General features: G+C 38.3%; 1 protein-coding gene across 1 annotated transcript; it reads left to right on the forward strand.

The window, feature by feature from the left end:
* Positions 1–87,806: 87,806 nt before the first annotated feature.
* On the forward strand, positions 87,807–213,425 carry FREM2 (FRAS1 related extracellular matrix protein 2). Its single transcript, XM_027647472.1, has 24 exons — positions 87,807–92,964; positions 97,086–97,175; positions 156,252–156,398; positions 158,643–158,873; positions 161,190–161,315; positions 162,216–162,467; positions 176,743–176,892; positions 178,379–178,588; positions 178,854–179,051; positions 180,992–181,156; positions 181,237–181,419; positions 184,756–184,886; positions 185,799–185,957; positions 186,844–187,147; positions 189,389–189,520; positions 190,077–190,408; positions 200,110–200,302; positions 202,578–202,682; positions 203,834–203,961; positions 204,060–204,194; positions 208,284–208,410; positions 208,605–208,792; positions 209,682–209,828; positions 211,470–213,425. Exons 1-24 carry the CDS (start codon positions 87,807–87,809, stop codon positions 211,980–211,982), a joined length of 9,504 nt encoding a protein of 3,167 aa, XP_027503273.1. The 3' UTR covers positions 211,983–213,425.
* Positions 213,426–230,341: the final 16,916 nt, after the last annotated feature.

Consider the following 230,341-nt stretch of genomic DNA (forward strand, 5'->3'; position numbering starts at 1 on the left):
ATAATAGCTTATAAATTCCTGGCTGCATGCAAACAATTACTGATGTGCATCCATATTGGCACAAATTAAGCCCACGTGTAGCTTTGTCATGCACATACAATTTCTCCATCATTAATCTCAGTTGTAAATGACAACTTTTAAATTCTCTGCCTCCCTAAATCTACATTTCTCATTGAATTTAAATGGATTTCAAATATATAAATAACTGCACCAACCCTTGAATATTGCTTTCAATTACTTTGAGTTTGCTGCTGTTCACATGGCATTCATGCTGGTTTTTCCTACTGTTTGCATTAGCAAATCTCTTCTTTCTAAAACAACCTTCTGTATTCACAATTAACAACTCAATCCAAAGTTGAATTTTTTAAGCTTTTTCTCTGACTTTTTAGAAAGATACAACTGGTGGCCTGTGGCTACAGCTCACACACTGTTCTTTTAAACAAGAGTTTATTTGGAGTCACAATGATTAGAACTGGTTTTGAACAAAAGTAGTGGGTCTGTTTTGCAGAATGCATACTGAAATGCAGTGTAGCCATATAGTGAGAATAAGAACATCTTATTACAAACAGTCAATGCATGTAGGTGCCCAGTAAGAGACGGTCAGGCTGTGAAATGATCATTTCAGACAGCTGCTGCTCCCCGTGGGTAGCAAAACTAGATTGACTGATTTTGCCTATAATGCTGTCCCCTGACCAGGGACCAGAGGTGAATTTTCTACTTTATTTCTGGCTGCAGCAACAGCCTTAGAGCTGGCTCTGGGGAAACAATGCAAGGAAACCTCCAATGCTGATTGTGACATAGTACACAAGGTAAGGGGCAACTCACCACCATGGGCTACGTGTTACATCCTGCTGGTGGGCAAGGAGCCTCTGTATAGCCCTCTGGGCTACAAAATATTCTGGACAGTCAACAGCCATGATTATGGGGGCATAATGCTGCCTAGAAGCTCCTCGCTGTTAACTAATGCAGGAGCAAATGGGATTTAGACTTGCAATAAGTTCAGCCTGCTCACAGGGTGGCATAAGTGTGAAGAGCCTAGTCTTCCCTGTGGCCTGTATTTCAGGCCATTAAGGACAACCTAAGCATCCTTCTTGGGCAAAAAATTAAGTACACTTTAATATGAATATCAAATTCACCATTCACATCTTAATAAGCAATGGAGGAAGATAAAATCAAGATCAGACAAACTCGGAGGGTAATGTTAGTTCACACGAGCATAGGCAATTTTATTAAGGAACATAGACATGCTGGAAAGGACTATGAAGATCTGTCCAAATCTATTATTTGATAAAGGCCTGCAACGTTCATTTAGAGTTGACCAACTCTATGGAGTAAGAGCCTGTGTAAAATACAGGAGTCAATAAGTGGCTTGCCTAGATACTCAACATATTGCAACTCTACCTGCAAAGAAAATGGGTATTTTACTTCAAAAGCAGGGAATTATTTCAAAATTTAAACTAGGAAAGAATGAGATCCTTGCACTCACTGAAAGGCATTATAAAAAACAAAGGTCCAGCTAGAGTGAAATACAGGAATTTTAAATAGTTCTCCAAGGTTTCTTTGTTTTATTTTTTACTCACCTATGCCTCATTTGTGCACAGATTTCCTTCTTGTTGGAGGTGTACATATCCATGGTTGCCCATGGTGGTTAAGGTAAACAAAGCTACTTCAATTTTAGAGTAGGAAATGAATAAATAAAACCATATTGTGACTGAAAGGCAATGCTAAAGAGAACTTTGAGCTCTGTTCATTTTTCAGTACCTGGTTTATCTGGGTAAGGATTCCACAGTTGCTGCTAAAAGGCATACCTTGGCTTATTGACTGGGAGAGATATGCACAGAGCCGTGTACTAACCATGTTCCACTTCAGATATTTTCCAACAGCATCAGTGGGTCCCAGACCTGCCACTGGCTCTCCTTCATTGTAGTGAAATTCTGTGCAAAGATGAGCAAGCATGACCCACCATAAAAATTTTCCTTTTATTCTAAATTGAAAACAAAAACAAATAAATGTGCTATGAGGAGAATGCCTCTCAGGCGCCATTTCCATAATGATTTATAAACAACTGTCCAATTTAAGCCAAGTGTGTTATGTGTCTGCTAAAAATATTTAAAAGATATTTCTGCTGTTATGGTAATTAAACATGCATGAGACAGAAAGTAACAAACACACAGATATATCCATAGTTTCCCAAGATGACTTATAAATACAATAATAAAAGACTTACATTTAATAAGTAAAGCAGAATAGTTTGGTGACAGTGGGGCAAAAACATAAAATCCACAGAAAATAAGTTGCTGCGATAAAAAGTAACAAGAAAAAGCTTGTCTGAAGGGCAAAAAATAATGATGAATAACACTGAACAAGAAAATGAAATATTGGTGAGCAAGAGACTTCAAATGCTCAAGGCTGCATGAACAGTGTGATTATCCACAGTGATTACTGAATGCTTTTATAAATCTTCAGAATGCCAGCAGCATTTAATTTCTTTCTAAGACCAGCAGAGCAGAGCATTGCACAGGAAGAGACATCAGCCAACTTTTTATCTAGACTAAGAGGTAGCAAGATTCTTCATCACTTTCAGGCACTTTCCCTGGAGGAATTGCATCATACACATAATTAAGTTGAACAGGAATTTGTCTCCAGTACTACCTTTAAGAAATAATAGGAAGGAATCCTAAAAGACTCTCAAAAATCATGTCTTTGCCACTATCAGATTTATTAAAAAGAAAAAATTCTTAGTTCTCTTTATTTATAGACTTATTCATGAAGGGTTATTTCTTTCCTACTAAATCTGAAACTTTTACTAGAGAGAACAAAATCACTCCTTATTCCAGAATGCTATGCAATTTTTTTCTTCCTACTAGCATGCACTACTGAAAAATAGGGATTTTTTTCAATGCAGATCAATGTGACCCATGGGTCAGCAGGCCAGACTGGTAATGACTGAGATACTGTTAGATACTGAGTAAAAGCAAACTATATAAGGTCTCATAGAATTTTCTGTTTGTGGTAGGTTGTAAATATTATAACGCATTCTTCTTATACTGATAGTATAGTTCTGACTTGTTCAATAAAAATCTTTAAAATTACCTGGGCAAAAGGCATTTATAGCTCACAATGGTTTCCAGCTGCTTTGTTTTCTTTTTGTAGCTCTCCTGTAAACAAGTGCACATAAGAACATGTAATTCAGAGAATTAGCATCAGAGGAGAGATTAGCAAGTGATTCTCATATTTTCGCCTTCTTGCCTTGAACTTTGTGAGTGTTGCTACTGACACACCATTAATTCCTGTTATTGTGGGGAAAGATCTACTTAGATTAAATGCAAACTGTTGTAACATTCTGGATACATGTCTGTTTACATCATATGAGAATTTCTTTCCTATATTTAAGGTTGTCATGGTTTGAGAGCCCCAAAATCCAATTTCCTAGTCCAAACTCCCCCCCACATCTCAACCCAGTGTGAGATGGTTTTTCCAGACACCACACGAGACTCAAAATGGGGAAAGGGATTATATATTACAATGACTGTACAAATTAAATACTACAATACATTATATACAATCTTAACTATCTCTACCATGACATAAAAGTATTTACAATGGATCAAATCTCTTCTCCCCTCCAAATAAAAGTCCAGGAGGGAAGAAGGAAGAGATCTTTTCCACTCTCAGAGCAGCATTCTCTTCAGAGTAGCAGTCTATCTCTCTCTCTTCCATGCAGCAGCTGTAACTGGATCTCTGCCAGTACACACGAGGGGGTATCCAAGCCCTCTCAGCCACTTGTCTTCAAGCGAGGGTCTTCTCTTCCGTGAGCTGCGTTCACCCGGACACGGTCGCCTCACCACGGTCATATCAACAAAGCTCAGGGGTCTTCATGATGGTCCGTATGTTCGGGGGATTCAAGTTCCCTTCCGTGCTCTGTCTCAAGGCAACGGGGGGCCAAGGTGACCCCCTCCGCATTCCTTCTCTGAGCTTTACAGCTCTTTCCTGCGGTGCTGTAGCACTCTAAGACTCTTTTAAGTAAGAGTTCATCATCCTCCTTTCTAGGAGGGGTCTCCAAGGAGAAGTGTATGAAAAAGCCTGTTGAAGATGTGGAGGCTTTGGTTCTGCAGAGGTTGATGCCACTGATTGTCCATATTTAGATGTGTCAGATCTGCATTTCACTGTCAATCAAAATGAACCCAGAACTTAAGTGGAGTTTATTCCTCTCATCTTCCTCCTGACATCACCTCAAACAGCTTTAACATTTGTTTGTATTTCAAAGAGAGAGATAAAAAAATTCTTTTGATGTGCTGCTGGTTAGAGCACTGTTTTCCAACCTGTGGATCACACTCCACTAAGAAGTCACACCGGTGATGAAGGAGAGATGAACTCTGCTTACCCGGCTTTCCCAGCATCCTAGTCCTACACCCAGACAAAGTCAGCATTCTCACCATGTGAGAAGGCAGCACTGGAGGCCCATGGTGTAGCCCAGGGAGGTGACAGAGGTCAGAGGAAGGTTGAGGAGGCAGCATTGAGAGAAAGCAGAGCTTGGGATGTGAGGACATCAGCCTAAGAAGGCAGTGCTGTGGCTTGAGCAAGGCATGGCATCAGGCTTGCTGTAAAGTTCAGGGAGCTCAGCATGGGACAGTGTGGGACAGAGGAGAGACTCTGGCACTGGCTAGAGGAAAGTAGGAGGAGGCAGAATCACTGAGACCTCCCTAACTGTGGCTGGCAACCTCCAAGGTCGTATATTTGTATGGCGTAGTTGGTTAGAGCATGGTGCTTATAATGGCTTATAATGGTTTTATCCCTGTATGGGCCATTCACTTAGGAGTTGGACTCGATCCTTGTGGGTCCCTTCCAACTCAGAAGACTCTGTGCATACAGAATTGAAAAGGTTCAATCTTCCTCCAAATTCAGGCAGGGTTTGTTTTTTCATCCTGGCTCTCTAACTTCCCATCTCAGGGTTCCACTCAACAAGTCTAGTTGTCTTTCACTATGATGGATACATTCCCAGGAAGAATTTTCTTTTCAAATGTTTTGCATTTCAAGTTTCCCAGCCAGCAAAGCCAGTTTCAGTAAAGGAATACCATTTACCCAGGCTTTCTCACAGCTGGTTTCAACTTGCGTGAAATTTTGGCAGTTTTTTTATATAGCCTGCTCCAAATACAGATTTTTCAAGTTTTATTCTCTGCTACTTGACTTTTGTCAGATGTTCCAATATTCTATGGGTTTAAAACAATGGTATGAAAATATGCAGTTTATAGCTCATCTAAAAAAGTGTATTTTTCTATGCATTGAAAAGTTGACTTCTGCCAAAGACTGCTGTCTGAAAGACACAGGATTTTCCAGGTTCCATGTCAGAGTGCCTATGCAGTGAAAAGATTCCAGACATAGTGAAATAAGTTGATTTAGCAAACTGAAACAAATCTGGTGTGTTAGGACAGATAATGAGTTCAGTGTTAAAAAGAAACTCTCCAGTTAACCCTGTTTTCTCAGACTTTGAAAAGAGTGAGCTTAAATTATCCGGCGTATGTACCATATGTACATGCTGTGCATCAGCTCAAGTTGCATACGCATAACTGTTTTTCCATGCACCAACTGACTGAAGAAGTTTGAGGCAGATCTTTTAGAAAACTCTTAGGAAAAAAGTCTTTTTTTTGCATTCAAAAAAACCCACAATAAAACTTGGAATATTCCAATTTCACTCAAAACTTGCAAAAATAAAATTAATTAGCAATTGTAATTCACAATCTGATACTGAATTAAAATGCTGGTCCTGACACTGATGCTGGTTTATAAGACAAAAGATCTGATAAAATACTTTCGCACTTCGGCCAGTTTCATAGGAACTGATTCCACAAACTCTGTCAGTGTTCGATAAGGATCAGGACTATAATGAATCCCCTCAGTCAGAGGGGATTCTTAGTTTCTAGAACTAATTAAAAGCATTTATATATACATATATATATATATATATAAATGAAAGTTTTGAGGCTGAGACTCATGTCAGACTGCAATGTGCTGGGCAGGCTACACATTCTTGTGCTTTATTTAAATGTATCTAACACTTCCATGCCCTTTATACATCTACCTGTAGTGGAACAAATGACCTAGAAGACAAAAATAGCAAAACTAGTGAAATGGATTAATAAATATCATGGTACAGAGGTTTCAGTCTAGTATACAGCAATATATAAAGATCACAGGCTTGCTTCAGAGTATGTTAAAGAGTCAGAGCTGAGAAGCAAGACAAAAACTGCAAGAGCGATGACAAGGAGAACCCTCAGAAGCTTGAGTTTGTACTCAGTGCTTCAAAGAGGGAAAACCAGGAATCAAGGGGAATGTTCACTCTACTTTTCAAGATACGAAAGACAAAGACTGAGCTAGAAGAAGAAAATAATTCCCTTCATAAACCTGGGGGAAAGCAGAGGACCACGTTAGAGGTCACTCTATATAAGTGCTCCTGAACTATGTCTGGTCTGTAATACACAGGCTGTACTCTAAACCCTTTCTTTGAGGGTTGAGAAAATGGAAATAAATGCAAATATTAGTTTTTAAAATCTTGCATTGGCTGTGATGTCAGCAAAAGATCTGACACTGGGAACTTTGCAGGCCCATTTTCGAAGCTGAGAAAAATTATGTCACTTTGGCTCAAGATTTCTATATTGACTATATTCTATTTATGCTGAGCCATTTTAGATCCAGTCCTATATCTGGTATTTACCTACAGCTCAGGCTGTGAACTCATCTGATTAACTCACTTTTTCTACCCTATGATTACTGCTAGTGATTCAAGCAAAATGGTAGATTGTGAGAATAATTTCTACAGTAGACATAATGGTTCTAATGTTTGTCTTGAGCTCTGTACTCCATGTTAAGGACTGGTTCTGAAAAAAAAAAATATGTCTTTTCTCGTTTCCTAGATAATTTAAAATCTCCTTTTTTCTTTCTGTCTTCCCTTGGATTTTATAGGTAGAAGGACCTTTTAGGTTAGGCATGATATGAAATAAAAAAAGTTTCAGCATTCTCACTGAGAAAAAAATAGAAAAGTTATATGGAATACTTTTTTCAATATTTTTGAATTTAAAAACTCCACAGAAGTAAAACATTTCAAAAAGAAGGAAAAATTTTTCCTGTGGAAAACCATTTATATCAAGTGCAGTACTTCTGACTAACTACAGATATTGATCAACTGTAGTAAAAAATTTACCCTGACGGAGGAGTTTTTCAAACCAACTCTGTCTGAGGATAAAGTGGGTCTCAAATTTGCACATGAGGTATTTGGAGCCTCACACAACAGGCTTTGATTAATGATTTTATTCTCACTATTGTAATTTTCTCCTGCTTTATATATTCTTATTCTTTTTACATCATTCAGCTGGCTTCAGCCCAGTTTGATATTTTGCTTTTCTTATCATCTTTTCTCTGTAACTTCTGATTGACTGTAACTTTTTTCTTCTTCCTCTGTCTTGCTTGCATCATTCTTTCCTGTTTCCCATAGAGGGTCTTTATTATTGCCCTTTTACTTTGGAAAAATCATTGCTGAATACATAGGAGATGTTTTTTGATCCTCATGTTTTCTTGTTGCTGAGATTTGGCTGTGCCTTCAGTCACTTGCCAGTGTCAGACAGATCCTTAGCAACACAAATGTGCAGAACTCCACTGCCTTTACAGGAATCACTCTATATTAGCAGAGGATCTCGCTTGAAATCCAAAGATGTTGCTTCGATTACACCTCAAAAGCAGCATCATTACTTTCCCTGTTCAGTTTAAAGTCTTATATTTAAAGAGAAGAACACATTTCCCTCTTGTATAGTATCTTTTAATAAGGTTTATATACTTTTAAAATGAAAAATGGATTTTACAAAATCTCTTTGGTTCCACTTATGTGGTCACATGTATTTTTTGGAAAATCTGTAGAGACTTGATAGGAGATAACATGAAAACATTTTCACTGAAATAGCCCTTACGGTCTGTGAAATCAATAGATTGAAAGATCTGTCAGATCACAGGAATATAGCTCAGGAGACATCCAGGTTTCTGCTGCTCTGTACCTTGTTACTGTTTAAATTAATGTAGGAATATAAAACACAGTCTAGAACAAGCAGCAAAGGCTCATCACAAGTGAGGTGAAATGTACTTTTGAACCTTGTGGAAAGGGTGACATTTGAGAGTATTCCTTTAACACAGACCAGGGTTTCAATGACCCCACTAGCTCTTCTTAACTTATCCTTGGGGTGGAAAACCAATTTCCAAACTGCATTCACTATTGTTCCCAACACAAACGCCTCTTTAGTGAACAACATAACTCTCTCTAAAGCACAAAGACATCTGTGTAGCTTTGTAGCATGGCATTACAGGACTAAGGTTCTCATTTGCCATCGTTCAGGAGACATAAGGATTAATTGAGTAAAAAATCTATGAAAGCCTGTCTAACCTTTCCACATTAAAAGAGAGAGAACAGAAAATGTTAGTTCACTTCTGAACTAGAATGTCAGAAAAAGGAGGAGGAAAAATTGCAGTTTTCTGCTGAGAAGTAGGAGAGCAGTACGCCGTGACAGTAGTCTCTCCCACATGGCACCCCTGTTGAGTAAGGCACCTGTGCCTTGCACACAGCCTTCCACATGATGATGTGAATCTTTGCCATCTCATGATTGCATGCCCCGAGAGGGGACCAGGACTTTGTTTCTTTTTGGGCCTTGACCCAGTAAGACTGCCATTGATCAAATTAGCTGTAGGTAAGCCCTTAGCTACTATCACTGGAAGTGATACTCACCACCCCAATGTATCCCTCTATTTACCATTGCTTTTCTTTCTAGAGGCCTGGACTATGGAGTGCCCATTTCCCTGGGGAGTCTGGTAATGTTCCTATGGAGAACACAGAGGATTTCCTCACTCTTCATTATGCCATCAAGTTTTAAATAATTCATATTTATTAAGTTCTCCTGATGGGGGAACACTACATAATTCTGAATTAACAAATACTTTTTCTTCATATCTAATTTTTTCCCTTCTGTCCTGCAGCCAAAAAAACACTGTTAAATAATACAGAACTGCACCTATTTCCCACAAGTCTGATATAAGAGGTAATGCTCCCCTTCTGTCTATTTTGAGTGTATTTATCTGTCACCTATGCAAAACTTTGTTTGCATGTGTTCCTTCAGCAGCACAGCATAACTGCAAGGGCCATCTCAAAGTTCTGTGGTACCATAGTTCAGTTGTCAGTTGCACACAACGTCTTTATTTTAGCTTTTTCCTGTACTAACTGAGTTACTCTTTGGCCTTTCAGGAGAGCAGCATAAGACGCTTATGACCAAAGAAGAAACTTTACTGTCCAAAAAGTAGGTATTTTACATTTGCACTAATAGTAACATGTACAGTAAGATATTAGCATATCACCAATGTGGCAACAGTAGCAACATATAACAGTATTTCCATATACACTAGGACTGGAATGGTTTTAATCATAATTAAAGTACTTCTTTTAAAAACCTAATTCATGATCACAACACCAAAATATGATTTCTTACTTGGCAATTCCTCCATTAGGTATTTTATGCAAGCTCAGGAATAAATGAAGGTAAGAATGACAGACACTTTTTTCCACTTAGCTTAGTATGCAGGACTACTGTGTGAAGCTTCAGCTATCTGTCATTGATAAATCTTTTATTTCCTGGACAGCCTGAGCACCGTATCCAGCAACTGGACAATGAAAACATCTGCCATTAGCACTCTGCAGTACAGCACAGTAGAAAAATCATTGAATCTGGGATCTGGGACTTGATAATGAAAGCCGATTAGTACCTACATCTTTCCATAATAGAATAATATGTACAGATTTTTTTTTAAATTTATTTAATTTTTAATCTTACCTGTCTCATTAAGAATAACACTGCTGTAGAATATGCATTTTTATACTGTGGCATCTAATATCCTAGTTACAAACTTTAATATCCTTCCAAATTAGGTGAACTGCTGGCAATCAGATGTTTTCTATTGTTCTTACTAAATTCAGGGGAATTTACCGGGAGTGATTTCCTAATACTAGGTTGAAATTGTCTTCATCTTAACAACCTCAAATTTTTTCTTTTTACATTTATTAGTAGTACTTTTTCTAATAGTAGGTTGATACCTTGTACTGATGGTAAAGCAGCGCTCTTGGAAAGTATGTGAGGCACATTTCTTATGCCGCAGCACAGAAAATGGACGAGATACTTGCGTCAGCAGTATCACCTCAGATAACAATGAAGAAACTGCGTGAATGCTGCAAAATGGATAAAATTTATCTTGAATGGGCTATGAAAGAAGGAGGACTTTCAGTTCCGTCTGTTTGACATTCCCTGTGGTTTCCATAAAGGTTTAAAAACCCTTTTATTATTTAACTCAAACAACCATAGGCTTTTACCCAAGCTGAAATACATTGTGACTGGTCTGTGGACATATGTTTGGGCATATATTATGCATTATATAATCTTACACCAATAAAATTTCTTTCATGCTAAAGTGCTCTAATAGCTGTTAGCCATAATTGGTTTTGGCCTATCTGGGTGGCATTTGAGGCAACTGAGCTCTTCCCAGATTTTGCAGCTGTACTCGTCAAGTGCCAGATTGGAGACTGGATGGGTAGTAATAAGACAAATGCTTTATCAGCTAAAGAATCATGGACAGATAAATTAGAGAAAGGCAAAATCTTACCCGCATCTCATGTTATGCAGTCACTGTCAAGTCAGATGCTTGATTTTTCATCTTGAAAGCAAAAGTATTACACTGTCCTTCAGTCCCGTCTAGGCAAAATTATCTGTATCTTGGCACTTCCTTCCTTCCTTCCTTCCTTCCTTCCTGCCTTCCTGCCTTCCTGCCTTCCTGCCTGCCTGCCTTCCTGCCTTTTGCAGACTGTGATAATCAGGACAAATCAAATGATGGAATAAATATGTGTGTGCTTCACAGACTCCTGGTCTCCATGATCAAAGTAAATATTCAGTGTGTTCTCTGTTGCTTTGTTCTTATACCTGTCCTGTTTTGTTTAGCTAGGAGGACCAAAGCAAATAAACCTACCCTAACCTGTTCTGTACTCTGAGGAAAACCAGCAAAATTTACTGTATAATAGGGTCCATGAAAGCAGAAGCTAAAATTTAGGACTTTATCCTTTTGGGGAGAAGATAAGAGCCCATACGCTCTAGGATAATGCTGGGAAAAGATGCTTATTCTGAGAAACTTCCCTAGCACGCCAGGAAGAAAGATTTGATTTGCTAATATCTCTCTGTCTTCTGTTACCCACACCTTGGGGGATGGCACACTGGCCTTTCTCTCACTGTTACACAGTGCTGAGGTTGTTACATCCCAACACAATTACTATCCCATCACCAAGTGGCTGCCTGACACCAAAGCAGCTAACATAAAAGCAAAATAATCGAGTAGTCTGTAAGAGATGATCTGGGCTTTGTCACTCCAGTACTAGCCATAAACCAAGTGATATTTTTGCAGTTCTCCCTCCAAATAAGTGGAGAACCACAACAACCTATAAGGAATATGGATCTACATGCATTTGATAAAGCCAATCACATTTTAGTTGAAACCTGTTTTGAGATAAAAGTCTTACATGTGCCCCATATAGGCCAAATCACCTAAAAATACATATACAATCTGCTAGATTACATTCATGCTTTTGAAAGAAAAGGTGTGTGAGTGTGTGCATGTGTATGTGTAGCAGGACATTAAAATAAAGCATTGGAATTTTAATCAGGAGAGTCAGTTTTCATAAATACAAAGGGATGTAGGCATTTTTCTATATCATGTTAAAAGGTTTCAGAAGTAGGTTTTCTTTCTAACAGCTCTGCAGGTGAGTATTTTAAATCCTAGGAATATGGGGTGCATTCTTGATCTCAGTAGGTGGTTTGCTCTTGACTTCAAAGGAGATGGGACATCCTTCACAGACTCAGGAAGGACAAAGAATCCCTTAAGTCAAAAAATGTGCCTTTTCACCCCAATATTTTCGTAAGAGTACACTTTCTAATATAATTATGTATCAAATTATATTTAAAACCATGAGCTGAAAAGGTAACTATTAACTGTTTTCCAACGCTTTCAAGATCTGAGGGGTTATTTTCTCTATTTTTTAACCATATTTTCTGATTTTTTCTTTTTGCTCTTAGTTGCAGCACTGCACGAGGAAGATACTTCCTTTGCTTTTCATGACTGCACTTCAAATATTTATCCTGTTGTTACTGCTTATCCTGCCTACCTGTACCTGACACTTCATTTTCCCCTTCACTGCCTGAAATCGCAGTACCTGTCAATGCTAAGAATGAAAAAAAATGATAATAATAAAAAAATAAATCTGTGCAGAACATCAGCTGACATTAATTAACCTTGATTTCAAGGGAACTATGCTTTTTTATGCTGGTGAATCAGTTTTCACCAATGATTAAAATTACATGCTAATAGAAATTAGGGATAAAAATCTTGCAAATTTCTCATGAAATTACATCAGGGAAGGGAAAATGCTCCTAAGCGAAACCTTATACAGAAATTCAAAGTGTTAACTGACAGAGCATTTGGAAATACCTATCATTTGTGATTATATTACATGTAAAGTCATACCTGATCTGCTGGACCTCCAGATCCTTTTTCTAATTAAAGGTATTTATGTTTTGTGTTTGGTTTTTTTTAAATAAAATTATGCCTTCTTTAATTTAAAACAGTAGGATTATACTACTGAATAGCAAGTATAGTAGAATTATACTATTTTATTTACAAAATACTGCACATTTAGAAAATCAGTTACCCAGTCTCTCTTTGCAGATTTTTAATATCTTCTGGTTGAAATTAGACATTACATACGATTCCAGTGAAAATCACCATGGGAACGTTTCACTGTTTGTCTCTGGAGAGGTTGGAGGGGAAGGGGCTTAGCCATCAAAGTATAACAGTGTATTATTAAAGCTTAAGCACTGTAAAATTCTCTTTTATTATGTTAGAATAGAAAGGTCAAATCTGACTTTAAAATAAATAGTAAATTTATTATCTACTATAACTCTATGGAACTGCATGAGAAAAAGAAGAATTGTGATATGGGGAAGACGAGAAAGAAAACTGAAGCAAATGAAGCAAAACAAAGTACTTCTAATGCATAAAACCTACTGGAGCATATTTTATAGAAGTTCCATATATGGACTAAAGTTTTATTATACTCTTTAACTTGCTACACTCCTTTTCTGGCAAAATGCTGAAAATCTGTAACATCTAGCATTTATACATTCAGTATATTCTGTTAAATTAATGTATACAACAGATGATAATATTACAAGCTCTTATGATGATACCAAAAGTAAATACATTATTTCTACCAGATAATTTCTGATAGATGTACCATCTATATTCATATGGAGTCAATTTCTACTTAGCAAGATAAGAAAAAGCTCCATGGCTATAGTGAAGCTACAGGAATGTAAAAATCAATCTCATACATTAGATACTTTATTTATAAAACAGAATTTGGACCTGTTTCTTTTTTGTCTTGCAGCTTGAATACTCATTTATATGTGTTTGAAGTGGCTACAAAATATTAACAAATTAAAATAATTATTTCCAGCTCCTTACATTGAACTGCATGATTTACATGTAGGTAAGTAACAGTGTGTTACTAGACAGTGATGAAGCTGGTATACCTATGAACAGCTGCCTTCTAGCAGACATTGGTTTCTAATGCCATCAAGAATTTTTAAGCAGACTGGTTCAGCATTACATATCCTAAGTCTCTGAAAATACTTTTTCTTTACTGGTTATTTTACATAATCATGTTTGGAAGCATTTAGAAAAATGTCTTTACAGTATTCATCTTCTGAATGGATGCTGACAGATTATATCTGAAAACTGCTGACTACAGTTGACGCTTATATCACTCGATGTGATTCTATACGCATTGGTGTTTCTGTCTATCTATCTAGCTATTAAGAATTTGTTTATGGCAAAGAAATGTAAGAGTCAGTTCATTACATAAAATATTTATATATTCTTGCTACAAACATTACACATTTCCAAAATGTGTCAGAAATTTCTTTCTGAGACATCTTCCTGCCTGGTAACACCCCAGTGAAATTTGTCCTGGTCCTTCATTATGATTACTGTTAGTTAAACATAAATGTTCTTACAGATTTTCATCTTCAGTGAAGGCAGTCTAAGTAGACTGTGATGTAATCATACAGTCCCTGAGTCATGGAATAGTTTGGCATGGAAGGGATCTTTAGAAGTCATCTACCCCACCCACTCCTGTAATAAGCAGGAACATCTTCAACTAGACCAGCTTGCACAGAGCCCCATTCAGCCTGATTTGAAACGTTTCCAGGAATGGAGCATCTACCACCACTCTGGGTAACCTGTGCCAGTGTTTCACCACCCTCATTGCAAAAAATATCTTCATTATATCTAGTCTAAATCTATCCTCTTTTAGTTTGCAACAGGCCCCACTAAAAATTTTCTATCTTTTCTTTAAAGTCCCACTTAAGTTTTGAAAGGCCACGATAAACTCTTCCCAGAGCCTTTCTCTTGTCCAGGTGGAACAACTTCAGCTCTCTGTTTTTCATCATAGGAGAGGCGTTCCATCCCTCTGATCACTTTCATGTCATCCTCTGGACTCACTTCAACAAGTGTTTCCCATTCTGAGGACTCTAGAGCAGTACTCCAGGTGGGATTTCACCAGAGCAGAATCACCCCTGACTTGCTGCCCAAACTTCTTTTAATGTAGCCCAGGATATGATTGGCTTTCTGGCCTATGAGAGCATATTACTGGCTCATGTTGTGCTTTTCATCTAACAATACTCCCAAGTCTTTCTCAGTAAGGGTGCTCTCAATCCCTTCATCACCCAGTCCATGTAGGTACTGGGTGGGGCTTGCTATGACCCAGTTTCAGCACCTTGCACATGACCGTGATGAACCTCATGAGGTTCCCATGAGTCCATTTGTTGAGTTTGTCCAGATCCCTCTGCATCCTGTCCTTCACATGTGTCAATTGCACCACTGAGCTTAGTGTCATCCACAAATTTTTTGAGGGTGCACTCGATCCCACCATGTCATTGTCTAAGACTTTAAACGGTACTTATCCCAGTATGGATGCCCGAGGTGTATTCTAATTCCTCAAAAAATATTGAATTTAAAACTCCCAAATGGTGTATCCTTTTGTTGGATGGCAAAGAGCCTGATTTCGAGTGGGAACTTTGGATGCCAGAAAAACAAAAAAGCAGTGCTGCACGAAGTGTAGTTTTACTTGGGTTTTTTATGTCATTTGTTGGTTGGTAAGTTCCTTACTGATTTTTTCATCTAATTACTTTTTTTACCATTTCTCTGAAATACCTACTTTTAAATTAGACTTATTTCCCCCATTTATTTTTATGTTCATCACAAAAATGCACACCTGTTATACTGTGTACCTAGGAACATGTTCTTCCCCTGAGTTAATTGGTTTCTCCGGTCTTGTGTCATGTTCTTCTAAATGATTTACAACATAAACCAACATTGGCCTTGACCATCTATAGTTCATCTGTCCCCTGTGTCAGTAATGATTCACAGTCTCGGGTAATGGGACTTTGCCTACATAAAGAAAAAAAAAGGCTTTCTTTTTTTTTCCCCAAAAAAGAATAGTATTAATGTAAAATGCATATTCTGTAAAAAGATAATATTTGAGCACAGGCAACACTGCTTTATGGATTGAAAAAAACAGTGGGCCTCTATTGTCTAATAGAACTAAATGATTAGAGTGCTCATCTTCTGACTGTTAGACCCACCAGTTTTTCAGAGAATCCAGCTGTGCATACAAATGGTCTTTAATGTTGTTATTGATGAGATTGTGGGCAGAGCAATGCAGCTAAACAAAAGGAGGGCCTTGAATGCAGTGCTGATGTCCAGAGTTTCTCTGTGGAGAGTAGAAGGATTTAATGTGATTGGAGTTTTGTGCCTGGCATTCAGCCTGAACACAAAACCAGAAGCATTTACTGTGCCCCAGCAAACACTGGTTCAGAGATCAGAAACTATTAGCACCTGGGAGGGTAGAAAACAAATTCCAGACCTGAGCTGAGGAATCAGATAATGGCAGAGCAAAGCAACACAGCTGTTTTGGACCACTGCTTATGCATTGCTCAGGCAGAGGTCATAAAGGGCCAGCTGAAGAATTGTGTCTGTCTACCAAATACAGAGCAGAGCTCCTAAGAAGTATTTAAATCTGAATTGTGCTTTTTTTCTCCTCTGGTGAAGTGCAGCTAGGGCCATGTACCTTCATCTCACGTGTTCCATTTTGCTGCAGGGGGGGAGGTTCCTGCAGGCCCTAGAGAGAAGGGAGCAGACGGAATTTTACCTCCTCCTGCCAAATACCTACAGTGGCCAGGGACAAGGATCTCAGTGTGTCTGCCACATAGGAAGGCTGTGGTCTGCTCACCTGCCGAATGCAACATCCAAAGATAAGGGAAGCGGTAGGACCCCAGACTTTATGGCTGCATACATGATGCTAAATTAATTAATCTTCTTTAACAAGTGATTACTGGCTATAAGTGCTGTGTTTGGCTGTGTCCCTGCTGAAGCAGATTGGCCATGCTTGTTCTACAGAGGATGTGACTTCTAGTGTCCTCTAGGTGTTGCTCCCATATCTTGAAGCTAGAGGCGGTTTGGTATGTGTGTTTTGTTGAGAACATCTCATACAACATGAGCAGTGTGCTGCAGCTTGCTAAAGTGGCCCTTTTATAGTACAAAGCTGGGGGTTTTTTAAAAGACCTGTGATGTAACACTTGGGGACATGGTCTAGTGGTGGACTCGGTAGTGCTGGGTTAATGGTTGCACTCAATGATCTTAGAGATCTTTTCCAACCTAAACGATTCTATGATTCTCTGATACTATGATTGAGTGTGCCTGCCCTGGTCTCTGCCATCCCAGTGCATGCTAATGTTTTGGGAGATCAGGACTAATGGGGCAGACCCTGGAGGGCAAGAAGGGTCCAGCATGGTTGCAGGGCACAGTGAGGGCTGGATGTTCCTGTGGGGGTGGTAAGGCAGAGCATTGGGGACCTCCCTGGGATGCAACTGAGCTGGAACATGTGCCTGCAGAAGGGCCTGGCCTACTGGGACCCATAACTGAGAAGAGCAGGGTGGTGGGGAGCTCAGGACTGGCCCTACTGCAATGTCACTGTGGTGGGGTCTGACATGGGGGTGACATGAGGTCCTGGACTGTGGGGAGGGGAGGGGGAGTCTTGGTGTGGCCAGGCAGGGCTGGTGGTGCCCTCATGGCCCTGACATGGCTGCAGGCTTATCTAACTTGTGTTTGGGAAGGTGATTTACACTACTCTGGGAACTTTGTTCAGCTCTTACTCTGGACCAAACTCCTGTCATGTCCAGCAGGACCATGGAGCAAAGTAACATTTACCACACCAGGGCAGGAGAGTCAGGATCCAGAGGTGTGTATGCTGTGCTATCTCACAGGAATTGTTGATTATTTTCCTGCTCCTTCTATTTCCTGAGTTGAAGTGCAATGCACTCCATACGTTTTTATGAACTTTTGCTAAAATATTTTTATGCCAATAAAATTGTTGCTGTGCTGCTGGCCAGGCTGTTTTTGCTCGGTGTCATCACAGAGCTGGTTGTACTGATGGGAAGCTGTATTCATAGGTCTTGGTGTGGTTTTGTACTTTTTATGACCATTCAGAGGCACTTGGCAGCCAAGTGTGGGAGACAGGCCTGCTCCAAGGTACAGCAGTGCCATATGATTGCAACTGGAAGGACAGAGTGGTGTCTATCCAAGACCCTAATGTTGATTTTTTTTCAAGGGCTGGTCATGAAGGAGTGATCCGTATCTGGTATGGGTGATTTTTCAGTATGCTGTGAAACTGATAGCGTACATTTCTCTATTCATCACCACAAATAAGCACATCTCAGTAACTCTGCTAGTTCTCCCACCATGGACTGAAAGTTTGGGCCAGGATTCTGGCAAAACTGGTTACTAGCTGCCTCCTCAAATACTTAACTGTGTAAGCAGAGATACTAATGAGGACAGCAGCAGTAGCTTATGGTATTTACGAATTCTGAGTCCTAGATATTGAAGAAGTGTGAAATAAGAGGTTATTTTTCCACTTCATCTATTTTCTATTTATATGGACACACATGTACATAATTCAGTCACAGGGAAGATATGAGCAACTACACTGTCATGTATCTGCCTCTTCTAGCGTGCTTGCCCATTCTGGACATGTGGGATCTTCTGTACCTTAGAGAATTAACTTTTTTCCCCCTACAGAAATAGCAAAGATTTATAACTAGCTGGGGAAACAGCTGGCATGAAGATTACTTCCAGAGAAGATGGGAGAGCCTGGAAAAAACTGCCCACCAGTAACTGAGTAATAGTGAGAAGAGTTTTTTGGCAACCAGCCTTTGCAAAAGGAAATTGAAATTAAAAAGCTTTTCAGTTTATGTCATTTAATGTGGAAGTTGCCTGTGCAACTGGTGCAGATGAGAGCTTCTGCAGTGCTCAGAGAAATGGATCTAATAACTTTAAGTACAATTAGGTAAAAGAAAATACTGTATATTTTGTGATTTACAAAGTCTTACTAGTTACTGATATTAAGACTGAGATTCTTAATCAATAATTACAACAAATTCAGACTGCCCATCTCTCTCAGGAAGCCACTGTTGTCTTTTGATATATTTTACAGGATGCTACAGGTACAAAGTTACTTCCGGAATGTTTGGCAAGCTCTGTGCAGACCTCATTTCTCTTAGTTCCCTTCAGTTTTATTTGACCTTCAGTGGGAAAATAAGTCTCTCTTGCATTTTTCTGTATCCTGTATCTTTGAGGAACACATTCCTTTTAGTTACAATGCCTTGTAATACTTTTCAGCTTCATGTCATATATTTCTTTAAATTTGCCTGAAAATGACCTCTAAACCTATTTTTAGAGGTAATAATTTTGGAATGTTTTAGTGAGGACTGAATTTTCTCACCATTTAAACTAAGAATATCAGAAATACTGCCAGTATTGGATAAAATATTGAAAAAAGAGCCAATTTTAGACAAACGAATGCTATTTTGAGTCTTTTAATTTTGGAAGCAATTGTCCCAGATGTCTAACTATGAGCTGTTATTTGTGAAACCAATGAAAGCAAATTATCTCTCCTTTCCTCACATCATTGTCATTTCTGGTGAGAAACTAGAGAGTTTCATTGTTGATTTTTGGTCTAAGGGTACAATCTACCCTTTTTTTCACAGTACGGCCAGATGTGCTGGTTTAAAGGTAAACCGGTAGGGGAAATGAACCCAACTCAAAAGAGAGATTATAAGTCAGAATAACAATTTAATAAAATAATACAATAAATACGATTATACAGACAAACAATTGGTTTTAACCAACAAAACCCAAATGTATAACCCAGCACCCTGGGGCATGAACAGTTCATTGGGACCCATGAGTCCCAAGTAAAAGGAGAGGGAAAAACTTGGTGAGAGTGCTGTTGCAGTCCGGTCGAGAGTGGTGGTTGCAGTCTGGTTGGAAAGTGGTGGTTGCAGTCTGGTTGAGACTGGTGGTCACAGTCCTTCTCTGGATCCCACAAGTGGTTGGAAAAGTCCCAAGACTCCAAGATTATATATCCTCCAGTTCAGGCAGGAATGCCCAGTACCTCTCTCAGGGCGGGGAGTTCCACAACGGGTATGACGACAAGGGACACCCTCCTATCTCACAGGCGTCTTAACACCCAGTGTATAGCCTGAGGAGTCAGGCTGCTCTGGGCTGATGGTGTAAACGGTGTATTGATAACAGTTTCTGGGAAATAGAATGGAAGGCTACAGAATACACAGTTTTGGGTTACACTCATACAGTGATGAACTGGTCCCAGCTGTTCTAACTAGGACACCAGATTAATGTGTTTGACAGGATCTGCTCCTCAAGATAGCAGCTGCTTCATAAATCAGACAGGTTTACAGTCTGCAATACAAATTGATCCTTGAGATGCAACCTATTTCAGCAGAAACTGTTCCAGCTATTATTTGGTAGTGACATGACAATGATGCTAACATGCCAACTCACTCCCTATCTGGTTATAGAACTAAAGATGCATGTACAAAAGGTTTATGACTGACTGATTGTTACTGTTATACAGGTTTTTTCCTGTTTTTTAAATTTACACAAGCTTAAATACAGAAGTCAAAAAAAAGAAAAAAGACAACTGGGGAAATAACACATGAGACTACATGAATGTGACATGCAGTCTGAGCTGTTTTTAGGGCAGCCACACATATTGCAGGCTTAATATGTGAATACCAGAAATTTGTGCTTTACGGGATTTGCTTATTTTTATTTCATGCCTAATATGTGTATAGTTACAGGAGACTGTTAATTCTTCTAGAAAATCAGGTCCTGTACAGTTTTAAAACCTTAGTTAAAAATATGAAAGAATTTCTTTATCGCAGAGAATGAGATTTAAATGAAATGGAAGAGTGAGAGGCCCCATCCTCACAAGTGATAGACCTTTTGCAGTGTATTTTCATTTTTTGATCTATTTTTTCCTAAGGGGAAAGCGTCCTGCTTTTTGAAGACATCTTAAACTAGGGAAAACACTAAGATATACCAAATCACTGCTCATTTTAAGAATGTGAGCTGAGTTAAAAGCTGTGCTGACAAAGAATTGAAGACCAATAAATTCAGGAATGTATCTCATCCTCTTTGTTTTATAATCCTACTAATGGGGATGATGGGGAATTGTCAAATAAAGCTTGGTGAAATATTTCAGTTTCACAGACTTTAGGGTTTGGAGATTTTTTTCAAATATATTTATGCTAGTACTGCACCAGACATCTTCTCTGATTTCTATCAAGAAATATCTACAGGTATTTGATTATAATCATTGAAGAATGGCAATATTTATAGCAGGAATGTTCTTAATGCTAATGAATTCAAAAATTAGCCATATCAGGTAGTAAGATCTTACAAGGTCTCTAGTTTTTGCACTAGAATACATTTTTAAACTCTTCAGTATCATTTGCAGTTGTTATAAACTGTTCAGTTTTGCCAGATTGAAATGCAGTAAAGTAGCCTAAAGCCTAGAGCAAGAAAGAAAGATTGTGACTCCGAAAAGAGAAAGGCAAAGCAGGCTAATCCTTAGGGTTGAGTCTTACACAGTATGTGCATGAGAGAGGTCCCAGAATGCGGCAAGCATTTTTCCAGAGAGAAAGACCTCACCTGCAGGGAGGTAGCACAGTGTAATCATATTGCAAGGGAGTATCAGCGGGAGCTTGGTATGCAGAATTCTTTTGGAGGAACACTTAGATTTAGGTCTTTGGGTATTCTTCAGGTGAAACAGATTGGGTCTGTCTATATTGTAGGTGGAATTTAGTGTCTGCCAGCTGTGGAGATTTTGGGATTACCTTTTCAGATCAACGTATCCAATTCTTCTCAAATGTGATTTTATTAAACAGTACTGCTGTGGTACGCTGAAGTAGATAGCAATAATCTACGTAATTATTTGTCATTGCAATATTAATGATAGCAATGACATAATGGCTAATTTTAATCAGTAATGAACTTTATGCATTGGCAACCTTCAGAGCAACAGTAACATTCTTATTTTGGAGTCTGGGCTTTGAAATACAGAATAAATTGCTTGCCTGAGGGAGTAACCACACAACAGCCCTTCACAAAATCAGCTCTGTCAGCTCTTTCATGCACTTCAGATTCCTCTAAGCCCCTTGAATTTGCTCTGGGCTAAGGCACCAGACTGAATATGTGCATTAACTTGTCATCCAGTGGTAAGCTGTTTGCTGGCCTGAGTTATAATTTCACAGTAGACAACTGAGGTAGTGAAGAAAGTTCAAATTCCATGACCTTAACAGTACAATGTCCCTCTCCCCTGCTGTGTAGCACTGACTTTTAAGTGCCTGTGCCTGCATTTTCCAAAATACTGAGTCCTACTGGATCCAGATTTGTGATACATTGCAGCAAAACATGTCCTATTCGTGCCCATATTGAGTAACTCTTTATTATTTTTATTCAGAGAACAAATTGCAGTATCAGGGGTTTGAACTGTTTCTATAAACAGAATGCAATTTTCTATGGATTTGAAACTGCTCTAACTTTGTCAGAAGAAGATTCATTATGAGGAATGTTATGCATTTGCACCTAGTTATTGTGCTGTCTCCAATGCTGAATATTGGCTGTGGCTTTTGGGGATCCATCCCATATTTACACAAATACAGTTTTTATTGATTGAAATTTATTAGGGCTAAAACAACTTGTGCATATCTGAACATCACAACATTTATCCAGCAGAATCTTTTGCAAGCATCCCCTAGCAGAAGAATCCATTTGAGCTCTGCCATTTCCCAAGACTCATGAAATTCCTCCAGCCTCATGTCAGATAGCTTCCCTGAAAATACAGTGCCATGCATAAGTGGGCCATGGGGTTAATCACCAGGGCACAGTTCAATGCTTTCACTAACAAAGAAAAAACTTGGAGGATCCCTGTGATATTGCAGTTAAATCCTGACTTTCTGTAAAAAAAATTTTACTCCCACTGTTCTCATCTAGAATTCCCTATCTTCCTCCATTTAATTATGTAAGATGGTGCTTTTTTCTTCTGGAGATGTTATATGTCATTGAAAAACTTAACAGGGAATGCAGCTTTTACAGTTAATTATTTCTAAAGAAGAAGAACAACAGAAAGGACAAACATCTTTTAACTATAAGCAGCTTCAGCTCTCACAGTACATGAGCACACTCTGTTGGATTGTTCTGATAATGACTGTGCAGACAAAATGGTCATTTTGTTTAAAAGACTTGAAACTTCTGTTCACAAGAAGAATAAAGTGATCTTCATACTAGGCTAGTAGTCAAATTAAATATATTCAAAGATATAAATTTCTGAATCCAAATTCTTAAAATATTAAATGCAGAGATTATATGCTCATTATTTGCAGCAAATGCATAGAAAGGAACATTTTCAGCATTACCCAAAAGTAATTTTCATGAATTAAAAAAAAAAAAAAGAAGCATGGATGAGTTGATTCATTTCATATTCTCTCTTAGTTTCTGTATAATGACAGATGTTTCCACAACAGATGTTCTAAACTGATGGAAAAGATGGTTTGCTGTAACAAACATTTCCTTTCTCTGGAGGGCCAAGACCTGTGGAAATATGTATGTTACAGAGGCAGACCACTGATCTAATTCATCCTAGTATCTTCTGTATCTTTCCCTGACAAAGGGAACTGAGAACAGGGAATATTCAGATACAAAAAGCCAGACTGTGAAATCGTCCCGGTAAATTTATAAGTGATCCCCATGAAGTCATGCCCAGCTTTCAGGCTTCACATTATTCATGGAATCATAAAATGGCTTGGGTTGGAAGGGGTGTTAAAGATCACCCAGTTCCAAACCTCCCGCCATCGGCAGGGATGCCAGTCACCAGCTAGATCAGGTGGGCACATTCCTTTGAATACTTTCAGGGAGGACCATTCAGGCATCACAAAATGGCCCCTCTTAGCATCTAAAACATTGTACATGCAAATGTTATGCTGAATAATGGTAAGGTAAACGTTCATCATGAAGTTACACATTTATGGGGTTTTGTGACAGTGGAATGATATGCAACCAATAACAGTTGGAATTGTACTCAATTAGACATTGATATTGCAATACATGTAGTTTAAATGTGCTTTCCATACTGTAATTGTAGTGCCTTTGGTGATCACCATGCTTATTTGAATTAAGTGTAATCCAGTTTGGGAAAGATTACTAACATGTATTTTTCTTAAGCATTTTAGCTTCATTAATGAATACAGTTAGAAACAAGTAATGAATAATAATTTTTCTTTGGCTTTTTTTCCTCATCAAATTTTTAAATTAAGACTATTTAATTAATTTAAAGTCAAATCCAATTTATCTCATTAAAATTGAATCCTATTCTGTGTATAATATACTGTTGTCACAGCCAGGACTGTAACCAATATAACCCAGCATCCCTTTGCTGCAATACAGCTATGCTCATTTGGATCTCTGCTGAGATAATTAATAAATATTTTCTGTATTAGTGGTTTGCTTATGTATATATATATTTGAACTTGGAATGAGAGAATCAAACCCAGTCTGTCAGGCCAAATACGACCTGAGTATGACCCAGGTACTCCCTGCTCTTATTACAGCTGGTAAGAATAACTGTTTACTGGCGGTTCATTTCAAATTTTATTTATTCTCTCCTATTCTATTTGAACTCTCAAACAATATTTTATTTCACATAGTTGGCTGGTCTACTCCCCATCATAAAGAAAGAGTTTCACCAGCTTCAAGTACCCTGACCTTGTCCAGCCTTCAGAGGATAAACAGTTAATGAAGTACACTGCACTCTGCCAAAGACAAAGTGAATTATGAGATTTGACCCGTAATGAGGGATGGCGTGAGACCCAGCATCTCATGCGAGTGCATACTTCTGCTCAAGTCAGGACGCTAGGGAAGAACCAGGCCCCCTTCAGGCATCCAAACTTCTTTGTTTTTCAGGAAAGGCAAAAACCTCAGCTCACACTCGTAAGGGGAAGGACAGAAAACAAACTGAAAAGGATGTTTTTATCTTTTAATGGCATAGATATAGAGGTCAACCTGCTTCTCAGCAGAGATGGTACATTGCAGAGAACTCTCCCTCTTCTTCCCGAGGTTCAGGTATGATTGCCTTTACAGAAGATATCTTGTACCTTCAGGAAAATTTAAAACAGAAAGGAGATAGATAAAAAGGTGGTGCAGAACACAGTGCAAGATGTGATGACTGGTCAGTGTTGTGTAATTCCAGGCTGGGAAAAAAAATAAAGGTGAGTCAGAGGAACCAGTGCTCAGTATCTTTTATTTTGGTTTAGTCTAGATATGCTTATTTCTCTTCTAGCTGATCTTTAGTGGGATAAGTTACTATGGTCACCACTGCACATTTAAGAGCATAAGACTATTTGAAACCAGTGTAATTTAAAACTAGTTTATCCTCTGTCACATATGAACTCCCAACTCTTTTGCAATCCTCCCTCTTAGACAGACAGACCAGAGCTGTTTCTGTGAACTTTAACTGTGTCTTGACAGAGAATTTTACAAACAGGGGTCTTTACATGGTGGGGAATTAGTCCTGTATTCAGTTCTCCTTGCTTTTTCTGAGACTGAGACTCTTGTTACACAGAAGGGCTGGTCAAGTTTTGCTATTGGCTCACTCCATTTTAAAATATTTGCAGAGGCTGGCTCCCTGTGATGTTGTGAATCACAATCAGATGGCATATGCTGATCTCTCTGTCTCCTGCCATGGAAAATTCTGTATTCCTTAATCTATAAACACACTAGTTTTTCCTGAAAATAAATGGTTTTAGGGAGAAAATGCAGCAAATCTTATTCTCATCTATTTCAAAGCATGTCTGATTATTAAACCCAATACTCATAAATGTTCCTCTTCCTCATCTCATTAACCATGGAAGACAACATAATTGTCTCAAAAATGGTAACTACTATAGTGTGATCCAAATCAGTTTTATATCTGAGCACTCTTGAATGTAAGAAATTAAATTTGCAGCTCATAATTACTTCTCGTTTCCAAACATTTTTTGAGTTTTCTGAATTCATACATTCATGGGGTAAAATCTTTCAAGAATAAAAATGGTGTTTTTACTGAAACACAATGAGAAACAGTTTACTAAACTTACATTCTTCAGAAATTAACCAGCTTCTTATATACGTAGTGATTTCTTATTTGCATATTGGCTTATACTGTTATATATCTCTATGAAAGGCACCAAATTAGTAAAACAATTAAAGAGACAGAGTTTAACAGAAAAGACTGCAATAAAATTAAATTTATCTAAGACATCAACTTGGTCTGGTGATCTGGAGTAAGGTGATGAAAGACCATCAAATAAACAAGACATGATACAGCAAAGGATGGTTGAATTACTGTAGTTTGAAAGCTGAAATAAATTACAGCAGTGTGCTTAAAAAAAGTCTAATATTCAACAATCCAGAGTTTTGATACTTTACAGATGAGAGATTTAAGACTTGTAGAGGAAGGGGCCATAGGGATATATGCAGAGAGCAAATAGTAATATATGTCTTGAGCAGAAGAATAAACAGGAAAATTCTGGGAAGCATTTTAAAAGTCAGACTAAAACAGAGGGGGCAGAGAAGGCTGAATATGCTTGAGTATTAATGAAACTGATAGAAATAGAAAGTATAGCTGGAATCTACAAAAGATAATATGAGAAAGTATGTGCATCAGTCAATAATGCTAAAAATCCTGAATTCTGTGGGACTAGTGTTTAAAAGTATATTGTTAATCTGGAAAGTACAGAGATCTGTTGATGCTCCCTTTTCATGCTGTTACATTTCAGAATTTCTCAGAATATGTTTAAATGAAAATTAATTTTTAAATTATTATTTTTAGAAAGTAGTATTTAAAATGTGCTTACAGTGATATACATCTAATAATAAACATTTTATTCTGATAATATTTAGGGTCATTTTCATGTGATTCTGGTTTACATTTACTGAGCCAGCAGAAACAATTGTAAGGAAAACTGAAGACATTGGCTGCTGATATATTTCTCTGTGCAGTTTTAACATGTCTCCCCTTTTACTTCTCATGCTTACAAGTCTGTCAAGGTTTTCAGACTTCTTTCAAGAGGACTTCAGCAGTCTTCATTATTCCCCCTTGAAAATCAAGGCCCTTTGGATAAACCTTCTATTAAGCATATAAAAAATAGATCATAGAATCATGGTTCATATACAAAAATCTTGGCCCTTATAACTATTTCCTTAATGAAACTGTTCCCATATCTTACTATGGTGAGATGTCATCACTCAGTCTCTACATGCATAGATTAGGATTCTGCGTCTGCAAATACACAGAATTGAACCCCAAGCACAAATTTTAATATGAGAAAAGCTGTTTCTAGGATGAAAACAAGACTGCTATCACGGCCCAAAGCATTAACACACATTAACAGGCCATGGGAGTATAGGTATGGGCTGATGACTTCTCTAATCAGTGTTGTGAAACTGCCACTACACGGGGAACATGTATGCCCACATACAATTAGCAGGATCTGCAGAAAGAATGAAGCCTCAGAGGATCAAGCACTTCAATTCTGAAAGATACTGCCTATGGATATTAAAGGTTTAAGGGTTCATGCTTGTCTTTAATGATGTTTGAAAAGTTATGTTGATACTCAACATGAAGATATTTCCTGAAATCAAATAGTGTTAAATCAGTGGAAGATAGAGATTTCCATTCAAATATTATTACCAGTTAATACTAATTTTCTATTAACTGATGCACTGGAAGATGAGTCCACAAAGGTGATTTTGACTCAGCATTACAACACCTACTTCTGGTAGAGTGGTTACACAGGAATGCAGAAACCTGTCCCCCAGCCTTTGATGTTGAACACCTTTCGCATGTATTGATGCCAAGTCATACAGGATTCAGCCACTACAGGGCAATTTATTGCCCCTTTATTCCATATTTTACTCTTTGCTCAGAAGAGCTGATCATAGGATTCACAAAAACATTTTTGTTCAAGGAGACACCTTAAATAGCCAATGTGAAACATTGAATGGGACCCCTTAACCCTAGAGAGAGGAGGACACTGGTGTTCTCTTGAGATTCTTAGACCCTCCTAGCACTGTACCTTCACCTAGATAAGTATGTGAGTATGGGACTAGACCAATCTCTTCCAAAAAATCAAGATGGACACGCCCAGTTTCACATCCTGATTTTTGACAAGAACTTACATCTTTAATGCACCATGATAAAATGCTGATAATAGAGCTCTCTTCATGTGGGAATATTATTTCATCAGTGTTGTGGAAGTTGTATTAAAACTACACCAGCTCAGGGCCTGGACTCAGAGTCACTTGTATTCCTTCTGTTTTAAAAAGTATGAACAAGGTGTGTCCTACTGAGATGGAGCTTCTGAGCTGTGAAAGGGGATTGAATTTCTTTTATAAATAGCTCAAATGTTACACGTCGTAACAAGATATAGGACTAATTCAGGAGATCCCATAAGGTTTTCTTTACAGACATTTCAGAAATTTCACACAAGTTCTCAAGCCAGTTAGTGGGGCTGAGAAGAGCTCTGAAAGGGCCCAGAGTGCACCAACAGGTCCTGTAGCCTCTTCTCACTTCCAGCACTTTGGCTGTGGATGCTCAAGACCAGCTCTGGCACAGCATAGCTGAACCTGGATGAAGCTGCTGGGAAAGTGATGTATGAAAAAGAGCTAGGAGAAGCCTCACTGGGGCATTCTCTGGGCCCAGGAGATGCATCTGAGCTCAGTCCTGGTCCGTGGTCCTTTTCTGAGGTGAATTGTAGGGATGCCTGTGCCCAGCCTAGTGCCATGCTGACCTACAGAACTTGCCTTCCTGTTTTGACCTTGAATCTCTCTCATCACCTTGGACTTGGCTGGCAATCAAGACCACTGGCTGTTCCTTGTTGCAATTCCCTGACCTACTCTGCTCCACTTGCTTGAGCAGCATGGGACAGGACCCTTGTCTGAGCACCTTTTTCCTGACTGTTTCCTTGCCCCCTGGCTCCAGGCTCACCTTCCCTTGCAGAGGTCCTGTGGGGAATTCCCCTGATAAGTTCTGTGGGGAATTCAGCACTGCTTCTTCACTGTGGAGAAACAAAATTCTTTAAAAGGTCTCATCATTCACACACAAATACTACTCAGTAGTAATTTTGAAGTGTTAAGTTCCAAATTAATAATAATACAGACATGCTTTAATAATTTGAATATTCAATATGAATTTCCAAGCCTGTTACTGTCAACAGTTTAAACTAGAAGAAAGACAAATAAAATTTGGTTTTCACTTGGACTTGTTCAAAGACTCCTTGACCTCTGTGATGTTATCATAGCTCAAATGTTTCTGTTACGAAACAGAATCCATGTGGAAATGTGCAAATACTAATCAGTTCTAATATGAACAGGTGATAATTAAATCCAATCTCCACTTTCCTTTTATATTTTTCCCAATACATAAAAAGAACACAGTCACAGAGTGGTCTCAATATGCTTTAATTGTTATACTATGTGCTAATCACCTCGCAAATTCAGTTTCCAGAGTTGCTCTTGTCATGCGCAATCTTTATTTTAAATACTGCCTTGACTTGTTCTGTGATGTCTTTATGCTTTCATTAATCAAAAAGTTCCTGAAACTGAAATTTTAGTATATTTTCTTTAAAGAAGAATGTACAAATTTCCATATTATGTATTTTAAAGAAATGCAACTAAAGTTACATTAAAACAAATTCCAGACTTGAGCCTTTATCCAAAAAATTCCAAATAACATGCAAAGCATGAATCTAAACTTCAACAGTAAAGTTTTATTCTGTACATTAGGAATTGGCATAATCTTTAATAACAGGTAGTGAATTACTTCCATATGCCTTCTACAGACAAAAACTTCTACTATGATTGAATCAGTCTCCTCAGTTTGAATGAGGTGCTATTTATAAAAATGAAACAAGTTATTATTCCATGTGTGGAAAAAAAGTAAACAATAGCTATCTGTCTGCTGGAGTATTAAAGATATTTTTCTTTTCCTCTATCAGAGTTGGAGATTTCTTCAGCACAACGTGCTATCTTGGAATGACTGACACGGTGGTAATAGGAAAGAATTGAGATCATTTAGCAACAAGCTTGTTAAATCTGGCAACTACACTGGTAAATGTCCAAATCTCCACAGAGTCACATTAATTTCAGTTGTGACATGGACTTCCTTTAGTTTTATGTTCTTGGTTTTTTACATCAGTCAATAAGATGACTCCACACCACACAGCTCCATAAATCTCAACTTTTTAAAAGAGCTCTAAAGTATTTTGAGACTTAAAAGTGCCTCCAGAGTGCACCACAAAGGAGACAGCTCAATGTTAAAGTGATGGTGATGCTTGATTTTCTGTCTTCAATGCCCCTTGCACAAGGAAGAGTATGTCTCTCTGTGGATGCATTCGTAATCTGTAGGGGATCTGAAGTCACTCCCAAACCCTACAGACTGCTGTCAACAATAAGAGTAGGTTGAACAGGAAGGTGTGGAAAGATCTCCAGCTGACATATTTGTGAAAAGATCTAATCTCGTCAAGGTGTGCTAGGTAGGTTGTCACTGAGTACAGTAGTTTAGCTTTTTTGTGCTATCCTGACCCCATGAAGACTGGGTCAACAATCTTCAAGTTCAGGCTTTGTGTCAGGAAACAAAATTTTATTAGGTATTAATGCTCTTTAAACAAAAATCTCCCCTACTTTTTCTCCATCTAGGACTTCGTTACCTGGAAAACTCTCAGGTATATCTTTATTAAATTAAGTTTCCCTTTCTCAAGAAACAATATTTATGTATAAATATCCTAGTGTTGTTATTCATTAAACAGTAAACATTAGCCTAGCTGAGATGAGCTAATATTGCTGAACAAGCAACAAATCTGAACAAGCCTATCTATCTGCATTGCAACCATACAATTTTAACTGTATACATGCCTCACCTTAAAGATGTTATTTCAAGAAATGCTTCAGTGTCTTTCCAGATATTTAATTTAGATAGAGTTTATGATGTGAATTTTTGACAGTCTGTTTTCCTGTTTAACATGTTTACCACCATGAAACTGGTTTGTATCTTTGGAGAGGACCAGAACATATGCATATGTATTGTATGTTGACATGAGACATGCTAGATAACCCTGTGAAGGAACTGAAATCTGCCTGAAGCAACTCTCCTCATTGTAAGATAGGGTGCTGGCATCTAAATTCTAATCTAATCTTGTGTAATTACATCACTCAAGGAATGCAACCAGAAATTTGCCTTCTTAGGAAAGATATGCCAGACCGAACAGGAGTTAATAAGTGAAATAAAAATCCCAGTAATTTTATCATACTACCAATAAATTAATTTGAAAAACTTCACAGACATGAACATTCCACAAATCTTGCCGTTTTTGTAAAGAGTTGTAAAGTGTTGATTTAGTTAATTATTTGTGTAAAACGTTTTAAAATTCTCTTTTTCTGTTAAGGTCTTGATATGCCTTCTATAGAAGGACATAGAATTTATCTGAACTCCAAGGATTAATTCAGTTTGTTCTTTTCACTGCTCTGTTCCTGGGCTGTGAAATGTATTTCAGCTAAATAATTATCTTTTTGAATAGTTTAAAATTGAAGGTAAGGAGTTTAACTGAATCTAATTTGACAAACCTGTCAGAGCAGAGAGAGATTACTACTGTTCCCCAAGAGAAAGAATCTGCCTTTTTTTGCAATATATGAGGGTAGGCAATTAATTTTTGATCTGTGTTTGCTGCAGTCTGTAACCATTGCTGGAATGAAAGGTGCAATACTTTTGGGTACCTCTCAGTAAAGCTTCACTTTTTGTCTTTTTATCTTTTACAAGTTGTTCAGTCTCAATATAGCACACTACAGATACGGATAATATCTTTCAAAAGTTTATGATGAGGTTCTATTAAGTTCAAGGATGTTGGGAAGAACAGGAAGATTTAAAAGGGGTTACTTTCCTGTGTTTGCTTCTAGCACGTTGAGAAGAGTCTATTCAGAATTAAATGCTCCCACTGTGACTCACCTGAAAACAGTGAGAGCTGAGAAGCAGAGGATTACAGCTGACTGAAGGTACCTTAAAAACAAACAGTGAACTCTTTATAATTAATGCAACCAATATTTCTTGCTAACAAAACTCAAAGGATAGGTTACAATGTTTAAAATAACAAGTCAAACATTATGAGGTGGATTTTATTTTATTCTGGTGTAGTATTCAGTTGCATATAATACTGTAATCTTAAATCCAGATAGTCTGTTGCAAGGATGGCAGGAATAAAATCCCTATCTGGGATCCCCTAGTGGGGATTCCTAAGAGATTGGGTTGGTGATAAAGTGATAGAGAATTAATAGCAACTTCTAGTTACAATTCCTTAACCTGCAGCAATTTTTCTTCTAAATCTAACTCTAAGCATTACCCCACAAGGTTCTTTCAGTTGTTGTGAAAGTAGTTTGTGAGAACTGATCTCCTCTTCTACAAGATCATGTGTTCAGGGGATACACTTTTCTCCAATAGGTAACACATATCTTAACTCTTCTGATATTCCCAGAGGATATGTCAAGATCATACAAGAGCTACTAGGTAAGCCCACCTGACAGTGCGTATAATTACTCACTCTACTTCAGTAGCATTTCTAGCCATCTTGTTGCTCTCTGATGTTATCATATAACAAGTACATGAGTAAATAAAAATTATTAATAGTCTATAAATTTAGATAAATTTATAAATTTATTCAAATTTGATTGCAATTACAGAAAGTCAAAGATGGGAAACTCTACAGTTGTCAATAAACAGACACAAAAGAACCAGATCAATGTATCAATGTACCAATGTTAATGTACAGTGAATCAGTGTATCAATGTCTAAGATAAAGAGGGAACCTGACTTTTAATGTGATTATATTAAATAGTTGTGATTCATGGACTGAAGCAATCTGTGGGGAAGGAAACCAACAATGAGCCAGCAGAACTGCTGTTCAATATTTCTAGGAACATGAGCACTTTGGAGTGATACGGAAATGAGAAATAGCTTCCTAAAAGCAATGGGGATAATGTTTTCTCGGAGTATAGCATAATAAAACAAAGCTTGAACTGTAGGTGTAACACAATAAAACAGAAGAACGTCTTTTCCTTGGCAGACGATACTGCAATAAAAGCAAAATGAATAGAGGGGGGGAAAGCTACACTATTTTAGGATAGTGCTTTAATTTGTGAAGCAATGATCCTAAATTAATCAATCTGGACAGCAGGAGGTTTTTGGGACATAGGACTACCTGGATAATCAATATAAAATGGGGAGTCTGATTCCCTCCTATTGCCTGAATAGGTCTTTCATCTGTGGACCATAATATAAAGTGCTGAAGTACACCATAAACTCAACCTCTCTTGAAAATATTTAGCAGTAAAAGTTCTTGAACACTCACAAAAATGTAAATCCTTATACTGTATCAAAATCCCCAGTCAGTCTGGATAACGTGACCTTTACGAAATAAACTGACAACATGAAAAAAAAAAATACATTGAGTATGGAGAAATAACAGTGAATCCCAGCTGCTAGACTTCTACATAATTTAAACTCTTCTTACATGAACAGCAACGTAAATTATTTTACTGAAAAAATATGCCAAAATTATACAGTGATCTGAAAACCCTTTCAGTCCTTAACAAGTTGTTTGTTTGCAAACACCTTTTGAGTTTCCTAACCATTTTTCTTCAACACAAGAACAACCGCCATTCAGTAAAACATCCATATTTAATATCTGACTAAAATGCTGAGTTACCTCTGCTGAGTTACCTCATCCAAACATACATGTCAATTGACTGCTTACTAAATAAAGTGGATTTCCAGAGAGAACACTTTGGTGTAGTTTCCCAAGAGTGAGTTGCAAATAGTCCAAAATACAACTTTGCAACATTTCTTCTTCATAGCTTGCGACATGTTCTACAAATCATGGCCCAGTTTCCCACTATTTCCCTCAATACAATAATCTTGAGAACAGAACATTAAGTTTGTGAGATAAATTCAATGTCCACCTTACATTTGCAAATAAGCATGTAATCCAGTAAAATTGTTCACTGATATTTATACAGGCTGACCTTCAGCTAAAGTATCTGTGAGCTGTAGGATAGCACTTGCATAACCTACGTGAGGCATCCAAGTACAGTAGCTAATGTTAGTGAGCTTGATTCTTTATGTAGCCAGTGGAAGAAAGGTAGATGCTTCCAGAGGCACATGGGAACATCTACATTTAGACAGACAAAGCTAAATGCTGTGATTATTTACACGGACCCTGCTGGGTCAAACACAGAAGAAGACCACTTGTTTATTTTTTAACATCTATATTGTTGAAGAAGACACTGGTTTATAAACATGCCCAGCAGAGGGAAGTGTCTCTCTATGTTTTGAACTTGTGGCCTCTTACCAAGTAGGGACAGCCTGAGCTGATGTCCCTGAGCTGACAGCCGGAGCAGGGATAACCCCTGAGCTGATGAAAATAGGTACTGCACCACTGAAGTGAAATTATTTTAAGAGAACAAGCTGAAAGAGCTTTGGTAGTGTTTCCCTATGCTCTGCAATGGGGTACTGTCGAGACAGGACGTTGGTCATGTTATTTTATGTTCACACGTGCTATCTTTAAAATGTCATGAAATAGCACAATGAAAACACTTTCTAGAGGGGAAAAAAAAAAAAAGAAGGTAATAAAGTCAAGTAATGAATCTGAAGGCTACATTGTGCTTTAAGTAGCTCACCCAAATAGCTTCACAAGAGGATGAGGAAAAAAAACAAAATGCATCTGGCTTATGGAACAGTTCATCTTTTTGGATAGGATAAATGCTGGAAGAAAGTAATAGAGGGGAAGGCAAAGCTGCTCCTCAGAATGAGGTGATACACTCATGTGGTTGTGTCTTAGCCTTGCCCATGGCATTTGCCTCCCTCAGGCCAGTGGCTTGGATTTGGAGGCACAAGGCCTCTCTTCCTCTTACCACCAGCATCTCTTGGAAGCACTGCGTGTACTCTGGGACCCAATTAGGTTTGGCATTGCAGGGACATAACAACAATTCTTCAAGACAGCTTTCTGTCTTGAGTATAAAATAGAGATAGCTCCTTGATAGGCAGATGGGGGGTCTACGAAACAGTGCTGATGACGGAGGAGGGAAGACAATCCCTCAGCCTGTTCTCAGTATTTCCAGGAGGACCACAGCAATGACAAATTTCAGCAACTGAGATAAAGGAGGGCATTGATGTAATAATGGAGATTAAATGAGCACCTCACACTGCAAGTTTGTCATGTCAGCATTTGTAGCGCCTTAAGAAAGAGGTGTTTTGATTTGAATTGGAGCTTTTCTCTACCTCTTCTCCTAGCTCACTGTTCATGCATCTCCAAACAAAAGGGGAAGTAGCTAGAATTTGGTCAGAGTATTATCTCCAACTTGACACACATTTTTCCAAGACTCCTAATGGTTATTTTGAAATGACAGACTGCAGAAAAAACAACCAACCAACCAACCAAAAAAACAAAATCCCAAACCATTAAATACAACTTCAGTTTTTTAATAATAACTTAGAAGGTAATGTACTGCTTATCGGACAGTCAAGCTTTATTCCTGTTGCAGCTTAGCATAGGAAGACCCAACTATGTTTTCTCTGACTTAGTCACATGCGATTGTAGACTAGAAAAAATTTGAAATCCTGGAGTTTACAGAGAATACTCCTTGCTTCCACACATGCAGCAATATCCTATGATTGGAAGTCAGCTGCCCAAAGCAGATCCTAATCACTGAGAGGGAATGGTAGAGAATTTTACGGATTCCATCTGCACTTTGGCTGATCATAAATTAATCCTTTCTCCGATCCTGAAGACAAAACAAAGGGCAGTATTATAGTGCCACATTTGCCACCCATAGTCAAGCTTTTCCTCAAGATCAAATGTTTATTTCCTGTAAAAAATCCTTCATATTATATGGATTCTGTACTGGTGACCTTTTCTTACTGCCATGTAATTGCAACATCATCTTTCTCTGTGAGTCACACACTTCCTTGCATCAAAGGAATGGAGACTTTTTTTGTATTTAACTTGGGGGGGGTGATATTTTAAAATCTCATACCTATATGAAAAATGCATGAACAGCTCTTAGGATATGAACAAGTTATGAACCATGTTTTTGTAGCCTCAGTTCTTCAAAAGGGACCAGCAGCAAACTGAGGCTTAAAGTGTCACTCATCAAATAGACAATGACGCTTTTTCAAGACTGTCACTTGATCAGTAGTCCCTGTATTAGTTCTGTTAAGTACTTCTTTGGCCAAGTGTCAGGTTTGGCAAACACTGTGTAATTTGAATCTTCCAAGTCAATTGTACAGGAATGTACACCAACTTATCAGTGCTGGGGAGAACAAGGAGGAAAAAACCTTGACAGCATTGGATTTCAGCCACGTATTACTATCACTAACACTGTCTTTGTTCTGTAGGTGAGGGGTATTTACACAGACTGTATCTGAAAACTGGAGCTTGATGGTTTATCACAGCTAGATCTCACTGTTTCATTTCTTTTGACTGAATGTGTGCTTTTCCATCTTAAGGGTTGGTTTGCAGAAATTTCAAATGTTTTGCTACATCCCTGATCTATGGAGATTTTTACCAGGTCACAAAGGATGTCATGTCTCAGGGAAAAGGACCATCAGAGAAGATGAGATCCAAAGATACGACATTAATAGAGATGAGATTCTAAAGTGATTCAATCTGTGTTTCCGAGAGAAGTTAGAATATCTACCTTGAAATAAATCACCTCTTCTGTTTGTGATTTAAACAAAGCCTTTTCACAAAGCTATACCTAAGGTGGCATAAGCGGAGCAGACTGACAGGGTCTGGCAAAATTAGTGTGTGTATCTGCAGAAGAGGAATGCATCAAACAGCCATAATTCAGGACACTACAGGAAAACATAGACCATTTAAGTAGTTAGGGATAATTGGCAGCAAAGGCCACTGGTTCTTGTCTGCCTCTGTACAGTCATGGTCCAAAATTTTACTTCCAGTGCAAACCAGAGCATTACACAAAATGATCTCTGTTCCTGCACATCTTTACTTTTGTCACAGCCAATGATTTTATTCATTTTACCAGAGACTCAGAACAGCTCGCAAGTGTTCCTGCCCTTAAGAAAACTTCTTAGGAAAAAAAATCCATCATATCTGAGTGGTTTGATTATTCTTCCCTACAAAATTCATATAGCAATATAGAACAGATTTCTCCAATGTCTATAATAAAAAATATTTTACAATTGAAAAATTGCATTTTAAAACTTGCCAAAAGCTCTAATGACTGATGTGAGTCTTCCACTCAGATTTGAGACTCTACACAATGTATTTTCTGGAAGATTTTTAGAAAAGCAAAATACAGAATGTGGACAATAGCCTTTGTTTTTTAATTCATGCCAAACATGAAGCCACAAGTCATATCCCAGCTGGTTGCTACAGAGGTGAAAGGTCAGAAATTTTCTTCATGAGAAGCCCTGTGACAAAATGCAGCTGGTGTGTGTGATCACCAGGAAGCCTCACTTCATACAAGTGACCTTATCAGAACATAAGTGAAACAACTTTCATCAGAAGCAAATCTTATGCTTGGAAAATGATTAGTGATTCTAAACACACAGTATCAAGTACAGTATTATTTCCTTTTGAATTCTTTAAAAATTTCCCTGCTCACAGACTATGATTAAACACATCCAAAAAGATTATTTCCCTCTATTTTAAGTGGTATTACTGTTCCTAAGATTTATAGTTTGTCTTTCAGTGACCTAGATGGAGAAGCATATTGTCCCAAAGTTGCATTTCAGTTTGCATTGGTAGTGAAACTGCTGTTCTGTGGGAGAAGTGGGTCATTTGTGTGCAGGAAGAAAGAGGAGACTTAGCTGGTCTGCAGCCATGGGTACTGTGTTATACAGGACACAGCTATTTCCCACAGCAAAGGAAGAGACCAGCCTAATTAGGTTCCTGAAGCTGAATCTGACACCAGTATCACCAGGAGAAAGCACAGTGTCACATTCCCTACTGCAGTGGTTAGAGACTGCTACGAGGCGGGGTAACTTCATGTTTTCTGCATCTTATACATTCCCAGCAGGAGAGTGCAGGAAGCTGTATTTCAGAGTTCTAGGATCTGGGAATCAGTTCAGGTACATAATCCTTGAAATCTGCCCTTTCACACTGTATAATAAGGAGAGAGAAATTTTCTTCTATTAGATTTCCATTCAACAATACAGAAGTTTTCAGCTGTGTGTATCTGTGCTATAAATAACTGATCATCTACGAAACAAAAGACAAACTTTGTGTTTTGCTTTTGTTATAAGGTCTCTCCATGTAATTTCCCTTCATCTACACTTGTATCAGAAGGGGACAAAGGGTTTTGCAGACCAGCATTTCATTCTACCTTTGCAAACAGTGTACTAGAGATGAGATCATAGGGTTTGGCTAGGCCACTGGAAGCAGGTATTTTTCTTCCTCGGTCACACTGTGTCATACTTGTGTCAGTGACAGGTATTGACAGCTGGCAGTGTGGAGGAAGTTCCTCTTAAGTTAGACTTTATACCATTTCTCTGACATGTAGCACTTCTCTCTCTGGCATTTTTCATGTGCATATTCATCACTACCTGATTCTTCAGTGCTTTTCTAAGCCTAGATCTAGAGAATGAAGCCCTGGTAAGTTTGGAAATGTCAGACAGCATTAGTTTCTTTTTACTTCTGAAGATGGAAACCATGCTGATGCTACAAGAATCTGTCCTGCCCTAGACCACACATCCCTGTTGGCTCCTTTATGTTAAAATTAATGATGATGCTGCCATGTGGTGAACTGGACTAGATGATCTGGTTAAAAAGGACCCAGAGAGGAAAGCGAGCTGGTTTACTGGCTCTGCAGCTGGGCACAGCTACAGCTGTGCAGAGTAACAGAAACACAAAACAGAGGAGGGAGAGGAAAAAATGACCCTTTCAGTTGCCCTGTCATCTATGACTGGGTTATACTGGTCATGAATCTGCATCCTGAGTCTCAGTATGTGTGTTTGTAGCCCAGCTCTGAACTGAGTTACTCCTTCCTCTGAAAATCCCTGCTAAATGCTAGGACAAGACAAGACACTTCCAATGAATAAAAGGAAGGTCTGTTTGTTAATCACCATCATACACCTATTTGCAAAAAAGGTATTGTAAAGCTTTGATAATTTCTTTACACCAGTATGAGGCAAATCCTTCCAGCAACAAGAAAACCCTTCCAGACACTGCTGTTAGTTCCATAAGTGATCACATCATAGTGTCCTTCTCAACACTAAGACACCCTGAGACTAAGTCCAAATGTGACTAAGTCCAAAGGTTAGAAGTAAGGTTATCATTTTGTCATCAAGATTATTGAATCATTGCTGAATAGCTGGATACAACAATCATGTGTAGGTTCTCTATACTCAGTTGCCTTCAGGACTTCAAGAAAAGCATGACCTCTTTCAAAGGCACCTTATTTAATTTAGTATGGCAGTAACAGCTTCTCTGAAACTGTGAAGTTGAGATCAGTTCATACTACTGCAAGGCATAGTTAGCCTTGAATCAGTTCACCATAATAACATTGAGTCACTACTAAAAGCCACTTACAGCATTTAATGCTTTTCCTTTTATCTAAATTCAATTTTTTAAAGGTAGAATTTCATATAGATGGACACATCAAAGATTTCATTGTAAAATTAACAAAACTGTAAAATAAATGCTTTACAGAACTTTATGTGTCACTTAAATTAATGTCTTGCCAAGGTGCCAACTTTGTATTTTGGTTTCAGCCTACATTTATTTCAAGATATACATTGCATTGCACTAGATGTGTGACTTTGTTGTAATTATTCATATTTTACATACACAGCAGTGTCCAAGCTATCTGTTGGTTTAGAAGTATTGTCAAAATTAGTTACTCTTTGATTATTGATGTTTCTAGTGGAATTATTTAGTTAGAACATTAAATTGACAAAAATGTTTATTATTTGACAGAAAATAGGTGAGATCCCATATCACTGCTGTAAATGTCAAGCAGTGGCATAACCTCTCATGTAACCCATTCTACTTTTGGGCAATCCTTCATGTAATCCATTCTATTTTTGGGCAAAGACTGTTAAGAGAGAAGGACACCAGTTGCAAACTTTTCCATTTTTTATAATTCATTTTCCAAATGTTTTAATTCCTTTTTCTGTCAACGCATATACCATTTTTAAAAAAGTTATCACTTTCTTCAAGAGGAATGTAACTTCTGAGACACGGTCCTACTTTCCTCAGATTTATTGGATGCAGAGAAAAAAGGAACGGAGTGGTTTTTTCAAGACCATTGAATTTGTAGACTGAAATAGGTCTTGGTATGACTCATTGTTACTCTGCTAATGCCATATTCAAGTGCAATGTAAGAATTGTTTGATCTCTGTTTAAACCCAGTTATGAAATGTTTGTTCCTCTGTAATCAAGACTTATTTAATTTGTCTTTACTTTCCACTTGATGTTTTATGTTTTGGAAATTTGAGAACACTTTAGATTGGGATCTGAGACTGGGTTTAGGCTTTTGTGATGGAAGTGACTTGTTCCATCTCACTTGCAAAACTAAATTGTTCTTGAGATGCTGCCCTATCCTACACTACCAATATCCACCTTAGGGTGTTAGTTCCTCAGTGATCTATTAGTATGAGCAATACTTTTTCATGGGGTTCAAGGCATCTTCTCATCCATTTGCCAAACAATAATGTCTAGAGATGTGCCAAATCAGGTTGTAAACCTTGGATGATAGTAAAACAGCACAAGAAACAGGTAAGACCAGATGTAGAGGTATTTAGGTTCCTGAACTCACATCAACATCATGGGAATTCAAGTGTATAAAACCTAAATATATTAGATAGGTTAAAAAAAAATCTAAATTGAACACAGTGCAGTTAAATATGGCCCTTTTTTTTTTCTGGGATACATGAACAGCAACACCCCAATCTACATGCTTCTCTTTCCACAAGAGATTGTTCTCACAGACTTATTGTATGTCCTCTTTCTTCTATCCCCTTGTTCCTTCTTCAGTAGTGTCTCCCTCAGACACAAGTCAAATATCAAATGCCTATAATCTTTGAGATTGGATTTTGTCTTTAAATATCTGAAAAAAATACCTCTTCTTCTTTTATATCTTCCAAAATAATTCTTCATCCTGCCTCACTGCACTCTACCCTGCTTTCTTCTCTCCTATCTCCACTCTACCCTTCATTTAAGTATCTCTTTCCATCATTGAGATAGAACTCGGAGTTGCCTACAAAGTTGAGCAGAGACAGGAGCTTGTTCTGCCCAAACTCTTAGCTGACTAAATAAAATCCAGTTTTTGAAAGTCAAGCACCAGGTTCATTCATCACTGAGCCTATACTAGTAATCTCAGCAACTGCGAGGTTCACTATCTGGGCGCAACTGTGGCCATCTCAAAGCTTCGAGCTGGGTAGGGAAATTTAAGTTTTGTTTCCTCAAGAATAAAAGGCTGGGGTCATCAATGGAAAGGAAGAATTGCAGGAAGGAAGACTTGCAGAGGCAGAAATTTACAAGATAGACTGGAGAAAGTTGAGTTTTCTGCTTCCTGGAAGAATAAAGAATATGGTAACAGCAGTTGGTGAGAGAGCCCACTCCCCGCTGAAAGATATCTATCACTCGTAGCATGTCACCTCTGCAACACCTTGCCACCACACTCTTGGCAGCATCCAACGCAAATCCTCAGGGCTCTGGCAAGTCAGGATAATCTGTTAAGGGATGGCCAATACATTACCCAGAACAATCCATTGTCTCAAATGGCTTGCTTAGCATGCTTTGCCTGGACCTTTCTGCTTGCTCTTGTGGATATCAGTATCAAAACTCATCCATCCAGCACAGAGGGCAGCTGGTAGAGTCGGTGTCTGCCCACACCACAGCATTCAAGCTTGACAGTTAAACCTGAGAGCAGTCAGACCTGAGAATTGTAAAATATCAGCAGAAGTAGTAAAGTGTTGCAGTTTCATCTCACAAAGATATTTTAAAAATGCAAAGCAAACTGCAGTTTATATGCCACAGTGATAAGAGAGCAAGTAGATCATGTTCAAGCTGTGTTTTGCCATAAGCTGGTACAAGCCCCCTGTGGAGACATGATTCTGCAGCAGAGTAGACAATAGTTAGTAGCCATAGCAGACAACTAAACCAATGCTGACAGCATCACGCCCCCTCTTTCCACAACACTGCTCTTTCAACAAACCTAACATATTGCCCTACCTGACTAGAGAAATCATAACCAGTTATTGCTGGTGTAAGTTGGCCCAGCTCCCATTGGTTCTAGGGTTATTTCTGACCCTTCGACAATACAGAAATTAGGTTATGAAACTCATGTTCAAATTTTGGCTCACGGATTTTTATCACAGTATGATTGGTCCCACTAACTCCTTAAGGAAGTTGGTATATGTAATGCAGGTATTTTTAAAGTAATGAGATAAAAAATAAGACAATTTAAACATAGACAGTTTTTGTAGTAGTTTCATTGAAGGAAGGTATACATTTCCTGGTAGTCTTGACTCAAAAAATGAGTATAAAAAATTAAACAATAAATTTCAGCTAATGACATTAATGTGAGATAAAAAATAATAATTTTTTAAGTGAATTAATATTTTTTTTTAGGTAATACATTAACTCCCTCTGTTAACTGTTAGATTACTTGATCTCCATTTCATTTGGCTGGATAGAGGTGTACTATATTTTAACTCTAGATTTTAAATCTCCAAAACTTTGTTGGGGAAAAGCAATGAAAAACGCAGACCAAAAATTACATTTCTGTTATCTCAGTCTGATCTCTCTTCAGCCACATTCAGCCAAGAATTCAGCCTTCTGAAAGTATTCCCACAGCATGCCTGGGGAAATCAAAGGGACTTAGAGCCAGTAAGTGAAACATTTGACAATTTGATGTTTAGCTGGTGACTCCCATAATACCACAGTTTCTTTGGTATTTTGTTATTAAACAGATGTTTCTGAAGAAGGACTTTGGACCAACAGTGAAATACTTTTTATTTTTCTTACAGTTCCTCCAGTGTCTGATTCTGAGAAATGCCAGAAAACATTCTCAGGCATGCACCTTTGTGGAATGTCATGAGATTCAAAAGAAGAAAAAGCCTCACAGGAGAAGACATTTCAGAATAATCTGCACACTTCTGTGCGACATATAGCACTAAATGCTTTGCATATTTCATTTTGTAGATGTCGGCAGTACACTTCTGCATGTCTGTTCTTAAGGACAACCTTTCCAACCCATTCCTCTGGCCACCTGGTTCTTCTGTTTGTTTTCTAAAAAAACTATTTATATTTGAGTAGGCATTTGTACTCACTCAGCAGGCTTCGGGTTGGCTTCACAAGGAGAAAAAACCACTAGAATTATACCCTTAAGGATATATATTTTCCAAAAAGCATGTGCACTGCTTTGTTCCTTTTGAACAAATTAGAAACTGACTCCTTTAGGGATATCATGAAGGGATGGATAAGCAATTACCTTAAATTGAGGGAATTATTTGATAATAAAATAGGAGCCAAAATTATGGTAAAAGTTTTCTTTTCAAATAGAGAAATGGTTTTACAGCTTCACTTTAATGTTTTAATCCTCAAATAATGGATATAAACTCATGCCTTGTAAAAAAATATATTAATATTCACAAATAATTTCAATGTTTTTAGGCTACATTCCGCTCCTGGTGTGTCAAGACTGCAAAAGCTGAATGCACCCTTCCTTTCTCTCAACCACAAGCATATTCACTTACTCCGTCCACCCAAAAGACTGACATGAAGGCTTATTTGGCCCCCAAAAGAGAAGGGAAAACCAGCAGTGACCAGAAACCACTGTTCTGCAACCAAACAAGATTTTCAACCTCTATCTGTATTAAAGAAATCACTCCAGCTGTGGAAATTCTCCATTAGGATCCTACTTTTGGTGGTTTTCACTTCTGTCCCAAGAACTTGATTGAATGGTGGATATCACTAGTGAAGTAATGAGCCACCTATCTTCTACCTACCAACCCTATTTCTGACCTTCATTTCTTTCCTTTTCATTTCTTAATCCCAGAACTAGTAAGTGGTGCTTTTTATACACTCTCCCTGTAAGTAGAAAGGCTCATATAGGCGTTCGTGGCCACTCACAAAGAATTTCTTCCAGCTCACTGTGTTCAGACTGTTCCCAGACAAGAATTTCCTGAGACACTGCTGTCTGGATTTTCACCTCTTGTTTCTCATGAGGGTATCGGCATCATTGTTCATAACCCGAGTCATCTAACAATTGCACATATATAAGGTATTATACTGCATGATGGCTCTATGGGGTCATTTTTTGACTCATATTGTTAGGAAAAAAGGGATGCTGTAAGAGAGAAAGGTCACCTTAAGCCCTAGAGAGCTCTTAAAGCCCTTTCCTCTCAAGAGTTAGGCTCTGGTATACAAAAAAAGGGAAACTCAGTTTGACAGTTCTGGAAGAAGTATGTAAAAACAAACACAATGAGGCCTATGTTACCCGAAGCTTCTTAGTAACATGAGAAGTACTTTTAATGTGACATGACTGAACACAAAGAAGGGGAATTTAGACACATTTTCTTTACATATTTCTCTGACAATTTTGGAAATTTACATAGTGCTGTTTTTTCCTGAAACAGAAATATCTCCTTAGCTGCAGAGAGTAGACCAAATGAACTACAACTTTCCAACACCTGAGCTTTGGAAAGCCATGCAATAAAAGGTAATCTCACGTCATTTGCAGACGTAGTATTTTACACTTTTTCATTCCTATATCTAGTCCTGTATTCTAATGAATACCACACACAAAGTGGTATTTTTAAGAGTCAGCACACAGCTTCTCCAGTGACACTTTTTATCCCTAATCTAGATTATATTTGGGGACATTTTCTTAGTCTTCCTGTCCCTTCAGATCAGACTGCTCAGCCAGTCAGCTTGAGGTTCTGGACATGTCCTCCGTTCATACTCACATTAGCTCCATGGGGCTTGTGCAGCAGGAATACACTTTCTGGAAGCAACACAGGGATGTTCTGCCCATGGTAAGAATCAGTTGTGATAAAACCAAGGGTGTTATGAAGATCTGGCAATGAAGAACCTGGTCAATGTAACATAACCCACCCCAACAACAACAACAACATTGTGTTGCTAGTACAGGACACGGGAGAACATAGTGATATTTGGGAGATGGGGGATGTTGGATAGAAATATGGGAGTACCAGTAATGAAGGAAGGAAAAAAACCCTTCTATCAGACTGGAGTAAAAAAGAAGAGCCCCCCCCTGCTGCACCATAGTAATACTTTTTGGCAGTGAAGCTATGGAGATGTTCTTATCTTTTTTATTATTACCTCTCCATATTTGTGACTGATGCACTGTATCTGAGCATATCTTCTAAAATGAAAGAGAGGAAATAAATGTAATGATTTTTAATTTCTAAATTATTAATGCAAAATTCCATATGGAAATGGAACAGCTTAAAATGGCTGATCTAATCCTCATGGTATTAGGAATGAAGCTCTCTGCCTTCATATAGAAATTTATACAAAGAGAGTAAGACAGCTCTCTGAAAACATCAAGGCCAAAGCAGAGGAAGACAAACCTCTGATGGGTCTAGGACTATGTATTTACTCTGAATTACTCACCATATATAAGGAAAACTAAAATGCAAAAAAAGTACACTAACTTGTAGCAACAATATTATGTATCATCCTGGCATACAACGTGACATGTAGTCTCTATTAAAAAATGAAGGTTTTGTGTTTTCAAGCTTAAGGGCAAAAAAGTAAAGCAATCTTTATTTATAAAGTAACATCAGCCCTTAAATGAAAAATACAATAATTTTCAGCAGAGGTTCCATATCCTTTTCCCCTGTCCATAAGAAATCTAAGTGCCTACCGAAGGTTTGCTATATAGGCTTTTGTGCTTGTTGACATAAACATGTGGGATACCTTGTTCTCTGAATATATACTTTAGGATGAGGTAAACTGCCCTCTGGAGACGTCTATGTTACACTGAGCTAGAGATCAGGTATTCAACCTTGACCAGATACCTAACTTTAAGATGTTTGGGGTTAGATGAGATAAACTCCAATATAAGTGTACACAAATTTTAATGAAGTACAGGAATTTTAAAACCCTTATCTACTTTGGTTTATAGTTCTGTACAAAGTTCCTTGAATCCCACACTCTTATCTCTAAGAAATGGTTATTTTCATTCATACTGTGTGAGACATGGAAAATTCATTTGCTGTGCATGAGGCAATCCTCTAAAACCAGAAAAAATTTAAAACATTTTTAACACAATATACTGTAGCGTTATAGAACTGAACACTCCACATCATTTTCTAGAATTGAAAATATTAACTATATTGTTTGGAGAAGGCCCAGGTGGACATCAGGAGTAACTTGGTTTGTAGTCTGTATGGTGAATTTTACAGTAACTCTTCTCTGGACAGTGGAAGTACTCTAGTGACTAGCTGGCAGAACAGTAATATTCAACAGCAAAATACCATTCAGTGAATCAAGCCTGGGTTGTCTTGGGAGCTGAATCACAATTGTAGTAAGCTTTGTCTTCAGTAGAAAAACAAGTTAGCAGATGATAGATTTGGCACAACTCCTTACTAGAAATTAGCGTTTTGACATAAAGCAAAGCAAAACAAACAAACAAACAAAACCCCTTCATCCTTTAAAATGTATGTGCTACATACTAAATTTATTCATGTAGCAGGAACTACAAACATAGCAACTGACTTGTGACCATTTCAGCGAATTAGAGAATTCTGAGATACCCCTGTACTATATTTCCACCTTCATACAACAGTTAGAGGTGATTGCCTCTGGCGGTTACAGTTGATTAAATATAGCATTTTTAGCTTATCTGCTTAAATATTATCTTCAAAATAAAGTCAATTTAAGAAACCTTACTTACATCCAGACACTCAAAAAGAGCACAGTTATTTGTTTCTAATACATGTAAATGCTTGTCTGCAAGAACAACCAGAGTTTTTTGTCATGCAGATGCATTTCAGAGCTTCGTTAGTAAAGTTAAAACTTCATATGTTCTGTTTTGAGTTGACTGCTAAGATTTTAAGTCACAGGGTTTTTCTTTCTGGTTGTCTGTGTTTGCTGTGTGAGAAGGACACTTTCTATCCTGGAGACAAGGGATGACAAAACCAAAGGGAACAGTTAGAAACCTATGGCTGCATTATATTCTCAGCAAATATGGAGCTTTGGTAAGATCTGTATGCACGTCAGCTTGGCATCTATAATATGTGGCTCAGCTGGTGTGGAGCTACAAATATTTACTAAAACCAGAAGGTGGCATCAAAGACTGTCTGACATTTGCAATAGAAAGGCCTGAAAACACAAAATTGAAAACCTTTATTTTTGCTAACAAATAAAAAAATGCAAGTATGGGGAGTCACTTCCCCTGTATTAGTCTTAGGAATTTGGGGTAGGCACATTTCTGGCAATCTCATGAAATAGGATCTAAAGTATTATGACTCCTTCAACCCAAATAAATCATTTTTTATGAATCATTATGAATAAATCAGCTTGTCTGGGATTGGTAAATGTGTAAACCTGTCCTAATATCAGTAAGTGTATTTGTTATCCATAGAGTTTAGTTAGTCATCTTGGCAAACATAACAATATAGACATTATCTATGCGCACTGTCTAACCGATGCTGTCCATTTTGGCTATCAGTCACTTAATCTAGGTTTTATCACTCCTCACCTGAATTTTCTTCTCTATCTGACTTCTGGATAGAACAGAAGGGCAAAGTGCCTTCTCTGTAGTAGCAAAACTAATCTTGATTATGACAGGCTGTACTAGAAGTAAACTGAATGGATGGGATTTTTGGAAAGCAATGATGATCTTCCTCATTCTGTCAAAGTTTAGAGAATAGTGATGGAGGAGAAGCATATGGGGTGAGGAGTACAGGTGTGATGACTTGCACATGCAACAGAGCAAGAACAGAGGTGAAGGGAGCCAGGCAAAAAATTAATTTTGTTTGTGAAGGGCACTGTTGTTGATGTGCAAATAATATTTCCAAAATTAATGGTCTGCATAGTAAAACCAATTATTTTCATTTTTTAAGAATACAGCACTGTGTGGTTTTAATATTTAGCTGCCTTCTGTATCTACATGCTTTGTTTGTATCATCTAACTACTGAAATAATATTCTTGACTGGAAAACTTGACTGCAGTGTTGGCAAGTAAAGTTTGATGCTTTGTTCAAAGTATTTACAGCACAAGCTTCCCCACTCTGGCAGACCAGATGATTTTCTACTGGACAATGAAAGTACTCAAATATGTTCAGCAAAAGTAGTTAAACTGCTATTAAAATTCTTCCTCAGATTTTTCTTTTGGGTACAGTGATCTATCCATTTCCTCAGCATTGTGCTACCAGTCACAATGAATCCTAAATCTACACTTATGGACAAAACTTCCCTCTCATCTTCGTAGTCCTGTGTATACCTGTGTCGTCACCTCACTGAACTCAAATACAATATAAATTAATTTTAATCTACCTCACCTTAAATAATCAATTGACAGTTTCTTATTTATTCTCCTCTTCTTCTTCTTTTGTCAGTTATAGACTTCAAAGCTACAGCATTTGATTCTTCCTTCTTTACACAATTTCAAAAGTTAAATAACCTAATTCAACTATGATAATCCTGAAGCATCATCCATCACATTATACCTTCTCTGAAATTCAAATCCTCAATTTTGCCCTCAGATCTATCTCTTATGTCCATGCTGTGTTTATCTGCTGCCTTATTTACTATCTTTAATTTTTCAAAATTTTACTTACATCACTCCATAAAACTTAAATAAAAAGCTGTGTAGGGTATAAGGTATATGATACATATATTTTTACAATTTCCAAGTTTATTTGGTTTTTCTCCTTAGGGAATCTTATTAACTTAAGAATTCATAAACTGCAATTTCTAGAGTGTACTTTTCACTCTAGTTTTGTGGCTTTTGAAGACTGAGGAAAATCTGAGCAAAACTTATTGACAAGGATTCTGAAGCTGTCTGCCTACCTGCTTGTTTATCTGTACTCATCCTTTTACTTTCAGTTATCCTCTACACCACCATGCTAATCCTTCTACTTTTTATTATGTTATCTACATTTAGACATTTTGAGTCATTTATCTTGTCCTACTAATTGTCATTCCTTAACCAAATTATTCAAATTACTCCCAGTGTTCCACTATAAACTGATTCTCTCTTTCCATCATTTTTATACTGCTCTTCTGAACAACCTTCAGCTGCTCAGTATCTTTCTAGCAATGTGGTGTTTAGAAGCTGAGCCTCACAATTCTAGGATTTTGTGGTATTAAGTGCATAGTTACTTAGTGTATTTTACCTGCTCTGTCTTGTGTGCATCCATGTAAAGAGATAAAATGCAAGGATTACAGAGCTGCAGCTTGTCAAGAAGGAAGCAAAGGGCTACCTACATTCCATTCTTCAGCAAGCACACGGAGAAATCTCGTTTGGGCAAGTACCTGCTCACCCTGCGTTAGGCACCACACTTGCATGTCAGTTATTAAGTATATCATCAGATAATAATATACAGTAAAGTTTGCTTTTTGCAATTATTTCTGAACAAGCATGAAATGATGAGGTAGCGAAATATAATATTGCTATGGAGTAATTATCTGGAAACTTTTCAAGAAAAAATGAAGGAGTGGTATTGTCAGTTCTAGTGTTAAAAGTCAGTTTGTTGATACGGTCTAGAAAAAAGATTCAGTTCAGCTCTTTCATAACAGGTCTCCTTTGGATTAACAGCTTTCTCCAACCATATAATTTTCTGAAATCACTTGTCAACAAAAATGCAACCCATTGACCTTACTGGTTACTTTTTAAATTCTCTTTAGACTTCACTAAGAAATAACAGATCACTCACTAAAAGCATACGAGTATCATCAGTAAAGAAAAAATAATTTCCCTATCTGCAGAGCTACATTAGAATATCTGAAAGAATATTTATTCTCTGCATACATTACATTGTCCCTGTGAGACCAGATATTAATGTGTGACTACCAAAGATAAATTCTGGTTTAAATGCTGGCTTACTTGTGATTGTACCTATTAGAAGAAAAATATCAACTGAGTTACTGCAGTGGGTTGACCTTAGCTGGCTGCTGTATCAGTTCCTCTCCGTCAATAGAATGAGGTACAAAATAAGGTGAAAAACTCATAGGTTGAGATTAGGACAGGAAGATTAGAGAGCAATTACTGTCAGAGGCAAAACAGACTTGATTCAGGGAAAGTTAATTTATTTAAATTAATTTATTGGCAATTAATGACAAGGTTGATAGTGAGAAATAAGAAAAAACCTAAAAAACACCTTCCCCCCACTGCTCCCTTCTTCCCAGGCTCATCTTCATTCCCTACTTCTCTACCTCCTCCACCCCAGCAGCGCAGTGGGACAGGGAGTGGGGGTTGCAGTCAGTTCATCAGACTCCTCCCTGCTCTAGCAGGGGGTCCCACCTACTGGAAACTTTTATTCTTCATGAACGCCCATGTGGGTCCTTGCCGTGGGCTAGAGTACTTCCTGAACTGCTCCAGCATAGGCCCTTCCACAGAGTGGAAGAGTCCTCAGGAACAGCCTGCTCCAGAGTGAGCTTCTCCCCGCATAGGGCCACGGGTCCTGCCAGGGGCCTGCTCCAATTGTGGACTTCCCACAGGGTCACAGCCTCCTTCAGGCATTTACCTGCTCTTATGTAGGGTCCTCAACTTGCTGTACGTGGATCTCTGCTCTGCCATAGACCTCCATGGGCTGCAGGGTCACAGCTGCCTCACCGTGGTCTGCACTACATCTGCACTACAGGCTTCAGGGGAATATCTGCTTTGGCACCTGGAGCACCTCCTCCCCCTCCTTCTTCACTAACCTTGGTGTCTGCAGAGCTGTTTCTCTCACTTTTTCTCACTCCTCTCTCCAGTCGCTGTTGTGTAACATTTCTTTCCCTTCTTAAATATGTTCTCACAGAGGCGCTACCCCTGCCGCTGATGGGCTCTGCCATGGCCAGTGGTGGGTCCGGAATCTGGTAGGAGCTGGCTCTGTCCCACATGGAGGAAGCTGCTGGTGTCTTCTCACAGAAGCCACTCCTGCAGTGCCATCCCTCTCAGCTGCCAAAATCTTGCCATGTAAGTTCAGTGCAGTTTCTAATTTTTTTTTTCTCTGAAAATGCCATGACGGATTTTAGTAATGCAGTCAAGTGTGAGAGAGGCAGGAGACAAAGAGATACACAGGGAGATATTCTGTTATTTCTTTGAACTTCATGTACTGAAATAGGCATCTAGTCTAAACTACTCAGTAAGTTAAACCTCTGCAGTTAACAGAGACAGATCTACAGAGCCATTTATCCTATCATAAGATAAACATCTAAGATCAGTAGGATAACTCTTTGCAGCTGGTCTATCTCTCTGTTGACTTTTACACAATTGGTTTAGAACTTGACTTCTAGACAGAGAAATTTAAGTCACTTGAATACCACCTGTACATATTTCAGTCTTTTTATTTTTAAAAGAATACAGGTAGAGATGTCTTTATTTCTAACATAAAGAAGAGAAACAGTGCAAAGGCAGAGGCCCTCAAATTCTTGACTAGGAAGTAATCTCATTACTTACTAATTTTTCAGAAAGGTAGAATTACCTTCTTTGAGGTTGATTAACTCATTTAACTAGATTAACTTTGTAAGTATTATTGAAAAAAGTAGAAATTACAGTTGTGTGCTAGAAATTTATGCTGTTGGGACCTGTGCAACAAAAATTTGAGATCGATGCAAACAAACCAATAACTATAGGAAATTAGGGAAAGGAGGGGGAATTAACAGGGCAAGAAAGACAAGATGACTAAGATATTACTGTTGCCTTCTGAGCATGACATGTTATACATTGGTATACAGCAGATGCAGAAACATGCCTACCTTTTGTTTTCAGTGCTTTATGCTTTGAAATAACCACTTCGGACAACACAAGAACCTTTTCTTAGATAGTTCACTTCTGTACATTACTTATCAGTGTGATCATTATATCTTCAAAGTTAAGTGATGGCACCGTATTACAAGATGAACTGAGACAAGAGCCATGGACAGAGGAAAAAGGTTGAACCACAGATCATACAGCACATTAATTACTAGGGGTGAAAGAACATGATAGGGCCTGAAATGCAAATAATTGTTTATAACAAAGCTGTTGACTTGCTTTCTTCCCAGGCCTTGAAATTCCACTTTCTCAAATTTGAGCATACTAAGGGAAAAGAACAGTATTTGTTGTAACAATGGGATATCTTCTGCCATTTCAGGGATGCTGGGATAGACCTTCTTTGCATCTGCAAAGCATTCCTGTGTTGTATGTAAATGTTGAGGTCTGACTGAGCAATGATGGATAGCTGATACCACCTGGCAGTTTTAGTGCTGTTATGTCAGCAACCTTGTCTTCTGAGGTGTACAAAACAATCCCTTATTTTTGGAAAGTTCTTCAAATAAAGTCCCAAAATCTATAGTAACATCAAATTAAGCTTTTCACTGGGTTGACAAATTCACCGGAATTGGTGTGATTATGCCCATTGATAATTATCCTGAATACTTTAATCTTGCTACAGATGCTACCATTCTGCCTTCACCTGTCTTTCATGAAAGCAGGTTTGAGAAGAGTCATCGATCTGCTAGTCACCTGTATGCCTGCTCCATTTGATCAAACATGCAGGACATTACTACTGAATGATGGGGCATTTACAAAGGATTATAGCAAAGGTACTTTTCTAAAACTGACAATCTTAGGAAATATGCCTTTAAACAGGACCTTATAGCTGTTAGAAAGATTTAAGTTTATGCTTTGAAATTTTTTCCCCTCTGGTAATCTACCATGACAAGCATTCCTTTGGTTAAATAATGTTATTCATGTATCAGCTTAGTGATTGCATACTTTGGCTAGCTAAAGTTCAGTAATTCCTGTAAGTACACATAACAGGAAACTTCATATACTTGCACACTCTGAGATTGCTTATCTGGAGTTCAGGTAAGGCCAAAATGTATACATGTCCTATTGGGCCTGACCAAAAGAAGGGAGGTATCTTATTTCACATGACTCCAGAGATGAATTTTGTGATTGAAACACCATAATGTTTTCAAGCTGAGTAAGCAAAAAAACAACAAACATTTCTAAGTGTTTGTAAAAGATTCAGAGCCATATCAGAGGTTACATAAGTCTCCTATTTTTTCATATACAAGGTCACAGAAAATGTTTCTTTGGGAGCTGGGGCATTCCTTTTGCCTGATCATGTGCCAAGGGGGTTTTGGGATTTGGCAAAGCTTGGTGGTGTCTTCATTTGTGTGTGGGCTGAGGAGAGTCCAGCCAGCCATGATCACAGTCCTGGTCTCTTGACTGTCCAGAACATAGACCTGGACAAACATGTTGTCATCTGCCCTATTTTGTTAGGGTTTCTTCTGGCTTTTATGTTTACACATAGACTCACTCGTATCTGGATGCTATTCAGATGCAATTGAGTTACATGGTCAAATAAATAAATAAAAAGAAAAGCCTTAAAGAAGTTGTATAGTCAATACTAATATTTTCTAAAAAATTTCTTCCGCACTGTTTACAAAATATAAAGAGTAAATTGTCCAAGTTTTGACTGGAAAATAAAATAAATTATGTGAAGTTTTGAACTGGTACAGCGGTATAATGAATGCATCCTATGTTGCACACTAATGATTTTAATTTATTTTCATCATCTTCCTTCTCCAGACAACCCAGCAAATGTTAGCTGATGTTGTGTTTTACAGGCATTATTTGTACAGCTATAGCATAAAAATCTCAGGCTACGAAGCTCATCTGTCACTCATCTTTCTAGTGGTCACAGGCTATTCCATAGCATAACTGAATTCCCTGTTGCTTCAGTATTTGAGACACTGGGACATACAAGACTATGCTTCTTCCTACCTTTATAAGCATGGCACAAGAGGAGTGCACTATGGACACAATGGGCATATGCTTTCTTAGAAGACTAAACATTTGTTACCTGATGAAAGAGACCACCTGAATTTGATCCTGTTACCTTATTCTTTTGCTCTACCAGAATTAAGAACTGCAGACTGAAAACAGCCGAAAGCAGTTTTCTCACTGTGGGAAACTGATAAGAACTCATGGCAACACAAATTTAAGCATTTAACAAGAAGTGTTGTTTTAAAACCTGTATTAGGAACAAGGGCAATCAGAGAAAGATACAGTCAGAAACAAAGCAGAGAAATAACGGAGCTGTTTGTTAGGAAATTTCCTTATTTCAGTAAGGTATTGTATTCAGTGTTTAAAAGCATAAGCATTTAGAGGAACTTATGTGCTCAGAGTATTTTTACATCATTTCTAAGTAAATTTTACTTTGCTTCTAGACAGCACAAGTAGACAAGAAAAAAATGTGATTATCTAGTCCATTACTACACTTAGAGCCTCAAAGAAACTAAGATTCATGGCTAGGGCACAGCACAAGGATGACAGACTCAAGAAGTAGTGATAACATTTCTGCTTGCAGAAATCTGTTAGCATAAATGGCAACAACTTTACAGGAGAAATAGGTTTTCTTGTGCCAATGATCAGGCAGGAAATACCATAGAATTCTTGTTTTCTCCTTCCCAGTGTGGGCTAACTGTAATTAACTCAGATATGGTTCCCATTTTGAAAGAATATTACTGTTGTACATTTGTATTTTATTCGTTTTTGTATTAGCTCCCACTATTACAAGATAATAGTTGACACTGAGTGACACCAGTGGCCTTGGATGAGCCCTTAAGCCAGTGGTGGCAGAACTTTTCATGTCACATGAAATACCATGTTCTGGCATGTATACCAGATCTGACATATGTCACCAATTTGCCTTCCCTTTGCTCTCTGTGCTCTAAAAACTGTGACAAGTTTAAATTAGCTAGAAAACCAAAATAAGGAAAGCTGAATTAGTTGATGAAGGAAGGCAAGGCTTGTGTACCAATTAGGAATATTATGCATATATTTATACAGATTTTTTTTCCTTCTTCTGTGATGTTCTCTAACTATGTAACACAAGTCAATGATTTTACTGTTTCAGAACACTCATTTTAAAATTTCTCATCCAAGTTAAGAAAAAAACCAAAAAAGGTGATGTTAAAATTTGACACTGTAAGGGAAGAATACTCTAAAGGCCTCACAAGCAGTAAGTAGATAATACAAATTTTAAATGTTTAAATAAAAACCTCTTGCATATTAAATGTACTTTTCATTTGAGGGCCTCCTTGAAGTGTTTTTGACTGCTTAGGATTGCCAGTACTAGGTACAGTTGTTCTTAGGCTGTGAATTAACTGCACAGCTACTACAAAATGGTTGAGGTCAGAGTCTAATTTGATGTTGCAAAAGTGTCTGGATTGGCATGAGATCCGTTTTGAATTTTTCTGTCTGTGTCTGACTCACTTGCAATTTGGGCATTGTTTTGCTTTGGTTTCTAGAAGTCCCAGGTGTGTAGGAGCCTGGGCCCTGAGTTCTATGTTGTGCTAAAAACCATGGCATAGGGAACAGACCTTGAGGAGTATCAGCACATGGCATATGGTGGGGATATTGATCTTTTTTTTTTTTACCTTAGGGCATGGACACTCCTGGTCTAGTCTAGAGTGGAGAGGTGAAAAGGAATAGGAAAGATTGAATAGGAAAGATTGAACATTGACTTTTGTCAGATTTGAGACAAAGCAGTACTTTGCCCTACCCTCAAACCCTCCCTACGGAAGTCTAGCATACAAACTGAATGTTCTCTATCTCTTAAGACCACATCACCAATGAGGGTTTAAGCCAAGGTCCCTGAACCCATAATTGTCTCAAACCAACAGGTTTTCAATTAATTCCCAGGAATCTGTATTTTTCTCTCCATCTCATTTTCTGTTTTCTACTGTCTGCTTGAGGGAGGTGGAAGAGAATGGGGAGCAGTACCTGTGTGAACAGTGGACTCAGATACTGGAAGTCTACTTTCAAAGGTTTTCACAACTCCAAAGAGCTGATATGTAAAATACGATACATTTGATTGAGGGAAATGAAGCAATGGAAAGCATGACAACTAGAGGTGGGCTGGCAGAGCATGCAGGCATTCTTCAGCTTGCTTTCATTCAGCTCTTATGTTAAATTAATGAAAAACTGCAACGACGGAGGTTTCAACCTAAATATGTGAGTAAAGGTCTAGCATACTGAGTTGGATTTGTACAGACTGTGCCACTGTGCAGGTTAGCATGAGCTAAAGCTTTCATTATTATAGTACACTGACTGTCTGTACGGTGGATTTCATGGTTCTCTGGGAGTCTTTACCTTTTATGTAAGACTATTAAATTTAGTTTGCTTAAGTGCCACTAGTAATGAAGATCAGCAGGCATATAAGACACATAGTTAGCACCTTATATATACATATATGTTATGCTTTTAAACACTGACTGCTGTATCAGCAAGTATGGTCCCATATGCCATTTTGCATCCCACAGCAAAATGCACAGCTTATGTAGTTAAGAGCTTCCTTTTTTTTTTATCCTGATAAATAGCAGTTTGGGGAGCACAAAATATGAAGTGCCTGAAATAGACCTAACTGAGAGTGCTTACCACCTTCTGTACCTCTCCTCCTGTGTAAGTCATAAGCAAACATAAAATTTTGCCAAAAGCAGCACTTGGATGGACAAAGGAAAAATTGTATAAACTGATATCTGGAACTGCGGAGATTTTTCTTGCTTTCTCTCTGTGTGTGCTGGAAAAGTAATATTTCTTAAATGCCCTTTATTTTTCTGAAACACTTTATTTTCTGAAACACTTTCTGAGATATTTTATTTGAGGAAAAACATACAAAAAAGAAATTAATGAGAGAGCCTGCTTCAATACGTCTTCTCATTTACTGTCTCCACTTTAAACATGCTCTTTTCATGCAAAATAATTTTTTAAGGAGAAATTTGTCTGTAAACCCAGCCCAGACGCATGAATTATGTGACTAAAACTACTGATAGGTTTTGTTTGTGACTTTTCTGTGATTCTGTGAAGTGTCAGTATTTCACTGAATAAGGCTAATTATTACATTTAGGTGCCAGCTCTCTGTAATGAATGCAATGCAAAACTTTTCAATGGCAAACTGTAACTGAGCTATCAGATGATAATAAAAACTTTAAAGTATATTGAAAACTCAGGAGAGAAAGTCTTCCCTTTCTCACTTGACAAGTTCTGAAATGTGGTTGTGGAAGTCATTCAGGTCTGAGCATTCATGCATGCACGCTGAGCTCAAGATTCACAATTAATTCCTGCTTCCACCTCCCCCACAGCCTGGGCCATCCCCTCTGTTTGTGCAGTTCGACATTAAGTTGAAAGCCTCCATACTGCCTGGTGCCCTGGGCTGCAGCAGCGGCTGTATAGCAGCTTACCTGGCTTTATCTGCAGCCCAGTGTGACAGAGTGGGTGCAGAGAAGGGGAATGGAGCTTCAATGCTGCTCTGGGGCCAGCAGCTCTGAGACATTGCTTAGCCCCGTGTCCAAAGGATCCCAGCCCACAGCCTCCAAGAACAACCACATGTGCAGAATGAATTTGACTGAAAGGCTTTTGTGAGAGATCTATGCCTCCCTCTGGTCACATCTTGTTACACAGCAAGTTTAAGTAAACTATTTTATCTGTTGCTATGTCTAGTCAAATGAAATATGCCTGCAGTGCCCTGCGTTTTCTGACTCACAACCATGCTGTCCTACTCATCAGGAAGAAGGAACTCAGCATCTTATTCACAGGCTCTGACTGCTTGGATCTTTGGGAACTCATAAATCTATTAAAACACATTAATACAATCCATACAACGCTAAAGACAATGTAATTATGGCAGATACTCTGAATCAGTTTAGAGACATAAAATCCACATTTATTTTAGCTCTTAGCAATTTTAAGGAGTTTACATTGACTTCAAATCATAACTGTTTTTTCAGTAAGAACATATCTTCTTTTCTTATGACAGTACAGCTTTTCTTAGAAATCAAACCATGAGGTAGAGAAGTGTGTGATTTGCGAAGAAGGCATAAAGTAATTTTATTTCCACTCTGAAAAGAGGAAAATGTTGGGAGTTATGCTATACAGACTGAGTCAAATACCCTAAGACAGAGCTGAAAATAACATAGTTGCATCCATACCCGACACTACTGGATTTGTCCTTCAAACTATGCACAGAAATATTGGTAAAAATGCCCCCACAGATAAACTCTGAACTTTGTGGAAGATTGGAAACTGGCTAATCATGGTAATTACAGACCACACAGCTTGTCTGAGTTCCCATTCAAAGGAGAGATTTATTAACAGTGATCACATTTCAATAAAGACAGAAAGAAATCCATTTCATGCTTAATGTCCTTCTTGTTGTTTTATGGCCAAAGGTCCTGTGGGGCAGGAATTTTTCATCCAGAAAAGTAAAGCTGATGCAAGATAATTTGTCCTTCAGACAGACATACTCCTTCAGTCCTTTCTTAGAAACTTATCTGAGTTGCTGAGGCGATAAACACTTTGGTTTGCCATAGGTCACACATACAAACTGGGAATCTCATCCAGAGTTGTTTGAAGTTAATAGGGTTTCTTCTCCACTGGATGTTTACTCAGGCCATATTATGGAAGACACTGAGTCCCTATGAGGGAAATTTATTTGAGACTAGGGGAACTTGACTGGCCTTGCAGTTTCTCGTTATGAGAAGTAAGGACTCCATCCTGTGACCAGGCAAGCACCCCTCACTCCCAAGCATGTAGTGACAACACAACTTAATAATTTATGAATTCCACTTGAATGAATCAGACTAACTTTACTCAAGTCAATTAACGTGCCTGAGGAGATGAAAACTCTCTGTATTTCTCTTCGTATTAGAGCAATACAAGTGTCTGGGATGGGATTCGTGTAACATGACTTTGGCCGTCTGCAAGTTATAGCCTCTGTGGTGGTAATGAGTTGACAGAATAGGATATGTAAGTGCCTGCAAGAGGTTAATGTTTCCACACTCCCCTTACAGGTACAGGAGAGATAGTTGTTATCATCAGTACAGCCTGGACAGTGATTCAGCTGAGCAGTCACCCCTCCAGGATGAACTTAGGTGTTGCCATGGCTTCAGTGACTGTATCAACTAGATTTACCTTAATTATGATGGCAGGTTAGCCTCCTGGCACATGTGGGCGATGATATATAGACAGCAAAATACAGGTGTTCTGGCCTGTGAGCTGATCCCATTCATAATCTTAGCTATTCTCCTTGGCTTTTCCTCTAGTAAATAAAGATAGAGAAGTTCCTCTTGAGACTAATTCATTTATTTCTTAAAAGCATATGGTTTAAAAATAAAAAAAAAACAAGCTAAAAAAAACCAAACCAAACCAAAAGAGATGTACTGTATACACTCTATATAATCAGTATAACCAGTGGTTTAAAACAACATATAAGCATGGTTTAGCCTAGATGACTGGTTTCTTAAAAGCTACAGTTGGTTGAACTGAATGATAACCCCAAATATTTATGGAAGTTATGAAAACTAGATGCTAGAAAGCATACAGAACTAAGAAAATTATGTCCTAATGGCAAAGGTCAGCAACATCACAGGGCTGTTCTGTTACCAGTGTAATTTCCACTATCAATTGTAAACTTGTCTGCTCACATGAAGCCAAGTTTCCTATGACTCTGTCTCCTATGGTTAGTGAAAGTACAGGACCACATGAAATGCTCTAGCATGAGTCCAGCTGTTATGCAGGACAGCTGCTGAATTGCCCCACCCCAGAGCCCAGCATGGCACTCCTACTATTTTTTCGCTTTGAAAGAGCCTGGTCTCCATTGCCTCTCATTCGTACTCTACCAGCCTTCTCATTCCATGCAGCTTTCAGTAGAAGCTGAGATTAGTGCTGTGCAGTCAGCCAAGTACAGCACACACATGCAGGGGTCACCCAGGAAAAGCTGGCAGCTCTTGGCACCCAGAAGCCCAGTTACTGCACACACTTTTTTTGTCACTGATTTATCTGTGGCATTTATCTGGACTCTTTATCATGTAAAACAAGGGAAAAAATCCATGTATTATAATAGCAAAGCTTTCCTCTCCTCTGCTGCATGCTATAAAATAATATATCTGATTCACAACATTGCTATGCTGTGATATTTCTGCCACTTTAGACTAAGTTTGGACATGTGATCTACAAGCCATAAAGGCAAGAAATAACTTTTGGGTTATATTTGACTTCATCAGTAAATAATGTAGCTAAGATTTCATGGGATATATGGTAATATTTCTGATAGCAAAGAACTGGCTCGCATGTAATTCACTGCCAGCAGTACAGAAATATCCAGCAGGTGAATGTTAGGAATGAGTGTTATGCTTGCTCTCAAAGTCATTTTGAGGATTTTTAAAAACAGTAAGTGACTTTAAAAGCAAGTACAAAAGCCAGTCCTGATATTCTTCTACTAGATATACCTGTCATGCCAACGCTGTTTAAAAACATATTACTCAAACTTGCTCTGTCAGAGCGGTGAAGCTATTGTTGGAAGAGTGAACAGGATTTTGGCTTGCTAAATTTTACAGATATTGGAGAAGTTCTCAGTCTCTCTTATGACAATAGAGATTTACTCAAAGGATATCTGATAACAAATATTAAAAAAAAATTTTCATTGCATAATGGGACATTAGTAAACTTCCTCTTCATAGCTGCCTGTGAAAAGACTGACATTACACCAGTGACAAAGAAAAATAAGGGTAAAATAATTAAGACATTCAAAGGTCCTTTAAAATTACTTGAGGAATTGTTCATCTCTTTAAATGCTAGTCTTTTCTCATGAAAAGTAAAAGTATTTCTTTTTGTGTTCTTAGTCATCTCCGCCTTTTGCAAGTTATCCATAGTTCTTTTGTATGGATCTTGTTAGAAACAGCTTTACTGAATGCTAATAATGGGACAACTTTAATAATCCAAATTCGTCACATTCCTACTCTATACAGCCAGGTTTTGCTTGGATATCTCTGCCTGTTTCGTACTTTTGCTTTCATACCTTTCCCTCTGTAGCTGATTGTAAGAGTAGGAGAACAACTATAGGCTGGGCTCCCTGAGGGAAGTCCTGTGAGACAGAGCTTGGGATAAGGAACTTCTAATGCTTTATCTGTGGAAATTATTTTACACTTGCTTTCATGAACTGTCCTCTTGGGGCATCAGTCCTCATACTAAAACACAGAGTTAGCTAAACATGGAAGACAGTGACTAGCAGGTGTAATGGTGATTTCCACACATTACAATGAACCACAGAATCACAGAATATGCTGAGCTGGAAGGGACCGAGAAGGATCACCGAGTCCAGCACTTAGCCCTGCACAGGACTATCCCCAAGAGTCACACCATGTGCCTGAGAGCACTATCCAAATGCTTTTTGAACCCTGTCAGGCTTGGTGCTGTGACCACTTCCCTGGGAAGCCTGTTCCAAGTGCCCAACCACCCTCTTGATGAAACCTTCCCTAACACAACTTCAGGTCATTCCCTCGGGTCCTATCACAGCTTGCCACAGAGAAGAGATCAATCTTTGCCCCCGACGAGGTCTCCCCTCAGTCGTACTCCAACATGTGAATACATACCATGTTATACAGAAGTACAGACAAATTATGAACCAGACTGCTTTTGAAATGGTGGTTTGCAGGAGTCCAGCTGAGTAGTAAACTGAGTTTATCCCTTTCCCCACAATAGGCTTAGTGTTATGCTTCTGTACTCTCTGGGTGGAGGATAGGTGTCCAGACTTACCAGTATTTCTTCTATTCTTCCTGTGACTTGCCATTTCTTCTTCTGCCTCAGTAACAGGAATAAAAAATCTTATGAAAGTGGCTTTTGTGGTGTGTGGCCAGGTCATGCTCTGTGGGTGAACCCAAGGGCCTCTACTCTTCTAGCCTGAATATATCCCTTTTCTCCTGGTACTTCCAAGAACACAAGTATGATCTAGCCCATCCCACCCCGAATATAGAAAAGCCCGTAAAGTATGACTTGGTGTTGTATTCCGGTGGTATACGCTTCAGATGTGAATGAATGCCACTTCAGTGTGATGTGAAAAGTATTCTTCATGAGCTTGCCAGGAAGTGGCCTTTTACCGCCAAGTTTTTGTTTACACTTTTCAGAGGCAACATCCATAAATGCTACTACCCTTCACTAGGCAACTTGCAGCTGAGCTGTTAGAAGGAGAAAAACTTCAGTGAAAGCTTGTATTTTTCTGCAGCTCTTTTAAAGGGGATGAAGGCTTGGAGCACAGGGAAAAGCAGTTCCCTATTGCCGATGGTAAGGAAAAGCCATTATCACTGATGAGCTCAGTGTGGAACTGGAGCAGAAGGGCCTGGCTGCTCATCAGACTGAAGGTGCAAGGCATTAAAGGGGATTAAACCAGCACAGCCTCTGCCAGCCTAATCCACTTGGCACCAATGAGCTGTAGGGAGGCCTGGATGCTTTGTGCTTATGGCATTTGTAAGACGGCTTAAAAAGAAAAGAAGTAGTAAGTTTAGTTGCCATGGAGGCTTTTGGTGCGAATTTACTTTTCGATCCTTCCTTTTCCTCTTTCTCTTTTTCATAATTCTCTATTAGAAAGAGTGCTCCACTCCATTTTAATGTCTATGAAATATAGGAAACCTTTATTTCACAGTGAAAAGTCAGAACTTTAGGGAAGTACAAGGGCTTATAAACATGCTCTACCTTTGCTCTGACTCTGCTAAGACAGGTCCAATTTCGTTAGGCAATGGAAACACTCCATGAAATTATCTGAGACAGAGACTGGATCCCCATATCCTTAAGTGTCCAGAATGCAGTATACTGTAAACCCAGGAAGCATCTTTCAGGGATAATGCATGTCCTATAAGGAGGAGAGAGCAGCAAGACAAAATTAGGTCTTCTACAGTGAATTTGTTACTGAAGGGAGGCAATTTCTGTTCTAAATAGGACCGATCCACTTCAGATGGCTCCTGATCCCGGACAGAACTGGTGACAATAATGAAAGGCTGTTTATGTTTAAAATTAAAATCAAAATATTATTCCTTATAATCTAGAGACAGAGACAGTCTCATCTCAGAAAAGGTTAGAGGACAGCATAATGTTAGGTGTTTGTATTTACCCAGGGGAGAACTATCCCTGTCCTTTGACTCTGAAATGAATGCGGAGAGTTTATGTTGCAGCCACCAGTAAAGATGATATTAGCAGTGTTTCCAGAGAGAAATGTAAAAGCAGATTTTTTTCATTTTCAATCAGCAGGGAATCATACAGAATGTTTTGTCTATTGAACAGCAATGGTCTGCAAAGAAAACTGTTTTTTCTTTTTTGAGCACTGGATGTTTGGTAGTCATTTTGTTCTTTCTTTATTACTTCAATGAATAAATTCAAAGGGTGACATAGTTCAGACTGAATCCAGCACACAGGACATGTGTATTACTCCTTTAATTAAGCTGTTGCAAAGAAGTGAAATTGCAGTGTCAGTAGTGCAGAATTTGCTAAAAGGTAATTTTTAGGGATTAATGTAACAATGGTACTGAAGACCTTTCCTCTTTTCACTTTTGCTTCTGGCCTTTTCTGTCTAACAGAGTTTTCTGATTAAGTTTTTGAAGCATGCAATATAAAACCAGTACATTACTCCTTTAGAACAAGAAACCTGTTAAAATAAAGCACTGGATATATTTATTTGTAAACCGAAGAGAAAGACAACATAGAAAATCCACTAAACACACAAAAACCCAGACACAGGCTTTTTTTAGAAGAAAAACCATTTGAAAGGCTTTCATTTTCTTTGCTTTTGGAGTAACCATTATGGTTGTGAAGATAAGAGATCATTAGACCTCCATCAGTATGTGGCATAAGGGCTGCTCTTCTGTAGCACATCAAGTATGCAATAGCCCAACTGAAATTCCCATAGAGGTTAAACAATAGCCTCCTGTTTGTAGCTGCCTCCGGTTCATTTAGTAGAAAATGTATAACCCAAGTTTTATCAGATTCAGCTATAAAGTCGAGGTGCTCAATATTTCCTGTGCTAAGTGGAGTTCTTTGATCCATTGTCCTGCTAATTACCAACGGGGTTGACCTCTTCCTGGATTTAACTGCTCTTGCCTATTTTTTTCTGGCTGCCTGTATTTGCTCAATTAGACACAGCCATGAATGCTCCCACAGTTCAAGCCATCTTGAAGCACTTTGACATGTCTATGTAGATCCTGCACCGTCCAAGTTATGAGTCAGACTTGCTCAAGCACTAGATGCAAAGGTTAGGGAAGTCAAGGGGAGACTCTAAGTCAAATGGCCAGACTCTGATATGGTAAATAAAAAACAGCATGAGTCTATTAATGTAACTGGAGCCAGGCCAATTTGTACAAGTAGAGAATTTGGCCCAAAAGCTTACTTTCTAATCTTTAATTCAGAGTAATATTGTTTATACAATGGGCATAAGAAAGACCAAATTTGTTCCTGTGCAAGCACTCTATGCACAACTTGCTAAGGAAGAAAATGTTTTGCTGTCTTTAAAAATGTTTCATTGTCTTTGAGTGATACATGTGTGAAACTCTGTAAGAGAGCTTATTTTTCGGAATATTTATTTCTGCTTTTAAATTATTTTTAGACTTGTAGACACCTGATCTGGAACACACACTGAAAGGTGTTGCAGTCCTGGCCCCAGCCCCAGGGAACATGCTGTGTGATTTCTGACATATCTTTATCTACCCTGATTTTAAAAGCATGATAGAAATTCTTTTTTTCCTTTAGTAATCTATTTTTGTGCTTCCCTGTGCTAACGGTTGGATTTTTTTCCCCTTTCTGTGTCTTCACAGCTGCAATATAGGCCCATTATCTGTTATCTTCTCATTGGTAAGGGAAAATTATTTATTCCTTTCTTTTTGTGTGTGTGTGCATGATAACGTGTTATATGTTTGAAAATGGTTATAATGTCTTCCTATATTCTTCTCTTCCTAGACTAAACAAACTTCTCTAAGTCATCTTTGTTTCTAGCTATCCTGGGAGTGTGCAGGACAAATTTGTAGCTTCTTAGAGGAGTAGAGCTGGGGTTGGACCATAGCTTAATGTGAAGGCCCCATCATCTGTGGGAAGCAGAAGGAGCTGCTCTTCTTCCTAAGTGTTGAATGTCTGCTAAAACCTATAGCCAGCCTGAACAGGCCACTGCATGGCCAGCTCAATTTTTTGGTAGTTCATGGAGGAGTCACATTGCTTTCCTTTCCTAATTTCATTAGGGATCTGGGCATCCTGAGTGGTGCAGGAAAGCAGAATCCCTTGTAGAGATTATATCAGTTTGCACGCTCTGTGACAAGATGCATTGATGGGGAAAACCACACAGGCAGTGACCATTTTAATGTTACCCCATGCTGATGGACCAGACAGAGATGGAATCAGGGTTTTCCTTCTATGGGGGATGAACTCACGCAGGCCACTCCTATGACCAGGAACTTGATAGATTGTATCATGTTTCACTTTAAAGATGGATCATGAGAAATTCTTCTCAAATTACATTCTGGAAACAAAGATCTGACATAGACCTGTTTTGGCTAAGTCTAAATTTTACAGGTAACAAGGAGGGAAGAAGAAGGCAGGGAATGGAAGAGGAGGGTAGAAAAAGAAGGCCTCTTACAGAATTTTATTTTCTGTGTGGTTTTGATCTAGACATGTTTAAATGCAGTTGCATATTTTCCTTTGAAAGTGAGGTGTAGAATACATACTATAGAACATGTGGTCTTCCTTTCATTAAAGATGTAATTTTTTCATTATCAGGTTTTTTGGTACTTGCAAAATTAGGTGTGAGTATTCAGTTCATCTATAGTTTTGCGTGTGAATTTATGCTAGAGAAGAACCTTTCTCAAAGCTTAGGCTATATCAAAGGCATTGCCTGAAATAGCCACATTGATAAAGGTTAAAAATGAAGTGTTTTACAGCTTCAAAGTACTCCAGTGGTCCATTCTGTCTCAGCAGTATCTCAAACAGGAAACACAGAAAGTTAATAGTTGGTTTCAGTAAGGATTTGGTGGTTTTTTTCTCTGACTACGGTGCAGAGGTTATTTCAAACGTGTAATTCAGTTTATTAATATTTTATGGAATCCATGTGGTTTCTCATATTGTGTGTAGCTATTTATTTAGAAAACTACACCTTCTTTTGTGAGCTTTCCGCAAAAGAATTCTTTGAAAACAAAAAGCCCATAAATGATTTCATGGTGTGACAATCAAACACCCCAAAAGACTTGCTAAGATGTTGGATTCTGAGGATGACTCACTTCTACAAGCAATTCCTACACACACATCTCTTTTCATCCATAGATCTCAGTGCTTATAAATACAAGATATTCCTTATACTTCTTCCTGTTCATTTTTTTCTTAACTTTCACTTCAGAAATGGAGTGTTACCAACAGACAGTACTAGGCAAATTTCAAAGTAACACAGTACAAAAATAAGCATGGCCTCTGTGTTCTCCTGTCTCCAGAAATATTCCTGTCCTAGGGAATTTTGAATCTCAGGCATTGACAACCTTCACAAGATTTTAGAGAGTGTAGCATATGCTTATCTTCAAACTCCTAATTAAAATGTGCTATGGCTCATGGAACAGCTACAGACATTGTACTGTAGCTCTGTGGGTCTCAAGCACCCCATGAAAACAGTGAGCCAGACAGCATTTTCCTCTGGTAGTCGTGAGTAGATGAAAGCTAGTTGCCTTTACATACCTCTTTTTTTTTTTTTTTAAAGATATTTGGCACTTTCAAAACACAGTTCACCAGAGTGTGTCGTTATTGTTACAGCCAGCTTACAGGAGAGGTGAAATTCTTACTTTTTCATGCTTAAGGGAACTAATATGGAGAGTTCAAAGGGATAGTAAGTGGATCAAGGCTACTCAGAGAAATAATGGCACTGCCAAACTGGAGTTGGGGCTTCTGGTACTGCAACTCATGCTTGCCTAGTATGCAGAAGAGACTGCTTTCTTTGCTGCCACAAATTGCCTTCCCTGTGTGAAACAACTGCCAATGCCTACATTGTTTACTGTTACTGTGGACAATCTATACATAAAAACATGCTGCAATTAAATTCTGCTCCTCCTAGGAGCATTATGAAGGCATTACAGCACACCAAACTCTAGATCAACAGCTTCTAGTGAGAAAAAAGATATCATCTGACTGTAAGATTTATTCTCCACATCATCTGTACAGCACATTTCTTTAAATGAGGGTCTACCTGCTGAATTTTTCTTTGGCAGAGCACCTGTATAGTTTGCACATTAAGTGCTCACATTGTAAACATCAGAATGATAGGCGAAACATGCAGCATACTCCTTCTTTTCTTCCTCCCTTTCTCCCTTCCTTCCTTTTGTTTGCTTTGCAGATAGTCGTACTCTTCCTAATCAGGGAAAATCAAAATTCTTGAAGTGTGCATCCTCCCAGATTAAACTTTTCATAAGGTTTGTCCTAAGGATCTTAACATTTCTATCAGTAGGCCAAAAATAATGCTAGGGACTGGCATACATCTGAATGGTTTTGTTTCCCAGTTGATAGCAATTTCTTTTGGAAATAGTAAGTCATAGTTTTACTGCTACTGAATTTCATAGAGAATGATAACAATAATGACAGACCTCAGGGACACGTCTCCTCAGGACTGACGTTCCTGGCAGCATTGTCATACTCCTTCTATTTATCTTTTCATTTACTCTAATTTGTAATTCTCAGAATAGCATATGACAGAAAACATCAGCTTCTCTGTTTAGCTGAGAGCATTTGGGCAGCTGGCTCACTATTTCTTTTCCAGACAGCATCTTTACTCTTCTGCAGAGTTCAGTGGGGGCATAATGTGAAAACATATCCATAGTATGAGCTGGCATTCAGATGGAGAATTTAAATATAGGCCTAACTATTCTTGACCTAAGCAAGCAAATGCCTAGAAACAAGCTATATTCAGATGCTTCTAGGTGCTGTACTTACACAGAGAATCTCATTGTTTTATTAGAGGCATATAAGCAAAACTGTGATTAAGTGTGCTTACAGGTCTCCACTGGAGAAGAGGTGGGGTAGACAGCTGTCATGCTGTTTTGACAGCAGAGATCACAGAATCTCTCTGAGATTCAGAATGCAACTCCTATTTTTTTTTCCCCAGAAGATATAATAGTAGTTTTTAATACTGGAAGAATTATTAGAAACATAAAGATAAACAAAAAATAAATAATAACAGTAATAATAATAATTTTTTAAAAAAGGGGTTCCCTTTTCCTGCTTGCTGGGGAATCCAGGTGATGAAAAAGAAGAACTGAAGCAGCTGAGTTTTGAAAAAAATTAATCTTCTTAGCAATGGTAGAACAAAATGAGCTTTTCTGTTTATTAAAAGGTTGCAGTCAGTATCTGAGATATCTTTAGTAAAAGATTCAGTGATTAAAATGTGGGAAGAGAGATAGACCTTCATGTAAAAAAAGTAGGATCACTTTTCCTGAGATAAAGACAACTGAGAACAAAGTTACACTGCATCCGTATAGACCATGGTTCTAACATATGAACAGATGTCTTTATTCCCATCCCGTGCATGTAAGCCAGAGAAAACAATCCAACTAATTTTTTGTTTTGTTTTGTTTGTTTTTTGCTTATTTTGTTGGGGGCTTTCAGCATCTATCTATCTATCATGATTGTGAGGGACTTCAAGCTGAAAGGAAATGTTTGAAGGTCCTTATGCTGCTAATATTAAACCAGCCTTGGAATTTTCGAACTATAGAGGCAAGAGTCTCGTAACTACAAAGTCCTAGACCTGAGAAGGGCAAATACTGTGAGAGCTCTTCACAACTGATAAGAGGTCACTGAGCTAACAGTCAGACAGTGAAAGTGAGCATTCCTTGGTTATTTTCAGCTTTGAAAACAAGAAAGTCACAATGATAAATATGACTCACAAAGCTAAGAAGGCTCATGAACTCAATGAATGAGGTGCAGGAGTGGAAAAAATACTACTTGGGAAAAAATGGGGTTTTATTTGATATTATTAAAACAAGATTTGGAAAAACAAAAGAAACACAGTCTTAATCTTAAAAAAACCCAAAACTGTCATCCTCAGGGAGAAAATGGAAGACAGTTAAGAAAACAAAATGTAAGTATAAAATGAAGGGAAAAGAAAGTTGATAGGCACGAACATAAATTAGAATCTAGCCATTGTGGGACTGTGCCAAGAGAAGCATAAACGGATGAGCACAGAGAGTTAGTGTACTTACGAACAATAAGAAGGCTTTGAATTACTTCTATCTAGACTAAAAGGAACTCTACTAGTAGGGAGAGGGGGTTTCACTGATATCCATACTGAACAAGAACAAGGACTTACTGACTATTCAGGATGAGCTTCTTCCTTTTTCCTTAAGATGTCTTCTACATCTATAAGGTTTTCTCAGAGGGTAATCCTAATTTACACTTGAATGTCTTCTGAAAGATTGTGCTGGAGTATGTTTGATTTCTGGCATCATTTTGTGGTCTTGAGAACAGACAGTGTGTGTGTGGTACATTTTTTCAGCCAGGCAGCTGAAAAAATTGTTAATGATGTTAGGAACTTCTGAAGAGATCTAAAACATGCAACGGCTGCATTAACATTGGTCATCAATATTATTTGCTCCTCCAGTCTAAAGAAAGAAATTATAAACATCAAAATAAGAACTCCTAGTTTCAGAACACTGGACTTTACATTTGCCTGTCTCTAAATCCTGGGAATATAATCTTCTATTCCCACTTAAGGGTCTTCTGTTCTTATGCACCCATTCACTGGAAGAGGTCCGTTGCCACCACTCTGTTCATTTTCTCTCACTTGCACTTCTGTTGCATGATATTCCTCATCAGTTGTAGTGCACATACTGTTTTTGTCGCCAGAATCATGTTAAAATTAAACAGCAATGGATATTGTTTATACAGCTGAATCCCTGTAAATAGAAAAAAGATGCTCTGAAAGGTTTATAGCACAATTCAGATAGATTTGTATACATAGGATCATAGATTTGAGAGTATGGTTGCAAGCAAAAAGCAACTGAACAAAGGAAAAACTCAAGCAGGGATTTGAGAGATGATACACCATGAATGAAAGATGTAAACACTACAGTGCAGAACAGAATGACTTTAAAATATCTGCAGGAGGTCACAGGTTGTGACTTTAATATGCCACTACATGCAAACAGGCAATAGAACAGGATTTGTGAGTGGGACTCATGTTACATAATGTTCATCATCTTGCAGTTGCATGTGCAATCTAGGCAGGCTGTCTGAATTCACTTTATTCTAGAATAAGTGTTAAAGGAGAAAGCATGAATTATCCTCCCTGAGTGTATCCCTCCACTGAGGGAGGAAAGGTGTTTAAAAGTGTCCATATGCTAATTTCTGGGCAGCTAAAAATGAGGCATATGTCCCGTCTGTCTATAGATGCACCTAAACATAATGGGAAGCTTCCATCTTTCTTTTCCATCAAAAATACATTTGCATATCCATAAAGCCTTCATTCAGCAGTGCCTTCTGGGAAAGAGAGAGCCTTGGGACCCCACTGCTTATGTAGGACCATGACTTAAAGACAGCATGCATTAGACAAATCTAACAATCTATATATTGGTGTCTATGTCTGATACATTTAAGTTCCTAGTGCAGTCAGTGGAGATCTAACCACTGAAATAAGGTTTATTTAATCAAGTGTAGGCTTCTGCTTTAAGATGAAATGAATCTCAGCCTCAACTTCATGAACTAGCTTAATTTCTGACCATCAAAGGAACTTGAATAACCGGTTTGGATGTGGCTATTTGTGCTGCGAAAATCCACATTTGAACAGGACAAATCAAACTCTTCATGTTTTAATGCATTCAATTTTTCTACTTATAAGAACATTCCTAATGAAGAGGAGCATTTGCTGTACCATAAAACCACTTCACTCCTAAATACTGATTACCTTTTTCCAGATTTCCAGGCAATTTAATAATTTGTTGGTGAGAGCACAGAAAAAACTTCTGAGAACAGATGGTTTCATTTGGGGATTAAAATAAGGAAGTCCAAAAAAGTAGTCAGTAAAAATAGTTTATAGTTATATTGAATTATAAAGATATAACCCCTCAAAGTGTTAATTCCCACTTCTGAGAAGCTCAGCATTTCCCATTATCTCTTCAGAGATTATTGTACTTTCCCAGAAGACTTAAATGCTTGTAGCCTAGACTGAAAGCATCAGGCTGCCCATGGAGCAGTTATACCAAACTGCTAAATCAAATTTGCTTCAATGACTTGGAAACTTTAGATAGGAGTAACATCCTTCTGCCCAGGAAATAGGGCTTCACAATTTATTTTTTTGTTAAATATTTAGTCACGAATAAATAACACACAGTGCCACACTAAAACATTCCATTTGAGATCAGAGACCAGAAAGTTTATTTGAACCTGCAGTCCTCCTTGACAAGATTTGTAGCATACATTTATAAAACCAGTTTGTATATTCACAAAAAGGTTCTCCCTCAGACATAGCTATGGATCCCATCCATCTTATGATGCGCTTTAACTCTGCTCTTTTCAGAAATGTATAACCTGATGCCAAAACATGCTTAACATAATTTACTAGAAAAACAGACATAAAGAAATTGAAAGAGAAGACGTTTTGTTTGCCATCACTTTCAGAAATTGACCTTGGAGAGTTTAACCAGTATATTTTAAGTACTGAAGCACATCTATCAAAGAGCATAGCAGTAGGCTTTGGAGTTACTGGATTCTTCTAAGAATAATTCTGAGGTAAATGGAAGGAAAGAAGAATAAGAGCTGAAACTGAGAGATCATTTAAGCTGTAAACATTCTATTTATTTCCCCTAATTTTCTTGGAGGAATCTGCGATTGACAAGGATGTTCTCTGGGAGTAAAGGCAGCTTTCCATAGGGATCACACAGGGGCTGTACACAGCTGTTTCCCAGTGGTTAGGAGAAACTATCTGCCTTTGAGTACGTGGGCAGGTGGCAATACCAGCAGAGGTTTCTTCTCTTCTCCTGCAGAGGTAATCTTCATCTTAGCATTTACATATTTGTGAATGTTTGACTTTGCAGATTTATTCATCTATTAATCTAGCAGGAGAAGGAGTAAAGGGAGGAGAGAATGTTAATGGAGTATCTTGGGTTTTTTTGAAAAAGAAACTGACCTCTTCAGAAAATCCATTATGTAGCATTATGGTGACCCATAATGGTTCATCATCAGAGTTTCGCTCTTTAGTTAATAGCAACACATTTGTCAACTTCTGCATAAATCAAGGAGAAGAAGAGACACATTTTGCCAGCAGAGTTTAAAGCACACAATAGAGGAGGCTCAGGAATCCTGAATCACTTCCAGGCTCCATTTGCTAGAGAGCCTTCTGACCACATCCAAATTTTGCTCCATTTCCTCCTTTGTTCAGACAGGAGGGAAAGCTCTGCTCTTTACACATTACCATTTTATTCTATCACCTTCAGGTAATACTCGCTCGCCTCTCAGTCCTCACTTCTTTTTACTTTAGTTATCTTGCTCTTCTTTTCAGCTAAGAACAAAACAGAGACAGCCTTTGTGTCTCTGGTGCCACAGGGGCCCTTAGCAACCAGAGGAGGATTTGTAGAGCAAGTCTGGCTCAGCTGATGGCCTTCCAGACAAATTCATCCACCTCTTGCCATCCTATCTTGTATTGGACGGTGCAAGTTCAATGCTTCTTGGGCAAACTTCTGAAAAGTTATCTGTCAGCTTCTTTCAGGGGCTTGAAGGCGCCAAAAGGTTTGACTTGTTCTGTCTTGCCTCATGTGGGACATCCATCCCCTGAACTCACTGCTGTAGGAGCTCCACAGAAGTCTTGTAGGTGTGCCTGTCTCACCTCTTCTCTCAGGGATGGACCTTGCACCTATGTTACAAGTAGCCTGTCTCCTGGATGGACCCATCATATGTATGTCTCATATTAAATGAAATGCATGTAAATTGGATTGCTCCAGGGTTAATACTTCTGAATTTTATAACATAATTAACATGCAAAGAAGGTATAAACATTTAACAAACATTAAAAGACTTGCAAAATAAAAAAAAGGAATATATTTGTCTAAAATAACAAGTTCTCAAGCGCTGAAGCTGTATTTCCTGAGAATAATAAATAAAGCATTTTAGAGACTATGAAAAGAGCAAAAAAGGCCTTTTTAATGCCTACAGGACCACAATCAGGTTTTCTGAGGGTCATCCCCTCTCCAAATGGAAAAACTGTGAAAGCCTGTCTTGGTTCACCGCTGTCACTGTCACTGGATATTTTTGTGCATGCACGTGAAAACATCAATATATTTAGGGCTGGCTGCAAGCCAACATGGGTGTGCATATGAGAAAGAACAGAGCTTCACTTTACTGTAAAAGCACTGCTAAGGTTATCACTCCTTCCACTTGTTCTTGTACCTATAAATAGACCATAAATTTTAATTACTGTACATTCTCAGCAATTAAGGAATTTCTGAGAAGAAAAGTCAGGAGTAACTAACTGTGGGCAGGAACAGCTAAACCATTTTGCTGAATTGGTGTAAAGCACTAAACCATGTTACTAATGCCCACTCTGTCAAATTACCTGTCAAAGTTAAGCTCTGTTATCTTTGCTTGGCCTGCACATGTAAAAGCAAGTGCAAGCTTTCAGCCATAGTGACCAACTATAATATCTGTAGTCATCCTTGCATTTAAAAAAAAAAAAAAGAACCTCACTCAAAACAGGTACAATGTAACTATATGTTGTAACTGCTACTTTTGAGCCCTCTGCTAGCAAAATAGTAATTTTTAACGTAAAAAAATGTGGTAGAAACCATCTGAGTATACAAATGGTCTGTAATGATTCAAATTGTTAACTAATACTGTTTAGTCTTCTATAAGTTTCCTTGCCCATTCTTAGCCACTGTTGGGTCCCTCCCCCCTTCCCTCCCAGTTTAAAGAAGTTTGAATATTTCATAGGCAAGAGCAAGGGAACTATTGGGGGATTCCACAAAGTGTTGTTTTGGGTTTTTTTAATAAACTGAGGCAGGAGGGATCAGGTAACAGTAGCTGATGTTGCTGACTACTGAATTTGACAGTAGTGAAGTGTAGTTTAGTCCCTGGCCTAAGCTTTGCTAATGAATGATCACCATCCGAGAATTCTGGCCTGTGTGTGTTTAGAATCACACCTGCTAATAGGTGATTTATACTTGACACAGGAAAGGAGGACCTGAAACATATGAACAGGGGGGATTCAGGTGCCTAAGCAAGCCCAGTATCATTTTTTTAGATGCTTTTGTGGTTTTTCTCTTGCCTCTGTGCTCCGTAGGGCTGTAGCTGCTCTTCCATTGGTACTGTGTCGTATTTACTAACCCAGTTTGATATCTCAGGTACCATGTGGCACTTAAGAGACTGCTAGACACCTATGCTTTGGCACTTGAATCGGACCCTTTCAAGGTCTCTAACCAAAAAGTCTAGTGAAGAGGGGTCATGGCATCAGGATGTAAAGGGCTAAGTAGCTTATTTTCCAGAATTTTGTCTTTCTTTTTTTTTATTTTTTTTTAAGTAATCTAGATTGTCTCTGTCTGACTACTTGTTAGGGCAGAATTTATTGCTCTAAATAAAAGTGAATCAAATCAGCAGAGTGGGAAATGTTTCTGTGCGTGCCTTTGGGTGAAAGGGAAAAGAGGAAAGAAGTTTAATCAGTTCTCTCCTGATCCCTATAGCCTACTGATCATGCTGGCTCTAGCTTATGAGAACCTTCTAGGAACATATATGGCCATTTGGCCACATATTGGGCACATTTTGGATGCTTTACTGGAAAGTCAGGCAGTACAGCCCTGGAAGGACTCCAGGACAAGTGTATGACCCCTCCAATCAAAAAGCAGGATGTCATTGTTCAGTTGGCATGTAATGCAAGAGTTTGACAAGAATTGCTAAGATATGCATCTAAAAGCCTTAAACAGCACTTCTGGAATACAGCTGGAACCACATATTTGCACTGAAGCTTAGCAAGATTAGGAAACCTATGTTTACTCTTCTATCTCTAGGGTTGTTTTTTCAGTGGGAAACACTAAGACAGACAAATACATTTAGAATTTGAAGGAAAAAGAAAGAAAACTCTGCTTGCTAATGAATCTAACTCCACGTGTACAGTGGGTCCTGTATATCTACTGCTTATAAAAGTAATGTTTTAAATGGTTTCATTTCTTACGTGCTCTATTTATTTCATCTTCAGATACTGTATTTTACCACTCTTTGTTTGTTTTTTTCCATGCAAAAGCCCTTTATTAATACAAGAGACCTGCTTAGAACCACCCAAGGAGTACACTTCTGAAGAGAAAGCCACATTGCTTATTGCCTGGTAAGTCCTGTTGGAATAGCAATGAGAGTGGGTATGAAATGCAGCAACTGGAAAAATGTAACAATTACTAGAAACAGCAATTAATTAAATACAGCAAAACAGTTCAGCTGGTGGTAACACAAATGTATTCCGTTTACTCCAAAGTCCAATTAACGCCCCTTGCACCAGTGGTAAAATATTTAAAACAGCTGTAAACTGAGACACCTTTGAGCAGAGTGTTGTCATTCCTGCAATATGCATTAATAAAATTGCGTTCTCTTTAAACAAGTCATAACAGAGCTACTAACATAGAGAGTTAGAGGGCGACATTGATCCTTCATGCACACATACAGAGCCAGAACATTATAGAAGAAGCCACTACTAAAGCAGCACATGTTCCATTAACTCTCTTATATTCAGATGGATTGGCTATTTTAAAAATGACTGATGGAAAAGAAATTCTTTTTGCCTTGGTTTTCTTATGGAAAAAAATGGCCTTGAAGAGTGTATGTTTTAGCCTTCTGAATTGCTGCAGTCTCTCCTGTGCCGTGTCAGGTGGATCTGTTTCCATCACTGAGAGTTTAACTGAGATCTCAGCCTTTAGATTGTATCGTTAAAGATCTTCTGGGATTTAGCTTGTCCTTCCTTGAGTGCACCATGTGTGCATGGTTGCTCCAAGGCAGAGTAAGAAGTTTTCATCTGCACTGTCTCTATTTATGATTGACTAGCAGAGATTGCATGGCCTCCCCAGGCAATCTCCTTTGTTGTATTAGACAAGTAGGTATTTGGTCTAGGTTGAGTTAATCCCACCCTAGGGCAGGAAGGTGGACTACTTGACCACCTGACATCCTTTTTAGTTCTATTTTTTTCCTACAATTTTCTGACTCTTTCCTGATAAGTAGGCTGCTGGGCTCTTCACAAGGTTAGGCACTGGGAAAATATGTGGACCAAAGACTGAACCTATAAACATATTTACAAGTTTAAACTTCATTTATTACCATAGAAATGGAGATTCTAAACTCTTCTATAGACCAAAAACCAAGCCCAAAACTATCACCGCATCCTGAATAAGATAAAAGAGACATAAAAAGACAAAAAAACCCCCTTAGTAGTAGGGTCTCTTAACTCCCCTAAGACTTGTGCAATATTCTCTTCCTAAACAGGTCCACCCTCTCCCAGTTTTATTTATTGCTTAATATCCCATCAAATCCATCAGTACATAGTCTCCATGTTATGATGGATTTACCTTTTATTGAACAAAAAAATTCAGTTACTACTGAAATATTTACACTGCCCAAGTTATACAAACTGCCTGTTGCAGATGCCAGCCTTAGCCATTGCTACCACATCTCTTGTTTGACTGGCCCTGAACAGTGACAGTGACTAAGTGATATATTATTCCCATAACCTGAAATATCATAAATGCTTGCATCATACATATGTATCGTTCCTACTCATAACTACTAATTCATGCCTAGTGTTTAGTGTTTTTTTCCTTCTGCAGGTTTAGAATATAATCCTTTCAATAACTTAAGTAGAGGTCATCACATCCTACATATTGGTATACTGTTTCACAGGAAATATGTTGCATTTATGATATTTTCCTTCAGGTTTTAATATATTCTTATTATTAGTAATTAATCCTTCTTTTTCTCTGATAGATCAATGATACTATATTCCTCAATGATACTATACTCCTCAATGATACTACATTCTGTGTTTTAGCCCATGCTCCCAAAAGTCTGGCAAGGGGTACATAATTTCTTCTTTTACTACTTTCCTATAAAGCATTGCAAATATCCTATAACTCTAGCTGTCACTATTAGAATTCCCGTTATTTTGTCCTTGTCCTATTGGTAAAATGATGCCATGACTTGCAAAAGGAGGCAGAAAACTCAAATATCTGAGGTAAGGCTGGACCACAAATTGTGGAGAGGTAGACAGTGTTTCCTGAATAGTACTTGGAGGCTTCAACCTCTGAATATTACAGCTTCAGTTGCAGGCGTACATTATAATCTTCTCAACAGAGTTATGTCTGGCAGCAAGCTACCTTTCTACAGAATACTATCAAAGGAGTTACAACCCACTGGATTTCCTTTGCTGTTGATTCAGAAATAGGGAAAGTTTCCTGAAGAACTGATGTCAGATTGAATACCATTATATCAATGAATTAAGCACACTGTGAACTGCTGCCAGACTTTGAAACTGGGTGGTCCCAAGGTCATCTCACATCCACAGTCACCTGGCATGGGGAGAGACCTATGTTGCAGGTTCTAAGCTTCAATTCTTTGTAAATAAAGCCCTTACCAAAGAAGCTATAATATTTTTTAAAAAACAAACACCTTTCATACGAAGATCTGACCCTTTAGAGACATTCATGTAAATGTTGTATATAATATTTAAACTATTGAAATTCACTGTCAGAAACTATATTTCAAGTATTCAGAAAAGTTAGAGTGCAATTTTACTGTAAATTTACAAATAACTTAAACACTTTAAGTGTCCATGGCTGTCTCATGTTGACAACTTTGAGCATTTTATCTGGTGAAATATTCATGTGAAATATAACAAGGCTTCCACTTAATTCAAAATATATATACACATAATATACATATGTGTATATATCTTGGAAAAGTATTTATTACAAGATTTGTGTTGGTACAATAGACTGTCCCATTCCATATTGAACATAGTTTATTGGTGGTTGTGCTGTTGTGGTGTGTAATGGGCAAAAATTCAGATATGGTGTAGCATCTAGTCATGACTTCTGTAAAAAAAAATTAATAAATTAAGAACAACAATATGAAATGCAGTCTTTCACTGTATTCCATCAACTACTCTCCCAAAATATTTTTGCTTCTCTTTAAAAATATGCACGTTGACTACTGTAATTTCAGGGCATTTCAGAATTTCTAACACATTGTCCTCCTCAAAGATTAAGTGCTATTATTGCCACTTTGCAGCAGATAGAAAACATTAATAACCACAGACATGTAAGCATTAAGCCTTTGATGCAAGTGTTTTCAGTTTCCCTGTAGTATATAGCTCAGCACTGATAAAGGGTTATTCAGTCTCATGTCTTCAATGTACCCATTCTCAGGACAGAGAGGATGCTCTTTTAGAAGTGTCTGTGTATTTTCATCCCTGTGCTGCATCTGACCTACTCACCCAGGCTTTTCTTGTAGTAAATGGAGACAGAGATGCTTTCAGAGCATTATTCATCTTAAAGTAGATACCCAAAATAAGCCAGATGAATTGCAAATTAAAGCACCTCTTCATTCCACTGATAACAAAAGAAGCCTTGAGTGATGAGCACAGAAGTACCTTCACTGCAGGCATCCACAGTCAGGTGTAATGAGATGCTTCCATTCATTCAGACTCAGGGCTATCCTGTGGGAGTGTGCTCACTTGAAGGGGATTGATGGTTAAAAGCTACAAGGAGTATTTGTTTTTTACTTCCTGTGTCTTGTCTAATTTCTAGGGCTGAGGTCAAGGAAATGGAGGCTTCAGTCACTAGATTGGACAGTAACTTGTCCTTCCTTTCATCAGGCCCTTTGCTAATCTAGCTTTACTGGGAAGGACAAAAGGTGTTTGAAAACTGTTCTGTAGCCTGGCAGTTCAGGTAAGTGGGAGAAACCTTTTAAGTCCAGTTTGATTGTCAAAAGCCTAAAATCCACCTCCAGTGCTTCCCGAGAAAGTGCTTTAATCATTAGTTTATTTGTAACTGGTTTACCTCTTCCTTAAATAAACAGACCATAAAGACTCAAAGTTTTCATGGCATATTACTCACTATCTATCTTTTATATAAAACCAGTAACAACAATCATGGTGGATGATCTATGACTAGTGACATTTTGTAGAGATCTATAGTGATTCAGTTATTTTTGCATATTTTAGGGGAGATTTTTCAGTAGATATCATATACATATGCTTTTGCTTCCATTGTTTTACAGTATTCTGGACTGGCTGGTTTCAGATTTGAGAAAGAAACATATTTGCTTCTCAGCTGAAAACTTCACGACTGAGATGTCCTGGTGTAGTCACGGAAAAAACAGATAAAGATGAAAATTCTCAGATAGTTACAGAATTGAAAAATACAAGTGAAAGGGATAGAAGGAATTTAACTGCCACAATTCCAAAAATATTTAATTCAACAAAATAATGTAAACATTCTACAGCATTTAAATGTGTTGTGAACTAAAAATGACTGCTCAGGGCAACATTGTGTTTTGTTCATTGCTAATCTCTTATCAGTTTACAGCAAGGGGCAGAAAAGCAAATCTAAACCTGGACCTACTATGGAGGATGACACATTACAGTGACTAAATTTGTTATGTAAATGAATGGCCTGGAATACTGCATGCAGAAATGATGATTTGCTTTGTGAGGATTTTGGTTAATTCAAATGATTCCACAGATGAGAGACTCTGAGGAGGGAGAATTCTCCAGTGGACATATATGATGTGTTTAGCACTCATTTGGACCTTCAGCGTGGAATTTATTCCATAATGGGCTCTGAATAGATAGTCTGAAAAAAGAAAAAAAAAAAAGTGGTTTCTTAAGGCCTGTGAGCATCTACTGATGGCCAAGGGTTTAAACAGAAATGGGGAAATCTCCCATGTCTGGAAATGGTGCAAAGATACAAAGGTGCAGAGTAATCACAGGCCGTATGTCTAGCAGACATCCCCCATAAAGGACCCAGCACTGTTTACAGACATACAGTGAGTATAGGCAGCCTGATTGTGACACATCTCAAAAACATCTGTGAACTGCGGATCTAGCATGTATACCAACCTCATAGACCTCACCTTCCAGCTGAGAGTCTTTCAAATAAAGATACCAATTTTATTCCCTTGAATACAGCTGGAAACAGCCTAAATACTAAGCTTATCTGTCTGCAAATACTTATTTAGCTATCTAAGGCAATCGGCAATGTTGTTGTGTAGCCCCTGAAGGAGATCTTGATTTAACTACTTAGCTGCAGATTTACATGCTGTAGCAAGACTAAATTTTATGGTAGGTCATACAGTGGCCTCTGACCCCATCCCTCACTATTTGGTGAGTATATGTTTGTTAGTTGAGCTGTTAATGGCAAATAGGATTTTTTAGCTAACTGCTTTTAAAATGGGGAAGGTAGCTGCACATGTTGCATGTTCAGTCATTAACCAGGTCCAGAAACTCTTACTGCAAAATACTATTTGTTCTATTTTGTGCCTGTTTGGCCAAATATATTCCCATTGGACGTGTCAGGGATTAATTTCATTTTATGAGTTATGTTATACAGAGACATCACAATAGTGGAAAATGTTTTGAAACTAGTGGTCAACTATTTTTACTTTCTTGCAAACAAGCCGCTCAGAAATCTCAGCAGTCTCAGCACCAGCCTTTGAACAAGCTGCAACACCTTTTGCCTTTGGATTCCATTCCATATCAGAGCACTAAAGAGAGCTGCATCACATGGAAGCCTGAGGATGCTTAAGAAAAGATTTAGCTTCTTCAGGAACATGAGTACATGTGAAGTGGCAGAACTTCTGGAAGAGCATTTAAAAATAGGAGTCCTGGAGGCAGTAGGCTCAGAGCTTTTGAATCTCTCATAACCTGGAGTGGCATTTATCACATTTAATTTTGTAAGTTTAGGAATCAAGCACCTAGTCTAAGCCAGGAATGTAAGCTTTCCCAGAGCAGAAACGGAAGGACATGAGCACTTCTCAAACATCTTTCACAGGATGAGATGCCTCTAACGCCACCTCCCTTCACTGTTTAGCAGAGGAGTCTCTCCATGGTGTGCTGTATGTCTGACAGCTGTCAAAATTTCTTAATTTCTAATATCAATACAGCAATAAATGATTCAAATCTCCTTCTATGGGGGCTGATAGACCCTACTCTAACATACTGTCAGTGGAGGAAATAAGGTGCAAGGTCTAAGTCAGACACCAAAAATAATTGGCCTAAATGCAGTCTTCTTATGTCCAAAGGAGTGAGGAATGACAAAGAACACTAGTTTGTATATGAGTTTATTGAAGGTATATTTGAAAGGCTCTCTCTTTATTAAAATGCCATAAACTTATTTTACTACAAAATTTAAGTTAAAAAGGGGAATGGATCAAAGAACCATTTAGGTTAGGCAGTAGTATTCTACCTCTCACATTCCACACATACATATTGAGATGGGAAATCTGAAACTCCTTTGCTCAAGTTTTTGGTTTTTTGGGGTTCTGTTTAAGGGCAGCCTGTTGCATATCCCAACTCTGTAGCGTGTGTATGGTGCGAGTTGTACCTTGGCATTGCTGCAAGTATCCTTCTCCAAACACAAATCCTAGCTGTTCTCTGCCTTCCAGTTAATGTACCTCTCGCTTGAAAGATGAAGTTAGGCACTAAGTTCTTATCCAAACCTTTGAAGATCTACCCTCTAAAATGCAAGGTAACCTGAAATTTGGATTCTTACTTGCTAACTGCTGGTGTTATCTGTGATGAACATCTGCAATACTAGCAAGGTAAAATCAGTTTGATCCAGAGGTTTTATAGTTATTGCTCCAGAATAGTTCCTATTTCATAGTATGATAATTGATAATTGATCATTCACTTGAAAGTGAATAAAATTCTGGAGAATTCGTTTGAAACAAGCTTACAGGAATGCTTGGAAATCAATCTGCATGGCTACAAAAATGCTTAATTTTAATAGTTATGCAGATGAACAGACACCTACATCCATACGACGTGCATATAAATAAAATCCTCATCTATCATATTTTAAGCTGACTGTGATTCTTACCTTGGCAAAACTCACTGAAGACAATCAGATGTTTGTTTGAGTGGAAGTCCCAGTATCAGACTCAAAAGGTTAATATGTCTGTGTGTTTACACCAGTTGTGTATAAAATGGGAGAAAAGTTAACACTGGCTGACTTAACAGAAATCTCTATGGAGAAAGGAAACATAGTAAGTGGTTGACATCACTACCTGAACATGAAAAGGGAGGAGGGATGCTGGTGCTTGTCCACTTCACAGTCTTAAGGCTTAGTTCTCATTTACTTTCTAGTCTGTGGTTGTGTAACATAAAGGCAAGTAGTTTACAGTCACAGGAAAATGTGTATTTGGCAGTGACACTGTTTGAATTATAACATGATGAAACTGCCTGTGTGGGGTGGTTTTGTTATGACAACTGAAGCTGCAAAGATTAGGTAAAATTTCTCTTATAAAGCAGGAAAGAAAAAATTACAGTGAAGGAAATTTTAAGTGATTAAACCTCAGTTTCTGCAGCCTTTGATATGCAATTTTAATAGTTATCCAAGGTCAATGCAGAGATGGCAGGATCATTCTTCAAAAGAATTTTGTTTCATTTTAGGACACATACCATAGCACCCTGAATTATTAAAAGCATTCAGTTTGGGGATATATGACAGTTTGTTTAACTGAAGTTCTGGACCTAGTTTAACAGTCTTTGTTGTGGAACATCACTGTGTACTATATAAAATGTGCAGTATGTCATGTTTATAGTATAGGTGTGTATAAGAAATAGTTAGTTGATAGAAAAGAGTTCTATTAATAGGCACAAATCAACATCTTGGCTCAGATAAAATAATTCTAAATATTATTACTAAATATAATCCTCTGTCAGGTGCAGAATTAGTGCACTGTTTTCATCAATTAATTCACCCATAGACAAATATATGTCCTTCCATAAGGCCAGCAGACATTCAAAACATGAGAAAGATAGTAATATATATCTAGACACTGCTGCAATTTTTTTGAGAAGAACAATATCATGCTCATGCTAGAAAAGCCTCTTGACCACTGAGATCACTCCTCCAGAGAAAAATGGATTGACTCTTTGAATGAACTACTTTAACACAATGTGAGTACTTGGTACAACACAGTGTCTCCTCACTACAGATCGTTCAGATAAACATGAAACACACAGAAAACGATTAACCATCATAACCCATGATGGAGGAAGATCATCTTGTGAATAAAATTTCAGCATGCAAGGCTTCACTCCACAGAAACTGCCCAACTTCTCTTGCATATCATAAGAAAATTAATTCTGGGCAAATATTCTTAATTGGCTATTTCTTTGGCAGACCAAGAGATAAGATAGGGTTATGTGGTCTAAGGCTTTTCTATTTTTTTCATAGTAATTTCTGTTAAACCCATTAAAAAGTATCACTTCCATGTACAAAGCTTCCTTTGCTTATTTAAGGGTGTAACTCTAAAATCATAATAGTCAGGACACCGCCACTACCAGTCAAAGATACAGAGTCGTAGTCAGTAGAGGAATGGACTGTTCCGAAAAGTTTCACCTCAATCTCCTCTAACACCCGTGCTAGAATGAAATGAATTTGAATTCCTACCTTTTAAACTCAGAGACCTTAATACAGAAATCAAACATGTGAACTCATAAACCACCCTATGGAAACTAGAATTTTACTCTCTCTCACTTTCTATTCACTCAAAAACATTGCACCATCAGCAGTAACCTTAACTCTAGCACCAAGTGACCCCAGCTCTTTCAGCCATTAATGTTTTCCACAGGTTACACTAATAAAATGCCTGTATTGCAATTGCCAAAATGCACAAGGCACAACTGTACTGTTAGGCCATAATTTTTCCTTTCTGAACTGAATTCTAACACTTTCTGAAAGCATTAGAACAAGGAGAGGCAGGAAGGGAAATAAATCTCTGTTGCAATTTTTTTTCATACCAGCCATGTGTTATCAAAAAAAAAAACCCACAAAAAAAGAACAAAACAGTGTTGCACACATCCTAACAAGAATATATGTATTTATATGGCATTTGTGGGACAGGAGGAGTTAAATAACTTGGCCCGGATTTGTTCTCTCATTCACTAAGTAGTTTCCATTCTGTCTAATTTTTCAAACAAAGTGGTGTCAGGAATATTTCCCTACTCAGTTCATTAACAAACTATCATTATTAAACATTAATAGACATTTGATTGTACTAATTTTCAGTGATCAGTAATGAAAACATGGCAATATAAATAGTATTGACAGAGTTTAAGGTTTAAAAGAATAAAATAAATAAATAGGCACTTCAGAGAAATGTATAAACACTGAAGATTTGACTGTGCTAATCTCTACCAGCTATTAAGCATTTATCTATAAGTAATAAATGTCTTACCAATAATTCCTTGTTAATATATAATTCCAGATATAATTATAATTTGCATAAATATAGTGTAACACAATACACACCACGAAAACATGTACCTATTCTGGATTGCAGGTTGAGATTAAACCATCTTGGTCAGTGGTGACAGTATTTGGCCAGCTCCTATCAACAAGATTTCCAGCCACTCACCAGTTTTATTCAAGGGAAATCTGAAAGAGACCCTAGGTCTTCAGGTCTTAAAATATTTTTTGAAAATAGCTGTGTTGCTTATAGTGTCTTCTTTGTTGCCTTCATTAAACATTATAGAACATGCACGTGTCAGTGTACATTTAAAAATAATGTTATAAATTCCATAATCACAATGAATAAACTTCAGAGTCCAAACACAAGACATAAACCATAAGTAAGGAAGCTTGATGGAATAACTTAACCTAGTAAATTACCAAGTCTTTCCCCTTTGTTAATAGGAGATCAAGAAGTTGTATTTTGGCTTTGAAACAAAAAGAGTGAGAATGATCAAAAGGTAGAGGAGAAAAAAAACGTAAAGAAAAACACATTGCTTCTAAAGTGGGAAGGAGCTTGAAAAAAGTTGACTTGAAAAGTAGGTTTTCAAAGAGCCAAAGCTGAAATAAAAATAGCACTAGAGACATGGAGGGTGGGCAGGGCACCAGTGCCAGGCAGGTAAAGACAATTACTGGAGGAGCAGCAAAAGAAACATCTTAAGGTACTACAACAAAAGTCTAAGAACTTTAAAAACATGGAGAGTGATTTTGGATTGGGTTTTGGAGTGAATGTTGGCTAGGTCATATGGTCACATTTACTGCAGGTACATGAAATGTACAAACCAGCACTCTATTCATCCCAGCATCAATCAAAACCAATTTTGGGAACAGACTGTGTAAGAGTTTCACTAATTTAGGAATGAAACCTTATCCTGACAGAAACCAGTTAAATTTCTTCCCACTACAAGGCAATAGGAAATAAATCTATGGATGCAAGATTTAGTGGGTTTGGACTTTTCATGAACATCTCTGTCTGCAAGGCAACAGATATTTGGACTGAAACAAGAATTTTTGTATCTTGTGCTGTGAAAATGAAGAAGAAATAAAGTAAGTCTTGCACTTTGTACTTGGACTGTAGCACAAGAGGTCACTGACTTGTTTGAAAAGACAGCAACTGCTAAAAGCAAAGAGGATTTCTGCTGTTTTTACATGGAAATTTACAACTTCATGACTGAGACAACAGAGGTCAAAGAACCAAACTCTGTGTCTGCTGAAAATAAGAAATTTCTGTATTAGAGATGGGTCGATGTCCTCCCTTTAATACTTTTTATTTTTTTTTTTTTCAGAAAGCAGCTAAATAGCTCAAAAATTTAACTGTTGGAATGCCCTTCGCCATTCACTTTCAACACAGGTATTTCAAAAGCTATTCTTTCATCCACCATATATTTCTAACTCTCTTTACTGATTGAAAAGAGATGTCTCACATATGGTCTCTTCATAAACATCACAACAAATATTGAAGAGGTTTCTCTGTTACAAACATAGTTCAAAACATACCATCATTAAAGAGAAAATATTTTGAAGGTATACACTTACTTGCTATACTTCACAGTCTAGGAGTACTAAAAACTGGGAAAAAAAGAGCACTTTTCATTTGATATTTTTGGGGTTTTTTCTTCTGCTAGAACAACAAATAAAAAAGCTAAATGCTATTTGTAAGTGATTTATTACTCTTTCTAACTAATTCTCTCTCCACACAATATATGCACAGAGTTTGAGTGGCAAACTCTGCAAAAGGGAGTTTGGAAAGTCTTTCTCCCTTGAAGTCAATAAATTTGAAGATTTCTACTGGATGTTGGTTCTGTAAAACTTCATTTTGCTGTAGTAAATTTGGAAATACAGCAATAAGTTAATAATTTAAACTCTTCATGACCATGCAGGCAGACAGCCCTGATGCTACCTCAAGTCACATGTTCTGGGTCATTTGATTTTGGTTGTTTGGTGATTGTTGGTTTTTTTAAACTTACTTGTTTGTTTTAAAACAGAGCTCAGGATTTGACAGTAGACCATTATACCTTGGCACTTCCAGTTATTCCACCCTGCATATTGTAATCCCTGACAAAAAGAGATACTAACACTATATTTGTGAAACTATGGGATCCTTGGTCCTGGGACTCAACTTTTTGTACCGAAATATCTTCCTTTGAGGCTAAGAAATAAGACATTAATTTGCTGAAATCCAGGATGAATGCCTCATAAGGGTAGAGAAATGGTATTAATGTCACTCAAGTTGCTAGATATCTAACTACTAAAATTACTACCTCCTGCCACAGTGTCCAAATCCAGAATTCTGTATAGATTTATTTAACTAAATAGCTTTTGGCAGTATTACACAAGAATGTAAATAATTGAATACAAAGTATCTCACAAATTACAATAATCCACTTTTGTAGAACTGGGTGTAGATGTCCACTGATGTTCCCCTACCCAAGCTAAATTATTTCTTGGAAAGAATACTTAAATGTAAGTGTGGCTGACCTTGCCCACGCTTGCAAAATTCAAATTCCAAATTCAAGTTTTCCATACAGATAACAATATCACATGCCATAATGTTGGTCCATCACTGAAGGATAACCTAAAAGACTATTTTAAAAGAAGGCATCACAAATTTACTCAAGTAATTTCTAAATAGTCTTGGGTTGTCTATGAATCTGTCTCTTTGTAGTATTTTTTGCTTTTCTATTATTCGAAACCTTTTTTTAAAAACAGGCATGTCATCAACATGAAAGAATTCTAGAAGCTGTGCAAAACGATAAATCAAAACTCAGAATATGCTATCAGGAATTTTAAAAGGCAAGGAACTCCTGCAAGCCCGGGTTCTTATTAATGCGCTTTTAACTGCAGGCACAAGGTGGCAGATATACCGCGAAGCTTTAATTCACCCGCCGCTGTGACCAGCCACCTCCGAGGAGTGAAACTGGATATCAACTGAAGTGTTTTGCCCCGGGGATACTTATCCATTCCCTTCCCGGCGCACGGAGCGGCGGTGCGGTCGGGAAGGGCTCCACGCCGCCCCGGCGGCAGCCCCGGGCGCTTCCCCTCCTGCCGTGCACACCCCGTTTTCCCTCGGGCACCCTTCCCGCTGCCCCTTTATCCAGGCTCGGCTCCCGGGCAGCCCCGCTCTTGCCGCCAAGAAGAAGGGAAACCCCAAGTCCTTCCCCGCAGGGATGAGAGGACAACCCCCTCTAGTTGTGCCCCAAACTCAGTGCAGGAGAGGGGGCGGCGGTGCCGCTCCCGCTGCTCCCGGGGCCGGCGGAGGTGCGCTCCTCCGGTGCGGGCCAGCAGCACCGCCCTCTCCCCGACACGAGGGCTCCGGGTGGAGGCCGCAGCGCCCTTCCTGTGGCGGCTGCCGGCAGGGTGATCCGTGCCCGCCGCCCCCCGGCTCCCGCACGGCCAGGGTTCGGCTCTCCCGCCGCCTTGTCCTCCGCAACCTGCCGGGCGGCAGCGGGAAGGAGGGCGGGGAAGGCGCGTTCCTCCCCGTAACTTGCATGATTGACACACCGCTCCGCCCAATCGCGCACGGCGGCCTCGCCCCCTGCGGGTGCCCATTGGCCGCCCGGTGGCGCAGGGCGGGGCTCGCTGGTTCGCGGGGCTCCCCTCCGGAGAGGGGGCGTCGCTCGCAGAGCGCGGCGTGAGCGCGGGGCGATCGGGCTGGGCGGGCCGCGCCGGCGGCAGGACCGGCGCTACGACTTGGCCGCTGCCGGAGGCTCCCGGCGCTTCGCTCTGCCGGCAAGGACGATGCAAACTTTCCCCGCCGCGCCGCGGCGGCTGCTGGTCGGCTTGCTGCCGCCGCTGCTGCTGTTGGCCGGCTGCGCCTGGGCTGGGGCGCCGGAGCCACCGCCAGGGAGCAGCGCCGCGGTCTCCTCGCCGTGGTCGCCGGAGGCGGACCCCGTGGTGGTGGCCAACCGCGGGCTGCGGGTGCCCCTGGGCCGCTCCGCCTGGCTGGACCCCGCGCGGGACCTGGTGCTGCAGGTGCAGCCGGGTGACCGGTGCCACCTCACCGTGCTGGACGAGGACCCGCTGTGGCAGCGCCCGGGCCACCTGAGCCCCCGGCGCTTCCCCTGCGACTTCGGCGCCCGCGAGGTGCAGTACTCGCACCTGGGCGGCCGCAGCCCCGCGCGGGACCGCGTCCGCCTGCAGCTGCGCTACGACTCGCCGAGCCGCTCCCTGGTGCTGCCCCTGGTGCTGGAGGTGGAGGTGCTCTTCACCCAGCTGGAGATCGTCACCCGCAACCTGCCCCTCATTGTGGAGCGCCTGCGGGGCACCAGCAACCCGCTGGACGCCCGCAGCCTGGAGTTTGCCTTCGAGCCGGGCCGGCAGCGCTGCCGGGTGGGGCTGCTGCCGCTGCTGGCCGGGCTGCCCCGCTACGGAGAAATCCTCAACTACCCCCCGGCGGCCGTGAGCGCGGGCGGGGAGGCGGCGGGGGGCGTCCCGGTGCCTTCCTCGATGTGGGACTGCGAGGAGTTCCTGCGCCTGGGGCTGCGTTACCGGCACACGGCAGCCGGCGGGTCCCCGAATCGTGACCTGTTGCCACTGGTGGCGGAGCTGCGGGAGGCGGCGGGCGGCGGGGCACTGCTGAAGCGCGAGTACTTCCAGGTGCTCGTGCGGATCCGGGCCGGGACTGAGAATGTGGCCCCCAAACCCAGCTTCTTGGCCATGCTAATGATGGAGGTGGACCAGTTTGTCCTCACGGCCCTCACACCTGACATGCTGTCAGCTGAGGATGCTGAGTCACCACCAGACCTGCTGCTCTTCAACATCACCTCTCCCTTTGGCCCTGGCCAGGGCCACATGGTCAGTACAGACGACCGGAGCTTGCCCGTCACCTCCTTCAGCCAGCGGGACGTGAGGGAGCTGCGCATTGCCTACCAGCCGCCCATGGAGGACTCAGATCGAGAGCGGCTTTTCGAGCTTGAGCTGGAGGTATTGGACCCAGAGGGTGCCGCCTCAGAGCCCTTTGCCTTTGTGATTGTGGTGAAGCCAATGAACACCCTGGCACCCGTGGTGACCCGCAACACTGGCCTTGTGCTCTATGAGGGTCAGTCGCGGCCTCTCTCAGGCCCAGGTCCCAGCCCTAACCTGGTGATCAGTGACGAGGATGACCTTGAGCAGGTGCAGGTGAGCGTGGTGGCAGGGCTGAGGCATGGCCACCTCACTCTCCTGGAGGACACACCAGGATCTGCTGCCCCCCGTAAACATTTCACCGTGGCTGAGCTGGCAGCAGGCTGGGTTATTTACCAGCATGATGGCAGTGAGTCTCCACTCAGTGACAACCTGGTGCTGCGGTTGGAAGACGGTGCCTCTCGCCATCGCGTTGAGTTCCTTTTCCCCATTACCCTGGTGCCCATTGATGACCAGCCACCCCTACTTAATGCTAACACTGGGCTTGCCATGGCTGAGGGTGAAACAGTGCCCATCACCACCCGTGCTCTTAGTGCCACTGACATTGACTCGCAGGATGCCATCCTGCTCTTCATAGTGGAGTCTGGCCCAACTGCTGGGCAGCTCCTCCTTCGTCAAGCACAACCGCCTCCTGGCTGGGAAGAGGAGGAAGAAGATGAGGGCTTTTCTTGGAGGAGAATGCCAGCTTTAGCAGGGAGCTCCCTCATCTATGAAAAGCCAGTGAGAGAGTGGCTGCAACAGGACATTGTAGAAGGGCGTCTCTATTACCAACACTTTGGGGCTCACAGCCCTGGCCCTGGGGTTGTGTTGGACCAGTTTGTCTTTAGAGTTCAGGATGACAATGACCCACCCAACCGCTCAGGGCCACAGACTTTTGTGATCCGGGTACATCCCGTTGACAGATTAGCACCAGAGCTGCATAGTAGCAGCAGCCTGCATTTAATAGTTGCAGAACAGCAGGTGACCCCCCTGCGGAGGAAGCACTTGTGTTACACAGATCAGGATTCAGGGGACCGTGAACTTCGCTACACAGTAACACAGCCCCCCACTGACACTGACACCAACCACCCTCCTGATGTACATGGAGCTCGCCTTGGATCCCTTGTACTGACTGAGGATCACTCTGTAGAAGTTACTCACTTCACCCAAGCCCAGATCAATCACCACAAGATCTCGTACCGCCCCCCACAGGAAGAGCTGGGGGTGGCTCCTCATTTGATTCAGTTTCAGTATCTAGTGCAAGATGCGGCTGGCAATGCAGCCAAGGGGACATTCACCATCTACCTGCAGCCTGTGGATAACCAGCCTCCTGAAATCACTAATACTGGCTTCACTTTGCCTGAGGGAGGCAGCCATGTCCTTCGTCCAACTGAGCTGGATGCTAGTGACACGGACACAGAACTTGCCCATCTGAGATTTATCTTGACCCAGGTTCCTCGATATGGCCAGTTGCAGCTTTCTGGGTACAGTCTGGTTCCAGGAGGTGTCTTTGGCCTGGAGGATATCAGACAAGGGAGGGTGGTGTATGTGCACAGTGGAGCTGAGACCAACAGTGATACCTGCAGGCTTGATGTGAGTGATGGGGTTCATTTTGTGCCCATCACACTGAAAATGAATGTGCACCCAGTTGATGATGAGGTTCCTACACTTCGATTGCCCCCGGGCACCCTTGGTTCCTACCTAGATGTACTGGAGAATGGTGCTGCTGAAATCACTGCTAATGTGATTCAAGGTACCGATGAGGATACAGACGACTTAATGTTAACCTTCATTGTAGAGGATCCTCCTCAGCATGGGAGCATCCTGGTTCAAGGAGTGCCTGCAGAGAGATTTTCCCAGAGAGATCTGCTGGATGGTGCTGTGGTATATGCGCACACTGGTGGCGAAATAGGCCTTCTGCCCAAGGAAGATGCCTTCAACCTTACCTTATCCGACCTGTCTGAGAAGTGGAGCATCAGGGGCAATGTTGTTCAGGGAGTTTCAGTTGTGGTGACCATTCTTCCTGTCGACAGTCAAGCCCCAGAGATTTTTGTGGGGGAGCAGTTCATGGTAACAGAAGGTGACAAACGGGTCATTACTTCTGCTTACCTCAGGGCTGAAGATGTGGATACTCCAAGTGATGATATACTCTGCACAATTGTTGCTCAGCCCACATCTGGATATGTAGAGAACATCTCTCCTGCCCCAGGGTCTGAAAAATCTAGGGCAGGGGTAGCTATAAGTGCTTTTACCTTGAAAGACCTCCGTCAAGGGCATATTTTTTATGTCCAAAGTATACATAAAGGTGTAGAGCCTGTTGAAGACAGATTTGCTTTCCGCTGTTCTGATGGCATTAACTTTTCCCAGAGGCAGTTTTTCCCCATTGTTATTATGCCCATCAATGATGAAGAGCCTGAAATCTTTGTGCGAGAGTTTGTTGTGATGGAAGGCATGAGCCTGGTTATTGATACCCCCATCCTCAATGCAGTTGATGCAGACGTCCCTGCTGATGAGTTAACATTCACAATCACTGGCGTTCCCAGGCACGGCCACATTGTGAACCAGCTGGTCAATGGAACTGTCCTTGTGGAGAGCTTCACCTTGGATCAGATAACAGAGAGCTCCAACATACTCTATGAACATGATGACTCTGAGACAAAGGCGGACAGTTTTCAGGTGAAACTCACAGATGGTAAACATACCATTAGGAAAACAGTATCCATCATGGTTATTCCTGTAGATGATGAGACACCCAGAATGGCCATCAATGATGGTTTGGAGATTGAAATAGGGGAAACTAGAACTATTAATAACAAAATATTGAAGGCTACTGATCTTGATTCTGAAGACAAAACCTTGACATATATTATAAGATATGGGCCAGGACAAGGCCTCTTGCAGAGAATAAAGCCTTCAGGTGGAGTTGAGAATATCACCCTGGGAATGAACTTCACCCAAGATGAAGTGGATAGAAACTTGATTCGATATATGCATTTTGGCCGACAAGGAGTTCGTGATCTTATCAAGTTTGATGTGACGGATGGAATAAATCCTCTCATTGACCGCTACTTTTATGTGACAATAGGTAGCATTGATATTGTCTTCCCAGATGTAATCAGCAAAGGAGTTTCTTTGAAGGAAGGAGGGAAGGTAACCCTTACTACTGATTTGCTCAGCACCAGTGACCTGAATAGTCCAGATGAGAACTTAGTTTTCACTATTACCAGAGCACCTGTTCGTGGTCATCTTGAATGCACAGATCAGCCTGGGGTACCCATCTCCACTTTTACTCAACTCCTATTAGCAGGCAATAAAGTCTATTACATTCACACTTCAGAAGATGAGGTGAAAATGGACAGCTTTGAGTTTGAGGTGACTGATGGCTATAACCCTGTGTTTCGTACTTTCAGAATTTCCATAAGTGATGTGGACAATAAGAAACCTGTTGTCACAATCCATAATCTGGTAGTGAGTGAAAATGAATACAAACTGATAACCCCATTTGAACTGACTGCAGAAGACAGAGATACACCTGATGCATTGCTGAAATTTATCATCACTCAAATACCAGTTCATGGTCAGATCATGTTCAATAACTCCAAACCAGTCACCACCTTCACTAAACAAGATCTAAATGAAAATCTAATCAGCTACAAACATGATGGCACAGAATCAGTTGAGGATAGTTTCTCTTTCACTGTTACTGATGGCACTCATACTGATTTCTATGTCTTCCCCAACACTGTGTTTGAAACAAGGAAGCCTCAGACTATGAAGATTCGAATAATGGCTGTGGACAACAGTGTGCCTCAGGTTGTAATAAATAAGGGTGCTCAGACTCTTCGTATCCTGGCCACAGGCCACATCGGGTTTCTTATTACCAACAAGGTGCTCAAAGTGGAAGACAGGGACAGTTTGCATGTTACTCTTAAGATCAGAATCACAGAGGGTCCACGCCATGGCTTCCTGATCCACCTAGGGAAAGGCAACCATAGCATCAGCCAGTTCACCCAAGGTATTACAATACTTCATGCTTTCATTTGATCACTGGAAACATTCTTTTTCATTATAAACTCTATAATAATTGATGGGAGAAATTGTCCAATAGTGAGCTTATTTATAATGGCTTCTTTACTTTTTATGTCTGTTTATTATTTATTGCATCTGTGACAGCTATAAACAGGAAATGGGGTCTGCTGAATAAACACTTCTTTGCTTTGAAGAGCTTAGTCCAGATAACTGTGATTTGGAGTTTCTATCAGTGATAGAATTTTTGTTAGCAGAATTGGACTGCACATCTTTAGAGACAGTGCTTTCTTTAATCAGTTTTATTTACAAAATGCTATAGGAGTGGCCAAGCTATTATTAACTAATGGTCATACCATGGCTAGAGTATCAGTCACTATACAGTCTGAGTACACTTAACTGTAAAAGCAAAATACTTTCCTAACCAATGGGGAAATAATATATTATGAGTACAATTGTTGCCTTAATTACACAAATCTTATCCACAAAGTGTTTATGGTAAATTAAAAGGTAATGTAAATGTTTTTAAATTATGTCAGTGGTACTTACTTTTTACATGGAACTAAAATATTAGGTTTTATAAATAAGGCAAAACCCACATGTGCCATATGTTCTGAAATAAAGCCTCAACACAAGGCCGTGAAGTAATTTCAATTGAAATGGGAGCATTAGCTATTCTCCAGAGAATTTTCCAGGTACTTCTCAATCAGTTAAAGGCTGGTTAATTAACAATGAAATGAGGTTTTTTGCAGCCTTCTGCAGCTGTGGAATAAGCAGACAGCACAACAGCATGGAGACTCAAAGTTAAAGGGGCCCAGCCAGGCTGAGCTGTGTAGGTAGTAAGGCTTGAGATGAACACCTGCAGTTGGCTGTATTTTATTTCACAGAACCCATACTGGTTACAGTCTTGGCTGTAGCAATGTACCAGATCTTTCAAACAGTCCTGATGAACTTTCAAATGGCTGGATTGTCCTAAGTTTTGCAGTGTTACTGCCAAAAAAAGGATGAGAAGGAATCGAACAATGTCCAAGAAGCTTTGGGAACCAGCACAGCTCCTTAAGTGTAAGGCTTCAGTAGTGAACTGTGAGTAATATTGAGAGTATTGCCAGAGTAAGTGAGAAACAGAAGAGAAAGGAAGTAAGCAAATAAACAGATTATCACTTTTTAAAGTGTGTTTCCTTTTACATTGAAGAATGTAGAATTATTATACAGGTGTTCCTTGAAAGCAGACCACTGCATAGCACAGTGATATCCCTTTTGGTTTTTTTGGGGGGGAGGAGCACTCGGGAGAGGTATATATTCCATTCTCTCTTGTACCATGTGGCCAGGTGTACATTTGGCTGATGACTAAAATGAAGTTATTACTTGGCTTTGAATTGTCAGTCCAACCATGTGGCATGCTAACTGGTCTTCATGCAGGCTATCTTAATATCCTAGGGTTGCCTAAGCTGGGTAAGAAGCATGCAGCCCTTAGGAAAAATTGGTTTTAAAGCTAGTGCGAATCCCCAGAAAGCGATGTAACTTCACAGGTTCCCTGAAATTACTGGCACAAGCACTCTTAATTTGTGTTGGATTGAAGAATGTTTTTAAGAAATACCCATTTCTTGAACAATTTTGTCCTCTGACACCTGTAAGCAAATATCTCCTGAGCATCTGTGTTATTTCTGTGGTATCTTCTCAGCTTCCTGAATGCTTTTTATAATGGTTTGTATTTTATGAACCAAACATGAAAATGTCTTATGAAAGCACTTGAGGGAGAAGAGGTGCCTGTAAAGGCTGCATGGAAGGTAGAAATATCATCAAGCTTACATAAGGGATCTTCTGAGGACAGGGAGACAGACCTTTCAGGAAATCGTAGAATAATGTGGGAGCAAAAGTCATGGATTAAAGGGCACAATCTTTTCCTTTCCTTTTGTTTTTCCTCATATGCCCTGTTGTCTGTAGCTGCTTTGGGTATGAGAGAGGATGTGAGTGGCAGGGAAACAAAAATTCTTGACTGAACTTAGGATGCTACAGTTTGGAGAAGTAATATGAAACACAACTCTGTGTGTAGTTCACTGTTGTTCCTCACCTTGTGGCCCACTACCATTAACATGCAAACATTTCACGCTTTCAAATCCAGAGTAGTGAATTTATGCAACTTTCGTGCTTATGCTATACTGAGACAAATAATTATCTAATGTTCAGGGCAGAAGCAAACAAGACCCTCTTTTGTCATATTCTTAATAATCCCTGTGTAAGTGCAGATTTTGCAACTGACTTTGGGAAGCCTCTGTATTGACTATTGGACCTGCTCTTATATACTTTCTTTTTATGTTTTGATTTTTCCTCTTTTTAGGCCTTTCATCCTGCCATGGGCCACCTCTTTCAAAATGCTGAATAATTCGAGTTTCATCAACATGTATGGGTTCTTATGGGGTTGTAAAACTTGATCAGAGTCTTCCAATTTATGTTGGAAGGGACCTCTGGATGTCATTTGGTCCAACCCCTACTCAAAACTGGGACAACTTTGAAGTCAGATGAGACTGTTCAGGGTCTCATGCAGATAAATTTTGAAAGCTGCTCAGTAGTTTGTGAAGTCCATCCTAATACTCTACCACCTCACACTCCCATTTCTTGGATTTGTGCCTGTGGTTGTATGAATAGGCAGCCTGACCACACTGAGTAAGGTAACATTGATGAAACAAGATTCATTGTGTGCAAGTAGCAGGAGCAGTCTGGTTTTTCAGATTGCCTGTAACTGAAAGAGAGGGAAGAGCAATTGTTTAGCACACAGCTTTCTGTCTTATGCTAGTGGAGATAATTATATTTTTGAAATAGAAAATTATGTTGGATATATTTCAGAATTATGTTAGAGAATTCCAACATAAAATTAATTTTTAGCAGTCACTGTAGTTACACAGAAATTAATTGCGCTTACAACTAGACAAGTTTTGATATATGCTCAAGTGACCCTGAACATGTTCTTAATGAAGAGAAAACAAGTCATTCCTTTGCAATTATTCTGGCAAAATTAAGATATTTGGATGACAAGTAGCTTTTTTTCTTATGAGTCCTGGGCTTGCAAACACTGATTCAAGTATTTATCTTTATATATGCTGGAATGATGGATTTTGATAAGGCTACCCACATGAGCAGAGCTGAGTACTTGTGTATTTGCAGGATGAAAGGTTTATTTGCTCCACTGGCATGAAGAGGTATTTGCATCCTCTTGACAGCCCCATGAATTTTTGATCTTTAACTTTCAAACATTTATGGAAGAGATTCTTCAGTTACATATATTTGCTGATAGCGCTCTTGTTTGCCGTAGAAGATGTCTGGTTACTTTTGGAACTGAAGATTTTGTTAAGCTTTAACAAAAGTGGTTTTGGCTTCTTTTTACTCATGCATCCACCCTGACATCAGAAGAGAACTTGGATGGTACTTAAGGTGCACTTAAACACTATTAATTTCTAACTCTTTTTCTTGAAAAAGGTACCAGACACGAATTTTTTACCAAGAGCAGTCTTTCAAAGAAAGTGACAAAAATTAGTTTTTTACATGTTGTAGGTTTCTCATCAGTATTCAAGGAAACCAGAAAACACAATATTAATAAATATTTGTTTACCTTTTTCATACTTTATTGCAATTGATGATTCAAAATTGTACATCACATTTTTTTCTTACTGAAGTCTTGCCTGTTTACTTTAATTGCATCTGTTTATTAAAACAATCAATCCCTGTAAATGTCCTCTACAGTACTTTTTAGCTTGAAGAATGACAGAATCAATATTATAGTGGAGATACACTTCTGTTTAAGAAAAGAAATGACTAAAAATTTGAAGTAGTTCTGACTGTTGAACCCATGTTTGTAAATTCCCCTTCAATTCTTTTTGTAAATACAGGTTAAAAGAAAGAGGGCACTGGAGAGGGGGAAGTAATGAAAGGGAGAGTGAATGATATCTGTAAAACTTCAACACTGTTAATTGTGGAATTCCTCAGTTCTGCTGGAGTACCCCAACCTCTCTCTTGTTGAAGCTAAACTGTTTAATACATGTCAAGTTTTTCTATAAAAACAGTTTTCTACCTTCAGCATTTTAAATAAAATCTATTTTTCCTGACTCTTTCCAGCTGATATAGATGATATGAAGATATGCTATGTTTTACGAGGGGGTGACAATGCCACCAGTGACATTTTTCATTTCATCGTTGAAGATGGTGGTGAGTACTCCTAAGATCTGTGGTTTTGTTGTTTTTTTAAAGACAAAGAGTTTAAGTATTTTTTGGGAGTTGAAGAACACTGAATTTAATTGAAGGAAGTCTATGTAACCTCCTGGAATATGATTTTTGTCATGCCTTTCGTGTATTTTGAACTATTTCTGGTGATTAAAAAGAAAGGAGTTGATGAAATGGTAATTGCATCTAATGAAAAAAATCTCAACCTACTCTAGCAAGAAAGTGAAATTCTGTAAGTCTACTTAGATACCAGGGCTTTCTGTAGTTTTACTTTAGTATTCCCTGTCCAGGCTCTTTACACGTAAATTCTGCTAAGTCTTTATCTTGAGAAACTTTCTAAATTTTGATTTGTTGTTATTGTTGTCTACCTTTTTAAAGGTTTCAGCTATAAGACTATTCGTATGAAAACCTTAATGTACCTGTTGTGTAGAGTTCAAGTCTTTATTCTACCTACTTAACAAAATCCTCAATGGCTTGACACAGATTTTTGTCAGGGGACTGATGTGAATTCTCCTGACTAATATTGTTTTGTGGGATTGTGGCAGATGCAAAAGGAAATATAAAAGTGAGAATACTGGCATGTACTCATTTGAGGAAAAAATATGTAGATTGTTTGTTTTTAAAGCAAAAAGAACAGTTTAAAGGGTAAACCAAATACATTAACAGGCTTTTTTTCCATCCAAAGTCTGTACTTGAGGCGGATAATCCTAAATATAGATATTCCTGTGTGTGGTAACTTGTGGCTAGATTATGTTACTTTAATACTTTCTTAATATGTGATACATAGCTCTATGAGGAATTGATAGTGAATTTTATTAGTTAATTTAATAATATACTTCTTAGGAAAAAAAGCTTCTAATTAGCTTATTGTCAGCCTGCGTTACTCAGCTTGTGTTACTGCTTCACAAGAAGCACAGCCAATTAGGGGTTTTAAGATCAGTGAACAGGGATTTGTCCTGTCTGTCACAGATTGAACAGTTTTGTCACCATCTACCATTGCTGGGAGTGGGATATTGAAACATGTTCACCTCTCCATTGTGCTGGACATAGAAGAGACAGTATATTCCTCTAGAGACTTTTGAAAATGTCTTTGCAAATCTTTGCGACATCAGAGACCAAGTAGTGGGATAAGAGTTTGTAACACTTGACTTATTTTCCATAAATGTTTTCTTTTAACTGAGATATAGATTAGAGAAATTTAAAGCTAAGTAAAGATAATGGAACACGGGATGCTATATTTTCATAGTGTTACCATCACTTTCTTATAACAAATGTCACCACACAGTGACATTGTTCATGACTTTTAAGTTGTTCTTCTAGTAGGTGAACACATACTCATGAACCTTGAGATCTTTTGAGGTTTCATGTGATGGGACTAATTAATGCTGAAGACAGTTTGCTCTCAAGAGGCTGTTTAACATCCGTTCTTAAAACTGAGTTGCCCCTTGACAACCCAAAATTTGTGGGACTTTTCTCCATTCTATTTAACACTTCATAGTGGCAAATATGTAGCTAAAGCAAATCACACTTAATATATTCCAACTCTATACCAAGAATTTTTCTTTCATTGAAAAGCTTACCTGCCACATCTGCTTCTATTTAGCAGACCTGTAACAGCCTGTCAATTGTAACACAATGCTGTTTTTCATAATACAAAGAATCATTATGATAACAAGATGCTTGCTGATTTTTTAGAGCCTTTGGAACTTACAACATTACTGTCTTACAGTCTACTTAGCTAGATGGGAAGATGGTCTTTTCTTTCCTGAGGCCATTCGTTGACACAGTGAAAAATGAGCTGTGTTGCATTTCAGAGTATTTCTGATTTTCTGCTTAACAGAAGATGGTAAAGCTGCGTTTAAAGTTGATGAAGTTGTGAACAAAACATTAGTAGTTGTCTGTCTGAAATAACTCAAATTTCTTAACAGTGTCTTCAGAATCTGTAACAGGTGAAAATATAGCAATTTAATCCAGCTATATTCCCACCCTCCTCATAAAGACATCAAAGCCAGTGTTTTGCAGCTCAAGTATATTTTGGCAGACTTTCAGTGGTACCAAGACTATTGTTTAGTTTTTTTGATTTTAAGCCAGATCATACTAAGAGACTACACACAAAAGCTGAGTGAAAGATGCAGCACAGGTGATCAACACTTACTGTAGAAAGGCACACTTCAGACTTTCGTCTCCCGTATCAGGAATTTTGCAGTAGTAACAGGTTTGTGCTACCATACAATGCCTAATACTATAAATTAAATAAGTGGGACTTCACTTAAGCTGAATCGTGTGACAGTCTATAAGTGATCCAGTTCAAATCAAAAAGGATTTCAAAAAGTGATTCAATGAATGAATATGTGTTCATGTAATTCAGCTAATGCTATTTCAGATAAGTAAAAACCCCTAAAATAAGGCACATATTGTGCTCCAGGTATTTTATATCTTCCGCTGCTTTCATGCCTCAGTGAGAGAAACATACAACACCAATTTCTGATCTCTTCACGACATGCCTCAGAAAGTTGATTTTGCCCCATACCTATAGTGTTGCCTGCAAAATACTTTTCTACATGTCTTGTAATATATTTGTTCATGGTCTGTGAACTGCAACTAGGAGAAAAAGAGCATGACTTTTCCTAGCTCCATCTTTTGATGGTTGATCTGCCCTACTCATTGTACCATGACTTAAAAAAACAAATGCAGAAGGCTTTTTGTGAGCCTCTTAAATGATGATAGTCTTGATTGTGGCCTGAGTCTGTTATCTCAGGCAATTGCCTGGAGAACAAGTACAAGGAGTCATCAAACTGCTCTGGTATGAATTTTGTTGTGGATCTGGAATTTTGTTTATTGTCTAACATGTGGTAGCATTTCTGGTGAGCAAGTTAGAGCAACAGCAGACCAGGTGGGTAAATGAGGTGAGAAGAGCCAAGTCAGCACTCTGCCAGCTCTTGGCCCCTTGCCTGCTCCATTTCTCACGGTGGGAGTGAGTGCCATGCTGCATACCAAATCGTGACCTAGGATCTGAAAGCATGAAATAGGGTATCAGTACAAGGTTGGTTGCTTGGTGGCCAGAGGAGAAAACTGCAGTATAGACAAATGAAGACTAGCTCAGGCATTATGGCTGCCTCATGATAAACTTTCTGATTATAACTAAAGAGGACAGAAACGGGATCAATATGAAGAGAAAGGAAGGCCACTTAAAGGAAAGAAAGCCCTCGGGACTGTAATTCACAAGTGAGAGCATAGGCCTTCTGTATTCAAATCAAAATTAGAGGTTTCACCAGAAAGAACTGGTTGAGTTTTAAAGCTCTGAAAGAGTCCTATGGTCAGCATCAATTGCCTGCAAATGTATGGCTGTAAGGCTTTTGTGGCTTTAAATGACATTTCTTATAAGAGTAATTCAAAAGTAGAATAAATTGAACACAATTTGGCTATTTATTAGCACGAAAGTTCTTTAAAGGTAGAAAGTGGTTTTATGCTTCATATATAGGGATTTAGCTGAGGATAAATGATGATCTACTATAAAGTGTGTGAGACCATGCATTTCTGTTATACTGAGAACAAGAAGACAGTGGAGTATATTGGATGCTCCCGAGTTAGCTGTGTGATGTTTTGAAAGAAACTACTTTAGTCGATATTAATTTACTTTCCACTTTGTTTTAAATTTTGGTCTTAAAATAAGTATATGTACACCTGTTGATACTGAAAACGTGTTTACTGAAAAAGTGTTATGAGTCCATTTTAGCAAAACCATGGAGAAAGTATGAAATTTTATTTTTCACAAAGGTTGTGAAATAGTCTCAGTTGAGACACCTCAAGAGTGGTCTCTACATTCCATTAAGAAGGTGGAGAAAAAACTCTTCTTAGCAAGAGCAAACATGTGACGGTGATGAATCCTGATGTTTACATTATTAAATTCTTAATTCAATAATTAATAAAGAAATGAATGCTACCAGAAGGCAGGGCAAGGAGGATTTTTCCCCATGGGAAGGTAAAAAAATGCAAATCCAGACTGATAGTTGAACTCCTGGACATATTTCTGGTATGTAAGTTGGCACATCATTGAAAGACTCAATAGATTGAAGAAAATATCCAGTTGAAAATCCCTGAGCCTTTAGTGAAAAACAAACTCATATAGTAAATTATATCTGATAATTTTAATGGAAGGTGCAGTGTCTGCAGCAAGTCTGGAAGCTCGAGAAAATTGTGTATGTATGGCACTGCCAAATATACACATAGAGTTGGTGCTTTAACTATGCAAAATGGCACTAATCCTTATGGAATGAAAGTTGATAGAGAAGTTAGCTCCAGTGTGTTGAGCTCTTGTGCCTGTTTCAGAAAACTGCACGCTACAATTTCACACTACATCCCTTGTGAGTGGTCTGAGGCTTTTCTACTCCTTACATGAACTGTGCACTGAAAACGTACAGTTAAAACTGAAGTATATTGTTTACCTACTCGTTATTTTCTCTGTTTGTCTGAGATTTCTTAATGTCACTGCAGTAAGTCATAATGATTGAATAAGAATATGGATCTAATGCCCACCTATCCAATCTGTAGAAGGTATTTTCTCATGAAATGTGCTGCTTCAAACAATCTGAAACTGGTTGAACTGGTTTAAGGCAAATTTTTTGCCAGATTCTGCTGATTGTGTAGAGTAAAACAAACATACCCCAAAGCTGGCACTAAACTCAAACCCCAGCACAAACTCCATGCCTCCAGAGGTAGTATCAAAGTCAAATACATTCCTGGCCCAGCAACAGGTATCGGTTCTGGGGTAGCAGTACTACTTCAGCGGTGTGCTGAATGCCAGTTAGAAAGCAATTTCTCTGTAAAGGACTATTGTTTTATTCTTTTTTGATTCACATAAGAGAAATTTTTTATCCAGTTAGGTTTTGTAGATAACTCTGAAATGTTCAAGATCGGTTCATGTAAAGTCAGTAAAGGAATGTTTATCTCTTGTAAAAAGTGGTCTGCTCCCAAGTATTTTTAAAAGAAGACGTTCTTGACCTGCTTGTTCCTTTAGTGCTCTCATTGCAGTAGTTTGCCTTGTTTGTTCTTCCTCCTGCCCTGTCTGTCTTCTGAAGTTTGAGAAGCTGTCAACCAGGATTGCAGCACCCATGGAAGAGGTTCTTGTTTTGAACCTCAGTATTTTTTGTTGCAAGAGGCTAGTGTCATCCTAATAATTTTTTTATTAGTCAGTTCCATTAAGTTTTCCTGTTCTGAGTAAAAAAATGAGATTACCCTGCTTTGGGCCTTTTGGATCTGGAGCATTCGGAAAAAAAAAACCAAGATTGTGCAAGGGAAAAATCCATTTCCTGTTCAGCCTTAATTTGAACTGTAATCTGTCCCTCCCTTACCTAACTTCTTTCTCTGCTCAGTGCTTAAGTGGAGTCCTCCAAACTGTTTCTTTAGGACTGCCAAGCGGTATCTTGCACTACCGTGCCTCAAGGGTACAATGGTTTCAAAGGGAAAGAAATAACAGATTCTCATGGCTGTTTTAGGAATGTGAGGATCACTAGGGGAACAAGAATTGTTTTATTTCAGGCTCTTTGGGAAGCTTTTTTGACTTAAAGCCAAAGCATCGCAAAGCCAAGGCTCACTAAAACTGGTGATTTACATCATTAGTTAAATCTTATTTAAACTTTTCATTACAGATCCCTAAATGCCTTAACACAGCACTGCATTTTCCTGTACTAACATTTGGTTAAATCCTCACTGAACCAAAAATCTTTCAAAACAATTCCCTGAATTTGTTGCCTTTAAACCTATTTTCTGGGACAACTTCGTAGACTTTTCCCAAATACATTTATGCAAGAAATTTTGTTAATTGAAGAATCACTGTTTCACTGCTTAGAGAAAACGCTCCATTAAGTTTGTGAAATACAATTATTTTATCTGTCATCCTTCATTTTGCTAAAAAAAATATTTTTTTATGAATTTCACCGTTCTTGTATGCTTTATTTATTTGTGAGAGAATAATATTACATGCCTGAGTTTAATTATTAAACTAAAAAGGTTTCAGTGCTGCTTTTCAAAGCAAAAATACTGATGTGTTTTCCTGGGTGAGCTATAATAATAATGTGGGAACAGACATTTCGGACTGAATATCTGATAGTCCATAAAGAAGCAGACTGGTGAAATATCATTGGCAATTATTTGCAGCATCCTTGCTTGAGCTCGCATATGGCATTTGAGCACACCAGTCTTGCCAAGAAACTACATTTATCTTTGGCTTAAAAATGAGGGCATCACATGCTGGCAGTACATTTGCCATCATTTGCCAAGTACTGTATTGAATTCTAGTCTGTTAGGCTTGTTGCTTCTGTTTACATACACTTTAGGTTGGTGCCCAAACGTTTTTCCACATGTCACACTTCTTGCTTTAAGTATTACCAAGGGATTTAAATAGTTAGTTTGACACTACAGGTTATAAAAAAATAAATATATAAATAAACCTTACTATAAATAAAAAATTAGTTCATGGGGATATTGTTGTGAATGTGGCTGCAAGGTTACAGCATAGTATTTGTGAAAGAATACAGGAGTAAGAGGTGCTTATATGGGGCGTATAGGAAGTTTAGTACAAGCCTTACTAATCTCAGTGCAAAGACTTTCATTGTCTTCTATACCACTTATATTGGTCTCTTTGTCATGGCATTTTAGACTGAAATGGGGAAATTATTGAATTTTCCATTTCTAACTTGAATATCACCTTATCCTCCAAATAAATGCATAGAAAAGGTCTACTTCGTTGAACTGAAACGTGATTTTTATTTTTTTTTTGTGAGGAATAAAGATAGCTGTTTGATTTGGCAAGAGAATTTTTGTTTGGTTTTAATTATTTGGGTTCAAATGGTGATTTTATACAAAAGCAAAGATTTCCTCTGCCCCTCACCCTGGATTATTGATCATTTTTTAACAAAAGCAAAGCAGTATACTTGAAGCAATGAGTTTAGGTACTGCCTTGGGTTAGAAAAGGAGAGGCAATTGTGGTTTTAATTGCCTTTTAGACAGAAGTTAGAGCACTTTTTCCAAACGTGGAAGTCTCAGATGCAGTTCCTTCCTTCATTTCAAGGGTTTTCAACCCATATTCCTTCTAATGTGCCCTCACTTATATTCTAGCCTGTTTTGTGTTATTTTTTTGTTTACTGGTGCCCAAGAATATGAGTTCTTAGTTACTCTTTGGAACATAGCCTGGACTCAGCTGATCCATTTACAACTAAGTATTGTTACGAAGGGGCCAAAAAATTCTGTCTCATTCTTTTGTGTCTGTTCCTCCTCTCTTTTTCCCCTTTATTTCTCCTTTGCTGCTAATGCCTGCAATGTTCCGCAGAATAAAACGGCTTGAACAGGCCAATTAGGAGCAATGCATTCCAGATTAACCCTTAGGCTGGTGGTTTAGATCAGGGTTTAGAGCAGGGAGATTTTGATTCCATTCCAATTCTCTTTGAGTCAGGGCCAATAGTCTTGCCTTCCCTGTAGAATGAGCACCTTGACTGTCGGGCTGGTTGGATAGAAGGGAAATGTCTCAAACGCCGTCACCTGTTGATAGATATTTTTTGAGTTTCCAGCTGAGATCACTTGCTGAGTAATCACACTTTTAAAGAACAGTGTAGTCACAACAAAGTTTACCCGTTAAGCACTTGGAGCTGAATCACGCTTGCTTTACTGAGCTGAATAGTGCCATTGATTTCATTTGACCTGGTCAGATGAGAGGCAAGGAAGATAATGCTCAAGGTAGACCTATAAGTACTTAACAGGCTTTTTACTTAAAAATAATCCCCAATTTAGCTTTTATATTCTTACGATATAGAATATGGGCCCAGATATCAGCAAAAGAAGCATGACAATGAGCAGTAAAATTAGGTCAAAATGCAAGAATTAAAAGGATTAAGGAGACACACTAGGCTTAAGTAGAAGAATTGAGAACTCTCAGCAGTAACACTGATTGCCAGTGACATGAGAACCTGCAGAAAGACACTAATTCCTAAAGTGAGCCATAATAAGCTTGTGAAATTATCTTGGTAGTCGGTTGCAAATATTTTTGATTTGGATATTCTAAAGGGCTCTAGAGAAGGAACACTGGCTGCTGTCAAGAAACCCTGCTCACAGCAGCTAAGTTTGTTTAATTTCCCAACTCGTTTTACTCGAGGGATTCTAAATAGACCTCAGAGTAAGTTTAGCTTTTATCACTTCACTGGTGAGTTAACTATGTAGAGTCCCCTAGAGTTCCCACAAAGTGTGTGAGCAGTAAATAAAATGTATGCAGGAAGTTTCTGGACTTTTCAAAAAATTAGGTTGATACTTATACAAAGAGGGATAAATACCTCTGAAAAAACATAAGATAAATGTGGAAATACACTAAGAATCAAGTTAAATTAAAAATGGAGAAAATAAAATTATGGCATACATTGTCATCAAAGTTTTACAATTTGTGCATCTTTATTTACAATACTGTCAATGTTGTAAGCTTCTGTTTACCTTGCTGGATATAAGGCTTGTAATATAAGGACCATTCTTACCTCATCAACCTCTTTGTTTTTTCTAGAAAAATGAAGACGTTAGTTTTATTTCATAAGCCCAAATTTTGTTTGGATGCTGTTCAAATTTTCCCTGAAATTATATGATCTGTTCTTTATAATTGGCGTCAAAGTAGGTTAGGGTGTGTTTTGGTTGTCCAGGGCTTAACAATGGTGACAATAGGGTAGAGTGTTTATGAATAAGAATCAGGGGAAGGCCGACAAGGCAAATGTCGTGGTGGGAGTCTGTTATGGAGCACCCAACCAGGATGAAAAGGCAGATGACATATTCTATAAGCAGCTGGGAGAAGGCATTGGAACAGGCTGTCCAGGGAAGTGGTTGAATTCCCATCTCTGGAGGTATTTAAAAGATATATGGATGTAGAAGTTGGGGACACGGTTTAGTGGTGGATTTGGCAGTGGTGGGTTAATGGTTGGACTTGATGATCTTAGAAGTCTTTTCTTAAATGATTCTATAAAGTTAAGAGCCAGAAATTATACAAGCAAAGTGAAAATCTTGTTAGAGTAAGTTAATTAATTTGACCTGGGTTGATTTTTGTTTGGGTTTGGCCTAGATGAGGATTTCTTAGATTGGTATAGTGTGGCTTGTTTTCTCTAGCATTCCCTTCAGTTAATCTTTCTTTTACATATTTAACTAATTCGTTTTTGATTTTAGTACTAGAAAGGATTTAATTTATTGGTAAGCCCTTAGGAAGCTCTTTGGAAAGACAAATTTTTTTTCCTCTTCCTGAAGAAGGATTTTAGCTTGTTTAAGTTCAAGTCGTTAGTAAAACATTAATTCAGTCAACTTGATACACCATTGCCCTGAATGTTTGCCAGAAATGCAATCTCAGTAACTCTTAAGTACCAGCACAGCATTTCTGTCACTTTGCTGTATAACGTTCATTTTCTTCAAGACTGTAGGAATGCTGTTACCACAGACCTTGCTGCTTCTGTAAAGCTTTGTAGTTGTTGTGTAACATAATAATTAGAGAGGGAATTGTAAGGATACCTTTAAAGAAACATTTGAAGCCTAATTCAACACCCAGTGCCTCTTTGTGCCTAGAGGTTTGTGGTTTGAACCTCCATTACTGAAATCTTTGAAAATATTTTTTCACTTCTTACTGTTGTGTTCCAGAGCAGATCATACCAGATAAGATTCCCATAACTAATAGCATGCTGTTATTCACTGTCCCTAAAACTATTTTGACCTAGAAAATTTTATTTTAGGGCTTTCAAAGTATTTGATTTCTTATTCTGATGTCTCCTTTTTAGGCAGAGCTTGTGGTCTCAAGAGCCCAAGACACTGTAACCAGTTAAAAAAACACTGAAGAACTCTGTATATTATTTTAAGACTTTTCTGGGCTTTATGCTGAATTCATTCACTGTCTATACTATTTAATCTCAGTAATTCCATTCAAACTGACTTATCATTACTGTAGAGGATTTGTAGTACTGTGTGCTCAAATACATAACTCCTGAGAGAATTTCAGTGAGAGTCTTTTGGATAAAGATATGAGATCCTAATAAAAAGGAAACTAGTCATTACCTTTTCTTCTGGCAAATGCACGAGTTCATCACACTCAACTTCTTTAGGGATAGGTGATGCAATATTGTACATTTAAGATCCAAATGGCAACCTCTTTAGTGGGCATTTTGAGTGGGATTTTGTCCTGGATTCATCCTAGTCAAGTCAAGGTCCTTGAAATGCTGAATTTATAGCCATAATAAATTTAGATTCCCTTCGTAATGTTGAGGATGAGTAAATTTGGATATGACACAGAACAATTGCTCTGAATTTTAATCCAATGTTGCCCATAGCTTCCTTTTCATGTGTATGTAGAATTGCATAAATCATGTAAGTATTAACCAGAGCAGTGTTTAGCGCTGGCAAGGTTTACAAGTTAGTTGGTGAAGTGGACATTTTCAAGCTTGTTGACTGATTTGGGCGTTATGTTAAATATAGAAAAGGACGTGAGATTGACAGTGTCTTGCTTTACTTAATAAGTCATTGCATACTCTATTTCCTGTAGATACTTGAGACCTGTGCTTAATTTTCTCTGCTGCCTGAGGAAGCTTAAATAAATATTTCCTGCAAAACTGCTGTAACCTTTAGGCTATAGGAAATGTGAGGTGAATCCCTCTTACTGAAGCAGAGTAATTTTGTGTGGAATGGGTTACTGTTCACTGTCAAGCGCAGATCAAACTGCCTGTCCCACTGCATCAAAACCAGGCCCTTTGGGGCTGCTGCTCAACTCTTGTGAGTTCTCTGTTTCATTCATCGTGGGGGAAAAGTCACTTGTTTTTCCTTCACAATCTTCCCTGTTTTGAAAGCCGAGCTCCCTGTTTTCCCTGGCCCCTAGGAGTTTCCACTTATGCCTGTGTGGGGGATTGTCCCATTAAGTTTTCAGCTCTCTCCCCTTGATCTCCATTCAATCAACCGTTTTTTTCCCTTTTCTGTCCTTTTTCTGCCTCCTGTTTGGTGTCGTAGCCTGGTTGTACCAAGAATCATTGAGAGCTGATCAGATAGTTATCAGATGAGTAAATCAGCTAAGGATGGAGAGATTCCTTTTCCTAGCAAGAACTGGGAAGAGTTGAATTAGCATGTGCTCCTGCAGAATCCTCTCTTTTGTACACCAGTGGCAAGTTGGAATGAGACAAAGCAAAGTATTGCTTTTGACACTGTTTTACCACCAATTAAAAAGCATGGGCCAAAAAAACAAAAGAAACAGTAGCTGGAATAGACAGACCTTAGGCATTAAATTGAAGTTATGCGACTGCAGTGGTTGAAGTGGCCTAAAAGTGAGGGATCATAATCTTGGCATTGGGATCTATTGGCCAGCCCATTAGTCCAAATATTCTCTTATAACTCTCATTTTTCCCCCCGCTTAAAGACAGGCATAAGGTCATTTAATAGTTGGTCATAGAGGTACTTTAGCAGTAGCATAGCAGAGTCCTGTGTGTCATTTTGAGACGCACAAGTACTACAGGCTTGGTCCTTATTTTAAAACGTGCTGCTTCAGACCCATTGCAGGATCACAAGTGAGCTAAATTCAAATAAGTAGAACAATTTTTACCAGCAGTGGTTTTACCCTAAATCATATAATGCATAATTCTTGGATTTCAGATTATAAAGAATGGAGAACAGATCACAGCGTGTTTTATTCACTTTTTTATTTCTTTAAGGGAAAATAACTCTTTTCAGAAAGAAAATAGTACTAATGTACTTCCTACCTCTAAGGTATCTTATTTTATGTGTATGTGTTCCCTGTTCAGCACACGCACTCACCAACCCAAATGTCTACATCAAGGTCGTTGAGCTTGCAGTGATTTCTGTCTTGTCTCCACCACCCTGAATTACGCTGCTATTTGAACTCCTTTTCTGAATTATTAGGATCATAGCACAAGTAAATTCAAGACAATATGATTTACTTTGATCAGCTCATGAAAATATGTCTGCACCATATTCCGGTTAATGATCAGCAAGCATTCGCTAACACTTTAGGCAAGACAATGAAAAAAGGAAGAGAATTATTTTTATGAAGTCAGTCTTTTTTTCCTCTTTATTGAATCTCCTCACTACATACCCCAAAATAGCCTAGATTTATCTAATCCCCCTTTTCTGTCATCCAAGAGACCTGTTTCTGAGAAAATACTCTTTGCTACTCTGAGTGCTTGTCAATTGAAAGAAACCTCAAAAGAATCTACAGGTAAGAAATACAAAGCCATTAATTGAAATGTTTGTCTTAAAGATAGTTAGTTTTAGGCTATTAGTCTCTATGTAGTTACTGCTATTATTTATGTTAGTTTGATAATCATCAGTCATAGGAACTCTACTTGAAGTCATATGATAAAATTATTTCCTTTCCTTGATTACTACTATTACTGCCTGTTAAAGCAAACAACTCTAATTATGTAACTTCAGATTTTTCACGGTTCTTTACACTTCTCTTGATTACACATGTAAACCATTCATTGTTTTCAAGTCCCAGATTCATCTAAACATCTGAGAAGTGTAACTTATTAGCACAGCCAGCCCTGGAACTGGTTACTGAATTGTTGAAATCCCAAGTGATTGCATTACTTTCTGAAGCTGTCTGCTTATCGAGAAGCCTCACTCAACTGGAGTACCTCAGAGATTGCTCTTATGTGTGATGAATCTCTTCATTATTGAACAGCCTTCCCTTGGTCTCCACTACTGAAAGATATTAAATCTAAATCTACTAAAATTGCACACAATTTTAGTAAGAGTGTGTGCAAACTTTTTGGGATGGAGCTGCATTTCCCAGCTGGGACATGCATGCCTTTGCTTGACTGGCCTCTCATCCATAGGGAATGTATTGTTTAGGTAAAAAAATATAGATTTTACACTGGTTTTTTCTGCAGTTCTTTTATTTTGTTCTTAGAAGGGAATATATGCACATTGCTACAAAAATATGTTGTAAAACATCTGTAGATTGTTTAAATCTCATGTTTTCATACCTTTCAAAATGTAATAATTTTAATGTAGTTTTTTCTTCAAAGTAATATTTTCAAAGTATTAATTTTGACTTGTGAGGTTTTTACACAGTGCTATCTGTGTAGTTTAGTTCTTTGGATTCGTTCAATGAACTAAGTTTTATTCCACTTCTGCCTTTTTTTTTTTTCCCACTCCTGTTTGATGACTCCAGAATGAGAATAGATAGGGTGGAATTGAATAATAGATATAAAGATAATCACAAAGAGTTATATAGGCTTTCTTTCACAGGATTTGACATAAACAAAATGATCTTTATCATTTGGCTAATGCTAAGGTTCATAAAATTGACAGTTTGGACAGTTTGTAATATTTCATTTGAAGGATCATGGATCTTGTCAAGTTTCACAAAAGCTGGAAAGTGTAATTTCCTTATAGTCCTTATTTCATGAAACTTAATAGTAATGGTGGTTTTGCTTAAGAAGGAGTCTTAGCTGCTTCTGGTCTGCAGGAAGTTTTTGGATGCTTGATTTTTGTATTTCACCAATGTTAGGAAGTGGCATAACAAGAATTAGTGGTTGGAACTGAATACATAACAATTCAGCTTAGAGATGGGACTGCAGTTTTTAAGAGTAAATGCTTTTACCTGGTAACAGATTTTCAAGGCAAGTGGTGAGTTCTTCTGATGTCTGCAGTGGCAGGTATCTTACTGGAAAAAAACCCACCTGTGAAACTATATTCAACACAAGGTTACTGAATAGAATGTTCTGTTCTCTTAATACAGAAGATCAAGCTAAATTCTTACAAATGCCTCTTCTGGAGGCATTTGGACCTGATCTATGGACCAAGAATTTATAGAAACTCTCAATTATTACTGATTTTGCATGAAACTAGAGTCAGCAGCAAAACTCTCCTGGAAGATTAGTAAGAAAAAACTGAAAAGAGAAAATATAATTTGCAGAAAATTCTTATCAGTGCCATTCTTCCAAATTGTATATCTAAGAAGCAATCCTTACTCCTCCTTGACCCCTCTCCAAGATCCTTCAGGAAACTAAGAAGTGCTATTATGAAAGTCATAGAAGGACCTTTAAATCTCACAGCTGAGAAGCCAAGAATTCAAAGAAGATAAAATGAAAGCTGAATGGTGCAGACCTCAAAATCTGTGGATTGTTATGGCTTTTCATATAGTCACTAGTTATTATTTGTTTAGCATTTCAACATAGAATCATATTCCTCTCCCACCCACCTACATTCTTGTAAAGTGTATCTTGTTAATCTTAATGTTATCTTAACATTTTTCACCTCAGGGAAGTTTTTACAAGAAATCCTAAAAGTAAGAAGCACTTAAAAAAACAACCTAAAAGAACAGTGAAACCTAACAAATTTCACCAGTCTTGCTGAATTTTTAAACAACCTTTTGCATTTAACAATTTAAAAACCTGAAATTTGCCAACTTTTATTTATTTTTTTATGTTCAAAACGTCAGAATGTGCCAGATTTTCTTAAATAATATTTTATATAAATGTAGGTGCAGTATTTTTAATACAATTCCAGTGTTTATTCTGTTCTTCTTAGCTAGATTAGGTTTGCTCTGACATAATGAAGTGAAATAACTCCATTCTTGTGTAAATACAATTAGAACCAGACTAGCCAGATTTCGACCCCCTTCTCAGCAAAATTATTCCCACAAAGGTTATCCAACATGTGTTCTGCCTGAGCAGCGTGTTGCTTGGAAGAGTTCAGCAGATCAGAGAGAGATGTCATGTTCATCATGCTGCTGGCTTCTCTATAGATGTGCTGTCACATGATACCTAATGCAGGGATACGGATGACTTTCTGTGATTAGGTCACGTAACGTCGCACTCCTACAGCCCTCCAGTGGTCCATGCATAGTTATTTCGCTTTTGCTTAACTATTCTAACTTGAACTGATGGTCTGTAAGCTAAATGTTTTCTAGTCTACTATAAAAGGGGACTATATATACATATATAGTGGATTGTCTCTAGCCCTTAAGCCAGCTAGCTTCTTCGAGTTTATATATATATTCTAAAGGGCTGCTTTTTTTCCTACTTCACTCCTATTTTTCCCCATGTAGCGCTGAGGTTTCATTGGTGAGTAGCATGGTTCACAGTTAAGTCTTGAACTTTGGATTCTTGACATGCCTGAACTGGCTTTCTACCTGAAGAAAAGCAGGTATTCCTCCTTCAGTGCTTAACTTTGCATAAATAGTTCTTTACCCTGGCCATTGCTTATAGACGCTGTTATCCAGTCAGCTAGCTACACTGAGAGGAGATAGCATTTCAAATAGCAGTCAGTTCTAGGGTATATAAAAAATACACAAATCTTCTGCATAGGAAAGACTGCCATTTTGAGAAAAAAAGAACTATTTGGAGGGGTAAGATGGTCAAGAGATATTTTCACACTTCTACAGAATACTTTTTAGGTCAGCTTTTAGTTCTTACTGATCATAGTATCTCAAAATACAGCTCTCAGGCCCAACCCACCTTTCTAGTGTAGAACTGATAAGAAATTGTCAAGGAGCTGATAAACACAAGCTTAAGGAGTAAAACTAAAATGAAGTATATAGGGTGGACTTTTAGTGCAAAGTGGTGTCCATGAGTAAATGCAGATTTTTTTCCTGGTTTGTTTTTTGTTGTTTGGTTTTTTTTAAAGTTGCTCTTTCTCTGGGCTTCTTTTAAAATCCTTTTGATTACTTATTATGCAGTTTAGTAGTCCTTACCTTATTCCTTGCTAAGGTTAAAAAAAAATAATTTATGTTCCCCTTCATAAATACATTCCCTCTGAGAATTCCCCTTTGGGCAGTGTTGTTCAGCTTCATTTCAAAATACAAGACCACGTGCTAAATGGCATAGAGTAGGATACACAGGAGGAACAAAGGCATGATTAATTGTGCGTGCTAACATATTTGTTTTACTTCAAGTTAGCTGCGTATCTTAGCATAGCAGAAGCCACGGCATGAATTCTAACGTATTTTAATCCGAGCACAACCTTTATATACCTTCTGGATATACATGCTAAATAAATAACAAGCATTGCTAAAACCCACATTACAATCCATTAATGCTAATGTTTGAGTGCTGGCTAGATCAAGATAGCACAGGTACACTGTCATGTATTCGTAGTAGTTTCTTAATTTTTCTTAAGATTTAACCAAGTTTGGAGGGAGCTTGTAGCAAACTTCTCTGGGCAGTTTTAGTTTTTGGTATTTTAAATGGAAAGTCTAAAGAGTCAATATGTTTTAGTTTTCTGCTCATTTATTACATTTTAACAACAAAAAAATATTCTCAATGTACAGACAAATTTTGCTCTTTCAAATTCGAGAGGAAAATAAAAAGGATGGGAGTCCTTTGTTTTAACAAAGATGTCCAAATGTATTGTTCCAAATCCTAGTGGTAGTTTTGGGATCCTTTTATAGTTAATGGAGTTGTTAATTTAAGCAAGATTGATTCACCTTAATCTAAGAAATAAGATAACAGATTAGTTGAATTACTCTCCTGAGGTGCTCATTTCTCCATTTATGGTAGGGAGGGTCTGGTAAAACTAGAAAAACATTATTAATCTAAATATGAAAAAGGTGAATCCTGCTCTTCACCAGTTTTATTTGTGGGTGCAGATTGCAAAAAATAACATTTCAAAACAGTTTCTAAAATATCAGCTGAATTTGGATAAAAAGTTGCCCCTTGTCCTGTTGCTGCACACCACTGAAAAGAGTCTGTCCCTATCCTCTTGACATCCATCCTTAAGATATTTTTAAGCATTATTAAGATCCACTCTCTGTCATCTCTTCTTCAGGCTAAACAGGCCCAACTCCCTCAGTCTTTCCTCATAAGAGGGATGCTCCAGTCCTCTAAATCATCTTTGTAATCTCTGCTATGAAGTCCCTCTCTCCAGTAGTTCCTTGTCTTTCTTGATCTGAAGAGCTCAGAACTGTACACAATACTCCAGGAGTACTCCTAGGACAGAGTAGAAGGGCAGGGTCACCTCCCTCAACTTGCTACCCATGCTCTTCCTAATGCAGCCCAGGGCCTTCTTGGCCACAAGGGTACACTGTAGGCTCATGGTTAACAGCTTGTCTATGACGACTTCCAGTTACTTCTCTGGAGACCTGCTTTCCAACAGGTCAGCCCCCAGCCTCTACTGGTGCATGGGGTTATTCCTCCCCAGCTGCAGGACCCTGCACTTACCTTTGTTGAACTTCGTTAGGTTCCTCCCTGCCCAACTGCCTAGTTTGTTCAGCCCTCACTGGCTGGCAGCACAGCCTTCTGGTGTGTCAGCCACTCCTACCAGTTTTGTATCATCAACAAACTTGCTGAGGGTACATGACCCTCTTCCAGGTGACTGGTGAGCAATTTGAATGAGACTGAGACAGTACTGACCCCTGGGGAATACTCCTATCTACAGGTGTCCAACTAGACTCTGCACCATGGATCACAACCCTCTGTGACCTGCCGTTCAGCCAGTTCTCAATCCATCTCACTGTTCACATCCACCCCACGCTTTCTAAGCTTATGCATGGATATGTTATGGGAAATGTTGCCAACAACCTTGCTGAAGTCAAAGTAGACAATATCCAGTGCTCTCCCCTCATCTATCCAGCCAGTTGTCCCATCATAGAAGGCAATTAGATCAAGCATGATTTCTCCTTGATGAATTCGTGTTGACTACTCCTGATAACCTTTTCCTTCACTTGCTTAGAGATGACATCCAGGATGAGTTGTTCCATCACCTTCCCAGGGATATAGGTGAGACTGAGTGGTCTGTAGTTTCCAGGACCCTCCTTCTTGCCCTTTTTGAAGACTGGAGTGGCATTCTTTCCTCCAGTCTTCAGGCACCTCTCCTATTCTCCATGACCTTTCCAAGATGATGAAGAGTGGCTTAGCAATAATATCTACCAGTTCCGTCGGCACTTATGGATGCATCCCATTGGGGCCCATGAATTTGTGGGTGTTAGTTTTGCCTAAATGCTCTCTAACCCAATCCTACTTGACCAAGAGAAAGTCTTCCTTTCTCCAGACTTTGTCTCTTGCCTCCAGTCTGGGATTCCTGAAGGCTGGCCTCAGCAGTAAAGACTGAAGTAAAGAATTCTGCCTTCTCTGTATCCTTTGTTACCACAGCACCCACCTATTCAGCAACAAGCCCACCTTTTTCATAGGCTTCCATTTGCTACTGCTGTACTTGAAAAAACCCTTCTTGTTGTCCTTGACATCCCTTGACAGATCTAATTCCAAATAGACCTTAGCCTTTCTCATAACATCCCTTCATACTCTGATGATGTTTCTGTATTCCTCCCAAGTGGTTTGTCCCTTTTTCCAGGTTCTGTAAACTTCCTTCTTCTATCCTAATAGACTTTTATCTTATTCAAGGAGAAATAAATAAATAAATGTATAAATAAATTAAAGAACACTGGTTTACACATTTTACAATTAAGTCATTAAGTGTTTTTTAAAGCCTTGAATTTATAAGGATAAACTAAAACTAGTGATCAAACATACTGTTTGTTTAGTTAATGAAGAAGATGTAAACTGAGAAATCCTCCATGATGTCATGGTACATCTTGGTCATTGCTGAAGTTAGAAAAAAATATTGCATCTATGCACACAGTTCCATAACTGCCATGTACAGTTGAATCACACTAAAAAAACAAACAAAACAAACAAACAAACGGAATTGGGCCTAATAATTGAAATCCCATTTAAAAAGAGGAATAAAATTAGATGGAGCTAAAAGCAGACATGCAGGCTTGTCTGCTTTTGACACTGGTAAATTAAAACTAGACATGCTGAAATTCTGTAGTCTTTCCCTAGCTAAGTAAACTCTGCAGTTCTTTTCACATTCATAGTGTTTCTATCACAGTGTGCTCTGAGTTTCAGAGCATACCAGAAGTGTCTGTTTCTTAAAGGCTGAGGACTGTACAGTTAATTTAATGTGTCTTCTAAATTATTTTTACTTAATATGTTTATGCAGTAATTTCAGTGCATTTGTTTAAAATTTAGATATATGTTATTTATAAAACCAAAATTCAAGTTCTGTATTTCACTTTTTCTGATGCTTGGAGATGGTAGTGGTTCCACTTTATTTCTGTATAAACTTAATTACTGCAGCGTATGCAGTAGATACTGAGAAGAGTTTTAATGAGTTGAAGGAGTTACTAAAAGTAAGATTGTGGGGGTTTTTTCACTGTAAATTTGACAAACCGCTTTCATTTGCAGTGACCATTCCTTTTATCTAAATAGTTGAGAAAGAATACAGAGATAATTTTTGAGGAGTGAAATACCAAGAAGTTGTGATTCAGATAAAATATAATGCTTAGAGATGCAAGTAATATTTTTATCTATTACATATAATCCTTTAATACACCAAGTGATTAGAGAAAATAGGGAGTTGAGCACTGAAGATTACAAAATTGAAACCAAAATACTGGAAACACTTTTTTATAAATATTTAACTACATTTTTCTAAATACTTTTGTGAGTATAGAGTGTTCTGGTTGTGTATGTTTATGTCTATGTGGGTACAAGAAATGCAATGAAAATATTAGCTGAGAAGTTAAATGCAGACATTATATTGAATATTCTGAATATTCTTAGCTTTCAGGAGCAAAATAAATAATATGATTAGAAAAGAATCTAGTACTTTCCAATTCTGTTTGTGTCTCTAAGTGGAGAAGGGATAGCTTTGAAATGAAGTTGTTAAAATGGTTTTTATTCCTAATTCTTCACACTTGGTATGTGACTTCATGCAAACCATAGAATCTTGGAATAACAATGATTTGAAGCCATCTCTGGAGATCATATAGTCTGATACCTCTACACAGAGCAGCATCAATTAGAGTGGATTGTCCATGAATAAGCCCAGTCAGGTTTTAAGTATCTGCTGGGCTGGAGACTTCCACAACCTCTCTGGATAATCTGATCCACTCCTTGAACAGTCTTACAGTAAAGAAGTGTTCTTCTCATGTTTGGACGCGTCTTGAAATTCAGTTTGTCTCCATTGTTTCTTGTGTGGTCACTGGGCACCTCTGAGAAGAGCCTGACTCTCTCTCCTCATTACACCTTCCCATCAGGTACTCATATGCTCTGTTTACTTTTCCACCTCAGCCTCCTCTTCTCCAGGCTGCATAATCCTAGCTCTCAATCTCTCCTTGTAAGTTAGGTGCTCCCAGTTCCTTAATCACCTTTGTGGCCTTTTGCTGGACTTGCTCCATTATGTCCATGTCTCTTGTGTATTGGGGCTCTCAGAACTGGGTCTAGCACTCCATGTGTGTCTCACCAGTGCTGAGTAGAAGGGAATGATCCCATACTTCAGCTTGCTGGCAGGACACCCTAATGAAGCCCAGGATGCTGTTTATGTTCATACTATCATGTATCAATCTAAATAAACCCAGGTCTTGTGGCAGTAAGAAGGAAATTAATTCCCTGTTACTTCATTCATCTGTGAAGAACCAAGACTAGTATGCAAACTACCAGGAATGTGAGTGGCTTACAAATTTTATATGCAAGAAGAATTTCCAAATTAGTGTGAATCACTGATAGCTGAGATATGGCTAGAATCTGGTCTCCATAGTCAACATGGAAATGGAGCATGATTAGAAACTAGCAACTGTAATTAGAAAGCCCATCTCATAGTAGGATTCTGGGGAAATCCCATAAAAGGCTGTGTTGGCAGTTCACAAGATTTATTACCGCTTAATACCTTGGTTCATGGCAAAGCAGCTGCAAGCTTTTGCTTCCTCTCTTCCCTCTTTGTATCTCTATTAAGGGCTGGAGCATAGGTGCTTGTATTCATAATGACTGGTAAAATTAGAAGAATCAGAGTTGGAGGTTAGCTTGAAAGTGTTAATTTTTCTTTCAATTTAACTAACATTGAGGGACATCCAAAAATCATGTAAGAGGTATGAAAGGATATGCTAAAAGTGTCTAAAATATGATAAAATTGTACTGCTTTACAACTGGAATTAATTCCATCCCTAATTTTTAATTTAGATTAATGAATGAGATGCTATTTATCAGAGGTGAGTAGGAGGGGGAGAGGGAATCCATAAATCCATGCCACTAAATGTGATACCTCCAGATACCTCCAGAGCTTTATTTAGGAAATGTAGGTACCTCTAGAGGACCTTTCAGGACTTATGCAGGCCAGGTAGCCCTCTGGAGTTACTTAATTCTCTCCATCATCTATTTACAGAGTTTAGAGCAGTTGAGTTCCTCCCTTAAAACATATTTCAGTGATACAGTCAACTCTGAATTGATGACTTGCTGCTACCAAGAGAGCCCACTCTCCCTCCCTCATCCTTTGCTATCTCATCCTACACTAGCTTATGGCATCCTAGGTTGATTCAACTAACTGCTGTGGCTGAAAGCCAGTAGATTTTTAGGCTAAGTGAGTGGTAGGGTATTGAATTGGTTTACCAGTCAGGCGAGGATGAGCAGCAGGGAGACCTCACATCTAGGAATGGAAGGACTAGAGGAGATGAGAGGAATGGAGTTTCCCCAATTGTAGTGTTGAGCTGTTGTATTTTGTGAGATTATATATTTTGTAATAATCTTATAAATATTAAAAAGAAGAAAATAATTAATAGAAAAAATAAGATGGAAAATTATATACATATCTGTGCTACACTGTGATATTTATGAAAAAAAATCTGAATCTGTACATAATGAAAATATTATGTATAGCGTTACACACATTATAAAATAGAAAAACTTTTATGTGTTCTAATTCATACTATTCTAATAATTTTTATTAAATGTTTAAATAATTTTAATTGTTCAATAAAGGAAATTCTTCTATTTTCTTTAGAATGTTGCACCAATGCCGGTGAAAGATTTAACTTGGATTTGAGGTAACAAGTGATGAAAATGTAGCTTAACTGTTCTTGTGGAAGGAACATTGTCCTGCAAGTCGATTATCAATAGACCAGAATGGGGTTAAACATCTTAAGTACATTACACAAGATGATGGTTTGCATGTTTTAGGAGATGTGCAGTTAGATTATTGAAATCATTTATCATGTATTGGAATTATAGTTCTATAAAACTTGTGCAATAGAAAGACCCACCTGGCTACTTCTTGTGTTCTACTACAATAAATGGCATCCCTTACACAAAATATTGATTAAGAAGTTGAATTTGGCACTCATGCAAAGAATACATCATCAAAATAATCTCCTTTCAAGATGGCAAAACATACAAGGAGTGGTGAACCAAGTCATTAGGCAAAAGCTTCAGTATTTCATAGAATTGTAAAATCATCAGGGTTGGAAGAGACCTTTAAATCACCAAATCAAACCATCAACCAAATGCTGCCACTGTAATGCCTAAACCATATCACCCAAAATTGAGTAAGAGCTGGTGGAGAACCGGATCATCACAGGATTTTTCAAAAGTAGGTTCAAAGTTTTCGTGTCTTAAGGAAAAAAAAAAAAGAAAGTGTGTCCTCTTAATTTTTAGGGAAAAGGTCATTCATACATGTTCTCTATTGCTTTGAAACATTGTGTCAATAATTATTGGTGGTGTGCATGTCCAGACAAGGTAGTCTCTCACCTTGTGCTGATCCAGTGGCTTTCTGGTGCTGGGGATGAAGTCAGGAGCCCACATTTCCGGGCCTCTGCCCAGGAGAGAAGGGTTTCTTCAAAAAGCAGCTACAAGTACTCAGCTTCTGCTTGGAGTTTTCACTGAAGAGGCCTTTCTCTCCTTGCACGGACTTCAGGGGAAGTTAGAGAGACAGGTCCAGACAATAGCCAGAGATATTGCTATAATAAAACAAGAAATTGCAGCATGTTTGTTCAGACATGCAGTGTCTGTAGAGATGCCAGCTTAGACATTTTACTATCTCTTTTGCGTAACAAAGGAAATTGCCTCTGGAGATTTTTTTCTGAAGATGTCTCTGTTTAGAGACAGTGCATGCACATGCATGCCAAATGTCTTTTTTTGTGTTTGTGCTAGATGTTTCATTTTTTTAAATCTATCATAATATCATACCGTACAGAAGTTCACTGTACTTTAAATTTTCATATGCAACTGTGATGAAGTATTTCAAATTTTCCATATAGTGTAGTAATAAGCTATTTTATGGCTTAATAGAGATGATTTTGTTGAACAGAGTATCTGAAAATATTATGCCAATGTTGCAGTTAATCTGGTTGGTTTTGCATGGAAATAAAATGTGATCTTTTAAGAGAAGGTGATATGGCAAGCTGACTTCTAAAACTATTTTGAATATTCACAGTGGTTCTGGTCTGTATCAAAGCACACCAAAATCCTCTATTCTTGATCAATGCTGTGTGTAAATCACAGCAGGCTAGTTGTAAGGCAGAATAATGACTGTAGAGAGGTACCTGAACTGACTTTACCATCTGGACCAGGTACTTATAACACTGTAGACATGACAGCTTGGGGTTCAGCTTGATCTGCAAAAGCAGTCTGCAGTCCTAGGAGCAGTTGTTCATGCCAAGTTCTGCATTGCCACTGCCATATATGTTTTTTATTTAACTAGTTTAATGCTGGGTGCCTTGTATTTGTTTGTGCTGCAATTGCTTATCTGGATTGTGATGCACAGGGCCAATGTATGGTACCAAAAGCTGGGATAGGGCTACACTCCCTTTCTCTGTGCTCAGGTAGGGTATGATGTGGAAACTACCGTTCCTTTGCAGTATGGGAGTGTTCTGCTCCAGTGCACAGACTAGGACATTGGCAAGGCAAAGGAACCTGTGTGAGGGCAAGGGTCTAAATATATCATCTTTTCTGAATAAAAATCTAACATTTTTGCCTTCAAACAGATATATCTAAGCTTGCTGATGCTACTTGTCACAAATTTTGTCCCTAAGCTCTTCTTGAAGATAGTGAGAGGATTGCTGTAGTACTGACCACGTTTGAAAAAACAAGTTTTGACTGTCATTTACTGTGAAAACAGGTGTGGTGGTTTAATATGTTACTAAATCCCCTTTCTGCCAGAGGTAGCTACCTTTTTACAGAGTCAACAGAGTGGTATGCATATTTTAGTAGCTCCAGTGTTAGTCCAGCTCTGTAGCAGTGCAAGCTAAGATGCTGAACTGAGACTGTGTGTTTTAGGGCAGGGACAAATACTCTGCATTACTAACACTGCTAGATGTCTGCCAGTAATGTAGAAAGGGGAGAACAGCTGTGGAGGGTAGCGTCTTAAAGCTGCTATGGCAAAATTTGCCAGGGCTTTCCTGTCAGATATGGTCATGAGATCAAGATTTACATCAGAATGTACAGTATCATGCACTTCATTAATACTTTTTATTCACCCCTCATTTGAAGTATATGTTGGTGTGTTTGACCTGTCCAAATAAGTAAAAGCTGCCTAGAAACCTATCCTGATTGCAAACAGATTTAAAATACCACACTGACATTCTAGTTGCCACTGAATTAATCACATTCTTAATTGTACTGTTTCTGTATCATTCACTGCAGTTATGGACATCTGTGTGTTGGTACAATACAGAACATGAATAACATGTTAGGAAAGCAATGCTGTCTTTTAATAAGCATACACAGAAAAAGTCAATTTTAAACTAGATTAAAAAATATATAGTTGTAACAATAAATATAAGTTCAGGTTCACCTATGAAATGGTTGTTCTTAAGTCAGCCTTCTTTGGTCTCTGGGCTTGATGTAGATGTAGTCAGACTTTTGCACTTTAAAGAAATATTAATTTAAAGGATAATATGGTCATTACAGTGCTAGGAATTTGTTTTATTACAGAAATATTTGTATTACCTCTATCTGTCATATCAAATGAAGGATATGTGAAAATGTATTTATATCTCACATGCTAACATGTAGGCAATTGTGGAAGGCTTTGTTGAGAGAGAATTGAAATTTGGACATAGTGATTGCCAGATAGAATTGTGGATATGAAGGGGCAGTACAAGAAGGAGTAACATGCAGCATAAAATAAGAAAACTGTGAGCCAGTGGTTTGGAGAAAATGGGATGATGTGTTGATGTAGATGCAACTACATGAGAAAAACCTTGAAGAATTGTAGGGAAAAAACAAAGGTAAAGCAGGATATTAATAGAGAAATAGAGACTGAAAGAAAGTGCCATACATCCAGAAACCACTTAGAAAAAAAATGGAGGTTTAATTTGTTATGAAGTTAATTTAAGGGCACGTCTCCAGGATGAAGGACCACCGCCTCCCTAAGATCCTGCTTTATGGTGAACTTGACACCGGCTGCTGCAAGAGAGGAGCCCCAAAAAGAAGATACAAGGACTCCCTGAAACAACATCTCAGCCTTGGCCATATTGATCAACATAACTGGTCTACTCTGGCCTCCAGTCAGGGGGCCTGGCAGCACACCATCTATAACGCTGCTGATGCTTTTGAGAAAGCACGCAGGATCCCTTGAGGAGAAAAGACAATGCAGAAAGAACCATGCCTTGCAGAATATACCACCTAAGGAGTCTTTCTGCTGTACCTTTTGCAATCAGACATACCTATCTTGTATTGGCCTTTTTAGCCATCAACACGCTTGCAACAAACGTGGGTAGAGCCCTCCCAAATCTTCGTTCACAAAGCCCAGCCATGATAATTTAAGTAATAGAAGGAATTTTCCCTGGAGTAATATGAAATTGTGGTGCTTTCTGTGGTACTGCAGAAAAAAAGGTCATGATTTAGAAAGCCTACAGAATTACAGTAATCAAAACAGGAAGTGAATCTCATGCAATAATTTCTATGTAATTTGTCTTTTTGTGCTGCTCCTTCTTTGCCAGCTGGAGCTTTAAGTTATGTCTCTTAACTTACAATGTGTGCTAAGCTGGAAATTCTTTTCTCTAAACGTGGGGGCTTACTTTGGAATATGAGGGTGAAATGTCACTCTTTACGATTTGGTTACTTTTTATATGTCTTTTGTTTCTCCTTATGTATTTTAATGAGAGATCTATCCTCTCAGGCAGAAATGTGCTCTTGAAAGTTTTACTTTAAAAGGAGAAAGGTCTTTCTGTGGAGTCTTTGCAGCAGATCTATCTATTATATGACTGAAAATGTGCTTTACCTCCTACTTCCATCATCAGAAATATACCACACTTTGTAAGAATCTAGGATTATATATGTGTTTGGTTTATCATTAAGTCCTTCATTAGATTAAATTAGTGGGGTTTTCATTAAGTCAAATGGAAGATTTTCCTAAGGTGCAGACTGGCCATTAAAACTCCCTGAAGGTATGTTACCACTGCACTGTGACCTAGGTCTTAGAGCAGATCTCAGTCTGCAAGTGATCCAGGTCTGCTTGTGAGTGTGCACATTGCAGGGCTGGAGTCAACTCACAGCACGCAGCCATCCATGGCCGAGACTGCCAGTGTTGAACTTGCAGATGGCTTCTCTGAAACACAGGTATAGGTTCTTATGGCCTCACTGAGCTGAGTTGTTCTGGGATGGTGTTTTTCGCAAAGTTGTACCAGTACCCAACAAACTCCAGTGACTGCTTTAGCCAGAAAGGCCTAGAAATTCGGTGGTACAGGAGCTTCAGGAGGTGGAATAAGTTTTAGCAAGATGAGCACATAGTTTGGGAGCAGACACCACAAAGTGGGGATAGATACTGTATGAAGCAATGGCTGCAGGTTCTCTGCATGGGGAGCTGAGCTTCTAATGCAAATTGTAATACTGATACTCTGACCAGTCTCATTCTGACCAATTTCACACTGCATCAGTTCTTGACTATTCCTATTCAGTCACATACCTCTTTCTGAAGAGATTTAAATTTTGTGTGTAATCAGAGGGATGGCTACTTAACCAGAGTAGTTCCCCCAGAATGTCCTTTTGTTTGTGTTGTACCAAGCAAGTACAGTATTAGGTGTCCCTGCAACAAATAAACTGTGATAACTAGGAATTGTACATATGGAAGTAGATCTCATAGAAGCTTTTTGAGAATCTGCTGTGAATGCTAGTTTGCATTAGGCTGCCAAGAGATGTGGCTGTGGCTGATGAGATTGTTATTATTAAGTAAAACATAGACGTTCTGTATGGAATTGGAGGTTTGCCTGGTGGTTTTGGGTGCTGTGTTCTTTGGCATAGGCTTCAGACCCAGAGCATGAGGCCTGGAGCTTTGTTTTTTGCAAAGGCAACTGCATACTGTTTTCTGTGGCCATTACATAGGGTTAGGAAAATATCTTTGTCATCACAAAGGCTCCTTCCAAGCAAGCAAACAAAATAAGGAAAGCGTTATGCTTCCATGTGCTTGCATAGCAGGAGGAAGTGAAGTTACTGCAATGGAGATATGTGATGCTATTAAACACTTGGCCATTTAGGTGCTTTTGGTTTTATGGGATTAGAAGAAATTATGATAATTCATGAAAATTTAGAATAAAATCTTCTTGTTTCCTTTCCCATCTCATGTCCATATAATGAACAACTCACAAAGAAAAAAAGCTCAACAAGTTTTGCTAGCAAATAAAATGGTAAAATGAGAATTGCTGCAATGAAATTATTAAATCAGTAGGGGAGAAAGTTAAATGTGAAAGTAGATTTAAAGTCTGGGAATAGTGCAACGCCTTGTAAGACAGAGTTGTCCTAGAACGACAAATTATTTTGTTATCTTCGTACCAGTTGAATTCTGTGACTGAATCAGTCATCTCTGCTGGACTTGTCACCTCTGAGCCTCATGAAGTGGAATTGACACCTTGCTGTTTAACTGGAGATTTTGGTGCTGTTTTATTAGTCCCTTTGTACTGGAGATGCATGTAAAGTTTCACCAAAAAATAGTGGCTCTTGACTTATTCAGATGTTTTTGAAAATTTTATCTGGTAAAGAAGAACTTCAGAGAGGAATCCAGGACTGATTATTTAAGAAAATTCACAGTTATTTGTGGGCTCGACTAATTGTTTCCACCCTGTGCTAGACTTGACCTGATGCCCTACAGAGTTGCTTGCCTATCTGCACATCATCCTCCCCGACATGTCTCATAATTCCCTTGTTATTATATTTTCCATTTTCTGGGTTTTCCCAGGCCCCTTAACCTTAACCCTGGGTAATATAGAGTTAAGTGTAATTCTATATTACTGGAACTGCACTTCAAAATTTACAAAAACCCAGTCCAAAGTTTTAAAAGTTTATGCCATCTGATTTTTCTTGTGGTGAGAGAAGTTTCAGCAGACTGGTCTTTTGTCACAAGAGTGTATACAGTTACATGTGTCCTTTGCATTTTCAGTGACCTGATTAAGGAGGCATTTAAAAATGCATTTTTCATTTTAATTGAAAACTGATTCTACTTTAATTAATTGAAATTAAAAATAACTTAACCTGTGTGGTCTAAGTGTGGTCACAGAGACACACATACAAATATTTTTTTTGTAAACCTCTCTTCTTATCTCCCTCTGTCTTCACTTCAGAAGATCTTTATCTGCTGTGCTTGAGGAGAAAATAGGGGGTTGGAGAAAGGCACTAGACCAGGCTGAGATTGAAATCTCTATTCAGTTTATCAGTCGTCTCAGCTGGCTGGTAATCTTGGGTATAACCCTTAGTCTCTCTGTCGCAGTTCACACTGGTAGGAAAAAACCTTCTGTTTTCTTTTCATTGTCCTTATTTAGCCTACAACATCTTAGAATGGTCTTTCAAGGAAGGGATTTGTTTCATTTAACTTAGATTTAGTTTCGATATCTGTTTTGGGATGAGGCAAGTCCTACCTTTTCTCTCTGTTGACTTAAAACAGACCTTTAAGAAACTGAAGCATGATATTTATATGACAGATTTCTGCCTTCGTTGTCACCTTTAAAATATATATCCTAGAACATCCTGTTGCATCTGAGAATAAAATTTTAGAATATGGCTAATAACTACATCACAATTGTTAAAAAAAGAGACTAGCTTTTTGAGATTTTCTTGGACTTGCTGGATGTGTGTAATTAATTATCCAATCCAGTGTAATCCCCATGGGAGAAAAACCCCACCAAAAGTAATGATTGTAAAATTTAGCATGATATTCCTGAGGTTTCTTGGGCCATGCCTTACATTCTGACTAGGCTTCTGTACCATGCCTTTGGTGTAATGGAATTTTATTAAAAATTTGTATACATAAAAATTGTGGAGTGGCCAATACAGATATGGGCTATAGAAATAAAAACAGATGAGATCTGTTATGATGGGCTGTAGGCTGCAAAGCTTTAATTTGTTAGCTAGCAGGAGAAACAGCAGTGGCCATTACAAACAGATGAGCTACAAAGAGGAGTTCAGAAAAGATGAACGAAATGGGGTGAGCAGTGTGTAGGAAATCTGCAGAACAGTAGTTTACTGGAGCACACGTGGTAGTGAGGCAGGGAAACCTCACCTTTGTACTCCTGCACAGGACTGCCCCAAGGAAATGCGTCAGAAATACGCATTTGATGTGTTTAGTGGAACTCTTAAGGGCTGTGATGAACACATCTATGCTGTTTATTACTGGCAGGCCTCGCAAAGGAATTCTCATTTTATTTGGAATCCAGGAGTGGTTTGAGGAACTGGCAGAGGGTTAATATCTGCAAAGCTCCAGGGTATGTGGAGTGCTCGAGGTTCCTGCTCACAGCCTAATACGCTGTTTGCCAATGGTCTCTGTCATGTCACTTGAAGGGACATGCTGAGTCCTATGATAAAAGCTGGGCTGTGGCACTGAGCTGTTGCTAGAAAGCATGCATATTAGCAAGACTCTGTTGATCATGGCTCAATTGTAGGTTGTATCCTTGTGTCTGTGTAACTTAACAACCTCTCTCTTGCCATGACAAAAAAAGCCAAATTCTGGGACACAGTGCTGTGAAGCAGAAAAAGAGCCAGTGTATGGTTCTGCAGGTGTTCAATGTACAGGCTCAGCCCTGGGCATCGTGGAATGGGATTTTCTGCTCACTTGATAAGTTCTGTGCTCTCTAACTGACACCTCCCTAAATAGCCAAGAATCTCCTAACAACCTCCTAAACTGAGGCTGCATTATAAGACGTTGCATTGGTTTTGCACCAGATTGGGCACATTACTAATACATTTTTGTATTAACTCTCCCTCTCCCCATGTTTTGTTTTGTTTGGTGTGTATATCTGTGGCCACTAAAAAAGGAAACTTTAAGCTTACAGTACTGTGCTGTGTTCAGAATATGGTATGGGATGTTTACTATATTCATGGCAGATTTTTAGGCAACTGTGTAAAATGAAGGAGATAATAATCTGATTTTTAAAAAACTGAGCATGGCCACCTTTTTTTTTCCTCAGAGTCAGAAATGTATAATAAATCTTGTAAACAGAAATTATATGAAAGCTTTTTGTTTTATAAAAAAAAAATTACACTTAAATCCTCTTAGCAGCCACATTAACATTAATAGGTTTTTTTTTTCCTAGATGATGGCATTAGCATATGCATCAAAAATATTTGTTAGCAAACTGACAGATGTTTTGTGATTACTGCAATTTCACTTCACACACCTAGGTTAAACATACAAGCTAGGAATTCAAGTGACTCTTTTTTTTTTTTCTCCTGCCCTTTCTAGCATAAAGTAGATAAACCTTGAAAGATAATTTTTAACCTAGGAGTTACCCTTTCATTAGCAAAGTTGAAAGCAGGATACATTAAGTAGTTGTTTCCTGACCTCAGAGAGAGATGCCTATGTGCTCTCAGATCTGTGTCCAATAATTGGTCCTACCTAGAGGGAAGAAAAGAAAAAAGAAATTATACAAACTGACTGAATGACCACTGAATGGTGCTTCCAGCGTAATAGCTGGCTTCTGGCAATGCTCGTGTTCATGTGACATAGTTTGTTGAAATACCTTTCATGTTACCCAGGGATATCTTCTACCTTAAGCCTTTAAAAGGTCATTGTTGAAAAGCAGGAATATTGATTAGTTAGTGGGCTGAATCTTTAATCTTAGCATTTATGTTGTGATAAAAAAATGTAAAAGTACTTTAAATAAATGAAAATGTGTGTGTGAGATTTAATTTTCTGAACTTTATTATGCACAGGTATACCAGACTGCTAATAGCAAACTTCACCCTTTAGTTAAATACTTTTCCAGCAAGTTAGGACTCTAGAGTTATCTTTAGATGGAGACTTGCTTATGTACAAAATCTGCTAAATCTGGCAGGTTAATGCTTTTACCTTGATCTGGCTACCTTGGCAGGGAAGTCCATTCTAACTCCCTTAAGTGTAGCGCAATGCCTTTGTCCTAGAGTGTCATTATGGAGTGCCTTCAGTTTTGTCCATTTTCACTTAGCCTAAACTGACTTGAATGGAGTGAAAGCAGTTATAATGTGAATGCTATGTCAAAGGAGTAAATAATCATACAGCTGTAAGAAATTATGCTTTTTGGAAAGTTTAATATGTGCATTTTAAAAGGGAGGTTTGATTTATCCTTGAGTGGCATTCTTCTGCTGCTCCTCTGAAGTTAATTAACTCCAAGTAGAAATGAGAGCATTAGAAAAAACCTTAGCTTTTTTTCTTTTATGTCATTTTGTTTGTATTTTACACCTTGATTGATATGCTGGGTTTGTCTGGGGAATAGTTAATTTTCTTCACAGTGGCTAGTATGGGGCTATGTTTTGGATTTGTGCTGAAGACAGGGTTGTTTTTGTTATTGCTGAGCAGTGCTTGTACAGAGCCAAGGCCTTTTCTTCTTTTTGTACTGCCATGCTGGCAAGGAAGTTAGGAGTGTGTAGGAGGTTGAGAGGAGACACAACCAGGACAGGTGACCCAAACTGACCAAAGGGACATTGTGCATTTGACGCCATGCACAGTATATCAGTTTGGTGGGAAGAAAGAAGGAGATGGGTATGTTTGGAGTGGTGGTGTTTGTCTTCCCAGTAAGGGTTATGTGTGATGGGGCCCTGCTCTGCTGGAGATGGCCGAACATTTGCCTGCCCATGGGAAGCAGAGATCAATCCTTGTTTTGCTTTGTGTGCACGGCTTTTGCTTTCCATGTTAAATTGTCTTTTTCTCAACCCATGGCTTTTCTGGGTTTTACCCTTCCAATTCTCTCCCCGATCCTACCGGTGGGGAAGTAAGTGAGCAACTGTGTGGGGCTTGGCTGCTGGCTGGGGTAAAACGATGACAGTCCTTTTTGCCCCTCAAAAAGGGGAAAACCACAGACACTTTAGAAAGTGTTCATGCTTACAAAAAAGAAAAAAAAATGGAAAACTGCTACAGTAGAGAAAATTTTTGCTTACAATACATTCCAAATACAGATCATCATATGTCTATTTTGCATTTCTCTTCTATTAGAGAAGGCAAGATAACATAGTCAGAATAAGCATCAACAGCAGAGATAGAGTCTCTCAATATGCCCTTATTTTCCTTTTTGTTTTAACCTCTCGTTTCTGAGTTTAGATGATGTACCTAAAATGTTCAGGAATGGAAAATTTTGGAATGAGCTTCCCTACAGGTGGGTTAGTGCCATTGTGGTTAGCCAGTAGATGTCATCACAAGACTGAGCCTCTATGTCCAGGAGCTGTGCAGCACCCTTTTCTAATACTGCACACACTAGCCAGCTTATGACTGGCATTTGAGTGTGTATTTTCTGACTGGCAGTACCTGTTGTCTAATAAAGTGGTTCAAAGTAGAAGTCATCTATAAAGGAAGTGCCACTTGCTGAGGCACCTTTCCAGCAAGCTGATTGAGATCTGCTGGTAGTGGGTAAGAAGTGTTTGAAAGACTGTTTTCAACAGAGGAAGGAACAATGATGCTTGTGGGAATTAGGAAATAGCAATGGCAATATACTTAGTAGCATAAGGGCTCTTACAGATATCTTACAGATAGGACTGCAGATATGTTTACACCTATAGCTGCAGAATCTAGCCTGTATACTGTGTTCCAGAATGGAAGGGTATGATTTGAAAAAGTACCCGGTGTTAACCTTATTCTGTCCTTGCTGAATAGTAATATTAAATTTACCATTGATCTTATGAGAGAAAAAGAAGAATTAAAAAAAAAATCTTTTCCTGAATTTTAATTTAAAAAATGTATACTCAGTCTTTATAATCAGGCAAAGTGTTTTAAGAATTAGTTGCCTAAATGTCTATGTCTTGCAATAATCCAGGTCGGGTAGAACCAAGATGTAGCTTTCTGGCCTCTAGCTGTCCCTTTACAACAATGCAGGTTTTCCATAGGTCCCAAAGCCAGCCTGCACTGATGTCTGGTTTCCATAACCATCTTAAATTGCACTAGTTGTCACTGCTTTGGCATCTGAATCACATCACTACAGTATTCTTTTTCTTCTGAAATCTGTAAGCGTGCTGTAGCAGTTAGCATATGCATGACCTACCCTGTGTATGCATCTCAGTAAGTGAACATTGAGGCCCTCTCAGACAATCCTCACAGAAGCAGCTGTGGTGGTTTAATATGTCATTGTCCTGCAGCTGTTCAGTACTTAACCTCTGCTAAAGGCTGAAGCCTCACAAGAGACAACAGAACTCTGTGCTTCAGCATAGTGCCCAGTTACCTGAGTTACCTTAACTTGTTGATGAAGAGGTTTTACTCTAAGCTGGATAATTTGTGCTGGAGTACATGAAAGAGGCTCACAAGTTCTGTTCATTTACATTACTAGAGGAATGGCAGCCTCCAGCAGAAGAGCAGAAACAAGTAACCAAGGTATAATAGCTTCTAATACCACCTGAATTATTTCTTTGATGAATGTCTGGCTGCAGCCTAAAACTAAATATAGCAATTTAAACAGCTGCAGTAATATAACTATCTTCTTCATATGCTTGCTCACTCCAATGTTTTACAATATTGCCCCCATTGAAGACTAACTGTACACCAACACTTCTGGCTTGCCATTTGCTCATCTCTCAGGATTCCCAGCTGCCCCTGTCCAATAAATACATATATACTGAAGTGTTACTTTAGTGCCCTGAAACCAGAAGTGCAGATGCTACATTAAATACTCTGCATTTTGCCTCATAGCAAATGAGGCACAGGAGTTGTATTGATTCTCATGAGAGTTTACTTGAACTCAAGAATCCCTTCAGACTTTACACATGTAGCTGCATCTGCCATGCAATTTCCACCTGTCTGTAGTAATTTGTGATGCCTACGAGTTCAGTTTTCCTTGGAGTGTGCAGCATTTTGTTTACTGCGATTTACCCATGACAAATCCCATGGAAAGCAGCAGGGCCCATGGAAAGCTGCCAGAGAGATTTTGGCTCAGAGAAAGATAACTTTCTGATGAATGCTTGTCTGGCCAGCTTTGCCAGAAGTGGGGAGGGTAGGTGGGCAGCACCTTCTCTCCATCTTTGTTTTGTACTCCTTTATTCTGTAATGCCAGTCATTCCCTTTGCAAGAGGACAAGATCTTAAAGGCTATCCAGTCCCCAGTAGTGAGATGACTTGTGAGACTAGCTTATGTACTACTTTTTTTTCTGAGGCACTCTGAGAATGGGGTAAGACTAGTGTGCACTAAGGACAACCTAGCAAGAGGAGGTAAAGTATCCTGGTAGGAGGAAAGTATCATCTCCAAAGGGGAACGCATTGTAGTAGTAGAGAGTACTGATTGTATAAATGCTGCAATAAACTGAATTTATTGATTACCTGCCATAAATTGCTTTCATAGTGCTCTTTCTTCCAGATTTTTTAGGCTGCCTGATAATAACCTACTGATGATAATTCTTTGTCTTGTATAAAATGAAATGTCTTTTGTCATGGTCTCACTTTTATTTTTTGCAGGGACTTCATTTTTATTACTAGAGACCAGTTTTGACATTTTGAATTTTTGGAAAGTTCACATTTATCTCAGTGCCTGAGTTGACTATTTGGTAAAAACTTTGGTCCAAAATGTACAAATAACACTATCACTTTGAGAAATGTGTTAAGATTACAAGGTCAATTGTGATAGATGCTTTGTTAAATGAAAACATGTGTGACACAATAAAGCATCCAGCATAAAGTTTTACTGTCAGTTTGTTCAATATGCGGAGCTGCTTCGTGATCATTTTGCAAGACACACAGTATTGGCATGCTGTCTTTAGTTTCATTTATCAACCAAATAAAGTCAATTGGTCTCTTCCCTTGTTTCATGCTTGAAGTTGGATGAGGAGTACACAGATGTTGCTTGTGGTAAAATCATGTAACTGTCAGCACAAGGCAAGTTAGAGTGGAGAATAGAGACTGCATTTCAGGAACAGTTTTCTGGCAGAGGATTAGTAATCTACTGTTGAATAGAAATGGGTATCTGAAAGTTTTACAAATTACATGGTTTTGAAAACCCATCAAGAGCATTAAAAAGATTTACATCTGAACAGATGTCCAATATGGTATTCACCTGTCTGGAAACAGGAATGGATAAACTAAAAAACTTCAGAAATGTACTGGGGACTAGGAAACAGAGCTTGAAAACTATATTTTCATATTAGCACGTGCAGAAATTTATGGCACTTCATGTTTAACACTGAGATATTGATAGCTCTCTGTGCTGTCAGTATTACTTTACATTCCTTTTTTTTTTTTTTTTTTGAGAATTATGGTGAACATTTACGGGGTTTATTGTAACGTTGTGAGGTTTAGGAGCTTGTGTAGATGGCAAAGAGACTGTGTTCCTGATAAAGCACAGAGTATTGCACTGGGACAGGGAAACAGTTCTACAGAGCATGTCAGGACATGACTGATGGTGTGGCTATTCTCTTCTCTGTTGGTTCTGACTGCACTTCCCCCACCCCCTTCCTGTAGTATCCAAACACCTTTCAGTACTACATGAGCAAACACGATTAGCATCTGTCACAAAATGTTCTTTCTTTCATCTTTTCCTTGGGGCAGAATTGTGTGTGCAGTGTAACTTAGCACTTTTTTTTTTTTAAATGTATTTGTTACATTATTATATGTTGTTGAAGAGAAATCAAAGGTGACTCAAATTGGAAGATTTGTGGTGATTCTTTATTCTCGGGGGGAGTTCATTTCACAAACTCAGACTAGCTCTCAAGCAAGCTGTGTTTCTTGCACGAACAGGCTTCACTTTCAGGAGAAAAAAAAATCTATTATGCCTGGGGAGTACTGACTAGCCAGTTGAACTGGAGCTTTAAGCAGTGTTTTAAATGTGCTCAGCCCAGAATACTGAGCCCCTTGAAGGAATGCTTTTTCGGTTTAAACATAAGTCAAAGTTCAGTGTGAAGTCATCAAAAACTGTTTAACAAAAAGACTGGACACACCTTTAAAGTCTCTGTTGGGCAGATGAATGGGAGTGTTTGGATATCATTTAGCATTCCCCATTGACTGAAGGGGGCATGTTAAAGGTGGATCACATCACAGTGACCATGAGAAAAGTGATAAAAATAACTTGTTGGGGTTTTTTTTCTGTAATTACTGATGAAAGCAAAGCCTTGCTCAGTGACACAATCTTTCTTTTTGCTTTCAAACATAAACCAAGTTGTTTCTGAAAAAAACTGTTCTTGATACACAATTATAACCAAAATTAAACCTAAATTACCATCATCAAGATCAGAGGTAGGCCAAGTACACATTCATTTTTTTAAAGCTAGTGTATTGGACTCAGTGAAATTTAGTTTCAGTCCTGGCCAACCACAAAAGCTGATTTAAAAGCTTACAGTCACAATACAGCTTCCATTTTTGAGTTTTGTTAGCCAGTTGTATTTTGTGTTTAACATTTGGACTTTTCAATATAAACCAGAAAACATTGCATGGGGTTTCTTTTATTTAAACATACAAAATAGTTTATTTTAATATGTATGAAAGAAAACAAAGGCAAAAAATGGTACTAAGTTACTCTGCAGGTTTTATAAAATTTATCTGTAGTTAGCGAAGAGAGAAACTGATAAAAGTTCTTGCAACTAAAACAGACAGTGAGATGATAAAGTAGTAAAGATAGTTGGTCTAGGTGCTGATCATTATATTTCTTAAAATGAGGCACCAAAATACCATGTTGGTGCCTCCTTGTCCTTCAGGTTTTATTGCTGGTTTTTTTTCATTCACAGACCTATTTTCTATGTGTCTGGAATGATTACCATCACCTTTTATGTGTAGATTGTACATGTTTTAAGGATGGTTTCTTCTGTGGTCCTAATGTTACTGTGTAAGCAGGAAGCAAGCCTTGCTTTGTTTTAGGCTCAGATTTATCTAAAAACCAGTGAAATTGAATCATATCTGAGGTTCTTCCCATACCCTCCATGATATTTGTGCAAGAGAATATGTACTATTAGTACATATTATGTCATGTACTATTAAAACATCACTGCATTTAAAACTTGAAGAAACATGAAATTATGAGAGAGTTTAATTGGTGCCGGAGGTTAATGTGAAATTTATTTTGCACGTATATGTCTTTGTTACATTTACTGTAACATGACCAAGAAGAACAAAGAAAATCAAAGAGCACATTGTTCAGATTCGTCCCACTCACAGTGCATTTTCTTCCCTGTATTTGCCTTGGTGTCTGTCACAGTCAGGCAGATCTGTTTATTCTCTAATATGTAAGTAAACAATGAAAAAAGGATTTTCCAGCAAGTATCTGCTACTGGGTCAATCATTCACATGACTTATCTATATGAATACTTCAATATCCATAGGAGTACTATACTGAAAAAAGTCACTTGTGTATTTGCAGGGCTGGTATCATAAAATCACAGAATCATAGGATCGTAGAATAGTTTGAGTTGGAAGGGACCTTAAAGATCACCTAGTTCCAACCCCCCTGCCATGAGCAGGAGCACCTTCCCCTAGATGAGGCTACTTAAAGCCCCATCCAGCCTGGCCTTGAACACTTCTAGGGATGGGGCATCTAGAGCTTCTCTGAGCAACCTGTTCCAGTACCTCTCTCACAGTGAAGATTTTCTTACTAATATCTAGTCTAAGCCAATCCTTTCAGTTTAAAGCCATTGCCCCTTGTCCTATCACTGCATACCCTTGTAAAAAACTCCCTCTCCAGTTTTCATATATGTATATTCCAAAGTATGTATGGAAGGTGCACTCAACTGTAGCATTGCAGAAGAGAGAAACTAATACACAGATCTCGATTTTCAGATGAGACCTATATTCATCCATTATTCTTTTGTGAGCACATTGAATGGTTTAGTAAGTAGGACGCAGTTGTGGATACATTCAGAAATTACTCCCTCACCACAGTTCTCAAACTAAGGAGGTCTGCAAAAACAAAATATATTTTTAATTTCCTAGGGATTCTGTGGATGTGTATGTAAAGCATGAGTTTAAGGGAATTAATTTTTAAAGGGTTTGATTTTTTCGTGTGTGCTTTTCTTGTTAGGACATCAAATCTCCATTTTGTGGAGTGACTGCTGACCTTTAAAGGGGGTGGCTGGTGGGCAATTAGATGCAAGGTAGTGCTTCACAAATTATCAAAAGGAAAACTCTGTCCTTCAGTCACATTAGTGTCCTATGAGTCTGATGGAAAGGTACCTTAACAGAAAGCCTGGGTATCTGTAGGCTTTTGCTTTTCTTGGGAAGCATTTTAAGGCAGGAACCTTTATGGCCTCTTCAAATGGTTGCCACAACAACTCCTGGCTTCTATCAGGAATCATTTTCATTATGTGATTTGTGTCACAATCAAATTGTGTGTTCCTTGGTTTCACTCTACATTAGGTATCAAACATAGAGGTGAAGTTGTTTCTTAGTGGAAATAACATGGAAAATTTGCTTTTCAGGTTAATGGCCAGATTTACATTCTTACACACTGATTTATACTAGCAAGGAATGTCGGCATGAGGGCTTGCTTTCAGCATCAAGAGACAGCATTGCTGCCAAGCACAGCAGTCCAGCTCTCTCTCCACCCCTGGTATTTGCCACTGTGCTGTTGCCTCCCTTATGCTGGCACAAGCACTGTTGCTGCTGTGCCGTGAACTCTGGGTCAGCAAAATCACCCAGATTAAAATTAAACTATTTCTTTCCACATTTAGTTCTACTGGAGATCAGTTCCCTGGAGCAGTTCCTTAAATGGCCATAGAACCACTTATGCCAGTTCCAGGGAGGGGACAGAGCAGAAGCTGGGACTGAGCCCATGGGGGAACAGGGAATTCTTGATTTCTTAGTCAGTGCTTAGTCTGTATTTTCTGAATGCATACAGGAAGCCATGACTCAGGGATGCATTTTATGTCAATTTAATGCAACCTGAGAATAACACTGAAATGAATACTGTCTCCTTCAGAACATATCCTGCTCTGTGGCATGTTCCTCTCATACCCTCTTTGCATATTCCTTCAGGCTGCCTGTTTGATGCAAACATCCACACATTCATCTCAAATATATAGTGCCAAGAGATAGGGCTTGCAAATTTCCATTTTAGCAGTAGAGTCAGCTACCATGTAACTTGAGATTTATTCTTCAATCTACATACTCCCTTCTTTGAAAAAAGATTTACATGTAGTTTGTGCTATATTGAAGACAGACAAAGTTAGATGACTAAATGCAGGTTTCTGAATGTGTCTAGTTGTCAAAGGTCCCATTGCAGTCCATGAAAAAATAGATGGTACAGTTGGGAATTACAAAACTATTTGGCCAATGCAAGTGTCTTCTTTAGGATGATCTGAATAGCTCTCTGGACACCATTGGGTAGGTTTCAGTTCCCTCAGCATAGGACCAAGTGTACTGTGAGGGGCTCCAGCCATTCTGCCAAAGGGCATGGGTTTCCTGTTAATCCTGTGTTATATTTGCCATCCCTCTGCAGATGTCCCAGATACCTTAAAGGGTTTCAAATAACCCTGAATACCTATCTTTAGACAGCAGGATCCAAATCCACTAACTAGACTTCAATTGGCTATAATGGATGCTTAGGATAACTATCTTAGGATACAGACATCTACCTTATCCAAACTTAGGTGAAACAAATCTCGAAAAATGCTTTTCAGAAAACCTGTGTAACATAGCATGAGTGTAATTCAATGCAGTAACGTCTCCCTACGTAGACGGTTCTGGAGAGAAAGTGGGAGAAAGCTTCCAGCTGCTGCTGGCAAGAACAGTAAAGGAACTGAAGTTACTAGAACCAGCAAGTCTACTGCCTGGATCACTCATAAGAAGGCGAATATGTGGGCTGTGATTATACCTGTGAGTTATATATACTCAACTATACTTGGACAGGGAGGTATAAGTGTTATTCCAGTAAAAGGTTGAATGAATATGTAAGTACAATAGAGAGAAGAGATAAAAGAATTACATACACATCAAAGAGTTTTCTGCTTGGGACAACCATCACATTTTTTGCCAGAACATTGCTCTCCACAATCTCTTTACTTTTTGGGGTGTTTTTAGTGAGTCAAGCTCTGTAGAACGAGCAGTGCCCACAGCCAATGTACTATCCAGCCCAAAAGCTTACTCCAGGTAAAAGTCTGACTAATGGGAGAAGACAGGTCAGTGTGTTATACCAACTTCAACTGCAGTATTGAAGGTAGGAGAAAATGCCTGACTTGACTGAGTTATTTTCACAAAATGCATTTTTCACTCCAGAACAGGGTGCTTGGTCTTGATTTACTTGCAGAATGGGAAGTTTTAATTGTTTTAATTGTCTTGGGAATATGTATGAACTGATTTCTCATGTGTCTGCTGTGGGAACCTGCTGCACTCCTGGGCAAGGTTCATGGGGAATCAGTCTTGGAATTGCTTCATATCGAGATTGGAGTATGAGGCAAGTAGAATTGAACCATTAATACATAAAACATGACTGGAGATTTGCACTATATTTCACTTTGCTTCATACAGCAAAATATTCTTACTATCCATAATTATAATATTATTATTATCCATGTTACTGATGTATTTGAAATAGCTGAAGAGAATTAATCCTCGGCCCATTACATAGATTATTCCAGCCCTGAACAAAGACTTGAATTTTCTGTAAGATGAAAAATAAATCCCAGTGCATAATCTTAACAATAAAAAATGATAAATTTGTGTGGGTATGTTGCTGTGAGCATATTTATTCCCATTGATTTTGGTGATATGAAGTGCATCTCACTGGTGAGCATCTGTTATAAATATCCATGCTGTTCTGTGATAGCAAAGCAGCACAAAAAATATGGACCAGGTCTTTACCTTAATGAGCAGTCATTGCTTCATTTGCTTCATCTGAGCTGCAGAGTAAGACTGATTTTCAATACAGAGTGAATGCACTGTACTTAATGAACTACTTAACTGAGTGTACAGGCCCTCTGCATTCCTATATGTTTGTGTGTGTATGTGTGTGTATAGGGACTTACATACAGCTATGTAATTCTCTTGTTTAAGATACACACAGAGGGAAAGAGAGAGAAAGAGACTTGCAGTGTAGGAACATATTTACGTCCCATGCCTATCAGATTTCACATTTTAAAGAGTATTACATGAAAGTAGTGCATCTCAATTTTCTTTGTTAATCTAACAGCGTACAAAGAAAGTATAAAAGTTCATCAAGTGAAATCCACGTGGCTTCTTAAAAGTTTAGTATACATCACTGTTAGGAAGAAATCCAGATTCTTCCTGAAACTTAAATGAGAAATGTAAATCGTCATGGTCAAAAAAATTTGTGTCAATCATTTGAGCATATTAGGTTTAAAATACTTTAGCATTAATAATATTTTCTATGTTCCACACAAATCATCCTTAATACATTAATGTTAACTCATCCTGTTAACTCATGTTAACCCGTAAATTAATACTCATACAGCATTGTTTGTTCAATTCTTCACACTCTCTGTTGGGCAGATTCAAACTATAGAAATGAATGCTGTCCTTGAGTTCAATGTTGGTGTTTGCAATATAGTACTGAAATGCTAGGAATGGAGGGAATTGTAGAAATAATATTTTTAAAACATAAATGTTTATGATTTTTCTTCTCCTGTAATAATAATAGTATTCTGGCATAGGTTAGAAGACATAAATATTATACTTACTAGAGTCAAGAGATTTATACCTTGTTGAGTATGTCTCTGAAAGAACTCTAAGTACTGTAAGCTCTTTGCTTCACACACCATTTAGTTTTCATAGGAAAATAATGCAAGTTTTCAAATACTGTTCTATTATTGACCCAAATACTGTAGATTTCTTGGCTATTAAGTGTCAGAACATTTTGTGTATTGACTCAGTTATAGAATCGTAGAGTCGTAGAATCTTTAAGGTTAGAAAAGACCTCCAAGATTATTGAATCCATTCTTTGACTGAACACTAAATGTCAACATAGCACTAAGTGCCATGTAAAGTAGGTTCTTGAACACTTCCAGGGATGGTGACTCCACCAGCTCCCTGGGCAGCTCGTCCCAATGCCTGATCACCCTTTCATTGAAAAAATTCTTCCTGATGTCCAAGCTGAACCTCCTTTAGTACAGTTTGAGGCCATTTGTCTTGTCCTCTCAATAGTTACCTGAGAGAAGAGACTGATCCCCACCTGGCTACACCCTCCTTTCAAGTAGTTGTAGAAACCAATAAGGTCCCCCGTGAACCTTCTCTTTTTCAGACTAAGCACCGCCAGCTCTCTCAGCTGCTTCTCATAGGACTTGCTCTCTAGACCCTTCCCCAGCTTCACTGCCCTTCTCTGAACATGCTCCAGCACTTCAATGCAATTTTTTAATTGAGGGGCCCAAAACTGGACACAGTACTCGAGGTGTGGCCTCACCATTGCCAAGTACAGCGGGAAAATCACTGTCCTAGTCCTGCTGGCCACACTATTGCTGATACAGGCCAGGATGCCATTGGCCTATTTGGCCACCCGGGCACACTGATGGCTCATGTTCAGCCAGCACTCACACCAGGCAGCTTTCCAGCCACTCTTCCCCAAGCCTGTAGAGTTGCATGGGGTTATTGTGACCTAAGTGCAGGGCCTGTCACTTAGCCTTGTTAAACCTCATACAACTGGCCTTGGCCCATTGATCCATCCTGTCCAGATCCCTCCATAGAGCCTTCGTGCCTCAAGCAGATCTGCAGCAATCCACTGCATCATATCAGACTCGGTTCTCTTTCCATCATGCTACATTATGTTTCTTTCTTTGAAACATTGTACAAAATTTCCACAGGATACTTGATTACTGCTGACTTTATAGGTATGTATAAGCATTCACTCATATGTCAACTATAGACAAAAAAATTCTATAAAATATTAAATATCAGAATGCAGAGAGCATTCAGAAATTCACAGAAATAATTCACAGTAAGTTTTGCACTACTTGTATTAATATGGAATTGTGGTTATTATTATTATTATTATTATTATTGTTATTATTTTGTGACCAGTGGGTTTATTAGAACCCTAAGTGATGGGGCATATTTTATCATCAAATTTGATGTGATATAAGCAGAAATTTAGAATTGGCAAAAGGGTATTGATTAAACCTTCTTCTCTTTTGACAAGAAAAGTGATCTAGAAAACCATTATTTTAATTCCTATTCAAACTTATGATGGTTTGGGTTTGGTTTGGGGTTTTTAAAATGGTTTTCTTTTCGGCTCTAACACGTCTTTCTTGTGTCACATTTTATTGTGATTTACTGCTCTAAAAATTATCTTCTGCTATACTGGTGAAAGCCACTGAGGAAGCTGCATTTTAAATCAAGTCCAAATGAATTCTGTCAGATAAACACTAAGACAGAATTATGGAGGAAAGTAAAATTTAGAGTCAACTTGAAAGACAGTCATATATGTGAGATATAAAAAAGTTCCAAAGAGTGAGTATTAAAACTGTGAGTATGGTGCAGTCTGTGCACAAAAAGGCTGAATGGTATTAATAGTTCCTTCCAGAGTAGTAGATTTTTTTTGAAAAGTGGTGTGTAGGACCATCAGTGGGAGAAAATTGTTTCCAGTGTAACATCTGGTTAGATCTGATATGTATGGTGATCTTTTGCTAAAATGAAGTCAACCTTTCTGCTTACCAGTTGTTGAATATTAAAATAGCTGCTCAGTTAAAACATACAAACCAATCTACTTCATAACTCGTGAAAATGTTTGATATGCCAAATCAGTACTATTAATGAAATTCCTTAATTATTTTGTCACTGATCCTTGATTTCATTATAGCTCCTTTTCACTATCTCTTTAGCACAAACAACTGAATACATGGCAGAATCACTCAAGATGTAAGGACTTCCCTGCTGATATATTCCTGCCTGTCTGCTCAGGGAGTTGCCCAAGCCAAGTCTGGCTTCATGTGTTATATCTGCACAATACTCTTCTCTAGATAGTCTTGGCTTTTTCTTGAAGATGGCTTATACAGTCAATATGTAAGACAGTGTAAGCAGATGTTATAAAGCTGGCTTTGCTCAGCGCTGTAGGATATAAGAAGAGTCCCCATGTTGGCTTTAAAGTTGAAATATATCATAGCTATTATTGGATATGCTCAAAATTTATTTTTGTTTCCTGGAATATTGTCATTATTATACAAATATATCCTATATATCTATGAGTAGTACTTACATGTACTGCAAATCAATATGATGTTATGTCGAACTTCCATGCACTTCTAGATAACCTTTCTTTTATTCAGATCTTATTGCATACTTGGTAAGGGAGCAAAGACTTAACCTAAAAGGTTATAACTTTTCCATGCAGTATACTGTCCAAATCTCATTCTTCTGCAATTTTTGAGTGGCTGTACTATAAGATCTCTTAGGAAGAAAAAGTTTAACCATAGTTGGAAAGAAAGTCCAGATCCAGTTTCATGCCACAGGGTTTGCCACCCTGTTCTCCAGTAGATTTAAATAACTGCTGTTCTTCTGGTTTTCAAAATGTGACTCAGAGAAAGCAGCGCCCTATGAGGACACTGGTGTGAAAAATGGCTATGAAACTTGTCTGACACATATTGCTGCCATACTTCCTTGTCTCTAGTTATTGAATAATGTTAAAGGAAACCTTAAAAAAAAGACTTGGCCTTTGTATTATGTCTGTGTAAGCAGTTACTGTATTTACCACAAGAAGAGCATGTGATGACAGACTAGAGAGAAAATTATTTCTGTGGCCACATATGAGTAGGAAAGAGAGAGACAAGTGTATCCAACAACCTGTAGAGCACACTGTGGAAAAACAGAGAGAACCCAAGATAAAATCTACCCTCCTCATTTATTTCCCTCTAGCCAAAAATAAACCTTTTCTGTCTATGGAGCAATATGGTCCCTTACTGAGATATTCAAGATAGACCTTAGTGAACTGTGTCAGGAATCAGCAATCAGCAGAGCTTAGTAGGCTCAGCAGAGCATCAAACTAGTAAATCTTTGATTCTGGCAAGGCTGAGTCATGTGGCGTTATCTTTTATGCCATGAGGATGTACCAGCTCAACTGGAGCTTGTCTGTGTGGCTCTAACAGGATGCATGTACTGTGTCTTGCCCCAGTGTTCATGAGCAAAAGCACATTAAAGTATCTTGGTGACTGTAGATTGGAATACCTGTTTAATAAAAGAACAAAGAGACTGTAGCTTAGGCATCTTTAATGTAAGCACATACTAGAGTAAATGTGTCTGCATTGAACAAGTAGTTTTTGAGACAAGTACACACACATTTCACTTCACAGTTCCCTCCCATGTTCTTTAGCATAAGGATCTTTACCAATCTTATCCTGAAAGTTGCTCATTAACTAGAAAGTGGAAAGAAAGTGCTTTCACATGGTTATGCTAGACTATATTAGCCTCATTCCAAGAACTTAGTGAGTATGTGAAGAGGTGAAGAACAGCTACTGCTTATATTTCAGCAGCTAAGAAATCTAAAACATACATGAATTTAGTAAGATGAGGTAAGAATCATGTCCAAAGGGTTAGAAATATGTTTGGATAGCAACTTTTCAAGATCAGAATGTGTTATCTTGAGATGTTTGAGTCAAAGATTGTAATAAAACCTTATTGTGAGACCTCATTTGGACTGCAGCACCCAGTTTTAGAATCACAGAATGGTTTGGGATTGGAAAGGACCTTAAAGTTCATCCAGTTTCAGCCATTTAGTTCCATTTAGTCAACAGGCATCTAGTTTCATCTGTTCAACAATTTTTGAAGTGCTCCACCGTAGGAGGTGGAGAGAAGGGCAAGAAGCCCCTGCTTTTGTAGGAGGAGATTATTGGTCAGTTTGGATTAGCTGGACTACTTGTGTCCCTATCCAAGATCTTTCCCACTGACAGCCTACTGATGGGGGGCAGAATGCTGGAGACTGTGCTGATTCTGTGTCAGCACTGCTCAGCAGTAGCCAAAGCACTGGTTATCAACACCTTTCTAGCTATCAATGCAAAGCAGAGCACTGTGAGAGCTTCTGTGGGGAAAATGAGTTTCATCTCAGCCAGTCCCAATACAACTTTACAAATAAGACTAGTAATATTTTCCCTCTTTGAAAAGGCAGGAGGTGGAGGCCTGGATAAATTAATTATTTTCTTAAATAGATAACATAACAAGCTTCTTTGGAAAGATTAAGGCTAGAGTCCACGCTTCCAAGTGACAAGATAGGACTGACCAGTAGACTAAGGTTAAAGCAGGAAGTTTTCACTAGCACAGAGGAACCTATAGCGTGTAGGAAGTCAAGGATGTCATTTTGCAATGGTGTGGGCATTTGTATGACTGAAGTTACATGTGCAAGTGTTGGAATAATTGAAACTTTATTAAGTAGCACATAACTTTTTAGTTCTGTCTCTGAATAGATAAGGAGTGACTGCCATATTTTTTTTTTAGAATGTGTGGCATAGATTGTTTTGCACAGGAGGATCAGCAATGTATTGCTGTCAGGTTGACCACCTGGTCACTCAACTTTTATAGATGGGCTGAAATGTATGTCTTTCCAGAGGTGTCAACAGAGGCCCAGCAATCAGTGACATTTTATATGTTGGATAATTTCCTGTATGAAGATTAGTATTTTTGCCATCTTATCTTCTGATGTTAAATCAATTGATATTGATACCTGTTTGACCCTATAGAACAGAGAAAGAAATCCTATGAGTGTAATTTATGCATTTCTTACGCACCTCTCATTAATCAATCCTGCTAATTAAGACCTTAGTTTTCTTCTATAATTAAGGTAAGAGGAAGAAGATGTATCCTTAAAAGGTATGTGGGGGAGAGCTTATCTTTCTAAACTATGAGGCTTTCACAGGTACCTCTATGGCAATCATTAGCTAGACGGATTTCAGCAACCATCTATACTTACGTGGCAGAAGGGCTGCCCAGGTTGATTTCATCTGAGATGTCTTGTTAATCTCACTGAGCAACTGGTGAGCTTTGTCATCCTCTGACCTCCACCCTGTGCTCCAACTTCTGCTGTATCCGCTGTTCTTCATGGCCCTACAGCGCATGGATCTTCTGTGGCATTCCTGGAATTGGCTTGCTGAGCCATGGGCCTCAGGCTTCATCATGGTGCTGCATCCTACAAGAAGCAGGAATCCTAACAGGTAGCAAGAACATTGTCAGATTTAGTGGGGTAATGAAAATAAATATTTTGAACAGACATGAAATCAATTTAAAATAATGATTAACACCACTGGCCAAAAGGAGGAGGTAGGCGATGACATCTCAGCACTGTATCATCAACATCATTGGAATTGCTCCAGGCAAGAGGAGTTTTCCCAGAGACTTCCCAAGTGCCTCCCATTGCGCTGCAACCCAGGGGACCTCTCTGGTTTGTGTGTCAGCAACGTTATCAGCCACAGCAGGTAACGTGTGGGAGGCTGAGTTCACTCACTCCCAACAGGTGAGTGCTATGCAGCTCTCTTTAAGGAAAGGATGGGAAACACCTTTCTTTAAAACTGATAAACATTTGTGCTAGCTGGCGTCTTAAAACTGCTGTGGTCGCACTTCCACACATTTCTATACGAACACTAAGGCAAAAAATGTAAACTTGAGACCAGAGGTACTCAGGCCTTCACCTGCCTGTATGCGATAGCCAGCAGATTCAGGGGGAGGTGGACTTGATTTGAGAAAAACATTGCCTCCCTGAAGCTGAAGGATTTTGGTTTCTCATTGTGTGTGGGAGAATGGTCATGGAAATCTTGGTCAAGGATTTTTTGGAAGCCTGAGTGATGCCAAATCAACTTCAACTTGGCATGTCAAAAAACACACCCTGAGTGAGAAATTTTTGAAAATAATCTTGCCAAATCTATTAGAAATAAAGGAGTTTTTATGTAAATATGCCTCTTTGCTTATCAAGACAGTGCAGTATTCTGCTGTTCCATTAAGACAGGAAATAATAGCTAAAACAGTAATCTCTTTTCAAGCTGAGTAAAATGTGAACTGTACATAAATAAATTCTTAAAACCTGTTGTATGGTAAAAACAAATTTAATTTTCAAGATGCAATGTTTCTACTGATGATTTTAATTGCTACTTATCTCAAAGCATAAGTCAAGTTTTCATGCAGATGCAGAGAGAAAGAGGGAGAGAGAAATGATGTGTTAGAAGCAATATACTATCAAGATTGAGTTGTCATAATTTCACGGTGACTTCTGTCCCCTGTCTGTCTGCTTTATGTCTGTTTAGCTTCTCTCTTGGAAAATTCACAGGGGTCATATTATTCTGAAGTCTCAATTCTACTATTCATTTCTGAAGTGCTTTCATTGCACCTAATTTCTGAAGTACTTTCATAACACTTAATTTTAATATTTAAACAGATTTCTGACATCTTGGCTTGAATATTTTAAGGAATTTTTGGATTCTCCCATTTTTTAATATTTTTTTTCATCTTACAATTGATACTGCAACATAGGAATTTGAGATAAAATAATACAGGAATATATTATAATTACAGTTCTACCCCTTAGGACAGACCTCAAGTAACAATAAAAAAATTGCCATCATATATAAAAATATCACATTAATGCAAAAGTATTTCTTTCCTCAGCAGAACTAATATCTAATAGCTTTTTGCAAGGCTTAAGTCAAAGTTAGTGACTTAAAAAGAAACCCTTTTTTGTTCTTGTTTATATCAACAATTTTGTATGTTTTCACTTTTTTAATCTGCCTTTGCTGAGCAGGACTAAATCATCTGCAAAAGGTTATAGGTTTGGCATAACTTAAAAAGGATGAAAGGCACCACAAAGGAGTTTCTCTGGTCAAACAATATCAAAAAATAAGTATTTGAGATTACCTGGTACAATTACTCTGAAATTAATTAAAAATAAATGTTAAATGAACCTGCCTGACATTTATTCTCCTCCAGTCAGTCAGACATTTCATTTGTTGTATTGCCAGAACAGAAAAGGAAAGAAAATTCAAGTATGTGGAAGTGAATTCTTAATGAAAAAAAGCAGTTCAATCACTTTGACACAGAGTTTAAAGAATAGTTTTTGTATGAGTGCTCAGTGAGTTGCAAGTTGATAAAATGGAAACACTCTTCCAAATTTTTAGAAAAGGTTTTGCAAACAACAACAACCTCGGTTTTAGATGGTACCCACTCATGCACCGTAGTTTTAAGCATGATAATGATTTTGCAAACATTGAAATATTAGACACATATGTAGGAGTTTTCAGTGGTGGGTTCTCAATGAGAATGTAATTTAATGAAAGAGAAATTCATGTGTGTATGTGTATATATCGATAGATAGATATAGATATAGGTTTTCTGAGAAAAAAAGGAATTTCTTAAAATACTGCAATATTGAGATAGTATTTTGATTTTAAGTATATTTCTCCTGGATCCTGTTTTGTTATAGTGTCTTTCATTTGTGAGGCTGCAGTACACTTTTCTGTTATTACTCATAAGTTTTGAGACCAGAGCTTAGGATACCCTATTGCCCTCAAATTTAACACTTTGTCTGACTAGGCTTTAAATGACAGTGGTTTGCCTATGGGCTAATACATATGTAGCAGTACTTTAAAGGTATAAACCAGAAAAAAAATTCCCATATGTGACAATAACTAGACTAGTTGAGCTAAACCCATTATTCTATGAGATGAGAAAATGAAGCTTACTTCATTTCAGCTGGAGAATGTAGGAAGAACTTATCTGGCGCCAGAAAACATTAGTAAGCAGAGACCTGAAAACTATTAAAGTTTATTTTAAGAATGTGTTGCCAGAGATCTAATAAATTTACTTGTTGCTGCAGGCCATGCATGTATGAAGTCTTACTAATCCAGGTGGTGGGTTTTTTCTTCAGAGACATGTGCAGGGTGTGGATCTTTAGGAAAAATGCTTTAGGTAATACTGGCATTGTTTATTGATAGATATGACAGCTTGAGTTGTATGTTTGGGTTTTTTCTCGTACTACTCACAAGGCAATTTAAATTAATTTTGTCATGCAAAGTGTGTGACTACACAAAATGCTAATTAGTGTACCGACAACATGGAAATAACTTTACAGTAACAGAATAATTCTTCTAAACCAAATAGATCTTTTTGTTGCTATTTTTAAATATTCCTAAGATTGCTTTTAAAGTATTTAAATTTACAGGTTTCTCAAATTACAGTTCAAGACCAGTTGTGTCTTTGACTTTTCTCAGGACCCTTCTCTGACATCACTGGATTTTAGTTACCCATCTAGACTGGTGGGTTACACACACTCCCATTCTTCAATGGAGTGCATCAAATCTTTCCAGAGGGTGATCCAGCTGTTCATAAAATATATTCTTGCAGTTCCTGAAGAGGTAGTTCTTTCCCCTCACTGTGCCTAGACAGCTAGCTTAAATTAAAGATATATCTTTTACATGATAACATCAGATTATATGAATACTACCTTCAAGTAGGATCTCTTGTAGGATCTCTAAAGCAGATTTGTTGTCTTCACCTTTTGTGGAACAGGACCCTGTTGATTGTTCATGTGCACTGGGACCTAAGCAAAAACATACTGTGTTTTGCCAGCAGTGGTTTTTCACTGGAACTATTGAATTTGTCTGCTCTGAATTTTTTTCTGCTCAGAAGCAGTGGTCATCCTGCAGAGCAATTGCTTTGCTTACAGCATGGATCCAGAAAGTGGATCTTTTGGATTCCCTTGAAATCAGTTACAAAGCTAAGCACTTAACATCTGTTATGGTTTTCAGTCACACACAGCGCTCCAGTATCTTTTTTTAATGATTCAAATTGGGTTTCTCTTTATCCGCTTTGCTCTTTCCTTTGGAAGCTCATAGTCTCTTAGTGCAGCCAACAGACTGAAGGTATCCTGGATTTTGGGGAATTAATTTGTACTGAGCTGATTTAAACTGAAATTAATTTAGAGCCATGGAATGAAATGGCTGAAGAGGCAGAGCATTTTGCTTCCACAGTTTTTGTTAATGAAAATCAGATTAATCTCTTAATCAGAATCTGGTTAGTCTCCTGCAGAACTGGACATAGACTTGAATTGGGAATTCCTTAAATTAACCCAGCATGAATCTCCAGACTGTGCTTGGAGACATCCTTAGTTACGCTTAGTTGAATTTTACGAAGATCCAAATTTAATATGCACCAGCTAACCTTTACATTCACGTCTCGTCTCTCACTTCCCCTTCTCTTTTTGTAACAAAGCAACTACACAGTATTCTTCAGATATTTCTTCTGCTATGTGACTTCAAGCATTTATTAAGACTGAGCCCAGGCAAATGTGGCCATTCCAACTTGATTCTTGGGGGTAGACATAAAACAAAAACGAAAAAAGAGTTACAGAAACTACTGAAAGACGGAAACTGTCTGCAGTTCATTGGATACCAGCAATTACACTCCAGGCAAGCTAAGTCCATAATGCTGGGAAGTGTGTGCTTTCTCATGAGAAGTCAGAGAAAGCATTGTTTTAGTCCCTAATCACCAGGGGCTAGTTTAGGGGGTTGGTTTTGGCTATTCTGCAAATATACTGAGTTACAGTGGCAGATAGAGTGCAGGAGGGTACAGAGTTCAGCGAGTTATTTTAGTAATTGGAGTCTGTGATAGTACATTTGAAAGACACTTACAAAGGTGAAGCATTTTAATGGGTTTCTAATTGGATAAAATCATTAGGTTAACTTATGCATTGTTGAAGTAAGTTCAAAACATTGTAGTGGCATATTTTATGTGCTGGTTTTACTTAGACAATTCACTTCTGCAATTTCCATATAAAATTACGTCAGTTTTATAGGCTATTCCTTTTCTGATGGTCCTGGCAGAGGGAATAACCTATGATCATAGAATCATAGATTAGTTTGTGTTGGAAGGGACCTTTAAATGTCATCTAGTTCACTGATGTGCTGCCCCAATACCTTGAATACAGAACATTTGTTATCTATTTTATTACTGGGGTTTTTTTAATAGTTTAGCAAAAAAAAAAAAAATTAATTTGCCTTTTTTACCTGGAGCTAAAATGTACTTGGGATCATGACACAGTATGCCAAATCAGAGTTGTTGAAACTATGTGGCTCGAACTGAACATACAGTATCTATAGATTTATTCTGACTAGCAGAATCACCTAAAATTGTGTGTGTCTCCTGTAGTCTGGTAAAAACAGGTTTATACTTACCACGAATGTCTAACAAATAGTGTGGGGAAGTGGAAAGTGCTAAGGTTTACAGGGTGCTTCATGGCTAAATGTGGAATCATGATACTGGGGGCTAAGATTTTGACAGTTCACATAAGATTTTACTTCTAGTAAAACTGTTGAGGTAACTTTATCCTGGTATATATTAACTGAGTCAGCCTGGCACAGAAAGAGGCTAATCAGAGAAAAAAAATGGAACAGATGTCTGAAAGTGGACAATTCCCTTTTCTTCCCTCTCTCTGTGTCTTTGAACTCAAGTTCAGGAGTGGGTTTACTTTTTCAGATGCTTCATTTAGCTACTGCAATGAGGAGATCCATAGAAAAGAGAAGGACAGAGTTGTGCCAACTTAAGTAACCTTGTCTGAATGAGGCACCCAGTAGGGTCAAATATTTTGAAACAAGGAAGAAAAACTGTAGTTCTTGCAGACATGCAAACAAATCAGCAAGTATTGCATTACCATACAATGATTTCTGATCTGTTAATATGTCGCACTTGCTCTAGTTGTCCTTATTAACATCCTTTTGCCGTCAGTTTAGAAAGCAAAATAAGAAAAGGAAAGAGAAAAGACCAATAGTAAAAAATTTGAAGAAACTCTTCCTAGTTTTATTTACTGGCTGTTTTTTCCTCTATCTTTCTTGTGTTTGATATATGTTCTTTGTTCTGGAAGAATTTATGAGTTTCCCCATTAAACAACCTCACCTAATGACTAAGGAGAGCAGATATGTTGTACCATGAAGCTCTTAGAGGTCAAAGATAGCTGTGTTTGTACAGTCATATCTTGTGGACATGAAGAGTCTGTATGGCTATGGTTATATAGGGTAGACACTCTTTTACTGATCCATCTCTGATTTATGCCATGGATACTTTCTAGGGAAGCCAATATCTGCATCAAGATGCGTCAGTTTCTTTTGTATCAATAAGTGAATACGGTGGTGTAGTTATATGCTTTTATTTATGAATTAGGGTCTGGGGTAGCTCCTAGGGACAGCAAAGCTACAATCAGACTTTCTTTATGGAAGGGCCATTCTTTATGGCCTCTCAGGTCACCAGTGCTAAAGAGACATGAATTATTTTTTATACTGTCTTCACATAGCTCCGTGATCTGGCAGAAAACTGGAACTAATTCTTTCCTTCTCTGAGCTCTTTGCATCACAATAGAAGGTTCTGACAATCTAATCTGTACTTTTTCATGGCGGTTTTATAACTTTAAGATATCTGAGCAGCATGGTTGGAAAGATAAATACTTAGATGGCAATATTAATATTAGTATTTTTCCCTTTAAGCAGTTTAGTGACCCCTCCTCTTTTATTCATGTTATGTAACTGAAACTGGTTTTTCCAGATGACTTGATCTTTTTAGGAATTTCTTGTTTGATGACCTGTGCAAAAAGAATACATCACTGTTTTCTGACTGGTGAACAATTTGCTGACAGGACTCCTATAAAGACCAATTCCAAGTTACATCCATCTTTGACTTGTCATATTCAGGCATATCTTCTCAGAAGGTTTTGTCCTCAAAAGCCTCAGTCAGTCATGAAATCATTTTGTGACTCACCTTACTCTAGATCCTTAATTTTAGCTCTTTAAAAAGTTTTTAAATGCCTCAGAACTCTTGCCAACTAGTTTATTATTAATATCTTTCTCCACCACATCATGTCTAGCATCTTCTGATTTAGTACTGCTGCACTCTGATCTCTGGCAGAATTCAAGAAACAAGTTTTCATGCCTCATTATAGCAACATCTTGCCAACCACATCTCATTGATATATAAACAAAGTTACTTTGGATTTACCTTGTTCTAACACAGCCCTCCTTCCTTTTACTTAGTTTTAAAAGTAATAGCTTCCCTCTCCGGACTTCTGATGCATTTGTATTGCAAGCACTTGTCTGGAAGAGGAACAAAAGCAAAACTGGCACTGGGGTATAATAGCTAAATTACTTGCCCAACAACTAAATGTTTGACTGTGCCCAAGGGAAGTGCTAGTGAGCAATGCACAATTCATCTACCTATAGAAATATTATTGTAGGGCAGGCAATTAATAGTGAATCAGTTAAAGTAGCATGAGCAATTTTATTTCTGAAATTTTATAATTTCTAAAAGCTATACTCTTAATATTCTTTACGGATGTTATGTTTATGTGGTGCTTGGCTCTATGTTCTAGCAGTTTCATCTAGATCAGGCATGGGGGAATTCATCTTACCAAGGACTTTGTGGCTATAATAAAAGTGTCTACAACATAAAGGGTCATAACGAGCATTTTTAAAAGCTGCTGAGGAAAAATGCATGTATTTCTGCATATTTTGAGGCACAAATAATCACATTCAAAAATAGATGCCTAAATTAAGTTATGGTCTTACAAAATGCCTCTTTCTTTCCTGGTTCTAGTTAGGATTTTCAGCCCAAAAATAAATACCTGAAATTAGGTGAGGTGTGTCATATGTTTTCTGCTCTATTGTGTCAGAGGTCTGTAATAACAACAATCACCATCGTCATTATCACCATCATCATCGTCCAGCAGTTTTATTCTTTGGGGACAGTAGACAATAAAAGGGCTTTTGTAAGTTAGAAAACATGTTCTCTGAACACCAGAAAAGCACAAAGTGAATACAGGCATCTAAAATATCTATATTCTTTTTTTAAAATTCTAAATGTGATGGGTTTAGTACTGTGCATTCTGAAAGATGAACAATATGTAGTTCAGAGGCAGAAATACATCTGTAAAAATGGAGGCTTGCTCAGAAATATAATTTTTTGTTTTGTTGTGGTTTTTCTTGTATCCTAAGAGAAAAAAAAGAAACTACTGAAAGAAAGAAATAGGTAGAATGAAGACAATGTTAAATCTTTTATATTGCCTTTCTTGTGCTTTTTTTCTTCCTAAGTTTCATTTGTAAAGATGAATGTAAGATGTGTGTAAGATGTAGATTGTGTGCCTGTGTCCACAACACATTTAAACCTTCAGTTCTTTGCATAAGACAACAAAATATGCCAGATTTTCTTTTGCTTTCTATCCTCTGGTTGGAATGTCTTTTGTCTAAAAGGGTGCAAACTCTGCTAGAAGATTTTCCTTCATCTGGGAGGTTTCCAATATCTGACATTCTCATTTCTAGTAAACTCATGTAACAGTATTTTTTCTCGCTGATGTTACTAATTAGTTCTCTCTCATCTATTTCACAGTAAATTTTCATTCTTTTTTTTATCCTTCTGTCAAATTACAGTTAAATTGGGTAGTGTGTTCAAGGGTGGCACACAAATGGCTTTTCTCACTAGATTAGAGAACAGGATGTATTCTGTTACATTTGTCCCCAGAAACTAGTGGGAAGATATAATATGGCTAACCAACTGTAAGTGCTGGTATAGTTACTGCTGTAACACTATAGTTGCTGGTTCTCTTGTGGTGCTCATTACAGTTTTTGGTATGCGTTTTTGTAGCCTTCCCCTTTATCAGTAATAATAGACATCAAAAGAGCAGAAAGAAACAGGGTGAGGAGTTCAGGGAGATACTCCAGTAACCATTTCTTTCCTTTCGTTTACACAGTACCATTGCCTTTATGTGAGATTGCTCAACTGTAGTTCTTGGTTTTTCCTAGTAGACAGGTCAATAAAGAAATGTGGAGGTTTATCTTTGAAGCAGAGTGAAAGAATATGGAACGGCTGCCTAATTTTTCAAGAATGGAAGAGACTGGAGGGGGTAAACCAACCTTCTTTTGTCTCTTCCTCCAGTAGTTAAGCCGTGAATTAATTGAAATTAATAGATATGTTTCTCTGCTATTCAGAGGAATAACTTTATTCACTGCCTTGTATACAGATATGTTAACTTCTAAAAAAGTATTAATTTTCTTGAACATTTTATACAGTTATTACCTGAGAAAACCTTGTTCTGTAGCAGCACCTTGTGGGAAGGAAATTAGACTACAGTCTTTCACATGAGACAACATTCCCAGAAGACAGTTGCTGAGTGAGCATCTACCATCAGTGAGCTGAACAGCTTATTTTATTATTGCTATAGAAAGTAGAGGATTATTCTGAGTAAAAAAAACATATCCAATAGGATGATATACAGAATTTAATTTTTCATGCCTTTTTATCCAGAATCCATACAGTGACAAGAAATGCCTTTTTACTGTGGATAATCAGTGAACAGGTGGAGGTAAACTGTCCATGAGAAAGTAAAGCTACGCTGTATTTTATCAGAAATGCGTCAATCTGAGATATTCAATCTGTTGTTCAAATACTTGGTTTACAGTCAATGAAATGGGTACTAGCTCTTTTCTATTAACTTGCCAACTGGACCATCTGTTTACATTTTTTGTTTCTGAATTGCTTTCTTAGACTTAACAAAAACTCCGTAAATCCTGTAATTTCAATATGTATTTCCTCTTGCTTTGCAGTTATACAAATACCATTAATTGTAGACACAACAGCTCCATTTCTGCTGCAATTGAGAAATTAGGCTTTTAGGGTGGTGCTTAGCATTTTGGGGCTGGAGTTCAATGACTTCCATATTATTCCCTCCAAAACTTGGAAAGATGCTTCCCATATTCCTGCATTGCTGTGTGTTCAGAAAGGGAACCTGCTTCCGTGGATAAATATATATAGACATTTTTGTTTGAGGAGGACTGTGAAGTTTCTCTCAATTATTGTACGAGGAAAAAGTCTTCAAGGCAGACACAGACTTGGTCCATGTTAACAACCATGTCCTGAGTGTACTGCAGGCTGTCTTGTGCTTTGCATTCCCGGTAAAGAATGAGTGCACGGAAACCATCCATGTTCAGTGAAACTGCAGGGAAGCTGTTATGCTACTGCTACAGTACCTTGGAGAGGATCCCTGGAGTCTGTTTTCTTCACTGGGAGTATGTTGCTACAGTTGTCTGTGTGTAAAAAGAACTGAGGGCGTCTTTTGGTGCATTGAAAATTGACTCTCAAACATTTCAGCAACTTAGTTCGGGGCGGTCATCATATTGCGAAGATAGGTCATTGCAAAATAGTTTAAGATAATTCCAATAAGCATTTGTATCTCTCTGACTCTTCTCAGAAGGCACAGGCAATCACACTCTAGTGGGTTTCTGTGGCTGGGTTTTGGTAGCGGGGCATTCTAAAGGGGTGGCTTCTGTTAGAAGCTGCTGGAAGCTTCCCCTGTCCCATGGAGCCAATGCCAGCCGGCTCCAGGACAGACTTCCTACCACTGGCCAAGGCCAAGCCAATCAGGAGCAATAGTAATGCCTCTGTGATAACATATTTAAGAACAGAAGATTCTTGCGCAGAAGAAATTCCAGTCAGGGAAGAGCAGAGTGAGAACATGTGAACAACAATGTAGATGCCAAGGTCAGTGCAGGAGGGAGAGGAAGTGCTCCAGGTGCTGGAGCTGAGGCCCCTGCACAGCCTGTGGTGCAGACCATGGTGGAGCAGCTGTGCCCCTGCAGCCCATGGAGGATCATTGGGGTGCAGAGACCCACCTGCAGCCCATGGAGGAACCCATGCTGGAGCAGGTGGATAACCAAAGGAGGCTGTGACTCCGTGGGAGGCCCAGGATGGATCAGGGTCCTGCCGGAGACCTGCAGCCTGTGGAGAGGGAAACCCACACTGGAGCAGGTTTTTCCTGGGTAAGACTTGTGGACCCTGTGGGAGACCCACATCGGTACAGCTCATTTGTGAAGGACTGCACTCCCTAGAGGAGTGACCCACGGGACAACAGTTTGGGAAGAACTGCTGCCCGAGGGATGGACTCACACTGGAGAGATCCATCAAGGACTGTCTCCTGTGGGAGGGACCCCACGGAAGCAGGGGAAGGACTCCTCTCCCTGAGCAGCGGCAGAAAGAACAACTGGCCGTAACCCCCATTCCCCATCCCCCTGCACCGCTGGGGGCGGGGAGAGGGAGTACATGGAAGGAAGGAGGGATGGGGGGAAGGTGTTTTTAAGACTGTTTTCTCACTCTTTGGCTCTTATCTTATTAGTAATAAATTTAAGTACTATCACCACTTTGAATCTGTTTTACCCATGAAGGTAATCAGTCACTGACTTCTCCCAACTCTTATCTCTACTCAGGAATCCTTAGCTGTTTTTTTTTTCTCTCTTCTCTGTCCAGTTGCAGAGGGAGAGTGAGAGAGTGGCTTTAGCAGCTACCCTTGTTCCCAGCCAGGGTCAACCCACTACACATACTTAACCCAACAAGCATTTAAGCTTAGGAGGGCCTTAACATAGCTATAAACTGTGGTGTGCATTGGGGATTAATCTTGAAGATGTGAATGCTGTTCTTTAAACCATACAGAGCTGATGCATGAATTCTAAACCAAGAAGAGGAGAAATTGTTAGATTTAGTGAATAAAATGTCAGGTTTTTAGACTGCATAGGTAAAATCAGTCTAAAAGGTGGTAGATATCATCTCCACTCTCAGAATGCTAAGGGTCTTTCAGTGCTTCTGGCAACCTGATGGTATCGGGGAAGTTCTGCATGATGTCCTACATTGTGTGTTATTTGGAAATACCATTACAGTTGTGCAGCAACCTGGTTCATCCACAATATTTTTAGTTTCTAACATAGACACTCCAAATATGTTTTGATTAATTCTTGATTGGTTTTGCTCGAAAAATAAGAAAATTAGGATACTATGCATCTAAGATAAAATTTATTCCAATGTGTACCAGGTGGGTCACGGTTGAGTTCTTTACTTATTTCTTAGTTTTAAATCTTTAAAACCTTTGGATTGTGATCTCCAGATCAGAACTTACCCAGAGTAAAAGGTTTCTTTGGTTAAACACAAAGCAGTCTTTAATAAAAAAGAAAAGTTATAATTGTATCATTATAATTTTGTTTTGCAGGAGGCAATAAGCTGAAGAATCAACATTTTCGCCTAAACTGGGCATGGATCTCCTTAGAAAAGGAGTATTACTTAGTAAATGAGGATGCCAAATACCTTGATGTTGTTCTTAAACGGAGAGGTTACCTGGGAGAAACGTCTTTTATAAGTAAGTTCAATTCTAACTTTATCAATTGCTTCTCTAAATCACTGTCGAGCTAGTTGATAAAATCTATCAATACAACTACATCCTATTACTGGTGTTTTATGCTGAGCAAACTATATTCAAAACAATGTGTTTATTTATTAAAGCAATTATCTTTTGTTATGCTAAGTATATGATTTCTTTAGTTATATGTTGAAATTTTCCCTTTTGGTTGTTTTTTTTTTTTTGTCTTCAGCAATTAATTTTTGGCTAAACGACCCAGACAGTCCTTCTTTCTTTGATCTGTTGATACCACTCTTTGTTTCACAGAATACAGTTTCTGTCCAGATTTTTTTTAGCCTGTAATGATAAAATACAGTTGTAGCAATTGGAAAGACAACAATAAACAGGAAGACTATTGTGAGCTGGTCTGACCAGCAGCTACGAGCATTAGCCTCTTCAGTCAGTGTTGGCAGTCATTTGAGGCTTATACAGGAGGTGTTGAAAACTGTTTGCAGTGTCTGGGCAGCAAAGAGGTGAAAAAAAGATTGTGTTATCACATTCTGCAACCTCACACCTGTTTCTAGCTTCTGGATCTGTTGCCATCCTCTGATGCATTTGCACCAGGGAATACTATCCTTGTACAATTTCACATTGAAACCTATGGCGAGCTTACACTGCTTAGAAAAAGCACTCAATTTAAAGCTGTTTTTGCAGATATATGTAAACATCTACCTGACATGGAGCACAAACTCATGCTTAGAAATCATGTTTCTGTTTAAGTCTCTTTCTGAATAAGAATCTGAGTTTCATGTAGTGAGACGTAGTTGAGACACCTATTTTTGGCATGAGATTTAAGGGATATAGGCCTTAGCTGACTGGATCTAACTTAAAAGCCTCTGTTTTGAGCAGTGAACTAACTTCGATAATACGCTTCTTCTAAAGAAAGAAAAGGAATGGAAGAGATAAATGAAATACAAAGTTAAGGATGAGTGGTTTAAATGAATTACTGCTACTGAATAACAGATACTGATGTGACATGATCCTTCAGATAGAGTGCTTACAAAATTTTCTACCTACAGATTCAAGGTCAGTTTCTGAATTGAGCTGCCTAAAAATCCAGCAAAGCCAGTTTGAATAACTTGCCTCTGACTACTTAATCCTGCAAATGGAATTACAGAGTTGGAAAGAGCATAAGAGATATTGGTCAAGATACTTACTGGTCTTTCTGGTCCATGTGCAATGCCAAAGTGGCTGAAGGGTTATAAGTTATACAAAATATTGGCTATGAGTTAGGAGGAGGCACAAGCCTGAAGCAAGAAAGGCCAGGTTTGTAGGGACAGGTGACATGTTTCGATGCATTATACAATACAGGTGGAAGAAACAGTCAGAGAAGGGAGGTTTTAAGTTTCTTTTCTAAAAACCTGAGAAAGGCCTTTAAGATTTAAGTGGTGTGGGATTTAAACAAGGCCACATGCATGAGTTGGAGATAGTTCTGAAATGCTGTCTGATTTCCATGAAGGCCTGTCAGACAGCCTTAAACTGGGGTGAAATGCCAATGAAAAGCTGTTTTAGAGCGGTCTGAGTCAAAGACTGAAAGGCCTGGGCTATTTCTGTGGATTGAGTCATTACAGATTTTATCCCATGGCCTCGCAATTTCAACTTCACTTGAATTTAATGATTATCATTATTCAAACACTGAAATAAAAGGATAACGATTTTAAAAAATTCTTATTTCAGTGGCAGTGAGAACAATGGCTCAGATTTTACATCTTCTTTCATCTTTATTCAATATGCTATACCCTTTTTTGTCTTTGTATTTTCCTTAACTTTCCCTTTAACGGCTGAACTTTTCAGGAGTGTCTTTATTTTTTCCAAGAGAAATACATATTTTCTAGGGTTATTTAGATGTTCTGGAGCAGAAGAGAACCCAGAATGCTAAAAGGGGTCGTTGTCCCTTTTGAGCATCTGTAGTTGAATCATGGGGAAATTGAAACTTGTCTGTAACCTCAGAGAATATAGAATTCTTCTAGTAAGTAGTTTTGCTTTGGCTAATTCTGTCCAAACTGCTTTTCGTAATGTTAACTGATGTGCTTGCCCCTCTGTGTGTGACACCCAATATAAAATTATTCAAGAGTAATGGATTTGGCTTGGACATCCTCTGGTTGTAAAAAGTATATTTTTCTAAATCTTCTTTTTTAAAGATGACATAATGGGAGAAAAATTACCAGTGATGCTTTTAATGACCTGAATTTCTGATTTTGACAGGTATTAGCACCAAAGATGGTACGGCCAGGAAAGATAAAGACTTCAGAGGAAAAGCCCAGAAGCAAGTGCAGTTTAATCCTGGTCAAACCTTAGCTACGTGGCGAGTACGGATTTTGAGTGATGGTGAACATGAACAGTCTGAATCCTTTCAAATTGTTCTTTCTGAACCTGTCATGGCAATTCTGGAATTTCCTGCTGCATCCAAAGTGGAAATTATTGACCCAGGAGATGGTAAGAACTTTTCCAGAACTGTGCTGCCAATATGTGCATATACCAAAAGATAAACTGGAGGGCAAATGTTATGAATAACAGTGGATAGTAAAGGTTACCTTTCCCCAGAATATTTCTGAAGACAGACTTGGGCATCGGGTAGGCATTTGCCCTCTATCTCTTTAAATGCTTCATGAATAGCTAACTCAAGTAGCATGTTTTTATGAAATACCTGTATTTTTTTTATGTTACAGTATTTCTAGGGGTTTTTTGTTTGTTTATTTTCATTTGAGGCATAACAGGTTTTCCATTAAATATGTTTGCAAATAAAATGTATCTGCACAGGTGGCTGGAGGCTGACTTGATTTACTCTGTCATGATAATTTGTGTGGCAGAGCATGGTACAGGATAGTCTAACCAGAGCTTTTCTGACATCCATATTTAGTCACTGATAAGAATAGAGTTTAACTTGAAAAGCAGTATGTATGACACAGAAATTACTGGAAAATATGTTAAATCTCTTTATATTTTCTATGATCAGTGAGATAGCACAACTCAGGATAATCATCTGAGTCTTCTTAATTATGAGAATCAGTTTTTTCTGTTTCTTATGTTAAGGTAAAATTTTTACAGTCCCAGAGAATTTGTAGTAATTATACGTAAAGTGAAGTTGCATAGGAGAAAATCAAATGCACAGCTGCAAATTAAGGAATATTTACAAGAAAAATAAAGAGAGTACTGGGAAGGACTGGATTTCCTAACAATCTTTTATAACACAGGGTGTATCGAGTTCAAATGCTTACTGAATAGGAACCATCAAAAGTCTTATTCTAGTACCACTGAAAAAGATTTTGAAATTCATTGATTTGAATGGTGTAGTTTTAGGATCAAAATAGTGAGCTTGTTTGGAAAGCTGTACCAACCTCTTGGTGTATGGGACATGAGTTAATGTTTTATTACAAATATAAATTGCATACAGATGTGTTTTCTTATACCAGCTGAGATGGTGTAGCTCTTTCTCCTCTGAGCTTTTATGTTATCTTTAAGGTCTGTTAAAATTTAGAGTGCCATTTTACTCCTAGTTGAATAATGATCAGAGAGAGAGAGGACACCAAACAAATCAGATTCCTGCATTTTTTGGAAGGACAGAGTTTTCCATCTTGTCAGCTAAATTCTAAAGGGAGAAATGGAAGGAAAAAATTGAGATCTTTTGTAGTGTTTTACTTTTAAGGAGAAAGGTAGGGATTTGGGTTTTTTCACACTAAATTTTTAACTTGCTGGAATAATGTATGTGTCTAGATCTTACCAAACCTGCATTATGTTTTACAGCATGACCTTAAGTCATGCTAGTAGTATTTTCAAGCTAGAGAAATAAAACCTGGGACATGTTTGCAAAGAAATCACCTGATATTTTTCAGAACACTGTTTGCCACAGTACTCTGAAATATTTAAAAGGTTTGCTTTGTGCAGTTAGCTGATACCACTTGATTTGATATTATACAGAATTATATTCTGTCTGGGTTGCAGTCATACTAATGAAACTTTAAAAATGGTTTATAATTATATGCATAACTACCTTTTGTTCTTAAGTGTTTGAAAGAACAAGAACAAAATTGATCCTGAATCCCAATAACAGCATAAAACAGCAATCTGTTTAAATGAGTATAAAATAATGAAGGAGTTTTAAATGCATTTTGGTGATTTTGTATTCTGAAAACCAGATCTGATATGCTTTGGAATTAGACATTTCAGAGTGAGATTGCTCCCCAGACTTCACTGACTGTGTTGGCTAGGTCTCCTTTGAGTAAAAATAGAGTGTAGACATGTAGCCAACTCAAATCAAATATCCAAGTCAGAGTGAGATATCAAGAGCTCAGCCTTGCTCCTCAATACCAAATGATTGTCATGGTTATCTTGATGCAGTAAGTTACATAATGGCCTTGGAGAACCACAGCCTGTGTGTGAGCTATGCTGGTGATACTTCTCTCGTTAACAGTTAGTAATGAAATACCACGGAAATAATAAAAACACAGGCTTTGTGGACAAATTTTCCAAACTATATTGCACCAGTAACCCTAGATAAATAGTCACATTGGAGACCAATTAATAAGGACTTGTGAGTTCTGACCTAATGATCTGATTTTGTTGTCCATTTCTGAAACACTGAGAAACTCTTTCTTCTGTCACCCTTGAAGTTTTACTTACAATTTGGTAGCATTGCTGATAAATATGAGTTATTTGTTGCACTTCAGGATATTCCAAAATGCTTTTAGCTATTGTACAGATGATTTTATGAAGTGATAAATCTACATAAACAAATGTGCCTGTTTTTTGCAGAATCAACTGTCTTTATTCCTCAGTCCGCCTATAGTATTGAAGAAGATGTTGGTGAATTGTTTATTCCAGTCAGAAGAAGTGGAGATGTGAGTCAGGAACTGATGGTTATTTGCTACACACGACAAGGTAATAGAATCTGCTATAAAATAATAAAAGGCAAAAATGGAAAAGAGATAGAAACTAAAAAATAATTATTCCAGCTATTTATAATAAAATAGCTTATAACTATTGATTACCTTCTCATGTAAATATCTTCAGTCTCAACGGGAAATGTATTCATCACTGCAATCTGTCTTAGATTATTATTGAACACAACTTAAAAATCATCATGTTTCAAGTTTCTGCCATGAAGAGGTGAAGAGAATCTGTGTTCTTTGTATTTTTGCAAGATTTTTATATGCTGCCCCAGATATCTGGAAGTGATGAGAACTGAAAGCATTGCAGTAATTGCCCACAATATCTTTACTTGTTTCTATCTTGAAAAAAATTATATAAAATAATATTACTTAATTGCCACACTTCTTCCTCTGACTCTCAGTCTCTTATTAATTATATCTGTGCAGGGCATGGAGTCTCTACACCTGTGGTTTTATAATTATTTTTCATCTGGAGAGGTGAAGTAATATTTTGTGTTAAGAGATCTGGAACCAAAATAATTTGTTTTCATCAAATTCTATCTGTTCTAGTCCTCCAATATCTTCAATACAGGTAAAATATACTAAGGGAGTTAACTGGTAGTCCTCATAGGAGCTACTTTGTCAACCTGTGTCTGTTGTGATAGACTACAGTATTCCTTCTGACTGAAAAGCTGCAAATGAATTTGAGGAGCCACATACTTGCGTTGTATCATATACAGAAGTAGCTTGTCTGTGGACCTCAGAAATGTGGCCTGGTCCAAGGTTTCAGCCCATCTTACCACAAAAAAGTAAATAGAAATTAAAAGATAGTGAAAACAAAATTCCACTTTTGTGAGGGATTTGTTATAACCATGGTATGTATAGTGAGTGTTTTCCTTTTATGCCACAGGAACAGCATCTGGCACAGCCCCAACTTCTGTACTTTCTTACTCTGACTACATATCCAGGCCTGAGGATCACAACAGCATTCTACGTTTTGACAAAGACGAACGAGAAAAAATGTGTCGCATTGTCGTCATAGATGATTCCTTGTATGAAGAGGCTGAGACCTTTGATGTTTTGCTGAGCATGCCCATGGGTGGAAGAATTGGTGCAGAATTCCCAAGCACTCGTATTACCATTGTACCTGACAAGGATGATGGTAAGATATCATATAATAAAGTGATATTCCCAATTCAGGACAGAAACTACAAATAACATCACATTCAAATCAGCATGTAGAAAAAGGAATTCTGGATGGGTTTTTGAAAGTATTTAGTATTAATATCTTAATGTTTGAGAAAATCACATGAGTAGTTATGTCACTCTGCATAACTTGTATGTGTGATTCACATACAGCCTTGTATGTGTGATTCAGGCCCATTTTATTATGCTGCAAAGGGCCATACTAGAAGCCCTGATGGAGCAGAAGCCATCTAGCAGCTCCTAAGATTCAAGCTATATTTCTTCTGATTTGATGCTGCATTTCAATTTCTGTCTACAAGTGTCCACATATGCTTCCTTTGTCTTTTTAATAAAGCAAATATTCAAGTGACAGTAATGTTGATTTAGAAATTGTCTCAGTAAGGAACTGCTAACAGAATTATGTCTTTTGTTCAACTGGTTAGTACTTTTGATATATTGCATTGAAAGGGACATTTCTGATGGTGATTAGAGAAAGGTCTGTGACCAAGGCAGAGTAGAATCTGTATCACCCACTGCCTTCAAAAATGCATGTAGATGTTATTGTGGCCTCAAGCCTTGCCTTCCATGCCCCTAGCATGGTAGCTCTTTTTGTAGGAGTGGTAGCAAAAAGTTTTCCTGGTACAATTGCCCTCATTTATGCATGGAGTTTGGAGACTGAAATCTCAACTGTAAATTCTGTGAAAGGAATACTGATAGCTATTTTAATCCTCTCTATGTGGCCATAAACCATCTACTGTGACACCATCATGTTTCCTAAAGACTAATGTGAGGGATTACATACTACAGTACTCTTTGAAAGTCTGATGCCAAAGTAGACTATTATTATCAACACAGTGATTTCTCTCTAGTTAAGTATACAAAGGGCAACTCTTACAGGCAGGAAGTTCACACCCATCTAATTGCATCATAATACTGCCTGAAATTTCTCACCTGTAATCCTGTGACAGAGGTGACTTTGTTTTCTCTGTGGAGCATTTGGGTAATGATATAACATCAATGAATACAACACTTTGAAAAAACACTTCTTATAAAGTAAAAGATTGAATGCAAGCTGAAATAGAAATCTTTATTTGTCTTTGCTATTGTAATAAATACTGATTTATTCATGTAGGGGTTTTTTTACAGTAATTTGATTTTTATGAATAATTTTGATGAATTCATGAACTTTACATTTTGTAAATAGCAGAGCATAGGATATTTCAACAGTAGGCATTAAGAAATATGTATCCATGAAGAAACTGATTACCCAAATTTTGAAGGTGTTCTGACTGCTTAAAATGTGTATGGAAAGTTTCAGATAGAGAGAATGAATCTCCAAGGCATTAGTTAACACAGATATCAGCTGAAATTAGAGCGTCTAACTTTAGTGGGAACCTCAGTACCCAGGAGGGAACACTGTTGTATATATTTTTTGGCATTTAAATTAAGGTATTGTCATTCATGGGGCTTATACAGTCATTTTAACAGAGATCTAGACTGACTTTGAATAAGAAATGATGAAAATTGGTCAGTCACAACCTAGTATAAAACAATAGTTTTATGTAAAAACTCCCACAAAATATTAGAGAAATTGACAAGAAATCTTCTATTTTAACATTCTCATTAGAAAACAGAAGTAATTTAGTTTGTATACTACTGTTCAGTTTTAAGGTCCTACATTTATGAGTACAAATTGCCTCAGTGCTACGAACTTTTATACACAAATTAATTTACCAAATAATAATCTTATGAGATTTATTAAAAAAACTGGGGAAGTGTTTGGGGACATTAGAACATTTTCATTATGAAAAAACTGAAATGTCTATGTCTGTTGATAAGAGTAAATAATATCTGGGATATTGAAAGATAAGGGAGCTTTGAAGGATAGATTTGGATCCTTTTTTTACAAACATCCACTTGTCTCTTTTGCACTCAGAATGTTGCATATGAGATATTTGAAATAATGTGACAAAACTCCTTTTTTTGCTTTTTGTATCAGTGAAAGTGCTTCCACAAAAAATTCCAGAGCGTTCAAAAACTTACTGACAATTTACTTACCAGTAAAATTTTCTACCACATACTTTTAGTTTGTGTAAAAACATAATGCCTGGCAACAGAAAAGTCTATGTGTTTTGTTTCATCTGAGATCTGTTGCACTGCCTGTTCTATAAAAAGCAGATTACAGACTACAGAGTAGATAAATTATAAATTACATCTTGTATATTTATAAATTCACACACATACACATATATATACATATACACACACACATTTATGTAATGCAAGCAATTTAGCACCCTGACTGTCGTGATTGAAATTTTGCATAACTAAGCAGAGGATTTTAAGCAGCACTGGTTATTATTGATTACACTGCACAAAACTAACAAGTTAAAGCAGTGTTCTTTGTGAAATAAAAAGAATTTTCTTTAGTTTTTAACAATAAAATTTAATTCAGAAGATGCCTAACATAGAGGATAAAAGCTCTAGCTTTATATATTATACATAATATAACCTATCATCTGTAGTAATGTTATAATGCTAAAATCTTTAGTCCACTGTAGTCTTTACTTCACATCTATTGATGTATTATTTTTCTCATTGTTTGTTTAAATTCATCTTCTACTTAACAAAGTTTCTTTGGACAAATCTCACAGCACGTCATTAAATTGTGATTTCTCCAAGTACTGTAACTGGATTAACATTATGCATTGAGTTTTCAGGTCAAAAGATACAAACAACAAAGGTCAAAGTTTAATACTACTACATGAGATCTTTCCTATGGAAGTCAAGTTAGCACTGGCAACATTACCTTATCTCCTCTGGCATTCAATGCAAGTTAATTAGGAAACATTCACCTTCAGTACCTATCATCAAAGTTTTTTCTTCTTTTATTTCCAGAGAAGGCCCTTAGGGTCTAACTAAAATAGCAGAGTTGCTGTATAATCATGACAATAAACAAAAAGTAAAAGAGGTGTGCTCAAGTTTCTAGTGAGCCACAGTATATAAAAGAAATTCCTGGCAACTGAATAGTTTAATTGGGGATTATACAGTTGTGCTGTGCTACCAAAGCAAAATCTGGAAAAAAAAGAATCATAGTATGTAGAACACGCATGTGTATATTTATATATATGAAAGCTGATTTTTGAATTGTTGCTGCTGGTGGGACATTTTCTAATTTGGAAGGGACTTTTCATGATAGGCACTGAAGTTGGAGACAGATAGAAAAGAAGAAAAGGATTAAATTAACAAAGTAAACAGCAAAGAAAAATGTACATGGAAATCTTGGATTCAAAGTTACACATGCCACTACTAGTTAAGGCAATAAAAAGTAAAAACATGGTCTGTCGAGTCAGATGTGATAGTTACTAACCGTGAACCACTGCAAGAAAAGCATTCAGGGGAAAGACCTATGGAAGTCATCCACATCTGAAGTGGCAGTGATCTCACTTAATATTAGCCATCTATAATTTTAGACATTTGATTCAAGTAGGCTGTGCCAGGATCCTTCTAAAGTTAATGAAAAGAGAGAGGTACCTCCAGAAAGCATCCTATCCTAGGGAAAGTATCTAAACTGCTGAGATTTATCACCAGGGGTACGTGCTGCATCTGAATACATTGATTCATGACAATAGATTTAAACCCTACCTTAGAAATTTAATTTACCACTCAATCCAAAGTCATAAGCACTACTGGGCATGAAGAAAGGAATTTTTTGTAATTTTGTGTTAAAACTACACCTTCTATGAAATACCATTAAACAACAAAGGGATACAGATACATAGCTATTCCTGCTTCATTAAATAATTATGGTCTATAAAGAAAAATCTAAAAGAATCTATTTAAGATCTAAAGAAATAAATGCTAAAGTGTTTCAATAGATTTTTTTTTTATTCAAGATAAAATTCAAAACCAAAGAAACTCAAGCATTTTCCATACAAATGTGAACTCGTGTTACTAAATCTAGCCAGAACTGATAGGCTGAACTACTTGTCTTCATTCATCTCAACGATGTGGGGGATGAACAGAAATCCCTGAAGAATTTGAAGTCAGTTTCTTGGTTCAGGACATACGTACCCTGCACAGAGAGCACAGAGTTCAGCATAAAGCTCATTCAAGGGAGGCACTATACATAACAGATCAACATTATGCATCTAGGAAAGCAAAGATGAGGTTACTGTGCACTTTTCATTCCCCTTGGAGAGAAGAGTCCTGGATTTCAGTTTAAGACTCCTAAAACACTCAGATGCCAGTCTTCCATGGAAATGCCTTAATCCTCAGGCATTTAGCAACTAACTGAGCAAGATCAACCTGTTTTTCCTGCTGAAGCTGTGATTCTGAAATCATTCCATATAGAGAGAAAAAAAGATGAGATCAAAGTCTTTTGTTAGTATTCATGTGGAAATGAAGAGGTTGTAATTTGGTTCCAACACTAACAGTGTTGCTGTGTTGCGTGCAACAAGTCTGATGCACAATGCTTTACCAAGATTTGCAGTCAAAGCTCTGCATTCTCACAGTCCCAATATTTTGACTACTATGCTGCTGATTTGGAGTCTTTTTTACTTACTTGGTTTTGTGTTGTAGGCAAATTAAAAACTCTTGGTTTGTAATCACATTTGGAAACCTGAAGAGAAGAATGCAGAGTTGAAGTTTGCACCTAAGAGGAGAATTATTTTGTTTGCTTCAAGTTTTTTGTCAGTGGCTGTCTTCCCATGTGATTTTAATTCCATGCTACTGTATTTAGTGTTGTCATAAGAGCACAGCCTTACAGCCAGGCTGAAAAACAGTCATCCTGCCTTAGTGGAATTGTTGAAGCCTCATGCTGTTCACAGCAGGAAGTACATTAAATACATTTGTTCCACTTCATTCACATCGGATGGAAAAGAAGCTGTTCAGACTTTTTTTTGACATTTCTGCATGAAGACTGGGAAAGCAAAGGACTCAAGTTTATGTTGGAGGTTTGCTGACCATTTTCTTTATACTTACGTAACAGAATCGATTACTCGTGTCTTCCACATGAGAGAGGTTAGCGCTATCTGGAAATATTTTACAGCTGAGTAAACTGGATGATGGTATGATAATACAGAAAGCCAATGTTAGAGGTCGAGCAGAACAGGTTAAGTATTTAGTCTTCTAGAGATTTCTCTAAAACACTTACTGTCTCTCTCCCTACAGTTAATTAAATTTTGAAAGTCCTTAGGCCGTGTTCTGGAAATCAGGACCTGTCCAACTTGCTTAGAGTAGTAAAGTCCATATTGAAAAGTCCATATTTACTATCAATAGCCTGAAAAGAGCCAGAAAGTCAGCACTGCAATGCTACATTATAAATATATGCTTTGCATTGTCTCCCCGCAGTCATACAGTATCCACTAACTTTCAATGTGTGTCCTGAGCAAAATTTCCAGCTGATGATAATTAAATATTCTATTAGTAACAGAGTTTGTCAGAGGGTCATCCTTATCTCACAAGGTTATCTGGAATCTCTTTAGTTCCATTAGTCTCCAAGGCAGGCAATCAAATGTTTCTTTTTCTCTTCGACAATAGGTATGCCATAACCTTAAACTAAACAGGTGGTTGGTTGATCTTGGTAGTTAACATCTGCTAATCTGTTTGTCCAATTTTAGTTACAACCTGAACACTACAGGCAGAGCATGCCCACTGTTATATTACGGACTGGAGTCATGATTTGGCCAACTATCCATTACAATTTTCTGGAGATGATTAAAATAATAAACTAGTTCTTTTTCCTCTATACATCCATCTTTGACTACTTTCTCCCTTTTATATTTTTACAGTGTTTGTGGGTCTGACGCCTCTGGCAGTTCTGTGCAGCTTTTAACTACTTTTGACCTCTCGTTAAGTAAAATCTCTGTATGATCCCTCCCCTTTCCCGAGTTTGTGGCAGATGATCAGATTGGCAATTAATCAAAGGGAAAAGTGGATGTCAGCCAGTGTATGACACATTATACTCTCAGTTTTCTTTTCTAATAGCTTCTTATTATCACCAATTCAACAGAGTGAAAAATGTTCAATTTATGGTGATAGCCTTAAAGATTTCAGAAAGTCCCTGTTTGCTGTGTATCACAGAAATAAATTAATGTCATGTCTCACAGCAGGACATTCTATAGAGGCAACCAGGTGCATTTAGAATTATGTATTGCTGACAGTTATTACATGTGTGTGTCAGCAGGTACACTCTCTTATTATATATATATGTATAAGAACTACAGATGTTGGGTTATTCTGATCTTCATTTAGCTACTTAATAACTAGGTATATAGGTCAACCTTATGATCTAGGCTCCTTTGATAGGTAAGAGGACAGAATATGACCTCCAGACAGTACTTTGTCACGTCTGTTTCAGATGGCTAGAGTAGAGGACTTCGTTGGTGAAGCAGCATATCCCTCACTTTCACTGCTGCAGGTTCTTAAATGGATAGCTTACATATGCATTATTACACTTCTATGTGAATTATAGTCGTATTTCGAGGTATACTTCTATTTCTGTTGAAATACAGAAAACTTGTAAGTTTTGTACTCAAAGTGCATAAAATAGTCCATAAGCAGAAGGTATAAAACTACATGAACTGTTTGGAAATGTAGTGAAGGCCTAGCAAACCATTCTAAATTAATCATTTGTCTTGGTTGCTTGTGGTTGAAGGGAGTGAACTTAGTGACCTAGTCAGTTCTTTGTGTGTTTAAGATTTGGATAATCAAGCTGAGTCAGCCATCTTGGTGCATTCAGTTTTCCTAAGGCTTCTTCAGATCATCTTCCCTTCTCTGAATCTCCTTATAGTGAGACTTTGCTGTTTTGTGGCAGTCATCAGTCGTTGAAGACCAAAAGATACTGAACGCTGTAACCACTGTACCACATTAGGGTTTAATGACATCAGTTCTCCTTTTGAGTGTGTAAACCCTCAAAGGATTAAGTCAGTTACTATCTCACATCACCGTCTGTCAGGCAACTCTTTTCTCTTTCCTCCATTACAAATGGGATCAGAAGTCCAAATGACAGAATTCGAGAGGTTTTAACTTATAACAGAGTGTATTTTCCTGTCCTTACAACTCTGCTTTTGTGTTCTGAGAAGTCTGGCTGTTACTCTATTTTCACTTCCCTATCTCCTCTGCCAAGTCTCACCTTCAGCAGTACCTCCTGTAAAGGGAGAGTAGAAGCTCTCTTGCATATTTTTCTTCTCAGACTACAGTGTGCTAAATGTGTTAGCTCAGTTTGTTAGAGCATGGTACTAATAACACCAGAGTTGTGGGTTTGATCCCTGTATGGGCCATTCATTTAAGAGTTGGACTCAATGATCCTTGTCGGTCCCTTCCAGCTCAGAATATTCTGTGATTCTGTATGTGGGCAGAATAGCCTGTAAGAAATTGTTTCTAGCAGTTAAGCAAACTCAACATAACCAGCATTGTGACCGAATAGTAAAAGTGCAAAAATCTAAAGTCAGAATTGGGGCAGTGCCTTTCTTAGCCTCTCTTGTGATATGGTCAAGATATCTCCAATCCAGAAAAATCTGTGTATATGTAAAGGCAGAAGAACAGATTGAATAACCATCCACAAGAGTGGACAGAATAATAATTTTCTTTAAAAAATGAGGCACAGGCTGTGCCAGAAATGATAAGGAAATACCAATAGCCATCTGGAAATAAAAGTATTTTACATTTTTTGGTTATGCTATTCCTCTTCTGTGCACCATTTGTAGTAACAATAGTAGTGCCTCCCTTCCTCTTAATTTATTCTTCAATGAAATCAAACACATTTTCTGCATTGATAAGATACAGATTTGTAATTAATTTGATTAAAATTAATTTAAGTCTCACCTCTGTGCCTGGTAAGACCATGGAACAGATCCTTCTGGAAGATGTATGGAAATACACGAAAGACAGAAGTGATCAGAGACAGTCAACCTGCCTTCACCAAGGACAAATTCTGCCTTACTAATCTAGTGGCCTTCTATGATGGACTAGCTCCATCAACGAACAAAGGAAGTGCTGAAGATGTCATCTAGCTAGACTTCTTCAAGACCTTTGATACAGTCCCTCCAACATTCTTACCTCTAAACTGAAGAGGTATGGGTTTGAAATCAGGGTCATGATTTAAGTAGATAATGTTACAAATTATTTTAAATAAAAATATTGTAGAAAGGTTATAATTTTGTGGTTATATTTCTTCATGTGAATGTGGGTGTGAGGAACATTATTTGGAAGACAAAACCTGAAAATATTCATCTCACCAAAACTTCTGTTTTGCAAATATAATAATTACACTCAGAGCCTTTCTATAGACAGCTTTTTCTGCAAGGCCCAGTAGTAAATGAATTACTCAATTAAAATATGAAAAACATGTTTATAAATGGCTACACGCTATATCTTTACATAGCCTGATTTCTAAAATGCTGCTCAGCTTCTCATACGGTTTGTTTCTCATACTGCTTGTTTCTTATTTCTGTTCGTAGTCCTCATTTTTTGTCTCAACTACAAATCACTGACTGTAAGGTCCTTCAAGCTTCGCCTCCGTGTGAAATACCTTGTGTGTGGTATATTTAAATACTACTGCCAAGCCTCCCCATTTATCTGTCTGCCTCTGTTTCATCGGTTTGTTGAGATTTTGTTACTACTGCCATTTCCTGTGCCTGTTCATAAAAATAATTAACTCATTTTAAAAATAGAGCATATAGAAGATTCTGAGTTCATTTCATGCTCTGTGGGAGGTATAACCAGTAGGAAAAAGGTATGTGAAAGTCAAATGGTTGCTGCAGGGAACGTGATCATGTTTGGGTGTGTCCCCAAATTCCAAAGTGTTTGTTTCTTCATCGGTTAGTCTTTATATTTCCATTAGTAAATGTGGCAATTATCTGGATTAGGGAATAGTTTGGGCAAGTAATTGGAGCTTGATGTACTTGTAGCAGGAAAAATCTGGCCCTATCCTCAGACGCTGAACATAGGAAAAGCTCCTCTGACACCTTGGTAGTTCCAGTGATATCAAAGTCTGTAGGTTATATCCTTAGAATGTGTGGAAGAATCCTAACAATACTACTCTATTAATAAATATTTTCAGGTATATGTTAGTTCACATAAGTATGAATTTGGTGTTTTAGAAAGGTAGCAATGTTTGTTAGCAAACAAACAAATTAATTTCTTCAAGGGACTTGTAAGAGTCAACCTCACACATTAGCCATTCTCCTGAAATTCCAGTTGTAGCTGGGACACAACTTGAGACTGCTCATTACCATCTGTTACATAATAGTTAACTAATTGTTAAAAAATTCATCTTCACTTTAATGGCACACATCTTGAATGAGTTGAGCATGGCTTCATACACTCAGATGTCTTTCTTCTCCATTGTTCAGGTATACTCTGTAGCTCATCTTGCTATTACTGAACCGTTATGAATTGCAACCCAACATATATGTGTTCTCCAGGTTTCAAAGTATGCTGCAGGCTATGAAGAAGGAAACTGTAGGTGACCCTGATAGGGTATCAGTAGCCATCTTACTGCCATCCTCAGTCTTTCAGCTAAAGCTCTAGTCTACTTCTTTGACTGTGCTACTTTGCTCACATTTGAGTTTAGCTTACGGATGTAGCAGAGAGTTTAGATGTGGACTTCAGGCCTGCCAGGCAGGTGCTGCTTGTGATGGTACTGTGTATAGAGAAACCAAAGCATGGATGCACTTTAACATAAAGGGTGAGTTAAAATGTAAAGGGCTGTGCTGAATTAGTGTGTATCATGAATTAAAAATGAATCATATATAATGTTGCTTATAGCAGTTACCATTTCACACCATGTTACCCTTCTGAAATGATGGAGTTAAGTTGCGTAAAATGAGAGTAATTAAGTGAAGATCGAGTCTAATCAATGTATGACATTACCATTGTAGATTTAAAAAAATGTGTAATTTTCTTACAAAATCAAATTGAGCTTGGTAAAGGTTGCATTAATTTGAGTCTGTTCTTCTACCTGTTATGATGTTTGTAGTATCCTTTAAAAAAATCCTTTTAAGTTGATAGACAGAAATGGGCTTTTTGGACAAATGGAAATGCAGACATTATTTACATGAGATGAAGTTTGTGGCAATTTGGCTGAAACTATTTTGACTCTGAAGGTAATTTACTTTTTGATTGCAAAAGTTATGACAATGCTAAGAAGGTGAAAGCTGTTAAGATTGCAACAAATGAATTTGAAAAGTAATCTGTTTTGACCACATCAAATAAAAAACCTATTGGCATTTGTACAATAAGATCTGCTTCAGAACTGAGCTCTGACTGTAATCTTGACCCCTACTTCTACAGCATTCAGTAAAAATAAATAACTTGGCAAATTAAATTCATTGTGCTAAATGCAAGCTCAATTCCTTGCATAGTTTCAAGAATGTGTAAATAGCTGTAGAATGGTGCTACCTATTTCCAGATTTTAAAGTCCTCTTTGATATTATCATACTATAAACTTTTGTAAAAGACAGTTCTTCTGAGCTATTCTTTTGCTGCTATTAACATGCATATATGAGAAAGATTACAGAAGCTGACCTTTACTGCTATTAAACAGTAAATGCCCATGCCTTCTCAAATTTGATGGAACTCTTGTTCTTAACTGGTCTGTCTTCATGTTGGGAAAGAAATAGTCTCTTTTGTTATAGACTCAGCAGCTCAGTCATTTAATGCCATCTGTGATACTGAAATGCAAGTAGGCACTGTGTGGGGATGTATATGTTGTCTGAGTATGAGCCAGATCAGGTCCAGAGGAAATCTGGCCCTGTTTGTCTGTTGTTATGTCCAAGTTAATTAATTAGCCGTGCCAACCACCAGGGCTCATTAGTTTGGACTCAGCATTGTACTAGCATGTCCAGACTGTTGCAGAACAGGCTTGTAGGCTTGCAAAACACTGTTTTGCACCTCCTGCGTTACTACGACAGACTTCTGCTAGCTCTGGCAACTCATAATGTTCACATCATAGCTTTGTTTGTACTGTTCATGGAAAGAAGGAAGACAAAAACTTTTGGGAATAAACAGTTTAACACCACTAGAAAAGATCAGCCATCAGTTTCTTTGTAAATACTGCTTCTCCTAGTTCCAGTATCTAAATATGTCAGAGTAGCATATATGTCTGTTTTCTTCTATTCTTTTCTTCTTTCTTAGTGTATATATATATATATATATATCTATATGTGTATGTGTCTCACTGGTAGCATGTATCACAAATTCACTTTAGTTTGAAGGCTTATTAAGGTGTCAGCACAGAAGAATCTGTCCTTGTGTTTGTCCTAACTATCCTGATAACAGGGTATTTTTACAACCAACCTACTCTTTTGCCATGTCTCTCTAAAGCAGATTGTAAGGATGTAACTTTAAAAACAAATGCCTCCTTGAAAATAAACATTTTTGTGCTATCAGATTGATTTTCTGATGTACCTTCAAAGATGGATGTATTCCTAACATAATGAGAGGTGTGTTTGTTTTCCTGCTTGATGACTGACTAGTGCTGTAGTTGAGAAACACTCCTAACTGTATAACTACAAAGGCAAGGCAAAGATTTCATTTCTGTGCCAAGAAACCTGGAACTAAGGCTCCTAACCTTTCTCCTTTGATTATTGTAACTTCATGCCAGTGAAGTCTGTGGGTTTGAACAAAAAACTCTTAGAAAACTTCTTCATATGTCTCTAAGAGGAACCATTAAATTTGCAGTAGTCTCTCTTCAGAGTGATTACTAGATTAAAGGTCTGCTGTAAGTGAGCCCACAGTCATTGAGCAGAGTGTTTTCCAGACATGAAGTGAGAAAGACAATGCTTTCCCTGTTAGTAGCTTGGCTTTACTACTTCCCCTGGGGAGCTACTAACACAGCTTACAGGAAATGAACTTAGAAAACATTTGTAAGGATTTGTTTCCTAGGATGGGTAACCTTGCAGAATGTGTCTTTCATTGAACATACATGCCTCCAAGAAGCGTGAAAAACTCACTCTGAAATACAAGGCAAGGTAGTTGAGAGTTTAGGCATTTTTATGTTTGGCAGTGACTACAGGAATGAACAGCACGTGAGGATTCTTCTTCAGCAGCAGTAAAACAAGCATTAGGATAACACTATAAGAAACTAACATTTTATTTTATACCTTGCAACTAGCTTAAGGCAGATATCTATGTGTAGCCAGTAAGTAGAAGGGGATGCTTCCACACCTCCTCAGGTTTTTCTGATTTTAGTGGGTGAGCCATTCCACCTGTCCTTCTCTATGTTCATTGTGCTGGGAAACCTCCTGGAACTGGCCTATCTTTGTCCTTGCAAACTGAGAGCTGGTAGGTCGGTGTGAGTACTTCTCACTTAAGTGCATAAAATGAGGTGCAGCCAAGTCCAGATGCAGTTCCAGAACCATTGGGACAACAATATATAGAGAACAGGATTATAAGAACGAGATTAGATTTGAGAAAGTGTGTTAAACTTTGAGAATACCTGTTTAAGAAATGACAGGTATTAGAAGTGGTAATATTTTTAACTGCATTTATCTAACTGTTGGCACATTAATAATCATTTGGTCTTAGTAGGCATTCTGTATTTTTAACCTCTAGAGGCTGGGTAAGTCTTTGTCCATCTTGAGGATTTTAGAAGATCATTTTATGTCTGAAATGGCACATTTCTTTGCAGATCTAATGTCCAGTTCTGCAGTATCCCTGTAAATAGAACTCTCATCAAAGTTAATAGTAGTTATACAAAAGGTACAGTGTATCTTGTTCACCTATTAAAAATGTTTCAGATAAGGTCTTCACAGATCCAAATATAAAAGCAACTATGACAACCCAGTCCCTATAGGCAAATAAAGTAAGATCAACGTGTGTCTGTCTGTGCACACAAATACACACACATTTAAATACACATGCTGTTGGATAAAAAAAAAAATTAAATTTTAACTGAATGTGTTTTCACCTATCAAAGTTAGACTTCTTCCAAATTTGTCTTTCATCCTGCAAAAGTTGATGACCTTGATAATGCTTAAGCAGGTCTATGAATCTGCACTATTTTTCAGTAAATACATTCCATTAAAATACATACCATTAAAAAGGATGTATGTCTCCTCCTTTGGGTAAGTTGTACCTTTTCTTTATGCAAGGCATATCTCTGTATTGCCATTTCCTTTGAATTTTTACTTTTTTCTATACTCGATGATGGAGAAGTATTCATAGTGCTAGTGATAGAGCACTGAGCAATTGCCATGATCTTTGCCAACTGAGTTGAAGTTGGCCGTATGCTGTATGGTATTTCCAACACATTTGTGATATTGTAGCCTCATGATTATAATAAATTCTCACAAGACAACATAAGAAAATAGTGATGGAGTGCAGAGAACTTGTGTAGGCCTTCCTGCCCTTGGAGAAGGTAGGTGTGATTTCAGCTGTGCAATGGGAAAACTGGAGCACTGACTGTATGTGATTACTCTTGTATGTTTGAAACAGGAATGGAAGGGGTAGAAAAAGGGAGGTGATATACAACCATGGGATGTGTTTTTAAGCCTGTTTATTTTCTGAAATTACTGTGGCTAGAAAAACTGAAAAAGGGAGGAAAAGGGGAGGTAAACAATATCTGTTAAGTGGAATAGCACTTAACCTCCTTTACTTTTTGCTCTTCTTTCTTATGAACCGTGGAACTTCAGTATTAAGATAAAAGACTGCTCACATTCCAGTTTACATGAAAAAAGACTGATTTTGTTTTAAATGCTAGATGTGGGGGAATGAAAATTCAATATTTACTCCTTTAATTAGCTGGAAAACATTACCAAAAGCAGCTGCAGTTATATATCGTATTCCAGTCTAGTTTTGGCAACAGGAATCTGTGAGAACATTCAAGTTAAGGTTTCGTTATCTGTATTCACCTTTGTCTATTTGCAGCAAAGTAAAAATTGCAAAGAATTTTTTGGCCTGTCCACAAGATTCAGCTAAAATAACTTTAATGAGATACCACATTTGGTTTTGTGCACCGATTTGTACATGCTGACACACAAACTTGAAAATGTAAGAGGCAAGAAAAAGAGCACAGTGCTGATATAACAGTTGCTATCCAAAAAGCAATAAAACCAATAGCAGAAAAACCAATACTTGAAAAGAAGCCAGAAATAGTCAGAAGAATTCTAAACCTTAAAAAAAGAACTTTATTTCACTTACTGAGAAGAGCGAAGTGCTCTCCTTTGTTTAATGTGGATTTTATGCTGTCTTGTTAGCTTCAGTGTAAGGTAAAGAAACATTTATGGACATTACTCCTCTTTCACCAGAACCAGCATTCTACTTTGGAAATGATGAATACTATGTTGATGAGAGTGCTGGCTACATTGAGGTACGTGTTGGGAGGACTGGAACTGATCTGTCTAAAGCTGCCTCTGTTACAGTGAGGTCTCGCAAATCTGAACCAGTAACTGCAGAGGGTAAGTTATTGTTTTACTCTAGTTTCATAATACATCTCAACACAAATGCTAGCACATTGGGTCTTGATATAGTTTCAACTACATAAGATGAAATGTATGTCTCTTGCTCTTAGGAGATCTTTCTTCTTAGAACAAATTAAGTAGTTACAGAATTTGAAACTAACAGGATTAGGAGCAACTGTGAAGTACAGCACTAAGAGAAGTGCCCTCAAATCCTATGCTACAAAGGCAGTTGATTGCTGCTGCGTCAGCAGCAGACTCTGGGCACAGAGTTATAATCACAGTGTGCAGAGTTTGCTCCTCTCCTTTTTACTGTAGGCAATGAGAAGTTATTACCTGGTACCCTGTTCAGGAAGAGGATCGCTACAGCTGTGTGGTTCTTTGATGCTTTGACAGAAACTTTGTCTGCAGAAACAAATGTTAGCATGCTATATTTTTTTCCACAAATCATAATGTTTAAACTAAGACATAATACAGAGACAGTGTAAAATTCATCTTCCTTAGATGCTTATCCTGAGTGTAACTTTACTGTTATTTCAGGAATATTTAAACATCATATATTTGTATCACACATAACATATATGTATTTTTCTCATGGAAAGAAAATTATGAACTCTGAAAAAATATATGATTGTTTCATTTATGAATTTACTTTTATGATCTGGTATCTTTAACTAATCCTGAATATTTAAGTTATTTTATTTTGGGGAGGAAAAATATTTTCTTACAGTAAGAATCTTAATTATGCACAAAAATGAATATTAAATTTCAGTCCTTCCCTAAAGTACTCAATACCTTTAATGCTTTGGTTCCAAGATAGGGTCACATTTTAGTGAGTATCTTGTTTTATTTGCCGCCTTCTCACTGGCATGTTATGGATTGGTCTGCTTTGCTTTAAACAGAGCAAAACAAGACAAACCCAGATCAGTCTGTCTTTAGCAGTAAGGTGACAGACTTCACCTGATGTGGTCTGAGCAGAATTTGATTTGTTTGTTTTCCATTCATTCTGTTTTATACAACTCCTCTGAACATCAGTTCTTCCTTACAATCAGCTCGCTGGTCTTTTCTCCTTTACTTTATACATTACTCTAAAAACTTGCATCTTTGTTACAAAATAATATGAAATTTCTTTCCAAAAAACTTTGCTTCATCTCCAGAGTCTGTCTCAAAGCTTTTTGCTTACTTTTATTTCTCACTTCAAGCAAACTTTATTAGTTTTTCTGGACTAACTGTTGGTTTACAGCAGAACAAAAGCAGCCTCATTTTGTGACTCGAATCATCACTAAACAAAAAGTAAATTAATATTGACTTGTTTTATTGTATAGTCCACCTCAGATGGTCAATAGATAGTTTTGCTTTACATAAATGCCAGAATTTGGCAATTAAAATATTGAAAAAATAGATTTACCTATAACTAACTGCCTAATGATAGATATTTTCATTTTTCAATACATGTAATTCTATTTTACCTCTTTTCCATTGGTAGCTGGAGTAGATTATGTAGGCATCAGTCGTAATTTGGATTTTTCCCCCGGAGTCAATATGCAGACATTTCGTGTGGTAATTCTGGATGATCTTGGACAACCAGTGTTAGAAGGAACTGAGAAGTTTGAGCTTGTGCTAAGGATGCCCGTGAATGCTGCCCTTGGAGAACCCAACAAGGCCACCATATTCATTAATGACTCAGCAACTGATTGTGAGTCTTTTGTGGGTTTTTTTTACCTTTTCACCTTTATGCAGGGGATGGATGACTGCAATACACAAGTGTCCTTTTGAAGCACAGCAAAGCTAATGAGTCTACGCATTTCAACTAGAGACAATATGTTAAATCCTTTCCTGTCTGGCTGCTTATTTTATATATCTGGTGCAACGTAACTTAAATAAATCTGAAATAGTGGAGGGAAGATATAAGAACTTATACAGTTATACTTTACACACGCTTTTTATGTTTTTCTTCCCAGTGCCTAAGATGCAGTTTAAAGAATCTGCATATGTAGTCAATGAAAATGATGGACAGATTTCTGCCATGATATATAGGAGTGGGGATATCCAATACAAATCCACTGTGAGATGCTATACAAGGCAAGGTTCAGCTCAGGTAATGATGGACTTTGAAGAACGTCCTAATACTGACAGTTCCATCATCACATTCCTTCCTGGTAAGTTCTTGATCTTATTGTAGAAGGCCTTAGTCTACCATGTTATGCTTCACTTTGCTTTGCTTTGTTTTAATTGTGTCTTGTCATAAAGTAATGCCAAAAAGACCACTTTGGAAAACAAAGGTGGTTTTTTTCCTACACAATGGGAAGAGTGCCCAGAAGTTTTGTTACCTCTATTTGCTTCACTTCTGACCTAGAGGGATAATCAATAAGAACCAAAGGGACATATCTTCATATAAGTTCAGACTGAATGCCAGAATCTTTCTGATAGAAAAAAACAGTTCAGGACAACACAGTTGAAGCACAGAACTGCTGTCAGAAAGGAAACTTCAGAAGTTCTGCTCTTTGTTAAGCAGACTTCTGGTAAATATATTTGACTTGCACTGGAATGAGTAATAGATCTTTCAACAGGGATATAGCTCTCTAATTTCTGCTTGAATTTTTTTCTCCCACTGAGGCTTTCCTAAGACAACCCACAAATATCAGGTACTTGATATCTCACATCAGAGATGAAATGCAAATGAATCAAATGCTGCTACCTTGAAAGAATATTGCCGAATTCCTTCAACGTGTGCAAAATACAGTTTCATCTTTTAGTCTTTGAAGTCTAAACACACGTAATATTTTTTACAAGCCCTAAACAATTTCTGTCATCAGCATGAAATCCTTGGTATGCCCTTATCACAGAAGTGACGACTTTAATATTTCTGTAGACATTTATCAAAGTTCTCTTGAAAAAGTGAGTTGTTCAATCTTTATTTAGAGCTGGCCTCAGCTTTTAGTGCTGTCATATAATCTACACCCTTGCCGTTGCTCCTGTGCAACTACAAATTAGAGTCCAACTTATAAGAATTAATGCATCTGGGCCACATAGGAAATGACTTTTTTCTTTTTTTGAGTGTCATCCTACCATTTCTCTGTGGAGACAAGGAGCAAATAAGTCTGCCAGAATTACATCTTTTTTCCATAAGCTTCTTAGGCATATTTAAAATGTAGCGGTTTCATTTCAGTTTTCACATTTCCCATGTGACAATGAGCAGAATGAATATTTGGAGTTTTTTTACCTCCTCCTAATGGATAATTTATTTTCTTTAGGGGGAAAAAAACAACCTCAGAAAATGAACACAGTCAGCATCCTGGTCTGGTTCTTCACCTTGAAGAGCCTTGATCGTATTTGCATGTGTAATGATGAAAAAGACCTGTAAATTGACCTCATTTCTCTCATTTTGTGCTGTTCCTTTTGTCAGGGATGTAGGAGTCTTTCTTATGATGATAAGCCCACCAAGTCTGATGTTGAGTGCCAGACACTGCACACCACTCATAACTCTTGCTGCTTTCCCAGTTTCTGAACATCTAGGCACATTGATTTGTGAGTGAAAAATTGAACATTTTGATACTCCAAAGCATTTTTAAGGCAATATTTATTGTCACTTGGAATCAGTGGGTGTTCAAAATATTTTAAAATCAAATGGAAAAATATAAGTGAAAGTCTGCACTGTTGGAGAGTGTCCAATCAAAAGAGATCTGAAATAGAAAACTTTAGGACAAAATTACCATTAGTATTAGTGAAAGTTTCTATTGCTCTGCTTCCTTGTGCAAGTATTTATTTTTTCAAGGCACTCTGTGGGAGAGGTCACTGAGAAGGAACACTTCCTTCTAAGGTAAAACCAAAGGAATAATACGTATAGAGTGGATATACCAAATAGAAACTTGTTTTAGAGAAGTCCCAAAATGGGAGATTCCACTTAATTGAGTTTCCCTAGAAAGGTAATGATTACTAATTCTGCTTTCACTATTGTTATTATTCATTGACTTATGTGGTGTCAAGGTGGATGCCTTGGCCAGCAGAAGCAGCTTGTGGTTTGAGCTTGGAGAGAAGTGCTGTAATAGAGCAAAGAACACCTAAGTTCTGCCTGATATTACCTTCAGAATGATTGCAGGTGAAACAGAGAAGCCTTGCACACTGGTGCTTATGGATGATACTTTCCATGAAGAAGAGGAAGAACTACGTCTGGTTCTTGGCACTCCAAGAAGTGATTCTTCCTTTGGTGCCTCTGTTGGTGAACAAAATGAGACACTGATAAAGATTCGGGATGATGCAGACAGTAAGAGAATATTTTGGTTTTGCTGGCTTTTGGAAGTCCATTTGCGTGGTCCAAAAATATTTTTTTCCTTCTAATTACAGAAGCTATTATTAAGTTTGGTGAGACCAAATTTAGTGTGAGTGAACCAAAGGACACAAGACAAGTAGTAGTTGTAAAAATCCCAGTGCTTCGTCTGGGAGACACTTCCAAGGTTTCTATTGTGAGAGTTCATACAAAGGATGGATCTGCTACTTCTGGAGAAGACTATCATCCTATATCAGAAGGTAGGATCATACTTATCACATCCAACTATTAGTTTTCAATCATGACTGTAACATAATGTTTCAAAAATGAAATAACTTTATGAATACAATAATTTGCAACCACATCCCATAATGGGTTTTATTATTCAAATTGGGTGTAGACAGATCCCTTGTGGTATGCAACAGCCAATTGCTCTTGGAATACTAGTTATCAGTAAAGATATTTACAAAACAATTGTGACTCCTTTGAAAACATCTGTAGCTCAAGTAGTTGTGGAAGAAATGTATGAGTTCCACCTTAGTAATATTTCTGAAGTGTCATACCATTACTCTGAAGAAATATCTCATTCTAGGATATGTTGTGTGGTTGTTTCTTGAGCAATTCATTAAGATAATGGCTTTTACCCTGTGTAGGAATTCATGTATATTTCTCTTTGTTTTTCTACATTCATAATAATAAAGTTTTCTTTCTGTATTTCTGCAATTCACTGCCTGCTGCTCCTCACTAGTAATGAATGAGGAGAGAAGTTGGGCAACAGTTTGAAAAATTTCTTAGCTGATAAACTTCTTTTCATTAATAGCCCACCCACGTGGTTTAGGGAATGACTAATGGAGTTTGTAGCATTATGAATTTTTTGTCTTCTACAGTTTATGTTAATACATGATACTAATCTGTGTTTTAAGATTAATGATTCATTGCTAGAGTGTTTTCATAATTTTGGATAAACTATTTTTGTGTCCAGTTCAACTGAAAGATAAGACTTACCTTTGAACATCCAGCAACAACCTTGGGCTATCTTCAGTTTCCACAGGAAAGGCATTTGCCACTAGTGATATCTGAAGAGAGAATTTCTTAACCATAAGCAAAGCATCAACCCAGAGTTTGCTAATTCCAGTCACTTTGCCTCCTGCATTTTAGAGTTTTGCTCTTTTAGTATCAACTAATACTTATCCCATATGCATTACCTATATGCATTACCTTGCTTACATTCTCCCTGCTGTGTACTGACAGCACTTGGGAGCAAAGTTTTCAAGGGAAACTACTGTGGAACAAGAGGCTCTTGGCCTCTGCCCAGAAACCTTTGAGAAAGGTCTGTGATGTGCAGGATTTCCCCACAGGTTTCAGAATATCTGTGGGTTTAGGGAACCTGCCTGTTCAGACATGGGTACAAAAACCACATCCTTAATTGGGGTCTCTGAGGTAAGTCTGACAAAATTAAAATCAGTAAAATTCTTAGCCATCGCATAGCGTGTTTATTACCACAAAGAGTATTTTCATGGCTTAATAACGCTTAAGGCTGAAAGGATCCTTAGATCACTTAATCAGAGTCACTGTGGATTGCAAGATTCTCCCAGATTCCTCCAAATACTTCTGTATTGAGCCCAATAACTTTGGTTAGAGAAAACATTGTCTTTGGAAAGGGCATCTAGTCCTAATTTGAAGGCATTGGAGAGGAAGAGTGTTTCTACTTCACTAATCAGTCCCTATCACCTCTGGGCCTTATTTGCCATACATGCAGAGCTCTTTAGCACTTGGTATATTTTGTTTATGGTGGTGCTTCAATATACCAATGAGAACATCACTTTCTGCAAGTCTTTTCTTTTTTCTTCTGGTCCTTAATTTCTGTTGGTTACCATCTTCAGTTAATTTGGCATCCTTTAAAAAATAAAAATAGTAGACATGCACCTATTATTTTATCATCACTCTCACCCATTCTAGACACAAATGTTAAATGGTTTCTATACTTTTCTTTAGTAGTTATTATAGTCATTTCTTTAGTAGTTATTATAGTCAAGAATCGTAGTACTGTTTAACTGTCAGTGTGGTGGGTTGACCTTGGCTGACCGCCAGGTGCCCACCAAAGCTCCTCTGCCACTCCCCCTCCTCAACAAGAGAACAGAGAGAAAATATGACAAAAGGGTTGAGATAAGTACACCACTGACCAATTACCATCACAGGCAAAACAGCCTCACCTTGGGGAAATTAGTTTCATTTATTACCGATCAAATCACAGTAGGGTAATGAGATTTAAGACCAGATCTTAGAACACCTCCTTCCCACCCTTCCCTTCTTCCTGGGCTTAACTTCACTCCCAAATTCTTTACCTCTGAGTGGCTCAGGGGGATGGGGAATGGGAATTGCAGCCAGTTCATCACACTTTATTTCTGACACTTCCTCCTCACACTCCTCTGCTCCAGCATGAGGTTCCACCCAGAGGATACAGTCCTCCCCAGACTACAATGTGGTCCTTCCCATGGCCTGCAGTTCTTCATGAACTGCACCATAGTGGGTCCCCGCTGGGGTCACAAGTCCTTAAAAGCCATTAAACCTGCTCCAGCATGTGCTCCTCTCTCCAAAGGGCCACAGGTCCTGCCTGGAGCCTGCTCCAGCACGGGCTTCCCACAGGGTCACAGCCTCCTTCAAGCTTCCACCTACTCTGTCATGGGTGGCAGGTGGATCTCTGTTTCACCATGGACCTCCATGGGCTTCAAAGACAGAACTGCCTCGCTGTGGTTTTCACCACAGGTTGCAGGGAAATCTCTGCTCCAGCACCTGGAGCATTTCTCCACTGTCCTGCTTCACTGACCTTGGTGTCTGCAGAGTTGTTTCTCTCACATATTCTCACCGCTGTTTCCCAGATGCTGTAGTGCAGCAGTTTTTTCCTCTTCTTAAATGTGTTATCCCAGAAGTACTACCATTATCACTGCAGTACTACCATCATCACTGCAGTGCTCAGCCTTGACCAGCAGTGGGTCTGTCTTGGAGCTGACTGGCTCTTTTGGACATGGGGAAGCTTCTGGTGTCTTCTCACAGAAGCCACCCCTGCAGCCCACCCATGACCAGAAGCCTTGAAAACCCAATATGGTATGTTAAGATTGAACTTTTTATCCACCATGGCCTCTAAAGTTTTTTCAGAGACAATGATTTCCAAAATATAGAACTGTTGTGTAACTCTAGATTTTTATCTTATTTTTTGTATATAACATTGTATTAAAATGCACTTTGTTTGAGCAAGACCTGACAATACTATTTATTTGGAATCATTCAGTCTTTTCGTCATTCACGTATGTTACCAACATTAATGTAATTAGTCCCAGATAATTTTCAAAATATTAAGTTCTGTTAGACTATATCCTGATCTTTACAAATCTCTTGATGATGATGATGCCACATTTTCAGTGATTTCCACATATGTCCACTGCTATTCATTATTATTATCAGATAGGTTAAACTAAATATACAAACAGCTGTAGTTTGAAAACTGAGTATTAGCTGCCATCTCTCATGGCAGGGCCTAGAATCACAGCTTCTTATGAACAACAGATTTATTTTTAAGTGTCTCATTATGTTTTTAGAAATTGAGTTTAAAGAGGGTGAAACACAGCACTTTGTGGAAGTTGAAGTTCTCTTTGATGGAGTAAGGGAGATGAGAGAAGCCTTCACTGTTCATCTGAAGCCTGATGAGAACATGGTTGCAGAAATACAGGTAACAAGCTCATGCAAGTCCTGAACAACAAAATCTGATAAATAGACTTCTGTTTTCTGGATCATAGTTTTACATTTATTTTAAGATTTGTTCGCACCATCTTGGCTTGTATCTTAAAAGACAAAGAGGATCATCTCAGCTGACACGGTAGCACTTACACAAAACATTATGTTGCCAAGGCAATTGTGTTGATGGGACATGGAGTCAATGAAAGACTGAAATCTTCAAGATATCACTCCACACACATTCTCCTCATATAATCAGTCCTAGAAACTGATGTCCTCTTGGAAACACTCTCTGGCAATACAGTGTAACCTCTATGCTGTAAAAAGAGCAATTGGTGAAATGTAACTTTTACTGTCAAAACCATGTTAATGGTATTCTTGTTGTGTGAGATGAAATAGCCACATATTCTTGTTTTTTTAACATTATAGCATACATAATTTTAATTTAAACAGTATATTCCTCTGGTATAAAATGTTCTTGAAATTCTCTGGCTGCTTCATCAGTGTCATACCACATATAGTCTCACTATATATATGAATACAATAATATAGCCAGACAGAACCTTTGCTGATGACAAAGACCGTTTCCACCAGGTATTAAAACACACAGTGCACACTGGGGTTCTACCAGCATACTGAAGTGATTCAAGAAAGCTGGGACACAAGGCTAAAGGTCGGGGATCTTCAGTGTACTGAGAAGAAGAAAATCATTTTACCTCTTCCTTTTGCACTCTGCAATGTACTTTGCAGTGCCTCAACCCTTTCTCAATAGCTCATCCAATTGAGGTTTTAGAATTTCTTTAGGAACAATGTTTCAAAGGCTAGACATATTCTGATCAAGGTCCAGCTTGAATCCCCTTGTTTATTTAATTTTCAAAGAGAACTGTTTCTGTCTTTTCATTGTCAGACAGCCAAGGCCATTGTTTACATAGAAGAAATGAACAGCATGGCAGACGTCACCTTTCCCTCTGTCCCTCAAGTTGCATCTCTTTTGATATATGATGATATTTCTAGAGCCAAAGACAGAACCAGTCCTGTAGCTGGCTATCCTGTCATCTGTATCACAGTGAGTATCTCTGGGGAAAAAATGGAACAAAATCAGTATACGGATTTTGTGTGGTGGATTTTAGGCACCCAGTATTGATCAATATTGTGGTGAGTCACATATGAGTTCAAGCTAGAACTGTCCTCAGAGCTAATCTAATTTGTTTGGATAATGAATCCATATTCAAGAGACAAAAAGCATAGAAAGGTGTTTTATTTGTTCATCACTGAGAACAGTTTGATACTCACACTATGTCTATGTATGACCTTACTATTTTCTGCATTATCTTGCCTTAATTTGCAGAGTTAAAATCACTGGAGATAACAGATGAGCCATTGTTTTCAATGAGTGCCACAAACTGAAAAATGAGTGCTGTTTGCTGAAGGACTGGAGGCTTCTTTCATTGTAATTTTGCAACTGAAAAGTTTACATGAATATGCATATACATTGAGGAACATTTTTGTCCATCTGCATCTTCAGTTTGTTTCTCACACATTTCTTATACACAGGAATTTGCCGTGTGTTGAATGGTTCTCCTAAGTCAAAAAAAAAATAAGAAGAAAAAGAACATTTTGAAATACAAAGTATATTTGCAGAATTAGATCAAAGGGAGAAGTTCAAATTAAAGCAGTATGTGGGAATGTAGTTTTTATGCCTTCATAACTATGCCACATTTTCACCTATATATCATAATTTAAAATATTTTTTTATTTCAATAAGCATAATTAGATATGCCTTTTTTTCTACCCTAACAATGCTAAAAACATTACTGTCAAAATAAGGTGATTTCTTAAGAAATTTACTGGGATCGTCAGTTCCATGTTGTTGAGTTTTGTGACTCCTGATAACTTAAAATTCCTTTGCCATGAAGCAAATAAATTGCTAACGTATCGGCCTTCTTCTGCAGGCTTGTAATCCTAAATATGAAGACTTTGACAAGACTGGTTCTATATGTGCCAGTGAGAACATCAATAATACTCTGACTCAGTACCGGTGGCTTGTAAGTGCACCCACTGGCCCTGATGGTGTGACCAGCCCCATGAAGGAGGTTGACTTCGATACCTTCTTCACTTCTTCTAAAATGATTACACTCGACTCCATTTACTTTCAAGCTGGTTCTCGTGTCCAGTGTGCGGCTCGAGCTGTGAATTCAGATGGGAATGAAGGTCTTGAGCTTATGAGCCCTATTGTAACTATCAGCACATCAGAAGGTAAGACATCATCACCTCATGCAAAATTCACAGGTCTCTTTTGGATCCCAAATTCTGTCCTAACAAAATCTGATTACGTGATCAGGCATTTTAACATTACAGTCTTGGCTTTTCTTCTGTTGTTCATAGAGATGGTACAAAAACTCTCTTCACACAGCAAAGAATTGTATAAAGAAAATGTTTTCCATCTGTGCTAGTTCTCCACATCTTTAAATAATAATCCACACCACAAACTTGTATGTTCATGAGAACAATATAAAATGTGCATTGGAATTAGTGAAACCTATTTTCTGTTGGCTTTTGAATTCAACTGTAGTAATGATGCAGTATAGGCTCAGCTCCTGTTGGACACTGGAAAATCCACATAGGGGTGGCATATGAGTGCCTAGCCAGAAGAAAACCCTCATTTGACATTCAGGCCTCGCTGGACGTCTGAGAATCAGTGTCTTCCTTGACTAAGGACTAAAGCAACTGGTGTCCAATAACAGGTTGTGGACAAAATTTTTTCATGGTTGAGGTATTCATAATATTCATCCATCTTCTTTCTCTGCTGCTCTCTTTGTCTCTCTCTGAATCTCTGACACCTAACTAATATTGAACTGATGCTGCATTCTCTCAGCCATCAGCTACTGTAGTCTACCTCCTTTGCCTAGCCAACTCCTTTCATGAAACTCATACTGAGTATCATTATGAAACAGAGATGAAGCACTGACATGCATATACTATTTTGTTACAAAAATCACAGATAATATTTTTTACAGCATGATATGGAGAATGAGTAACATCGGCAACCAAGGTAAAGTGCAAAACATATTTTATTACCCTTCTGCAACTATTTTGCATTCTTTGTGTCATCTTTGCTGCTTTTGTAGCTACATTAACTGCTGCGGTTTGTGTGAGATACGTTACATGATTACATGATACATTACATGATATATTACTCCCAGTACCTGAGCTAACTTGCGATGTGGAAGGAAAGAAGTGCAATGATCAAAGCAACCTGCCAAAATCCTGAATATTTGCCACCTTGAGGATGACTGACCTCCAGTGTATAGACCAAATTCTTGAAAGTAAATCAGGTTGTGCAAAAAATTGCATTTAATCTCCTTAGCACATCTTACTTGCATTTGAGGAAAAAAAAACCACCAAAAACCAACCACAAAACCATCAACCAATCAATCACGCAAACAACAAATTAAAAGCTATCATCTGCAGAAAAAAAATGTTTTTCCTCCTACCATAAGTTTCCAACTGGGAGATGCTGAGCCAGATGAGATCCACCAGATCCATTAAGTCCTCCAAGAGGAGAGTCCAGCCTTTTCTTTTCTTGTAATCCCTCAGAAATGAGCAAAGAGCAGAACGAGGGCAAAGGGAACTGTTTTGATTTTCCATGTCTGCTAGTTTCTTACTTAAAGTACCTTGTGATCTTTTGGCCATCACATGGCAAAGTGCTGTGGTTCTTGTAGCCAGAATGCAGACACATCTGCATTGAACTATGCAACTGCAAATTGCATATATTTCAGATCATATGATTACAAAACTAATTTTCTGGTTCTACAAACCAGGACTGGTATTGGAACACAGTGAACTAACACTAGAAAGGATTATCAAATTAAGTTTTGCATTCTCCTTTCTTGAAGAAATTCAAAATTGAAATGAACAAGCCCCTAAGGGACTTGATCTGACTTTGAAGCTGGCTCTACTTTGAGCAGAGTATTTCCAGAGATCCTTTGGCGCAATTATTCTAACTACATTTTTGTTGCTAACGGAACAGAAGGATCATAAAGTTCTGTGAGCGCATGTAGGTGCATACCCCAATCCAGTGCCAAAAACTACTGAACACTGGTTCAGGTATCTTTCATAAAGCTTTGTATGTGCTTAAGAGGGTGAGAGGAATTAACACCGCTGTAGACCACTGTAAGAAAGTATGACACTTGACACCAACTTTGCAAATATGGTTGACACGTGCAACTGAAAAGCTACAGATGGAGTATCACCACCTTGTTCTGAAAGTGTGTCCTAGTTAATTGAGTACTGATTTTTATTTGAATCCTCTTTTGCATAAATTCCCAGTCAGAATGGAAAATGCTGCTCAAAGTATTTACCTGTTGTTCAAGAAAATTTTTGTTGTTTTGGAAACCTGTACAGTAGGAAAAAAATGCATCTAAAATAGTGCAAGGGAAAGTACAGGTTATTTTCTCTGGACATAAAAGTAAGGTTGCTTCCTCTTTTTTCCATTAGGTCTTTGTCAACCTCGTATATCAGGAGTAGTTGGAGCAGAACCATTCTCTGCCAAATTGCGTTATACTGGCCCAGAAGATCCTGATTATGCCAACCTCATCAAACTGACCGTCACAATGCCACATATTGATGGTATGAGAAAATTAGCTGTGAAATTAGGAGAACTCATACAACATATTGTTATTTGAGCTATTTTATTGGTCATATTGTTCTAAATAGACAAAATAATAATATGATCTTTTAACATGTGGGAACAGAGAAAAATGTTATGAATGAACAAGCACAGTTTGCAACAAGGTGGATAACATTCAGTATTGATAGTCTCTGATGTGAAGATTAAGTGTTTTCAGATTAATTGGATAATTTACATAAGTTAAGATAGATGTACGCTTTGTGAAACTCCTCTGAAGTGCATAGAAATATACCATTTAATTCCTATGTGCTTCTGAAAAAATCAAATGAAATTTTTATTATTGAAATATTGATATGTTGAATATTATTATGATGTAATTTTAATATGTTTATAAATATTTTATTTGGCTCTGCATAGTATACAGACATAATTATTGTGGATAGCACTCATACACACTTAGTGGATAATATGCGTAATGTTTGACAAAGTTTGGCTAAATTAAGCAGCTCTGAAAACTGACATTTAGTGATAGTGCTATAAATTAATGTTTTTTAGGCATGCTGCCTGTTATTTCTACAAGAGAACTCTCCAACTTTGAGCTGACACTTAGTCCTGATGGAACTAGAGTTGGAAACCATAAATGCTCCAACCTGTTGGATTACACAGAAGTAAAAACCCATCATGGTTTTTTAACTGATGCTACCAAGAATCCAGATGTGGTTGGAGAGACCATTCCCTATCAATACAGCCCAACAGTCAGAGGCTTCAATACCTTGCGCTTTTACCGCAATCTAAATCTGGAAGCCTGTTTATGGGAGTTTGTTAGCTATTATGACATGTCTGAGCTCCTCACAGATTGTGGAGGCACCATTGGGACAGATGGACAGGTATGAAACTATAACTTGATTTTCTACTGTATTCTTAAAGTATTTCCCTTATGAGGCACCTATGCTAGTAGAAATAAGTGAGTTTAGAATTAATTTAGTTGAAAAATGTTCTTTTTTTCTTAAGAAGAAAAAGACTTCTCAGGTTGGCTTATTTCTTAAAACTATCAATATCCATTAAATGCTAATAAGGTCTATGTGAAATCCTTGTCCAATTAAAATTAATGAGAATAATATGGTTTGAATTAAATTTGCTATGATTTTCTCCCAGTACAGTTCTGGAGTATTTTAGGACAAACTAATCCCACTTTCACTGTATAGTGAGCCAATTTAATCTTTTCTTAGAATGAAAACCTTCTGACATATTGCTTTTAGCCCATAGATAGTACTGGACTATTTAGTATTAGTTGCGGTGTATCTTAAAAAACAGTTTAAAAATACTGTGGAGGGCCTTCTTGCCAATAACTATGGACTGCAGTGTCCTACCAGCTGCTTGACTCTGCTGATCTTTTGCTCACTGGGTAACAAGACCCATCAATGCAGGCAGCACAGTGGTCTCACATTACCCAGCAGAAAATCCCTTGGTCAGGAAGCAGAGAAACTGCCATATGGAGTGGCTGAAGAACAGAGCTGTGAAAGTGGTTGGGGAGTTAAAAGAAGGAGATTGGAGAGATCTTCAGGTGTCCTTTGGAAAATGTTTTCTAGAAATCCATAGTAATGTGGAAGATAAACATTGCAGGATTTCTTCTGGTGCAGTCACAGTGAAATTAATCCCTGGGTCTTCCTTATGTTGTCATTATATAAGCCTGTCTGATCTCACTCAGGCTCTGGAGTACAAAGTCTGTAACTCTGAAGAGCAGTCCTTAATGTACAGAAAAATCTCTTTGGGGAGTAATCCTACAGACTTGAAGAAAAACTGGAAATGCAGTATCTCATTTCAGAGAAGTCCGTCCACAGGTACCTGACTTTCCTGGTGCACTAGGGTTCCTTGTTGAACCATTGTGAAAAGGATGAGGCTGCTTTGAGAAATGGCCATAATTTCTCTGCTTGTTTAACATTTTACCAGGGACCCACCTTCTATCAGACCTCAACAGACTTATATGCACAAATTCTTATTTTGTTAGTCCCAAATGGCATAAGGCAGATGTGAAAAGTGTGTCGTTGCCCAAAGAAACATATGGGCATTTGCAACAACAAAACTACTGTACTACTAAAAGCCTAGTTGCCGATGGACATATAGATATCTAATCAAATAAACTTGTTTTTTTGTTGTTTTTGTTATACTTACACACCTGAAGTCCATTTTACTCCATGGATCAACTCCCTTGCAGGTGATACAGTCAGTTTGCTGGACAAGAAATTGCACCAGGATCTCTTTAGCCCTTGGTTAACTTGGTTAACATTCTTTGCCTCTTAACTAGAGATTATATACTCTGTAAAGCATAAGACCAGAACAGAATGCAGCTTCTGGCCTTAGATTAAAAGGCCTTGATGGATATGTCATCCCAGTGCTTTGTCATCAGTTCTGGTTCCTTGTCTGTTACAGAGACCAGTTCAAAGTCTCTGCCTTGATGTTGGGAGCTCACTATCCGTGCATCTGCTTGGGCTTGCTCCTCTGCTGCAAGCAGATCCTCCTACAGGTGCATTCCACTGAAACTATGAACCTGTCAGAGGGAAGGGGAAGGCATCCCAGTGTGGGATGTAAACCTTACACATTCCCACAAGATAAAAATGACAGGAATCTTTGCTGTTCCTAGAATGATTTCATTTCTTCAACTCATCATGCCTTTGGCTATCTCCTTTTACCCATGCAATATGCAACAGTATATTCTTATTTGCCAGACAACACAATCATAAGCACATAAGCACACACAACTTCCAAGCAGCTGTAACTCTGATCCTGTGACCTATGCAAGCCAGTTCTCCTTCAGTGAAGAGGGAAGACTTGGTATGAATCCTTTCTATTTGAAATACTTTTGCGTCCTTTAGGGGGAAGGCTGAATATCTAGTTTAGACAAATGTGTATCTAAATAAAACCTATTTATGTCTATGTGCATATAAACAGAGGAGAAAATACACAACCTTCTGATAATTTAGTAAATTAAAGAACCCGTATATTCAATTTAGGGGGACATGCATAAGTGGTAATGTGGCCAAGGAAGAGAGCTGTCCTTTCCTTAGGTTCCAGAAGTATTATGTACTTTATGTAAGATCTCTCATTTAAAAGCAGAGAGAGGTGAACATGAGCTGTGAGAGCCATGAAACTGCAGCTGAAGTCACCCTTTAGTGCCTTGTAGGTTATGACTAAAAGGTTACAGTGTGTTAAGTGAAATATCAAGCTGAATTACTTCTAGCGGTGAAGCATTGCCCCCCAGCCAGTATGCACTTCACTGACCTCCCTGTTTTTCCCACCTCCATTTAATTCTTCTCCAGGTTTGGTCTTTATCTTCACATGACCCCTTCCAACTGAGAGGGGAGGCAGTCAGTGCCCTATCTCTGTGGTTGTCACCATTGTTGTTTTTTTCTCCTTCAGTGAACAATTAATAATCCTCCTCTGTGAGAGGAAAGCTGGCAGCTATGGTTTTCACCATTTTTTTAGCACACAAAGGAAGTTTAAATCCTATAATACAGACAGAACAGATAAATAATGAAAACATTCTTACCACATCCTCTGCTACCACTGCAAATTTAATATCTTGAATTTACCGGATAATTTGGCTAGATCTTTAGGCTCAAAATTTTGTTTTTTAACTCAAGTTCTCCAGTACCTGTATGGTCAAACGTAGCCAGGTTGATTCAGAGAGAGAGATTTCACAAAAGGATCTGGCAATATCTTGCATGATATGGACCTTCACTTTATGGGAACTCCTGCAATGGTAGGGGAAGAAGACGAACTTTAGTGAGCAAGAAGTGAGGTGGGAGACCTGCAGCTGGTGTGGTTCTTCTGGCATAACTCCTAGTGTTTGCTGCAAGCTGCAGCTGTCTTAGTCAGTTCCCATGAACTCATGAACTGTCATAATACATACAGAGAAGGTCTTAGTTTTCTTTTTTTTTTCCTTTGAGGCCTTTTGATTGTGACCCATTCTCTTTCTCAATTATTCTGTGCATGAGCAAACCTTGTGTGAGTTAGTTGTAGCACTCCTTTCAGTGTACAGCTTGACGGTTTGTTCCTGGGGTCTACCCACAACTGAAAAATCGGGGACTTATGTATCTAAATATGGATTTAGATGTGCAGCTGAAGGAACTTCTATTTAAAAATAAAAGCCTACTCTTCTTTAAAGTGAGCTAATTAATTTGGATTAGAATTCTGTCCTTATTAAAGTTAAGGTCAGCTTTAATGATTAGCAGTTTTCTTTAAGAGAACCCGCAGTCACAGCCTAAAATTCAGTGTCTGCATTTGGATATGTACGGGTCTTAAAAAGGGAAACTCACCTACTTGAGAACTGTCTTCCTGTATTTTCAAGTAAATAATAAAGGTTAGACTTTATTTCATGGGGACATTGTGTGAGTCAAGTACTGCAGACATCTCACATTCTCAAGATACAGGTTCTAAAACAAGGACAGATCTTCATGAAAGGAAGTTAAAAAATGAGACAATGGAAACAAAGCAAGTGACTGTCCTTTAAAAAAGTGTATATTGAAGTGTTGACCTACACTTCTTTGATAGAGTGTGAAGTATCATTTGATTTCATTTCCTACTGTTATACTTCATTTCCTCTTTGCTATAGTCAAGCAGTTTGGCATCTGAAGGCTTCTGTGTGGTTCTGGACAGGTATTTGTTTATGGATGTTGCTTTCCCTAGTTCCAGTCCATTGCCAGACTTGGAATAGGGAAGCAAGGAAATTACCATTCCAACAAATTTTGTTAACAACTAGTTAATCAAGTCTTTTACAGAAACAAGAAGGTGAAGAATGTGTATTAAAATACTTGAATGTACAGATTTATACCTTGAAACTACGGTAATTGAGTATAGCTGAGCAGTTTGCTTTTTCTCTTTAAAAACCAGTTATTTCTGGCCCAAAGTGAAAATGTCTGTCTTTCAGTAGGTTCAGTTCATATTTATGCTACACGTTACAGCACTGAATGTTTGAAAATCCCATCTGCAAACAGATTAAAATCACTAATGTACTGCTGCAGCTTATACAAGACAGCTTGCAGAGGGTTTTTGTTACACAGAAACAGTATATTTCCAGCTTTAGTAGTTAGTAGTTCTAGTTTTACGAAAGTCATACTTTCAGGAGAAAACTAATCTCTTCTGAAAATCTCATTAGATCTTATAAAATGTAATTAAACAGAAATGTCAGGTTTCAGATTTTTGTATTCATTCTAGCCACCACAGTCAAGTATAAGAAAGCCCTGCAACTCATATTTCCTTGACATGAAATCTCACTAAAAGCCAAACATTTTTTCTCTAGCTGTAAACATGTGCATTTAGTAAGCTGTGAAGAAAAAACTACTATAAAGTTAATGCACCAGCTGTGTAACAAAGTCAGAGGTTAAATTTTTTCAAGAAACTGGCATTTCTAGGCTGTATTGCATTTTCCTCTCCATTCAGACTTCTTTAAACAATGCTTTGCATTTCACCTGTGACCTACCTGGCTGAGTTCCTTATTGGGGCCAAATCTTAGGTTTACCGTATTGACATTCTGTATGCAGTTAACTGATAACATTGTTAAACTTGTGTGGCTCAAATTCACAGACATAGCAAGTAGACACAATAGAAAATGAGATGGCAATTTGGAGGACAAAAATAGAATTTTCATGTAAAACCTGTTTCATTGAAATATATAGTATAAAACATGAACTTGTGTTATTTCTAATGTCTGATTCTGATTTTATCAGTACTGTCAGTGTACATACACACTCACTGCCAAGTTCTGTCCTCTGGAAATGTAAGCCAGCTAAATAAAGCACACTATAAATGCAGCACAGAGGCCAAGCCCCAAACTCTTTACTGAAAATATTTTTTATTGTAAATATTCTCACTTGTTATGTGACAGATTCTCAAAATAATTATGTTTTTTACTTAATGAAGTTTGACAGTTTGATTTGAAAGAGGAACAAAAGAACACCCATAAAACTCCCATTAATATTTCCTAAGTCTTAAATGAGAATTTTCAGTATTCAAAACCAGATCTGATGTTCTGTGATAATTTATCTTGCAAAGAAAATGCATGAAACTCTACTTCATACAGCAATGTTGAGTATAAATCATGTTCTTTTCTCACATACATGAATTTTGAGGTGTGCTACTTGATGATTTGTTATCTACATTTTTCCAGATATTAACTGTAAGCGTCTGTTCCCTGCTTGGAACAATTTTTGTCTTCTGTCTTCTCTGGTTCTCCAGACTTGGCATTGTCACAGAGTAATAGACACAATTTCCTCAGTTCAGCTGAGGTGTAGCTGTAGTTTGTATTTCTCTCCCGGTATCACAAGGCTAAAATTCACACCCACTTGTTATGGTTTAAAATTGATGTTAGTGAATGTAATTTTGTCAATGCCACTGGTAAAATCTCCTGTGCATATGATGTATGCACATAATGCACCTGTTCTGTCTTCCCACAGCAGTTAAGCTGATTCTACATTTACAGAGATCTAAGTTACCATTTTGGTCTCATCAGTGTCACATTGAGATATAGTATGAACAGCTGACTGCTTTCAATAGGCTTTGCAGGCAGTGCTGGAAAAGAAAGATAATTCAATGGAAAGAATGTTTTCTCATGTTTGTCTAAACAGTGTTATTAAGAGGACTAGAGAAGTAAGAGTCCTCCATCTGTGTAACACATTCCATTGACTCATTTGAGGAGTGGGGGCAAGGAGGTGGCTGCTCACTTTGACACAGTTTTCCTCTGCAGTCAACTTCCTCTGTATTTTATTTTTATTGTATCAAAAGGTCCTTTCATATAGCATATCTTGAGATTTTTCTGCCTATGGAAGAGTAGATTTCCCCTTGTAGAAACAATAGGCCCTTAAAAGTTTTCATTTACTGTTAGAAGAGAGAAAATTATTTATTCAGTAATTTTCTATCAGTGTTGTAGGTTTGCCTCCACACCTGCAAATCCATGAGTGCATAAGGAAGGGTTTGTGTGCATAAAAACCCAATGAGCTTTTAGCAAGAACTCCCTCCTCTTCCCACATGCCAGGAATCACATGTAAGGGCAGCTGTGCTGATGGAAGCACATAGATGTACACAAATAAATTCCAGGCTGGGGCAAACAGCCCTGCTGTCTAGACATCTCTTGCAGATTTTACTGAAAGGAAAGAACCTTTTAAATTCTAGGGTCCTAGAAATGGAGAGAGTTTCAGATTTTCCCATGAGTAATGGTAACGTACATCAGAGGAGCAGTGTTTCCAGCAGACTTGCCCCAGAAGGGATCCGACTACTAGATTTCCACCAGTACAAATGCTCTGAGCTCACTAGCACTAGGATCCCATTGAATGGAGTCAAGAAAACTCTAAAATGTGTCTTAAAAACCTCATTAAGGGATTTCTTTATGTACAATATTCATGAAGACCTGATGATACCTTGTACTTGAAAATCAAGAAAAGCTGTGAAAGGAGGTTTTATTTGTTTTTTTTTAATTGAGGTGGCATAAGATACTCAACTAGGAGAGCTTTTGTGGATCCCCCTGTCCAGGCTACTGTTTTAGCTCTACATAATGCTGTTCAAACTCTAGTAAACTTAATCTAAAAACTAACTAGATCTCATGGCCTCACTATTCCTGTTGAATGCCACCACAGTGAGGGCTAGAAATTCTTCTGATTTCTAACCTGTATTTGTCGTGGCCATCTCATGCCCGTTTGTTCCCCTGTCAGCACTATCTTTCATCATCAGTAGCCCTTCTCTGCTGTTCATCTCCTAATGTATATAGACAGCATTCTTATTCCCTCTCAACCTTTGTCGTGCTAGGCTTAACAATCTGACTATTTTAGACTCTTCTCATCAGATAGTTTTGCCATTCTGGTGATTATGTTGATTCCTTTTTCTACAATCTGCAATGCAAATTAGACTTTTTCAAGCATGGATGATCAAAGCTCTTCCAGATAAGCTCTCACTAGTGCTCTGTATAATGACATGCATGCTTCTAATTTCCACCTCATTCCTCAGTTTGTATTAGGATCATAGCACAATGCAGAAGGTAGGAAGATCATAGTTATACTGTGATCAACTCACATACCAAAATTTTTTTCCCCTCTATTGTTTCTAACAAGTGTCTTTCATTTCTACCAGAAATCTCTGTGACTGGTTTCTATTACCTTATACTTTAAACTATAAAATTTCATCTCACTACTATTATTCTAGTCCTCAAGGTCAATTAAATTCTCACTTTGATATTCCAGTCCTCTACTTTATCATTTAGCATTGTGTATGCTTCTGTTCAAGAGAATAATGGACATATATTAAATCCTCTTCCATGTGCTTTTGTCTCCTCCATATACAAACTGAATTTCAGATCTTTGACTTCAGTGTCTAATTGTTACTGTACATCATGCAGCTGTAGAAGAAAAACACATAGAGAAAAGCCAACACAGTTTGTCTGGGATGACCTTACAATAGAAACATGTTCGTTATACTGCCACATATATTCAGTTCTTGATACACGTCCAGGAAACGACAAATTTTTGAGGTTATTACTGAATCAAAGGCAAACCATGAGGCACTCTAGGGCTACATCATAGCTATATTTTTTTATAGAAGTGAGAATACTGTGTTGTTATTTGGAACAACTTAGCAAATCTGTGTCCAAAATAGTTGCTTAGATACCGATGCAAGTAGGTATCACAAAGATAAACTTACTACTAAAGAATAATATTTTTGTCTAACTTCTATTTGTCATCCAATACCTATAGAGAAGCAATCCTTTTTTGTTGTTGTTGTTCCGAATAGAAGTTCTCGATTGTGTTTATGTAAAGCCAACAAAGAAGCATTAATATAAAATAATCTACAACTGTAGCATCTCAACTCATCTACCAGTCTGTGTTACTGTTTTACTTTTCAGTGGTGCCAGGTTCTTTTCAGTGGTGCCCAGTGACAGGACGAAGAGTAATGGCTGTAAACTAAACCATGAAAAGTTCACCTCAACATGAGGAAAAACTTCTTTATGTTGAGAGTGGCAGAGCACTGGAACAAGCTGCCCAGGGAGGTCGGGGAGTCTCCCTCTCTGCAGACATTCAAAACTCCCTTGCACACTTTTCTGGGTCACCTGCTCTAGGCGACCCTGCCTTGACAAGGGAGTTGGGCTAGATGGTCTCCAGAGATCCCTTCCAACCCTGACAATTCTGTGATTCTGTGTGTGTCCAGACTGTTTACTGTCTAAATGCTAGCACATACTGTGGAATGATACAAACAATGTAAGCTGAAAGGGTTTTGGTAGCATACTGTGTAGATCAAGGAGCATCACATGTGAAAGCGAGATGTGGCAACTACAAATATTTACTTTAATGAATTAAAGCTAATTAGTTTAGAGTATTTAGTTAGTGCAAGCAGTAAATTTGTGGTTTCATCATATTACTAAAATTTTTGTCAGGCATTTGGAAATGTAAAGCAGCTGTGAGGTAATGGACATTCAGCTCCCTGACGTGCCACTGGGTGAACCCAGAAACAGTTTGATTTTTACATAGCTTGTAAAATTTGAATGCTGGGAGTTTTTAATAGTGCAAAACACTCTTTAGAAGAATGTAAGGTAATCAATCCAGGGAAATGTTCAGATGTACAAATTTATATATGGAATTTCTATTGGAAGTAAATGAGTATTAACAATATTTGTGCCTTTGAAAACTTTCCCACTGGGAGATGATCTCAGTGTCTTTCCTTCCATGATTATTTCTGAGAAAATCCAGAATGATAATAATGATAAAAGGATCTGTATTGCACATTTCTAATCAGAGATATATGAATGAAAAAGTATTTGTAGCAAAACATAAATACAAAGTCTCTTCAGAAAAGTTTGGATCCATGAATCATGTAAGAGCTATCTTAAGAGGTGACAGTTTACTGACACTATTCTTCTTCTTTATTTTCGTCAAAATAGATATAAATAATATGTAATTCTTTGATAATTACAGTACTATTGTTTTGTACCATATATGCATAAAGGATCTATTTTTAAATCCATATCAACTTGCATATTATTTTTAGTTCTTCCAACAAGTGAGAAACAATGTGATTTGTGTTTTTGCATGCCATATTTTAGCTACTATCTGTGCACAAAGGAAGAAATAGTTGCAAAGATGAGTAAGGGCAGTCCAAGGACTCAGTCTTGCAATAATGTCTGAACAATTTCGGGGTCTTCCAGGAATGCTTCTTAGATGGTAGTAGCAGAAGAAGGTAAGCAAAAGAGTTGGTTAAAGCACAAGGATAGAGAAAATGAAAAAGGATATATGAAAAATTTCTAAAGCCTTCATTTGTGTTTATGTTGTTTATGTATTAAGAAAACCTGAACAAAAATGATGAGTCAAATGTGTTATAAGAAGTCATTATCAGTTTGAAATACAGAAATGGAATTTGGAGATATGTAAGCTAAGCTGAAAACCTTGAAATGTGGTTTTGCACTTCATCTGTAATTTGCAAAAAGAGAGAATTTGATTCAGTCACAATATTTATTTGAAGGTCTGTCTTCCCTTTCTCTTGCATTTGGCTTACCTGTGCAATGCTGCCTTTCATGATCACTAACCCTAGTGTATAATTTTCGTTTTTATAGGTTCTCAACTTAGTACAGTCCTATGTCACACTGAGAGTCCCTTTGTACGTCTCTTATGTTTTCCACTCTCCTGTGGGTATAGGAGGCTGGCAGCATTTCGACCTACAGTCAGAGCTTCGGCTGACTTTTGTGTATGACACTGCCATCCTGTGGAAGGATGGGATCGGTAGCCCCCCTGAAGCAGAGCTCCAAGGTGGGTGTTGGATTTCCTTGCACAGAACTCATGCTCTGTTACTAACACTATAATTTACACACAGTAGGATGATTTTTCAATCATTCCAATACTAAAAAAAAATTAAAAAGTACTATTTATTAGCATTTGCAAACAATCTATCAGTTCCTAGTGCTCACAGGTCTCTACTGGAGTGTTTATAAAAACCGTGTAAAGTTGACATCAGTGCTTTTATTGCAAAGAAAGACAATTTTACTATTATATTTGAAGTAAATCTACAAAAATTAAAAAAATTATTTCTACTCAGAACCTCAAGGTACATTGTGTAACCATATTCTGTTATCACACAAGATGTTTGCACTTTAGTGAAAAAAAAATTGAAGGTTTTCTGTGATGCCATTTTTCCTGGCTATGAATTGACAGGTTCAGAAACTTTTGATATTTTGAAAACATTGTGAAACATGCAAAAGAAACAAATATATTATGAGGATAATAACCTGTTCTGTATTTAAAGTAGTAAACTGTGAAACATTCTGTAAACGTGTTAGATACTGTCAGTAAATGTGAGTGTAACTAGTCAACAAATCAAACTATATCATTACAGAATTTATCTTTGTAAAAAGTTAATTTATTTTTTTAAAGTAGTGACATACAGATGTGTGTGCAAGATTATAATATATAGTTACAACTTTATGCTGTGTTGTTCTATTTATGAAAATTTACATAGTATTTTCTAGCATTAAGCTTCAGGTGTCCCATATCTCTCTCAACCTAAGTTAGGGTACAGGCACCGGCTGTAGTTATTTACATGCACCTACACAATTTCAGGACTCCAGGGAACATAAAATCATTTTTTTTTTGTTTCTGCAAACTCTGTATATGGATTACAGAAGTCATTGCTATGCAATTTCTGTCTTTATGTTTAAAGAGCAGGAAATGAGGAGTGGCAAGGGGAATCTACAGTGCATGAAGAATAGCATGTCATGCCATGCCTAAAGAATAAGCCACATGCCAAGAATCATGTAATGTGCTGGTCACCAAATAACAACCAGTTCTAATCCTCTGTCTCGGGAGTTATGTGGTGCATCTATGCCGCCGTTTCCTGTATTTGATGCTTTAATTTTTTAATTTCTCTTTTTAAGAAGCTGATGGCCAGATCTTTGGAGATGCTGGTCTTTGACAGTTCCCTTTGAAAACAACTGGGATAGAGTATATGGTAAAGAGGGAGGCATCTGAGATTAGACCTCTAGCATATCCCGATCTGATTTGGGTAGTATTTTTTGAGCAGCTATTTTTCTTAGCATGGGGGATTTAACTAGTTTCTTGTTTACTTCCGTAACTCTAAATTCATATAATTGTTCTACATAAATTCTACTTAACACTGTGAAGCAGTCAAGGTCTTCTAAAACCGTAATTCATACATATATAGAGAGACATATATTTCTAATGTACCAATAAATATGATTGGTACAGGTGATTTTATACAGGTATACACATTCACACTGGTGAGTGCATTTGGTTGCCAGCACATTCATGGGGAAACATTCCTGTTTCCTTCTTTTTTCTGGCAAGCAGAATGATAGTACATCACTGGCTCTTTGTAAAGGATCACTGGAGGAAATGCCTGAACTCTGAAGCTTTGCAGAATTCTAGAGAAAAAGGGATTTGGCTGCAAGCTACAGCCGTAAACTGCTTCTGACATGTAAGCAAGACCTTGCAATGTGAAATTAAAAGGCATAAGCCTGTGTTTTGGGCCAAATTCATGCCAAAAATTGCCAGCAATGCAAAGTCTGTCAAAATGAGTTTCACAGATTGAAGCACCCCAACACAAATTGCTGTGGAAGTCATAACCAATTGCTACAACTAAATGCTGGTGGTTCCTTCCTTGGCACAGTAGGCACTGCTAAAGAGTATCTCCGAAGCAGCTATTCTTCCTTCTACAGACTCTCCTGACAGTTGACCATGCCTGTTGCCCAAACACAAGCACAGACTGTGCTGTGTGGATGTTTTCTCAGGCTACTGGAGCAGCTATATAGGTCCATGGTAACATGTGATAGCATGACTTCACCGGGAAATTCTATGTGTGCTTTGGAAGCTGTTGTGAAAACTCTAGGCCTCGCTGTGTAAATTCTTGTTTGATAATAATCTTGAGACAACCCAAAAAGTGCCAGCAGGACCCCTCCCAAACAGCTGGCATGACAAGAAATGGAAGAGTGGTTCTGGTGTTTCATAGGAGTGTGATTTACTTGTCATCTGCAAGTGGAACAAACCTTGTTAATTGTTGTTTTGCTGCCAGGTTCCCTGTACCCAACCAGCATGCGTATTAGTGAAGAGGGGCGCTTGGTTGTCAACTTCAAGACTGAAGCCCGGTTTCATGGCCTATTTGTTATGTCCCATCCTGGTAAGTGTAATCTACACTTTAGCAGTACTATACAAAGACACCCCTCCCAAATTTTATGCTATTCATTTTTTTTCTATTTCTGCTACTGATATCTGACTTTGTTTTTGTATACTGTGCTCTTTGAATAAGGATTTTTCCTCTACTTGAGATTTCTTACTTGTCATTGATGACTGTACTCAGGTTGTCAAACATGTTGAAATTTGGATGAATATGATAGAAAGCAGATAGTTCCACTTGATCAAGAGTCTGTTTTATGAAAGATGAAGATCTAGGCCATTCTGTCCATTAGAGATCTACAGATTTGTGGTTTTAATCCAATAGTTATGATTACTGTTTAGTTATTTTGCCCTAGGAACTTACATAGCATTAAAATTTCTTTTCTAACTTGAAGCTTTTCTGGGTTATTTAGACCTTTTTCAGAGAGCAAGAAAAGGCATTGTATCACTCAGTTAATACAACATTCTCACTGACATTCAATTAATTATTGCTGAGGACCTGTTCCTGCAATTTAATCTGTTTAAACCTCATGCCTTTTCAATAATTGCAGGTGTAAGACTCTGTGTATGGACATAAAACTGAACATGAATGCCAGACATGGAAAAGATTATCTAACAATTAAATCTGCTGAACAACAATGAGAAGGGAAAAAACAATCAAGAAATCTCCTTTAGTTTAACTCAGGGGTTTTTAAACCTATAAAACTCCTTTATAGTGCTTCTACTTTTTCTCAGCTGTCCTCTTTGTATGTTAGGCTTTGCCTATTGGGTGGTACCAAAAGCTTTTCATTGCTAAGAGAAATTATGTTATGTTTCCCTGGGCTGACATTCCAAGTTTAAAACAGGACAGATAATAGATCTTTGCCTTTCCACTCTCACTGTTTTACCTGTCTGTTAAATTTAGTATTCATACAGTTCTTGTTGTGCAGTCCAAAAGCAACCCTTGAATAGACACTTGAACAACAATCAAGGAGGCCCCACTGAGTTGACTGTAATTGGTTTGTTAGTTTCAGTTAATAAAACCCAATGCCCTGTAAAGGTATTAACATCAGCTATGGCATTATGGTTTATGAATTATTGGAAATGTTTTTCAGGCTCTGAGAGTTTGCAGTGAAACACTAAAGGTGACAAATCTGTTTCTTGGCATCTTTCTAGCTTCATCTCTAGCTTCCATGGTTATGTCAGCTGATCACCCAGGCCTAACATTTAGCCTCAGCCTCATCCGAAGTGAACCAACCTACAACCAGCCAGTACAGCAGTGGAGCTTTGTCTCAGATTTTGCGGTAAAACCTCAGCCTCCACTATGTCTTCTATTACCCTAGCCTGTTGGTCAGGATCTGGTGGTACAGCTACCTCTTTATCTCTCTCTGTCTGTGTTTAGGTTCGAGACTATTCTGGAACATACACCGTGAAGCTGATAGCCTGTACCACTGCTCCACATCAGGAGTACAGCCTACCAGTGATCTGCAATCCTAGAGAGCCAATCACTTTTGATCTGGATATCCGATTCCAGCAGGTACCATTCCAATTATACCTTTGTTGTGTTTTCTTTTTAGTTTGATTCCCATATTGCCTGTGTTGGTCTTGTAATAATAGCACTGGAAACTGAATTTACTTGCTTATAAACAAAGCATTTCTAAATTGGTGGGACAGCACATACTCCTCTCCTGCTAAATAATCACTTTTACCCAACTGGGAAAGGCAAATGTAGGAGCATAAATGGGCTTTTTCCTCAATGCATGACCAGTCTTTAATAGTCAATAAGAAGGTCACTGACATTGGCTTGGAGGCTAGTTACTGTGATGTGATAGTAACGTTTGGGAATTCTTTTCCTGTCTGTTGGCTTTGGTAGGAATCAATTTTATCAGGTAATTAGGCAAATATAAAACAATTATCAGAAGGTTTTCGTCTGACACAAAATCAGAAGTAGGTCTCTGGTATTAGAAGTGGGTCCTCCAGAGGAAGGTTCACTCAGCCCTAAGTTATAGCTTCCTTCACTGACTGTAGAAGAAGTGTAGATAATCAACACTGGTAAAATGCTTAGCTTTAAGACACGAAAATGGCTGAAACAAATCCAATCCATAGCAATATGGATCATATGGGAACATAAGAACAGGCAAACAGCATACCTTTCACAAAGCTCAGCTCTAAAGGAAATTATATACTTTTCTGTTATTTGGAGCCAATACAGCTAATACTGGAACAGTGTGGCTGTGGTTTCATGCTCATTAATAGTACAGATGTATGCCATTAAATCATCTTACAGTATAAATCTGATCCAGATCAGTCAGGGATACACAATCACTTTTCTGTTGAATTAGCTAGAGTACACAAGGGAATGTATGCAGTCTTTATGCTTTCATTTGGCAATATGCCAGCCATGGGAGAATAGATGGTTCCTGGTAGGGCATTAAGTCCTGGAAAAGCAGAGGGATGATACATGATCTGATGTGAAACCCGCCTTCTCAGAGTTAACCAGCAAAACATTTTGAAAAAGTTTGAATGGAGTGGGTGAGGGGAGTTTATAATAGTTCAGCACCTCGGCTTTTGTCTGGCATTTTTAATCTGCTTCTAGGGACTCTAAAGCAATTCATAGCAATGCTAAACCACAACTTGTGCCTGATCCTAGTACAGACAATACTATGTTGATATTTCAAAGAAAGTTCAAAAACATGCAAAAATCACTGCAAAAGGGTCAAAGTAGCCTAGGGAGAGACCTAATTCTCACCTGGAAGTAGCCTATGACTAAGAACTTAGAACTATGACTAAGAATTAGAACTACCTTCGAATAAATAGATACTATAGGGGTCATTATATCAGATAAAGCTTTAATAATACGGTATATGTACCTTAATTCAAAATAGGCATAAGGTACAAAGTTGCAACAGTGTCATAGACTGTGGCCAGTTAATCCCCCATCACCAAGAATTTTCAAACCAAGACCATCTCTTTTTCTTTAGATACTATAGTAAAAGAGTTTCAGGAAATTCTGTGGTCCATGATATTGTTCCATATGATCATAGACTGAAACACTATGTGGACTTAAAGGAGGTCCCAAAAAAACAGCAAATGGTAGCAGTACAATAGTACAAATTCAGTAGGCAGTATCTACCCTCTTAAAGAGGGTAGGTTTAGACTGGATATAAAGAGGGCACTTTTTATAATAAGGGTGATGAGACACTGGCACAGATTCCCAGGGAAGTGGTGAAATGCCACATCCCTGGAAGTGTTTAAGGCCGGATTGGATGGCTCTGAGCAACCTGGTCTAGTGGAAGCCGTCCATGTCCATTGCAGAGAGGTTAGGTGAGACAGTCTTTAAATGCCCCCTCCAACCCAAACCACTCTGTGGCTTTCTGAAATCAGTGAGTATAGGTGTCATAACTGGACCAAAATGACTTTGACTGTAAAGTCTAGTGATAAAATGATGGAGCAGGACAGGAGTTGTATCCCCCAATTCTTTGTCTAGTGCTTCAGCTCCTGTACTGAATTACCTTCTTGGGATTTTTAATATCAGGGTTTTAATTTCCTTGGAAACTTTTTGTTCTAATTGCCTTCACAATTTTTTTCACTGTTCACAAGTGAGGAACCATTTTTAGATTCAAACATCAAGAAGACAATGTATTTAGTGCTTCCTCTCTGGAGTTTCAACATTTCCTTCTTTAACATATATCATCTGCACATCTCCTTTTACCTCTCTCCATGCTCCCTGAGGAATGAAGCAGGTATCTTGAAACACTAGTGAGGGTTGTATTACTATTGTCTCACTCTGTCTCACTTCCTGGAGATTAACAGTATTCAACCTCCAGGCTTTCCTTTATCCGTTTCAGCATCTCCATTTTTTAGATGTATATGACTATTTCCTGACAGACACACTTCCATAATCAGGATACTTGCTTCTCTGGGATGGACCAATCTTAAGAGTTCTCTGCTTCTTGAGGTGGCAAATATCACATGGGCTTTAATCCCATGGAGGTAGGATTGTCTACCATGAGTGATCTGCATTGTCTCCAGATCGTCCATATGCAGAGCTGATGGACATGGCAAATAGGAAGAGTACGTTGACAGTTACTCTTCTCACCCAGCAGATCCTCACGGATTATTTTTTTAAGAAGTCTTGCTTAAAACATCTCAAATACCCATGACAATAATTACACTTAAATTACTATCATAAATAACAGCTATGTGTTGGCTCCTGGCAGCACTGAGATTTACATGTAAAACTGAAATAAAAATAGTAATTTAAAATAGAATGCCTAAGAGATGTATTCATAGTGATACACACAGTATTCAGCCAGACCATTGCTCTCACTGTTCTTGTAAACTGTGTGCCTGAAATCCAGTCCTTTAGCTGAATACATCCTTCTTGTTTCTTATTCAATGGACATTTGCGCTTCTCAGGAAGAGCTTGATGAGGCCATGGTTGTTTTTTCTCTTCTAAAAACAGCTGGAAACCAGTGTGCCTGTCAAGTACTTGAAGCTATAGGACTGCAACACAATAGCCTGAATCCCAGGCATTTAGAAGGAAGCATTCCAAGAGAATGGAAATTATTTTTTTAATCATTATTTCTGTGAAAAGGCTATGGTGATAGGGTTACTCTTTCTGAAGAGTACCAGTGCATTTATAAAAATGTTTCAGCTATACATTTTTCTTGCTAAATCCCATTTCTTTGATAGTTTTGATACTCTATTGTGAAATGGACCCTTGTCCATGAGCCAGCAAGAATGTTTTCTTTTTTGTTTTCCTTCCTTCCTTTCCACACACTTATACATATATGTACATAAATATACATATATATGTTATCATTTTTTATTTGTTTAGTGGCCTTATGTTATTTTCTTTTTTTTTTTTTTAATGTGTATGTCTTCCACATTGTTTATTTAGGTACACACATCTTTTTAATCTTTAGCTTCCCCCCAGTTCTTCTACTCATTGTATTTATTTCCCTTTTGTTATGTCCCCTTATAGTTTGCCTTCTATCTTCCATTATATGGTCCCATGAGAACCTGCTGCTGATAGTATTGACTTATTTTATTCTTGTAATCAAGGAAGAACCATAGATAACTGTGTCAAATATATAAAGATAAATGCTAGCATAAAAAGGTGTTCAAACAGTTTGGTACATTTTCACATGCACGATCTGATATCCTGCAGCACATCAGAAGAACTGATGCTTGCAAATAAATCCTCGGCAATGTGTACTTTAAATAATTGGCAGAGGATCAGAGCAGAGGTGAGACTTGGGTATAAGAATGAAAATGGGATAGAGAAAAAAGGCTCTCAAGAGTCAGAGGGAGAGAAGTTTTTGAGGGAAATGTTTTCCTCATATTATCCCCACATAAGTTGCCCTGTGCACCTCCTTACCTGGGATTTGGAAAAATGTGGTGGAAAGAAACTAACCTAGAACACTATCAAATATCACAGATGCAGATAATCCAAATGTTGCATGTAAAATGAACTATGTCTAGTACAAAGAAATCTTTTTGTTAAACTGTATTTTTGCTTGTAGATGTAAGGAGCTGATAAGTAATGTATGGGAGGTCATGCTTATGTTTTAAGGGTCATTAAAGAATACTTGTTGAACAGCCTTATGCTTTTGTGTTTTAGGTCAGTGACCCAGTGGCTGCTGAGTTCAGCTTGAATACCCAGATGTTCCTCCTCTCCAAAAAGACACTGTGGCTATCTGATGGCTCAATGGGCTTTGGGCAAGAAAGCGATGTTGCTTTCTCAGAAGGTATAATTGTGCACAGATCATGCACATTTAATTTGAATTCCATACTATCAGGATCCTGTTTCAGTCAAAACAAGATAGGAATAAGGTTTTGGGCTCATTGCACTAAGGTTCTTGACTAGGCTTATCAACTTAGCCTCAGAACTGGGCTAAGTGTTCCAGTCTAATACAGTGTGAACTCTATGCACTGTTTACAGGTGATATCATATATGGTCGGGTGATGGTGGATCCAGTGCAGAATTTGGGTGACTCCTTCTACTGTACCATCGAGAAGGTTTTCCTGTGCACAGGAGCTGATGGATATGTACCCAAATATAATCCATCCAACACTGAATATGGGTGCCTTGCTGATTCACCATCCCTTCTGTACAGATTTAAGATTGTGGTAAGTGTTCTAATTCTGGGAGGGTGCACATATATATTTTAAATTTTTTTTCTAACTTCTCTTTTATCCAAAAACCAACCGTTCTTTAAAATGTTCTTGATGGCATCAAATTTTCAACTCAACCTCCAGGCTAACATGAACAGATGGAGGCAATATCTTACCTTTCACCCTCCTGATTCTATTCTTAATCTTTCTGGGGACTTCCTTCAATAAGAGTTTGACCTAACTTAGAATCCCAAGATAGGCTTCTTCTCTGCGCTGTCTATATCCACTGACAATAGAGAGAGCCTTAGGAGACATGCAAGTTAAGGATTGGAATCTGTTTCCTATTTAGCCACCCAAAATGTAGTGTATAGTGTAAAGTTAGTCATCTAGGTCGCCTCCGTAATTCATAGGGAAAGAGAGATGGCTTAGAATATCTGAGATAATTTCCCTTCTGAAAATAACTATCGAGTAAGCTAGGTAACTACAAACCTGATGCCCAACTTTTAGAGTTAACTTTAATTAAGATGATTATATAATTAGCTAAAAAAATGTATGTGAATGCCTGTTAATAAAATGAAATTTAGCTTCTTTAGGGTGGGAAATAGACTTCTTACTTTCATTTCAGACCATTTTTATGTATCTTTTTTATTTAAGAACTGTAGCTATGATTGTTCTTTAGTGTTTCTCCCTTGTATTCCAGAAAAAAAATATCTGCAGGCAAGAGATTAAATAGAATTTAGTACAATTCAGATGTGACTACGACTGTTTCTCATGTTTATTCTCTTGGTATTTCACTAGATTGCATAAAATAGCATGTGTAAATTACACAACTTATACATTGCATGTAAATATCTTCCTAGAAGAAATAAATTTGTGGTTTACAAACTTTTTTTCCTCCACACAGGACAAGGCTCAGCCAGAGACACAAGCCACAAGCTTTGGAAATGTGCTTTTTAATGCAAAACTTGCAGTAGATGATCCTGAAGCAATTCCATTAGTTAAACAGCCAGGCTCTGATGGATTTAAAGTAGACTCAACTCCTCTATTTCAGGTATGATTTCTATTATCTTATTAGTACTGAACCAAGAAAGAAACACTTGCACAAGTACTGTTGTTAACTGTAAGTCATACTGAAGTCAACAGAAAGATTTATTCTGATTCCAGTGACAGTCAAATATGATTATAATTGCTTAAAAATTACTAGATATAAATTTGGAGCGCTTATTAAAACATTTTTGTGGGATACTCTGTTTTTCTCTTGTTTAATTCCACAAACTAATCAGAAATTTACAGATTGTTCTTAAGCATTTCTCCTAAGAACTTAATAAGTTTCTTGTTACACAGGAATGTTTTATTGTTTCCCATCTCACTTCTCAAAGTCAAAATTAAAGAATCATAACTTTTATAGTGAATGTCATCAAAAGCTAGTTGATACTCAGAATTTTCTGTAAAATTCTTTCCTTGCAAACTCACACAGTGTGAAGCAGTGGAAAGCCTAAAAATTGATAACTAAAGGGTGCAACTACTTCTAAATTATATATAATCCTTCAGCTGTGTGCATTCACCCTTTTCATCTATATAACCCATCCAAGAGTTGTCTCTTCACTATTTGTCTCTTTAGTATTTGCAAAACTACATGCAAAACTCAAGTGTATAAATGAGTAGAAAAAATATGGAGGAGACTTTGATCCTAATCCTACCAACTTCAGTATTAAAAGTCCCACTGTAAGTAATGGAATATTTAAGAAAACAGCCTACTTATCAATATAAAAAGGGTTTCAAAATCTACCTCCAGGAAAATGAAACCTCATCTTTTTTATGTGAAGAATCCATAATGCAGTGATTTTTCATCATCATTCTGTCAAAAGAATGAGAATATGAAGAAACAATAGTATATCCTGAAAAAGACTTGGAAAAAGAAGAGTAAAATAAAAAATGTGTTATTTCTTACAATAACAAAACTTGACTGCAACTGTTTACATTGTCAGTAGCTTTAAGACAGTATTCAGCCTACTGGATCTTGTGGAGGACAAATTTTTTATATATCCAGGAAAGACAAGAGAAATTCAAAGAAGATAGTATTATCTCACACAGACTGCAGGGACTCACACAATCACAGAATGGATGAAGTTATCAGGAGCCTGTGGAAATTGACTGTTCCAACTCCCCGCTCAAAGCAGCATCACCTAGAGCAGGTTGCCGAGGACCGTGTCTAGTTGTATTTTGAATATTTCCAACAAAGGATACTCCAAGGCTCCCTGTTCCAATATTCAGCCATACAGTAAAAAATTTTTTTCTTATGGTGAGATGGAATTAGAGCCAGGGCCTGATCCACTGGCAGGTAGGGCCTGGAAGGTCCTTCTCTGTGGCCTGTCCACAGCTAAAGGTACTTTCTATGGCCTTTGACACTAATGGGACAGAAAAAATGCCAAGACCATAGCTGTCTTCATCTGCATCTGATAGCCATAGTGTCTGGCCATAGAGAGGAATGTAGATTAACCCCTCTTAAAATTTTGGCAGAAAACCTGACTTCTCTGCTGCACATTGGCACATAGTGGGGTGTTATCTGTGTATGATTTTGAAATTGCTTGTGCAAGCAACCAGTTCAGAACAGAGATTGATTTCCCCTGCGTATAGTGCTGTCCAAATTGTGTATGCGTGTGTTTAAACACAAAAAAATGTTTCTTCCTAGGTGTCTTTGGGTAGGGAGTGGTACGTCCATACAATCTACACTGTCCGTTCCAAAGAGAATGCTAACCGTGGAATAGGCAAAAGGAGCGTGGAGCACCAGTACCACTTGCTCTTTAGTGGTGGGAGCCCAGGAACATCTACACAGAGACGACAGAAGAGGGGAGTTGAGCAGGACCCAGAACTTGCAAAAGACATTGGAATGGAAAACAACCGAGGAACAAACATACAGCACATAGCACTAGATCGCACTGGCAAGAAACAGATCTCTCAAAGGGAGGTTGCAGTCAATGGTGTTCTCCCCAGAGAACTGAATAACCAAAGTACAGGAATCAGCATGGTCACAATCATTGGTGGAGCTGCTGCCATTTTCCTTGCCATTTGCTTAATTGCAATTATCATTTTGCTGCTAAAATGGAAACAAAATTCTGAGAAGAAAGAAGCCACAAATGAGGCAGGCAGCAATGAACCAATGATGCTACCACATAATTACAACAGCGACAGCTCAGAGGTTTGATTCCAAGACCACAAGATTCAAGCCACAGTCTCCAGAGTGCCTCAAAAAAAACCCTTGAACTGCACAATTTTAGAAGCAGATAATGGTGACTCATTAGGAATAAAGAATTCATATGCTTCTAGGTGTACTTGAAATTTGTTATCTTGAACTCTTTTTGCCATTATCAACAATAGCAGGAGCCGTACTGAATCTCCCACTTTGCACAAAAGGAAATGCTGACATCCCTATACCATGCGCTGATTTCAAGCAGCATATCAAGGGACTGCATTGTAAGGGAGAGTTGTTGTTTTAGTTTTGTACTTTCTGACATTTCAAAAAAATAAAAGAAACTATACAAAGGTGCTATATATCCTGTCTGCAATAAGAGAGGAGATCTGTTTCTTCAGAAACACAATACTTGAGAGAAGGAATCCTTACACTCTTCTGTTAAATTTTGTACTGTTTCTCACAAAGAACTCAATGTCTACAATTAGTTTGAAAGGTAATGAAATACCTTAGGTATAAATCCTCCCTCCTATAGGCTTTTGACTTCACTTAAGCTATACCAGTGATTTTTTAAATTTTTTTTTCTACTTATATGTAACTGAACTTTTTGAAAAAATGGCTAGATTATACAGCATAGCATTATAAACAGTTGCATACCACAGGATGCAATACATACTGTTTTCTGCAAATTTCTATTCATCTATTTAATCTGAGAATTTTTCCCCCTTATTTATGTTTATATAAAGCCAAAGAATGCAATAGAATCCAGAAAGAATTTTGGTTTTCAGTGAAACTGGATGCTTATATCCTCTTATAATGGAACATGGAAGTGTTTTAAGGTAAATTATATTTCTTAGTGCATGTCCACTGTTGAGAAATGCAAGCATTAGTGTTTCAGTACCTAGAGAAGATGATAGTTAGATTAAAAATGCAGAGGACAAGGTTCTGCCTGAACTGAGCCTAGGAATCATGGTACTGAATCCAGCATGTAATTGTTAGTTGCCACATTAAATGGCAAAAAGTGAAGAAAAAGTTAGCATTTGATTGAATCAAGTAGTATTTATTGCTGTAAATCCCAGCACATTTTGACAAGCATGCTGGATCACTGTTGTGCATTTTCTAATGAATGACTACTTTTTCAAGAGTAGCTCTAATTTTCTCTCAGCATGCTTGAATTAGGTAGCATGGCAAGTTTGGATCAACAGTGTCCCATATCAGTTTTTATCCAGACAGGACCTCTTCTGTCCTGAAGATGTTTTTATTCAGATGGGACCTGTTCTGTCCCTATCAAATGCTTGGCTATGAAAGCTATGTAACCTTCAGGAAATTGTCTCATTTTTCACATTAATGTTTTATATAAGTCCTTTCAAGTCATAGAAACATAGAATGGCCTTGGTTGGCAGGGACCTTAAAATCATCTAGTTCCAACCCCCCTGCCATGGGCAGAGACACCTTTTACTAGACCAGCTTCCTCAAAGCCTTGAACTCTTCCAGCGATGAGGCATCCAGAACTTCTCTGGGCAACCTGTGCTAGTGTCTCACCACCCTCACAGTAAATTTCTTCCTAATATGTAAACCTATCCTCTTTCAGTTTGAAGTCATTACTCCTTGTGCTATTGCTACGTGCCCTTGTATGAAGTCCCTCCCCAGCTTTCTTGTAGGCCCCATTCAGGAACTGGAAGGCTGTTTCCAGGTCCCCCCAAAACCTTCTCTTCTCCAGGCTGAACAATCACAACTCTCTCAGCCTGTCGTCATAGGAGAGGTGTTCCAGCCCTGTGATCATCTTCATGGCCATCCTCTGGACTCACTCCAACAGGTCCACTTATGTTGGAGGCCCCAGAGCTGGACACAGTACTTTAGGTGGGACCTCACGAGAATGGAGTAAAGCGGAAGAATCACCTCCCTTGACCTGCTGGCCACACTTCTTATGATGCAGCCCAGGATAGAGTTGGCTTTCTGGGCTACAAGTGCACATTGCCAGCTTGTGTTCAGCTTCTCATTCATCAGCACCCTCAAGTCTTTCTCCTCAGGGCTGCTCTTAATTCATTCTCCACCCAGCCTGTGTCTGTGCTTGGAATTGCCCTGATTCAGGTGCAGGACCTTGCACTTGGCCTTCTTGAACTTCATGAGGTTCACACAGGCCCACCTCTCAAGCCTGTCAAGGTCCCTCAGGGTGCCATCCCTTCCCTCCAGCATGTCTATGACACCACACAGCTTGGTGTTGTCGGCAAACTTGCTGAATTTGCGCTTGATCCCACTATCCTCATCACCAACAAAGATGTTAAACTGAAGTGGAGTCAGTGCAGTTGCCAATGTATTTCTCAATGGAGTTAAACTATATAAACTCTAAAGTAGGATGTTGAAACTTTGCCTGTTCCCTTCCACCATCTTGTGGAACTAGAAACTATCTTCAGCTGCAATACCCTTGGCATTTGGTATTCCGGGGATCATGCTGCAGGGATCTGAGTTAGCTGAGCAGGATTCAACTTGAAAGCAGCCTGGCTGTAACCACACAATGCTGCCTCTGACCTAGAAAAAAAATCCATCCAAAAGGCTTCCTGGCCTGGCTGTGGTGCTCAGTCAGCACAGATAAACCTGACCTAGTAGTACTGCACAATTGCCCTCTGAGCCATAAAGACTCAGAAATGTGGAGGTCTGATAGCCTAGGAATATTTGTGCTATGATTCAATGTGAATATGCCCACAGAGGGACTCATTGTATTGTTATGACTTCACTCATTTAATGGGAGTTCATCAGTTTTTCACAAAATGAATCAGATCAAAATCTTTCCTACCTTTTCTAGGTTTTCTAAAGACAGTGATTAGAGAGCTTAATTGAAGGATGTTTGCAGCAACCCAAGGATCAAACTCTGTTACTAAACTCTAGCAGTCATCCTTTATTTTAACTAATCTGAGTTCTAGCCTGAAAGAATTATCTGTAAGCCATACCCAGTGCTTTAGACCTTTTCCCTAGTCACCTGACATCAATTTGCTCTTTTAATGTTCCCGGTTTTGTGATCCATGTATTATGTGTGCTAGATTGATCAAAGGCTTAACCTTTTTGTATTTAGTAAGTTCACCATTAAGTTACAAATGTAACCTAAGATCAAATTTGCCTTTGTACACATATGTGAAATCACTATGTGAAAAGCAGAATTTCCCTCCTAGAACCTGCATGTTTGGATAACAGCAGTCAATGATTCTACAGTAAAATGGGACACGTGTAAATAATAGAACATTTTAATATTTATGAAATGCCTGTTTTGTATAAGCAGAGATCTTTTTTTAAAAAATATATATAAAATACAGAAATTAGGTGTTTATCAATAGAGCTATTTTTCTGCTTTTGAATTTTTCCAGGCTGAAATATCACTAAAGTTCCTCGCAGGCAAAATCTTTTCTAATTATTATTTTTTTTTTATAAAGTCACATCAAAACGCATGTGTTCTATGAGCCAGATATTTAGCCTGGTAAACAACTTGATCACTGCTTTGAATGGCATCTGATTACAACTTTGTAAAATATTTAGATTGATGGGGATTACCAGTCTAATGTTTTTCTAACAATATATTAAACAATAGTGCAGACTGGTGATAACAAAGAAATGGACACAGTAAGCACAGAAAAGCTGGACAAGCATGAGTGAGATTCATAAGTCAGATATCAAAGTCCTCTTTCTGGGAAAAAAATCCCAATGTTTTTGGTAAAACATGCCAGATTTGTCCCATTCTTAAGAAATTGGGTTTCTTACAATTCAGTGAACTATAAATACCTCTGTAACAGCATGCTGATTTTTTTATTATGGCTTCAAGGTTTTAGATTTCAGCAACGTGTTTTGAAAGCTTATTAACATTTTCCCTTCTACTTAACAAGTGGCCTTGTTTATACTAACCTGAATAAGTGCCTCGTTCCCAGTTATATGCACAAATATTTTAATATTTATCTATCCATGCAATAAACTGAGTATATTTTATATATATATTTAATCTATTTCCAGATTATGTATTCAATCCTCTTTTCCCTGGAGATGCTTATTCTGCTAGCAGTAATACCATTTGTTTAACCATTTATACAATAATTACTGTGTTTAAATTTGTTATCAAGCTGTCATATTTATTTGGAACAATTTTTTACTTATGTCTATGGCTGTGATATTTGGCATCTGTACCAGGAAAAAAATAAAACTACTTCTGTTTGGTTACTGATCTAAAGTTCCTGTATGAATACCACCCTCTGAAGAGAGGTCAGTAATGGAGTGTTAAGAAAAATTAATTTTTCACTTCAGTGGAAGAATATAAACTTACTGTGTCTGCAATAAATCTTACTGCTTTCTTCCTGAGCTGATTGTTTTCTGGTCAGAAAGTGTTTGGCACTAAGGTTGTTTTTGAATCATTGTGGTTGTTCTCATGACTCAGAGATGGATTTATCTTTCAATTCCAGAACATCAGAAATCTCTAGGCATCTGCAAGCCTTTTAGGCTGGATTGCGATGTTCCTGTGTGCTGACAAGGTTTATTTTACTAGTCTCATTGACAAGTGAAGTTCAGTATGCAGGGAGCAGTTCCCTTGTTCATGCAGCACTGTCAGTTGTTTCTTGTGCCCACTCATTAGTTTTGTTTGTTTGTTTGTTTGTTTGTTTGTTTGTTTGTTTTTTCCCAGGGGCAAATATATCACTGATGGATGTAGACGCTTATGGTGAAACTGTTTAGAGAGAGAGAGAGAGAGAGAATACACACATACGATGATGCAGAAAGAAAAAGCAGCTCTGAGCTTTTCCCTTCTCACCCCACGCTTGGTAAACTGGCCAGCACTGCTTCTGGTTTCTGTGTGAATTTAGGCAAGCACCTGCTTCCTTCACTGTCAGAAAGGCCATACCCCATGGCTAGTTACAGGGGTGGTGCTGTACACTTACCAACTGCTATAAGGAAAGATGAATTAGCAGTCAGCAATTCCTGCTATGTCTATTGACTTCTGCTACCTACCCTTGTTCATGTGAATTACACTCAGCAGTTACTTAGACTGAGCAGAGCCATCCTGTGTCAAATTTGTGAGCTCTGTGTTGTGATTTCTGCCAGGGCAAATCAGACTGAAAGAGTTTCTGTCCTGCACCAATATAAATAGCTGTATATGTAAATGAATAAAGAATAAAGAATCTGGTCACATGACTATAGCACTATGAATAAATCAAAGGGCATTAATTTCTCACTCCAAGATTCACAGTAATCAAGTCATGTACATGTTTGTTCAAGTCCACACTCATTTTGGCACTTAGTGGAATTTTGGTACTCCTAAGATGGTCAAGCATGTTTCAACAGATCCAGGGTGACTTTCATTTCACAGCCCCAGCTTAGTCCCATATCAGCATCTATATGAGACAGGGATTTTTAGTGCATTCTCACTGTCTTTTGAAAGAATGACTCCTACTCCAAAGGAATTCAACTCCTATCATTGAATCCTTCAACTTTGTAAGCTGTTCAGTAAATTGCTCTGAAGTAGTTGGCTGCTTGAGTTTTGGGGGTTTTATTATTTATCTCATGAGATAATCCATTCAGAATTTACCTTGTACTACTGTTGCTTTGGTAAGTAGCCACTGACTTCCAGTAAAAATGAAACTAAAAACTGGAAGATCCTTAAATGATCATTTCATGTTTCATTTTTGTTTCATTTTCATCATTGTTTCATTTCATGGCCAATACTCAAGCATATGCTGGATTCCTGCTGGGTCCTGTTACCTGCAGATTCATGATACAAGTTTTCCTGAGTGTAAGTTTACAAGTAAAGCATGAATCTGTAGCTGTACAAGTTAAAGTGCTCAAGTTAAACTAGTGCAACTGGAAGATAATGTGTAACAATTGTCATCTCTAGCGTCTTTTTGACCATTTTTGCAGCAAAAGTTGTAACTCGGCATGGAACACAAGAAGAGACATTCTGGATAAGCGCATGTTGTGCCCACGTCTTTGATAATATATTACTTTCTGCTTTCCTTCCACTTGCATTCCCTTTATAATGGAAATAGATGAATCAGCAAATGACAAACAGGATGATAAAAGGTAAGGAATGTCTTCACCGTAAGGAGATTAAACAGATAAAACTCTCTTCCACTCTTTAGCCTTGGAAAGAATTACCCAAAGGAGAGTATTATAGAGGTTCATTGTATTCTAAATCTCACAGAGACAGTGACTAGGGAACAGTGATTCACTGTTTCTTGTAATATTTTAGAGAGGTTCCACCCAGCAAAATTTTCTGGCTACAAGATTGAAACAAAGTAGTTAATACCTAATCATCTGATCTAAAATTAAAATTTACAAGACTCATTACTGAAGGATGATGTGCATGCCAAACTAAAAAAGAAGTGAAATTTGTGAGAAAAAAGTCTGTTGCAATCATCTGTTTGCATCAACAGGCAGTTCAGAAAGGCTGGACTAGTAGAAGTCAGGAGGATTCAGAAGGATCGAGCTGGTCATCTTTTTCCTTTCTCTTCCCTTCATTACTGGGCACTGTCGAAGGCAGATCACCAGACCCAGAAGAGCCAATCTTTTACACTAACAGTTGTACAAAGACCCACCAGTCCCAAGCTTGAAATTGGTAATATAAAGTGCAAAAACCATAATGTGGGGTGTTGTGGGTTTTTTCTTGAGTTAAGTGAGGAATGAAAGTTTCCATTTATCAGCACTCTAGGCCTCTAACAGCTGGTTTACCTGCACCTCACGTCTGCTTAAACCTCCTGCTGAGGACTGCTTGAAATGGTAGCATGATCCAATAGCCTTTTCCTGGTGCATATCCTGTGAAGGCATATGATCTGGACAGAACGAAGTAAAGCATCTGGAGAGAGAACTGTGAGGGCCAAGGTAAAAGATACTGTTGATGATTTTATTTACCTTATAAACAGACTCCATTTATTCTCTGCTGTGTGTAACAAAAGGTTAAAATAATATTTCTTAGGCTTTCAAGTGTCTCTTTCACTGATGTATTTTTTATGTTTCTAATGGCACCAAAATGGTCATGGTAAGAGAGAAACATAAATACCAAATTCTTTAAAAGTAGTAGCTCAGGGGGAGGTGTCTGGGCTTCTCTTCCATTTCTTGGCAAGACACATGGATTTCAGTACAGCAAGCTACACTGTGCCCCACAGGGACTGGTCCCCTGTATTGTCAAGTCTGTGAAACCGAGGCAGGAGTATGCTCTGGCTAATTTTTCAGGACAACAAAAGCCTCTGTCTTTGAGGGCAAAATGATGTTGCTATGTCAGGAGATTGGCTTCATGGGTGCCCTTCTGTGCTCACATCTCATAGCAGCATCACACAACAGTACCACAGACCACCTCATCAATAATGCGCCTTACACAGTCTTCTGGAGTCAGGATTCCTGGCCTCCTCTGTCAGGATTTTGAAACACTCTCTCCCAGTAGGAGGAAAGGAAAGATTTGGATCCACCCTTGAAGAGCATAGATGGAGAAAGACTTGTAATGGCTTATGGACATCAACAGCTGCCCATGCATCACACACAGAGCAACTTTCATCTGCCCAGGATTTAGCAGAGGTGCCACAAGTTGCCCTCAATATTCCAAGCAACCCTAATGCATCAGGGTGTGCAGTACAGCACAGGGTCTCTCACAGCTCCTTTGCACTCCTGAGGACTTCTTTCAGTGCTGGTTGCAGTGTCAAACACAGATTGCCATGCTGCACAGGCAATATGCTCATATATGTCATGTCTTCCAAGATGTCATTGGCAAAGGTCTCAGCAGATATGTTCACTCCCCTCAGATGAACTTTAGTAACAAGGTCTAAAAAAAGCCCTTTCATAGACAGAATTATGCTGGTCACAGACATCTAAAAGTTGCTGAACAGAAGTGCAAGAGAGAAGTGCAATTCTTACTGCTGATTAGGGGTCTACATGCCGTGTTTGGTTATGGGAAAATCTTGGTTTTTTAGCCATGACTCTCAACACGGCAGGGTGTTCCCTGAGACCTAACCCAGCTGCAGGACATAGCCAGGTGGGTGCATGCCCGAAACTGTTTTGTTGCTAACTTAACTGTTTTTAACCAGGCTGGCACCTTAAAAAAAGCAAGTTTCAGAGGCAAAATTCACTCCCTGTTTTTATGTAGCCAGGCTACATGTGAGCAGTTCAATACCTGCTTTCTCTTGCTGAGGGTTTTTTTCTCAACTAGTTTTATAGTTAAACAGCTTTTCTGGGAAATTCAGATTCTGTTACCGCACGTTTGACTGAAGAGTTTTGTTTGCACACCTGCTGCAACAATTGCGGCACTGATTTATAACTCTTTCCTCAGCTGTGATGATTTTTCTACCTTGCGACACTATCCACAGAATAAGACCACCAATAACAACATCTGTCCAAGCTGTTTGGCTTGGTATGATGCTTGGATTTTCCTTTCCAATTTAGCTCTCAATGACAGTGCCAGGGTGATATTTCTCTCTCAGGAAACTTCAGTTTCCTCAGGAACTGTATTTGACATCCGTAACATCACTATGAATGGTAAGTGTGAGGCCAACAACTCAAAAAAATTCTTGCAGCATTTAGGCATTGCCTGTAGTTCCCATTTAGAACTGTCAGCTGTGGTAATGTGTTACTCCTATCTTCTCAAGAAGTGCTGAGAAGTGTTATTCTCCACCAAAATGTTTGGTTTCAAAGCATAACATGTACAACTGTACATGTGTGCACACAAACAAACAGAGACAAACACACACACACACACAAATTATGTTGTTATCATTATATAAATTTTATAGAGGTTTTATCATGTAATATATATTTTAAGCATACATATACAGTATATAACTGTATCTAATCTGTGCATTTTATATACTATGTAAGTTGTAGATATTTAATGTAATTTTTTTATATAATACAATTTTTATTTATATGTAATTTCTCAGACAAGTTCACAAGAACGAAGTGTTACAAGCTGGGAAGCAAAATTCAAGGTGTATTTGACTGGAAGGAATCACAGGAGCCAGACCCACAGTCAAAACCTGACACTGCACCTCCCAGGGCTTTGGGGTAAGGGACTTATTTGATACACTCTGCTGGAGTCCAAAATAAGCAAACTGGTGGCATTCAGGACTGTCTCCCAGATGATGACTTCAGCAGTGGCAGCTCCTGGGACCAGCAGATGCAATCTCTACTTCCGGCTTTGAGCTTCTTAGTCCAGATCTGCTGCAGGATGCCAAGGAGAAGCACAACCATTCATCCAAGATACCTTGTGTTTAGAGATCAGCAAGTAAATGCATTAAGAAAAAGAGAAGTTAAAAACAGAAGTCTTCCAAAATTCCGTGCTTCTTTTATTTATTTTATGTCAAGATGCTGCAGCAACAGGATTTCCCTGTCCCAAGAGCCTGCAGCCTAGGGGCTGAAAAACGTAGCAGCAGCTTCTCCTTGTGCCCCTTTCCTGAGCTGCTGGGCTCTTGGCCCCCCTTCTGGAACTACTGTGAGCTGGTTTTGGTCCCCCAGTAGCAGAATGGCTTGGAAATACCGCTAAAGAGAGGGAAGGCAGCAGGCTTCATCAGTGAGCTTGTGTCTGCAGGGGCCTGTGGCTCGGGATGCTCCCAGCCTCTAGACCACCTGAGGCCTCACTCCCTTGTCCCCAGATTTTTTAAGGGAGTCTTTTTCATCTGATGAAGGTATGAAGTTAAAAGCTAATCAACTGCCCAGGGAATGAGGAAGTTTGGCTGCTAAACAAAGAAGGGCTGTCTGCTGTCAGATGCAGTCCAAGATTTCTCAAAGGGGCAACAAAAGTACTTTATTCCCATAGGATGTGAACCTTCATTCCTTGGTGGCTCCTGGCACCCCCAGCTAGGGCAGGAGAGGTCACTTTGGTCCTGCTCAAACCAGCCCTTGCTGTCCCTCTGGAGCAGTCTGCTCTCATTAAAGGAACTGTGGCGATTAGTCACAGAACAGTGAAAAGGAGTGTTCAAGACATAAGGAGCATCCTACCTGGTGAGTCACCAACATCAGCTGTAAATGGGGCTTTTTCTTCTATCACACAGGGGGTAGGGAACCTGTTGCTTATCACAGATTCATGGATTGGAAAAGAGAGTTAAATCTGTGCTTTAAAGAAAAACAGGCAGGCTAAGAGAATTCCTGCAGGCTAAAAGGCACCTGTTTGCACTAAGAGTTTCACAAAGCCTGATTGAGTATTCAGAAAGATCTTAATTTAATGACTTAAGAACAAACAGTTCTGTAATCTCTAATTAATTTCTTTTGAGTTCTTGCTATAGAATGTTTGGGCAAATGCAAATTAATTCTCCTTTCTGCCTGCTGCTATCTCCCATATAACTGCACTGCAAGAGAAGCTGTCAGGGCTACTTTTATCTTCCTTACATGGATCTTGATAAACCTGTCATACTGTGTGAATTTTATCATTAAAAAAACACAAGCCAAACAAACAACAAAACAACTAAAAAAAAACGCAACCACATCCACATTTTACAATTTTCATAAAATATTACTGTACTCAAAATGAAGTGTATCACAACTGACGAGGTTGTTTCCAGAGACTAGTAAAATCAGCCTATTATGGCATCAGTGAATTGCAAAAACAGGGAAAGTAAATAGACTTCAGCATTAGCACAATCATTAACAGCAGAGATTTATCAAATTGGAGGTGATCTGGGCTTAGCTGTCTTATTCCTCCTTCTGTATCCTTTTTCTTTTTACTGTAGATCTTTCTTGCATTTCCTTTACTGAACTTTCTTGCTTGATGAAAATGCTGAAAACATGCCACCTTCTGTTCTTTTCAGCTGTTGCACAGTCCAAAGAAAACTTCCAACCTCTCAAAACTTGTGTAAAATGAGTGCTCATCCATGCATGGGTACACACACACGCATGTAAACCTACATATGCATGCATCTCTTAAATCCCTCTGAACTACCAAAATCTCTTTATTCACAGATTTTTCTTTAGCTATTTGCACTCCAGCTGTTACAGTAAGCACGCTCACTAAAGGGTTTTCAAGGAAACCAGAAATTAGGCCAATTCTGACCACTGTTGCTGGAAAGTAAAGTGGGAGAAGGAAGGTGATATTTTATCCACTGTCTCTTTAACGATGGTGCTGGATGAAGATCTGTATCTGCTTTTTTAAATTCTTATCCTCAGCTTCTTCACCTCCGAGTCTACACCCATATGTACACACTTTGCTTCAGAGCTGCTGTTGGAAAATCTCACTCCTCTCATTTCACTGATGCAGGGATGCTGAACAACCTCTGCTAGGGCACCCTGGGTATCCCCACTTGCACATAACCACAAAAAACAGTGGTATGGGGAGATCGAAACACAGCTACAGCCCCACAGTTTTAATTCTTGACTTTTAACCTGAGTTTTTATCTGGCTGACTATTCCCCACTCCCAAAAAAAAAAAAAAAAACACCTACTAGGGAATTTCTTATGCAACTACCCTTCCACAAGTTTATCCCCGTATCTTAGTCTTCTTTTATTCCAAATAAAACCCAACACTATGGGTGTGAGCAGATTCCTCTGCATAGATTTTCCTAGCCATATTTCCTCTCCAGCCATTTAAGGAGTTTCCATAAGTAAAGATAAACTTGGACTTTGGCAAGGCCAGGCTGGCTCTCCAAACTCCAAGGTATGAGAAACATTTTATTTTCTTTTCTCTAGCCACTAGCAAGGAGCACACTTCTTTCTAATCAGCTAGGGCTGTGTTCTGAGGTCCTAGCTTCTTTTTGCTGGGGACTCCTGCAGTGGAAAAACAGGAGATAGTTCTGTATTAGGTGATAAAAAAAAGTGAAGAGTAGCCCCAATGAACAAGGGCAGGGGGATGTACATAACCACATAAATGGTGTTTGTGGGTCACCTTGGCAGGCAGATATGGAGGCAGTCAGAGTACTTCTCTCAGGGCTGCAGAAAAGGGAGGAATGTCTTTTGCTTTATCTCAGTTTGCATGAGAAATGTTTTCCTAAGCACATAGCTGCATTCTTCTGTACCTACCTTATACACATTATCTTGTTTTTATATGGTCTCGGACTGCTCTGTTGAAGCGGATCCTGCCTGTCTGACTCCTTAGAGAGTGCGCTTTCAGATATCTGAGTTGCAGATAGGGTTACTTATTCTTTAAGAGCATGGTAAATATAATTAAACCAGTCTTTATTTTTACTATAACCCCCACATCAGAAGGGCTATTTGCAGATTGTAAAGAAAAATAAGTAGTAAGAGTAAAATAAATACCCTCAGAAGGATTTATTTTGTCTCTTTTATTTAACTCAAAGATACAAGTTATGACAGAAGCCAAAAACCCTCTCTGCCTATTCCTGTGGGTCAGAAACATGTTAGCATTCCTAAACAGCTGATCTTATATCACAATACCTTAAGGCACTTTAATTCCTATTAGAAGTAGAGTTAGTCCTTTGCCTACTGTGAAATACAGAGAGCTTAAAGATGGTTTAACATAATCTTTCCCCCTCCCTTATAGTTATAAGTGGAATTTAGCTGGAACAGAGAATAAGGGCCACACATTTTCAAGGCATCTGTTTTCCCAGATAAGCTCTTGACTCGCCAAGAGTGGGAAGTGTGTGTTGCAGTAAATCAGAAAGTCCATAACGCGTGGAGTGGGGTCAAGCTTCTGACTGCGGTATTAACTCCAGAAAGGACTCAAAAGAGATAAGCCTTGTTCTTGGCAGTAAACTGCAGTGGTCAACAGAAACCATTTCATCTTGCCTTCCAGGGTCTAGTGCCACGAGGCTGATGCAACTGAGCAGGGCAAGGTGTTCGTGACTGGCTCTGAACTGTGCTATCAACTGAGAGTGCACTGACTTTGTAAAAACCTACCCTTAAAATATGGCATGAACAGCACTGTCTTTGGTGCTGCAATTTCTTGCAAAATGATAGACGAGACAATAGGATAAAAAACTGGATAGAAACCTGGACTTACATCTAGACAAGATGGTTTTGGAGACAGCTGAGTAAAGGCTGTGATGCCAAGAGGTGGGCAACTCTCGGTATCCCAAAGTGAATGCCACCAGAGGTGTCTCAAAAGAGATACTTGATTCTGGACTGCCAGTGGGTCCCCTGGGACTTGCTTAGGTAGTATTATTCTATTTTTCTCTTTTTTTTTTTTTCCATACAAGTGTTTAAGCACTCCTAGAAGCAGACTGGGATGAGGTCCCTCCACTCAGATAACCCAAATTGCTTTTTAAAACCCACTAGCTGTATTGAAGGAGCTTGGATCTGCAGCACATGTACGAGCAGCCTGCACTGAGGAGAACCACCTGAGGGAGTGGGAATCCGGAGCCGACTCCCCTTTACTACTAGTATGAGCCTGGGAGGCACGAAGGGGTCTCAGAAAGCAGTACTGGGAATTTCACAGTTCTCCCTGAAAGCTTGCTCCTACAGTGGAGAGCTCAGCTGCCCGCTGGATGGCACCAGGGCTCCGTACGTATGCGCACGCTCCCCTTCAGCCTCCCTGACTCTGTCCTTATCCATCACTGGGCTAAGTGATGCTTTTCAAACAGACACAGCAAGACTCTGCAAGCAAAATGATAAGGAGAAATTACAGATGTGAAAGCTATGCCTGAAGATGCAGGATACTGTTACAGCTAATATTTTCAGAGGGGCAAGTGATTTTTATGGTGTGTTACCGAGATGGAATATTCTACATAGTACTTTATATTCCTATCCATACAATCTGCTATTTCAGAATAATCACATACAGAATAATCAGAGGTGCGGAATGCACTTTTTTTAACCATATGATAGAGGGAAAAACATTTTTTTTTAAAAAACTATGTTGTTCCAAATCTTCTTCTTGCTGCTTCAAGCTACAGTAACAGCAGTATATAGATGCTGCAGATTCTGGGTGCAAGATTCTATGTCTTAAAGTGTATTAACATCCCACATATAATGCAGGTCAGAGGCATTGATGCTGCCACAGTGAGACAGTGCTTTTTTGCACCTCAGTGGAGAATACATGCAAAAACTTATGATGGATATTTATAGAATAATGTACAAGTAAATGCTGTTAGTACTCTTCTCTACAGCCACTGATCCTGGGCTTGGCTAAATATACATCTGCAGTGTACTTTCCAAAGCCAAGAAGCTTTATGAAGTCATCAAAGAAAGGGGAGGTGTTTGGAAATTTAGTGATCTGTTACATTATGTTGTAATTCATAATGATGTCTCTGATGGCTGTTCATTTATTTATTTGTCATTGCTCAGGCAGAAGTGTAAGAGCCCATGAAATAGGAACCAGCCCCAGACTTGAAGAAACTGCTGCTGGTGGCAGCAAGGAATGAGAAAAGCCTGCAAGGCAGAACATAGCAGCCCAAGACTGAGGTGCTTGGTAAGGGCCAGCCTTGGCAGCCCCATGCCGTGTATCACCTGGAGAAGGAGCCTGCTTCATCATTTAGGTGGCAGAGGCCAGTGGGCTCCAGGTGCAAGACTAGATGGTGTCCAAGCCCAGGAACAGCATAAGCACAAGCAGGCAGTTAGATCACAGATCTGGGCTTCTATCTGAGGCTCAGAGTGTCATGGGCACTGACTCTTTCAAACCTGCTGTTTATTTCTTCTACCTCACTGATCCAGAGAGTGACACCACAGGCACACCCAGTGTAGGTAGAAGAAAAGCTAAGACTGATGCCCAGATGTGAATGGCACCACCTACAAAACCTCTCTAGCCCCCGACCCTGAAGAGGGGAGAGAAGAGTGGCATTCACAGCAGGCCAGGCTGCTGTCAGAGGTAACAGCAGGATCCTGCTGGGACCACAAGCTGAACCTGAAGAAAAGTGTTTTTAGACCACATCCTGATGTGAATGAAAATTCATTTTCATCATTCCAAAATCAGGTCAAAATTGAGCATGACGGGTCTGAAAATTTGTCCCACATCATAAAAATAAATATGTCATAATTTAACCGCATCCAACAAGTACCAGACAGTTGCTCACTCATTCCCCCTGCATCAGGATAAGGGAGAGAATTGGAAGACTCAAAATGAGACAGTGGGAAGAAAAATTCCAAACACTCCTCGCTTCCTTCCTCCTTCCCCCAGCTTTATATGCTGGGCACAATGCCATATGGTATGAAGTGGAATATCCCTTTGGTCAGTTGGGGTCAGCTGTCCTAGCTGTGTCCCTCCTTACTTCTTCTGCACCCAAAGCTGACTCACTAGTGGAGTGGTGTGAGAACCAGAAAAGGCCTTGACTCTGTTACAGCACTGCTCAGCAGTAACTAAAACATCTGCGTTATCAACAGTGTTTTCAGCTCAAATCCAAAACTCAGCCCCATACCAGCTAAGAAATTAACTCTATCCCAGCCAAAACCAACACAACATCACAGAACATGTAATCACTTATTAGCAAGGGCAGATCCATGTTGCTTTCAAGACGTGTTGACTAAATAAATGAAAACATCCTTTGTATTCACATTTTGTTATAGTTTCACCTTTTTTTCTGTAGGTAAAATGTAATGTAAACTGATCATCTGGGCAGGGTGTGTCTGAGCCAAGTAACATCAGAACGGCTTTGGGGACGTCCACCTGGTCCCTTTCTGGAAGCACCAATAGTCCCCTCTGCATCTAAGCCACTGAGAGGGCAGCTGAGCTGACTTCTTTTGTGTCATTCTGCTGGAGATGGTTTTCTGTAAAACTAGGTTAGCAAGAGGGAAGATTCCTGCTATATGCTCCATTTCCTCCTGTATCTGTGCCTGACAGTACAAATAGCTCCCTAAAAAGCTGAAGGTCACAAAGAATCAGAGCTCTACAGCAGATGGAAGACTGAAGATATATTACCTGAATAACTGTCCCACGGAGCTGCTACAAAAGTCATCCAACCTTTACCCCTCTGTACCAGGAGAGCAGATGCCCAGCCTGCTGCACAGGGGGGTGCTGCAGCTCCTGAGATTGAAATATGCTATCAGTGAGCAGCTTCTCCTTTACAATAAAAACAAAACTCTTCTGATACTCATATCCCATCTCCTTTCCCCTTTATCTTTGTGTTTCATCCTCCAACATTAAAACCAAGGGATTAAAAATAGTAGGGCAGGTTCGATCTGCTAGTGGAGCTGACCTCAACTTGCTTGAGTGTAATGGACGTGGGAGCTGAGCCTTCTCTCAGCTGGGGGGAAGAAATGCTTTCTGGTGTCCATACTCCTCTGAGTTACTGGATGAAATTAATATTTTGGATTTAATTTGCAGATCAGAATAAGGCAGGATGTCAGTGGCAGATAGGCACATGGCTAGCCGTGGTTGTACATGGTATGGGATTTTTTTTCTCCTTTAGTGTGATTATGAAGCATTTTCTAGTATAATTGTGCAATCATTTGAAACCTTAGAGTGTCTCCCTTTAGCAAATCAGGAAATGCAAGGAATGAGGGTCAGTAAGAGTTATAAATTACATCTCTAAATTTTTCCTGCACAAAAGACCGGTTTTCCTTGATTTCATGATATACCTCCACATTCACAGAACCAGATGTGTAACATTTTTTCTTACTCTTCTCAGCTACTTAAGATTTTAGCTTTTGACACTGATATGTTCAAGATGCCTTTTGCTTTTTTTAACTTATTCTCACCTTTTGGTCCCATGAAAAGGAGAAGAAAAGAATTCCCTAAAAAGACAATTATGTTCATTACAGTCTAGAAAAATGGACAAGTTGGGAAAGACCAAATTATTTGAAATACATTAATTTTTGTAGATATTTTGTATTTGTTACAGTTGGTAAGAAGGAAAAGTTAGGATTTCTTTGGGTTTTATCATGAAATTGAAATAAAAAAAGGAAAACCACAAAGGGTGGTTTTGAGAACAAGACTCCAGACAGAGTGTCAGGATGTTTGACTACAACAGCAATAATCTAAATACCCTGTATTATTTAGGCCAAGTTGTTTTATTCCTCATTTTGAGGAGCTCTGTGTTTTCACTGGGGCTGAGAGCGTCACTTGCATGCTCAGACATCTCTTCCCCTCCTGGCTATGACCAGTTCAATGGCTTTTTCTCTCAGCAAGGCTCTCACTGGTATATTTACTAATTTGACCTACAGTTCTTAAAGGTGCCAAAAGCACCAAGATTCTGAAAAAGGTAGTTTACTAAAAGAACAGGATGCCTTATTGCAGTAGGGTGAAATATTATGTCAGTAGTATAATGCAATTATTGCTTGACCTAAAAGAATCCTACAGTCTAACATAGGTCACTTTTGCAACATATTAAATTTCCAGAAGCAGTGCTGGTTTTGACCATTTTTTCACAAATATTTTTTTTTTTATTTTGACACTATGTTAAGAAAATCACAGAATTTAGCCTACCCATTGAGAGAATGAGAGAGAAATGAGGGAGAAACCTATGAGAAAAAACTAAGGTTGGTTGCTTAATCCTCCTGAAATCAAGCCTCCTCAGATAGAGCAGAAAAATCCCATGGATATATTGTTTTTCCTCTTTTAAACAGATCATTTTTTTTCAGTAGATACACGTAGGAGCACTGGATGCAGAACATTTAATGAAATTTGGTTTAATGGCAAAAGCAACTACAGCCTACTTATCTTCTGAATTCATGACTCTGATTATTGTAAGAAAAAAAATATACTTTTAATCTACAATTTCAATTTACATTGACACTAAAGAGAAGCTATCCTGCTGTTATAAGGACCTTTTCAAATTAGACCACTTCATGGTCTGGTGTTGAAAAAGGATTTCAAAATCAAATTTTCTGAAATGTCAGAAGTAAAATATTGCCTTTTACGTTTGTCACAGCTCCCTGTAACTCATCAAAGAGGTTGTCAGCTCAGTGCTTATTTCTAAAATGTGCTTTGCGAAGCTGCCCTTTGTACCCTTCTGCCAGGCAGAGGTAAAAGAGCTCAGGCCGAAACTGAAAGAAGAGTTTGGTCTTCTTGGTATTTAGGCTGATTAAGGGGGAAAAGGCTTTGGGAAGCTCTTCAAGCCAAAGAACAAAAACTGGTGCTCACAACATTGTGAAATCCTGCAAAGTTCCAACGAAGCTACTGAAAAGACAGATAGCATATACTCAAAATAAAGTAACTCTGTCTCCCCAAATTCGGGGTTCACCAGTTCCTTCTTACATACACATCAACCCTGGGCTGTGCTTTCCACACACTGTACTGGACTGTGGGTCAGCTGAAGGATCAATAGGTGAAAAGTAGCTGATGAGTAAATAGGAAAGGACTTTGCCTTTAGGAAAAGAACAGGCATATGAGTTATTTTAGGGGGAGTTTTCTGTGTTCTCACTTTCATGCATGTGTTAGAGACCTTCAATCAAGATTGTTTTGTTTTATTTAGTTTCATTTTGTTTCATTATCTTACATTTTAGTGTGCCTTTGGACTGGAATATTTTACATTCTGCCAGAAATCACAATATGAAGAATCTGTGTTACTAGAAAACCAGTGCAATGATCATTTTATACAAGCCCA

The sequence above is a fragment of the Corapipo altera genome, unplaced genomic scaffold, assembly GCF_003945725.1.
Source record: "Corapipo altera isolate COAL_440 unplaced genomic scaffold, ASM394572v1 0, whole genome shotgun sequence".
In the NCBI taxonomy this organism is placed as follows: Eukaryota; Metazoa; Chordata; class Aves; order Passeriformes; family Pipridae; genus Corapipo; species Corapipo altera.

Bases quoted from the DNA above. Each gene is read 5' to 3' on its own strand.
- FREM2 (XM_027647472.1), top strand. From the start codon at position 87,807: ATGCAAACTTTCCCCGCCGCGCCGCGGCGGCTGCTGGTCGGCTTGCTG. The intron at 190,409-200,109 runs GTATGAAACTAT...TCGTTTTTATAG, and splicing joins CCATTGGGACAGATGGACAG to GTTCTCAACTTAGTACAGTC. The intron at 208,411-208,604 runs GTATAATTGTGC...CACTGTTTACAG, and splicing joins CGATGTTGCTTTCTCAGAAG to GTGATATCATATATGGTCGG.